The sequence below is a fragment of the Rutilus rutilus genome (genome assembly GCF_951802725.1).
Source record: "Rutilus rutilus genome assembly, chromosome: 14".
Classification (NCBI taxonomy): domain Eukaryota; kingdom Metazoa; phylum Chordata; class Actinopteri; order Cypriniformes; family Leuciscidae; genus Rutilus; species Rutilus rutilus.
In genome coordinates, this window is record NC_140219.1 from 18,984,643 (window position 1) to 19,273,000 (window position 288,358).

Consider the following 288,358-nt stretch of genomic DNA (forward strand, 5'->3'; position numbering starts at 1 on the left):
AAAGCTCAAGAAATTACCACCAAACTATAGGTATTGGCATCAGCAGAAGTCACTCTGAATAATCAGATATCGGTTTTGGCAGAGAAATTTAGTATTGGTCTATACTGTGCACATATACAAATATATGTATATATTTTTTATAAAAAAAAAAAAAAAACATTTTAATTCATGTGTCCCTCTTAATCTTTATTCAAAAACATCAACTTTCTCTTTCCTTCATAACATAACATCTTCTCTGATGACGTGCACAGGCATGAGGGGTGGACAAAAATCCCTCCTCTCCAGCAAACAGTCACTCATGAGATTACAAAATGGACAAAATTCTGTTTTATTTCTTGCTAAAATGTCTTGTTAAAAGTCATTTCAGCAAGATATACGTCACAATAGGGAAGAAAATGACATTTTCCATTTCATGTTAACTTTAAAGCTGCACTGAACTTCGAACTCACTACTGCCATCTGTGTTTGAAACTAGCAATTCAAAATTATGTCATCTGAGCATACCAGTATACATGTCACAGTATTTATTTATGGACATAGTGTAAACACACAAGGACAAATGAGGTAAACCTGAAAACCAGACATTATTTTTCATATGTACTACTGTAGCTCACAAACAATAACTCTTCTCTACTGCAGCTTTAACCAAGAAATACTTGATCAATTCCACAAACTAAAAAAACAAAACTGTTTTAATAATACAGCATTTTGAGAAATTTAAAAGCCCAACCTGACTCAAGTTTTCAAACTTCACTCAAGTGATCACACTTTCTTTGTCTCATTCTCTCCTCAAACTGATTATAGGGTCTAGTGAAAGAGGACACAGCCCTGTTTGCACTGCACTTTCTGAAGTGTACACAATAGAAATTGGGTCCCATTGAGTTCAAATTTGCTGGAAGTTTCCTTTAAAAGAAATACAAAGAATTGGCTGTATGGTCTACTTTTTGTGCTGAGGCAGCAGACCATAGGACTAATAATAGATGAGGGGAATCTCTCATCTGAGTCTACCTCACACACTGAACGTGGGCAGGAGAAAAATGACAGGCATGAGTGTGACATTCATCCGTACTCTAAATTCATTCACTCAGAAATCACGCTCACTCGCCCTCCTTTACACACTGCATTTTCCCAGAGGTCTGTATTATGTGTGTGTGTGTGTGTGTGTGTGCCAGGTTGTGTCACATGTAAGTGCTCATGCATGAAAATGTGTGTATGAAAAGAAAAGCAGCAGCAGACAGACAGTGGCTTGAACAAATCTCAGTGGAGAATCAAAAGACTGTCTCTGAAACTGATTATACCAATAAGATTTCTTCTCCACACATTACTTTCCACATGAACACATAAAATGAAAGTGTGACACCATTGTTAGTGCCCTAAAATTATTCATAACACTGCTTAGTCTCAAAGTATGAAGCATTTAGTTTATTTTATTAAATGTTGTCAGTCAGCTTATTACATCTCTGTTGATGTGATCATCTTGCAATAATGATAAAACAGATTAAATAAAACTGTCCATCTAATTTGTAATAACCTGCTAAAACGAATCAAATAGTCATCTATTTTAGCAGTTTTATACATTTATTAGGCAGTTTGTCAATCAATAAGAGACAAAATAAATAAGTCTATCAAATGTCTTGACAAATGGTTAAAATACATCCATCTCATTTTAATAAACTGCTAAAACAATTTAAATAATTTTATATCAAATAATTTCAAGTAATTTATTTTAGCAGTTTGACATACCACCAGTATGACAGTATTGTTTTACTTACCAGTTTGTCAAGAATATATACAGTGCTATGCATAAGTTTAGACACCCATACTAAAGTTGACTAAAAAGAGGAATAAAAAAATCATCTTTTGGAAATTGAACTTAATGCCTTAATTAAAAAAATTAGGAAAAATCCAACCTTTAAGGACACCAATTTTCGTTGTGAATGAATAATGCATCGTAAATAAATAAATGTTCTTCCTTAAAATACAGGGTGCATAAGTTTGGACACCCCTATGTTAAATTCCCATAGAGGCAGGCAGATTTTTATTTTTAAAGGCCAGTTACTTCATGGATCCAGGATACTATGCATCCTGATAAAGTTCCCTTGGCCTTTGGAATTAAAATAGCCCCACATCATCACATAGCCTTCACCATACCTAGAGATTGGCATGGTTTTATTTCAGTTAGCCTAATAGCTAGTTTGATTTGCATTGAGAGATGATCTTATGGAAAGTACCCCATGCCAATCTCTAGGTATGGTGAAGGCTATGTGATGACGTGGGGCTATTTTAATTCCAAAGGCCAAGGGAACTTTATCAGGATGCATAGTATCCTAAACAAAAAATTAAAAAAAATACTTAAAAATAAAAATCTGCCTGCCTCTATGGGAATTTAACATAGGGGTGTCCAAACTTATGCACCCTGTATTTTAAGGAAGAACATTTATTTATTTACGATACATTATTCATTCACAAAGAAAATTGGTGTCCTTAAAGGTTGGATTTTTCCTAATTTTTTAAATTAAGGCATTAAGTTCAATTTCCAAAAGATGATTTTTTATTCCTCTTTTTAGTCAACTTTAGCATGGGTGTCTAAACTTATGCATAGCACTGTATATATATATATATATATATATATATATATATATATATATATATATATATATATATATATATATATATATATAAAGTCTACCAAATATCTTGACAAACTGCAATACAAATAAATAAATGAAATAAAAACAGTCCATCTCATTTTTTTATAAACTAGAATAATTTATCATAAACATTATACTCTAAAATAAACAAATAAATCTAACGAATTAATAGCAGTTTGAAAGACTTTACTTGTTATCTATTTTAGTTTGTCAAGAAATTAGACATTTCATTAAGAAATAGGTCTAACAAATGTCCTGACTCACTGACAAAATGAATGAATGAATAAATCCAATTTCTTACACTGCTAAATGAAACTTTAATTTTTGTCAAATTCCATGATCCGTCCTTCTCAAAACATTAAAAACTGTAACTAGTCACTAAAGGCTGTGAATAAGAGAGGAAAGGTGGGCGGGGATTCGAGAGGAAGATTAGGTTTCTATGGCAACACTGAAGTTCAAGTCCCACTGTGTAGTGGAGAAAGTAGCAGAGCTCTAGAGGAGTCCATCCACACAGCACGGCTAGGCCCTTTTTTGGGGGGCTGGATGGGGTAGAAATGTACAGACATGTTTTGCTGGCTCAGGACTGGCCCCGAAATATTAAATAAATCATAGACACAGGATCCTGAGGGACAGGGCTGTGGAGTGGTCAGGACAGACTGTGGCCCCCTAATGTCTAGAAGGGGTTGGTCTTGGAATGGCACTAATTTGACACAGCGAGGTAATCTGACAAAACTGTGGGGCTTCTCTGCTTTGTCACAATGTGTAAGGGCCCTTGCATTTAAGGATGGCTGCTTTCACAGTGGAGTTAATTAAGGTGCAGTTTAGCACAAATTGATGAGGACAGAACCTAATTGATGGCCTTGAGGGTCATTAGGGTTTGACCAAGTTTAGCAGTCTAAACTGGGTGACATGGGAAAACTATGGTGAACCATCCTGTGTTCTGGACCAATACAAATCTACAATACAATCTGTTATGACTAAAGAGACTTGAGAATAGATTCCATCAATACAGCAGATCAATACAGTCTCTTACCTCTCTCACAACTCTGACACACTTGATATGTCTTGTGCGGGCAAGTGCAGCGAGTCACGCTCAAAAGATAACATAAAAAGAAAGTCAGCTTTCAACATCTGACAATGATTGCAAATGATGTGCCTCTTCAACAATAGAAAAAGGCTACTCCCTTTAGAATACCACTCATGAGTAGTACAGAATCTAAATTCCATCAAAGGCAAACATCCCTATGTCACCTGTGACAAAGAATATAACAAGGTCAATATTAAAATCTTTTTTTTATTGTTTTATTCTGTTTATCCTTCCAAAGGCAAATATTCTTAAGGCAGGCATCAGACCGCTTCCTGCATCAATGACTTCTTGCCTATGCAAAGAATACATAAGCAATGTGTTCAGGGGATAAATTAAGATATATAAGTGCCGGACGCAGGGTTTTATAAATTCCACGGTCCCAAAACTGATCTTGGTAGCTTGTAGCTTATAAATTATTTGTCAAGCAGATAACGGATTCTTAAACATGAGAATCAAGTTAAATGTTGCAATGAGTGATCCACACTACAAAATGGAATTGCAGAAGAAGCTTGTTTATTATTGACAACATACAATCACATATTGCAAACAGGATTTGCCTTAAATAAGAAATGTTTCAAGAAATATTTTGCATAGATGTGACTTCTTGATAATTTCAAACACCAATGCAATCCTTCTGTGTCCAGAGGCCTCCCAGATATGATCAATTTGTATGAGTATCAAAGATCAAATAGTTTCAGAAACATGTTCCTTTCTTAAATTAATCACTAGCTATACTTCCATCCAAAGTTGTGAATTTGACTTGTGCGCAAAATTGGAAAATTGCATAAAACATTTGCAAATAAAGCACTGTTTCCATCTAGTGAGCCAAAGAGAAACACCAAAATCATTACTTCTTGATAAACTGGCGCTAAATATCCTTAAAGGAGAACTATGCAGGTTTTTTTTAGCTTAATTTACCTTAACTGAACAGCTTCGGAGTCATTGGAATGGCTATATGACTTTTTTCGGGTTGAATGGTGGTCTTCTTGCACCCCCCCAGCGCCTGTGAGCGAAAAAACCACCCTGGCAACTTTGGACCGGCGGGCAGCCATAACGAAATGCTTTACGGCACTGCACACATACACTAGCTAAACATTTATATTTATATTATTTTCTAATCGGATAAAAGGTTTATCCGACTCAATTGAGTGCAGAATTTTTTTATGCACATTTTTAGAATTTATGCGGATTTTGGCGGTTACATTTATGTGATATAAAAATAGGTGGATGGAAACATAGCTAATGTTTTATTTTTTTAAGATTTATTTTTAGCGTTTTTGCCTTTTATTATGATAAGACAGTTAGTGGACAGGAAACAAAGTTAGAGAGAGAGAGAGAGAGAGAGAGAGAGAGAGAGAGAGAGAGAGAGAGAGAGAGAGAGAGAGAGAGAGAGAGAGGATCAGGAAAGATCCACGAGTCCGGATTCGAACTCGGGACGCCCGAAGTGCAACTGCGCTATATGTCGGCGCTGCCCACGAGGCTATTGCCACTGACACATAGCTAATGTTTTTAAACTAATCGCTTCAATGAATGGTTCAATTTCTCACTTATAATGAGTCACTTGATGCCACCTACAGGCTTAACAATGCAAGTTGCACTGAAGTCACTACCTGCATGAAACCGGACAAGTGGAGTGATACAAACTGTAAAAAAAATAAATTTAAACAGCATTCTTGGAATGCTTCTCGTTCAAATTCGAGGAACATAACTAACAGTTCTATACAAATATACACTCACCTAAAGGATTATTAGGAACACCATACTAATACTGTGTTTGACCCCCTTTCGCCTTCAGAACTGCCTTAATTCTACGTGGCATTGATTTAACAAGGTGCTGAAAGCATTCTTTAGAAATGTTGGCCCATATTGATAGGATAGCATCTTGCAGTTGATGGAGATTTGTGGGATGCACATCCAGGGCACGAAGCTCCCGTTCCACCACATCCCAAAGATGCTCTATTGGGTTGAGATCTGGTGACTGTGGGGGCCATTTTAGTACAGTGAACTCATTGTCATGTTCAAGAAACCAATTTGAAATGATTCGAGCTTTGTGACATGGTGCATTATCCTGCTGGAAGTAGCCATCAGAGGATGGGTACATGGTGGTCATAAAGGGATGGACATGGTCAGAAACAATGCTCAGGTAGGCCGTGGCATTTAAACGATGCCCAATTGGCACTAAGGGGCCTAAAGTGTGGCAAGAAAACATCCCCCACACCATTACACCACCACCACCAGCCTGCACAGTGGTAACAAGGCATGATGGATCCATGTTCTGATTCTGTTTACGCCAAATTCTGACTGTACCATCTGAATGTCTCAACAGAAATCGAGACTCATCAGACCAGGCAACATTTTTCCAGTCTTCAACTGTCCAATTTTGGTGAGCTCGTGCAAATTGTAGCCTCTTTTTCCTATTTGTAGTGGAGATGAGTGGTACCCGGTGGGGTCTTCTGCTGTTGTAGCCCATCCGCCTCAAGGCTGTGCGTGTTCTGGCTTCACAAATGCTTTGCTGCATACCTCGGTTGTAACGAGTGGTTATTTCAGTCAAAGTTGCTCTTCTATCAGCTTGAATCAGTCGGCCCATTCTCCTCTGACCTCTAGCATCAACAAGGCATTTTCGCCCACAGGACTGCCGCATACTGGATGTTTTTCCCTTTGTAAACCCTAGAAATGGTTGTGCGTGAAAATCCCAGTAACTGAGCAGATTGTGAAATACTCAGACCGGCCCGTCTGGCACCAACAACCATGCCACGCTCAAAATTGCTTAAATCACCTTTCTTTCCCATTCTGACATTCAGTTTGGAGTTCAGGAGATTGTCTTGACCAGGACCACACCCCTAAATGCATTGAAGCAACTGCCATGTGATTGGTTGATTAGATAATTGCATTAATGAGAAATTGAACAGGTGTTCCTAATAATCCTTTAGGTGAGTGTATTAATACTATTATGGAAATATATTTATGCTAGGTGTTTGTGTTGTTATGAAATTAAGCCTATAGTTTCCACTGTAATTAGCAAAGAACATCTATCTCTGTGGTGAATAGGCTACCTTGTAATAATGCTAATCCCATCCTGGGTATAATGGGCAATACCTGCTCTTCCTCTCTCATCTCAATCACCTTCTCTCTTTCTCTTTCTTTCAGTCTCCTTATCTTGCCTTGTATCTCTTCCCTTAAAGGAATAGTTCACTTAAAATTAAAATTCTGTCATCATTTACTCACCCTCAAGTTGTTTTAAACCAGTATGAATTTTTTTCCTACTATGGAAGTCAATGGGGTCTGCACCCAAGTAAAAAAAAAAAGCTCAACTTTAAAAAAAAATGCTTCTCGAGACCTTGCGTTATTTTCCAAATCTCACTGCCCGTGTTTTTTAAAGAAAAAATGCGTTCTGTGTGAATGGCCCCTTAGGAACTTTGGCTTTGCGCAACATCCTTGTGGCAACAAAGTTGACTTAATATTACGCAATAATTTCATTTATATATAAAACATTAACATTATATATACAATTTTAATAATTTGCGTTTGATTTTTTTAAATAAATAAACAAATGAAATAAATTAACAAAACATAAAAATAATAAAAAATAAAAAAAATCGATAGAATATAAAAATAAACAAAACTTTGTGTTGTTTTGTTTTTCTTTATGTTTTGGCCCAATTCGCTTGATTGTATCATTAAAAAATGTGCTTTGCCAAAACAACCGTATAGTGTGAAGACAAAAAAATATATATATATTAACACGTGTTGTTACAACAGCAATTATCACTGCATTACCATTCATGTAAGAAAGGACTTATTAGAAACTCTGGGAAGAGAAAGCTCTTGTAAATGACTTGGCCCCTGTCTAAAATGGTTAGAGGCCCTGTCTTTGCCCTTGTCTTGTCTCTGGGGGCCAATTAGGCAATCATCACTGAGAGATGTCTTATTAGGAGCTCTCATCACTATTAAACTACCACTCTATTGTTTGTTTCGACATGAACACAGGTCAGGGGATATCAGGTGTAAATTATGAGAGGCTAAAAGGACAGATTGAAAATGAAGACTGTATTGCAGCTGTCAAAGGTCTGCAGCTGGCCTTGTCAATACGGTTTTAAAGGACCATACATAATCAGTTTTGGGTCACATGACTAGAAGCACACACAAATAACACTCAAGAGTCCATACGGTCAGAGTCAGCATCCAATACTGTTAGTCTTCATGATGTGGTGTGCCTTACTTGTTAAGCTGTGATTTATAAAAGCAATCACAACACAGCTTGACACAAACAAACATCATAGGCCCCGTTTACGCTTGGTATTAACAATCTGTCTCGGGTGATCTGGTCACAGTGGTCAACCAAGATATATTACAGTTTATACTAGGTATTTACATGCACGATGCATTTCAAATGTGACCACATGTTGGATCAGATTTCAAGGGGAGGGTCTCTAAATTTAAAACTAAAATAATGACTTGCAGTTTATCGCCACATGTTGAACTGTTTAAAAGGGGATAGTTCACTCAAAAATGAAACCCTCATTGTAGCTCCAAACCTGTAAGACTCTCTATTCTTTGGAACACAAAGGAGGATATTTTGAAAATTTGTCTCTTTTTTTTTGTTCATTCAATTAAAGTTTATTTGGATGTCCTTGACTTTCATTATATGGACAAAAACACATTCTTTAAAATATCTTTGGTTTGGAATGACATGAATATGATACAGAATGATTACAGAATGTTCATTTTTGGGTGAATATTCCTTTAACTAAGGCCATGTTTACACCTGGTATCAAGATGCCTGGTACTTATCTGCCTTCTATAGCCACAAGATGACGCCGAACGTTGTGAGTGCTTATTACAAATCAGGAATGGTGAGAGAACATTGTGCTTGGTGCGTTTTTGTCTTCAAACCAAACTTGGGTCTTCGGCACGCTTTCCATAATATTTACGCATTTACGCAAATCAGTAGGTGGTCTTATGTGGTTGTTCGAATGCATTTTCGCCTACCTCTGGAAGTGGTCGAAAGTGGACAAGCTTAAAAGTTTTAGACACCTTTTACACTCGTATTTTGCATCGTTCACTTGTGATCGGATTGACGAAAACTCATCTTAATACCAGGTGTAAACAGGGAATAAGGGTTCATTTTAGGAATGAGGAGTCTAAAGAAAGTGAAAAGATTGATTTTGACTTCTGTTTTATGTATAAGCTTTGACTTCAGGTGTTTTGAGTCTATGAAGAATGCAAGTCTCCAAGTTCATCCCGATGGATACACTAACCTGACTGCCTGTCCTCGAAGTATGAAGCTAGTCCTGATGCAATCAAACTAAGACATTGCATGGCAAATGCACCATTAAAATCCTATTTGAGGATTGGGGAACAAGAGCCAACCCACTTTGTAGATCTGCAGCTGTAAAGCAATGTCAGACTCAAGTTTCCTTGACCATGAGAAAAAGCCCCAAATGCACCCATCCATGGCGCCCCCCCACCCCTCAGTGCCTGCTGTTCCCTGGGGGGATCACCACCTCCTGACCTCCTCTACTAAAGGGTCAAAGGGAATTTAACACAAGGCTCCCACATTCCTCCAAGGTGATAATTGCTGTTGCTCTCTACAGGGGGCCATCAGGCAGTGAGTAAACAGGAGGAGCTTAAAAAACTCACCTACTCCCCTCCCTCTCACACAGCATCTCATGGACGACACACATGAATTATGGCATCAACCGACAGTGTGTCGACAGCGACACCAGCGCAGCGTATGCTTTTTACAGCCCTCGCAAGTGTGCAGCTGTTAGCCTCAGTGTAAACAGCAGACCCACTTCACACCTTCAGTCAGACGTCTCCGAGCACCTCCTATGCTAATAAGATTTATTGAAAATTTCAAACTGAGCCCATAATAAAACAAAGCATCATGGCGGCTTAATTAGTCCTCTTCATCATCTATACCCCCCACTCTGCTGTCCCTAAAGGAGAAGGCTTTGGAGGGAACTGATGGATGGACCGTGCCAGGGATGAGACCTCCCTCATTAATCCAAGACTGAAGCACTGCTCCTCTCCTAAGGATGTGAGCTGTGATAACATGCAGCTAAGGTCCAAAATTAACTTTTTGCCACACCTGCCACTGGTAGGTGAATTAAGAAACTTTATCGACTGCAGATATTTCTGACCGGCAGAGGAAGTATGCATTATTGTTATTCTGAAATACATTAAAGTTAAATAAAGCCGTCTCTGGGGAACATTCCATATGCAAGGAGTATTCCAAATATGTTTCACCACATGGAGCTCTGCAGAAAAAAAATCATAATAACAGTCTAAGTAAATGTTCATGTTTTGTTTAGTTAGTGTAATTTGAATAGTAAACTTCAGCTTCACATTACTCTGAGCGCCAATAAAAAAAACTGCGAGTAGGGATGCACTGTTATTAAAATTCTGGCTGACCAATAAGCAGATAATTGTGTTCATGATATTGCTGATAAATTCCTGTTATTAAAATTATTTATTAGTTTGTGTAAATAAAATATTGTTTTAAATGCTACAAATGAATTTAGGCATCACAACGATATAATGTAGTGTACGAAATTATCATTATGAAGTACGGTATAAAAAAAATGGATGTTCATAAAATTGATATTTAAATGAAAACATTATTTCTGTTTTTAAACTTTAGCAAAGGTAATCTAAATGTAAAAACTGTACATAAACAATTGAATCAATACTGACTGAATGACTGATAATAAAAAAAAATAATAAAAAAAATGCTGACGTCCAAATTAGTGAATCCTAACCTGCAAGCATCATCATATTTCTAGCAATGCAACATGATTCCCCATTCAGAACGCATAATTGTAGATACCTGCTGTAACTTCTCTGCTACAGTGATTTAAATGATTATAATGATGAAGACGTTTCTCAACTCCAATTCTAGGGACGCTATTTAAAACACCTAGCCTAATTCAACTAATCAGCTTGTTAAATAGAGAGACATCTAAAACGTTCAGGAGGTGAGTTGAGAAGCACTGACTTATGTTTTAATGCCATGCCACCTTCCTTCCTCAGGCTATTTTCATGGTGAGTAACAAGTTAAAATACTATTTTAAAAAAGCAATTTACAGACTTATAAAAGGTTTTCAGCTCTCCCAACACAACCATAAGTGACATGAAAACTAAGTTGTCTAAACAAAACTTCCAAGAATCATTTGTACTTATAAATGTCCAACAAAATCATTCTGAAAAACAATATTCAACCATCCAGTACTGCATCCAAAATCTCATAAATGGTTATAGACAACAAAATCTGGTTAAGAACAGACTGCCTTTGGTGTTTGGTTAAGGCTATTACTTTTAAGGGGAAAGGAAGACATTTTCTTGTCTGCTCGACATTTCCTGGCCTGTGCCCACATGTGGTTTCCCCGAGCCACACAGTAAGGCTTTGGGGGTAATAAAAGCAGAGGTGGTGATTAAGGAGCAGGAATAATGGCCTCCACAAAACCTGGAATGCGTTTAACTGCCACGCCAACCCGGGAATCATTCAGGGCCCAGCTCCATTAATATCTGGCATTATTCAGCTTTTCCAGGGCAGATGCATTTTTGACTTATTAGGCTCTGCAAAATACAGCCATTAGTGTAGCGGTCGTACAAATCCCTAACAGGGCATAAAAACAAAGATAAGTTCATAATTTCAGGAAGCATATAGGACAGTATAAATGTAGGCTATTGTTTCACTTAACACGATCTCATGAGGAAAACTTAACTATTCTATATTTTGGTGAATTGGGTGCGAAATGCGAATTTGTTTGATTTGATTGGTATGAAAACGTTTTTTTTTTTTTTTAAAGCATGAAGGTATAGGCTACTCCTAATCTCACCCCTAAACCTAAACACCAATGGGCTGTAAGCAGATCATACATAAATGAATAAATGAGATTGTACAATTTCATATGAATTTTTGCCACCAATTCACCAAAACATAAAAAAAAATTACGAACTGCCATAAGAGCACATTAGTTTCACTTGAAATTCACTTGAAGTCACAGGTTGTCTAGTGCCTACTAGTTTTTGTCAATGCTTCCGTTATGCTTTGCTAACCTGCCTACTGGTTTAACCTTGTTAAATTTTCTGAGTCCTCTATAAATCCTGGATTAGGGAGGACAAATGTCACAGAGGCTCTCACTCAAAGACATCCTCCACGTGACTGTGTGCTCAGCACACCCAAACCCCATCACTTTCCTCATTACAAGCACTTCATGGCTCTTTAAGGCTCCAGGTTTTAACTGGGATTTTACATTTCTCCTCTAGCATTTGATATCCCAGGCCCAGTAACTTGCAATCAGGACCTGGCGTAAGGCTCTAGAGCTTCAGCGCTGCACCTTGATTTGTGCAAAGTATCAAAGGTACAGCTAAGCCCTGATAATAACAGGTCAAAAAAACACTCCTAACCTCTCCCTACAGAACACACTGACCTGAGCTAATGGTTAGAGTGTGGGGAAAATGACAGGAGTTAGCATTTTAGCAGTTTCTTCAGTTGTTCTACAATGTGCAGGGTGAGGAGTCTATGTGTGCAACGGCCTGCGCTTCATATGTCTGTTGAGTATGTGTCTAATTGAAGGTAAGCAAAAGAAAAAGTTGTGTGCCTTCCGAAAGTTTCCAATAAATATCCTGCTCTTAATTTTAAACACCTGCCCATAAACCTCTGAGGAATGCTAAATAAAACCAAAGCTTTCAGAGAAAGCCTTCTGTCTGGCTCTCACACTAAGACAGCAGGATTTGTAATGGCTGTAACTAAGATTAAGCAGTTCAGGCTGGACCGGCTGTGTAAAAAAAAAATATATAACTGGACTGGTACATGCTTCACAGTAGGGATGTGCACTACTTGAACACTTTCCTGCACTGCATCAACTAGTAAGGCTCTGTCCCAAATGATGACCTGCAGTTCTCCTCAGTGTACAGTACACACCAAAAGGACTCATTGAGGGTGGATAGCAAACACAAAAAGGCAGGTGCTTATGAGTCATGACATGCATCAGCCATTGCAAGTACAAATCAAGTGTACAATTTGGAACAAGACCAAAAAACGATTTATTTTTTTAACATAAATGTATTTTCCTTTGTATATTTGCCTATAGCACCCATGAAAAAAGCTAACTGTTAGAGCCATATAGAGCCATAGAACATATAAAGCAGCAGTATCGGGCGACCCGGTTCAAGTCCTGGCTTCTGTCATCTCTACACTGCTCTTTGAAAAGCAAAAGGACAAAAACATTTTTACGGTGGAACGAAATAGCACTACAAGAAACTAAAAGAAACCAGAGTGAAAAACAACGTGTGAAATGCTAAAAAAGCGATAGCCTCTATAGACTTATGAGTGTCTAGAGTACAAACTTTGTCAAAAAATGTAAAACAAGAGTCCAATTTTGGTCTCATGTACTGTGAAATAGGAATGGGCATTTTGAGCATTTTAGAGCAAAAAATAAGCTAACAGCACCAATCATGCTTTCATTGTGTCAACCCTCCACACTCAATCACAAAACACACAGCAGACCTAGTGCACAGCAAAATGGGGCAGGAAAAGGGTCTTGAACTTGCTTTCAATTTTGACCCCCAGGAAGGGGGGCGAGGGGTAACCTAGGGGCCGGAGACGGTTCTACTAGACTGCAGCTCTGGTTTCGATTCCCCAAACTCCTGACGCCTTCCGCTGCTGCACCTGTCAGCCGTCAATAGACCCCCCGCCCGCACCCTTTCAGCATGGTGAATATATGGCCATGCTGAATGCCCCCACCCAGCTAATTACTGAGACCTCAAAGGCCTGGCTCTGCTGCACGCACCACTAAGACACCACACCAGCCTGCGCTGACCTCTGAATCTTACATACACCCTCACACACACACGCGAACGCACTCTCGGGAGGAACGTGGCTGATGGAAGCACTATTGCATGGCAGGAGATTAACAGAGCTGTCTACACGCAAGCATGAATAATACAGTTATCACTCCAGACAGACAGGCAACAGACGGCAGGTTTAAACTGCAGCTCAACGCTGAAGCCCTGGCAGGACACTACCTCGAAATAGACACTCTCTGCAAGAGAAGATGTGCATACTGCATAGAGCAGATGTAAAAAATAATAAAAGAAAAAAATTAATAAAAGCTCAATTTAACCAAAAGGTTTAAGTCAGAAATAAACCAAAGTAGCGACAAATCTTTTCTTGTAATGGCTTACTGGGAAAAGTATATGTATTATGTATTTATATATATGGTATATGCTTATTCAAAAAAACAAACCTGGACAATGCTTACTGTAGTTAAAATAAACAAATAAATAAACAAACTATCCCTAGCATCCTCTACATGGATCCTAATATGTAACACAACAATCTTAAAATGAACTCATGTTTCATATCTAATGGCACAAAGCATATAATATGTGGCACACGCATATAATACTGCATAAAATACATATCATGCAACATATTATAATAACATTACATGTACCCCAGCGGGACAAACATTTCGAAGGCACGTCACAGATCTACGTGTAATCCCAACAACAACAACAAAAACACATGACCATATACGCTTTGGCTCCTAATTCGCTCTCGTCACAGTGATGCATAAGCTCAAACATGGATGCGCCTTATTAACACTTCATAGCGCGAATCGCTGCAGGTGCATCTTCTTCGGATCATCTCGCTACATAAAGTGCGTTCACAATAAAATGTGCTGTACATAATCATACCCACATATAACGACGTTTCCACCAACTGTCAAGTTCAACACTCCAGCATCCACTGTCTGTGGTGTTTGTCTTCTCTCTCTCTCTCTCTCTCTCTCTCTCTCTCTCTCTCTCTCTCCCAGACAGCTGAACCTGCGACAGCCTACCGGCTCCTCTTTTAACCCCTCTAACATAAATTCACCCAACAGGAACGCATATATTTTGTTGAAGACAATGTTACAGAATATCTATGCCCAGAGTAAAGAGTGCGACAGTTTATTTGTGCCCCGCGTGCAAACTGACATTGGTGCGTACCGGCGTCACAGAGAAAGTGTGTCGTCTGCGCTGAACTTGCAGAGGATGAAAGTGATGGTTGAGAAGCGCTCACTCAGCTCAGGTCCTTAGCATCCACCTCCCAAAACTATAGAAACCTACCTCGAAGCATCCAGTACAGAACAGATTCAGGGCGTCCCACACCGTCCGCCCCACGACATATTTTTAGTTTTGACCCGTTGATGTCATTTCCTGTATGAGTATACCTTAAGTCGTTTCAACATCACTAATTGGGGGTCATTTTTTCAGCTCGCTTGACAGCACTGCTCTATAAGGTCACGCGAGTGGTCATTACTGAGAAATTCGTAAACAAATCTGTCGGGTTTAATGTTTTGAAAAATTTAAAGTGATATTCAACATCCTGCTTCGCCGTTCGTCGACTGCGGCCATTTACTTTTATATAATCACAGAATGATCCAATCGCACATCTTAATGGAGTCACATGCATTTATCCTAAAGGAAATCTTTAATGCAAGTAATCTTTATCAAACCTTCCTAACGGCCTTTCTTAAATGTTCCCCATTCATCCTGTAGAAAGTTTGCTGACTACAGTGGATTATTAATCTGTACAAAAATCTAAGCCAGAGAGATAGAAGAGGAGTATTACAGATTTTGTTGTAAGTTTAGTAAGTGAGGTTGTTTTTGTTGTTGTTGTTTTTGGTTTGTTTGTAATTAATTAATTAATTATCTAAATTCTTTATTTAGCTGGTGCTTTCACGTTTTTATATTTTTATTACCATCTTTGTCAGCTACAAATTAAAAGTAGTGTAAATTAATGTCAATTGTTAACCTGATGAAAACGTATTATTACTGTCATCCCCTATTTCATTTCAAACATTTAATTTAAAATGGTATAAATGACAAAGTCATCATAGTTTTTTTTTTTTTAAATCAATTGTAAATACACTTAAGGTTGTCACATTTTTCTGGTTAAATAAACATTATTAATAACAAAAAAGGAAGAAAAAGATTCTATTTTGTATTTTTACATATGTAAAAAAAATTCTATTTATTATAACCAAGTATAAATCTCAAGTTAGGGCTTTTAAGCATTTTTACATTTATTCCAAAACAATAACTAAAGGTAGTAACAATTTAAATAATACATTTTATTTGTAAACTGACGTTCAGCTATTCAGATAACTTATTTTCGGATCATCAGTTCATCAAGCTCGGTAAATGACTGGTCACTAACACGATCAATGTACCTTTAATGTCAACTCTTTGGTCTTCTCCACATACATTTTGTGTTGATCCATTGTTGTTTTAGCCATGGTATTTGAACGGGCAGTGTGGATTTTTGAAATCACTAGTGTCAAGTGTTAATCCAGGGGCCAGTATAGCATAAACATAGCCATTATGTTAAGACTGTGTCTTTAGAACTATGCACAAGAAGTACATTTGGGGGTAATCAGTCTTACTTTTCGTACTCAAATTAGACAAATCTATACGTTTTGATGTAATTGACTTAATGTTATGAACAGTCTTAAAGAAAAATATGGGTGTCAAACTTGTAAAACTAGTCTTAGCAGTTTATCCCCTTCCCAGTCACCCCCAATTTTGGCAAGTGCTGCATACATGAAATGCCCAAAATAAAAAGGTTACTGCTCATAAGTAATTCTGAATAGAAACATAACACACATACATTTAGAAAGCCAACACTTGAGAGTTTATAGTTCAAGACTCAAAATTAACCAGACTGTTATTAATATTGAGATATATAAGCTCAAACATATTTTGAACTAAAATAATCTGGGATCACCAGTGATCCCTGACTGGTAAGGGGATTTATACAACCGGCCCCAGGTGTTTCTTTTTGAGTGTTTGTAGTTGACATTGAGGCGGCAGTGGGTAGCAGTGTCGCCTCACAGCAAGAAGGTCCCCGGTTTGTGCCAGGAGTCCTTTCTTTGTGGAGTGCGCATGTTCTCCTTGTGTCTCCATGTGTGGGTTTCCTCTGGGTGCTCCGGTTTCCCCCACAATACAAAAACATGCAGTATCTGTGAATTGGAGATGCTAAATTGTCCGTAGATGTGAATGCAAGTGTGAGTACCAAGCCATGTAATGGGGAGAGTTGGGGAAAGATGGCAACCTACCCTGGAAAAATCATATAGCTGAGAAAATGAATGGTCAGTCTCTCGCGTAAGGCAAGAGATGGCTATAGAATCACCAAGAGTTGGTTATTGAGAGAGAGAGTTGACATTGGCCTTGCTTAACTTCTTGCCAATGGCTCTTCTGAGTTACAAAAAGAAATACTACAGATTTGCTATCCATGACTCATGCCCCCTCCACTGCTGGATCAGTGAAAGAGGGGCCCTTTTTTCTTTTTCTTTTTTCTTTCTTAGAGGTGAAAGGATTGTAGGAGTTTAGAACTGGACCCCTGCAAGGCACCCTCTTCTCGTCTTTTTACCTCTTAACCTGTAGACTTCGCAGCCTATCGCTGATCTATGGAGCTGCTCTCCTTGAGCCAACATGCCATGATAGATGGCCATTGGCCTGAACATACAACCCAATATTTCAATTTCCTGCTTAGAGGCATTTCAGAGTTTGAATAGAGTTCATAGGCACAGTGTGGTTCCTGCCGCTGCCCTCGACACCCGCAGTGAAGACCCCCATACCCAAACATAGTACTGAGCACATTCCAAAGGCTCAGCAAAAGCAACCTGGCTCTCAATGGGAATGGAGTGAGCTACTGCTAGGCTACACCTAATACTGTTAAACAAAAACTACACTACCAGACAAAAATGTTGGACACTTGCCTACCGTAGGGACGCGGGAAGTGGGGGTGCTGGGGGTGCTGGAGCACCCCCTGTTTTCACAGAATTTTAAATGCAACGCATATGTTAGTTCATTAAAATTTATTAATTTTTAGCATTTAGTCATTTATTTTTAATAAACACTTTAAGTGGGCTATTTAAAAATTGTTATATATGTTAAATAATGTTTTTAAAACATAAGCGCAGAGTGTAGGCTATTGTGTGTGTGTCGAAAGAATTTGTCCGCAGCTGCAAAAAATAAATAAAAAACACAGTCAAAAACCCCACTGTTAGTGTTTTGTAAGGAACAGGCAAATATGTAAAATATAGCAGGATACATCTTAATTGTTTACTAATAAAACAGTTATTTTTTTTATGTCAGTGTCGGCTATAGCCACGAAGTTGACGAATCGCGATCTTCGCAGCGCCAGAGAGAAATGCACATTTCATACGAATTAGGCAGCTACATAAGCAGCGCAGTCTGTTTTCTTTCGTTTTGAATTGTTCTGCTTAAAAGTAGACATTTCAAGCTATCTATGTCTCAGGTCTGTGAGGCAATAGGCTACCTTATAGCCCTACGCTGAGTTTCGGTTCATTTATGAGACGAGCTCCAGGTTCGCCAGCGCCTCCGTGTCCTGATTATCTATTTTCTAATAGCCTTCTTATTTATTAAACCCAGACAATTTTTTTTATGAAACATCGATTAAAATTAAGATACAATTAATACAAAACGAAATTAAATTTAAAGACAGGCTTTGTGCTTTCCGTTTGAGGTGTCTGTGAAAGTTTTAAAACATTCGTTTAGTGCCGCTTTAGAGCACTCACGTCCGTAGCGGAGAACTGTCTGTAACTTTTTTTTTTATAATTTTTTTTTTTTGTGAAATAAATTTCTAAAAAAATGCGACTTAGTCCAGTGCGACTTAAGCTATAGGCCTATATGTTTTTTTCTTCCTCGTGACGCATTTTTTGACTGATATGCGACTCTGGAGCGACTTATAAAATAGGCTACGGTAAGTTATTTATTATTTTTGTGCAAATGTCCCATAAAGTCCCATCCTTTAAGGATTAATTTATGTCCCGTTGACCGGTCCATTGCGTTACGAATAAAAGCAGAATCAAAGTCAAAAATGTGATGTGCAGTCAGGTTTGAGTGTGCGCTATTTGAACAAGTGTTCTCACTGATACGCTTGTTGTGATTCGCGGAGATTTGACGAGTTTTATAGTCTTCTTGATATTGTTTCTTATTCAAAAGTGGTGACTTATTCAAAAATTTTGCCTCAGAATATGCCAGCTAATATTATCTTAATCAGTTTATTTTCTTTTAGCTCCATTCACTCATCTATATATAGATGATTTTTTTTATTTAAAGTCAGTCACTCAGAATATTTGATAATACACCCGAATCCAATTTTCATATATATATGACATTTTATGCTTGTAATTTAACGCTTAAAGCATATTTTGCGTATTTAGCACAACATCTATATTTGATATTGTAAGTTACTGTTTATGATGATGCGCCTTTCTATTTTGTCAATAATCTATAGGATTAAGGTAGCAGAGTATTTGATCAGACAATTTAAGTGATAATGCAGCAAGCAGTCTGGCAGTAGCACAACCATGCTAACGCAACGTAAACTGTTAAAGATCAAAGGACGCTCTTACTTGTGAGTGAGAGAGTGACACATTAGGCAACAAAGTTGAAAGAGAATCCCCTGCACAAAAGAAAGATATGCACCGTTGCTTTTCATGGAAGCAATGCTTCACTTTGGAATCTTTTCCCTTCAGTATGGCGCTCTCTCCCAAAGCACACATGGCAAGAGAGAAGAGAAAGAGACAGAAAAAGCAAAGAGAGAGACAAAAATACATGCAAGAATGAAAGTATAGCTCACACTGTGATATTTGTCTCATTTTGACATTTTTGTTATCTGGGTCAGTTATATTTATGAGTATCATGGTGTTTCAAGGAAACGTGAATATGTATGTACATTTTAGGTGACAAAGGGAAGCTGATATCTGGTTTCTGGGTGCAAGGAGGAGGAGTATGCATGTTTGCATGAACAGAAATGTTGTACATGCTACAAAGTGACTGGATGTGTGTGACTGCACATTTTCTATCCCTCTAACTATGGATATGTGATGAGGCGCTATGATTGGACATGGCTCATAGCAAGCAGTGCACCCTAGTGGCATGAGAGGAGCACACACACACACACACACACACACACACACACACACACACACAGTCAGAAAGCATATCCTGAATGCATTATCAGTGTAATCATCAATACAATTTGTAGAATACCATTTTGTACAATTGAGATACACTGTCTTAATCCCATCTATGATTACTATCATGCCGACACATTCACACACTGACTTGCTGCAGGCAAGTGCTCATTCATTTCATTATTCCAGCATCACAACACCAAGATATGCTGTATAATTGTGCTGTAATCAAGTCTAAAAATAGCATGTATCCTCTTGCATCCCCCATATATGGGACATCATACCTCTGTGATCAAAACAGAGGGTTTGTGAGCCCTCTAACCATCAGATAACCCCGCCCCCATCCCCTCATTCAAACCAAATGGCACTAACAGCGACTTCAAAGTCAATAGGCTTCCGGCTATCAGTTCAGCTTTAACAACAACAGCAAAAAAAAAAACAACTCTAGACTGTAGGATAAAAAAGCTGAAACGCAGACGCTGTATCTTAGCCCCTCCTCTGCCAAATCAGCCTGCTGTCTCCCAAACAATCAGTACCTGTTCCTATCAAAAGCTACTTAAATACAACTAGATGAGCACCAGATTGAAGAATAAGAGGAAACCGGGTGGAATGAGTGGGATGGGACAGGGGGTAAGGATGGGCTTTAGCTGGACGATGAGGATAGTGAAAAGAAGGGGGGGATGTTTAGGCTGCAGCAAGCCAGACCCCCTAAAGTGGGGTTTAGCCGAGGCCCACAGGCACAGGCAGCAGGCAGACTCCTTTTAGCTCACGAAGTAGATTAATAATGAATTAAGGAATAAACCCTCCCCCCACCCCAGCATACACATCCCTAAAAAGACACGCATGCTAATGCATTCATTATTTATAATGTGTGTGCACGACTGGGGCAGGATGGCCACATCTGAGCCTGTGAGGGACAGAGAGAGATGAAGGGAGCATGATCACCTCCGGATGGAATTCCGAGGCTGGCGAGGAGACATCCGCCAATTGTGCAGGATCTCTGGGCTTTCCTGGGTTGGGTTTGGGGGGCGGGGATGGAGTGGGCAGCCGAGTTGTCGGGGGGAGGGGTGGATTAAACAAATAAATACATGATAAGAAATGATCATGCTGGGGTAGAAGGGTTAAAGGGAGACAAAGAGGCTAAAGGAACAAGCAGGGGGTTAGATGGGGTTAGACTGACCCAGATTTACTGTCTGGACTACAGACCAGGTTATGGCATATGTTTTTTTTTGTGTGTGTGTGTTTTTTATAGTCGAAGAAAACCTTGATAAGTGTTACATTTTATTCAAGTCTACATTTAAAAACCCATAAGGGCAATACATAATGTTTCTTGATGAAACTAAAGGAGACTGGCAGCACTTATAGCAGCATGCAGCTATGCTCCCATGCAGAGTATGATAAAGTGATAAGATAAAGTCAGTGCCTAGACTTCAACAGAGCCTTTTCCCATCAATATTCGCATAGATATGGAGAGATCAGGCCTGCAGACCTCCATCATCTCCATGGATACCTGTGGGTCTCCAAATAACCGGAGGCAGCCGGTTTTAATCAGACAGAATGTCTTGGAAAAATCAGGAGAATCTCGCAAAAGATAAGCATGAAAAGATCAAGAATGGGTGCTTGGAAAAATAATGACTGGTGGCTGGTCTCCCAGTCGAATAGATCAATTTGACACCTTCTAATTACAATTCTCATTAATATTTTTTTTTACATTAGTCACTTATTGGACTTTTAATGCACATAATATTGTTGCATGAAAGCATCTGTTAATGTTATAAATGAACTAATTCAGTTGTGTTTGTCGTTAACTGTACCATCATCTTATTTCACTATGATTAAACAGCAAAATGACAGCGAAAGAAATTTTTTATGACAAGTACAGGAAAAACCACAGTCAGCTTTTAATTTACAGTAGCTTAATGATGCAGTTCTCAGAAGTTACCACCTGAGGCCAGACCTCACATGAGGACACCGGCATTGTGCAAACATTGCAACATTTGTTTCACACAAGGTGTGCCACTAAAATCTTTTATACCCAATTTTACCGCACAGGAAAATCCATAAACTTTGGAAGTGTGTCAAAATAACACGAGATTGGATTTTCCACTGTTCAAAGACAAAATTGGCCCTGCATCGTCCCTGGTCCTCCTTTTATTTTTTATAACAAATACAACAGCATCCTTATTATGTGTGTGAATACCACAGTGTGTGCCATCTTGTTAGCTTGTAAATGCTAAGCCTATCTGAAAGTGCAAGAGAGGTGTTTTGTAATCTTCCCTTTCTGCTTCGACTGCTGGACCTCTAATCAAGACCAGAACACGCTGCTCCTCTTTCACACATGTAGCAACAGTGTTTACAAAATTGCCAGAAACTCTGTGAAAAATGATACTCTCTTACTTCTTTATTTTTCAATGGATTAATAAACTGTGGAAGCCATTTTCCACCTTAGCGTAAATAAATGAAAATTAATAAAGATTAAGTGACATTTTGAGATATAAAGTAACATTGTGGGAAATAAAGTCATTAAAGACAAAGTCACATTATATAAAGTCATACTATGAGATATAAAAGTCATAATTATGAGAAATAGAATCAGAATTGTAAGCTATAAAGTCTCATTTAGGAGAAACTAAGTCACATTTGCAGGATATTAAGTCACAGGCTTTCATAATAAAAATCAGAGATCATTAATGAAGTGTACAGACATGCATTCATCTGTTGTAATAAATTACAAATCAATCAGTCCTGCAGCTTTGGTTAGGATCAGCGTTAAGCACTGGTCCCGTGGGCTGCTCACAAGAAGACCAGCAGTACGGACCCCGCAGCTGCAGAAGGTCCAAGTGTCCAAGTCTTTGACCTACCACGGGGAGTCTGAACAAAACACTCCGAGTGTCCTAGTGACGCAGGACCGCCAACCTCCTTCTCCAGAGGCTTTCATTAGGTTTCAAAGGCTTCCTGGTTTTATATTACTGCGAAAACACACGACTGCACTGACCACACTCTACAGGGCACCGTGAAGCCTGGCCGGCTGAAGACACAAGCGCACAACCCTGCTGTGAGTCAGGAGGATCCCATTTACGCCGCTATTTGAACAGAAATGCCACACAAAGACAGGTGTGATTTTCATTACGTAACCTCTGGTTGGAGCGAAACCTTTATGTTCAGGGGACCAAAGGGGAAGCTATTAAATGCTACAATGCCGCACAACGTCAGTCGCCAACTCCACCTTTACAGTGGCACCTTGTCAATCTTTGAAAAAAATCCAAAGCACCATTCATCAACCAAGATGTTAGTCGATGGGTAAGCCCAAAATTGACCCCTCTATCCAATTATACACACATTGTCCCAACAGAAGTCCCTTTAAGACTTCTAAGACATGTTAAGAGAAAAAGGCCTGCCGAAATGAGACGTCCATTCTCGCCGGCCTTTAGCATGAGAAAGACACCTCCCTGCATGCATAATTATGCTGAGTCATTGTGATGGACTTTCTACTGACTGCTGACAAAAAGTGCCAGCACGGGGGCTATTGTCATGGACGCATCCATCTGCATCAAGGCCATTAGAGGATATTTGCACTTCCTCAGTCCTGCAGGCCCAGTGGGGTTTTGACATGCGACAGAAGGCACCAGGCTTTACCCACAAGCTCTTCAGGTGCAGATTGGGGTAGAGCGAGGGGCAGTACTCCCGTCAACCTCTGTGATGGACGCACAAGAAGAGGCAAATGTGTAGGGGTGATTGATGTGTGAGGGATCTCGACCACTCTGTGTGGGATCTGCTCTCCTGTCTTTGTGTTTCTGCATGTTGGAGGGAGTTTCTTCTTGTTGAAGTCCGTGTATGCGGCGAAATAAATTGGCGAGTCAAAAGAGCACAAGAAAGGCAAAGCATCCCACACACACAGACATACATGCAGCCAGACTGACAGATGGAAAAAGTGTGTCTGCACCAGAGACCGACCACATGAATTTCCAATTCCAACAGTACTAGCATATAGGGGTGTGTGATATCACCACTTTTTGATCGTGAATGATTAAAATGTCTCCACGATCTGCTTTTGAAGAAATATCGTAGTATCGTGCTAAAGTGCATTCTATCAGTTGCAGTTCTGGCGCCTGTACTATACAACTCGACGTACATTCACATCACATGTTAACACAGCATTAGAGTTACACTCACGGGACATTGCAGTTATTTGTTCATTATTTGCATGTGCTTTAAAGCCTTCCTGGTTAAACATTTCATTACCGTGCTGTTCTGACATGCACTTTTTCTGAGTGCATACACCTGAAGCGCGCATACACTAATAGCCTGTCAAACTGCGCCTGATTTCTGGACTGTTATTTTTCACATCTGATTGCCCGAATACTGTGAAATACACACAATGTTTACATAAAAACACGGATGAGTGTCTGTATATTAGATGCCAGTAGGTCTTAAAGTGACAGCAGCCTAATAGTAAACATGACCATAAAGGGATAGTTCACCCAAATTCTGTCATTATTTACTAAATCTAATGTTGTTCCGAACCTGTATTAATTTCTTTCTTGTGCTGAACTCAAAAACATATATTTTGAAGAATGTGGGTTACCAAACAGTTGCTGGTCCCAACTGACTTCTATAGTAGGAAAAAAAAATAGGCTACTAGAAGTCACTGGGGACCAACACCTGATTGGTTACCCACATTCTTCAAAATAACTTTTATGTTCAAAAGAAGAAAGAAACTCATTCAGGTTTAAAACAACTTGAAAAAAAAAGATTATTATTTTATTTTATTTTATTTTTGGGAGGGGGGGGGGGGGGGGGGTGCTATCCCTTTAATTTTAATACAACAACAAAAGAGAAAGAGAAAATCACTCACTGTTCTTGACTAAAGAACTTTAATACAGTAGCTTTAATAATAATCAATGCATAATTTGTATATTATGTAGTGTATATGTACTGTGTAACTTTGTTCTTATTTTTTAATAACAAAGAAAAAATAATGACATAAAGATTTTTATCTTTGCCACTTTGGCCTAAATGTCAGCCATTCTTTTTTATTATATATTTTGTTATCTTGTAAGGCTTTGTTAAAATAGGGAAATTAGTTTGGCTGTACTGCTCAGTCACTTGCAAAATAGTAAAACCAACATGAAAAAAAAATAGTGATAAAATTCATGAATCGTGGTTCTCCTGAAAAAAAATTGTGATTTGATATTTTTGCCATATCGCCCACCCACCACCCTATGCATATGGAAGACAGGTAGAGAGCAAGCCAACATGCTAAGATTGAGTAAAACCTAGAGTAACAGAGTAATTATAAATGGGTCAATGATGTACAAGAATGTAATAAAAAAAATTGGAAAATCTAGTTTAAAACATTTCTCAAGTTCTTTGTATTCATGTTGGTTTCATATGATTTAGAAAATTTCCAGAAAAAAGAATAGTGCCAGAATAATTTTTAATTTTACAGTTTATGGGTTTTCACTTTAAAACCGTTTAACAGTATTTGAAATGTGTCACGATCAGATCACTAGTTAGAGTGCCCTGCATATTCACCAGAGGGTACTCCTCCCCAGACCATTGTAACTTCCTACATGGACTACATTTCCAAGAACCCTTTGCCTGGACTCATCATGCCTGATTGCTTACAGCCATGTCTAATTTATCTTGTTAAGCCCAGCCTATATAAACCCAGTTAACTTAGTCATTCTTTGCAAAGTCTTTTATGTGTCTGTATTGCATTTCTGAGCCCTTGCATTATGGTTTCCCGTGTCTTGGTTTTGATCTTCGGCCTGTTGTCCCGGATTTCTGTTTGCCTGTGCCTTAGGGTACATTTACACAACAACGATATGCTTAAAACGGAGAAGTTTTTCCTTTGAGTTTTCCACGTACAGATGACACCATTGTCAGAAAAATCCCCATTCACACAGATCCGTGAAAACGACTAAAACCCTGTATTCTGCTGCCAGGCCATTAAATGGCGATGAAACACTATGGGCCCTATCTTGCACCCAGCGCAATTGACTTTGTACAACGAGCATGTATCATTCCTATTTTCAGCGGACTTTTCCCTCCAAATTTTCCCTCCTACGGCTCAGGACCTTGTTCAAAATCCTGCCGCGCCACAGAGCGCCAGTTTTATATTAAATGTACATTTATTTGTCTCAAATCGTCGTTAATGTATATACTGACTTCACCCTGTGCTGCAATATACATTTAGTTTTACATTAATTTACAGAAATCAGCTACTTGAATGAAAATTGCTTATGTTATCGGATTTTCAGGTGAGATTCTCAATTCATTCAGTTAACGGACGCTCTGGGTGAAGTGTTCAGACTGCAGACTTAGCAACGATTGAATTTAATTGTACAGTACAATCATAACATAGTACAGACATTATCTTAATTCCATAATGTCCTTAAACATAACAATATTAATGGCCATAAATTGAGAAAGTGCGCCTCCGGTGTGCGATACCTCAAGTTGTCCTAGACGCGACGTGGCGTGGCGCGGCGCTGCGCTTCTCGTCCGGTGTGCGACCCCCTTTAGACTCTTATTGTTTGGACTGTTTACCCTGTCCTTTTGACCTTTTGCCTGTTTGGATTACGTCTTTGGATTACCCTTTAATAAATATCAGTGTTTGAATCCTTAACCTTGTTTCTCGGAGCAGTTTTGTGACAGAAGACTTCGCCAAACATAGATCCAGCAGAGGAAATTCTATTCCTTCGTCAAGGTACCTGTACCATTGAGGGTTACACTGCCCAGGTCTGTGCTTATGCTAGCAGTGTAAATTGGAGTGATGCAGTTTTGAAGGTCTTTTATTGTCATGGGTTAAACATGCCAAGAGGGAAAAATGACCTGACCTTAGAACAAGTTATGGACTATGCCCTGCTGTTGAATAGATCCTCCTTCACTGTCGGGGAGGTTGAGGAGGATGCTTCCCCTAAACATTTTTTTGTTTTTTTGGGGGGTGGGGGTATGCATCAAGCTACAGAGAGCTTGGCCACAGAGCTTGGCCCATCACAATCTCCAGCACTTCCAGCTTTGATGGTGGCAAGTGCTATGCACTCAGCGCTTTCCAGTCCGGTGTTCCCAAGACCTGAGCCTCTTCACAACATTGCTGCCATGCCAGAGCCTCTTCACATCATGGACGCCACGCAAGAGTCTCCAGCCGTCAAGGATGCCACACTTGAGTCTCCAGCCATCATGGATACCATGCCAGAGTGTCCAGCTGTCATGGACGGCACGCCTGAGTCTCCAGCCATCGTGGATGCCATGCCAGAGTTTCCAGCCGTCACGCCAGAGTCTCCAGTCGTCGTGGACGCCACGCCAGAGTCTCCAGTCGTTGTGGACGCCACGCCAGAATCTCCAGCCATCATGGGTGCCATGCCAGAGTTTCCGGTCGTTATGAACGTTGCTCATGAAGTCATTAAGATGGTCCCTATATGAGTGAGTCTGGCATCTAGCTTGGCAGTCCCACTGCTGATGTCGGTGAGAGCGGCTGGCTTCCCGGTAGTCTCAACACTTCAGAGCCCAGTTGTCCTAAGTCTGGTCACCCTAGAGGCTGCGGCTGCACTTCCTGTAATGGCAGTGGCCATTTTGTGAGTTTGGGCTGCACACACAGTCTCAGCTCTTACAGAGGCTCCTGAGCTCACTCCAGACCATGAGTTCACTCCTGAGCCCGCTCCAGCCCATGAGTCCGCTCCTGAGCCAGCTCCAGCCTATGAGTCCCCTCCTGAGCCCGCTCCTGAGCCCGCTCCAGACCATGAGTTCACTCCTGAGCTCACTCCAGACCATGAGTTCACTCCTGAGCCAGCTCCAGCCCATGAGTCCCCTCCTGAGCCCGCTCCTGAGCCCGCTCCAGCCCATGAGTCCGCTCCTGAGCCAGCTCCAGCCCATGAGTCCCCTCCTGAGCCCGCTCCTGAGCCCGCTCCAGCCCATGAGTCCGCTCCTGAGCCAGCTCCAGCCCATGAGTCTGCTCCAGAACATGCTCAAGCCCCAGAGCTCAGTCCTGTGTTGGCTCCAACCCTGTGAGCTCCCTGCCTTTCCTGTCTCAACCTCGGAGGTTGCCCTTGAGTTCCCTGTCTGTCCTATCATGACCACAGAGGTCGTCAATGAACTCTGCCAGTCCAGACACAACCATGGAGATCGTTCCCAGGTTTCCTTTCTGTCCTGATGCGACCATGGAGGTCACCCCTGAGTTTCCTGTCTGCCCTGACACGAACACGGAGGTCTTCCCTGAGTTTTCTGTCTCTCCTGATGCAACCACTGAGGTTGTTAATAAACCCTCTGCCTATATAAAAAGGTCACATTAACTGATATTTTAAGCGACTTATTGTCCTTGTCACAAAGTCACAAGGGCCTACAGGGGTCCTCTCTAATTTTCTTTCAAAGAAATAATAATACAATATTATACCAAACTCACAAATCTTTCATGAATTTGAAATTAAAAACATGCTTAGAAGATATGCATTATAGTCATTATTTGTGAACTGCATTTTCTGCAATTGTCACTGCAGCTGCAGCTTTGAGACTCAAAAAACATGTGAAAATGTGATAGTTCCACTCATGAGTCCCATGAAATTTTTGTTAGCACATTTGTTAATTCGTGTTCCCATGTACAAATATGATCTGTCAATCCACAACTTAATGCATGTAACTTATATCCCTATTGTTGTTTTTTCCACTTTTGGAATGCTGGCAGCTGGAGATAAGAATCTTGATTGAATAAAGTGCTGCTAGAGAAGCTCTGTGCTGTGTTGTGCCAGTACGCGTGTGTGTGTGTGTGTGTGGTGATGCCAGCGGGCAGGGGGTACCTGTGGGCCGGCTCCTACTGGGACTCATTTGGAGCAGACAGCTCTCAATGTGTTCATTAGGACTGTGATTGGGCCTCACTCCTGTGGGGAGGACCAGCCTACCCAACGCTGAATAGTCCTGATTGTGCTCAGCATAAATTGCCATCTGTTTCAGTTGAGAAGAGGCAGACAGAGAGAAAGACAGGGAAAAAGAGGGAGAGGGGAATTAGAAGTAGAAAAAAGTGGTAAATCTTATCTGACTGAATTTTTAGCAGTTAGATCAACTTATGAAATAACATGGCTCTAAATTAAAGCATCATGTCATTATGTCACTCATTCTATCAATCACAGTCTGTTGTTTTAAACCTGTATGCTATTTTTCCATGCAACACAAAAGAAGAGTCTTTGAAAAATAGAACGGCAGGTCATAGTGATGATAGCTTTCAAGACAAAGAATTGTCAAAACCGTACTTTAATATGTACTTAGGCTACATAAAAAAATAAATAAAAAAAACAAGTACAATGTATTTATTGTGTTGATGTTGTATTGCAAAACATTTGTGCTGCTATTGAGGTGGGATATGGGTAAAGTTAGGGACAGGTCAACAGTGTAATTCTTACTGTAATTACAGAAAATTAATTACAGATGAAATCACATGCAGGTAATTATAATAATATAAGGACAATGTAAAAACATGTAAATAATAAGTGCATAGTATCAAATGATTAATTTAAATGTCAGTACATAGTAGTTAAAGACACCTACTATAAAGTAGGACCAGTCATACAATAGTTTTGGAACATTCCAAAATGTATTCACTGTTGATCTTTCTCTCCACCAAAGATCTGCAATTTATTTTGTATCTGAAGTGGGATTCAAAAATGGTTCAATGGACTCAAAATTCTGAATTTTGAAGAGAAATTTAGGAAATTGTAATTAAGAAATTAGCTTAAATTTCTGAATGTTTTTCACACAATGCTATTTTTTGAGGAAACTCTTACTTTAATATGTAAACCTTGAGATTGTTCATCTAGTTTTTCTTCCTCTTTCCTGATAGTCTAAAAGGTATAGATAATTTACTGTTTAAACATATACTTACAAAATACTGATAAGAATATAGTACAATAAGTATGCCTGTATTTCTAACAAAAGCAGTCCCCGGCCTCCCCTACGCATGTATCGATATATACACAAACACATTCACAAAAATAAACTGTGCTTTCCATTGAATCACATGATGCCTGTGATAGCACGCAATGTCACTCTGTCTTTGGATGGGACCCCCTTAGAGAGAGTTTGACAGGCCAGGCAGATTGATCGGGTAGAACGTTACTGTAAAATAGAGTTTTTCTCTCTGTCCCACTAATCGATGCCAGCAATGTAGTGTAGTGTAAGGTTCACTGGCTCTATGAGTCCTTAATACAGGTTAGTCAAAGGGCAGCGCATTAACCATCCTTTAGAGGCAGCCATGTTTTCCCAATTCCCTTTTTTCAATAAAAAAACACACTTTTTATCATGGTGGTGACTTTCCATTGACTTCTTTTTAATCCTGTACCCTAAACCTGATCCTTATATTTTTTAATTTCAAAACATTTAGTATGTTTATTAATGGAATATTCAAGGTTCAACACAAGTTAAGATCAATTCCCAGCATATTTGTTATTATTTTATAACAGCCCTTGTATTAATTCTTTATTTAAAAACATGTATAATTTGAGCTGTATAGAGCTGTTAAAAAAAAAAAAATCACTTTTACAGTCGGTTTAGAATTTAGGGCGCTATATGTTGTCATGACAACAAATTTTAAGTTGTGATGTAATGGAAGTAGTGACATCTTTTTTTCAGTATTGTGATGTACATCCATTTGTAAAAGAAAAATTCAGCACTGGCATTTTCTGTCTGTTAAATGGATTTTGACGTGGATGTTGCACTCAAAAATGAATGTGAGCTTACAGACAATTGTGGAGGGTTGTGGTTTAAGCTGACTAAATGATTGGAGAAGTCAGGCATACATCAGAGAAGGTCAAATAAGTTCAAATATAAAACATCAGGGATGAATTGTTCACAATAAAATCAATATTATGCATTTAGAAAATAGATAGGATGAAGTTTCATTTCATGCTGACTTTAAAGTAAAAAGTAAAATATTCCTGGTTTTCCTCATGAAGACTGACTGACTAATATAGGTTGATTTCAGTTTTTACTGAACTTGAATGGAAATTTGATCTCTGTACACACACATCTACACTCATGAATACACACATGTGTTTCAGAATTCCCATGTTATCCCATTTTACCATTATTCAACTCTATTTGCATTCAGATATGTGCCTAGCAATATATGAAGGCTGAAATTTGAATCTTTCTTTTTTTCTTTCTCTGGCACTGCAGGGTCTTGGGAAAAAAGAAAGAGAGGGAGAAGAAGAGGGCCCTGGCTCCTCAAGGCTCGACTTTTTGAAGCGTCTTTATCGGGCCTAGCAGCGGCGTCCTGCGTGTCCAAGCCTTGCCTCGCTTTTTATCCTTTGTGCTAGCCAAGGTGTGTCAAATGCACTGAGCTTTTGTGCGGCAAGCAAAGACGACACATCGCATTCTGTCTTCTGTCTCCAATGGGTGGGAAGGGGGGTTGAAAGGGGGATACGAGGGAGACAAAAAGCCAACTTACAGAGGGCCCGGGCGCTTCAAAGCACGGTCTCACAAAGGCTTATGAAGCGTTACTTCATGCAGAGTTGTGCCAGATGTAATTGCGGGGTTCCCAAAGATAGAGAATCACACCCACCACAATGCCCCACCCCACAATATCTTGAAAGAGCCACTGCTAAAAGGCGGCAATGCCATAGAGAGTGAAAGTTTGCTGCACTTTGATTAACCATAAACAACTGTGTAAATAAGCTATCCTTCAGGGCTCCGTTACAAATTTCCCCACTTGCTGACTCCAAAAGGTGATTTCACGCATCAAGCTTGATAGATTCCGAGTGAATGGAGGCCTCAGCCGGAAAGGGCTCTGCAAAGTGTCAAACTATTTCATAACTGCTTCACACGTTTCTAGTATCAGCAGGATCGGAGTCTCTGGCAGCCTCTTTCAAGTTTAAATTGAACTTTTGACAGGCAATGATGTTGATTCATCGTTGATAAGGAGGCTCTTTGCTCGCTGTCTGTGTGTGTCATGCGGGGACATGTAGGCTCCACTGTTCGAGATAAGCCTTACTCGTCTTGATGTGTCTCACGGTGGCCTCCCGCTGAGACGCGCATGTAGCGTGCATCTAAATATGTTCCTGGGCACAAACAGCCGAGAGGGGGCAGGTAACTCTGAGGAACCGCACCTTGTTGTGCCCAAATGTCGCGTAATTGGAGATGACCCAATGATTGGCTGAGGAGACGGGGAGGGTCTGAAAGCTTCCAGATGAAACTCTCCAGGGAATGAGGTGTTCCTGTGCTTGTGGCGGCAGAACTTCCAGGTCCTCGAATATGGTGATTTGTTTGAATGCCTCCATCCGGCTCGCCACGGGTGGGCTCAAAGACACTTAGGGCATGTCAGGTTGTTGGCACCAGGTGTGGTTTGACTCCATTATGCCAAAAGAATAGATATGAATGAGGAGTGAAGAAAGGTAAAATGAAGAACTTTTGAAGTGCTGACTTTTTGACTTTGCCAAGTGAATTCTGAATTGAAAAATCAAATGCCATTTTACTTTGGGATTGCATTATGCGTCTTATTAGTAGTCCTTTGGGACATCAACTTCTCTGTGTAGCCTATTTCTAATAAATTGAGTAAGTCTTGTTGTTTTTAAAAGTGCTTCATTAGATTTGTTAATGTACAATGCAATTCCCCCACTCACTATTTGGTGAAACGTGCCCTAAAAGTGTTGCTAGTTAGCGGCTTAATTACTTTTTGTCTGTGCTGGAATTAAATCTTCCCCTGATTTAAGTGGATATGAAGTAGTCCTTGTACATCCAAGTGATGTTAAATGGCACCTGGCAGAGTGGGAGAGGCCTAGCTCTCCTTTGCATATTAATGATGAGATGGCTATGAAAGAGAATAATTCATTCTCCTCTATGGCAGCACACATGTAATAGAGCTAGAGCACAATAAGTATACCGCTGCATCTCGGCCCTACACTCACAAAATGGCAGACACACCAAAAGGTGACATTGTATGGAGAGTATGGAAAAAACTTTTTGGAGTTGTGAAAAATCTTGACATTAAAGTCAAAATGTGCAATTCGTTCACAAAAAGTGTAGAGTAGACAAAGAGTACATGACTGATTAATTATTTTGTTGGCATTCTTCTGCTGCTAGTAGCAGCTGGACATAGTGTGCCATGATCAGTAGGGGGGTTTGCTTACAAAGCTAAAAAAAATTATTTATTGATGAGCCCCTCTACCAGTTTTGCAGAGTGTGCATATTGAAAACACATTTTCTTCTTTTGGGGGCAGACAGAAAGGTATGATGACCAGGAAGATTTGAACAGCATTTTACCAGAGAAATCAATCTACCAATCTATTATCTATCTTTCTGTCCATCCATCCATCCATCCATCCAGTCTTTATGGCTATAAATCTTTAAGGATTTAAACTTATTTGTCAAATCAAAATTAAAGTTCAATTCATTTAATTCTCTTTTCATACATTCCAATTCAAATTGCAATTCTGCATAATATTTGCTCAATTCCTCAATTGAAAGTCAGGAATTTATTCTCAATTCAGTTCTGAATAACACACAACCTTGATGCCTGCAAAGGAGAGGAGCACAGAAAACTACACCAAGATAGGGGTCATTCAATTTATGTTTCTGCCAGTGGGTGCCCACACTTAATTTTGGAGTTAATCACTTAAAATGAAATGTATCATTGTGCGAAAAACAGAAAGCTTTACAGAAACACAAGCTTTATTAAAAATAATGGTAGAATTGTGTGTATTACAAACCGCCGGGACCCGATGAGAGATCCACAAATCAGAGAGGTTCCCGAATCTCATTTTTATGGTTAAAATGAAAGTGTTCTGTGTTTTTCCACGGGTGCTCGGCCATCGGGGATAGGCGCCTATATATATATATTCTAGGTCAAGGATGATGCTTTAAAGCTACGTTACCCCAGAAGGTCAGGTCTCTCCAAGACAACCCCTAACAAACAGCCTGTTTATGGGATAAATAATAGAAACATATTGAAAATAATAAGACCCAGCTGCCTATCTTCATAGATACACAAATGAGCGGAGAGCTCCACCAGAACTCATAAAGAACTTTCAAACTATTTTGAACTACTTTTCTACACATTTCTAGTTTCAGCCAGATTGGAGTCTCTGGCACCCTCTTTCAAGATTAAAATGAACTTTTAATGGGTAATGATGTCTGCCTCAACTCAGCAAAATCTGAAAACACAACCTCACAGAGCAAAACACTCATGTTTTAGGCAGAGATATGACAACAAAGTTTAATCTAGTAAACCATCTTCTGTCAGTTCTTCCCTGCATATTAGTGATACACACATAAAGGTTCTAAAAGGGTTTTTTCACAGCATTGCCAAGTTTCTTTGGGTTCTCCAAAGAACCTTTCAGCAATCAGTTATTGAAAGAACCGTTTTTTTCTTAGCGTGAAGAACATTTTAATAATGAAAATAACATTTTTATATTGTATTTTTTTAAAGAACCTTTTGTGCAACGGAAAGGTTCCATCGATGTTAAAGGTTCTTCACGGAACCGTCGATGCCAATAAATAACGTTTATTTTTAAGAGTGTATGTTGAGCTTCAGTTGCTTAAATGGCACTCTCACAAATGTATGACATAACAGACACTTAATATTATATGGCTTATTTAGGCTGGCAATCGAGAAAAACAACTCGAGTCCAATCCGAACATATAAACAGAAGAAAATTAAAATGTCTTCAGTGTGGAACACGGCAATTAAACATATGCATACATAACATGTTGGGGCTGCGGCCTCCTGCTGGGAGCAGGCACGACAAAGCCTCTCTAAAAGGAATACCTCTGGGATCGCTAATGATTAATTAGCTTGTGTCATTAAGTGAAGCAAATGTCACCCAAACTTCCTAGGGAAGCTGTCACACCACGTGCGCTCGCTAAAACTCCCCAAGGGGCTGCGAGCTGACGCGCCTCTGCAGTGAGCGAACCCTGACATCCAGTGGCCACATGTAGAACTGCAGCGTAAATAACTTGAATCGTTGTCGATCAAATACCTTGATGTTTAATTAATATGACGTTTAGGAGGTCACCAAAAGATTTGTTTTAATTCTATCTTCGTATTCTGCTAAAGTTTTGAATTTTGTCAGTCAATGCATTAAGTATTGCTTTTAGGCCTAATTGTAGAGTATCATTGGATCAATGTCTGAAAACTACATGAGGAGCTTAGGTACCAGTTAGGAAGCTACATATATCAACAGTGAAGCAAACAGATAGTTATCCGCTCTTACCCACAGCTTTATCCAGCATACATCCAATCGGGCTGATCGAGGCCTAGGGCCTAAACGGATCCAAACTCCTTTAGTGCTTCCTGTAGAATGGTCACTATTCACCGCTTTCTGCTTTCTGTCACGTAGGGCTCTCGTTCTTGCTCTCACACCATTTTTTCCTCCTTCTCTGCTCATTCTCTGACCTGTCTGTGGATCTGAATGGTGACTAGCGCTGCCTGTCTGACTCATTAGAAGAGGTCCAGCCAACTGTGCAAGAGAGGCTTTCTCTTTTCAATCAGTTCCTGAGGGGATGGCGGAAGTAGACAGGAGGAGGAGAGGCAACAAAAAAACCACTGGCGATAAACACATTACCAGCAGACACGAGACTCCCCTGGAACGTTCTTAACGCTCACACACCCTTACTCGTACAATGGCACACCTGTCAGAGCATTTCCACTCAGTAAGCACGAGCAAAGCGCCCGGGCCCTCCCTCTGGTGCGCTCTACGTGGAGCTGCGTGTCTTCAAGAAGACTCTATTCAGTCGCCTTGCTTTCTCGGCTACAACCGTGAGATAATGGCGTAATTTCACCTCAATGTGCACACACATGCGTTCTTACTGGCCTCTGAGGCGGTCCCTCCTTTCTCTCACTCTCAAACAGACACTATCACTATTGTCCAAAATAGTGTGCAGTGTTTTCTTTGAGGCCAGGGTGGTCGCGCACACCCTCCAGGAGGTAGAGATGCACACAGCGAATGGGGCTTTGATGGACTTCTGAGTGCTGGCACAAAGCTCTCCATATAGTCTTTATGTGTAACGGGGTGAAGGGTGACCTGCACTAATCCTGCTGATCAACCCTTTGGTGCTCTTCTTCTGGTGCTCACAACTACAACATCATTATCACCAGTCTTTTTTTTTTAAGCGTATTTATGTAAATAGCTAAATAAATATGTGGTGGATTGATTGGTTTTGATGTTACGTAGCCAGAAATGTCATTATTCCTTTAAATTTGTTCTTCTTTTTCATGTTTTATAACTGCCGAGTCAGTGTAAATCTTCTGTAATGCCGCTCGGTCTCCGTCTGCAGTCTTTGTGCTTGATCTGTCGTATGTTTGGGGCCTAGACAGACAGCAGGTCAGACACCTCCTGCTAGATCGGCCATGTGATGTGTATGTTTCAGGGCTGCCTGTCAGATAGAGAGATTTAATTAAAGTCTACTTTGTTCCTTTATGCCGTCTTTCCTTACAACACCACTCCTCTGAAATTAATTAGACCGGTGGTATTTGCTATCCTCAATGGCGGAATCACCTTCCTCTGAAAGGAGGCTTACATCTAAGAAGACACTTTATTTTTACACACTTGAGGTTTGTTGTTTTTTGTGGTCATTACCCTATTCAGTCTTGGCTTTCATGCAGCTGTGGCCTTGGCTAAAAAATAAAGGCCTTTGTACTGGCTTTGTGAATACAAGCAATGGGTCCATGGCAGGTAGCCCTCATAGTAAGTTAATCTCCTGAAAGAGCCCCATACAAGTAGTTTTAATGTCTTCCTTTGGCCCACTGAGGACTGTCATCAATCGAGCACTTCGTTCCTTTGTGCCAGTGGTCCAGTTGCATGAATGGGAAGCACCAGACTGTGACAATGGCTGCCAAGAGTGGCAAAGTAATCACCTTCCAGGGAAAACATAAGTAATCACGTCTAAACTGTTTGAGCATCCATACAAACAGCATTTTGTGATCTGGGAATGTCAATGGGAGCTTTTATAAAGTGCTAGTGCTTGTAGGGCTTCTGTTTGTTTAGATGTGAGCACCAGAATCTTTCTGTCACTGCTCTCTCTGTGCTGGAGAAGTGGTCAGAAAGTGGCCATCACGTTTAGTTTAGGAAGGTGGTAAATGCAGAGTTGTATTATAGCATCACACAACTTGAACTTAATCAGTATTTATGATCACTCTGGATATTAATCTCTCCGATTAAGGCAGGGGCTGTATTACAGAAGCTTCTTAATTCTTGACTTAAGATTTGACAAAGTTCTGCATCCTTAGTGAAATTACCATAGTTACTAAACAGATATGATTCCAAGTTAGGATGTTTCTGATCACCAGAGACACTAGGTGGCCTTATCTAGTAGGCCTACATAATAAAAAGTAATCTATTATTGTTCACAATGTGGATTCCTACACAAACATTCAGTGTAATAAAATCCTCTTTGCTTTATTCAGAAAATAAATCTCTCTGAGAATAGCAAGGAGAGGAATTTAGAGAAAATTTATTTTATTAGCAATTTTAAATTTCACATATAAGGACTTATAAAAAGGTATATTGAAACTCAAAGACGTGGAATTATAGAAATACCAATGATCCAATCTAGATGATAAAAAATGTACAGTTTATATTTTAACATGATTTGGCTAAATAAGAAGGATCCGGCTGGTATAATGATGATGTCATAACAGACCATCTACTGACGTTAACTTCAGTTGCAATTCCACTCTTCATACGCTAGATGGTAGTAAACACCATCAGCACATTAATAGCTGTCTTGATGAAAACATTACCAGAGCAGTATTCCCTACCCGATCAGTAGCCTACCTCTGGCATCGGAAAACACTAATAATAGCTAATAAAGATTAATAAGTTGTATTAAGTATCATCGTGGACAGTAAATGTAAAAGAATTATACGTGTGGCCCTTTAAAACAATGTGTAAAACACATTATCTATCTATCTGTGATATTTGCAATCTGTCTGTTTGTTTGGGCTGCCTGACTAAGTGCGACATAACATTGGCTCAATAAATGGTGTGAGTTTGAATGAAATAGAAGATGAACACATGTTTGATACTTGATATGTTTGATCACTGAAAACAGTCATTCATTTTGCCGTTTAGACTACACATCTAGGCCTAATATGTAGGCTAGTATTCATCCATCTTTAGAACAGTATACATCTAGAATGCACTGGTATACTGGTATACACTATAACGTTTAAGACCCTGAAAGTCCAAATTTATCCATAAATTAATAAGTATCCTATATCAATGCATATTATATTCTGTACTGTATACTTACTAACTGTATACTAGTACAGGGGTTTTCAAACCTGTCCTGGATTACACCCAGCACTGCATATTTTGCATGGCTGTGTTCGAAAATGGCATATGCCTACTATCACACTCTTACTATTTTTGCAGTATCCAGTATGTATACTGTGCATGCAGATTTCCATATGCATGGAATGCCCGGATGACCTATTATATATGCCAGCATCTGCTAAATACAACTCAAGAACACTAAAAACACAACTCAACGCGCTCCACGTCATGTTTCATCTTCGTGTAGAGCGTGTAGATTTTTTAGTGTAGGCCTATAGTAGGGTGTGTTATGTATCCTGGTTGACTTTATGGTTAGTTAAATCTGTTTTGCACATGCATCGCCACTAGGGATGTAACAATATATCGTGTCACAATATATCGCAATACAAAAATGCAACAATATGTATCGTGGATAGTGACAATATGTATCGTGGATAGTTCACCCAAAATAAAAATTACCCTGTGAGAAAATATTTACGTTTTCAGAGTCAGTACTACATTAAACTACAATATATTATGTATAATAATGGGGGAATATTAGTGGGTCCCGATAATGCTTATGTTACCAGTAAAAAGTGGCCTAGATTATTTTAAATATATCTAGCCAGTGACAGAGTGCAAGCATATTCGTCTAAAATAATTCTGTATTTTCAGGTTCAGAATCATGAATATATTTATTCTGGTGTCACCATTGTCCAAGCCTATTCATTTACACCCACAATGTTATATCAAATTTAGCATTTAATCAACAGTACATTTTTTCTTAACCTTTTATTATATGTCTTGGAGTATCGCAATAATATCGTATCGTGAGTTCAGTATCGTGATATGTATCGAATCGTGAAATTAGGGTATCGTTACACCCCTAATCGCCACAGAGTTAACCATTTCAGACAGTACCGGACAGCCTCTGTCTCGTTAACGTCTATGGGCGTTACGTACGCACAGCTTAGTGTGGCCGCTCCAATTTACCTTCAATGAAATCTATGGTCAAAACGCATCAAAAGAGGCAATGCATTTACGCAGAGCAGGGTCATAAACGCGCAGAAAACGTGGCCGTGTGTGTCTGGAGTTCAGCGAGCTCGACGGAGCACTTCTTCAGTCTATCCACGGACCGCTCTAAAGTCAACAGCGCTGAATGATTGATGATATGCTTTTATGTAATTTTTCCTTTTTTATTCAGAATATTCACAAATGTGTTAGCTATGGCATGAAATATCTGATATTCCGATTGTCAAATACATGCAAGTGGAAGTGTATTGTTGTTTAAACACCTTTACAACGATCGCGTTAGTTGAGCTGTATGCGCGATGGGCGCCGCCATGTTTGTGCCGCAGACGCAGTTCAGAGAATCGAATCTGTTGGATTTACAACACGTGAAATCATCCACTTCTCCCGAAATACTTAAAAGTAAGTGGCTGGTGAACTGGGAGAAGAACAGAGTAAACATTAAAGTTACCTACACAATGTGTATCTGATATGAATAAAACGTGTCGAATTATAATGGAAAGGATTATTATTACCTCTTCCATAGACATCAGTGTGTATTTTACAAACTCTAAATGTATTGTTTTATTTTAGTACTTATGTGAATTTATATGTCTGAAACCTAAAATAAACAGTATGTGGTTGAAAACACTGAAAAGTTGTGATATATGACAGCTCTGAGCGCGCCTGTCTCTGGCTAAATTCAACATTTTAATTGCGAAATGCGAAAGGCTTAAAAACAAGAAATTTTATGACACAAAATTTTGAAATGTAGGCTTAAATCAAACACATTTTAATTCAGATTCTGTATATATATATATATATATATATATATATATATATATATATATATATATATATATATATAAAACAACGGAAAACAAAAACAACGGAAAACAAAAACAACGAAAAAAACAGCTGGCTGACCCCTAGAGGGGTGGCTCTACCTAATATGTAGAGCATAATCTACCATACATCTTAAGAGAATTATTTGTGATATCTGGGTACACCCACCTATAATTAGTTATTTTTACCTATGTGTAATTTAAGGATTGTATTCACTTAAAAAAAGTTAAAAGATGTATTGTACTTACAGGCTGCAAATCCACAAATGCTTGTTTTGCCTGAAGGCTGAACCATCTTGCTACTGTTGTGGCAAATTCAAAGTTCTTTTTGGTTCAGGTCTCAAATAAGCTTCTAAGTTATAGCAAATTCGAAGTCCTTGGTTCAGGTCACAAAGAAGTTTCTCAGAGTCGAGGTTCCAGGTCAGAAGAATTAACTTTATTGTACAAACAATAAAGGAGAAGCCAGCTGGTGATCTGAAGTTACAATATTCAGCACCCATTTTTTATACCTTTTTCATATCATCATGTCTCCAATGGATACCCTCAAATCTATCTCTTCCCCTCTGTCACACCTGGTGACGTTGACACAATTAGCTCTATTGGTCAAACATCCCAAAACCTCACATAATGGTGTTCTGTTTCATACAGTATTTTGACACTTTGCATTTCTTATGCAAACTGTGTATTTTTCCATTCTCTCATCCTTTTCAGACCTATTTTTTCATGCTTGTCATTTTCATTGCATCATACTTAGACATGAATCAAGGGAAAATTCTCCAACACTACCCATTTTGTATGGCAATCTGGCAGGTTTTTAATGCTCCAAGAGTCTCCAAGAGTGTCTTTACATTAAACAGAATGAACAATAGATTAATCTTCAAACAAGAAAGGGAAAAAAGCAGGTAGCAGTCTTTCATTTGGCTTCTTAGTGTTGTAACAATGGATTGTTATTTGTAATGTAACAATTTGATTGATTTCTGTGTTACAAGAGTGGTGTTTGCATCATTACAGACAAGCTGTGAGTCTATGAATTAAGCATGGGGATTTTTAACTCTTTTTGTTATGCTAGTAGTTGGTGAAAAAATAGTTGGGTAATCTGAGTAGTGTGAATCAATGATTTATGAATGAAGTGTAAGTTGTTAACTGTATAAAAGCAATATCACATTCGTAATTGAGCCATTAAACTATATCAGCAGGCTGTGATTTGTGTGGCCTTGTATTTGATTATATCACACTCTATTGGCGCTTTTCCATTACCAGTACCGACTCGACTCGACTCGACTCGACTCGGCTCGGCTCGCTTTTCGCTCCGTTTTCCATTGCAGATAGTACCTCCACAATAGTACCTGGTCGTCATAGCGACGCCGCAGGAAACTGCCGTGACTTAATCTTTTACGCGAGACGCGCGAGACACACCCGCTACCTACACACACAGGACAATGGAGGAAATCGAGTGTATGCTGTTTTTGGATGTTTTTGTTTTTGTTTTTGCTGTTTTTTATTCAGGATACTCCGTCTGGCGCGTGCAATGATGACGCAGTGAATAGTGACGATTCTCTCTGACCAATCAGCAGTCTGCCGTGTTTTCACGTCACATTTTAGTATCGCCTCAGCCCGCTTAGAACCTCGCCGGAGGTGGTACGAAAAAAAGTACCTGGAAGCAGGTACAGGTACAACTTTTACCCAGTGGAAAACCAAACAGAGCCGAGTCGAGTCGAGCCGAGCCGAGCCGAGGCGAGCTGGTACTGTGTAGTGGAAAAGCGCCATATGAGTCTAATGTCAAATTTACACTGCAGGGGTGACACAGAAGCACTTCTGAAATGGCATTTATTGTAGGTGTCTTTACCTCATATGCTCAGAGGTGTGTAAATGCATTTACACATCAATCACAACTACATTGATACTAGGGGCTGAGGTGGGTCTTTATAGTATTCAGCATCCCAGATAGCTTAGAAGAACTCGATATTACGACAGAAATTTTTAAAGGGGTCATATAATGGTACATGCACTTTTACAAGTTGATTGTACTGAAATGTGTGTTGGCAGTGCCTGTACACAACCATCATATAATGATAAAAATCAATCCGGTGTTTTTTTTTTAAATCTCCTTGATATGGAATATGTTTCCCCCGTCTCAAATAAAGCTGTCTGACCGTGTGACGTCACACGGTCGGACGCCCCTCCCACAATTGTTAATTGACAGCAGCGTTTCAACACAGACCCGCCCTGAGCGAGCTGTCATCATAGTCCGCCATTGTTGAAATGCTGGAGCTGAATGGCGTCTAAGCGATTGTGGTGCTCTTGTTCTTGGGTGTCATAACGAACACAGCAGTCATTTTGATGTTCCTAAATCCGAACCGCTGAAGACGCAGTGGCTGAGTTTTGTTTTCGAAGGGAATATTACCGACAATCAACGTCAATGCTTTCATGTTTGCACAAATCATTTCTCACCAGACTGCTTTATAAACGAGGGTCAATATAAAGCTGGTTTTGCTAAGAAGCTGCTCCTGAAAAAAGGATCTGTACCAACTATTCGTGTTCCTGCTGCACCTCCAGAAGAAGTGAGTGTAACGTTTTATTAACCTTTATATTAATCTTTGCAAATCGCTTGCACGCTTCACGATGAATGCGGCTAAGGTTTACACTCAGGGTACATTACGGCATGTTTTCTATGTACGACGTTCTCAATATAATTCATAATCCCACGTTTATAATGAACAACGCATTATGGTTATTGTGTTATTACAAACTGTGTACGCACTACGCAGGTGTTAAAGTTAACGTGGTAACACTACACTAAGCTTACTTTAAACGTACAGTATGGAATTTTTCGCCGCTAGGGGTCGCTAACCTCTTTACAATAACAAAGGCGTAGTTTGATACGCAACATTTGCTAAGAATTATGGATCTTGTCGTCAACGTCAAGCCGACCGATCTAATAATGTTTATGGATGACTGAATACATCGATGCTTTTATCATGACTGTGATATGAAGCAGTTCGGGATTGCTAAGAGACAGCTATCAGCTCCACACGCGACGTGAGTCCCGCGGATATAAAAGGAATATGGACATTAACCTACATTCTACCGAACTACACGCAAGTGCAGAATTACAACTCACAGGTCAGTTTATTAGACAAATTAAACTTGTGAGGTAACGCAGCGCTGTTTCACTTGGTCTAACATTACACTATCACACTAAACTGCATTTGAATGTGTTGAAATTTATGTGTTAGTTTGTCTGTATGAGACTAGCAGTAAGCTAGATCAATATCAGAATAACATACAGATCATATTCTAACATTTTATCATTGTTGAACTATAAAACATTGATTAGTTTTATGTAAATGTGCTCACCTGTTTAATAAAGTACATGTAGGAGCGGTCAAAGTCTCAGACGTGGAGCTCTCGTTTATAGTTGTTTATGGGAGCTCTCGGCATCTCGAAAACACCGCGCTGATATTGATTCTCATTTTAGTTCTCCTTTTTTATCCAAAGTCTGCTTGCCATGGTCCATAATGTTTGAACGAAACAACAACAGCGTGCAAATAGACATTGCGAACTACACAGTTGTCCACGTCTGGCGCTTTGGTTACTATCAGAGGGGTCTGGTTAGCTCTGGTTGCTATGGCAGTACGAGCGGAAACCAGGGACAACGCGGATATGACGCCATTGACGGCGACAAAACGGAAATAAAGAAACGGGACGTGTCTTCGAATTAAATTACAAATTTCTCCTGGTTTGAAAGTTGTTGGAAACAGTCGGGATAATGTAAGTACACAACTAAAAAATATATATAACATAGATATAGTGATTTTTGCTATTTTTAAAGCAAAAAAGATATTGTGCCTTTAATTGTCGAACTTCTTCGGGCCGTCATCTTGTTCAGGGTCCGACTCCGGTTCAAATTTACACGGTTGGTTGCACAGATGTGTCCTCAGAGTCAGACTACCGCTGCGATTCGTTCTCCGAAATATACCCTCAACTGTTGTCAAGGCAACACTCCACGTGTGTTTTGTCAAAGCACCCCACAGAACAGAGGGGCGGAGTGAGCAAAGCTCATTATCATTTAAAGACACATGCACTTAAATGGCGTGCTGAAAACAGAGCTGTTTTTGACCAGGTAAAATTGGTGTTTTCTTACAATACTAATGAGAATTTTTAATGAAAGTATATTACAAACTTTTCATTTAGACCCTAAAGAATCATATTAACTTGTACAAAAATGGCATTATATGACCCCTTTAACTCTCTCTCTTTTCCAGCACTTTAGACACAGTTGTTCCGTTGCATTTAAAAAAGATTAAAGAAAATAGTCCAACGCCGTGGTACAACGAGCACACTCAGGCCCTTAAGAGAGCAGCCAGAAAAATGGAGCGAAACTGGAAGAAAACAAAACTAGAGGTATTTCGCATTTCATGGAAAGAGAGCACAATCGCAAATAGAGAGGCCTTAAAAGCTGCTAGATCTGCTTATTTTTCAACCCTATTAGAAGATTATGTCGGCATTAGTGGAATTGCATTAGCATGGAATTGCATTAGCAAATCATACTTATCTGACCATTATCAGTTTGTAGCAGTAAATGAAGAGATGTCTTATCGATCAAAAGTTCAATATGGTGTACCACAAGGCTCAATACTAGGACCGTTACAGTTCACTCTGTACATGCTACCCTTGGGAGATATCATAAGGAAGCATGGCATTAGTTTTCACTGTTCAAATGCTTGTTTCAAACGTGCTTACCTTTGGACTGAACACGTAATGCGCATGTGCACAACGTTTGCGTTTTCGCGGGTTTGCGTTTTTGAGGGTTGCGCAGAGATAAAGGATAATCGTTTGCACCTTCGAACCTATTTTAGGGAGTGCGTTCTCGAGACACCAGGCACTGTTTTGTGCGGATGGACAGCCGGAGCGCGTTAAGGATTTTCCTGTTAGAACGGTGTCGTGTTAGCGGCCCCTAAGTTAATAACTAATGATGTTCGCAACGGAAGTGAATCAATCAATCAAAACTAACTTTAGCTGGACAATAACTTTATCATAGAGCTGTTGTAAAGCCTAAACAATCTGTTATGGTAATTTCCTATTATCTCTGTAAAGCTGCTTTGAAACAATCCATATTGTTAAAAGCTCTATAAATGAAGGTGACTTGACTTGTATGATATTGCTAAAAATGTGTGTGTCTGTCTGTGTGCTTGTCAGTACATTATGGAAAATTTTACAACTTACCATGAAAACAGTTATTTTATGCAGGTTTTCTCAGCGGGGGAAAAATTTTTACTCTGAATTGGTTGAAGATCTAAAACTCTCTTCTCAGCCTTGCAGTATTTGCAAGTATTCGTTGTGATGCATGTCCCCAAAGCTCAAAACGTTGACACCCCAACACATGCCCGACAGCATAAAAGAAAAAATACTCAAAGGACGGGAGTTGATCTTGTAGATGAAAATAAGTATTTTGTAGTGTAGCAGTGACATGAAGCACCTTTGGTTTCAGCAGAGTCAGAAAGAAGTCCTGTTCTGATTTTGAGCTGTGCCTGTGAAGGCGTTTTCTGATTTATTGGAGTTGTTCCTCTTAAAAGCATGTGGCTGGATATTGGTACCGCCTGGTACAATACCTTCTGAAAATCTACATAAATAAGTTAAAGGGGTGGTTGAATATGATTTAACTTTTTAAACTTTAGTTGGTGTGTAATGTTGCTGTTTGAGTATAAACAATATCTGCAAAGTTACAAAGCTCAAAGTTCAAAGCAAAGGAAGATATTTGCATTTTAAAGAAAGGACTACAACAAACGGCTGGTAGGGACTACACAACATACCTAGTTAGTGACATCACCAACCCTAAAATTTACATAAACCCCGCCCCCGGACACAATTTATAGATTATCAGACAGAATATGCTAATCAATGACTAGAAGATAAAGTACACATAAGCTACATAAATTCACCCAACTAACCATTCAGAAATGTTGTCTACATGTTGTCACTTCTTCTTGAGTCTCTCCATTATTGTCTGACTCTGGTTTGAACATAAACATTGACATTTTCAGTGCATGTCTGTGTGAGGTTAAAGGACATAAGCTGTTGTAACTCCGCCCTCTGTGCGGGGTGCAGCAGCTCATTTACATTTAAAGGGACACACACAAAAACAGAGTGTTTTTTCTCACCCTCAAAAAGTGACAACTTTAACATGCTATATAAAAATATCTGTGGGGTATTTTGAGCTAAAACTTCACATACACACTCTGTGGTGACATCAAAGACTTATTTTACATCTTGTGAAAAGGGCACTATACCACCCCTTTAAAGGGATTAGTTTACCCAAAAATGTCTTCAAATATATCTTCCTTTATTGTGTTCTTTTAATATTGCTGTGTGAGCATGAAGCATACGGACACAACCGTTGGGTTTAAAATTTGAATTAAAAAATGTAAACCAGGTTGGGTTTGTCCATATCTGACCCTAACATGGACTGAAACAACCCAGCATTTTTTAGAGTGTAGCGTAGCCTACTATACTTTGTAGATAATACTACCATGTAGTGAACACTGCTATGTAGCTAGCAGGTTGATTGTAGTAGCCTACAACACACACACACACACACACACACACACACTGTACAATACACATACTACATGCATATTTACGTGTGTTAAGCTATCTAGTGTGCACTATGTTGCGCACTTTATTTTTATAACCTACCCACTGGATGTGATAAGCAGTAAGCACGGTTATTTAATGTGGAAGGTTTGTGCACCCACAACAGCCAGTGTTACAGTCCTAATGAGCAGAAAACCCTTGTGTGATAATGACATGTAACCGCTGTGACACTGCTGTATATGCGCCAGCGCATGTTCACTCGCAAAGCCTACAGAAACCCACGGCGGTTTATTAAAACGATATCTGCTCTGACACGACAAGCGAGGGGTTGATTGATTATTCTCCATCTCTGAATGAAGTCCTGCTCACACAGAGCCGAGGCGAGGCGAGAGGACTGCCATTGATGACACTGAGGAGACTAAAATGGGAGAACATCACTGGAGCCCTGTCATTGAAGAGAGAGACACAAAGGCGACTGACAACCAACAGCCATTCGAAATGCTTTTCAGTGCTCATTTTACGGCAAATGTCTTCTATTCATTGATTATATTTGCATAAGATTTGCACCGTAGAGAAACCAGCGCCACTTTTAGCCCGCGGTTCACAATGGAATTATGACAGCGGTGAATTCCAGCTGTTTCTCATTGTTCGCATGGAAAAGTAGATGCAAATAATTTGGCCCGTGCTTACCAACAGTGACTCAAGACAAGGTAAGATACGATACACACAGCCTTTTAGCCATGAAAATGGATTAAAAATATGTTGTCTCTGTACACAGTTTTCTCTTGAAGTATTTCATTATCGCTTAGAATAATGTGCGTACTGTTTTGTACATACATGCAACTGTATTGTGTGATATAGCCTAGACTGTAGTATGTATCTTTGTGTATATAAAAATGCATGCATAGTATACATTATAGCCTGTAGTGAGCACTGCTCAGATGTAGAAAGGATAGGATGTAGATAGGATATCCAAGAGGGTCATTATAGTAAGACTATATGCTCTTTAAACTACAATATTTATACAAGTATATGTACAGTACAGTATACATTTTGGAACCGTGTACTGAGATTATTATTGGGTCTTGTTTAATAAAGTTGTATATGAGCGTTAGGGATGCACTGATATTAATACAGTAATTCTGGGCAATACAGTAAGCCAAAGTTGATTTGTTTGCATTATAATTATTTTGCATAAATATTACATATATTAATATTATAAATGTATGTAATAGTACCCATATTAATAAGACTATATTTTAAATAAAAAATAACACGAAAATTTTAAATCAGTAGTTTTGAATGCTTACTAGTGTTTTTAAAGATTAACTTTCAGTCAACGACGTGTAGATGACAAAAAAGGTAATCTAAAAAAAATCGAGGAAACAAGTATGCACAATAAATGATCCATTATCACCTGATTGCCTACTAGTAAATTATTACATTTTTTACATTATTGTTTGATAACCGATATAGTTAATTTATCAGGATATCTGTAGCATGCATCCCCAAAAAGCACCTGCTTTATGTGTATGCAGGACACAATAGTTCATTCAGATGTCTGTTTTATTGTGACTCAAATATCATTACAGAAGTGTGAACATTCATCTAACAAGGATTAGGATGTGCTGAACATTTTTCCTTCTGTTACATCCTCTCTCAAGGCGTGAACATCGATTAAACAGTCATCAGACCTTCAGGCTGGTGTTGGGGATATCTGAAAGACTACTAATGCGTCATCTCCCATATTGTCTCTGTCAACATGTCCACCTTTCCACCTCTGGGAAGTAACTCCAGCACAGTGCCCTGGGACCCTGGCTCGCCCCTGTCGCCGTCTCTGGTGAACAGCACGGTGAAGATGGTGCTCATATCGGCGATCGTGTGCACATCGCTTTTTGGAAATGTTGTGGTGCTGCTGGTATTCCAGCGCAAGCCACAGCTGCTCCACGTCGCCAACCGCTTCGTGCTTAACCTGCTCCTGGCCGACCTTCTGCAGACAGTGCTGGTCATGCCCTTCGCCATCGCCGCCACCGTGCCCGAGGTCTGGCCACTGGACGCCCGCCTGTGCCTGGCCCTTGTTGTGCTCATGCACCTGTTCGCATTCGCTGGCGTCAACACCATCATTGTGGTGTCCGTAGATCGCTACCTGGCCATCATCCACCCGCTGTCCTACCCCACCCGAATGACTCCTCACCTGGGTACCAACCTGATCGCTCTCACCTGGCTTCTCAGCGTGCTTCAGAGCACTCCGCCGCTGTATGGATGGGGAACCATCGAATTCGACCGCCGCCATAATGCCTGCACTGTTGTGTGGTCCTCTAGCTACTCGTATTCAGCCCTGGTGTCCGCACTTTCTTTCTGGCTGCCCGTGATCATCATGCTTTGCTGCTACTGGATGGTGTTCAGGGCGGCAAGGCGGCAGAATGCTCTCGTTCACCCCATCCAATCCAACCCCCCTCCGGATTCCCAAGCGTCCTGTTCCAGCCCCCAAAGGCAGCAGCCTCAATCGGAAGGACCTTTTTCGGCCACTTATCCCATCAGAACCCGCCACAGACGCTTCCACTATCACTGTAAGGCGGCGCGAGTGGTGTTTGTCATCATGGCATCTTACGTGCTCAGCATGGGCCCATACAGCGTCCTGAGTACTATATCCATTTACTCCAGCGCAGCGGTGCCACCCTGGTTGGCCTCGATGGCGCTCATTCTCTTCTTCCTGCAGTGCTGCTTACACCCCTACATCTACGGCTACATGCACCGCAGCGTACGCAAGGAGTTCCTGGCGCTGCTCTGCGGGCCGCTGTGTGGGCAGGGCCGGGTCAGTCAGGGCTCCGCCGTGGACAGCTGCTTCACAGTGACGGACGGGCGTCTGGCGAACACCCACCTATCGAGCCAGACTGCCCGTGTGTACCCTCTCCGCACCTGGGAGGAAGGCACAATGTCTTCTTCCCCGACAGAGAGGAGGTCTAAAGACAGCCGAAAGGAGACCACCTCTATCAGTCTGAGCTCAGAGAAGGAGCTCACTGTGCACAGTAACATTAACAAGCAACCTGAGGAAACACCTTAAGGCAAATTCTCAACATATTTCTGAGGTATATACAGCTTTTGGTTTTGGTCAAATCAAATACTGTGCCTTTAAACACAAGCTCACTGAATACATTGTAAACGTGTTAGCTACGCTATGGACCTACTTTGCGGTTACGGTTAGTATATACAAAAACAATATTATAGGCAACAGAAAAGCCTAGCTAACATAGTTTCTTGGCAGGAACTATGGAGATGCATGTCAATGATGATAGACTGTTTAAAACGTTTAGTTAGTAGTTACACTACTGTTCTGGCATTTTTTGTGATAGGGAAGCGAAGTTGGAGGGGGGGGGGGGGGATCGGGAAAGGTCCACAAGCCAGGACTCGAACTCGGGATGCCCGAAGCGCAACTGCGCTACATGTCGGCGCTGCCCACGAGGCTATTGGCGCTGACCCACTGTTCTTTAAAAAAATATAAGATATTCAGCAGTGGATGCATTAAATTGCTTTAAAATAAGGGTTTACGCAAAAATATTAAGCAGCACAACTGTTTTAAACATTGATAATACTCACCCCCAATTTCCACCGGCTGCGTTACGGCTCCGGCACGGCGGCGGAGTCAATAGGTTTCCATTAAAGTCAATGAGTGTATTTCCACTGAATGCGGTACAGCTGCGTTCCGACTCCAGCGATCCGCAGCCCTCCGGAGCAGATACGTAGAGCTTCTATTTTTGCCGGATGCCGGAGAGCTCCGCAGCAATTCAGCACTTATATCACGCGATCATACGTGAATTTGCGAGATCTCGTGGGTCCTTGTGACTTCAGCTGTCAGTCATGACCGCAGCCATTCCGCAACAAATACGGACCTGGTGGGTATTGACGGACGACGGAACACGGAGCTGTCACGCAGCGGAGCCGTTACGCATCTGGTGGAAATTGGGGGTCAGAAATGTTTCTTGAGAAGCAAGTCAGCAAATTACAATGATTTCTGAAAGGTCATGTGACACTGAAGACTGGAATAATGGTGCTGAAAATTCAGATTTAACATCACAGGAGTAAATTACTCCTTAAATATAAAATATATTCAAATAGAAAAGAGTTAATTAACTTATAATATTTCACAATATTACTATTTTTACAGTATTTTTGCTCAAATAAATGCATAATTGATGAGCTTAAGAGACTTAAAAACAAAACAAAATCCAGCTTTTGAATGGTAGTGTATGTTTACACTGTAATGGGGAAGTGGTTTAAAATCTACTTCAATCAGTTACAGTACACAATGTCATGGTTATTTATTCAGAAAAATCATTAAATATGAAAGTTTTGAAATTTCAACACCTTTGTATGTAAAATATAAATTTTTGGAGACATGGTATAAAGTGTTCCATAAAATACAGAACATTGATTCTTTTATAGTGGTTTAAAATATTACTGGAATATTAGGGAGTAAAATGTTGGAAAAATACTTTTTGAGACAGTATAGAGTAGTGTATAATATGTCTAACAAAATGAATGTTCTTTGTATACATAGATGTCAAATGTATTGCTACTTTACAATTTAAAGAAAAAGTATTCTATATGTTGTTTTGAAATGAATTTAGAATACATATGTAGAGAGATTTTTGTCTATTTTTATAAGCATACATACAATGATATCAACTAAATCATTGTCACTGGAGAAAAGTTCTCTTAAATGTGAGAGTAATTACAGGCAAACTATATTATGAAATTGAAGAAACTCTTATTTATTTATTTATTGTCCATGCATCAATAAGCGATTAATCTCATCAAGATTAGGGTATGGGTCAGTTATTCACTTTATTTCTGTTGGTATTTAAAAGATGTATAGGGTTTCAGTATCAGTATTCTGAAGAGCATATATATATATATATATATATATGCATATTTTTAGGCCATTACATTGTTCCCACCATCCAACCATTTCTCATTACCGTAACGTAGAATCAAAATGTTAATTTAATTGTTTATTTGTTGAACTGCCTTCAATTTATGAAATGTACTTTATTTTTTATTTCCTTGTGATTTTTGGGTGAAATGTGACCTGAAGAGCAGCTAATGAGCTAAGGATCTCAGGATATTTATGATGTACCTCTTGACCAGTGTGGAGAGTAAGCGCTCTTAAAGAGTGCCGCCCTAGATAAATTGTACAGTCTCTGTGCAGTATAAGATGTTTTTATCCCCCGACACTGCCAATTATATCATTTTGACATGATGTGGGATTAAATAAGACGGCTTTGCAACTGATAAAGCACTTTATGTTACTGACCACTGCAGGAAGGCACGGACATTAACCATTATTTAACACTTAGCGTGACCCTGTACGAAAATAGAACAGCTAGTGCTTCATTTCTGGCTGCTGTGTTTGGAAGTCAGCTCAATTTACCATAAATCAAACCTGCAGTTTCTTCTGCTACATCAAGTATTATTTTGAAACCAGTGAGTGCAAAAATACATATCACAGACAATATCCACCATATGTCAGTTTCCACTGATGTCTGCAGCACTTATAAAATTGTAGACAATCACTTTCATCAAATGTAACCACAGAGTCAGCTGAAGCAAGTCATCATTAATGGACTCCAACTGTAACAACAGACTGTTTTATATATAAAAAAAAGTATAGTAGACATTTTTGTAATGTACTTTGTGCTTTATTTTTCTTTTGTTATAACATGGTTAAGAATGTTTATGTATACCTCATTAGACTTGATCAGTACATTCTGTGGGTTTTAAATTAAAGTTATTGAAAAAAGATGTGTACGCCTGTAGTTTTTTTAAGTAATGACATTTAAATAATTTACAAAGTACAAAAATCACTAAATAGCTCCCATTATTTAGATATTATTACTTGTATAAAAATGTCATCAAGCAAAAAATATGCTTCTTAACCATCCCATTTCCTTCACTCCATAAAAAACAATTTGTCAGCAAGATAAAACAACACATGGAACAAAGTAGTTGTATTCTATTAACATAGGAACAATTATTACTGATATCCACCAGTTGGTGACATTAGAGAGGTTACTGTGGTCTGGTTACTGTGGTGCGGTCACATTAGCGAAATTTGCGGCTGCGGAGATTCATTGTCAGTAACGTAGCTAAGCATCGCTCACATAGAATTCACTTTCAAACCAAGCTGCTTTTTTTGTCAACACAGCGAATTTGTATGGTCAACTTCAATAAGCAAAATCTGCACTTTTTCACCAACACATGAAACTCCTGATTGCATGGATTCTATTTGAAATTACTGGATATCGCCAGAGAAATTTTGCTGAGCAGAGCATGTTAATGTCAAACTAGTGCAGTCACGTTAGCATAAACATGCCCATTGTCCATTGAAAACAGTGTACGTATGTATAAAGCACTGCTCATACAGAAGTCACTTTCAAATCAAGCATCTTTCTGTTGTGAACATGTCAAATTCCTGTGACAAACTTGAACATGAGCGAAATCTGGGTGAGACAGTTTTTTGCCTTTACGCAAAACTCCCGATCGCACAGATTCCTATTGGAATGACTGGGTTTTACCTGCGAAATTTCAGTGAGCAACAGTAAAATAGTAAACAAGGTCCATTATACATTATCATTAGTGTAGCGATACATGAAGCACTGCTTACTCGTAGGTTCAAACTAAGCAGTGAATTTGAGTGTTCAAAATGAAGAAACTTGAATCTGATGTGAAATTCAATATTTCCTGGTTTTCTATTAACATGACCGCATTAAGCCCACAGAATTTGACCATACAAAGGTAAATGTGACCGCACCCTAATCTGTGTCCCGTCTGGTCTTTCAAAACAAATTCTATACAAAAAAAGATTATGATGAAATAAAGCAAAGCAAGTAAAACATTCATAAAAAGAACTTGATGCTTAAAGATATGGGCTTCTGCTCTCACCACAGTGGGTTTAGCTGGAATAAAGTCATAGGCAACGCGAGATAAATAAAGCACTGAAAAGGGGTCTTTGGAGTTCACACGCATACCTACTGCAGGTCAGTGAATTACAAATTGAGCCACACACCAGCGGTTCAGGAAAGAAGAGTGTCGTCTGATTCCTCCCTTCATTTAAATGTCTCTTCAAACTTTCACATGAAAGCTGATCTGTAAAAAGTTGACGTGTTCTCCAAAAGGTCCTTCCCTTAGTCCACTTTCAGCACACTGTAGATTTTATTTACAAACAAGTAGCAGGCGAAGAAGCCTATAGTACCTGGATGGAAGAAGAAATGTGTGAGAATTAACAAAAGAAATAGAGAACAGGACAACAAAAAGAGCTTTTCAGCACATGTACGTCATAAAATGTCCCAGACTAACTGATAGTGTACACATTATGAAACAGCACTTCGATTAAAACCACAGTTGGAGTCATTTTACAAGAAAACCATCTATTAATAGTTGGGTTTCAATGCAGCAAATTATCTGACAGTCAAACTGAGCGGAGTGTGATAAAGCACAGGATTAAAGGGATAGTTCACTTTGAAATTAATTTTTGATATGTTTTAGCTTACCTCAAGGGCATCCAAGATGTAGGTTTCTTTGTTTCCGCAGTAGTTTCAATTTTGATATTTTTAGGTCAAACCGTTCTTGTCTGTCAGTCATATAATGCAGGTCTATGGTCACTGTCTCAAAACACAAGCACAGAGTCCAAATTAAAACAGTTCCCCATCGTCCAAATGAAACAATTCCCCATCATAAGTACACATTGATGGCCTAAGACACGAAACGAGCGGTTTGTGTGAGAAAACGAACAGTATTTATAGCATTTTTACCTCTTATACACAGCCACGTCCAAGTGATCTGATCTGATCTGACGTGTACGCAGACTGGTGCATAGATATATACACTAGATGTCGCCTTAAAGACATTCGTTCCAATGAACTGCTGTAGACAAGGCGACATCTAGTGTATATATCTATGCACCAGTCTGACACGTCAGATCAGATCACTTGGACGTGGCTGTGTATAAGAGGTAAAAACGCTATAAATACTGTTCGTTTTCTCACACAAACCACTCGTTTCGTATCTTAGGCCATCAATGTGTACTTATGATGGGGAATTGTTTCATTTGGACGATGGGGAATTGTTTTAATTTGGACTCTGTGCTTGTGTTTTGAGACAGTGACCATAGACCTGCATTATATGACTGACAGACAAGAACGGTTTGACCTAAAAATATCAAAATTGAAACTACTGCGGAAACAAAGACACCTACATCTTGGATGCCCTTGAGGTAAGCTAAAACATATCAAAAATTAATTTCAAAGTGAACTATCCCTTTAAATCTAATCATCGCTGGGGCGGCAGTGACAGCCAATCAACAATAGGTCTGATTGAAATATTTAGCTAGGAATCTATATTTAGATGTATTTATAAACACACGATTCTCAGTCCTCCTCCTCATCCTCCACACACGCTCTCACTCTATCTTCAGTTTGCTTTTGGGATCTAAAAAGTCCTGCTAGAAACAAACCATTTCGGGGAAGCGTTATTTTAAGATGTGGGACTGAGAACGTAATAGCGACTCAGTAAGCATCGTTTTACTCGTGTCTTACATTTTCACCCCTCAAGTGCGCGTAGAAGTTGCCATAACAGCCATTGCCAGGGATCCTAAAGCATCTAGAAGAATCCATGGCAACAAATAGATTGTGGCTAATATCCACTCAGAAAAGAAACCAATGGCGGTGGTTTCCCATCATTCAAAGAAAAGCTGTGAGAATTGCTGCAATTACACTGGATAATCTGGAGTGTTTTTGTAAAGGTTCAGTGTCTTGAATACTCCTACTACAAATGACCTATGTGAAATGTCAAAGTACTGTCGCAGAGAAGCTTGGGGTATTTTTCAGAGTCGATCATTGACCTAAACAGTTGTAAATCCCTTTTCTTCACGCTGGGTGAGGAAAACACATGCTACAAAGCTAGAACCTGTCGTTTGGAGAGACTGAGTAGACATAAGTAAGCATATCTAGATGCTATCAACCCACAGGTGTTTATGGATGGCAGACAGCTGGCCATCGCTCGCCACCTCCGCCTCAGCATATCAATGAGGGGAAGCGACAGAGATTTGATTAAGGCCGGAGGGAGCGGCGCTACCTTTCAACAACAATGAAAGATGAGGAATATTTATACGTGTCCCAATTACCCTCTGCCTGAACACAGTATGACCCATCGGGCAGGAACAAAACTAGCACTGGTCACCTGCTAAACAAAAGGACCAGCAGGGAGACATACTGCAGCATCAAAACTACCAACATCATGACAATCTCTGAACATTTAAGATTGTAGGTAAAGTAAAAATTATCACAAAAAAAGTAATGTCACACTGAGCACAAAAAGTATTGAATTTCAGGAACAGGATAGAAATCCTGAAGCGGATGAATGGTACTTTCCCCAATTCACCAGCTGTGTGCTTAGTTTTGATGAAGTATCTTACAAGCTACTAAAAATGTTTGCACCAATAAATAGTTGACTCATAACTATGTATAAACTATATTTACAGAAGCATCCAACCTGGAGTAACAGGTGGAATAAAACGACAGACTGACTGAATTGCATCAATAAGCTCTTGTTTTGGCTGACAGACTAAAACCTTATATGATAATGTTGGCAATGGCAATTGCATATTAAGAGAGAGAACATCATGTGAATAAATGTACTCAGTTATTTATAAATTAATAAATGTACAAACGCTATTTTACCAATTTTTTTTTCAAGTTTGTTAAGGGTTGATTTGTAAAAAAAGGACTACACACCTGTGCACATATATATATAAAACGTGCATACCTATGGACTGAACACGTGATGCACGACATCGGTGTTTGCGCAGAGGTTACGTAGGTTTGCACAGAGATAACTGATAATCGTTTGCACCTTGGAACCTATTTCGGGAGTGCGTTCTCGAGACACCAGGCACTGTTTTGTGCGGATGGGCGGCCAGAACGCGTTGAGGGTTTTCTGTTAGAACGGTTTCGTGTTAGCGGCCCCTAAGTTAATAACTAATGATCTTCGCAACGGAAGTAAATCAATCAATCAAAACTAACTTTAGCTGGACAATAACTTTATCCTAGAGCTGCTGTAAAGCCAAAACAATCTCTGTTACTGTAATTTCCTATTATCACAGTAAAGCTGCTTTGAAACATTTCATATTGTAAAAAGCGCTATATAAATTAAGATGACTTGACTTGACTAAATAGCGCACCTCTGTGTGCATTGTTCCATGTTGTGCATGTCAAATACAATCAATCATAACAAATGCAATTTCTTGTGCTTTTTTGAATTAGTATAATTTATTGATCCTAATTAATTTCAAATACGGTTTCTGAATGTTATTTACATATAAAAAACACCTATTATGTTATTGAAGATTAAGCAGTTACGTATTTCAATGGAAATATTTTTTTTGTCATTTACGTGAAGCAAAAGTTAAGAATCAAGGATAAACTGAAATTCACAGCATTTAAAACTTCTTCTGCTCATATATTTGAAGGCTGCTGTTGGATCATTGGGGATAGACGTCATTTTATGCGAATACACATTATTATACGGAGAGCTTATGACCTACTAGCTATGTTCTACCTTAAGACCAAATGGTGCTAGTTAGTTACAAACTAGCTAATAGTTACAAAGCCTCTAATACAGTGTGGACTTTGCGTTCCAATTTGAATAAGAACTTACGAAAAGCTGGTTCAACCCTACCCTGTAGAGTAAATATAGCTATAGCAATTTACTCTAAACTGGGTTAACCTGTTAAACTAGTTATTTGATGGAGGAGGAGAATTCAGTGAAAGCTCATTCAGTGTAGGATTGGTAAGACTGATTCACACTATTAAGTTGTGAGCATAGACTGTAAAAAAAGATGGATGACGCATCCTCCTTGCACTATAGGAAAATCAAGCCAAAATATATACAAAAAATTATGTTAACATCTTGCGCCGATCACATAACTTGGAGCCCAAGTCTGCGCAGTAGTAATACTGAGGTGGAGCTGCACACCACATGCACAGCTGTCAATCATGACGTTACACTGTTTTTATAGGACTAAATAACTAACTAAAACCAAACTTACTGGAAAGACGAACACTTGAACATACATCAGCGCGATAAGAACTACCTAAATGACAGAAACCATCTTTGGAATTGGATTTTTTAATTTTTCGATTCCATGAAGAGGGCGAGGTTTATGACCTATACTGCAGGCGATCGAAAGGTTTTGTCTTCACTTTTCAGGACGCGCGGCACATTTGGTTGTGGGTCATTAGCTTGTGAGTCAAAATACATGTGCAGTATGCTCGTTTTTGATTATAGCCAGTGAAGACAACACAACAGAAAGACTGTAAGCTAAAAGTCAGAAAAATATCATTTCTTTTGCCATTTGCTGTAGATTCACTGAAAATCAGAGACACCAGTGATAAAATATAACTTTAACCTAAATAAAAAAAGTTATGACACAAATCAATGCTCTAACCAAGGGATTCCCAAACTGGTGTTCGTAAATTGATTAATTAAATCATAAAAATATAAAATAAAAATCAATATTTTTATCTCTTCACTTTAGTAGGCCTTTATTAATCCCCTGGAGCCGTATGGCTTACTTTTATGATGGATAGATGTGCCAGGATATTTTTTCATATAGCTCTGATTGTGTTTGGCTGAAAGAAGAAAGTCATATACACCAAGGATGGCTTGAGGGTGAGTAAATTATGGGATAATTTTAATTTTTGGGTGAACTAACCCTTTAACTGCATGTCATGTGTTGCTAAATCATTTAATAATTACTTTCAAATCTCAGGGGGTACTTCAAGTAAATATTATATCAAAAGAATTCGGCTTACAAGAAAGTTTGGGAATGTATATTAGGGGTGTAACGGTATGCAAAGGTGACAGTTTGGTACATGCCTAGGTTTTGAAGTAACAGTTTGATATGTTTTCGGTACAGCAGGGGAAAAACAAAACTTTTTCTTTCTTTTTCTTTATTAAGCAGCCCTAACCCTTACTGAACAAACCATGGCTCTGTCTTTAAATAAAACTTCTGTCTAAAACTAAAACTGTCAATACTGCTGCAACACACGCTTTCTAATTCATTTTATGCTGTAAAGGGGGACAGACATTTGAAGTGCTTTCACTTTTTGATGCAAAATATTTTAGCAAAAGTTATACGTTACTGTTACACCCATTGTATATCAACTTATATTATCAAGGCTAAAGGGAAACAGACCATCTCTCACATACCTGTGAAAATGAAGAAAATGAGCACCATGATCGAGGTGTAGCCAAAGTAGAGGATAGTGCTTGCCAACCCTATAATTTGAAGCTTTGAGTAGAAGTAATGCACTGCGTAGACAAACAGATACACTGCCGTGAAACCGCTGGTCAGGAATGATCGCCACCACCAATGATAATCCTGTCAAATAAAAAAAAATAGGCTTTAAACAAAAAAGTAAAGATATACATGCATTTATTTATTTTTAAATAGCACTTCAGACATAACGTTTAAAATGATGTTGTAGACTCTTATGAGACTGATTCATATCAGTGATGAATAAGAACCAGCCAAACATGAACCAAAAAAAAAAACGTTTAAAATATGCCATGATCAGTGTTCAATCTCACCTCTGCACATAAATGGAAGTAGCAGAGCAGAACAGTGGCCTCAGAGCAGGTAATGAGCAGGATGATGAAGACCAGGAAGAGGAAGCCAAACATGTAATACATCTGATGAGACCTGCAGAGAAACATTTCAATTAGTTAATGTTAGGGCCAAAACATCAGTTCTGGCATCAACTCATTTCAGCATGATATGATTTCAAACTATACCAAATGCTATTGAGGATGAAGAAGAGCTGGATGAAGATGCAGCCGAAGGGCAGGATGCCACCCATGATGATGCCTGGCACAGGTTTGGTGAAGAATGACTGCTGAGGAATTTGGCGTGGGATCTGGTTTGTTCTCACAGGAGGCTCGATGCCCTGTTAAAACAGGAAAATAAAAACACCCACAATCATGATATCGTGCATGACAGTGTGCCAGAAGAAAAGCTCACACAGATGGGAACTGCAATAGCAGCTGATTCAAATGTTTAGAAATACATAAATAGGGAAGCATAAGTATCAAAACCTGTGAGCCTATAATTAAATGTCTTTTTTTTTGTATCCGCAAGTGTGGAATCAGCACCTGTCAGAATGCCAGGAATTAGAATTGTTCTCTGTTGAAAAGAACTCCTGTTTAACACGTGATCAGTTTGCAGTACGTATTTTAGCACGTATTTCACATAAGATGTGTTTGCAGTGCACTACTGAGCCGTGGCTTTAAACGCAATAAATATAAACAACGTAATATTTAATTCATTATTTCTATTTAGATTTATATATTAAGATATAAGAAGATATTAAGAAGTCTTACGAGTCATACAATGCTGTATGTTTTTCCCATCTCAATGATTAGATGTCATAAATTGTGTAGCCTTCTTGTTCCAAGTGTAGTTCTCAGACAACCAGATATACTTTAAGTACCGTATTGTTACGAATATAAGACAACGTTTTTTTTCTTGAAAATACATCTGAAAAAGTGGGGCCATTTCGGGGAAGTTGGCAGGGGGGTGTGAGGGGCTGCCCATAACCCACAGCAGTCATCCAGCTAAAGGCACTGGATATCACCAAAGAGCTGAACATACACACCAGCGAGGCCCTTTATTTCTTGTTTCGGCTACGAAGCTGAAATTTCTACGAAGTGGCCGCTTTGATGCAGCATAAGAATGATGCGGCGTAACGCCACAGAACAAATATTGCCCAGCACTTGGCCTCCGACTTTAGGGAGAAACTGCTGTCTTTTCAGCGCTATGTGATCAGCCTAAAGAAAAAAACATTCATATCCTTTGGTTCAGATAGGAAATGTAGATCAAACACTTGTGTTTTTTGACATGCCAACATCTGTCACTGTACATAAAAAAGGTGAAATATCAGTCATTGTGAAATCTACTGAAATGAGAACTACAGGCTATTTTTATGGTACGCTATAGTGTTTATTTTTAAATGTGATTGTTGGTACATTTTACCAGTAATTACCATACTTTCAATATAAAAATTAAACATTAAAATATGGAAAATATGCAATTATAATTTTAATATATTATAATTAGGGTCATCTTATATTCGGAACAATAATTCTAATACTTTAGATATAATTTTGACCGCATTAATTATTTTTGCAACTCCTGGTAAGTGCTTTTCTATGCTTTCCCCCAATCTTAAAGGAATTATATGCATATATGGTAAAATTACTACATTTTCCTGTCAATCCGTGTTCATTTTGACCAGCAAATTCAGCAAAAATTGACTCATGCAGAAACGTTTGTTGTACTGCTGTACCGCACACTGTTCCTGCAACACACTGTTGCCGTGCCAGACTTGAAGTGTGAATGCTCTAACCTCTTAACATTGGCACTGAAAAAAAAAACGTATCGCATAGGCTACGCACTGCACGCGGGTCATGTGTGAAACAGGCGTCAAGAACAATTGGTCTGTTCAAGAAGGCATACTCACTGGTTTTTTGAAGCCGAAGTATGCACCCACAAAAGTGAGAGGAACAGAGATGCCAAACCACAGCGCCAGGATTGCCACGAGTGTACCAAAGGGAATAGCAGCAGAGGAGCCCTCTACCCACAGGATCAGATTCATCAGGAAAAAGTCCACAAACACAATCCTGCAAAAACACAAGTCACGTCTTTGAAACTGCATACTGACATAAATCATATTATTTCTGTTCTCGGGAAATGAAGATGAAAATATTATTCATACCCAGGACACAAAAGGGCTGTGAGGAGGACATTGGTTTTCCATTTTTCACCACCGAAAGCTGATGATACAGAGGTAATTGATTTGGAAAAGTAAGCAATCAAGATGAATATTTGGCATTTTTAATGTGGACTCAGTAACTTTCCCCTCACTAAAAATGCAGAAATGAACAGAACCATAAAACAATAATACGTGTTGGAGCCATATGTTGTAAAGTTTTTCTTTGCCACTGAGTGGCACTGTGACACAGTATAATTGTAGCACAGGTGTAACAGGAAGAAGTGTGAGCATGGGGGGAGGGTTTCCACTGCAATATTTCCTTACTCTTATATAGTCTGGAAGACACATATCCAGCAGGTGTGCCAAGCAAAACCCACAACACCACCGAACAGGTCATGAGAGCCCCTCTGTTGGCTGGAGACAGGAAGCCCAGACAGGCCAAGACTAAAGGGAAAAACAGAATTGTCACTTTTTTTCATTTAATGCTATTATAACTAATGTGAAATAACATGCTCCCAAAATGTGTAAAACCAATTGTTCAACAATGTCTACTGAGCGTAAATAATCGAATTAAAAATTTGAGCAAATGAGGAAAGTTCACATTGTTGGTATTTTCATGATGCACTCAAATATTCAACTGGTCTCACGGATCTAGAGAAGCAACCCTTAAAGTTAATTTGTACAATACAAAAATCTGCAGTACTTTTAATTCATTTCTGTTCCAGATGCACTTACAAAGGGTGATGAAGGTCATGATGAAGATCTGAGTGCCCTGTCCGAGGAAGACAGACAGAAGCATGCCCATCTTGGGTGGCCTAAACACATCACCATGAACCTGCTTCCAGCCAGACTCCTCCTGGGCCTCCTCCTGCAGGAGATATGACATATTCCAATATGATCTCACATGACTATCATCAGATAAACCATTATGGCCAGAACACACTCATTTAAATTCTCAACACAGCAGATGGTATATGTGGCATTTGTTTTATCAGTGTCATTATCTATTCACTGCAAAACAGCTTCCTTATTTATTTTTTTTTACCTTGATTGGTGAGTATGGTAATGTACAATTACACTGTTTTACCATACAAAGTAAGTTCCCAGAAGCCAAACAATTACCCAATCATAATCACCACCAGTGACATAAGCTAATCAAACATAAGCAAACATAAGCTAATACGCTTACATAGGTAAAGTTTGCAGCTGGAGGGATCTTAACCCAGTCTGCCTGTGAATATCACAACAGAGGATTCATTGACTGGATGTATTCTTTTGGTTATTAATATGAGAAAAATAATAAAACACTAAAAATTGTCAGTCAATATATGCTTGAAGATTTGGATCTTTGACTCATGAAAATGTAACAATTATAAATAAAATACAATATATAACAGGAAGTTTGATGCGGGAGTGTCAGCTCTGTTGACACAAGAGACTGTAGTGACGTAACGGAGTCATTCATGTCTTCTCTTATCTAGAAAACAGTTGGAAGGAGAACAAAGTAAATTCAAGCTACCTGGTCCATCTGGTTGTACCGGGCAATATCCTTGTGCAATGTTCTAAGCATGATCATGGCCACCATGCCAGACAGGAAGAGCACAATAACCAAAGAGTTCATGATGCTGAAAGAAATGAAAGCAATTAGTATGTATGGAAATATAGAAATAAGAGCTTATTCTTGACATTATATATTTTCAACCAGCTTGGCTTTCTGTGCTCACCTGAACCACTGGATGTTGCTGTGAGGCATGGAAACCAAAATGTAATCCCAGCGAGAAGCCCACTTAATTTCATTATTTTGCTAAAAAAGAAGAAATAAGCTCTATCACACAGAGTTCTTTCCAACCATCTCCATATAGTGTCTCCATAAACAAGCTTACCTTAAATTTAACTGAATAGGTGTAGGTCACTTTGAGACTACTGCTGGAATCTACTGGAATGTCCATGGGAGCGCCTTCACATGTTGGTTTCTCATCATCACCATGCTTGATGCTGTTCAACAGACAAATATATATGTAATGTTCTAATCCATGTGCATTACAGAAATTTTAATGCACATGATGTTGCTATGCCTAACTTCAAAGCATTTTTTGCTGAAACTGGTCACATGGGCCCACAGAAAGTAGAGCAAGACCTTACATTAGGTTAAGGACGCTACCTAAAGTGAAGTTAGTTACAGACAGTTAGTTGCTAAATCAGACCTCCTAGGTTCCAGCGTAGCCGCCACAAGTCGAGCACCCATCCCAGTCGTTTCATCTTCACTGTGGTAAAATATGGTGATGTCCACATGGTTGAAAACATAATAAGTGTTCTTCCTGTTGAAATCAGCCTAAAGGAGTGGATCAAAATCACAAAGCATCAAAATGGCATCTCTATACTTCTCTTGCTAAATCTTTTAGTGACTTATAAAGTTATTTTGAAATTGTTGATATTTCTTTAATCAGCTTAATATTTCCTCTGTGTCAGTGTTCTAGTTCTGGTAACGTATTCTAATGTTATATAAAGATTTAACTTATTTAACGATTAGACTTAAAAATATACATATATAGTTTTACTTAAATTCAGTGTTGGGGAAAGTTACTTTTAAAACTAATGCATTACAATATTGCGTTACTCCCTTAAAAAAGTAACTAATTGCATTACTTAGTTACTTTTTATGGAAAGTAATGCTTGACGTTACTTTTGCTTTACTTTTTTAACGTGGGCTGACCTTGATTGTTTGTTTTTTTAATAAAAGCTATCTCACAAATCAAGTGGTGATAAACAGTCTCTCTCTCACATTGATAACACAGGCATCCTTTGGGTTTCCGTCTTGGTTTACTAGACATCCAATGGGAAATCCTGGGTTGCAGACTTTCTGATTGTCTTCCACCAAATAACACCATGTTACAGGCATGTTGTCAACAATCCTGCAAAACAAAACAAAAAAATAAAGTGTAAGAATAAACCAAACCACTAATCTGTTATGTCATGTGCAACCATTAGGCCTATATAGGCTACTCAGTAAAGGACAATACTGTATGTCAAACCCTACGATGACAGATAGGTATAGTGTCTTTTCTAAAAGGTTGAGCATTGCATCTTGCTTATGCTAGTAACTGATAAAGCAAGATGACAATTTCCACAATGCTACCACGCCTACTGTAGGCAAGGCATCCACGTAGACTTACCAGTGGTGCTGGTAATTCAGCTCCATTCCTCGCTTTAGAAAGTCCAACTTTAACTTGCCTTCTTCTGTAGTTTCATACAATATGGTGCAGACTTTCTCACATGCCTTGTCAGCCTTAAATGAAAACTAAGAGAAAAATGTCTAAAATCAATATCTGAAGGATCCATCCATTATCCATCCAGAGAAGCATACAGTACTGGAGTTCACATTCAGGAATACACTGTCTAAATACCAACAACATAATTATATGACGATAATATACAAAAAAAAGTCAAACAAAACACAGAGGGAGAAAAGTGTGTGTGTGTGTGTCAGTTACAGCTACATCTAGTAAAACTTGACAAACAAGATGCCAGGTTTCCAAAAGCAGGGTGTATAATCTTTCAAATGTCACTGCACTGAAGTCAGCATAAAATGGAAGTTGTGATAGTCTTTTATTCCCTGTTGTGTGAAAACGTGAAACGGCTTCTTGAACAAGAAAAAAAAGAGTAGGGCAGGACTTGATTTTGTCCATCGGCAATTGATTGAATTGTTCTAGTTTGCTATTGCTATAATCTCATGTGAGTGACAGGTTGTCCTGTCACTGCACCGAAAAACACTACTTTAGAGAACAGAAGAGATGTCATTGCAAGTGGGAGGGGAAATGATTTGAATGAAAGATTACAAAGGCAAATTCTTTTTTTTTTTAAATGTGTGGGACAAATCATTTATAATAAAAACTGCAATATTCCATAAAAAAATAAGAAGTGTCCAATTTGATTTCATGGTGATATTACAGATAAAATAGGCTACAATGAATAAGGTAAATAAAAAATCTCAAATACAAAACAATATCTTGTAAGGTGATGTCTATACTATACCTTGTAAGGTGATGTCTCTATTCTTTCTCCAAACAACACCTGCCCAAGGTTCTCTGAGGGCCTTCTTTCATCCTTGTCTTTGCAAAAGTTAAACCTAAAGCAAAAAGTATGCCCTCACTGATCAGTGCTTGTAACGAAATGCATGTAGATATAATGAAGCTTATATTGTAAAGGTCAAGCATACTTACGCATCATATTCGTAAGGCAGGACTGATTCCACAGAGTCCAGTCTATTCACAAAGAGCTGTATCTCAGTCTGTGGGAATGACAGCAGGGGAGAAGGGTCAAGGGGACAGCTGACTATGCTGTCTAAACATTTGTTATGTGCCAACTGTCTGTACATAATCATACGATAACAAATATAGGACAGTAAAAGCTCACCTGACATTCCCCCTCATCTCCATTCGAGGTTTTCTCGCAAAAACTGACTGGCGCTAAACCCGGAAGGTAGAATCCAACGCTTGAGCTGACTAGAGTTAAACTCAGCAAAAAAACAAAACTCGGATTTAAAGACTTCATTTTTCAAACCAGCGTCCTGCGAGGTTTCCGGTTTACTCTGCTGGAGCAAACCATAAAATTTACCGGCGATAATTCACAAAGAAAATCACCAAGACAACGAGCTCGCAGCTACTACTGCTACTGACTCAAGAAAGATTTGTATTAGTGTCACTTCCTTACTGTGCACATAACTCCGCCCCCTCATGACTCCTCCTCCAATCCCTCTACACCATTGATCCATAACACATCTGGATTAATGACAGCTGTTTTTGAATTAATATATTTATACAATCAATATTTTTTTAATTAATTAAATAGTTTTTAATATATATTTATATATTATAAATAAATAAATAAATATTTATATCTACTTTATTCATTTATTCATGAATTTATTAATTTAGCTTTTAGTGTTCGGCTGGTAATATGATGTCATGTCTGCCCCGTGAGGCGACCCGCTTCATGTACACAACAGTTTTTGTTTAGCTTCAGATATCACTCTTACACCATTTTAAATATATATTTATATATACGCTATTTATTTCTTTGTGTAAAATTCATCAGTGAGAGCAACTTTAATATTTACGACTGGCTTTCGCTCTATGGTTTCGCTATGACTAAAATAAGAACAGTTTGCAAACATGACAATAGAGGGCGCGAGAGACTTTTAACCCGTTAAGTTCCTCCCTCTTACCGTAGAGTAAGTGGCTGCACTGTGGGCGGGTCGAAACCACACATTAGACACATATAAACCAGTAGACGCTTTTGTTTCTGCCTATTGATCCTGAGGTGAGTAAATGAATCGTTCAAATATAGTCATGCTTATATTTATGGGTTATTGATAGATGGTAATTTTATCGTGCGCGTTCAGTTAAATGCGCTTAGCCTGATGATAGGTCTATATTTAGCAGATGTGATGGTAACTGAAAATGGCCTCATGTAGATGGCTGACGCCAAGATGTTTTTTTTAAACGCACATTTTGAATCGCCATTTTGAACTTGGAAAAGTAGCGTTATTCTCTCATATATTTTAATCTATAATTATATTATTAGTGAGTTTTTATCGTGACTATATGATATTCTTCATCAAACATGTGTTGCAAGTTAGCCATATGGCCTGAAGAGGTCTCAGGCTGCTGGAGCTGCCAGTAGCCTTGTAATTTTTAGCGTCCGCCATTTTGTGAAGCATGCTTTAAAAATGTGTATGTAAATGCCATGCAAAATGTTCGACCGAAACGTTTAGTATCTTCTAAAACTTTATAATAACGGTTCGTAGTGTTTTGCACGTGATCCGAAGCAACTACTGTTAGCAAGGCAGGGCCTATCAGCTAATGGTTGCTGTTAACCATCTACGCCAGAGAATGATTAAATCAAACGCTATTCTATCGTCAAATAGCTGTTCCAACTCCATTAAGCGGTGACGTTACAGCAACATGTACGTTACTAACTTTTTTTTTTTTTTTTTTTCGTTGTTTTCTGCTACTATGCATGTATTATTGTTAAGCCGTTTAAAAAAAATGTGCTCTCCCACTTGGTGAGGTTGGTCTGTTTGCTGGTTTTATTAGTTAACTTACTGATTAGTTACTAACTAATCTGGGAGACCAGTTTATGCCGGTTTTAAGCTTTTTTAATTTATTTTTCAGACGAGATGTTCTGAACTGTTCTCTTGTAATGCAGAAATGTGTCTCCTTTTTAGTGGCAACAGTGGGAAATATGGCAGAGGCAGACCGACCAGGAAAGCTGTTCATTGGTGGCCTGAACACAGAAACTAGTGAGAAGGTCCTTGAAGCATATTTCAGCAAATTTGGCCGGATAGATGAAGGTAATAGTAGTTTTGTATGATCTAAATTACTTAATAGAAACTTAATTTTGCTATGCAAGTTTATTTATTGAAATTTGTAGTAATTTGGGTTGCAGCCATGAGCTAAAAATGTTAAAGGGCTAGTTCACACAAAAATTTAAGTTGTCTCATACTCATCCTCATGTCATTCCAAAGCCATAACTTTCAGACATGATATGTGGATTAAACCACTGGATTCATATGGGCTTCTTACAATCTCTTAATAAACACTTTGAACTGGGAGAATGGGATTTTCATGGGTTTGGAATGACATGAGTGTGCAATTGATGACAATTTTCATTTTTGGGTTAACTATGCCTTTAAGTATTTAGTGGCAAATATGACCATATTTTTCTTACCCCTTGTCCTTTGTAGTTCTGTTGATGAAGGATCGAGAAACAAACAAATCTAGAGGTTTCGCGTTTGTAACTTTTGAAAATCCTGGTGACGCTAAAGATGCTGCAAGGGAAATGAATGGAAAGGTGAGTAATGGTGTGAACTTCACATTTGTAAGCTGTGATGATGGTTTGTGGTAGTGATCATTTTGAACTGATGTAGTCCACAATTGTCCTCTAAGAAGTTCTGAGCTTACATAATAGATGTGCATATTTGCTTTTCAGTGAGCTTGTATATTTAAAAGCAATAGTTTCCTAAACTTCTGTTACTTGTGTTTCCAAGCCCCTTGACGGAAAACCTATTAAAGTGGAACAGGCCACAAAACCTCAGTTTGAGTCTTCAGGACGCCGTGGTCCACCACCAGTTCATCCACGGAGTCGTGGCCCTGCCAGAGGTCCGCGAGGGTCCAGAGGAGCACCAAGTGGAATGCGGGGACCACCAAGCAGAGGTACCATTCAGAACATTACCTTTTTCTTTTCTTTTTTTGCAGTGATGACACTCTTTTGATGATCTATTTGAACTGATTGTCTTCTAAGAAGTTCTGAGCCTACACTTAAAACATACTTGCTGCCAAAAATATTACCGTGATAACGTAGGGATTGTAGAACCCTTTTTTAAAGGCATGTCTTCAAGAGGGCCACCACCACTGAAGAGAGGCCCCCCAGTGCGGAACGGAGGACCCCCACCCAAGAGATCTGCACCCTCTGGGCCAATGGGCAGACGTGAGTTTTCCGAACACAGTTTTGTGCTCCTTTTTATCGTTTGAACCATACAGTCATTTATTTCTCAATGTATTTAACAGCTCCAGTGTCCAGAGACAGGGACCCATATGGCCCCCCTCCTCGCAGAGATTCTCTAATGTCACGGCGGGATGATGGTCCTCCACCTCGTGATGACCACTACAGTAGTAAAGACAGGTGAGATATGTAAAAGCATTAATTCAGGGTTTCTACAAGTTAGACTCTCGCCCCCTTTTTTTTTTTTGGACTGGCAATTTATCAAGTCAGTTACAAAGTATGTTGGTCTAATTTGGATCTGAAAAATAAGACTGATTGCCCCTTGGCAAACTGTTAAGTCAGACTAGATGTGGATTTGTGGCTGGTCTGTGTTAAGTGACAGTTAAAAATCATTTTCATTATTTAAAATGATTATTTGAGGAAACTTTATGAAGAAAATTGGCCACTAAATTAAAATATTTATAAAATTAAAGTACATAAAAATAAAATCTAATTAAAAATATTTACTAATACTAAAATAACATTTGTGATGGTCTGTGTTGCCATATACAGTGACACTCAAGCTGTTCATATTTTGCAGTTATTCCAGCCGTGACTACATGAGTTCAAGGGACAGTCGAGACTACGCTCCAGCACCACGTGATTACCCATACCGGGAGTATTCAAGCCATTCCAGTTCTAGAGATGACTATGGCTCAGGATCCAGAGGTTACAGGTATGTTAACATCTATTGTCAGATGTGTCTGATGGCAGTTTGAGAATCCAGCCTAATGTTTTATTGTTTCTTAGTGATCGCGACGGCTATGGTGGAGGACGAGAGCCCCGGGGTTACATGGAACGGCCCAGTACAGGCTCCTATAGAGACCCTTACGACGGTTACGGTAAGATTAAACCTTTAGTGTGGTGAAAAGGGTTAAGGGGCTCCACTCAAACCGCCTGTTTTGGGCCTGGAAAGGGCTGCCTCGTGTGATTGCCAAAAAGTGGAAACATCAAACGCGGCATCTTTTCATCGTGAGAGTTCCAACCAAAATCGCACCAACAAGGATTCCTTTGCAAGCTGTTTTTTGCCCCCCAAAAGTTTGAGTCGTTCCAGTAGCTCTGTCCGAACAACCAAGAGAGATGCAGTACTCAAACTACAATCTATCTGGAATTCAATCCAAACCAAGGAAAGTGCATTTACTCAACAATGACGTGTCAAAGGCCTCTGAGTGGTCAATTGTCTACACTTCAGTTGGGTAGTTCAGTTATCTAGGCTTAAGTAGTCCCACCCAGAATCTGAGATCCAAATTTGTTCTAGCCCCATTTGGAAAGTTTCTAACATTTGAGCTAGACGTGATGCAGATTTAGGGAAATGGGCACTTGACAACGCAGTATCATGCAAAAAATGTTTAAGTAAAATTTTGCCAATTACATGACCCATTGACCCTGCAGGTAACTCACGCAGCGCCCCACCCTCAAGGGGTCCCCCTCCATCCTACAGTGGGAGTGGCGGAAGCAGTCGTTACGACGACTATGGCAGCAGTTCCCGGGATGGATATGGCAGTCGTGACAGTTATCCCAGCAGTCGGAGTGACCCGTACTCCACTAATCGTGGTGACCGACCGGGTAGGCAGGAGCGGGGACCGCCCCCTCTTGAAAGAGGCTATCCTCGTGAATACAGCAGCTCGAGCCGTGGGGCACCTCGGGGTGGTGGCCGCGGCGGCGGCCGGGCAGATAGAGGAATGGCCCGGAGCCGATACTGAGAAAAGGGGGAGAAATGGTTTCTCGTTGAGACTTTCAAAAGACTTTAAGATTCAAAGGAGCGCCCTTTTAAACTCTGGACTTCAAGCTTCAGTTTAAAGCTGTACACAAACTTGTGGAGGTTTTTTTTGTCCTTTTTAAATGCAAAGTTTATTTTCCCTTGCCCACATCCCATTTAATGGTACCGTTGCAAATCTAAGTGTGTTCTTTTTGTATACTAGTGATTTGTTAAACCTGCAATGCCCTAGCATATGGCTTTCATTTACCAATAAAGTGTTTTTAATCAAAGATCTTGAGCAACACTATTCAAGGGAATGAGAAACTATAAAGTGTAAATATCTATTGACCTCTTCAGTTTTCCATGGTGAGCACCCCCAAATGCCACTTAATATAGATGCAATGCAGAATATTCATGTAGGCATGATTGTTCACATTGTTGAGGAATGGACAAATGTCACCTTTTTCCAAACTCTATGGGTGTAGTTTTCCTCAGTGCAAATGGATCCTTCATCACAAAGCCTAAACATTGACGTCTTGCATCGACCAATCCAAAGACAACCAAAATGCAAGAAACAATTCAGCACCACAGATAAAACCTGTCAACAGCTGGTAAGCAAAGCAAACCCTTTTGTTCTGGTATAAGTCAAGTCTCTGGTGTTATTTTGCAGCCTGAAGGTTAGTGTAATTTTAGTCAAACATCGTCTTGATTGCCCTGGCTTTTTCAAATGCAATCTGAAACGCTGTTTCCAACATTAACAAAACCTCGTCTCTGCCTTCAAAGGAGTCTGATCCCTCCCCCAACCACTGGATCGCTGAGTTTAGGAGGTCTTAGTCTCAGAAAAATCAGTCAATTCTGTTGCACTAAAGGAGAATGTCTGGATTTTTTTTTTTTTTTTTTTTTTGCCCCTTTCAAATGAGAAATGGCCTTTTTTCTTTTTTTTAAGGATATTAAGATGAATCTTCTCAATGGATCTATCCCTACAGTCAAATATAAACCACATAGCTGCAAAACCTCTTGAAACTTCCCAGTGGAACGCTTTTGAAATTGTAAATTCACTTAGTGTTAACAAAAAGCCAGAACCGCTTGCAAGCATGCAGATTCTAACAAAGGAAACCACGTGGAGAAAGACAGCACCCTATCAACAAGCCTGGAAAACCTTTCAGATTGGGTCATTATTTTTAAGAATATTTGTCCCTTATGCTGAGCTACAACAGTTTGCTGATGGTAACTCTCTTGTTGCAGGGTGAATGGAGGAAAGGGAGTTTGATGGTAATGCATACATGATGAATACATCATTGCTGATCAGGACCTCTTGTCATTGTGGATGATCCATAAGCCTTTCTGAAGATGCAGGTATGTTAAAGACCTTAAACCCTACAAATTGATATTTTGCATCTTCGTACAATTAATTTATTTTATTTTTCTCCACCTAGATCCAGAATCTATCCAGAAGTGTTCTTTGGAGGCTGCTGATCGTTGAGACTGACGTTTAGATGAGTCGTGGAGTACTACAGATGAATTGCATTAACCCCCCCCCCCCCCCCCCCCAATAAGCAATCATTCGAGTTGAATTTCCCAATAAACAATCTTTGAGTTGAAATTAATGTATTACTTGTCTTTCTTAATAAATTCCGACTATAATAGTGGTGTATTGGTATAATGTCAGTGTTCACCCATACTACATACAGGCCAATTTAATCAAAACATAAATAAAATAAAGTTGAGCCAAATGGAAAATTCTTGCGGCATTTTAAACCAATAACAGTTCCCTTTGTGTCACTGAAATGTCAAAGAGCCTTTATGTTAGTTATATAGCGGACGTCCACTGGAGAACTAAGTGGCGAGGCTGAATGGTCGTTGTAACATACAGAAAAAGCAGAAGCGCGACGGATGTGGGTTGCATCTCAACACAAATAGTGAGAGCCGGCGCACCAAGGGTGCAGCAAAATCTGAAAGGCCCATTGAGCCTAAACTATGAACCCCGAGGAGCAGACTGTTACGTGGCTAATAACATTAGGCGTGCTTAATTCACCCAAAAAGAATATCGCTGATCCTGAGGAATTTCTGAAAACATCTCTCAGAGATGGGGTCGTCTTGTGTAAGCTTATGGAGCGACTGCTGCCTGGAGCCATCTTAAAGGTAATTTATAATATGCACATGTATGTTTCTTTAATCAAACAGTCGTAAACATTAGTTGATTGTATATAATTTAATGCAACCGCAGCAAATACAGCCATGCGGAACTGTCGGTGCACGATGCCTGATGCCTAATGCCAAGACGCTTACTGTTACAAGTGACACTTTGAGATGCACTATATTTTGCAAAGATACAATACGTTGTTTTTGTTTTTTTAAAAGTAGGCGATGAATGTGTATTTAACTGTAGGTTTATTCAGGGCGCATAATTTAAGCGAGATACAATCCGACTTCCTGTTACATGAGAAATTGTTCCGCATTATCGCATTCTCAAAAACGAAGTCCTTGTCAATCTTCACTTTTGTATAAAATGCCAAGGACATTTGTAAAGCAATTTTCTTCTTTGTAAAAGCCGTTTAACTGTGTCAGTGAGATCTCAGATTATTTAATGTCTTTCTGTATTCCTCTGCTGCTAACAAGTAACGTTACCAAATTCAACTCCCCCTTTTTACTCATTACTCTCAGGATCGTTATTAATTAAATAGCTTACGGTATATATTTTGATTTCTGCTGAATAAAGTTCGTTAAAAATCGTTTTGGTTTAAACTAGGAATTCGTGTTTCGATACAGGGACATTATAACGAATGTGCTGATCAATACAACTTGACAGATAAAAGTTTCTCTTTTTTTAATAAAGGGCCCATTATAAGTTTTGTTGGTTCGTGTCTACATCCCTTCCTTTCTTTTTAGCATGTCTATGTGCCATACCGCTTTACTGATTTTACACGACGCTTTCAAAAAAATATTTTCAGTTTGAATTTCCCAAATATTCGTAAACGAATTGTTCTTTGGAGTCGGATCTTTTTAATGATTTGGTTTAGCCTGTTCGCGAAACGTGACTGAACGATTCGTTAAAAAAAATAAACTTTTCAGCTAAGCTTTCACGTAAATTAATTAGTGTAGTGTTCATCCAAATTATTTGAGTTAAATGACTAGCTGAATTATTGCTGAATTAATACAAAATGTGATGGCCTTATTTGTATATTTCATGTAGCCCATATGATGGTAAATGCGCAAAAGAATTGGATTTGGAGCCGGTTCTTTGAAACGAACTGTTTGAAAGAATCGATTCGAGGAAATGAGTCGGATTTACCATCACTAGTAAGCGGTCCAAGTAGAATCTTGCTGAGCAAACATCGTCACTTCCTCCAAAATATATTTTCCTGGTGCGACAGGGCCCAATGAGCTCTAGCAGATGTGTGTGTGTGTGTGTGTACTATGGCGAAGCTCACGCAAAGAAATAGTAACAGTATACTGAACGCCAAATAAATTTAGCATGCGATACATGGCAGTAGTAGCTGGGTACAATGTGGCTCATAGGTTAGGCTGACATTCACTTCCAAAACGAAATCTTGTTGTTCTCTCTTTGCTTTGCAGTGTGGTCGAAGCAAAGTTGAGATTATTTACATCCTCATTCTTTCATTGGTTACAGTATTCAACTGAACCCAGATGCGAAGCGGCCTGCATTGCAAACATTCGGGAGTTTCTAAAAGGATGCACGTCTCTAAAGGTTGAGGTAGGATCATTTTTCTCTACTTTATTGTGTTTTGTGTCACCCGAATGCCTTTGAGAAACACAGCTGAGTTTATAAAATATGCGACCCCTAGGCTCTGAGGATCTAGCCTACTCTTTTAGATCACAAATAAACAAAATCAGTTCTGGAGTGTGTGTGCATGAAAATACATTTCAGATTAAAGCTTTGCCTATAAGCATTGCTTTTATGAAGGAATGATTTACTTAATAGAGTCTTAATAGTTTATATTAAATAATATATTTAATAATTTATATTGGTATCTAGAGTACTTCTCTCTTCTGCCCATCTAATTAAGTTTAGCTCTCCCTGAGGACATACAAATAAATAGCAGGGTTTTGTTTTGGCTTTGCACATGTGATCATAAAATATGCCAGTAAACAAGATTGCTCATGATACTAGCTCTTTTGCATGTGCATTTCATTTATTATGGTTATTATGGTCTTGAGCTGCAGCAACATTACAGGCGTCTCAGGAAGATGGTCAGGAATTATAGCCATCACAGTAAACATTGTCAATCTGCAATGTCTATTATTGACACAAACACATAGCCAGACTTTGATGCCACACCCTCTGCATTGATAGTGCTCCTGTACTAAAACTGTGACCATAATGTGGTTATGGACTGATAAACTTTACCTATAAACAAGTAACTTGGCACAGATTAGTCATGTTCACCACATGTGCAATGTTTAGTTATGACTTTGTTAAAGTACCCCTGCAGTCAATAATTTTATCCCTTAATCTTTGATAATCAAAATGGCATATTTAAAAAAAATTTTCTCTGTGAAAATAATTTCTTCATGCCTTAAAGGGTTAGTTCACCCAAAAATGAAAATTCTGTCAGTAATTACTCACCCTCATGTTGTTCCAACCCCGTAAGACCTTCGTTCATCTTCGGAACACAAATTAAGATATTTTTGATTAAATCTGAGTGCTGTCTCACTCCTCCATAGGCTTCTAAGACTCTATAACTTGCTGGCCCAGAAAATGTATTAAAGACATCGTTAATATAGTCCAAGTGACTCCAGTGGCTCAATCTTAAGTTTATAAAGCGACGAGAATACTTTTTGTGCGCAAAAACATTTCCTCAAGATATTTATACTTCTCTCTGGGCCTCGAGTCTTTTCACATAGTGTTTAAGCGTAGCGCGTCTGTGTTGCACGTCACCACGTAGGCTCACTATTGGGCGACGCTGGTCATGTGTGTGATACGTGGTGACGTGCACAGACGCGCTGCGCTTAAACACTACGTGAAAAGACTCGAGGCCCAGAGAGAAGGAAATGAAAAGTGGAATAAAGTCGTTATTTTTGTTTGTTTTTGCGCACAAAAGTATTCTCGTCGCTTTATAAACTTAAGATTGAGCCACTGGAGTCACTTGGACTATATTAACGATGTCTTTAATTATTGAGTAATTACTGACAGAATTTTCATTTTTGGGTGAACTAACCCTTTAAAATAGCTTGAATATAACTCTACCTTAGACTGTAAAAAAGATTGATAGCGCATCTCCTCTTCATTTAACTGTAGAAAAATATGCCAGTAACAGTCATTGCCGATTACATCGTTCGGAGCCCGAGTCTGCGCAGTAGTGATCCTGTGGTAGAGCCACGGCATCCAGGTCCCGCCCACACTCGCAAGCACAGCTGTCAATCATGATGTTACACCCTGTTTTTTCAAAGCATCAAATAACTAACTAAAACCAAATACTATGACCTATACCGTAGCCAGCCACCAGGGGTGATTGAAAGGAAACCCCTTTTCTTCATGAATATGCAAATTAGTCTCCTCCTTCACTCTATCAAATCAGCTCAGACCACCTGATCCACTCGGTCAAATGTAGTAAATGCTACACAATGGCAAGTGGAAATATTTGTTTTCAGCCATATGACCAAATAGGCCTATAACCAGAAACCGATTCAGAAGAAGAGGAAGAACGAATCATACAGGGTTGTCTACAAGTCGATGTATCAGTAATGCGGTTTATATATCGCATTTTGTAACGTTTTATGTAATGTCTCTGAACTACCCAAAGATTAGTGATAAACTGATGTTTTGTTTTTCAGTAGTCGATACAGATGTGTGATTTGCCCTATAGAGCTGGTAAGTCCCGCCCCTTCCGTAAAACCCCGCTGGACCTCTAGGTTGAAAAATCGTCAATGCAAGTGAATGGGAGAAAATAATTATTTTCTGGTCCCGTTTGAATTGTGCCATGAATGTGAACATATGTTGTCTGTGAATTTTTTATATAATCTTTCATGTTACGAGTTTCCGTGTCCGTGTGCGAGTGGTGGTGACGTTTGAAACGCGTCGAAAGCAGCGAAGAGTTGTAGTCCTCAAAGTGCTCTCACACAAAGTCTAACCGTATCAAACTTCTACCCGCTAAATTGTAGCATTCTTCACACGAAAGATTATATAAAAAATTCACAGACAACATATGTTCACATTCATGGCACAATTCAAACGGGACCAGAAAATAATTATTTTCTCCCATTCACTTGCATTGACGATTTTTCAACCTAGAGGTCCAGCGGGGTTAGCGAAGGGGGCGGGACTTACCAGCTCTATTACAATTTAGCGCGAGCAAATAAGATACACGTATTTAAATGTAAACAAACACTTTTTTGCACGAAATTTACGTACAGAAAATGTGGGCTATGCACGGACAATGCTCTCTGCAGATTTTGGGACTGAACACTATTAACCGATGAATGAACAATATCTATCAAATTCTATAAAGACAATGAACTCAACTCAACTCTATACTATAATGATGCTGTGATCTTTGGCTAAACTAAGTCTCTCTCAGCAGCACAAATGATTGCTTCTCCCTTTGATAATTTGTGGTGATGTGAAGTTGGACAAGGAAGGCAGGGTGAGAGTAGCTGGGAATGGGGCATTAAAGGAGAACTCGGAGAACTCTAGCGAACTCTAGTCACTTCTTCGCTGATTTTCCCTTTTGTTGTCGCATGTTTTCCCCACGAGCTCCCCCTACAGCTGAGGGGGGGGGCGTATATTTCACAACACAGTCGTAAAAAACTCACTTGCGGCGGCCTCCTCCCCCTCTCTACCGCTGCTCGTGTGCGTTTGTTTTGATCGGAGCAAGCCAACTGTATCGTGTGGAGCTATGTCTACCGAGGTGGGTAATCTGGTAATACATCATACATGCGTGTGTGTTTATGTCGAATTGCCGTAAAGCAATTCGTGTTTTGCGCTCGTTCTCGTTCTAGTTCTCGCTTCTCACGAGACTTCCAATTTCTATCTTGCCGGGACGGAAGTGCCCAAGTTGCAAGGTTGGTTTTCCGCCTGGGAACGCTGGGGGGAGCGGGGAAAGTCACCAATATCACCAGAACAGGTTGTTTAACCATCCAAATGATTTCTAGACAGTTTTATTAAGTTAAAAAAGTTACCAAGTTCTCCTTTAATACTGTTTGAAATGCAAGAAAAGAAAAGACCGGTAGAAATATTTTAATCTGATTTAATGTGAGTACTTTCTGTCACAGTTATGCTAGTGTTGTAATTTTGCAGTCTGAATTTGATGAGATAAAAAGAATGCGCATGTTTTTCTTATACTGACTTGTCCTTTCCTCGAGAACTGCACACAAAAACAAAAACTCAACGCCGGCGTAGTCCGATTCAATTATCAGATGATGAATCATTTGAACAACTTTTAATGATTCATTTAAATTTTCACTCAGGAACTAACCCTCCTCTAAGTCCTGATGTCACTTTTACATGTGGTTTGATTTCTCAGATTTTTCATAGGTCTACAATTAAAAATCAAACATATTTTTAATTATGAATGTCCCCAATGGTATACAGGATTTACAATTTTCTGAGAGTTCAACTAAAATGTTCATGTTGTTATATTTCGATTGCGTTCGTTAGTTTATAAAAAATGTAACTGGCATATACTATATCTTGAGGTATCTGACCTACTCTGGAAATGAATGATCACACGGACCATTTATTTTTCGTTGCTTATTAATCACGTTTTCATAAAAATGAATGCTGCCAAATTCTAAAAATAAAAGTTTGCTCAATGTTATATATATATATATATATATATATATATATATATATATATATACACACACACATATAATATAAAAATATATATTAAATCAACAAACTTTTATTTTAGAATAGATTAATCGATTTGACAGCATTACAATCATGTGATATATATCGTTATTGGTGAAAATGTGAAGAATATTGTGATATACATTTTTGCTTATATCGTCATATCTGTTTTGAAGAAAGCTCCAGTTTCATGCTCTTTTAAAGGCCCAATGTGCATATAGTTGATGCAAGTCATGTGACTGGACAAACAAGCCAGGCGCATAACTTTCACTTCTGTTTCTAAAGGAGCTGAAAACGAGAAGTATCGTAGCACAAGATTAAGCTTGATACGAGCCATTTTAAACTACTGATGAGAGAGAAATGCAAACTACAATTAACAAATGTTCTAAAGCAAAAGGTACTGTAAAGTGCAATCTATAAACTGAACTGACTGCTGAAGTTGCTTAACTATATTCATCTTGTTGCAGCCTTCATATCGAAACATCGCTCGGCAAATACAAGGACACGCACTTCTTGCATTGCTGTGTAAATGCTATTATGTTTTATTTAACATGTGAAACCGTACCCTTAACAAGAAAGGGGATAGCTGTCTGTACCCAGCGACCGACAGGGCCTGTAGACCAAACATCTAAAAATGTGGGTCACACTAAAGATGTTTTCCATAACCATTGAGATTGGTGTAGTGATACATGGATATAGTTTGATGCATCGATCAAATGACTAATGATATGATGCAATGTGTAAAAAATTCCATATATAGGCTATTTAAGATTTATTTTTAAGATTTTCTTTCATTATTTATTTTTCTATATTATTATAAAATCAAACGTATTTTTAATTGTGAATGTCCCCAATGGTATACAGGATTTACAATTTTCCGAGAGTTCAACTAAATGTTCATGTTGTTATATTTCGATTGCGTTTGGTTGTTTATAAAAAAATGTAACTGGCATATACTATATCTTGAGGTATCTGACCTACTTCTGCTGCTTCTACTTCTGGCTCATTGGACAGTTTTTCCTGTCTTTGACGTGTGTCTTTCCCTTAGGGCTTTGATCCAGAGAGCTTATATACTGGGGAAAACTTCAACAAGGTTCTGTCAACACTCTCAGCAATAAACATCGCCACTCAAGGTAATTCATAATGTTATGGACATGCGTTCTTCATTAATATTTGGTGTCTCTTTTTGAGTACTGTCTTTGTCTTCTCATTGGTGAGTTTCTTCTTCCACCCAAAGTGATAGTCGTATTAACACTTCTGAGGGTTTTGCTAGGCCGAGCAGACAGACTAAAAGACGGCACTGTGTGCAAGCCTTGTGTTAAAGACATTTTTAGAAAATTAGCTCCTGCTGGTCACTTATAATCTACGAAGAATGTCTCTGTTTAAAAGCGGGATCGCAGGCACTCCATAATCACTCAGTGTTATGTTTCTGGTGGAAATGAGCCACATCTTTCCTGTTGCATGTTCCCATAGGACCTGTTGCAACAACTGTCTTCCTTAAACCCTACTTATCGTAGATATAATGCTTTGATTCTAAAGTGGTTCAGTAAACATTTTAATTCCATTATCAGTTCAAGTTCATTTTTATAAGCCTGCGTATGTGATAGATATCCCATCGCATGTCCATGCAAGTTTATTTTGGTGAAATGCACAGTAGGCCATTTAATTCAGTTGAAGAGTGCAGTAAACATGAGATACAAATCACATTTTTCTCAGGATGAGGATGATTGACCTCTTGTATTTTCTCTGTGAACGTCAAGTCGTGATTTGTCTGGGGTCGTGCCCGCATTTGTGTCTTTCAGCTGCAGCTGCTCTCAACTACTGGAGGCAACAGACAGTTGCTTTTTGTAGGGCTTGTCCGGGCGGCTGACAGTATCTGCATAAGCATGCGGAATTCATGAGACATGTAGTTATTCTCAGTTTTTGCTTCCTTGTCATGTTTCCCACTGTTCCCTGTGGTTGTTGCCGTTATAGGAGAGTGTGTCCTCCTTGAAGTTGTGATATATAGAGATATATATATATATATATATATATATATATATATATACAGTGCAATGCATAAGTGAATACACCCATGCTAAAGTTGACTAAAAAGAGGAATAAAAAATCATATTTTGGAAATTGAACTTAATCCCTTAATTAAAAAAATTAGGAAAAATCCAACCTTTAAGGACACCAATTTTCTTTGTGAATGAATAATGTATCGTAAATAAATAAATGTTCTTCCTTAAAATACATGGTGCATAAGTGAGTACACCCCTATGTTAAATTCCCATAGAGGCAGGCAGAGTTTTATTTTTAAGTATTTTTTATTTTTTAGGATATTATGCATCCTGATAAAGTTCCCTTGGCCTTTGGAATTAAAATAGCCCCACATCATCACATAGCCTTCACCATACCTACAATTTTTTAAATTAAGGCATTAAGTTCAATTTCCAAAATATGATTTTTTATTCCTCTTTTTAGTCAACTTTAGCATGGGTGTATTCACTTATGCATTGCACTGTATATATATATATATATATATATGTGATGTGTATATATATATATATATATATATATATATATATATATATCACATCACATAAGCCCCTTTCACACAGAGATTCCGGAAAATACACGGATAAAGTGACCCGGGATTTGACCCGGGTTCCTTTGATTTTGGTTCATTCACACTGCCAGTGATTTTCCGGGATCAGAGAAATTTTTCACACACAACCCGTAAAAATCCCGTAAAGACACGTGACAGACATGACATGTAATGTCTCGGCAGCGTCTTCAGTTTGCTTATGAGCTGCGATTTCTCTCTTGAGAAACCACACTTGTGCATTTTTTGCTCTGATTCGATCATAAACTTGCGCATTTACGTACCGTTTCACAGCTGGCGAACGATCCCGGCTTCAGCGTCATCACTACGACACGGCATTATTACGGCTTTTGTTCACACAGCGCGCGTTCCGGGACTGAACACGGCAATGTTACTAGGTCCCCAACCCGGCATCGATGCCGGCATCAATCCCGGATCGTGTTTGCGTTCACACAGAAGGCGTTCTGGCAATTTCCCGGCATTTTGCCAGGATCACATCGTGTGAAAGGGGCTATAGAGAGAGAGAGATAGAGATTGATTGATTGATTTTGTGGCGCTCACTAAAGCGGCATTTATTTGATCAAAGTACAGTTTAATTTTTTTTAAATGTAATTTATTTCTGTGATGGCAAAGCTGAATTTTCAACAGCCATGCCTTTATGTAGTGCTTTTTTCAGGATTCTTTGATGAATAGAAAGTAAAAAAAAAAAAAAAAGCATTTATTAGAAATAGCATCTTTACCATTATAATTGTTTTTACATTCATTTTGGATCAATTAATTGCAACTGTACTGAATAAAAATATTAATTAATTCTTTAAAAAAAAAATCGAACAGGCTACTAAAATGCTCCATCCACATCAAATGTCATTAGTTATTGTGTTTGTGGCATGATCACCCCAGTGCACAATCATTTTTATTTTATGGAGGAAAAAAAATTCAGGATATTCTTCCAAAATTAACTTTTTCTATTACACGAAAAGTCATTCATGTTTGGATCAATGTTACAGCGAATAATTTAAGAATTTTCATTTTTGAGCAAAAATCCCTTTATCACGCCTGAGTCAATGGCTTGTTTATTATTCAGAAAAAACTCTCTTATTTATTAATAGAATATTAAAATGTAATCCTGTTTACACATGACCCAACTTTAAATGCTTGCAAATAGCTTTGCAAACTCTTGGCTTAAGAATGACACACTAATGGGGGCAGATCGATTTGTGTTAAAGATCTCTATGATGAAACGGCGAGGGTTTCACTCTGAAGTGTGCTCAAGGCATAGAGAAGACGTTCCCTGGCCTGGCTTTATCTGAATTCTCTGTTGTGTTTGCTGTGGAAAGCTTGGAGCAGGTTCACACACACTGTTTGTGCGCCGAGGGTGTTCGGAAAGAGCCTGCCGTGAAATCCAGCAGACATGCTGAGCTTTTATTGTGTAGATGGAGCGGGCGAGAACAGCGACGTGTGAGTCAGTGAAGAGCCCCAGAGGCCCCTGCAGCGCTGGAAATCTGTCAGGACCCAAAGTGCAGCAAACAGGGCACCTGACTGTTTGCTTCTGTCACTGCATACTGAATGCCTCCTCATCCCTAATCTTCCTCTATTTATGAACAACATATTGCTCATAGCAAATGAATACTTGCCAGTCATGCAAATTTGGCGTAAATATGCAATGGTTTTTTTTATGACTAAATAGTATACCATGTTTCAGGCCTTGCTTTGGGTATACTGGAACACACATTATGTCTGTCGGTTTTGATACTTGTCATCATACACATATGTGTCTGGCTGCTTACAGTAGTTGTTTGTTGTGACCCATATGCTAGTGCATTGAGCTGTGGATTATTGGTGGTTTAACTTCACAGAGATGACAGAATTATGAATGGATGAGTGAGTGCTCTGATTGGGATGTTTAACAATGACATAGTGACCTGGCCTTTGTTCTACATTTCGAGGGTCTGACGGGCCTTTTGACATGTCCTGGATGTAATAGGGGGAAATGGTTTAAAAAAAAAAAAACATTAATACATTTTCTTTTATATTTTTGTCAAATTATCCTTGCTGGAAAAGTTAGTTGCACTGAATTTTGCAAAAAAAATTGGCTAATGTAATTTTGGGCTGACCATATTGTTGTTTATAAGTTTAAATATACAAACATATAGCTTTCAAAAGTTACAAAGGCTGCATTTATGTGACCAAAAATACAGGACAAACAGATACAGTACTATTCTTTAGAATATTATTACAATTTAAAATAACTCCATTACTCTAGTCTTCAATGCCACACTATCCTTCAGAAATAATAATAATAATAATAATAATAAAATAAAACATTTATCATCATTATCACTGTTGAAATCAGTTGTGCTGCTTAATATTTTTGTGGAAACTGAAACATTTTTGTTCAGGATTATTTTATGAATAAAAAGTTCAAAAGAAAAGCATTTATTTGAAAAAGTCTGTTATTGACATTTTTGTTTAGTTTAATGCATCTTTGCTGGGGAATTTTTTATTTATTTCTTAAATAAAAACCTTAATGACCCCAAACTTTTAAACATCAGTGTATGTTTATCTTAGCTGTGGTTAAACAAATTTGGACACCTTGTAATATGATGTGGCAATATCATACACCATAATTTGGGGTGACATTAAATCATATGGCTTCAAGTAGTTTGAATGTCACTTCATGAAAAATGAAAGACAGTAACATTTGCCAAAGCTACTTCATATTTTATGCATGTCATTCACTCATGTCCTAAGTGTTATAAGTGTAACATGCCATGCTGAACTGAAATGTAGAGTACACAGGGACAGAATCATTGAACTGTAGACTGTAAGCATGTCTCATCCTTGTTCAGGACTTTCTATATATCCATATCAGTAGACCTATAATCCAGTGACCACCCACAGATGTACTGCTCTCTTTTCTTCAAGTGAGAAATGCTATTAGACACAGACTGGTGTTGTTCTAAACCTTATTCCCTGTATTTAAATTTTTTTAATAATAATAATCTCTTTTTTTCTTTTTTCTCTCCATGTATCCAGATTGTACCCCTAATAGATCATGTCCACAGTCCAGTACCTCTCCTACTAGCCTGTCAACCCCTTCACAAGCTGTTCCCGCCTTGAAGTACAACAGGTCCTTACGGAGGCAGTCAAAAGCATTGGCAAGTATCTGAACAGTGCCGTTAATGCTGATTACAGTTGGTCTTTTTAACAACCAAAAGATATTTTGTTTGGAATTTTAAAAAGTAATTTAAAAAAAATCAGTTAATGACAGGAATATAACATAGATGACAGATTAATCTTTAAATTCATACCTACTTTATTAGAAGGCTATTCAGATATCTGTAGAGAAACTAAGAAAATCTAGATTTGGGTGAGCTTATTAGGGTCACTTCTACTATATTGCAAAGAAACACATCAAATTATTAAGGAGCATTATGCAAATAACTCCAATAAGATGACCAATTACAGCTAACCTCATGACATGTAAAATAACTAATGAATAATAAAAATGTTACCACCTAATAAATATATATTTTTATTTAGAGCTGTCAATCGCTTAAAAAAATTAAGTTTCTGTAATTAAAAATAATCACACCCAACATTGAAACTTGTTGTCATAAACTTATTTTCACAGTGAGTATCTTAATTATTGTGAAAACAATCTAAAGATTATTTTAATTATAATAATTGTAAATATAATTTAAATATAATAATTGTTTAATAGCAATTCAACATTACAGTATAATTGAAAGCCAGGCCCGAACTGTAAATACTTTTTTATCATTTATCATTTATTAACAATTACAGAACATTCAAAATATGAATAACTTTTTATTTAAGTGAGCGTAAAACGGTATTCACATAAATCCATAATAATAAATGTGACATTTAGCTGTGCCTCTTAAACCAAGTTCATAGAGCAGCAGAATACGGTTGCCCGTCCTGTATTTGAGTCCTTAATACGGTCATGTTCACACACAGTTTAGTTATAAACGGGAATGACAATCGCATTCTATAACCAAACTCACACCCGTAAATGTTCAGGACTCACAACCGCATTCTCGGAAAACTAGGGGTGCACTGAAATTTCTGCTGGCAAAAATAGCATTTTTGGTTTTTGGCTGAAAGAGAACATTCGTACAGACAATTTTCAAGACGCTACTGTAAGTTGCTTTGTTAACGGGACATTTTGAGACTCACACCTGTGAATAAAAGCAGTTGTCAATCCCAAAAACTAAGTGTGAACGTTATTGGGGGCTTGTCCAGGATCTTAATATTTTCTCAAGACATTGGGTCTCATTCACTAATAATTGCATGGATTATTTCGTATTTGTACACCCAGGAGAACCTCTAAAGAAAAATCTCCACCTAATTCACAAAACGTGCGAAACATTAATCTCGTTCTAACATTAGTCAATCTGGAGTACTCTAAATGCGCTGGCGCGTACACGTGGTTAGTCATTTGCATAAAACCATCTCTATATAAGGGCTTTCCGCACAACCTTTCCTTTACAGCCTTTCATCACTCTCGCCAAACACATGTCGCTCTCTGTAGATGCTCTCTCGCCAGATCCTCGAGCAATGCCGTGCCGTTCTGGAAACCAGTTCAAACACCTTTTAAACGAACTCGGATTACAGACCTCTCATTAGCCAGCAGTACGTGCATATATCTGTGTTATTCAGAGAAACCTCACAGCTGAAGCTAAAAACGCAGCTTTTTTTACACTTTAACTGTTTATGATGAAATATATTTAAGATTAAAGTAAATTGTATAATTTATAAATGTATTCTATAATTTTGTATAATATAATATAATTATAATCATGTTATGATGAAATATAACTTAACACGATTATAAGGCATCACAAAAAAAGTGCTTTTTGCATAGGTGTGGTTTGTTGTTCCTAAATTTTTTTGGTAAATTTAGAATACATTTTTGTATGAAAGTTTTTGGTGAATCATGATTTGTTCATGAAAACGTCCGTACACTGATTTCATGCACAAATTTGTGCGTACACATGCTTAGTGAATGAGACCCAATGTCTTATGTTTTATGTTTTATAACTTTCTTTAGTGTATAATGTTTCTGTTTGAGCATAAAAAAAAATCTTTGCAAAGTTACAAAGCACAAAGTCCACTCCATAGGGAGTTATTCTCTATATCAGTAAGCACTGTTTCTGAACTCCCCGAAATGCCTCGATTGTGGTCTTGAGTTTTCTTCCAGGAACGTACATGTCATAATATTCCTCATTTAAATATAATTCCTGTGTGTAAAAAAAGGGGCAAGGCCCGGTTGAGTTGGTAAAGGGCTTAACATTTCTGAAAATCACTCAAAGCGGTTGACCAATCAAAACAGACTGAGGTTGGCTGAACAATCAGAGCAGACTGGGTTTTTCAGAAGGCGGGTTTTAAAGAAACTAAAACGTAAATTAAAAAAAAAAGTTTTTTGAACATTAAATGATGTAAATGTATTTAGTAGACCCCATAAACAAAATTATGGACCTGTAAATGAGCGGAATAGAACCCCTTTAAAATGGTGTTGTGATCACCATGTAATTCAGATAACAGTGAGCATGTAGGGGTGTAATGATACACTCATTTCGCAATTCGATACAATTTACAATACTGAACTCGCAAACAAAATGTACTGTGGATTAACTGTACTGTGCATGGAAGGAAAAAGCAAGAGTATTTTTAAACAATACCAGCAACACTTGTGAAATGGAGAGGTCAAAATAATCAGTGTGGCTGATAGAATTCTATTTATTTCACCAACACGTTTCGGCTTTCATCAGGACAAAAAAATTCTGTCACAGACTACATGTATGCAAAATAATACAGGACCTTTATATTTGTAAAATCAGACATTTGGCATTATCAGGACCCACAAATATTCCCCCATTGCATTGCATAATACATCCGCTTCGGATGATCAATGCAATCAGTCACCTTTCTTATTGCAAAGCCTGTTAAAATGATGATTCCCAAACTCTAAAGGGGTAGTTCATCCAAAATTGTATTCATGTCATTCTCATTTGAACGTCCGTGTCATACAGTATGTGCATTGATCAGTAAGTCTGTTCATCATATAGCGGCTGTGTTTCTTCAGATGACTTGGATTGAACCGCTCAATTGATTATTTTTAATGTGCCTCTGTGACCTTTTTGGGGAACTTTTAAGTTTTAGAGATCTCATAAACCGATCTCATGCTGACGACGCATAAAGACGCACCTGCCGTGAGAGGTATGGCATGACATGCAGCGTCTTGACATGCAGTCTTAATCTGTCACATCAGCACATGGCGTCGTCTGCACTATAAGCGAGCTGCACACTTGACACAGGAAATACCACTTTGACAATCGAGGCAGTGTCGTATCATCACTAGAGTTCTATAATTTACATTTCTTTTTAAGTCTTTCCAGTATTTAAACCACTCAGCACTTGCACTTTCTCTTAGGCTGCCTGACAAACAACATAAGGCTGCCTCACAAACAACTCACAAGTACCAAATTGCGCATTAATGGTCAAACTCACAAATGTATGTACAGAATTACGCCATGACAAGTATGCACGATTCCCAGTCGATTTTGTCTTAAAGCAGAACTTGGTAACTTTTTTAACTTAATAAAACTGTCTAGAAATCATTTGGATGGTTAAACAACCTGTTCTGGTGATATTGGTGACTTTCCCCGCTCCCCCCAGCGTTCCCAGGCTTGAAAACCAACCTTGCAACTTGGGGACTACCGTCCCGGTGTTGTGCCGAATTTCGACCCCCTGCCGAATTATTACCCCCCTCGTTGAAGTCAGTACCTGATTGCCTAATCCTAACCCCACCCCTAATCCTAACCCCTCCCCCACAACTAATCCTAAACCTACCAATACTAGGGGGGTAATAATTCGGCAGGGGTCGAAATTCGGCACGACACGGGCAAGATAGAAATTGGAAGTCTCGTGAGAAGCGAAAACGAGAACGAGAGCGAGCGCGAAACACGAATTGCTTTACGGCAATTCGACATAAACACACACGCATGTATGGTGTATTACCAGATTACCCACCTCGGTAGACATAGCTCCACACGATACAGTTGGCTTGCTCCGATCAAAACAAACGCACATGAGCAGCGGTAGAGAGGGGGAGGAGGCCGCCGCAAGTGAGTTTTTTACGACCGTGTAGTGAAATATACGCCCCCCCACAGCTGTAGGGGGAGCTTGTGGGGAAAACATGCGACAACAAAAGGGAAAATCAGCGAAGAAGTGACTAGAGTTCGCTAGAGTTGCCGAGTTCTTTTTGTGTAACAGTATATTGGATCAGTGCAGCTCTTAAAGTGACAGCAGGCTAATAATCCTGCTGCTGTCTGTAATGTTAATCAAACAACAAAAGACACAAAAAAGAAGTTTGGAAGTTTTGGGAAAGTCATGGTAATTTGTTTCAAAGTATGTATATAATAGAATATGTTTAAGTGATAATATTAGTACCGACTTAACGTTCATTCGATCCATCCGACTGCGGCATTTCCACCAGATTTCGTTTTGCAGCGTTGAGCATTATAACCAATCGCACACGTTTCTGTTGAGTTTATGAGTGTGATGGCCAATCAGAGGCGTTCAGATTAGACATCGCTGAAACAGTTTTGTTCCTGTGCGCGCTCTCTCTGACTGAATTCTGACTTGAAACTCGTGAATTCTACCATCATAAACAACAAAGTGCAGATTCGATGTAAGAGATTCATGTCGCAGACTGTCTAGTCCGTTTACGTGATTTTAACGGGAGTTTTGTGAGTGCTTAAACTCGCACTAGACCCTATATGGACAGCCTCACGATAACGCCTGACACTGCATATCTATAGCACGAGTTCATGCTTTTATTTGACGTGCTCTTTATACGCAGAAGTAATATGTGCATCTGGTACGCAAAATTTACCCGTTGGGTAGAATTGGCTGGGTATGTATATTTTGTAATATGCACGCAAAAAGTGCGTATCATATGTACGCTAAAAATTGCCTATTGGATGCATGTAAAATGTCATTTTTGTGTATAAACAACATGCAAAGCTCGATCGGTCACATTCTCTGCTTAATTTTCGAATGCGTAAAAAGCATTAATATAATGCATAAATGCTTCTTAGGTTGTTTTATCTGTGTAGCCAGAATATGATGTGCAGTTTCCCAAAACACAAAAACATTTTTATGTTGCCTATTCCTATTGTAGACGTTTGAGTGGAATTGTATGTACTGACTGAGATTGATCGGTAGTGGAAGCACAGTTGTTTTATTTACAGAACTACAGAATAGCACTTATTGCCCTTAAATTTTCCCCAAAGATAAGTTAAGATGTCCTGTTTTGTATCACTAGAAATACATTATAGCTGTTAAATATATTTCCATGTGTCACTCTTCACAGTTCCTGGTAGTTGCAAAAAGTGCTTCACGCTGGGTCTTAAAAAAATGTCCTGCTTTTTTTCACTCGCACAATCACATCCCTGTATTTTACATTTGATTCCTTATTAAATTTTGTTATAATTTCTTACCTCCACTCAACTGTTAGACCTACCTGAAAAAAAAACTTATAGCACAGTCTGTTTTGTTTGTATCTTAATTCTATTTTATTTATTTGTGCTACTTCTTTTAAATTGTTTATATGTTCTTATTTTATTACTGACTGTTTACTTGTCTTTTTTGTGAATTCAATTCAGAGTTTGAAATAGGCTTGTGCTTTGTGTAAGCTATTGTGCAACAATTGCCCCATTGCAAAAACAAAAATGCACTGCATGATCATACATTCAGGTTAGATAATTATATATTTTTTGAAAAATGTCAACAAAGAAAAGGCCCCTCCCCCCCAAAAATAAGAAAATGCCCCCACAAGAGTCACATTCCCTGCATTTTCAGGCCCTGAATGAATTTCTGTACAAATCCTGATTGGAGCATCTTACAAATTATTATACATGATAAAAAAGGCTTCAAAAAGAGCGGTATCTGTGATCATATCAGCGGTTACTGCTTCCTGTGATCGACGATCGGTGACGAACTGTTCCACTACATATCCTTCACATCACTGATGCATATCGTTGCATTTATATATATATTTGATATATCAATATAACGATATACTGTTACACCCCTATACGTATGAGTATATACATCATTTGTAAACCATCAATAAAAAATCAGTTATTAATGAATACTTGGTGCCCCAGTTGACTGCGTACTGAAATTTTTCAACTGTTGCTGTCCAGGATATGTCGGAGAATGGAGGCGGTGGGCAGCTGATGGTAAAGGCCCGCTTCAATTTCAAGCAGAACAATGAGGACGAGCTGTCTTTCAGCAAGGGCGAGCTGATCCATGTCACACGCCAGGAGGAAGGTGGATGGTGGGAGGGAAACCTTAATGGCAAAACCGGCTGGTTCCCTAGCAACTATGTCCGAGAGGTCAAGCCATGTGGTTAGTGGGCAATCCAAGATATTCTCTTACATCTTAGCGTTGTTAGAAACAATTTGTCCTAGCAAACATAATTGAATAAAACAGTGACATTCTTATTAAGTTTTCCTTCTATTTTTCCCCAGAGAAACCAACATCTCCGAAATCGATAAAAGGGTTTGACGTTCCTCAGCTGACAAAAAATTATTACAATGTGGTGAGTTCTTTTAAACGCATGAACAAATGCCAAATGTACATGTAGTAAATTCATTTTAAGTTCTTATTTTAATGTTTTGTTTGTTTCTTAGGTGGTACAAGACATCTTGGAGCATGAGAGAGAGTTTGTCAAAGAACTGCAGACGGTACTTGGCTGCTACCTGCGGCCTCTACAGGCCAGCGACAAGTAAGAGCAAAACACATACGTCACCATGGCATCAGGGACCCTTTGATATCAAAGCCGATTGACATTTCGGGGAGCTGGGTCAGTCAATGAAAACCCATGTGCACAATGACTCTTCTGTCTGCTCTCTGCAGGCTCTCTAGTGCGGACTGCTCCAGTCTGAATGGGAATTTAGAGGACGTCCTCTCTTTCCAACTGGGACTGTGTCTTGCCTTAGAGGAGTGCTCCAAGTAAGAGCTGTTTTTCTGTTTTTATAGAGCATATTGATGACTCAAATGATTCTCTGCTTTCTATAGAAGTCATACTCTTGGATGATACAGCGCCATCTGGTGGTGGCTTTGTGTGTTGTATTTGTAATGTGTCAACATTTCAAATCCTAGGGTATTTGACATTAAATAAAAGTTAATGTATAATGTATGTAAGAAAGTAATTATCCGGGCTGATCTATGTATTTTTGCTTCGTAGGATGCCAGAGGGCCAGCAGCGGATTGGTGGCTGTTACCTGAACCTGATGTGTCAGATCAGAACACTGTACTTGTCCTACTGCTCCAGCCATCCCTCTGCAGTGTGTGTGCTGACTGATCACAGGTCAGTGTCCACTCAGTGTCATCAGTTTTTGTGTGTCAAAACAATTGATGTTAAAGGGTAAGTTTACCCAATGAAAATTCTGTCGTCATTTACTCACCCTCATGTCGTTCCAAACCCCATAAGAATTTAGTTAATTTACTTCTTTGAAAGTCCATTACACCAAAACTTTAAAGCTTCAAAAAGTGCATAAAGTCATTGTAAAATTAATTCAAATGAAGTCCTATGAAGAAAGATAGATTTAAGGGGTCATGACAAGGATTTATTATTATCCTTGAGCTTCACTTATAATGTTAAAGGTACAATATGTAAGAATTTTGCATTAAAATATCCCAAAATCTCAAGGCCAGTGTTATATATTTTAAGTTGATTACTTACAATATCCCACATTTTTCCAACTATTTTTAAATCGTGAGAAAATTGCGATTTTAACAGTGTTCATTTCGTTGACGAATAATTTTCGTCATTATTTTCGTCAACGACATGTTTTCACAGACGAAAAAGAGACGATAACTAAATAAAATATAGTTTTGAATGACAAAAACTATGACGAAAATCTATTCACATTTTCGTCAACGAATAAAAACTAGACGAAAATGTTAGATAGTGACGATTTGGAAAGCGATTCAGTCTGATGTCCTGCATTTGTGGTAGATGCGCACATTTGTACTGTGACTTGCTTATCTACCCAGCGGCACACGAGTTGGCATGCGCTGCATGTCTCATAAAACGTTAAAACATGTAAACGTCTGGGAGAATGAGTAGAGCAGACATGTAGATCTGAATAAGAGTGACGAAGCAAAAAAGAGCTCTATTCGGTACAGTTTTCTGTGCGCACACACCCGACCCGAAGCGTGCAGCCATTCACATAGACACCTATACAGTGCGTGAGTACGGAATTGAGCTCTCTTTCGTGTCTGAATGGACAAATACACACAACATTACGTCTAAATGTCAGTTTTGGAGAGTATTCACGTAAATTATGTCGGTTATGTCTTAAACAGTTGTGAGTGTATCGCATCAGTGCAATTGGATCCGCATGTCATTGGACATGATTCGATGTCTTAAAGTGACAGCGTGATGTGTCCTGTGTCCTTAATATTGATCAAGCAACAAAAGAAAAAGAGAAAAGCATTCATTGCTCATTAATAGCTTTAATAAGGATTAATTATATTTAATTCATACAAATAAATATGTCTGCTTGAAAGAATAGAAAATGATGTATGCAAGTAGGCTAGTTATGAAGAATGCATATCATTCATTGAAAAGAAGACTGTGTTCTACTTTAGGAAAAGTGGTTTTATTTAATTTTAAGATATTTTTTTAAGTTACAGTAGTTAAATCTGTATCTGTATTGCATGTTCAAACTTTAAAATCATTCATATTAGCAGGTTAATATATGTTTTCTCCGGGAGTATATGGGTTTGGGAATTTTAGAGAAATTCTAAATTAATGCATTTCAATTTAAACCCATTATATTTTAGTCGACTAAATCTACTGTAGATTTAGTCGACTAAAATCTTATTGTATTTCGTCGACTAAAACTAGACTAAAACTAAAACAATTCAGATGACTAAAATATGACTAAAACTAAATGGCATTTTAGTCAAAAGACTATGACTAAAACTAAATCAAAATTTGCTGTCAAAATTAACACTGGATTTTAACCAAGGAAACGGGGCATTAGAGCAGGGGGGAGCTGGGAGTCGCCAGTCAATTGCGTCATATCCGCGTTACCCTCGGTTTCCGCTCGTACTGCGTGGAGTCCTGGACAAATGCAGAAGTTGTAGTTGTAGCGTCTATCAAGCAACAAACGTTAGCTTGTTTCGTGCAGTCGTTATGGAACACAATTATTCTTTACCGATTGCAGCTGGTTCTGTCAACAAAGCATGCTTAATTTTATATTTTCCAAATGTAGCATTCGGTAATAGTTATGTTTATGTAAGGGAAGTATTATTGCTTTAGATTTGTGTTTAGTTTATTGACATTGTTTATCACGTCTGGTGTTTATGGCCATGTAAATAAATATAGCATGTGTTATACATAAAGATTAATCAGTATTTTGGCAAATGATGTGGGTATGTTCGAATGTACTTTTACAACAATTGTTTAGAACACGTAAAACTGCGCCGCGTTATCACAAAAATGAATTCGACATACAGTAACATCTATGATAACCAATGTAGTATTAAACCTTACTTTTCTTGCTGTTAATTCATTTTAATGAAATAAAAGTGTGATGAGGTTCAAGAGTCAGGAAGGAAGAAGACAGGGGTCGGCGTGACTGGGACTCGTACTTTATTAAAATAAAGCAAAACAAACAAAAGTCGCACACAACGCGCATTCACCGTGGCAACCGCGACGGCTCAAAACAGTTCAAAAATGAGAGCTCGGATCCACCGGTTTTCTTTCTCTGCGTCCAATTTTCTCTTCAGTCTCTCTCTCGTTCCAGCGCGCGGCTTATAAGCGATTTCTCCACGCCGATCACTGCAATAAGACACAGGTGTTCGTCATTTGCACTTGACCTACTTGCTCGTCTCTTCTCTCTCACATTACAGACCGCGCTGAACCACGCCCCCCTCGCCACAAAAAGCATGTCATTAAACGCAACATTTATAAAAATAAAACTTAACCTCATCCATGAACATGATTTTTGATTCCCGTCTGACTGATTTACATCCACGGTGGAGTTTAAAACGACAGTTCCCATCATTCCACGCTCCTTTACATCGTCATCAAGCTACGCCGTTGTTGTTGTTTGGAATGTAGCGCCCTCTAGCGGCCAAAAAATTATTGCATATTGTACCTTTAATGAAGTATTATATATTTGCAACAATTATTATTTATATTTATATAACCCTCATTCTGACCCGTAAACCATTTTGTAAACCAAGGTGCGGCTCCTTTAAGACTTGTCAGTAAACGGCCACTGTTATCGGCTAATATCATTGCATAGAAAAAAGTATCACTCTCTCACTCTTGCATTGTGTTTTGAAAACATTATGCATTGGGGATGGGCATTTTTGTAAATTTTTCGTTTCAAGTACTGATAGATATAAAAACGTGTACTCTGGGGCGGGTTATGTCCGTCATGCTGATAATGAAAATATTTTAATGAAAACACTAAATGTTAATATTAACAAATAAAAATATTACATGCTTTTAATCCCAAATATTAAAATATGTCAGATTAATCAGATACATTCAACATAAAAGTCATATTACAACTTACATCTGCACAAAATGAAAATGCGCACGTGACCTTGACCGTTCTTGTCTGAATGTGTAACTCCCGTTGTGGATGAGCTCTTTCCCGTAACATCAATGCTGAAACACGGGCAACAAAAGCACAAAGAATTTGCAACATTCTTTTACAATACTGTTCTCATTGTAATGCGCTGTATATGGAAGCTTGGCACTGCAACTGTATTTTCATGATCAAAGTGTTTCCAGGCATCACTGCATGCTTTCAAATCCGTAGTTTCACTGTATTTCGCCGGTCTGGACTACATGCTGTCCTAACACTAACCAATTAGACCTCAAGTACCGCACTAAATGCCGCAGTAACCAATCAGAAATATATTTTTTCTAAAGTTACGGCGATCATCTTTTTCTTGATCGATAGTCGCTGTCAAGTCCGAGTCCTCGGGTACTCGTGCACATCCCTATTATCCATTTAAAACAGCTATTTACAGTCAAAGCATTTTTAAATTGTTTACTTGCGCTTTGCGATGTTGCTGCTGTCAGATCCAATACTAATATTAAATATTAATATTTAATAAAAGTTTATTTTCAAACTTTCCATTACACTGTGCCTTGTTTTCAAAACTGCAGCCATTAAACAAAAACCATGCACTTGCTCCTGATACTGGGATCCTTCTGAAGCGAACGTTCCTTTGCTCTTGCATTTGTCCTGTTGACTCAAGTGCGTGGAGTGTCAGAAATTGAACAGGCATCTGAATACTGTATCCAGTGTCGGTCATTATAATGGGTTCTATTTGCTTCTGGTGAAGACAGGTGTCAGACGTTAAGTGACTGAACACCAGGGGGCGGAGCCTATGGTGTGATGATATAAACTTATTTGTCTATGTCTTGCTCTGGAGGCAGTCTTATTCAAATGTATTTGCACAAATCCCACAATATCCAAATGTGTTTTTGGAGCTTGATTACATAATGCTTTTTTTTTTTAGGAGGAGGAGGAGAATATTTAAAAAAGATGACGTTTGCAGGATGTTTTAAAGGTGCATTAAGCAACTTTTCATGTTAAAAATACCCGTTTTTCTAACCCATATATGCTTAAACAATTGCCTGATGGGCTGAATGAGCCCTTCTATGATCACTGCGATTGCCTCTATAATCCTGTACAGTAAAATAAATAAGAGGGATTCGGGACGGAATCGACTGGGCGTGACGTCATGCGCGTTCACGCTCACCTGGCTATGTCTGGCAGGTTTGTGTATTCGCCGCCATTATCCGCATCAGCGAAGACAACTCGAGCGACTTTTGCAAAAGTAGAAGATGGATTCAAAGAGACCGGCTTCTAGTTCATTCCAAACCCCAACGCAAACTTCATGTAACCGCGTGCACAACTCTGGTTGCAGTTTCGCGTGTCGCCAGAAGGGGGCATAGTTCTGCAAAAACTCAGAGACTTGCGCAATGCACCTTTAATGATACAGAACTTGATTTGTTCTTTAATTGACCCCTTTAATTAGGCTTTTATTCACATATAAACATCGATAAACGCACATGCAGGGCACATCAAGTATGGTAATAGGATGCTCAAACATGCTTTGTTTGACACACAAGTTCTAATGTGGTTTGTTCTTGTTATATTTTATGTTCTTTATGTATATGTATTGATCAACTATGGAGTCATTTCATTTCTAAAAATGCATGTCACAAAATGTGAAGTATTAATGTAAAGTCTGAATTGTAGTACAAAGAGCTGCAAAGAACAATACATCATTATATTCTGAGCACATCTCCACATTATTCATTAGAGGAAATGCCCTCTGGGGGATTTCAATGATTAACGTGTCATTTATAGGTTGACTTCCCAAAAGTTGTAAAACTGTGATTATGCCGCTCACAAAATATTTTTGTTTGAGGCTAGTGGCACAGAAATGACACTTTGCCTTTATGTGTTAATGTACAGTACAATGTTTTCTGAAATATAAAGATGAACCAGCAGGTGTCACTACAAGGCTTTGATTCTCCTATGTCGCGTTGTATGTTAATGTCATTGAGCTGGGTGACTAAACAAGCAAATCTCCCTTTTGCCTTTACTTATAACACTGCTGCCCTATTTCCATTTCTAGGTGTGTGTTTTTTATTGGTTTGTACTTGTAAACTTCACAGCTTTTCAGAAATGTCTGAGCCACATTTTACACATTTCCTGTATGATGAACTACAATAAGGTTTCTGTCAGTTTTCTCCTTCCACCTCTGAATGCTCCACGGCAGAAGGAGAGAGTGAAAAGGCATGCCTCATACACACAGGAAACAGCACTAACCCAACAGGATATCTATAGCTGTGGTTATGCTGATGGTGGCAGAAGACAGACTTTTGATTGTTCTCTCACTCGCATATCACTCTGCAGCATTGTTGCAGCATTTTCCATTGTTCGATCATGTACTCAAGGCATGCGTTCAGATGATTCATCTTTAGTCTAAATTTATTTTATCACAATTCAACATCTAGTGATGAGTTCTCTTCACACCCATTCTGTCACCTTCCCCAAAACATTTGCTATTGTTATGTTCATTTGACTATGCGTTAACCTGATTGCGAATTGATTAAACCTCACTTTTTTTTTTTTCTCATTTATACAAGTGTTATTTTATAATAATAAAAAAGTGCTCCTAAAGTTTTAAAGTTTTAAAATTAGAATTTTCAGCATCATTACTCCAGTCTTGAGTATCACATGGTACTTAAGAAATCATTCTATTTGGATTTGCTGCTCAAGAAACATTTTATTATTGTCAATGTTGAATTGAATTGTAGTTTTATGGGTATTTTTGCAGAAACTATGATATATATTTGCAGGATTCTTTTAATAGGAAGTTTAAAAATCAGCATTTATTTGCAATAGAAATCTTGTCATATTATAAATGTCACTTTTTATCATTTTGATGCATCCTTGCTGAGTAAAAGTATTAATTACTTTTAAAAAATGTCTTACTGACCCTAAACGTTTTAACTGTTGTGTATATTTATATGTAATAAGTTGTGATGAGTTTTTAGCAATTCTTAAAAGTTAGTTGTTCAAATATAGGGGTAGACTGTTTTCGACATTAAGATGTGTCGATCATAATTGTCTAGATAAGTCAAATGAATCCGTTTCAAATAAAAACTGTTTTTCCATGAACAGTGAGGAGCTGGATAAGTTCATGGAGAGTCAGGGTGCCAGTGCTCCTGGTATTCTGACCCTGACCACCAGCCTGAGCAAACCCTTCATGAGGCTCGACAAGTATCCCACCCTCCTGCAGGAACTTGAGCGACATGTGGAGGTAACAGCAAGCTGCTAAGGCCATGGATATAGTGTTTTCATGTTCGTTATAATATAATATTAACAGATTCTCTCTTTTTTTCTTGTAGGAAGCGCATCCAGATTACAGTGACATTCTCAAAGCAACTGTTGCTTTTAAAAATCTTGTGGTATGTGTCAGTTCTCTGTCATATTTGCCATTTCATTTTGGTGCTTGTGTGGCAACTAAAGCATTTTTGACACTTTACTTCTCATGGTTTTGACCAATGTGAGATGTTTCCTGTCATGGTGCAAAACATTTGAGTCTTTTCTCTCCAATTCCCTCTTACCCTCACCTCTAAACCACACAGCAGGTTCACTGCACTTTACAGGTTAGAGGAGATGTTGCTGTTACATGAAATGTAAAGGTCAAGGTTTACGAGAGTGTCTCTATAAGATAAAAAAGACTTGAGGAAAGATGAGTCATTACTTAGATAATGGCATTTCATGTCAGACGTCTCAGCATAGAAAAGTATAGTAGTAGGTGATTTCTTTACTCGTTGAGTTCTATGGAACGGTTTCGTGTGTTTTTCAGTTTCTTTTTGTGTTTTTTTTCTGACAGGTAAGGGAGAGTCCCATGTTCATAGTTTAGGTCTCAGTTGTGGAGGTGTCATGTATATTTAGTCTTCCCCATTTACCTATGTTTTCTCAGTTACCTATATTGGTAATTGCTGATGAGATGATTTGCGCACATTATTGTAAGTCACTTTGATGATTAAGCATCAGTTAGGAACATGAATGGAATGGAATGGAATGTAACATATAAGTGACAATTTAAGATGATCTATTTTCCTGTTCCAAGTTATTGTGTTATAAAACATTCAGTTTTTTTATATACCTATGCATTTGACATAAAAAATCATTTGGCATTAAACTTACTTTGTAACCCACTATTTATCAATGTTTATTAAGTTATTAGATGCTTATCAGAGACTATAAACGTCTGAAAAGTCAGCACTAAAAACATGCACGATATTTTATTCATACACCACCGTTCAAAACAATTAATCTTTGTATTCAGCAAGAATGCATTAAACACATTACATATATAATGTTACAACTGTTTTCCACATTGATAATAGCAAATGTTTCTTGAGCACCAAATCAGAATGATTTCTGAAGGATTGTGTGACTCTAAAGACTTTATTAAAATACAAAACAGTTATTTTAAATTGTAATACTATTTCACAATATTACTCTTTTTCTGTATCACTGTATGTCGTAGATACAAAAACAAACAAAAATATCTTACTGATCCCAAACTTTTGAACGGTTGTGTGTGTGTGTATTCTGGATGTCAAACAATTCATTACTTTATTGAGACATTTATCAGAGAATTATGAACAAAGTGTTTTATAGTTTAGTGCCATTTAATCGCAGATGGTAACTCATTTTAGACTGGGTGTGAATCGGTCTTAATGTTTGACTATTACACAATGCTTTTTTTGAATCAGTTACATTTTCAGTATGTGTTTTCCCTGACATGCAACATACGAAATGTATCCCATTCATTCTTGTTTCACTGAATTGATCTGTTTGTGTTTTTCAGACTCAGTGTCAAGATCTGCGAAAAAGAAAGAACCTAGAGTTGCAGATCTTGTCAGAGCCGGTGCGGGGCTGGGAGGGGGACAGCATGAAGTCACTGGGTCAGGTGGTCTACATGTCACAGGTCCACATGCAGAGCAGTTCAAATGAGGTAAGGAAGAGGGTGAGAACTAGGAAATAACAGTGGGGTATCTAAACCCGACCTGTTGCTTTCACAGCAGCGTGGTTATATCACAGTTTATTTTGTGCAAAATGCATGTTATTGGTTTTGGTCATGTTTGCACAGTTTCAAAATAAACTGAAGTGGCTGGAGTGATTATTTTGTCAAGATTAATTGAAGTGGTGTGCAAAACAAGGTTAAACATCATGGCCTTTTAGACAGAATGGACAGAGCCACACCCATTTTTTGCTTCATATGACTTGTTTTAGCTAATGAATGGAAAATATTTAAATGTCAACAGCTTAAATCCTCCTGCAAAGTTTTGCATCTGTGGTCATCTGCATGCATTGTCAACTTGAACCTCAGCCCCCTCTGATTCTGGTTAATGGAAACAGTGGTGTTTGAGGGGTCTGATAGAGGCCCCTATTAGAAGGGCTAAGCTGAAGGAAAAATAGTAGGATGTTGAAAGAATTTAGTCATTAGAAATGATTTCCCTCCCATTCTTTTCATTGTATTCCCTTTCTCTTTCTCTCTTTTGCTTAGCTGAAATTTATCTTGGTTTGCTAGAAATAAGGTACGATATTTGTTGATCGTGAGTAATCAATGTAGCAAAAAATAGAGCCGTTCATCAATCCAAAAGTGTGTGTAACATAGAGACATTTGATGTTTGTGTTTGTTTGCTGTAAAGGTGCCGTAATGCCATACACCTGCATCTGTGCCATGAACAATGTGATTGTTTTAAGTAGTGGTAATAATTAATGTAATTTGTGCAGAAGTTCTGAATGTAATATAATGTACTTTTTATTTTTTCTAGGAAAAAGAAGAGAAATACTTCATGCTGTTTCCTAATGTGTTAGTCATGCTGTCTGCCAGCCCAAGAATGAGTGGTTTCATTTACCAGGTGAGGTTTTTTTGTCTGTTGTGTTCATCCAGGTACATAATCAGCATCTGTTATTTATGAAAAAGTCAAGCGCAGTGCACTCATTTGTCTCACTCTCGTCTCATAGGGGCGTCTGCCACTGACAGGAACCACTGTAACCAAACACATAGAAGATGCAGACACAGGCCATTATGCCTTTGAGATCACAGGTTTGTTTCAGTCCATGTAAACAGTTTTAGTGAGGTCTCTCTTTTTTTTAGAGGTCACAGAGCATTATACTCTCAACTGTGTCATTATAGCTGCTTTTTTCATTGCCGCTTGTCTCTTGACCTGTTTTTATAACAAGGCAGCAATATAGTTTAATCTAACAAGTAATGAGCATGTGCAGGTGACTTCTTGTAGGAATAGTTCACCCAAAAATAAATAGTGTCATCATTTGCTCACCTTCACGTCTTTCCAAACATTACAACAAGGATGCATTAAATTAATCAAAAGAAAATGCGTATGAGCCACAAGTTGTCAGTCATTTATTTGAGTCCTTAATACGGTTATGTTCTCACACAGTACGGTTATTTACTGTAGTGACAACTGCTTTCTATAACCAAGCTCGCACCGGTAAATTTTCAGGACTCACAACCACATTCTCGGAAAACTTGCGCTGTGTGAACGGAACCAGACTGGACGACTTGTTGTCTGTCAGTCATACAGTGCGAGATAGCCACTCTGTGCTACACAAACGTGCGTCGACCGTGTGTTGCGGGTTTTCTTGTGTGGTTTTGGTCATTTCCAGCGATGGAGATAAGGACTGAGTGTCATCTGAAGGTTTTATATCCAGTCTGTTCTTGCGGCTCTATTGGACACTTGTCGTGTCAAAAGTGATAAGACATCGCCGTCTTTGATATTACTTCGGTCATTGTCGCTGTGATAATTGAATATGGGCTTGACTCCCAATGCATGTTTATACAGATAGACATTTCGAAACTCACACCTGTACGTAAATGCTAATCCCAAAAGTCTTGACAGTGTGAGCGAAGCCATATAATGTTACAAATGATTTATATTTAAAATAAGTAATGTTCTTTTTAACTTTGTTCATAAAAGAATCCTGAAAAAATGTATTGCAGTTTCCACTAAAATATTAGGCAGCACAACTGTTTTCAACATTGATGATGATAAATGTTGCTTGAGCAGCAAATCAGGATATTAGAATGATTTCTGAAGGATCATGTGACACTAAAGACTGGAATAATGATGCTGAAAATTTAGCTTTGCTTTACAGAAATAAATTACACTTTAAAATATTTTAAGATAGTATACTAATGTTTTACTGTATTTTTGATTAAATGAATTTAGCCAGCATATTGAGACATTTTACAGAGCCCAGACTTTTGAACAGTAGTGTATATTTGTATTTTTTAATTGGAACTTTCCAAACAAAACGTATGTAATGCAAAGAAGCACGTGTTTAAACAGTTTATCTTGTTCTCATTGTATCTTCCATTTGGCTGATGATTTTTTTGGTTGTGTTTTTTAGGCGGGACAATAGATCGCACCATGGTGTTCTGTAGTAGTTCACAGGAGCAGCTGGAGTGGTTAGAACATCTTCATGCTTACACCAAGGAAGGAAGTCCAGTTGGAACAATGTTGAAGGTAATAATGCAGAGTGTCAATGAAACTTGAGAACATTGTCAATGTTTTCTCATTTTTTTTTATTTTTTTTTTACATCACTCCCAATGATGCGTTCCTACAGGTGAATCGTTATTTTCTTGTCTTTTACAGAGCGTTGATGGTAAGCCTCCAACCATGTCTGGTACTTCTTCCCACCACTTGCACGGTTTTGGTACCCCTGTGGCTAACCGAGGCCCTCTCGAACCCCCCAAAGTCACCAAGCCCTGGTCCTTAAGCTGCCTGAGACCAGCGCCACCCCTCAAGCCCTCCGCTGCGCTAGGCTATAAAGAGGTACGCTGTCTGGAAAATAGTCATAAGAGATCTTGAGTGGGAGCGTAATTTACCTCTGTGCATTCTTGGTGGTCCTAACAGGAAACCGATGCATTCAAAACTACTGTGACTGTAAGTTTGCAAGCCACCGTTATTCTCTTTACCTCAAGTTGCGGTGGAGGTGTTATCTCAGATTTAAGTGGAATGTTTAGCGGTCTTTGAGCTGGATATTAGCTAACACTACCCAAAGCCCACTCGAACTTCTCTCTAATGTGCACTGCATCTCTACAAGATTGTGCAACGGGTGTTAGCGACTGATGAATGCATGTAAAATCTTCTGTTTCTTTGCAACAATTAATGTTCACCTCTCACTGATCTTCCCATCATATTCCTATCAGGCTGTTCTTTTATTCTCATACACATCTTCATTCTCTCTCTCCATTTTCTGCTTCTTTAGAGGATGTCTTATATCCTGAAGGTAAGAGTAGATGTGAATCTGTGTGTTTTTTGTGTGTGTACATGTGTGTGGTCGTGTCTGTGTGCTTGCCTAGCACTGGTGTTGCACGCTGTATCCATGCTTTTCTGTTTTTTTTTCTCTTTCGTTCTGTGGCAAGCCACTCATTTCCGGTGTCTTTTTGCTTGCCTTGTATCTTCTCCTCCCTATGCAATGATCTTTGCTCAAGTTGCGTTTATTTATCATGTATGATCTTTGCTATGTTGTATTTAATTATTAGTTGGAAGGAAGTTCAGATACAACGGCAAAATGTTGGCAGACAGTAAACAGTGTGTACTGAAACATATCCTGCCTTTCAACCTTCAAAGCTCATCTTCTTTAATCAATATACCCACAACCTCAAACAAACCTTTTCCTGCATGAATAAATGGCTTACGTTGAGATGTTTCATACGGTATATAGGAAAGTAGGGCTGTCAGTTTTTAAAATCACATTTAAATGCATTAATTGCATGAAATTAATCAAATTAATGAAAAGACACTCACAGAGATTACATTATTATTGCAGACAAGTAAAATACTGAAATGCCTTTAGAAGTCAATATATTGCTTGTTTTATTTCCATTCCATGCTATTCTTTTTTAATTGTTGGTCTATGTAAACATTCACTATATATATATATGTCTTTGGCCATTGCTCCTTCTGCTTCCTTGCCATTAAAGCCACATTTTTAAGTTTCCATGTCAATTTAAAAACTGGAAAATGTGCATCTCAAGACCACTGCATTGGTCCAGTCCTACACTAGTCCAGTTGTTTCAAAAAGCAAGATTGGTTCTTCAGCAAACAACACTTTACTCATTTCAAGCTGCTTGCTCTCGACAAGTGTGGTAGCAGACTTGCAAAAACATGCTTTCTGTTTGGTGGTACTTGACGCTTCAGTTGAGTCAGAGTCCTCATCATGCAATGTACATGCGATGGCACTGACTTATTTTAAGATATTTAAGTTGCTTGTAGTTTAAACAGCTCAAACATGCATTTAGTCTGGGACTAGCTTAAGCCTTGTCTGTGAAAACAGGGAATCAATGAATAAAATGACTATATTAAATTACTTTTTTTTACCATTTGACTATGGAGATGTTAGGAATGTGACATGACTTACATTATGAGTATAATGTGAAGATCTTTCCCATTTTAGATTCTAACTAGATTTATTGTTAAAAAATAACTAATTGAAGATTTATAGAAAATGGTTGAGATTCATATTGGAAAAACATAACAGCACATTAAAATTGGTTCCATATTTGGTGATACTAGTCTTATAACCTGCAGCAGGTGATTTCGAGGGGATTTAGGCATACATTAGCTGTTGCCACGGTTACTGAAGGTTAGAAAACATCACATTAACCATGTAATAAAATACATACATTATATTGCTTCCCACAAATATGAGAATTCAAGTCGATGAAAAGCTTTCTCAGTGACAGATGATAATACATCTGAAGAACCAGTAGTGTATTGGCAGAATTTAGAAAATAACCTTTATACCTGTGCAATAAACCTGTGAAGTGCAGTTTAATAAGGGACTGGTGCAATTTATTAAGTGATCGAAGCCTCAAGAGAATTTATGTTGATGGTAAGTTTAATTTAGATTTTCAAAAGAATCAGTATCTGCCATTTAGTTGTTCATAGAAATGGCAAAATGATTCATAATACCTAGTTATGGTGAGGTTTAAGGGCACTGCTCTTGTCAACATAAGAAGGAATATTATTTTCCAATCATGCTGCATGATTCTGTTTTATGTCCCGGTATTCTGAGCAACAAGTACCGCATTGCATAATGGCAGTTTGTTGGGTGTAGATGACTTTTCCTAAACCAGGCCTTGCTGCTAGTTGTCATGGCATTTTACAAACTAAATATTTTTCTTAATATTTTATCTAGGTTAGGGTTAGCATCCGAGAGACCGAGCACTTCAGTCACCTTTTTCTGTATCTCAGGGCCGTAATGTATTGTTTATGCATTGTATACCAGTTCGCTAATATTTTCCACTTTCACTTCTATTGGTATTGATTCGTCAGTAATGAACATTACTGTAAACTGTGAAAATGTGCATGCTTCTCTTCAGTTATTTCCACCATTTACTTTCACTTTGATGTATGAGTAAAGCATACAAACTGAAAACGCCATTCAGCGTGAAGCATGCCAAGTGTATACTGTACGTGCATATTTCTTAATAGAAAAGTCTTTGAGTCAGTCAACTTTCAATCTAACTTTTATACTTCTTGCTAAAGCTGTGACTAAACTGAATGGTTGTCAGTGACAAAGTTTTAAAGTTAAACCCTCAAAAAAATATTCATCAACACGTTCCTAAAATCATATTTATTAAAGCTGTCATCATAACATTGGCAGACAGAAAAGGGTTAGTCTTTAAATGAATTGTCCTTCAGACAATTTAATGAAGTTGGTTAAAATAACTTCATTTAGATGACTCACTCCGAGTTGTTAGCATTTGAGAAATAGGTGGCGGCAGCCCAGTGACACTGCTGTAACAAAGTCATCAAATGACAGACTAAAATAATTAGATCACAAACAGACAAGGGTCGTTCTACTGCGAATTGTTTTTATTCATGAGTCCCTGATAATTTGCTCTTAAATTATTCTGAATGGCGTCATAACTTATGTAAGCTACCATTTATTGGTCTAATTTCTTAGCATCCTCGCTCTGGATTTGAAAACAAATTAAGCTCTGCTAGCTGCAGTTTTAGTGGTTTTATTCAGAGCTCAGCAGATGCTGTTACTTCATTAACACCAGACTGTTTCCTCAGGACTCTAGTAAAAGCCCCAGACCAATCAAGAAGTTCCTCCCAAAGAGAAAAACGGAGAGAAAACCATCAGATGATGAGTTGCTGATTAGAAAAAGTAGGTATATTAAAATGATAAATAAAAATCATTTAGTTCCCTATCTAACGTCACAAAAATGGTCCCCGCAGTGGTAGAATTAAGGGTTTTGAAATCTCACAAGCAGCTTTGCCAACTTATCTTTTAGCATGTACAAACAAATAGAAATACATAATGTATTGGTGATTTGTCCCTCTGAAATTGTTGTTTCCGTGACTGATAGGCACAGTAGCTCTAGAGGAGGATGCCCAAATCCTTAAAGTGATTGAGGCCTATTGCACCGGAGCCAGTCTCCACCAATCCACCACAGGTTAGACCTGCCTGTCATATGTACTGTATGATTAAGCTACTGATGTTTTAATAACGCTAGTATAGTTTAATAGTTGAATTAAAAGCTTTGATTTATTCACACAGCTGTGCGTAAGGAGTGCATCCCCCAGGTCCTGCTTCCAGAAGAAGAGAAGATCATTGTTGAGGAGATCAAGAGCAATGGCCAGACGATCATAGAGGAGAAGTATGTTCAGTTGTCTGATAACAGAATTACTCAAAGGTGATCTTGTTCTCTAATTAGTATTAAGTCCATTTAAGAAAATACTTAGATTTATCTTTTTATTTTTGTAGTGACCTAGAAATAATGCAGAATTAAGGGTTAAAGGTAGGGTTGGCAATTTTTGAAGAGGCTAGCAATAGCGAGCTAGCTTTGAAAGCATAAGATCCCACCCTCCCTTCAGAGCGTCTCTAAAGCCACACCTCCTCCAAAACACATGAACATCAATCGGGTTTCCTTCTCTTCCATCCAAATTACAGTAGTTATGGCTTGAACGCAGCATAAGCGCATTGTTTAAGATCAGGAGGAACTGTAAATGGTGGCTGCTGTTTCGGTGGCTTGCATCTACCTAACTCTGTATAGCATGAAACACGTGGATGATGTGTGATTTCAGTTCAATCAGGGTGTGCAGAGGTTTGAAAATACATACATTGACAGGCAGGTAGGACATCGTATCATTGCATTAGGACCGAATGCAATGATTGGACGAACAATTTATGGTCCTATGCCTTCCATAGATGATATACATATAAATGCATCTATACCACTTAACTTAGTGATTACTATCAGAATGTGAAGAGAATTTCAACCAGCATACCAAAAAAAGATTTTAAAGAATATTTTTTAACGTATTGTTTTGCAGAAGTCTTGTTGATGCGGTTTATGCTTTGAAAGATGAAGTCCATGAATTAAAAAAGGTACGTTTTGCGGTTATTGTAATCTTTTTTTGGCCTGAACTATAACTGTTGTTATGCCGTAATATTCTGATGCTGTGTGTTTTTAAATGTAGGAGAATAAATGGATGAAGCAGTGTCTGGAAGAGGAGCAGAAGTCCCGTAAGGAGCTGGAGCGTGTAGTCAAGAAGTTGGCCAAGCAAAAGAATGACTGTTCCTGGGAGGAAGGAGGTCACTAAAGAACACTCTGGACGCTCGCCTGTTTCCCCTTGCCATGCGCATGTATGTGTTTCTGTGTCTGTGTTTGTCCTCACAATTGTGTTTTTATGTTTTTTCCATCACGTTACACACTGAACATTGCTTTTGGAAAGTCACCATGTTGGGGATTTTTAGCCATTTTTCATCAAAAGGACAAGATCCAATGAGAATATCGACTCTGTTTTTGTCGCCATTTGGAAGAATATCACTGGGTGGTTTGCTTCACGCTCCTGTGAAGTGACTTCTGAGAACAAAACTGCAACTGTTCTAGAAAACCAAGTGGACTGCTTATTTAGGAAGTATTAGGTGATTGTTAAACTTCAGATAACTGTCGGATTCCAGTCCTCAACTGTTCCATTTTTTTTTTTTTGCCCTTCCGGTTCATTCAAGCACTCCAAAAAGAAACATCACAGAAAAGATGATGGTTTTGAACTGAACAAATATCTGCCTCACTTTGACTGTTACTGGTCATGGACAAGAGAAATCCAATGACATTCAGCCCATTAAACAGCATTCCAACTCAAGCCGCTATTGCACAAGTGAATATATTCTGTTAATGGTGCTGGAGAAGATATTTGTGGTTGAACATTATAGCGCTCCATCGTATCCACAAGTATTGCTCTTTTCAGTCCTATTTCTGCTTTTATAATGTGAAAATGGTTGTTGCTTGAGGTAGCTTCTAGGTTGCATGAGGTGGTTCTTCTATGAACAAGATTGAAATTTGTGGTTTCACCTGATTGACATGAGATGCCCTACTTGCCATCTTGAAATGAGTTTGGTTTTTCCTTTTAGTTTGATGGTTTTGAATTAAATTCCTGTAATATGTCATTGAACTGTAGGTTTAGATTCAGTGTATTCCCATTCGAACGTGTTCACTCACATCAGCATGGGTGCACAGTGCTTCTGATAATCATCACTAGTGTAAAGCTATCAGGGATATAGTTGTCAGAAATAGTCACGTTTATAATACTATACTATTACAATACATCATATAATGTATGTATATCATATATACTTGCATACAGTATAAATATGTATATAATATAGATACTATGGCAAAAAGAACCATATAAACTTTTTTAATGATAAAAATACAGTTGGAAATTTGGTTACACTTTACAATAAGGTTTCATTTGTTGACATGGACTAAGAATGAACAATATTTCTACAGCGTTTAGTAATCTTAGTTAATGTTAATTTATATTTACTAATACATTAATAAAATCAAAAGTTGAATCTGTTATCATTAGTTAATGCACTGTGAACTGACATGAACAAACAAAAAAAAAGATTGACAAATACTGTAACAAATGTATTGCGTATTGTTATTTAATGTCAGTGAATACAATAACTAATGAGACCTTATTGTAAAGTGTTACTAGAAATTTCAACCTCCTTTTTCAGAGGCTTAAAACTATTTCATATATATCTCAAACCAAAAAAAAAAAAAAAAGTATTTTTGTGGATTTGATACTATGGGCCCTTTTAGGACTCGAAAACCGAGTGTACTTAGAAACATATGGTACTTTTGGGACTGATATTAGTTCCTCGCTTATCATATCTTAGAGGCTCATATTTGAATGAGAAACAAATGTGGTTGGAACCCAGTTTTAATGGATTTTCCCCCCTAGTAAGCCTCTCCCTGTCAGCAAGTGCACTGGAGGTACAGTGCAATACATTTCTTACTCATTCATGTGGCGTTCATGGTACAGCTTTTTTTTCCTGAACTTTTGCCAGATTAACTGTAACGAGTTGAACATCGAATGAATGAGTTACATGGCCACTTACACAAATGACCCTCTCTGGAGTGCTAAACCTTTCAATGAATCATTGCCGATCATAACCGTGACTAATGCTTTCTGTCGCTTTGGATTGGAGGGACGATCTCCGTCTTAAGCAGTGGAGAAGTGCAAACAAAATGCTGTAAAGAGGAGCAAAACTTGGGTGGGGAGTTTTTTCTTTTTCTTTTTAAACCCACTAGCGGTCACCTCCGGAACTTTGCTGTGGCAGTTCAATGCAATATGCGACTGGTTACAATTGCTGTGCATTCAGCCAGTTTTTCTCTTGGAAGAAATATTCTGTATAATATATCCTTCCAATTAGGCAATAAGATGTGCTCTAAGGTGCACAAATATAATTATGTTACTGTGGTACTGTGTAAATCTGTTTCATGTTTGTGTGCGTGTTTGTTTTCCAGCAATTAACCTTGCATGCCATGTGTTACACATAGCCTTAAATATTATTTTAAAGTGTTAACCCTGATTGTATTGTTGCTGTTGTTGTTATGGAAACTCCTGAAGTTTTAAAATATGTGTCTAAAGTTATGACATCTGCAGTGGTAAATGTGATATTCATGCGTGTATTATGTGGAACCGATTGAAGTGGTCAGTAGGTTATGTGAGTATGCATAGTACCATGTGGAACTGATGTGCTACTGATATCGATGAAAGGAACTTCACTTTGTCCTTGTAATGTCATGAATGTGTCAGGAAAAAAAAATGAATAGCACTTTCAGGAGATCATAAATGAGGGTTGAAGAATGTTGTCCACGTCAGTTTCCTCTATTAAAAGTGCCCATGTCTGCAGAACACAAGTTTTATTTTTTGCGGAGCTGATCTATGCAATATAAGTGCTTATACATCTATATATATATTTTTTTTTTTTTCTAGTGCTTGTGTTTTTAATGTTGTCATCATTTCAATAAGGAATTGTTTTAATAAAAATAACATCATGTTAATAAGCTATATATTTTTATCCTTTTTAAACATGAGGAAATTCTACCTTGTCGTGAAATATGGAAGACTTTATGTGTCGTGTGAATGATGTAGTGGCTTTTTTTGCTATAGGGACGGTAAATGTACAAGCTGGAGTGAGTGAAGTAGGCTGACAACTTCCTGTTAGCAGAGGCTTCCGCGTGGCTCTGAAATGAGCACACGTTTGTCACCTAAAACTCACTGTTTCCATGGAGGAGGGTGGAATGCTGTAAAATAGGCACAGCAGTAGTCAACCCATGGTTATCAAATCGAAGGTAAAAACAGAACTAGTAGGCTTTAGTGCACTCCCTTCTCTTCTACCTCTTCCTACACATCAGTTTCCAAAATCTGAGAATAGAGCTTCTCTCAACCTGTAGACATAGATGCCTGCTATAGGAAACACTTGCACAGCTCATGACCTATTGGAAACATTGAAGATAATATTCAAAATCTTAGCTGGGGTTTCTGGGGGAATTGTGTGGTAGTGGACTTTGTGGCTTTCTTGTTATTCAGAGTTACAACATATAATTTGAATGAAACCCATATATATAATTTATGTCCCAAATCCCTTTTTTTTTTTTTTTTAAAGAAAATTGGCATAAAATTGTTCACTACACATATTTTTTTTTTGAATATGTAGTGTAAGCAGGAACAGATTAAAAAAAAAAAAAAAAAAAATTTGTTGCCTAAATTTAAAATAAATACTTTAGGTAAGAATTTTACAATTTTGTCAAGCGTATACCTAAATAAATATCTTTATTATTATATATAAAGAGGAGCAAATAGTAAAAAGTGAAACTGTATAAGCAATAAATATTTCATACAAACACTGCCACTAGTGGTTTGAAAACATTCATGGTATTCTTCTAATTATATTTGCAATGAACAATATAGCTGTAAGGAAATTCCAGGATTTTCCCATATTCAGAAAGATTGAAGTGATTTCCTTGTTTGTCCTGAATTTGGATTGTGGTTTGACGTCAATGAGAAGAGGTGTGTTTAAATATCCATTTAAATATAAAGCATTGATCCAGTCAATTCCCTCACTGTCTCATATCATCCATCTTCCCCTTGACCGGTTCAGTTCCAGAGTGTTCTTTACCGTAATTTGAATAATCCAAAGCTGCAGGAGTCCCTGTTCACCAAGGATTTGTTTGTTACTGTAACATAGAGCTGTTGGTCTTTCTGTAGTTGGAACACCCCCCCCAGGGAGGCTGTGCACATTGCTGTGCTGCTGTCGTTCAAGCTGCAAAATCCCTTGAGTAGCTCCGTGTCTTCTTTTTTCTCGGGATCTGTGATCTTTATGGCTTGCTTTAATGCACTTTTAAGTTGTCTGGAGAAGGTGACTTGGGAATAGATGAAATAGATTCCAGGTTTTTGAATGATCAACATGTCCCTTTTGCCGCTGAGCTGTACCTCCTGTAACATTGAATGGTCTAGATCCCAAAGAAGCTTGTTTGACCTCGCGAACTCTGAACTCTTGTCTGTTGGTGTTCAAAAAAGTAAAATTCCATTATCATCACACATTCGCTTGTCTTAAACCCTTACTTAATGGTTTGGTTTAATAGCAACTAAATGAGTCTTGAATATATTGTATAATAGACTGAAAAGGTAATGTGTGTTCATATATTCACCTTTATGTTCGTTCAAAAGAACCATGTGTGCAGCCGGTCCATTCGGCCCATTCGGCCCTCCAGTTAATCTAGACACTGCAGAATAATTACACAACAACAGTAAGGTCTCAAGAATTACATAAAAATAGCATATCAAAATTAGAATGACACAAAATTGCTTGCTAAATATTAGAAGCAAACCTTTTTATGTAGTGAAAAATAATTTAGTTTTTTGGTGCAGGCACCAACATACAGAAAACCATGCTAACCCAAATGGCAAAATTTTATAGATACTGTTTATAATGCTACTTACCTTTATTGTTTCCTTGTGAGTCCTTTGGGATGAAAAAAAAGTATATTATTGATACATGCAAAGTAATGATACTTAAACAATATTTTCACGTTATTACTTTTATGCTTAATGATTCACATGTACATCTCGGATTATCGAAAGCATGACTTAAACATATGACGTAAATGTATACCTTTTCTATGACCCCTTTATACATTTCTATCAGTTTTCCACATTCTTCCAGTGAGTCTTCTCCCGATTTGTCTTTCACACAGTCATTTATCAGCAGGTTCATCATGTCTTCATTACTGAATTCATGGGACTGCAGCTGATGAAGGAAAAAGACAAACCATTTGTTTCCCTTAATGCTTAAAGAATTTTTGGTAAATATGAACAGCACCAAAAGCAAACATCTTATCACATTAAAACCACTGTGTGAATAAGACAATGATTTTCAGGGGGTTGAGAGAATGTTAACTGAATTACTGTTTTTATAAAGGAATTAGACGTCAGGTAAATTATGTTAAATTGTCTAAATTTTCAGCTATCATCCGGATCATTATCAAATGTAATTTTGCACAGCAAAAATGATAATTTATGTCACAAGCAGTTAAAAAAACATCAATTATTGGTGATTGAAAGCAATATACCTTTACTTTTGTACTTGGAGTTTCTAATAATTTAATTCTGTTGTTGTTTAATAATTACTGATGCTTATATGTGGTAATAATCATGTGAATTGTTATTGAGTCACTCCTTTGGCATTTAACTCATACAGTGAGATTGCATAATAGCTTCCTCTCGACACTGAAATGTTGGTTTTTGTTGCATTTGTTTCTTTGATGCACAGCATGCTGCCTTGCTCATCAAACCACACAACCCAGGAAATAGACCATTGAGAACAGGCCTTTTTGTCTTTTCAGTCTGTTTATTCTGAGAGAAAATAATCAAGACTCACCTCTGTGTTTCTCTCATGGTCGTAAATAATTAGCACATCATTACAGGCTTTGTAATATATTTTTGTAAATCTGTTTAGTACCATTCTGACATTTTTCTTATCCATTTTTCTTTTGAGTGAATGAGTTAACATTTCAAAATGCACACATTGTTAACTGTCTCTAAAATAAATTAGCTTAAATCCCTAAATGTAACTATCTATCTATATCTATATATACACATATATTTAATTTAATTTAATTTAATTTAATTTAATTTAATTTAATTTAATTTAATTTAATTTAATTTAATTTAATTTAATTTAATTTAATTTAATTTAATTTAATTTAATTTAATTTAATTTAATTTAATTTAATTTAATTTAATTTAATTTAATTTATACACATATATATAATATATTTAAAACCATGTCTTTAGAAATATTTATTGACAAAAATATATATACATTTATTTAAAACCATTTCTTTAGAAATATTTATTGACAAAAATCTGTTTGGCCAAAGACAGAATGTTAACTCTGCAAAGACAATGACCTTTGAGCAAAAAAAATAAAAATCTGTGGCCTCATGGAATCCATGTGTATCAGTATATCATATATATACCATATATCATATATGGTATATATATCATATGAACATGACCTTACATTTCACAACATTTAATTCGTTTCTTCCTACCATTTTACCTGGGAATAAATACAAATGTGAGAGCAAAGAGTCACAGAAAGAAGAGCAGCTCTTACCATGTTGAGTTTCGTGAACAGGTACAGGAAGCCTCCGAAGGTCAGCATCATTAACATCAGTAGCATCAATGACAAAATCTTGACCAAAGGTGTATTTCCCATTGGCTGGGGTTTGCTGTACCTTGCCCGTGGAGGCACCGGTGGGGGATTGTAGCTACTGTGAAAGGTGTTTATCATGATGAAGAGAGGACCAGTTGACGAGAAGAGACGTGTACTCCAGTGGCACCCATGCAGTTCTGAAGAGCTGCTCTGAATGCAATTGAGCTCATTTGAATGTGACTTCCTGATAGATGTCACCTTTTCAGATGGGCTGAGACTACGTGTGTACGCAATTTTGCGTAAATAAGCAAGGCATGGATTCCATGAGGCCACAGATTTTCTTTGCAGATTCAACATTCTGTCTTTGGCCTAACAGATTTTTGTCAATAAATATTTCTAAAGAAGTGGTTTTAAATAAATGTATATTAACTTAAGCCACACAATGTACGAATGCCATTGCAATATATACAAATATAAAACCAAGTGACATCTTGCAATCAAATGATATGAGAGTTTTTCTACAAACTACTGTAGCTTCACCTTTCTGAACCAGTTTGCATTTATTTTTAACTGACTGATTTTAACCACCAGAGGTATTTTTAGTGCATGTATGGAGCCAGTTCTTCTTAAGTGCAGCAGAGTAACTACATGCACTCTTAAAAATAAAGGTTTTTAATCGATTGGCTTTGATGGTTCCATGAAGAACCTTTAAAATCCATGGAATCTTGGAAAGGTCATTTATACTGGAGAAAGGTCCTTTTAGATTATTTAACAAATCTTTCTTTTAAGAACTGTTCACTGAAAGCTTCTTTGGGAAACTAAAAATGGTCCTTTTTTTCTTTCTTTTTTAAGAGTGTAGGTGTAGTGCAACACATTAACTATGAACATAAGCCACTAACATTTGAAAGTATCAAATGCTTCTCGTCTTTAATGTCAACTGCAGCGTTATTTTGGGGACCTAACCTTTCTGTTTGTCCAAACCACAGGAAATAAAGTCACATGTTGTATACATTCAAGACACAACACCTATTTAAAAAATATCTGACCACAGTGAAGAACAGATGCAGAGTCTGCAAAGCTGTGAATACAAACACAGGAGAGACATACTGAAACCTGTTATTTGTGAGCCATTGTTTCGTTCATTGACGATCAAGGTCGATCAAATTTTAGTTTACCACATCTATAAAAGTGTGTAAAATACATGAAAGACATGTTCTTCGTTTTTACCTTTAGAAGCGACCAACTTGACCTAATTTTAACCACTAAGTGGTGGTCTCTGCTGCATATTGTCGTTTCTGTTTACTTCTGTTTAAATGATAAAGTGCATTGGCTGCAAATGAGAGAGCATTTATATATACGGTCGGTATCTGTGAGAGTTTCAGTAAAGCATTTTCTTTTTTAATTGTTGGACCTTCAATGCCACAATGTTTCCTGCTTCTCATAAGCCATCCTTTACATCAAAACAAAACAGCTTTTATCATTTAAAGGGACAGTTCACCCAAAAATGAAAATTCTGTCATCATTTACTCACCCTCAAGTTGTTCCAAACCTGTATGAGTTTCTTTGTTCTGCTGAACACAAAGGAAGATATTTGGAAGAATGTTTGTAACCAAACAGATCTCGGTCCCCATTGACTTCCATAGTAGGAAAAAATATATACTATGGTAGCCAATGGGGACCGAGATCTGTTTGGTTACAAACATTCTTCCAAATATCTTCCTTTGTGTTCAGCAGAACAAAGAAACTCATACAGGTTTGGAACAACCTGAGGGTGAATAAACGATGATAGAATTTTCATTTTTGGGTGAACTATCCCTTTAAATATTGGTGTGGACTGTCTACAACAGAAAGTGCTGATTATTAAGTATTGCTTAACTGCAAAGCAGGAAAGAAAACAGGTTTCAAATGAACTGCAGCATCTAACCTCAGTTCCACTCCCACTGACATTTCTTCAGTCCCTCCGCCAGGGCTCACATTTTCCAAAGTCATCAGTATAATTTTAAACGTGTGTTATAAATTAGGAAATGATCTTCACCCACAAAAGACAAGAATGGATACATCTGGGCCCAGTAATCAGATCTTTGACCTTTATTATCAGAAACATATACAATGTGTTTTCTGCATAGTGTGAATAGATGTGGGTGGAAGTGCATATATCATCCTTTCCACATTGCAGTGCTTTGAATATTAAGTTCTCATGAGTAATGTGAGGTCAGATATGAATGATATTGGCACTAATCACGTATCACAAACAAAAGCCACACAAGGCATTACAAAACTTTTTTCTTTAAAAGCTAGATCTACTTTTAGATCAAGGCTGTATGATACAGTAAATTCAACTCACTGAGAAATGAGTCGAATTTACAAGTATCGCGAGTAGTGCAACTATAATCATGATGCTGTTGTGTTTTTCACTTTATAGGTCTGGAAAAATGAAGGGAAAAAAATATAATTTAGGAGCATATATTTACTATTTGATTACTGTGAAACTATTTACTATTTAAACTTTATCACTGAACTTGATTCTATCATCTACTCAAATACTTTATGTGGGAACTGAGTAAACTCAACTAAACTTAGACATATCCAAATAACTTAATTGAAAATAACTTAATTGAATCAACTTTAGACACTATTCAATATATTAAACTTTTTTTAACAGCTCAATGATACTGTTTACATCCATAACATTCCCACAATTCTTGCTTTTTTATTAAAGCAACTATGCATGTTAGCAGGAGCTATTTTAAATACCAACATAATAAAATATTAAATATTAACAAGTCTCTCCACATTAAAAAAAATTCATAAAATAACAACACTTTATTTCAACATTAACTCTCCCTATCCAGCCCTGTGTAAAGCATGATGGGAAGTAGAAATCCTGTCCCTAGTTTCTAATGCTATGTTTCTAACAATTTAACACAAATAAAAGCATTCATGTAATCTCAACTCGAATGGATAAAGTAACCTGGATGAACAATTAATTTGTTAGATTAATCTATTTTATTTAAGTAAACTTTTTCATCAAGCTACTTGATTGCAACATGTTCTTTCAAAATGAAAACATTAAGTTAAGTCAAGGAGAACCAATTTAACATTAACCAATCATGTTTGAACAAGAAACCTGATACAATGGTGCTAAATCAAAATTAATTGTTTGAATAAAGTGAACAGCATAAACAAAAACAATTTTGGACAGTGTTGCATTGTATTAATGCTCATGATACAGTGAACATTAGTGTAGCTACAGTAATATGCAAAAGCTCAAAAATCATTCCAGGGAGAAAGAATTCAACACATATATTGCAGACTCTGTATTCACTTCATCTTTTTCCAGGGATAGGAAGAATGAGTTTGTGATGCACATATGACTCAGTGGGTGTTCTGTGTGTGTTGATGAAAAGGAGAGAGACTGTGGGTTTATGGAACTTACTATGCAAATGGCACATTTTCAAATTGTCACACTTTCTAAAAAAATATGCATATATGATGCAGGACCGAAGTCCCAAAATACTGCAACGTTCGTTATAACTGCGTTTTAACATGACATGACTCACAATTATATACATTTTATACAGTTTTATGAAACGTAATGGAAGTAGATTACTTGATATGATAATGGAGATATCAGTGAAGCAGAGGAAATGTACAGATACAACACATAGTCTTAAAAATATTGTGCTACATACATAGGAACTATCAAGAGATTAAATAACATGCCACAAACAAAGACCAATAATTTCTGTATTAAAAGAAAAAGCAGCACATGGATATCGAATGAACTTTCCACAGTTCTATGTGCATAAGCATGAGAGTGTTCATGGGAATAGACTTTGGTATGATGTGGGCAGTGGCTCCTACTGTTGGCAACAAGTGTCACTACACTACATACAGCACTGACACTTACACAAGCTGCTGTTGAACTGCACCGTTAGCAATTGTCTTCGTTCAAAAGTTCCTTATGTAATCAGCATTTGTGTACGATCAGCGTCTTTCAATGAACTCATTAAAAAAAAAAACAAGCACTTGAAATAAATGTGATTCTGGTTTGGTCCTACTCAGGGATTCTGATACTGATATTCTGGAACTAACCTCACAATCATCACACTATCAGTTTTTCATCCCGGCACACTATAAACGCTGAGCTGTACAGAGCATGAGAAGTCTTTGAGAGTGTCAGGGTGTGTAGTGAACCACTAAGGACAGAGTGTGCTGCTCTTTATTCTGGAGGCCCTTGATGTTGCCATGCAATGAGGGCCCATCACAGGGCCTGAGAGCATGAGGATCTTCTTTGCTGCTGTGCTGAGGGTTCTGACCGTGAATAGATGGTTCTCCTTGACACTTCAGAAATGCTAAGAAACACCTGTAGAACTGAAAGGGAAATGAATGAGACAGAGTCATTAGCATGCCTTTCATTTCACTAATATGCACCTTTTGGGGGTAGATAAGGTACAAAGTTGTCCTTTTAAGTGTATACTGCCCCCATGACAAGCTGTTGCACCTCTAAAGCTGAAAGTAAAGTTTTGCTCTGGCTCACGGATAGTGTGCGCAACTGTGCAGTGCATGGAGTGGAGCACAGAATATGAAATATACCCAGGCCTTAAAGGTAGAATTTAATTAGAATTCTATTTTTATATACCTGAATAAATATTAATGCTGACACTTAAATTATGATGATTAATTATGTGATGCATTGTAATGCATTATTAAAGGGATGATTCACCCAAAAAAAGACTATTCTGTCATCATTTACTCACGCTCAAGTTGTTCCAAACCTGTATGAATTTCTTTCTTCTGCTGAACACAAAGGAAGATATTTTGAAGAATGTCGGTAACCAAACAGTTGATGGACCCCATTGACTTCAATAGTATTTATTTTCTCTATACTATGGATTGGAAGTCAATGACGCCCATCAACTGTTTAGTTACCCATATTCTTCTAAATATCTTATTTTCCATCTTCTTCCCAAAGATCATACTGTCCTTACTAATAGTGATATTAAAACACATTTTAAGGCTTAATATTAAGAAATGTGCATTATGCAATAAAGATGTAATCCATATATAGTTTAATTATATTTATATCAGTAAATCTCAAGTGATATGTCAGTAAATATGTTAATGGATTTGTAATACTTAGTATGAAATACATGTATTTTAAATACATTTTGGTATAGGTTTTTTTCACTAGGGAAATGAATCCATGTATGTTATTTGAGTTTTGTATTCAATTATTAAATTCCATAATCAATGCATTACATTTTTCTTTGTCAAATCAAGGGGCGTAAAAGCATAAGTGTGTCTACTGATATTCTTAGACACCCTACTAAAAGCCATCAGAGATGGTATCATTATTGGGAGATACGAGGGTCCGTGGTTCTACCGTTGTAAAAAGCGTAACGGCTAACTTGGATCATGTGTGCCTTGATAACCAATCACATTGCAGCCTTGACGTCATTGAATTTCGTTCAGTCGATCACTGTTTGTGGATACCATAAAAATCAATGAGAAGTGCCGTAAATTGAATCATACCTGTCATGCAATTGTCCATGACTTCTCTTATAAAAAAAATTTTTCGGTGTAAACTCTAAAAATAGATCAATCCAAAACTAATGTTTAAGAGCAAACATGTTGAAGATTAGCCAATGATTTATTAAATGATAAGCTATTTCCTCACAAAAGTGGTTTCTTCAGCAAAGTGAAGCCTCTCCTCCATTGACATCCATTAAAACATCTCTTGTCTCCTTCCCTGCACACCGCAGCGTCGGCCTGCACTTTTTTCGGCTAAGGTTGCAATTCAATTGGCTTTGATGCAATCCCTCTGTGGACTCACCTGGTTGTTGAAAAGCACATAGATTACCGGGTTGACCACAGTGCTGCTCTTGGCCAGGACTGAGGGCACCACACTGGTTACGGGAGTGATCAGTCCCCTCCTGCCAAACGCAGCTAGCAGGGCTATCACCCCATAAGGCATCCAGCACAGCAGATAGCAGGATACCATGGTGACAACCATTAGAAGAATGTGGTTCTCTCTCCTCTGTGCGGTCAGCAGGTTGATTTTAGTTACCTGAGCCAAAAAAAGAAACACTTAAAGTTATAGATGTTGCAATAGTCTTTTCCTCCTTACTGTGACATATATCAGAATGAAATGGCTTGATTTTGTCCATCGGGAATTGATTGGATTGTTGTTGTTTGTTATTGCTGTAATGTCGTGTGAGTGACAGGTTGTCCCGCCCTCACGCCAGTGAACACGTCATCAGAGAGGGAAGGAGAGTTATTTAGATTAAAGATTACGAGGGCATATTGATCAAATAAAATAAAATAAAAAAACGATGTGGACATAAATCATTTATAATACATTAAGAATATGAATTGCTCATTGTGATTTCATTGTGACTTTAACCCTTAAACAGGCAAGAGTAGAAAATGATAAGCAACAAATAATTTCATGTCATTTTTTATAGCATCTGGACTTAAGTAAATCATATCCAAAAGTATTTTTGAAAAATGTTATGTATTTTGGATTTTATGAGTTGTGACTCCCAGATCACATTGCCTGTTTAGGGTATAAAAAAAGGACCAAATCTATAACTGTAACTGCCATTGCATGTTTAAAACAATTATATCCTATACTTCAACTCATATAATGTTGACAAATTATATATCATTGGAAAGCTTACAAACTCAAGATTCAGCCTGTGAAAACCGTTTTGAAATCGGACCTTGCGTTACCATAAAAATGATTAAAAAAAATTTGGTAAAATGGTAAAAAAAATGTTGGATTTAGGTCAGGCTGACTAATTGATCACAGATAACTTGAAGCAAATCATGTGACCAGCATACTCAAGACAGACAGGCTGTATCAGTTTAACCTGTACATTTTATAATTTGTAAAAAAAAAAAAACACCCTCAGAATACAAAGATTGTTACAAAAATGAATACAAAGTTAATCCCTTTTTTATACCCAAAAGTGGCAATGTGACTCAGGTGTAACATATATTTCAAAACGTGCTAAATAACAACATGAACAACATTTTTATAAATTTTCTTTTTCAGCACCTTAAGACAATGTTCATACTTAATGTTAGCAGTGCTAGTATTATTTTTTCAAAAGAAAAGTAAGTTTAATATATATTTACTTATCTCAAAATCTGAATATCCTGCACCACTGGCAGCCATGTTGGATTTAGGTCAGGCTGACTAATTAATCACAAAAATGTTTAAACAAATCATGTGACCAGCATAATCAAGACAGACCAGGCTGTGATTTGATGAAAAAATCATTCTTACGCCCCAAAAAAGACGACAAAAACTGTTACACCCAGATCACGTTGCCAGTTTTAGAGTTAAGGCATGTGTTTCTTGATTAGTGCAAAATCTAATCTCTGATATCTTCTTCTATCTGAAAGTTAAGAAGTTACATTTTGATGCAGAAATAGGCCTTTTTAACCATCTAAATCAAACTAAAAGCTTCTATCTTTCTGCAGAGAACATGGGCTATCCTACAGCAAACAGTTCATGATGTGAATGTGTGTAAGCTGTTCGCGAATCAGAGGAAGACTGGCAGATGGCACCTTCATGCGTTAAGTCTGAGTGTCGTGACTTCTGTCGTCTGGGGTCTGTTAGCCTTCCCTATCCCTTTCCCATCATGAAGTAATCTCTCTGCTGGTCAGGGCACAGAATAGGAACTTCCAATCAGCAGTGGCGGCAAATGAGAGCTGATCAGTGGAGCTGAGCTCCCTTCACCGGCTCATGTCGTCATTCACACCTTTTACATGCTCCATTTGTCCTAAACGAGATGATTGTGATTGTATTGACAGCTCCAGCTTGGCTAAATTGGCTCGAGCTTTTCTCACTTGTGTAATCCCATTGCTTTTGGAAGTGTCCTTCAGCAATTTTGTAGGATCAATATGACATTGACAAAAATATTAATTTGAAGCAACATAAACAAAACGTCTTTTTCACTGCAGTACAATTCTTTCCATTTCCATAATTGAATGACTCTTCTGTCTAGGCATCTTTGTTTCTGCAAACAATTACATACAGAGTCAAAAAAATCTTAATTGTATCTGAATGCATTTTCATTAGATTTCCCATTGAATAGTGTAAGAAAATCAATTCATACCGCATGTCTGGAGTGACTATTTTAGGAATGCAATTACTGTCTCAGACATGTCCTCTGATTTTCAATGTGCTCTCTTCTTGTAATTTCCTCTTTTGAATCCCCTCAGAATTCCATGTTTGTGTTTCTATAAAAAGCCCGAGGGCTGTAGTGACTGGCCCACTCATACGTACAACGGATAAAGATCTCTATTTGTTAGATACACAGTGTGGCGTCTGCTACTGAACAGAGCGAATCCTGGAGGAAATAATTTTTGTTGCATAACAGCTCGTCACCAATAGTAACAGGCTCTGCGTTCTAAAAATACCTACGATGGTGATTGATTCATAGAATTGCCTCGGCGTCTCGGGGCTCTCTGCCTTACTACCTGCTGGAAACGCTCATTACATATTTCTTCACACTGTGATATGTTTACGAAATCCGCCATATGAGTCAGAAAAACCTAAAGACTGCTTCTCCCTGAACACAGTTCTAACCTGATGTCCCAAAGCGCTTGTTCTTATTCTCTAGCTGGACAAAACAATATCAAATGGATAAATAATCAATCCAAGAGCAGGATCTGTCATCTTTTGCTTGTCTGTGTTGAAATGTTAATTGGACACTGACTATGACACATCACTGCGGATTTTTTCTCAGAAGGGAAATTAACACGGTGAGAGGAGATTGTAGTGCATGCTAATTGTCACTAACTGGTGTTATACAAAAGCACTGAGACCTTTCATTGTTTGTATCACTCCGCTCATTCAGGCAGACTGTCAGTTTGTGCATTAGTGATGGGGATTTTACAGTGACTCTTTCTGCAGGTTACATCGATGCGCCAGTAGGTGGCGGCAATTGACGAGCCATTCAATCAATCATTCAATCAATCCGTCTCAAATCATTGATTTGTTCAAGAAAAAGAAACAAGACTAGGTTAAAAAGGAGGACTAGCATACTACTCTTTGGCAGCATCCGAATATGCTACATAGTAGCCTAGGTGAAAATCATGGCAAAAGTATGTTCAAATTCACATTCACCGTAAAACATTTGGTGAAAAGTACCCGGATGACTTAATACTTAAATCAATCAATCAACTTTTATTTATATTGTGCTGTACAACAGGATAACAGGACCTATACTACTTTCAGCAAGATTTTGAAGTCTGCAACCGACATACACTTTACTATCCCAGAAATCATGAACTCAATCATCACTATCATTTTATTATAATGAAAGCCACAGTTTTATGTTCATTTTCCCAGTACTCAGTAGGTTTAATAGATAATAACATAACACCTATTCAGAGGAGAAAGCGTCAAATTGAGTTTCCTCATAAAGCATCTCTCACTCACCCCTTTGATAATGAACAGGATTTTGCCATAGCAGAAGATCATGAGCATCAGGGGTAAAAGCAGACAGAAGATGAACAGGCACATCACGTATGACATGCTGTTGGTTGAGCGCAGGTGCCACTGCACTGAGCATGTAGTCCCAGGTCCTTCAGGTCCATAGCTACTCCAGCCCAGGAACGGTGGGAGAGTCCATACCAGCGAATAGAGCCAGGATCCGGCCACACAAAGCCAGGCCCTGCGGAAGTCAGACACGTCTGCCTTGGTGGAGCGCAGCAGGGCGGCATAACGCTCGTATGACAGTATAGATAGAGACATCAGAGACACAATTCCTGTTTGAGATAATGGAAAAGAAATAGTGCTAACTTGTGCTGTTTTAAATGTTTTTTTTATTGTAAAATATGTTGATATTTGTACTGTGTACACAAGGTGCAGTAACGAGTACAGCAATTTTGAAAACTTGCAGTCACATAAGGGACAAATGACAAAGCAAGTTACTGTAAACATCAGGGACAGTCCCCAGAGAGAAATTTGAGGTTAAATGCAAATGCACAATTGTTATAGAGTTTATGCTCTCAGTGATCTTGCATTCTGTTCCTGGGTCAGTCTAGCAATCAGCAACTCTTGTATAAAAGTAACATTTCAGACTACCAAAATAAACTGCAGCTTTGGGGTAATGTGTTAATGAACCTGCTGTTGTTGTAAACTAAAACTAGAAAAAAATGAAACAAAAATTCATTAACTAAAATAATCAATGCAGAGTAAACAAAAGTGGTTAAAAACGAATTGAAATAACATTAAAATAATAACTTTATTTGAAGTCACCCCAAAAAACACAGCACTCCCTTCATTGCTCCGCCCCTCCCCCCCAAAAAATGCATACACGCAATGTATTTTTCGCAAAGCATTATTTTGCGAAAAATAAAGCGAAGATGACGAACGAACAAAAACATACAGAAAAAATGACCATACAGAACAAGAGTGTACAAGCATGAGTTTGTTGTTAGTCGCCAGCAGCACACACTCAAAACCATGTTCCTCACGTATGGATAGAGTTAGGCAAGTTACTTCCAAAATGTAATACATTGTAAATGAATAAATTATTATTTGAAATGAATTAGTTGCATTACAATATTACTGTCTCTGAATTGTAATGTGTTACACTACTTATGCGTTACTTTTTAGTTACTTTCACCAAAATAACTCCAGAAGTATGACTAGGCATTCTAAAATGCTAAAATGTAGTTTATTGATGCTCATTATGTATCCAGGAGGGCGACTTATGACTTATAAATGATGGGAAGGCTCGTGGTGCAATACAACAAGTAACAATCACTGTCAGAATCACAAAAGTAGACAAACAATCAAAGTCTGGTAAATTATGGTAGAGATACCAAACACAGTAGAGCTAAAGCCCAATGCAACCTATAGCCTAATGACATGGCAAGATGCACAACTTCTTTTTCTTTTCGATTCTATTTTCGATTCTTTTCTTTTAATTCAGGTTCACAGCACAAACCTGGACACAAATCTCTTCACTTCTCAGGGTTCGAGCAGCATAGCAGCCAGAGAGAAACTTAATTTCTGTTGCTTTGTCTTCCCCGCGCTCTCGTCCGCCGCATTCTTTCACTTAGCCGACCCTGCAGCTCTCTCAGTTAGTGTTAGCGTGGCACTGGTGCAGGTGTTTCTTCAAGTTACTCGTGCTATTTCTTGATATAGAGAGTTCCCTCTGTGTTCTTATCTTCCCTCTTCTTATTATTAATACATTATATTACTGCGTTACAGCAAAAAGTAATTTTTACTCTAATATTATTACTTTTGTGATGTGTTACTCCCAATACTGGGTATGGAGCAGAAACAGCGCAACCTCCTTCCTGCTTAGGTCTCTCCAGCGCTGGAAAGCTTGTCTAATTTTAACGCGGGTCCTAGCGCTGCTGACTTCAGCAACCCGGATGAGCCTGTGTTATCTGTTTTCAGCGGTTGTTATCTGGGAATAACATACCGCTGAATGGCGCGATTGACCAATCAGAATCAAGTATTCCACAGAGCTGTGTAATAAATGTAGAATAATGTAATAAAAATGTGGCAGCCACAGACTCGGGATTCTCATTAAGGCACTGATCGTGTTGCATAAGTCGAAGGTATAATGACATTATACCCTTATGTATCAACTCACTTGTGTCATCCTGTAAACAGTGAAGGTTGTTAAGTGACACGAGATTATGGAGCTAGAACAACCTGATGAGAACCTATATTAATTATTTTAATTGTTCAGTTGTCAGAAATATTTGGTATAGCCACAGAGAGAAACTGAGCCTTAATGAATATGGTTAATGTCAACAAAGGAACACATTCATTCAAAATGAATGTGAAAATGATGCAAATTATGTATCAAATGTACTCAGACATTCTCCTTCAATGGGTTTGCAGGTCCACAGGCTCTAAACAAAAGTGCTCAGCGCTCTTACCGTAGTGGGAGTGTGACACAACACTCCCACTACAGTAATTAATGGCCTTAAATGAGCTCTCCATTCAAATGTCAGATCACTGGGGGAAGACTGTGACTTCCGAGACAACTCCTGAATAAGATAAAATGACAGTGATTCTGGCTTGTTCCTATTTTGAGCATATGTGGAACATTTCTGACAGACAGAAAACAGCAACATGTCATTTAACATGAAAATAATATAATCGAGAATTATTGTTTAATTGTGGTTGTTGTCATATTACAAATAGCCTAACCAGTTGATTTGATAGGCTACAGATTGACCTAACAGCATGAAAAATCATATGCTGTAAATTTAAATCATATGAACCTGCTTTTTTGCATATACATCACAGGTCTATATTGTGAATGTTTATATTTAGATAAATCAAATGAAAATTCATGTCCCAGTTACACTTAATGTTGTCACATCTTACTGGTTAAATATTAGGCTACATTTAAAAGTGAAACTAAATACAATTCTATTTTGTATTTTTACATTCACTAGCCTATGCAATTAAAGGGATAGTTCACCCAAAAATAAAAATGCTGCCATCATTTACTCTTCCTCAAGTTGTTCCAAACCTGTATGACTTTCTTTCTTCTGCTGAACACAAAAGAAGATATTTTGAAGAAAGTCGGTAACCAAACGACTGATGGACCCCATTGACTTCCATTGGAAAAAAATTAAAATACTATGGAAGTCAATGGGGACCAGCACCTGTTTAATTACCAACCTTCTTTAAAATGTCTTCTTTTGTGTTCAGCAGAAGAAAGAAAGTCATACAGGTTTGGAACAACTTGAGGAAGAGTAAATGATGACAGCATTTTCATTTTTGGGCGAACTATCCCTTTAATGTTCTATTCGTTAAAAACAAGTATAAATCTCATTCTCATCAAGTTAGTTTTTTAAGTTTTTTTTTACATTTATTCTAAAATAATAACAAAAGGCACAATTTAAACAATATATTTTATTTGTGAACTGATGTTAAGCTGTTTTTTTTTAAATAAACTCGTCAGTTATCAAGCTCGGTAAACACTTATCACAGAAAAAATTACACCATTCATTTCACTAAGCTGATTACCCTCTAAAAAAATCCCTAAAGTCATCATGTTTTCAGTCCATTTCAACTTTGATTTTGACATGACATAAAATCGAAATAGATTTTATGTCATAAAATCGTAAATAGACGTGAAATCTAAGTGGCTGAGTTGTTTACTCAATACTTCCTTCAGAAGAAAAAAAAGTCCTTTCCACATGATCTATTTCCAAACAAAATGATCAATTACACATCTAGCTTAATATAATTGTATGGTGTCGTAATTTGTAATCACTTTCCTATAATTCTCTCTGTCATGTTTAAAAGCCAATAGGCCTAATTCTTAAAATGTAAGATAATCTCTTGAAGACGCTATTAATATGATGTGTTAAAACGTATTCATCAGCAAACCTAGACACCATAGGCTACGCCAGAAATGAATGCACGCGCAACAACACACTACAAAGAAAGTTCGTCAGAGTGTTTTAAGTACCGCACTGCATCACCGCGAACTCTGGGAACCTGTTACACATATAACTTTCCTGTTGAATGAACTTTAGTAAAACTTACCAAAAAGCGAATTTGCGAAAGCGTACCATTTGCAGCCTGATTGTCCCAACAGCCATTTCCCATAGAGACTGGAAACGAAACTGAAGGGAGTCCCAAATAAACAAACCAGTATGTCACTCAGACTTATGTTGAGCAGAATGAGGTTTATAGGTGTCCGCAGTGAGCGAAACCTCGCAAAGATGAGCAGGACAAAGAGGTTGTTCAAGCATCCAAACGCCAGAATGATTCCGAGGCAGACGGCTGTCACCGTGTGGCCAGTCCGGCTCAGGCCAGGTGGGGTGTCGTCGTGGGGCTCTAGGGGGTCTCCTGAACTGACATTTTCACTTTGATTGAGCGCAGAAATATCTTTGTTGCTAATGTTCAAACTCCAGATGTGGACGACCATAGCAGCCTCAATGCTCGGGTAAATGGTGTTGACACTATGACTTTCCTTACAGATGGATTCACTGTTCTCATCTCTCCCCTCACTGACGCGCAGCCCACCATTAACACCCTCTGCTTCTCTGGGGGGATGGGGGGCTCAAAAGAAAGTGAAAAAAACCCAAAGGTTTTTAAGTGAATGTCGGCTACCTACATACTATTTTTATACATGTAGTAGGCTATCTATTGTTTCAGTATTGATAAATGCTATATCTGAAGTCTGAGCGTGTATTTCCAGCGCTCTCAAATTATAGCTATAATGTAGAACTGTGCAACGATTAATCGCGATTAATCGCATCCAGAATGAAAGTTTGTGTTCTGTGTATAATTATTTTGTATATATTTAAGAAAAATGTGTTCATATAAAATATTTCTATTTATATATAATATAAAATCTAGGCTATATATAGCCTACAGTATTTACATGCAAAGATTTCTCAATTCTTCATTTATACATGCATGTGTGTGTATTTATATATGGGTGGTTGACATATTTGGCTAAAAAAAAGTTTTTTTTAAAAATCTCAAATGTAAGTCATGGAACTCATTGGGTTATATTCTACCAACTCTTATATTTCCAAATATATATGTGGTCTTGTAGATTTTGTCCTAAAATTTACATTTATTCACTAGTTTACTGTCTTAGTGACTAAAAATGTCATATGGTGTGACATGAATGTTATTGTGTATTAAATTAAAAAGGGGTATAATGTGATAATGTAAGTCAATTTATCCTGATTCTTTATCATTACTATATAAAAGTATAGCAATTCTTATGTGCAAATATGTTACATTTTGCATTATTTTACTTTATCATCACTCATAGACAGACGTTTACTTGTAATCTTTCAATATACTTCAAATTAATTTGGGAATACCTTGCTATAAAAGTACCAAAATGCTTGTAACCTTTGCTGGCACTATTCCCCATCTGTCACATTGATGATTTTATGATTAATAACCAAAAAGCCTTAATATCTTTCAAAATTCTGAATGTCACATCAAATGACATGGTGTCACGCCATATGATGTCACACCACACAACAATCTGTATGCAAAAATCTGTATTAGCTGCATTTAACAAACAACCCAACTTAGTTTGACAAGTGAATCATTGTTTCAGTTACAGCAAAAATCACAAAATTGTTTAAAACAGTGAGTTCTACTCAAAGTAGCAAAGAATCATATGTTTATAACACATGCATTAATCCACTTACTGTATTCATTTGATGTTGCACTTTTTATTTTAATCTGCTGAATATTATCTACATGAATTCTAATAATCTTTATAGTAAATCATTGAACATTTTTTTTATTTAATGCATAAATTCATTTCAAAATGAGGATGAGTAAAACAATGACTGAACAGCAAGCTGATGTATCATTTCGTTGTTCTTTCTTTATTCGCCTTATCTCGCCATCCACTGAAATCTACCTCAAACTGAAAAAATAAATAAATAAATAAATAAAGGGAAACATTTGAGTGAGAAAATGCTGTAGTTTAACATGGATTCAGCTTGAAAATGGGATAGTAGGGATTCACCAAATTGAGTTGGTGTATAGATATTAAATGTGTACATAATATAGTATCAAAATGTGTTAAAAGGTCAAAATATTCAATAAACTTAACTATTAGTTATAAAATATGTATCTAAGAACATTATTTACGTATTTAAATGCAATTCATATCATATAGTGTGACAAAATAATCATATGGTGTGACAAGAAAACCCTGTCACACCTAATGATTTTGTGTCACACCATATGAGGTTTCATGTACTTAGCATGACATTAAGCAATGTGCTTTTATGCTAACATGCTAAAACCATGCTAACTACAATATGACAATATAGTTTTGAAGGTAATTTTGACTGAAAAGTAATTTAATTTGGGCATTTTTGTGTAAAATGAGTCACACCAAAAGACAGCGCAAAAGGGAACTGAAGCAGGAGTGCCGGATATACTTGATTTTTTTTAAACCATGAAGAGAGAAAACTCTAATTGTAACTTTCAGTGTCCTTCTGAGGTGTTGTTCTTCCTCCTGAAAGAAGGAGGACCCCCACACCCCAAAGATCTCCAAACAATTGCCCTTTTAAAAAAGGGAATATGGCGTCACACCTAATGATATCCATTTCCGGGACAAAACGTTTTAGTTAAGGGCTGATTCAAAATATTATGCCTGAACTTTTAGTCAAGCAGACTCACAAGTAGACATCTGGGATATCAATATATGATTTAATAAACAGAAAATGAATTCATTTTTTTGTTTTTATTCAAAATCAAAATTTGTGAAATGTGCTTGGGACAGTCACACCATATGAGTTTATTCTGGTTTGGCTGAAAATTGTGAAAAAATGGAAGATTAAACCCATGAATGCTCTGTATATCCATATAAAACAGCACTTTCTGAACAATATCACCACAGTTTTTGATATATTTTTCTATAATTTACTTAACATTGACACATTGGACCAAAAAAAGGCCATGTCATGTCAACCACCCACATACAAAATAATTATACACAGTACACACACATATATTATGTAAACACAAACTTTCATTTTGGATGCGATATTGCACAGCCAGCCTGAGGAGGGAACCATAGCAACTACGCTGCTCACATGCTTCCATATACAGCCAGACTGAATAAATGTTTAACAGTAAACATTCCCACAACTTTCAGGTTTTGTTCATGTTAAATGTTGTATAAATAACATTTATAGAACTTTCTTATAACATTAATAATAGTTTATTTGATATGCGTTCTCATGAAGTTGAGAGAAACGTTCTTTGAATGTTGTTATGTTATTTTTACATGATTAACACTCTTATAACGTTGAGAGAAAAGCGTTCTTGGCACATCCTTATGATGTTAGGCCTACTTAACGTTAACCTTCTTGTAATATTACAAATAAACTGTGTTATATTGTGAGTAAAAATAACAAAAATGTTGTAATAACAGTATTGTATAACCTTTTAAAAAGAGAGAGAAAATCCAAGAAAATTGGACATTTTAACATTTTAGGAACATTGCAAATCACTGTTCCCACAATTTTGTCAGCTGGTTATGCGTTATTAATGTGTTAGTCATTTTTACCGCTTTATTATAGATTTACACATCACAAATATACAAGTGTTGGTCCACTTAAACATTCTACTAACAATAACTTTCCAACACGTCAACTGACTGTCTGCTTAATATCGGCTAACACTTTATTTTGATGGTTCCCCAACAGATATTCTTACTATTAGTAACTTTGCAACTACATGTCAACTTATTCTACTAATCTAAACCCAACACCAACAGTCTAATACAGACAAATAGGCCTACTCTAATGATAGTTAGTTGACATGTGTTTGACAAGTTACTTGTAGTTAGTATTAGAATGTCTAAAGTGGACCATCAAAATAAAGTGTAACCTTGATGTTTAGCTAAGGGACAAATGGCAGCTTAGTTGAAAATGAATGTCAAGTAAGATTAGTGACTTCACCCCTGTAGTTAAATTAGAAAAAAAATATTTTCATGTTTCACAACTTTGTATCTTTTGTCAAATCAACTTAGATAATTAATGTGGTTCAGATCAAATATTTTGTTTTTATATGTATTAAACCAATCTCCTTCATTGTGTTACCTCAAATTTAACCAACATTAATATTTTACAGTGTAGCCTACTGATTAATTAGGGTGACCATATTCCAGGACATGTCCGGCCGGGTTTTCGAGATCGCCCAAAATATCCGGGATAGCCTACGGCTTTTTCTGTCTCGTCGCCATTCATTTTGTTTACATGCACACCTTTTGATTCAGTAGGACTGAATTAATTCCGATTGGTGAATCTGAATGTAGTGTTTACATGAACGCTAAACAAGTGATCGGCTGATGTGCGTTTTAGCATTGCTAAGAAAATTCCTGTGTTTTCGTCTCGATCAGGATCCGTGTGAAGCAGAATGCATGACTTGCAAAGCTGGCACGTATGTGTCAGTGTCAAATAATGTAATAATGTAAACATAATGAATGGTGACTGTAGAAAGCAAAAGCCGAATCCCGGGCATTTTGGGCGATCTCAAAATCCTGGCCAGACATGTCCTGGTTAAACAGGACGTATGGCCACCCTAGATTAATCCCACCCGTCTAGTTTAGTTCTCTGTATAAGTAGCCTAACTCCCTTGTCCTAGCGGTTACATTGAATTCCATCATGTGTGTTGATTGCTACCATACAAATGACAGATTCTCACTAAAAACAGCAGTAGGCTACCTTATTAATGTCACATTATGTTCAGTTAGATTCATTATCATGGACTTTTAGTTTGTTTTCATGTTCATCATGTGTTCCTTTGTTCAGTTTTCCCACTGCTCAATATTAGTTCATATGTGTCAGCTGTGTTCTATTAATCATCCTAATTTGTGTTTGCTATACAAGTTGGTCCGTCACATTCATTCTCTGTCCGATCACTGTTACTCTTTGTCTGTCTGTCTGTCTTGTGGATATTAAACGTCGTGTTGGAACTTGATTCTTCTGTCTTCCTGAACCCGCACGTGACAATTAAACAAAGCTCTATGGTTACAAGTGCTGTCAGAGACACTGCAGTTACAAGAAAGTTAATAAAACGGACATATCAGCATTAACATAATGCCAGAATCCGGATACTTGTAGGTCAGTGTTATCAGCTATAGCTCACAATAGTCAACCGAAGCTATTTAGTCTCTAATGTCAGAACATTGTTTTAGAAATGACAGATTTTCATGGAAATTGGCTAAGCAACACTGACAACAGAGGTAAAGATAATAATAATATCATAGTGGCAGAAATGAAATATGTCCTATTTGAAATATGTCCTATACCTCTGTAGGTCAGCACACTAATTGAGTTGTGCTGTGGATTCTTGAGGTATCTCTGCAGACTATATTAGAATTACAGATTAAGTGCGAGAGAGGAGGCTTGACTGGAAAGAGTGTCAATGACAAAGGCAGACCGAAATGCCAGGGTCGTCGTGAAATACATCCAATTTGCCTTGTGCAGCACAATATCACGACTTTTCTTTCTTTTTTTTTTTCTTTTTTTTCAACAAATGAGACCATTTCTCATTAAACTCGACAAATTAATAAACACTGCGGCACAAAATACTAATTTCAGTTGAAAATATTTTATAACTGTATCTGTATATTATCTTAAACCTTCTGTTAAAAAAATATTCGATTGCAATGTACAACACAATCACCCAAGCAACAAAATTAACATTGCAACAATATTAAAGTAATATTAAAACCAGGTTACACTAAACTATTCTACTAGTAGACATTCTACTAACTATAAGTAACTTTGCAACTACATGTCTAACATGCATTCATTTGCAACTACATGTCAACTGACTCTCATTCGAGTATTAGACTGTTGGGTTAGGTTTAGTAGAATAAGTTGACATGTAGTAGGCCTAATTGCAAAGTTACTAGTAGGATGTCTGTTGGAGGACAATCAAAATAAAGTGCAGACATTAAACTTATTTGACATGTAGCTGCAAAGTAGTTAATAGAATGTCTAAAGTGGACAGTTGAAATAACGTGTTAGCCTACCTAATGCAGAATTCTTCAGATGTTTCACTATAATCGATAACTGAGGTGCAAGATGGCAGCAGTTGAGTTTTTATGAATAAGCAGCTGCGTCTGAAATAATGTATTCTCTCAGTGTAGGTAGGCTACTACTTTGATGAAGAACTTTAAAAAGTACGTCTACATTTTAGTGGGCCTATTTATGTGTGTAGTGTGAATAAAATATGGACATAGTACATCCACGATGTTGCCACTGTCATGTGACCATATGGAGTCAGTTGCGGTGCTTCCCTTTCATTCACGACTCGTCATGTGGCATTTTGTGGTAGATAGTAAAGTGTCCGTTGAATTTCACCTACCGTTTTATAAATGGGTGGTTGACATATTTGGCTAAAAAAAAGTTTTTTTACAAATCTCAAATGTAAGTCATGGAACTCATTGGGTTATATTCTACCAACTCTTATATTTCCAAATATATATGTGGTCTTGTAGATTTTGTCCTAAAATTTACATTTATTCACTAGTTTACTGTCTTAGTGACTAAAAATGTCATACGGTGTGACGTGAATGTTATTGTGTATTAAATTAAAAAGGGGTATAATGTGATAATGTAAGTCAATTTATATTGATTCTTTATCATTACTATATAAAAGTATAGCATTTCTTATGTGCAAATATGTTACATTTTGCATTTTTTTACTTTATCATCACTCATAGACAGACGTTTACTTGTAATCTTTCAATATACTTGAATACCTTGTTATAAAAGTACCACAATGCTTGTAACCTTTGCTGGCAATATTCCCCATCTGTCACATTGATGATTTTATGATTAATAACCAAAAATAATCATATGGTGTGACAAGAAAACCCTGTCACACCTTATGATTTTGTGTCACACCATATGAGGTTTCATGTACTTAGCATGACATTAAGCAATGTGCTTTTATGCTAACATGCTAAAACCATGCTAACTACAATATGACAATATAGTTTTGAAGGTAATTTTGACTGAAAAGTAATTTCATTTTTGTGTAAAATGAGTCACACCAAAAGACAGCTCAAAAGGGAACTGAAGCAGGAGTGCCGGATATACTTGATTTTTTTTTAAACATGAAGAGAGAAAACTCGCATTGTAACTTTCAGTGTCCTTCTGAGGTGCTGTTCTTCCTCCTGAAAGGAGGAGGACCCACACACCCCAAAGGTCTCCAAACAATTGCCCGTTTAAAAAAAGGAATATGGCGTCACACCTAATGATATCCATTTTCGGGACAAAATGTTTTAGTTAAGGGCTGCTTCAAAATATTATGCCTGAACTTTTAGTCAAGCAGACTCACAAGTAGACATCTGGGATATCAATATATGATTGAATAAACAGAAAATGAATTCATTTTCTTGTTTTTATTCAAAATCAAAATTTGTGAAATGTGCTTGGGACAGTCACGCCATATGAGTTTATTCTGGTTTGGCTGAAAATTGTGAAAAAATGGAAGATTAAACCCATGAATGCTCTGTATGTCCATATAGGAGCTTTCTGAACAATATCACCACAGTTTTTGATATATTTTTCTATAATTTACTTAACATTGACACATTGGACCAAAAAAAGGCCATGTCATGTCAACCACCCAAATACATACTTGGAATTCTCACATATTTCACGTATTGCTTGTACTGAAAATATATAGAGAAGTATTCAGACGTGAGTCCGCCGTGTGATACGAGAGAAAATGTTGTGACCCAGATGATCTGATTATGGATGACAGTTACTTTAGAAAATATCAGATGGTTGACAAATAATAGAGTAATATTGTGTAGGCTAATTATAAAGCATAAATCAGTCACTTTAAAGTTTTCTGTCCAGTAGGAGTCCTTTACTCCCATATTGCAATGAAATGTGAAGTGATCAATCAATGATTGTGTGAATTGTGTTAATGTTTCTTGCCAGAGGTGAGTCTGAGCACAGATCTGAGCTTTCGCCTTGGCTTTGGTCCATTTTATTTATTTATTTTTGTAAAGGGACATGTGTGTCACCGGATGGATTACTGCTAAATATAGCACAAGGACATCAATCCTCAAGTAGGGGTGTGGAGGTGGCTGGTCCTCCATCTGCGTCCATGAGTTGGATTCATGGCGGGGGAGTTGAGTTTGATGCATCATGCTGCTATAAGTAATGTATTTTTCCAGTGAGATGCAGTGCAATGTTGTTCTCATCCACTAGGGTGCAGTGTCGGTGTTTTCAGTAGGCTATGCCTGTCATTTCACTGTCACAAAAACCAAGTCTGTCTGATGTAATTTACAAATAAAATGTATTTCAGTAGCCCATCACTGACGAAATGTTGTAATGTGCCATTTATTTAATTTAAAGCCAATAAAATTCAAAACCAAAGTGGTTTCAACTGGTAAAAATCTCTTTCTGGCAGCATCACAGATAGCATAAAAACAATGATAGATGCTAATAATTGTGCATGTGTTAGGATAGTAAAATAAATAGACTTTTACATTTTTTGAAAGGAAGAAAACTCTTATTTTTGTTGCTGACACCAAAGGCAGTGCATCCAATCAAACTACAGTATTATCTGCAATTTAAACAGCCAAATTAGACAAACGCCAGCATAGACAAGTTGCGAAACATGCTCTTATCCTTGAAAACCAATAATGAAATGGGAATAAATATATTTTGTACAAATTAAAACATCTGCATTTTACTAAATTACTTTATATAGCCAATAAAACCTCTTTATAGCTACTTTAGTTGTTGTGCATTTATACATTTGTGTACGTGATCAATGCATCATGATTGTGATCCTTTTTCAAATTAAAGTTATTTATACCCAGAGCAGCCTATCGAACAAATTAAATGCAACAAAAACAACACATATTTGCTATGAAATCGATTACATTTTAAACATTTGCAACAAATGAACTCTGTCACTCTACAAAAGCCAGTAAAAACAAAAAAAATCAGTAAAAACACAGATTACTCGTTTTGTGTGTTTTTCCATATAGCCTGAGGCCAATCTCTTGTACAATCTTCTGTGCTGTGGTACACGAAGAGCTTGTTTCTGAACAGGTTGGATGTGCAGAAGCCTCCAGGTGAAGCATGGCAAGGTCCATTAATCACATGTTCAGTTAAATGAAAGAGCGATGAAAGACTTCTTTGTTCTTGCTTTTAAATCTCAAATCTTTTGAGTTAATACCAATAAAGATCTTTTTTCTCAATCACCTGAACACCTAAAAGGCAATCACAAGCGACTTAATTAAAATACTGAGGAATGAAAATGTATATTAGAATGACTAAAATGTAAACTTTTAATGTAATGGCCTTTAAATATTTATGTAGCCTATACACTACCGTTGAATTTCTTGAGGTCAGTGTGTTTTTGGTGTTGTTTTGAAAGAAATTAATACATTTATTCAGTAAGGAAGCATTAAATTGGTCAAAAATGACAGTAAAGACACTGAAGTAACGGCTGCTGAAAATTCATTTCAAAATACATTAAGATAGAATAGTTATTTTTAAATTGTTAAAACATATAGGACAATATTGTTGTTTTAACTGTCTTTTGATCAAATAAATGCAGCTTTGGTAAGTGTAAAAGACTTTTAAAAATCCTTGAACGGTACTGTATGGTTACGTGGGTGTGATTAAAACAGGATGGTAGAAAATAAGGGCATTTACCAGAGTTTAGATTGATATCACAAGCCATCTGGTCGCCAAATCCAGGATACTTTGTCCATCCAGACATGAGTTCTTGTTTGGAGGAGGGTCCCATCACTGTGCTCATGTCAGGGCGATCGTTGTGGAGCAAGTTTAACAGAGAATTAGAGTACCGTTGTTCGGCTACCATCAAACCATCAGAGGATACAGCCGAGGGGTACATCATGGGGGGCAGAGCGAGACTCATACCCTGCCTAGAATCCCCTGACCACACAACAGCATTGTTTGCAGGGAGATTTGGTGACATAGGATGGTTTGATTGAGACTCGCTGCTTGTTCCTAGCCGGAGATGTTCTGGAGGAAACATGGGCTGAAACCTGCTTTGTGACTGTGCTTCCCATTGACTTGAACCAAGTTCATCTAAAAAAAGAATTCAATGTTTAAACTCATTCAACAAGTCAAATATTTCACGTAAAAGGAATTTTGAGGGGACTTGTTTACTTGTTTGAGCAGATCTGCGGTTTCTTTTAATTTTGGAGTGCTCTCCCTTTGGTTTAGTTGCTTTACTTAGAGCACGGGAGAAATGTTCATCCACCATGCTGTTGATGTCTCCTTGGAAGTAGGTGAGAAGGACACTACCGGACTCCTCCTTAACCTTAGCCACTGGGCTTCCTAGATCCTCCTCCATCACTGATCTGCAAAAATGGTGTGCAATGCATAATTTATCAATCTATGCAGCGCTGACAGATTACATTGCTCATGGTGTCATGTTTTGTCATTCTAATGTGAAATTGCAATAAAATCCCATCACTTTATGATGTTCTTTGGGATATATAAGGATGGATATTTCAAAGCCCAACTGTATCTTAATGTTCATACATTTGCAAATTGTATTTTAGCTGAATTGATCAATTATTCAAGTGTTTATGTGTTTTAAGGTGCCAATAAGATACATTATGTTTTTGACGGCTTATCTTCATGAGCACTGTTCTGCTAAACAACAAAATCTGACCATTACAGCAGTTTCCACAGAAATGCTTATTTTTAAAAAGCATCAAGGCCACAAATTCAATGTTTTTGTTATGAGAACTAAAAGGTTGAACACATCATACTTCGTCAATATATACATAACTATATGTCAGATATTTTATATGTTGTTTATAACATGATGATGTTAAAAATGTATTGTATAAAATAAATGTTTTTAAAAATTAAATTAAATTAAAAAATTTTGGTAACGGCTTCAACCCTCATTTAAAAATGTCAAATAAAACAGCTCTTATATATATAACATTTTAGTGTTTTTGAAATAAGTGCTCACCAAGTCTACATTTATTTAATCAAAAACACATAAAAACAGTAATAAATATTATTACAAATTAAAATAACTCTTTCAATTTGAATACATTTTCAAAAGTAATTTATTTCTGTGATGCAAAGTTGATTTTTCAGAATCATTTCTCCAGTCCTCAGTGTCACATAATCCTAATTATTTTACTATTCTATTCACATAAATGTATTTATATTATTTATAAATATATTATATTATTATACATATATTCCACAATATAACTGTTTTTACCGAATTTTTTATTTAATAAATGCAGCCTTGGTGAGCATAAGAGACTTCTTTCAAAAACATTAATAAATTGGGTAACACTTTACAATAAGGTTCATTAGTTAACATTAGTTAACCATGTTATTAAGTTAACATTAACTAAGAATGAACAATACTTCCACATCATTAATTAATCTTAGTTAATATTAATTTCAACATTTACTAATAGCCTACATTATAAAAATCAAAGGTTGTATTTGTTAACATTAGTTAATGCACCGTCAACTAACATGAACAAACAATGAACAGCTGGATTTTTAACTAACATTAACAAAGATTAATAAATAAGGCCTACTGTAACAAATGTATTGCTCATTGTTAGTTCATGTTAGGTAATACATTAACTAATGTTAGCTAATAAACCTTATTGTAAATTGTTACCATAAATTGTAATGTTTCCAAACTTTTCACAGGTAGCCTATAGCCTAGGAACACTTTACAACAAGCCGTCATATCCTGCTCTCTTATCATGTCACGGACATGTCATGTTCAATCACGGACAGCCCTTGAAAATCTCCAGATTTACAGTATTAAGAAAGGTTTGTAAATTAACGTTACGCTTATGTTACAGTTTTTGTAAGTAAAACAGTAGCCTACATAAAAAAATACTACTTTCATGGAAATAGCCACCATAGAGCTTTTACTCACCGTGCAAAAGTCGTGAAATAGCCTCGAGTTAATCAGACGCTGCAACACGAACTATCACATTGCTAAAGTAAAGGTGATATCCGTCGTTGCATGAGATTTAAACTGGCTGCAGTTGAATCAGTTAAATCGTTTCACTATGAGGAAAAGCTCGACTAAGAGAAACTAGGCTACTTCAGTTTTTGCCCTTAAATGTGGGGCGTCAATCTGCGAACTTTAACCAGTATGAGTAGAATGTGACTGAACAAGTCAGACCATTTAACTGTCACCTCCGGAAAAATGACACTGACAGAAATTGTTGTTTTTTTTAGAACATGCTGTTTTACTTGGACATTGTGGATCAGATAATATTTTTCAAATAATCGTTTTATTGGTTACACTTTATTTGACAGCATGTGTACTTACAGTGTGTAAACATGCCACATAGGTGGGGTAGGCCTACATTGAAACGTGTGGTAGGCTACATTGTAACATGAACATATGACAGATTAAAATGTTATCTGATCTAATCAGAAAAATATACAAAATAAACAAATATTTTCTCAATAAAATACAATTATTAACTTTTTCATATAAAATAATGGCATTTTTTAATAATTAAAAAGCAACTAATCTTTGAGTTTGACAAACACACCACAAAACACAGCTATACAGCATAGTTCAAAACATAATTAATAATTTCCCAGTCTTTATTCACCCTTTTTCTCATGGTTTCTCAATAGAATTCATAAAATCATAGAATAGAATAACGTAGTTCTAATCGTCGGTTCCTCATCTGCACAACTGGGATTTAAACCCAGCTAGTGTCTTCTTCTAGTTAGTGAACCGTTAAAGAACTATCTCAATTGTTAAATAACAGATTAGGGATGAAAATAATATCAGATCTGTCTAATTTTAAATAAACACAAATAATAGAGATGAAAAATTAACACAAGTATAGGAAATTTACTTTTGCTATGTTTAAATAAATTTTCTGTGATATCTTCCAAAGATTTTTTAATTTTGGTGCATTTTTTTCTCTATATAGTATTGATATGGCAACTAATAAATACACCAATTTTCGTCATGCTAGCATGTTTGGAAGTATTTAAAACAAGTGTGTTACAACTAGCCCCGCGTTAGGTTGTGCCCCGCTCTCCCATAAGATAGCCTAACTACATGGGTTATAACCTTATTAGGTTAGGTTTAGGTTTAGGTTCAGGGTTAGTACCTAGTTATTATAACCCAGTTTCTGAAATTGCTATGCGTAGGCTATGCGAAACAGGACTAAAGTGCCACCATTTTATTTCTCATTTCATTATTAATGTCACAATTTATCTTAACAAATATTGTGAATGCAACATAGTTTAGACATATAGTTATGTTTACCAAAACCCAGTTAGTACTGTGAACAAACATTTTAAATTATTTCTTACTAAGACGTTTTAAAAACTGCTAGTATTTTTCTTTTTTAATACTAGTCTGAAGTCAAAATTACTAGTAATTCTGGATAAAAAAAAGTGCTGTCACTTTACAGATGGCTAATGTATAGATATTATTCCCTGGAATGACACCACTCAAAACAGTTTAAACACATGGCCTCATTAATTCATCTCTCTGGAAGAAAAAAAAAAAAATTATTGAAACAATTTAATTCTATCAATGCTGGAAATTTCCAGAGTCGTCATTCAACATAAAAAAAGAGAGAACTGGAATACACAGAATTCATCTTCCCTTTTTTTATTGTTTTCTGTCCCGTGTCAGGAAGACACCATCATGACTGGCCCCCGAGTTTGAGGTATCAGAGATCTTCCTTTCACTGGTAGTGTCAGACTTCATGGATGGTGAGGAGACGTGTTGACCACCTTTAGCTTTGGCCTCCGGTATTACAGAACGACTCCAGTCTGGTTAAAATTCAAATAATATTATTCTTTTTCGAATTTAAGGAATTCGAATTGATAATGGTTGTGTTTGTAAATGGTGTATATGGGACACGGTTTCCTTTTTAAGTTAATTTTAATCTAGAACACTTCTTTATTATATTTGGATGTTTGATATAGTTTTGTATAATACAGAATAATTATACAATATTATTATAATTTAGAATAGCCTTCTCTTCAGTATAGTATAGCTTGACTATGTTAAAGGTATAGCGGAGGATTTTCTTTTTCCGGGTGGATCATCAAGACTATTGGTCCTCCTAAGTGTCAATCATTCTGGTGATATGTTTACGTAAGGCCGTCGTACGTGCTCGTGCACACGATTCACACGATGGCGTGCGCTCAAAACACAGGGTGGGCTTCCCACTGATGCCTCAGTCGCGAAGTTTCTACTTGACAGGTAAAGTTTGGCATGCTATTTGGAGAAATCCATTTAAAGTAAAAGTTAATGTAAGCTATGATTAGCTCGTGCATGCTCTCTCGTGCACACGTTTAATAGGCGTTCCCTCTCGGGAGCAGGTAGAGTGTTGCGCATGTGCATTTTTTCAAAAAGTGTAGAGGGGGCGGTTCTTTTCTAAAATTCGGGAAAATCCTCCGCTATACCTTTAAGTATGAGTTTAACTATTGTTTATGTGAGCCAAACCTGAGTATTCAGTGTGTCTGAATCTTCCACAGCAGAGATGTATCCTCCACTGCTTCCTTACGTTGTCTTTCATCAGACAATAAAACAGGAAGATAAAGAAACCTGAAATACAGCAAAAAACAAAACACTTGTTCTTTGAATTTGAAGATTACAATCCAAAAACAACATATCATCTTTTGTTAATCTCTACAATAATGTATTCTTGCTTATCTGCCCAATGGTACTACTGCATCTGTGCACAGTGTCAGACATACTTTGAATGCATCAGCTTTAACTTTCTCTCCATAGGCATAAGCAGCCCTTGCTGTTACCTTGAAGACTGTTAAGGAGGGAGAACAGGTACAGCAGGGGTGTTTTGGCTGGGCCCCAGGAGATGAAGGCTAGCATCCAGGTAAGTCCCAGCAGGAAGGTGAGGCTGGCCACCACTCGCAGGTCATGCAGGAACCCTTTTCTGTTGCTGGCAGGCTTATTGACCCGCATCTTACGGATCTGTATCAGGACCACGGCAAACACGCAGACATTACAGACCATGATCAGGGTCACAAACGACACCACCGTCACATAAAAGGTCACGTCATTCTTTACCCAGCAGCTGAAAAGGATGAAGAGAGATGGTATGACCATAAAGTTCTCTTTGCACCAAGAACGAAAATAAACATAACCAATGATAACTAGCGTGCACACCAACGGATGATAACGTTACTTTTAATAAGAGCACCATTCAGTTATGTTCTGTGAATATAATCACGTGCTTTAGGAAGGCTGTCACATCGGCTTTCAATATTGTTATCATTCGTTCATTAGCTGGACAAGCATCACAGTGAATGTGATTCCAACAACATTGTTCCTCCAACACAGTCTCATGACAATTCCTAACTATTTTAGGACTTAGCAAATTGGCGAATTTGTACAATCTCATTCATTCGTTTTTGTATGGTCAGAAATGTTTAGATTTTTTTCTTGTGAGATCAGGTTGCTTTATGGTTATTGTTCTTGGCACCAATATAAATGATTGGTTGTTTGGCACCTACAATGCAGTGGAGTCTTCTTGGAAAAGTGCTCTCGAGAGGTCAGCGCCATAAGAATTTATATCAATGGCAAGCACTAAACTTACAACCAGCAGAGGTAAACCTGAAAAAAATGAAAAAGCAGAAACAGTGTTTTTTATTTGTTATATTCAATATATTCCACAGTATAAGAGAAAAAAATTCAAAACTGTCTGTCTTACCCCATCCAAGAGCACAGAATTTGAGCATGTAAGATGGCACATATGAATTAAAAACCTTGACCAAGGCCAGATACATGTTGATTGCACCCAGTCCCATCCAAGAAAAGGTGGCCAGGAAGAAGTAATGTAGAAGGGCAGCTACAGTAATGCAGAGGGCATTGCTGTTAAAAGAGGCTAACCAGGAGTTCACCAGGAACAACATGTTCAACCCTAGCAAGGCCATGGAGAGGTTAATAAGGATCTTTGAAGGGTAGTCTCGCCTCAGTTTCCTGTGGTAAGAAAACACATGTAAGACATAGGATGCTCAGCACATAATGCAAAATAGTCTATGAACTCACTCAAAGGTCAAATAGGTCAACAGTGTGACTCCAAGAAAGATGGAGGATATGCCACTGCCCAGGTATGAGATGACAGTCAGAATCCTTTCATCTTTCGGGTTTATTGGAGTTTTAGAGATATCCTGGAAGATAAAACGGTTACAATAATCAAAATCTTTGCATGACTTATGCAAATGTTGTGCACATCTCCATCGTTTGTCATTCATAAATGAACACAGTTTCAAAATGTTTTCATAAAAGCTATGTACTGTTAATTATTACATTGCATTTGCAACATAAATTGACCGTTTTAATTCACTGATCTTGTGCTGTCGCAAAGGCAAATTTATTTTCACACAACCAAAAATATAATGTAAACCTGTGTACTTTATAAAAATACTTTAATTGACTGTCTATGCATTGGGCACACAAAACTGAACTCACAAGAAGAACTCCAAAATGTGTGAGGTGATCACAGGAACAGGACGTATGAGTGGCATTAGACTTCACTGTCTCACATCCTGTATCGTTCCATCCACCTTTCTTATCTATGAGACATTCAAACAACCATTGAACTGTCATGGGGACATCGACCCAAAATGAAGAGTTCTCTTACTATAGATAGTCTTAAATGCTGAATTAAAAAAATGTGTAACACAAAGCTCACTGTTTTTGTTGAAGTCCCAGTAGACACAACTGACACTGTCCCAGTCCTATACAGGAAAAAAGAGAGAGTGGTGAAATATTACTTTAATGATCAGACTATAAATCTGTGATAATGTCAGGGGTTATCATAGTGGATTAATTACAGCTGCCTTAGAAGCTATATTTATCAAGATATTTGTTGACAAAAGATATCATGCATTTAGTGGTACTGGTAACATATTATTTTAACTGTTTACTAAAGTGTGTTAAAACAGTTGCATAACTGGGCAATGATGATGCTGAACTGTTGATTCGTGGTTTGTTTTGGTTGTGGCTGGTTGATCGTATCCACACAGACCTCTTTAGTTTGGAGATGGCGGAGAGTGACCATCACTGGGATCTCAAGGTCGCTCACTGTGGCATTGGTTACACTGGCAGACACCACATAAGAGTTCAGCGTCATGTTGACTGCAGGGTCCTAGATGAAAAATTTGCCATCAGAAGTACTCGTGCCATATAAACAAATAATAAATATAGAATACGATTCTATAGTTATGCTGTTATTTACATTAAACTGACTTCAAGTGGTTTATTCTTCGTCTGAAAGTGAGGAAAATAAATAAAGAGTGTATGTTACCTTAAAGAAATCTTCTTTGGCATAAAACTGGAACTGAACACGAGGCCTGGCTTCATTGTTTGGGAAAAAGCTTTCAATTGCCGGAGGTAAGGAAATGAAAGCTACAGGTCCTGAGTTTGGATGCTCTGTAAAGTTCTCATCATAAAATATCTACAAAAAGGATGGGAGGAAAACATTACTCAAACACAATAAGCCATTCAAGGTCACACTTTTTATAAATATTGATGGCTGAAAATACCTGCCTTCTTTCTACAGTTACAGTGTTATGCCAGTTCTGTAGGTGGCATCTGTCATGATTCCTGTCTTGTGTTACCCTGTCTTAGGGACTTTTAAGTTGCAGTGTTCTCTTTCTCATTGTTTCTGTGTTCATTCCTGTGTCATGTGGCCGTGTTTGTAGTTTTGTAGTTTTCCCTGTTGATTAGTCTTCCCCAGGTGTGTCTTGTTAACTTGTTAAACTTGTTTGCCCCTTTGTATTTAAACCTCTGTGTTTCCTATGTTCTTTGTCAGATCTTGTCCTACATGAATGTATGTTTGGTGATGCTCATTCTGTTATCTGTTCCCTGTTATCTGTGGTTTTATGTTTATTTTGTTATTAAACTATTTTTGCATTTGGATCCAGCCCTCCCTTTGTTTTTTGAGTTCACCCTGCATTACAGCAACAAGTGACTGTCTTTATGAATGAGTCATTGAATTATTCACTCAGCTGATTAGTTGAAAATGGTTTGTTTAGTAATAGGGGATGTGCGTGGTTGATTCTGCTTTGATTTTGTGACTTTTTTCTTTAAGCAAAAATGGACAAAGTAAGTAATACATAGTGTAAAGTCTATTTAACATTAACTGCTTGTGCATTTACCTGTTGTGCATCGTGCTGTTGGTAGTCAGCTGATATTTGAAAAATGGTGCTCTTATTGTGCATTTTATATTTAGTTCTTCCTTAACATTTCAAGAACACAAGCTCTTAAAGGTTGTATCAGTGATTTCAGGCCCAAAAAAAAAGATCACATTCATCTAATCTTTCCTAACGATCCGCTAGCTGCCCGCCCCATAAGCATGCCGTCAAAAAAACGCGTCTCTGTAGGCAGCCTAGGCTCTGAGATCTGCACACAAAAACAATTGGTTTCACCAACCACTCAAAACCAAAACAAATAGTGTTCCAACCAATCACCGACAGGGGGAGGGTGTTTTGTGCTCGTGCACGGTTGCACGCAAAGTCGGAGCTGAAGAAGTAGTTGGCTCAAAACCTCACAACACCCTCCCCCTGTCGGTGATTGGTTGGAAAATGGTTGGAAATCACTGAAACAACCTAGCCTGGGTTTCCCCATACTGCCTTGCTAGCAGCGCGATTTTATTCAGGCTGCTAGGCAGTCTGGATACCATGGACCAGATTTTCCCCTGAAAAAGGGAACCAATCACAGAACGGGGAGGGAGCAGCAAGACGATGACGACACCGAAGCAGTTTGTTTATATCTATGAATCCAACATGGCATCAGACTCGACGTTACCTTCTACCCTCATGTTTATCTTGCACAAACGTAATATTCGCTAAACGCCATCGTGCACAAATAAATCTTTGACCCATCGTCTTTTTCCTCGTTGAATTTCTGTCACTCTACATACGTCATCTGGTATAATTGAAGCGATTGGTTATGAGCTACGTACAGGCGCATTTGATAGACATTCATAGCGCCCAATAAACGGCTCTGGGCATTCGTAAAATACGAGAAAATGAACGCCTCAAATACGAGAAAATGAACACGTGGTTCCCAGACCAAGTCTCAAATGAGACTTGGTCTGACGTTAGCCAGGCTAGAAACAACCTTTAAGACTCCAAAAATGTAAGTAACTACACATCATGTGCACAGACCACAAGAAAGAGCTGTGATCAGTCCGCTTTGGGATGTTTTGTATCCATTGGGAACGAATGTGATAGAGTCTGATTGCTTGAAGCTTCTAAAGGTTGATTAACCATAAATCAGTCAACCCCAAAACTTCCATAATGTATTTGTTTATACATACTACAACAACATATTGACAGGGAGATTTAAAAAAGATTTAATTTTTTTTTTAATTAACTCTAGTTTTGCAACAAAACAAGCTCTGTGAGTCAACTTTGGTAAAAATAAAAATTTGTTTGGTCACAATGACAGTTTTTTGAGAAATGTATCTATTAATGGCTTATTTGTCTCTGCATATTACATTGGGATATGAAAGTATTTTAACACAAAATGTTCTGTAATTTTTTATTTTAATCCCAATGTAATTCAGCTTTAATACAACAATGGTGGCTGAATACATTTACATCTCACTAGATGTAAAAAGTCATTCAGTGGTCAGGCTTAATATCACACCTGACATGTAAACGGTGCTAAAATAACCACTTGAATCACACGATCCATTAACGCACACAAGGACACAGAAACCTTGTGGTCACAATAGTGTGAAAACACGTTTGCAAAGGTACTGTGATATTATAATATCACACTTCTATTTTCGCTAAGAGACTAAAGTTTCCATAATGATCTTGGTCTCATGCAGTGTTAGATATACAATCTCTCTTTGTCTCTCACCTCAGGGGTGCTATCATTCTGTAAGGAGGACACCTCAAATGTGAGGCCATGGAACTGAGAGGTGTCAGGGTTGATCAGCTGCAGTGCTAATGAAGGTGCTGTCATGTTATGAGCATCTCCCACGAACACCGTCCTGTCTCCCATAAGGTCTGTAATATACAGAACTCTACCACACACAAAGACAGAAAGCCACAATGGAGTGAAGACAGCAGGAAAATAAGATACTGGGACACATATATATATATATATATATATATATATATGTGTGTGTGTGTGTGTGTGTGTGTATTAAAACGTTTCACTGGATAAATGTTTACCCTTTGGGGGTTCACCCAAGCTTTATTTGTTATCTAAATAGTTAAAGGGGTATTCACACAAAAATAAATACTCTGTCATCTTTTACCCATCCTCATGTTGTTTCAAACCCAAATGAGTTCTTTCTGTGGAACCCAAAATGTGAAGTTTAGCAAAATGATAATTCTTCTATACAATGAAAGTGGATGGTGACCATGGGCTGTCATGCTCTCTAAAGCCTATAGCTGTCTAAAGCCTATAGAAACTTGGGCATTATATTTACATTTTTTAATTTTGTATCCACAAATGAAAATGTAGGCCTATACAGGTTTGGAAACACATGAGAGTGCCGAAAATTTCAATTTTGAGCTAATTATCCCCTGTCAAAACCACCTGTATCATACAAGCATGCACAAAATGCCTGCTTGAATACTTACTTGTTAGTGACTTGGGTGGGATTAGTTGTGATATAACAGATATCTGAAACAATGTCAGTAATGCTGCTGGACAGGTCTGTGGTCAAAGTTCCAACCTCAGTGACCTTAGACAGCTTCTCAAGCACAATGTCCATCTGAGCATCATTCAGATCGGTTTGTTCCCTTAACAGATCCTCAATCATGTTCACAATGTCTGCTGAGTTGTCTGGGGACAGATGCCATTAAAGGTCGATTTAAGTGTGCTTTTGTTTTCTCTGGCAAATAAAACCCAAATAAAACCCCATATTTATAACTTACCAACTGTAACTGTGATATTTTCCAAATCATCAAAATTTGCCGTCCTTAAACACTTGCTCATGTCTGGGGGATCCCAAACTGCTCTGTCAGTTGTCCCGTTTAATTTACTGAATAAAATGGGAAGAGATGTCATTCTCATTTAGCCGTTTAAAAATGCATTCTCCTGACTTTACCATGCAAATGAGGGAAATATTACGCACAGCAAGGTTTTAGACCTGAAACGATTGAGTACAGCTTTTTTCTTGTACTCTTATAAACAGAAGTCAGAGACTTTTTCTAAAGCTAAATTGTATGTAATGGTGACTGGAGTTATTGCTATCCTGGTCAGTTTAAGAGTTAATATTTGCTTTGTCAGGAGTGAAGCTAATTATTAAATTAAAGGATATTGCTTTCCACAAGAAAAAGATAAGATATATTAATCAGTAAAGCCGCTCAGGGTTGTGTGTATAGGCTGTTTGCTAAATGACGCAAATATAAACACGTGGCAAATTAGCGTTATCTGAATGTTTTTTCAGGGCCATTGAACTGTTTCTAGAAACAAAGCATTTCACTTTAAAGTATACGCAATGGAGATTTGATAATGGAAATTATAACTTACCTGAAACAAACTCGAGATCAAATTTTTTAAATACATCAAAAGTTTAAATGATTGATGCTGATATATTAAGATAAGAAAAAAATCATTTCTGAAATAACTAAATCAACCTGTTTTGTTTACATCAGTATCAAACGCTGCAAAATGTGTAGTACTTACCAAAACCTTGTAGCACTTTCATTCCCTCGCACACACCCCATGTCATATTGGCTTTGAGCAGTCATGCTGGGCCACATGTATATTCCATACACTGTGCGCATGATCTCGTCTGGACAGAGACCAGGATCTGTAACAATAAACAGCTTGCACTGAGAAACAGCACATATATTTTAACTCCATTAGACATTTACAACAGTGTTTTGTATTATTGTTTTTCTTGTAATCAACATTTGTTGCTTGGTCACGAGTAAAAGGCCAAAATCAGACCTATATGATTGACTTTGACTTCTTTAGTTGGGACACTGATACTGATGGTAGCATTGCTGTATCCTTTTGTTAAGAGTTCAAAAATCAGCCTTTCTGTCGTCGTGACATTCACAGGTGTCAGTGTCTGAACCTGAAAAGTAGTGATGTACCTGACAAAGATTTCATTTAATTAATGATACAGCATCTAGTTCATCTGCATTTGAATGTTCCATGTGTTTAGTGTTGGGACACTTACTTAGGTGCTCCTTTTAGCACAAGATTCAAAACTTCCATTTTGCATTTTCCCAGTGTTTCCTGAAGCTGAAGAGAAGTACATCAAATACAAAAGTCTGCTCTAAATGGACTTTTTATAATATGCGTCTTTACTTACCCATTGCTGTATAGTGTGTTTAGGGTTTGTGATACTGCCATTCGTTGTTAGGTTGAGATGGACTCTATAAAAAATGTCTCCAAAATCTGGTGAAACATTAGTGAATCAATTCATTGATTACATAGAACAACATATACTGCAAAACATTTTTAACAGTTCGATCACATTTAATACTTAAATGATAAATTATTGATATATATATATATATATATATATATATATCCTTTAAAATAAACATAAAAGAATGATAATTATATATATTTGCACCATTTTGTCAATGTTGTTGTGCAGAACAAAGAATGAAAAGTATCTTATCCAGAAAGCCAATAAAGTGACCACTATGTCAAACATATTTGAATAGAGGTTCTGTGAGAGTAATATCCACAATATACAAACAATAGGCTATGTTCTTTTATTGTTTAACTCACCTCTGTACAAAGTTAATCTGAGACTGGTTGAGCAGATATTGTCCATGGCCAGTGTTTGTAATGATGTGCTAGTTACTGAAGAATATGAACAGAATATTTTACATGCGAGTTTTTGAAAGGGAATGTGGTCCTTTTGTACCTTTTGATAAAGTTAAGGTGCATTGTGCTTCTGCATTGATAAAAGCATTTACTTCAGTTGAGTTATGAAGCTCTGGATGGCACGAACCTGATGTTGTAATATTTGTACTGCCGGGACTCTTTGTGGTTTGAGACAAGACTGGTGCAGAAGTGGTCACAGCAGGATTCAAAGTCACATTTGGTAAGACAGCTGTAAAATTTGAAACAGAGTTTTGATCGACTGAATTTAATCGATCCCCTCCCCACCCATCACATATAACTACATACCTACTGAGAGGATGTTTATAGAATCTGGATTTGTTATCAGGAAGACGGTTTCGCTGTAGTTATAGGTGTTTTTTAACAACGTCTGTATCTTAGACACTGTTTCACTCACATCAGCTCCAGGTATCACTCTCACAAACACCACACAATCAAACCTAAGACCACAATAGAGTCATGAGACGATTTTGGCTCATAAACAAAGCATAAACTTCCTATTTTCCTGAATTTTTGTGACACCTAATAGTATTAAGCTATTGCAGGTATATGAGGATTTATTTTACCATTGTGTCTTGATTTGTAGCTTTCCACTACCCTGCAAAAAAGCATAACGTAATGTAACATTTATAACACATTTGAGCAAAACACATAACGTTATAACATTAGGATATACATTATATATATGTCCACTTAATAATCAGTTATAAAAATGAATTTGTACCTGAATTTTCCCCTTATTTTGTCCAGTCAAACCAGCTCCTGTTTGAGCGCTAAATTGGAGCACAGATAAGAAAAATATAACATCTTTCTTAGACATAAAGTCTATGTAACTGTGCAGTTAAATGAAAACATTTTTAATAACTTGAAATAAAAATGACATGGACACCCTATAATATCATATGCTTACTTTAACAAATCTTTAACTTAGTTTAATCTTACTTTAACAAGTCTTAGTGAGTTAGTTCAGAGGTCTTCAACTCTTCTCCTGCAGAGTTTAGCTGCAACCCAAACCAAACACATCTGAACCAGCTAATCAAGCTCTTCTCTGGAAAATCACAAGCTGAAGCAGGTTGGATATAAACTTTGCAGGGCAGTGGGTCTCTAGAGGCCTGTTGCACAAAGCTGGTTTCGTTTTTTAGCCAGGTAAGTTCGCGTTTAGTTTGAGCAAACTGAGTTGAGTTTTCGGGATCAAGAAGGTGGATTGTTTTTGAGTGGGTTTTATACATGGCTAACCTGTTCTGGATCAGGTTTTATTCTGGGTTTGAGATCCCAAACCAAAACTGGACCAATCAGCTGTGGAAAAGTGACATATCTGATGCAATAAAGCCATATATCAAACTTTCGCTGCAGCAGCAGTGTTTCTTTATTGCGGCCTTGTAAATACATATTCATGATATCTTGCGCCGTCTAATAATAATAATAATTTGTTACATTTATCTAGTGCTTTTCTGGGTACTCAAAGCGCTTAACATAGAAGGGGGAATCTCCTCAACCACCACCAATGTGTAGCATCCACCTGAATGATGCGACGGCAGCCATATTGCGCCAGAACGCAGAATTTTTCGAAGGACAACCTGGGATTTTTAATGACCACAGAGAGTCAGGACCTCGGTTTCATCTGATGGACACTTGTCTTTGACAGTATAGTGTCCCCGACACTATACTGGGGCATTAGGACCCACACAGACCACAGGGTGAGCACCCCCTGCTGGCCTCACTAACACCTCTTCCAGCAGCAACATGGTTTTCTCAGGAGGTCTCCCATCCAAGGACTAACCAGGCTCATCCCTGCTTAGCTTCAGCAACCAGTCTTGGGCTACAGGGTGATATGGCTGCAATCAGCCTAGTCAATCAAACTGATGCTCTCTGTTTATACGTGCTGTTTATCATGCTCTCCATGTCCCATATGATTGGCTGTTCGCTGCACGTCACACTTTCAGGTGCACGTGCTTCAGACAAACTTATGAAAACTTAACGTTTATATCGAGTGTTGTGAGCCCGCTGAACCTGCATCTAAACCAGGTTGGATTTGTGTGGTTTTGTCAACTTTAAACCAACACTGAAACTCTGAGTTTGTTAAACCAGCTTTATGCAACAGGCCACGGGAGCAGGGTTGAAAACCTCTGATTTAGTTTAAAAAGTGAAACAATTACCTTTTTGACAGGAACACAGAATGCACTGATATTTTCTGAGGGAAAATGTGCTTAAGCTGAAATAATAATAAAAAATATACAAACATCTTAATATAAACACAGCAAAAAATCTATGTAAAATTAAGTGAAATTGTCACGGTTCATGGACTCATTCTCTCAGAAGTCTACCTTCCTCTTATCAGCATTCTTCAAAAACAAATTATTATATTTCACACTCGCTACTGAATCCTCCTTTGTGTTTGTGACAGAAATGAAAAGAGATCATTAAAGTAAAGGTTTAACCTCAAATTTACACGCATTGGAGATTAATATTTTGTAAATAAACTGGTAAATTATGGGGGGGGTTTGCGCAAACAAAGACCTTGTGTTGCTTCATAAAATTGAGTTTAAACCACTGGAGTCATGTGGATTACTTTAATGATGTCTTTGCTAACGTGGTAGTTGCGTATGCTGTCAATGGAGGGACAGAAAGCTCTCAGATTTCATTAAAAACATATTCATTTGTGTTCCGAAGATAAACGAATTTCTTACGGGTTGGAACGACGTGAGGGTGAGTAATTAATGACAGAATTTTCATTTTTGGGTGGACTATCCCTCTACATCTAAATAAGTTTTACAGATCTTTTTTGGAAAGAGTTTAAACAATGTTTTTCATGCTTTTTCAATGGACCATAAACAATGACTTTTTACTGAAAAACACCAGGAGAAGGATGCCCAGGGTCTGTTCATCAAATGTACAGTATGTGAAATTCTTTCAGCTTATCAGTTTAGTTTAAATAATTTTGTTCATACAAATATTTACATATAATTAGAAATGTATGTGTGTGTGTGTGTGTAAATAAATTCAGTATATAAATGCTATGCAAGTGAAAATGTGAATTATTATATATTATAACATTATATATATGCAAATATAATCTTACCCAGTGTAGAACAATCTCCTGGATTTTATTCTCAGTGTAGCCATTATTGGTGTTTTGCATAATAGATGTGTTCATTTGAATTTTATATTTTGACGATTCTGAAATGTTTTAAAGAGACAGGTCATTAGAGTGCAATTTCAGTAACGCATAACATCATATAACACAAGTTCTCTCACCACACTTCAAGCTGTCATCCTGTATTGGTAGGCACTTCAGATAGTCCCAGTCCTGCGTTCTCCAGGTCATAATGTTCCCATCTACACATTTGCATGCATCCAGCTCCAGTGGACTCAACTGCACTCCCCACATTCGGAACAAGGACATCTCTCCGAGGAAGTTTTTCCCGGTCTCAAAATCAATATCACCTCCAACAAAACTGTGTGAAACCCCCAAAGTCAGGGTACCATTTGCGGCAAGGAACCCGGGTGACGTTTCATTCAAATGAATTTCAAATATGGCTTTATTAACGATAATTTGGAAAAGCCTAGTGTGACTCGACCATGTCAGACAAACTGTTTGCCACTTGTCTTTGGGAAGGTCATATGCAACTATATATTCTTCCCCAAAAAGGTAGGCTTTTAAATTCCCCCTATCTCCAGCCAAGCCAAGCTCCACGTGCTGTTGCCCTGGACCTTTGTAGTCAAAAGCAGTCCATTCAGGAGTAATAATCTTTTTCATGAGGTTGACACAAACACTCAGTTCCTCTAAAGGTGGGATGATAACATTATTATTCAGCTGCCAAACACAGGATCGGGCTGTAAAGTCTATCTTGTTCCCCCATAGGCTCGAGCCTAAAAGATACAATACAGATTAAGTATCTATCAGTCATAAGTTCTTATAAGAGCTTGAGTAAACTATATCCTACGTTTGTACATTAACAATCAACAAATGATATCCTCTTTAGCAATATAAAAACTTCAAGGAACAGAGGAGAAAAAAATATTTACATAATGCAACGAAGATTTTTGATAATGTGAAATATCATACCTGAACATACGAGAGAGGAGCCCAAAATCCATATGTAAATAATCACAGGCAGGCATTTCTTAAATATATGCATGATATCTGTATATCTGTATGCATGATAAGAAGGAGAGAAAAAATATTCATTTCTACAGTGTCCTCACTTAAAAAAAAAGTAATAAAACTCTATGTTTAAGAAACGTTAAAGAGTCAAACCATCCATAAAGATCAAAACTTATTAAGTTATCAAGTCAAATCAAGTCAAGTCAAGTCAAGTCAAGTATATTTGTATGGCGCTTTTCACAATACAGATTGTATCAAAGCAGCTTCACAGTATTAAATTAAAATAATACAACAAGGTTTGTTTCTAGTGGAATTTATTGGCCAAAGGCAACATTAAGTTATCTTCTTATATAACTTTAATACACATTTTACTTTTATAACTATCTTCTTTCAATCATGAGTTAGGTACTTACTGTGTTATGACATGTCTCCAGAATGGAAAAACACTTCAGTATTAACAAAACAAAGTAAACTATGGTAAAAGTAAACCAACAAATTCAACCTAGGAAACTATATGACTTAATGAGGGTATTTTGTCCTCTAAATATATCCAGCGCAGGACCTCTCCTCAGGAGACTAAATCCACGCCCAATCTCTTGTTGATAAGTTATTTATTAATCATAAAGACAGTAATAAACATAAAAGGATCCGTACATGGGTCAATAATGAACAGTTTCCGGAACTAGTTAATCTTATGATGAACCAGTTAGTTTAACCCTTTCGTTTTATAAATCTGTGAATGTTACGCTTTCACATAACTGAGACCCATGCTTATTTTGATTGTAATGTTTGCTTGTTTTGAGACTCTGTTTGCGATTATCGCTCATGAATGTGGGAGAAGACACACCTCATTTATAGTTAAAGATTAATAGTGCAAGTTGTGTGATGAAATACTGACTCTTGCTAAATGGGAAGAATGTTTCTGATATAGGGTCAGTGGGCGTAGAATGCATTTGTGTTGTTCTGTAATAGCGTAATGATGATAAAAACAGAACATGTGATTGAAGCTGTGAGGATTAATCACTGAAATATCCACAACATGTTTTTTAACAATCGATTTATGCTGTATTTGGAAATGAAATAATGATAATGTCATTTAAAAAAACAGCGCATGACAGTGCATATAAGGAACTGTTCATGTTTTCATTACACAAACAGTTCTGCATAATGTTTGTGTGGGCAGAATGTGTCTAGCATCTTAACAGGAAGTTGTTTCAGATCTTAAGCAAACAGTTTGGGTAATGTTCCTCCTCAGGTGTTCAGATCAGAATCAGTTCTTCCAGATAGCTCTAACCAAACAAAGTTAATTAGATTTTATAGTGGCTGTATCTGCAACCCATTCTCTGAGCTCAATTACATAATTCTCATTTAGACAGATATTTGCATTTATTCATTTGTATTCTGTACATATTTTGTGAATATTTTATTAATCCTTTCATTAGGTCCAAATAAAATGTGTCTGCCATTGTGATATACATTCACTCTAAAAAATGCTGGGTTGTTTCAACCCATGTTTGGGTCAAATGTTGATGAAGCCACCCTGTTACGTTTTGGTTGAAGCAGAGGAGGAAGCAGGATCCAAGAGCAGTAGCGTTTTATTAAAGGTATAGTGGAGGATCTTTCCGAATTTTAGATAAGACCCGCCCTCTCCACTTTTTGAATAAGTTTGATTGATTCACCAGAATGATTGACAATTAGGAGGACCAATAGTATAGGTGATCCACCCGGAAGTAAAAAAATCCTCCATTATACCTTTAAATAAACCCTAAACTTCACATATACAAACGCAAACTCAGGACTGAGACTCGGGAACAGAACAACCACCATGGTACTGACAAAGACTGAACTAAACACAGGGCTTAAATACACAGACAGACAAATAAACAAGATAACAAGGGGGCGTGGCTAATAAGAACCACCTGGGGAGACTAATCAACATAACGGGGAACTGCTAATGGGACAAGACAGGGGAACACAGATATGAATCATGACACAACCATTGGTTAAACATTTTTATTATTACTATTATTATTTTATTTTATTTTTAAACCCAATGGTTTGGTTTGTCTATATTTGATCCAAACATGGGTTGAAACAACCAAACCCAGCATTTTTTTTTTTTGCATTTCTTAGAGTGTATGAAACCACATGGAACATATTTTATAATTAATAGGCCAATCTTTTTCTTTTTTCTTTTTTTTTTTATCATACAAAATGGTGATTATAATTTGTATATTTTACCTTTGTATTACTTACTAAACAGTTTAGATAGTATTTTTTAACGTTCCTACTGATACCATTGGCACATGGTGGCTGATTTTATGTGGGTAATTACATTCTGTGCTATAGAACATCCGGGTCATTATTCTGAAATACCACAGGAGGGCGTTTCTTAGAAGAAAAAATGTCAGACAAATAAATTAGACCTCGTTTCTAATACAGAGCAATTTGCAAAATAGGTTATTTTTTAGCAACTGCAAATGATTAATACAGTAGGCTATGTCAAAATATAATTCTTATAGCCTTATATAGCCTATAATAGTATCTAATTAATATCTAAAAAAGAGGGGAGAAAGTCAAGTTTAAGGTTTGGTTCAATTGGCTTTTTCCTTCCTTATTTTATGAAAATTAAATAAAGACACTGCAGAGTATTGGGACAACACTGTAAAACATTAAGAGGATTTTTTAAATATTATTTCTGTACAAAATATATTTTAATATTTTCTTAAGTTCTGTAAATATATATATATATATATATACAGTGCTATGCATAAGTTTAGACACCCATGCTAAAGTTGACTAAAAAGAGGAATAAAAAATCATCTTTTGGAAATTGAACTTAATGCCTTAATTTAAAAAATTAGGAAAAATCCAACCTTTAAGGACACCAATTTTCTTTGTGAATGAATAATGTATCGTAAATATATAAATGTTCTTCCTTAAAATACAGGGTGCATAAGTTTGGACACCCCTATGTTAAATTCCCATAGAGGCAGGCAGATTTTTATTTTTAAGTATTTTTAAGTATTTTTTGTTTAGGATACTATGCATCCTGATAAAGTTCCCTTGGCCTTTGGAATTAAAATAGCCCCACATCATCACATAGCCTTCACCATACCTAGAGATTGGCATGGGGTACTTTCCATAAGATCATCTCTCAATGCAAATCAAACTAGCTATTAGGCTAACTGAAATAAAACCATGCCAATCTCTAGGTATGGTGAAGGCTATGTGATGATGTGCGGCTATTTTAATTCCAAAGGCCAAGGGAACTTTATCAGGATGCATAGTATCCAGGATCCATGAAGTAACTGGCCTTTAAAAATAAAAATCTGCCTGCCTCTATGGGAATTTAACATAGGGGTGTCCAAACTTATGCACCCTGTATTTTAAGGAAGAACATTTATTTATTTACGATACATTATTCATTCACAAAGAAAATTGGTGTACTTAAAGGTTGGATTTTTCCTAAAGGCATTAAGTTCAGTTTCCAAAAGATGATTTTTTATTCCTCTTTTTAGTCAACTTTAGTATGGGTGTCTAAACTTATGCATAGCACTGTATATATATATATATATATATATATATATACATACATACATGCATATACATATATAATTTTATATATATGAAGAGTTCAGATGCAAAAGCCTCTAAGTGCCATCTGAAATTTTCTTCTAAAATTAGCATTTTTATCAAGCTTGTATATTTAGGTTAAGTAATTTCACTTTAATGACAATTAATAGGTCATTTTCATTGCCATTTAAGTGAAATAATTGAACATAAACATACAAGCTTGATCAAAATTATCATTCTAGAAGAAAATTTCAGATGGCAGTTAGAGGCTTTTGCACCTGAAGTCTTCATATACACACACACACACACACACACACACATATATATATATATAGGCCTATATATATATATATATATATATATATATATATATATTTCTTTTTTTTTTTTTTACAGAACTTAAGAAATATATACAGTATATATTGAACTGGACATGTATAAAATAAATTAAATCTAAAAAAAATGTATGACATTCTCTGATTAATTTCAAAGTGGAAATGCTGTTATTTTTAAACAGTAATGACAGGTAAAGTTGTGGGACGTGTTTATTCCATGTTTCAAGAATCAGTGAAGAGAAACACAGAGCTATTTTGCAAAATTACAGAATTAGAAAGATAAGAAATCTAAATCACTGACTGCTCTAATTTCTTTAGTTCCAATGATTCAAACTGTGTGATGTTCCCAAAAAGAAGGAATGTTACTATTGTGTTTTCAATGAAAGCATTAATCATCTTCTGGTTTTACGTCTGTGTGAGAGATCATTTTAGCAGAAGGGGAAAGGAAAGGTTTCAGCCTCCACCTCACCATTTCCTCTAAATTTCTCATTCAGGGTATTACTGCAAGAAGCTTGAAAGAATTTACCACAAGACTGTGAAAAATTACAGAGTGTTCCCGTGTGTGAGGTTTCACACATACTTTTTTAGGCCCACACCTCTTTCTTCCACATTTGAAACCAATATTATGACCAGGACAGTAACAAAGTACATTTACACTTTTTGAGTATCTGTATACTTTACTTGAGTATTATTTTGGAAACTTTTTTAACTTCACTACATTTGAAAGACAAATACCATACTTTTTACTCCATAGATTTCTGTCAAGGTCCTTGAGTAGAAAGTAACGTCAGTCAGGGGATGATTTTGGTTGGAAATGAAAGTCGGGTTGACGTCAGAACGGATTGGCGAATTGTTGTCATTGTTTTGGAGCACACTAGATAACAGTAAGGCTAACATATTCCTACTAAAAGCCAAAAAACTTTTCATAGAGACTTTAAATAGTTGAGGGAAAAACCATTGTGGACTTTATTGAGCATTTATTCAATGTTACAACAGGGTCTCTGACTTCACGCTTGTAGAAAGAAATTATACTGTAACTGACGCTTTTGACATTTCGTCTACATCCAACGCACATGGCACCCTTTAGCGTCAATATGAGACGCAGATAGATATGGGCCAGAAGGCGCCTCCTAGCGGTCTAACCCTACCCCAGACCTAAACCTACCCATAACCAAACAAAGCTATCTGCGTCTCATATTGACGCTAAAGGGTGCCATGTGCGTTGGATGTAGACGAAATGTCAAAAGCGTCAGTATATGACGCCCTAGGATGAGAATGCGTTGGATATCTTTGATCAGTGCTTTATCTTTTGCCATCATCAATGATCAATTCAAATCAATGACAATTTTTAATAATAGTGGTCAAAGCACAAATATTGTGCAAGTAAATGTTCGTTGAATTGTGCTTCCTAATGTAAAACTGACTTCGAATAATCTCTCACCTTTTGCAAAACGCTAAACATAAAGACATTATAGCATATCTTCAACTGTATCAGTTATTTCAGGTCACACAAGTTTATGAAACCAGTTTTGTTTTGCTCTGCGCTGGTCACTGAATTAGTTATAGTAGCTGTTGTTATAAGACCCTGAGATTCTGTTGTATCTTTCTTGTCTCTCAAAGGGATGTATATGGGCTAGCGCTTCATATAGTCTGTTCTCCATATCTGAACACATGACATTCCCTCACAGGGACATCCATTATTGGCTGCGTAAGTGTTAAATAACACAAGTGCTGGTGCATTATTTAATACGTGTAACTGATACAAAGCTCAGCCTTCTATAAAAAATGAATGAGAGGCATGCAAGCTATATGGCTAAAATGAAAGCTGAGGTGCTTGGAAAGGGAATATAGTGTTTTCTTAAAGGGAGGGGTTGACCACAGCTTTGCTGATCCTGCCAGTTTCTCATTCAACATACTGTCAAACTTATACAGTAGTGGGAACAGTAGTACAGTAGTAGTGTTTAATGTGTTTGTTGATTTGAAATGCTTCCCACGTAGCAAAATTTGTCTGGCCCACCTCTGGGCCTCATCCTTGCTTCAATTCTGGCCCAGTTCTGGCTGGGTCCCCGGCCCAAAACTGGCCCAACACACTGAAAACGGACTTAAACAACTTCCTCTGGCCCAGATGTGGCCCTCACCCTGTAAAATGACTCTTATTTATTGATATGGCCCAGGTCTGGCCCAGGCACTGTAAGACAGATCTGGCTGAGAGTCGGCTGGGTCCCCGGGCCATATGTGGCCCACACCCTGTAAAATGACTCTTATTTATTGATATGGACCAGGTCTGGCCCAGGCACTGTAAGACAGATCTGGCTGAGTGTCGGCTGGGTCCCCGGGCCAGATGTGGCCCAGAAACTGTGAAACAGTGGCAGTGAAACACAAATTCAACCATTTAAACAGATTAAGGGTTTTTATTATAAAATGAACTAATACACTTTAATATAAACCTGTATTAACAATGAACAAATACACACTATTAACATTTATTTACAACACAATATGTAAACTACAAAATAACAAGTAAATTATATTTACTGTATACGATTAAAATAAAAACATCACTCTTTCACACACAAACTATCTTTCACTCTTTAACACTAAATAAATTCCTTTTGCAAATGTCAAGTCACCATTAAATATCTAGCGCTATATACAGTAATGACTGTTTCAAAGCAGCTTTACAGGGTTAAACAGGACAATGATCAATGATGCAAACAGTTCAATTTGGCTGTAAAGCTGCTCTAAAAAGAAAATAGTGTCATTGTTCAGCTGAATTCAGTTCAGTGTTGATTCAGTTCTGTTCAATAACTGTATAAAGTATATCAATTATAAAAAGAGTTCATTTTCATTATTAAACAGCTCTGCAGAAAACAGTGATGTCATCGTCCAGCTCAGTTCAGTTCTCATATAATGGTGTCAATGCAGGCAGATCAATATTATTAAGAATAAGTGTCCCCAACTAAGCAAGCCAGAGGCGACAGTGGCAAGAAGCCAAGAACCTAAACTCCATCAGTGACAGAATGGAGAAAGAAAAACAGGCTTAGTCAGGGGGGCAGTTCTCCTCTGGTCAAACAACGAACATGGTGTGTGTTAGGATTCAGGTCGCTTCACAAGTCAGATTGTGGATTGATATCATTCAGAGTATTTTATTCAGCTCCTTTTGCTTGAAGATTGGAAAAGATTACATCAAGGTAAAAGAGTAGCAAAACTCGAGAGCATGTAGATGTGAATTTGAGAACTTGTACAATAGATATTTGTACAATAAAAGTTGAAGCTGGCCGTTGGGTCTGTGCGGAGGACTGGTCTGGTTCTCGTGGATCTGATCCGATGACTGTGCTGAGGACTGTTGTGTCAAAGGGGTCTTCACAGTGTTTGTGTCTAGGTCTCGTCTAGTTGTGATGTTCTGGTCTGGCATTCAGGGCTGTTGTGGTCATCTGAGGGTCCAGGTCCATCATCTGGTCTGGATATGGCCTAGATCCGGCTGACTACAGTAACCTTGGGATAAGACTGAGACAGAGAGACTAACATTAGCATAGATGCCATTCTTCTTACGATGTAACAAGTACATTCAGTGTTATGGGAAGTGTTTCCGGTTCTGGTTGACCGAATTTATGCAGCCTAACAATCCTTTAACAGATGTGAATTTTAGAAATGTGAGAGTGTGTTATGTTTATGCTAGGTTAAAGAGGTGTGTGTTTTTACATAGATTTAAACTTATCTTGTGTCTGCCCCTCGATCTGCTGCCAGTCCATGATACCTCGATCTCCATCTCAGCAGCATTAGCTGTGAGGGTTTCTCTGAACTGCATCTGTTAAATAAAGGAATAGATATTGTGAGGTCAATATTAAATCTTAAGCATTAGTTTAAGCACATAGGTTTAACAAATGTTGTTGCCAGAGTTCACACAGCAGTTTAAAATATAGGCAACACTTTACAATAAGGTCTCAATTGTTAAAATTAGGCTAGTTAATGTGTTAACTAACATTACCAATGAACAATACATTTGTTACAGTCTTTGTTAACATTAGCTAATAAAAATACAATAAAAAAATATAATAAAAATGAGTTCACTGTGCATTAACTAATGTTAACATTAAGTAATACAAATTTTGATTTTAATAATGCATTAGCAAATGCTAAAATGAAAATGAACTAAAATGAATAAATGCTTAAGTATTGTGCATTCTTAGTCCATCTTAACTAATGTAGTTAAACTTATATTAACGAATGAAACCTTATTGTAGTGTTACAAAAATATCTGTAAAAAGTGTTGGGTCATTCCAAACAGTGCGTTCAGATGTTCGATCATAATCATAGTAATCCCAGTAATCCCCTCTGCAGTAAAATGTTAAGAAGAACTACCATTTTAATAACATTACACAGTGATATATAGCCTACGCTTTACATTTTTCTTTAACTCTAAAATGCTAACGCAGATTACGCTACATTCAAGAACACAAGACGTGCCAAAGACAATGAATTAAGAAGCTGCACTTATTTTGCAGCTTCTCTTGTATCTTACAGCGCTTTTCCATTTTGGAGTTCCCCACAGCAGTGTTAAAAGCAAATAAATCTTATTTTTTTATTTCAGATTGTAGCCTACACGTCTCCGCGGGTGTAAGTTGTACACTGTGGTCAGTGTAGTTCGAATCACAAATAAATGACTATTTTGAGAGGTTAGTGAATCAAATCAGAAAGAGTCGCCTGTATAGAGAACTATGGCGCCGAAAGCGCAACGTTAGTCCGACTCCTATGATTCGACTCCTATGAACCAACTAATCACTCGTTGAATAAGACGAATTGGCTGACTAAATTTGAGCACAAGAATACCGGTATAACTCAATATCATTTCATTAGCCAAAATCACAGTGCACTGGATACAGAACAGCAGTATTTCTAATAAAAAAAAAAGACTCAAATTTATTCTAAAAAGAGACCGTAACGTTAGGCCTTCTCATCAACACTCTCTCCGGGACCGAATGGATTTTTAACGTATTATCATCGTAAACATCTGATCTAACGTTAGATATAAAACAAAACTATATTTATCTTGACAATTAATACATCAAACAGCACTAGAACAATAAATGAATTAAATTACTTACTCGTTTTTTCAGATGAATGATTCCTCTCGAAAACGTTGGTCTGCGTCTGCAGGATCTTCCTCAGGATTTAAATTAACCGCCAAAACCTTTTTTCAAGCGGCTGAGTTCCTTAATTGTAGTAGTGGCCCGCTTATGACAAAACGAACTCGGGCCGATTGTAAATACACAAAGCTATACCGAGTATGTTAACCGCCAAAACTTTTTTTCAAGCGGCTGAGTTCCTTAATTGTAGTAGTGGCCCGCTTGTGACAAAACTAACTCGGGCCGATTATAAATACACACAGCTATACCGAGTATGGACCTGACACAAGTACAACTGCTTTCAGCCGAGGCTGGCCCATACAGAAAAAGCCGTAAGTCAGCCAGATGTGTTATGCACAGTTGGCACGGATCTGGCCCATTATCTGTTCACCGGTGCCGACAGTGAGCCAACAGTGACGCATTTCAGCCGGAATCGGCCCGACTGTGCTTGCTATCTGGGTTGAAACAAATATTCATTCATTTCTCAAAATCTTTAATTAAACAATCATTTTACCTGAACACTGCTTATCTCAATAAATGTGGGACAGCTAATGTTTCAAAACTTGTAGGGTCTGAACAATTATATTTTATTACATCAATTCAACACAAACATATTAAAAACAGTCCTGATTAATCACAAGAACACAGTTAAATGTCATGCATAGGTTTTTACAGTAGTCAACATTTTGAAGTGGATCAAAACCTTTCATCAAAGGTATACATGAATTTTTAACAATACCCGTTCTTGTCTTAGGACAACTTTGATTCACTTTTTTTCATCCACTTCTAGTGTCCCAAGCGATTAACAAAAAAGTGGCCCAATTTGCCTGATATCACCCTAAATGCAAATTATTTACATTTTATAACAATGTATCTACATAATAAAGGGGTGATGACAGTGGGTTTTCGGTAAGGATGTTTTTTTATATTTTTAATGTCCACAATATACACACTCAAAAATTATAATCATTTTGCTATAATCTTTATAATCAGCACTGTAAAAAAAAAAAAAAAGTGGATGCCTTAAATTTGTAAGTACAATAAACTTGGATGTTTAAGTCATTACAACTTAAATTACATTAATCTGACTTAAAAAATTAGTTGAATCTTGAAAAAATGTGTATTTTTTGGGAAAATTGCTTAACTTATTTTGAGGCAATGTATGTAAAAAATATGTTGTCATAACCTCAACATATTTTTTTTTTTACACTAAAGGACTTCCTACCTAAAATATAACGACAGTTATATAGGCTATATTTTCATGTGTAATATTTTTTAAATTGTGTGAGAAATGTGATATTACAAATCAACTAATTGGCTTTAAATATTGTATATTGTATATCAAAGCAATATATTAACACATATATCTGGAAAATGTTTAGTTTGCATTAAGATTTACTACTTTAGAACTTTTACTTACTATTAGAGTAATGTAACTTTGTCAGCCCTAAAATATTTTTTTTTTTTTTTTTTTTTTTTTCTTTCACAAGTTTTCCACGGACTCCGTGGCTCCCTCTTGTGGTCACGGACACCAGTTTGAAAATGACCGACTCCGAGTCCGACCACTCATGCTGCGTCTTGCAGTGTGTGCGGTCTAACGCTAGATGTCGCTGTCACCGCCTGGAGCGCTTGGCTGGTTGAGCAGAGCGTCCTCGCGCGCCTCTAATGTGTCAGCGCCAAACAGCAGGAAAAAAAAAAAAACTTCGGCAAAAATGGCGGAGGGTGCAACGTCTCTCAAAGGGTTGCGGGCTCAAATGGGTACGAATTTTTTGATTTACAAGCTCTTTTGATAAGTTATCGTTGCTTAAATCAGTCCTATGACATATATGTAGTACTGTGGCTTTGTTTGGAGGTTGTTTGGACGACTGAGCTCTTAAATCCATTACTTTCATTGAGGCGGTTTTGAGAGGGGAGAGTTAGCGGGCTCAGATGGACGGATAACGGCCAGCTAACTGCTAAACTTACTCCAGCACCAGGCAACAAGTTTGTGTTTGTTCACTAGTATGTTCTTGTGGAGTTTTATGTTTAGATAGGATGCATTACGAAGTCCTAAGCGTTTTTAACGCTGTGTTCGCCGGATACGTTGGGAGGTTTGAGAAGTGATGTCTTGTTTGACAGGGATACATCATCACATCTTGGTATGGCGCTCTCATCTGCACGAACCTACCTAACCTTTGTGACAGATGTTTATTATTTTAAACTCAATGTAATTTTAGCATCGCACAAAATAGTCTCTAAACAAGGTGCTTTTAAATGTGTATAAACCCCCTGCAGTCTCCTAAGTTGATTTCTATATGCGCTTCCTATCTGACTAGCAGAAAGAGACACTGAAATTGATGTTGAAATAGTTGACGTATAAACTCCAGAATCAATTGGAGAACTGCATGTTTGATAACGTTGACTATGTTGTATTGAGTTGAGCTATATAAGTGAAACCATCAATGTTTAGTTTATTATTGCATTATACATGCAGGCAGCACCAAACTAGTGTTAACTGACCGTTGAATGTTTAGCAGTAACGTTATCTGTCGCTTTATCTTAATATGTTGAGTGTGTGAGTTTCTGTCTTGCAGATGCTGTTGCCATCTTGGTCAGTAATTGCTAAACAGGATGTCACGTATGGCTCTCATTACACTTGAATACGGACCCTTAACTAGATAGTTTACAATATGATGGTTCAGGATTAACATAAACTGTCATTTTCTCACTATCAACATCATTGCAGTTGCATTTAGCAGCAAACCCTCACATTTTATTTGCTAGTTTTACTAGTGCCTCTTACGAAAACATGTATGGGTTGCTTGTTTTGCATGCTCTTCTGCCTTGCTAATGAGGAATGATTTGCACTTTTGATGTATTGTTTGGCCTATGCCACTAATAGACTAGAAGGTTTAGCTTTCACTATAGCCTGTGGAGTTGTAAAAGTTCTTAGGGCTTGTTGTGTAAGGCACATAACAGTCCTGAAAGGCTCCTGCTTTTGTATGTCATTTTAGCTTCTTTTACTTTTGTAGAGCTTGAATTCAATTCATTAAATTGTTAGAAGCGGGTCACAGTGTGGTTAGAAACCTCAAAGCGGGTTCACATCAAGATCTGCATCCTGCCAGCGTTAACCCTGGTCTGACTGCAAGCGTAATGAAGGTGGAGTCCAGTGGTATAAAAATGCACATATCTGGTTTTTAATTATTTATTGTTTTTAAAGCTATTATTGAAGAGCACGAAAAATAACATGGGCATTTAGAGCCATGTGATCTTGAGCTGTTTTGCTATCATAATCCACCAGGGCTGGTTATAAGTCAATATTAAACGGGTAGCACCTTTGTTTATCAAGCGTACTCTTCAGTCTTGGCTGTCAGAATGAGGACTGTAATTTTCATTGTTAAATAGTCAGCGCCTCCCCTCTCTGAGTTGTTATGTTGAAGTCTGTAGCTTTTAGTGAAACCATATGGAACATGTTTGTGGAGCAGAATGGCTTATATATGTATTTTAGTCCTACAGGTGTTGTACATTGCCTTGCTGAGTTTTTTGTCTTTTCTAGTAGAGACATTTGTTTAAGTGCTGCAGCATTCAAATGTGCAACCCAGTCTCATTGGAACCCATTCTGCCTGTGGCTAAGCACTTCCGCAAAATTATGTTTAAATAAAATGTCCATTGAGTCTCCATAAATGTCGTTTCAGTTTTAACCAAAATAGATGAATGTTAAGGGTGCTCCGATTGATCGATATTGGCCGATAATAGCCTTAAATAATTTGATCGGTGATCTCTATAAAGGCCGACAGTAGCTCTTAAAGTGAAACGCAGCCTAATAATAAACCTACTGCTGTCTTTGTCCTCAACGTTAATCTAACAACAAAAGACAGAGAAAATCACTCACTGCTTTTGAATGGTTGAGCCCTGCTTTAGCAGCTATAAATATTCACTGTGCTATTAAATTAAAAGTAAAATATGATAGAGCAATAATATGAACAGTAGTTCCTACAATACATTTTAACAGGCAAAATTAGGCCTGTTGGAAATGTCAATTTGCTAAGCCATCTAATTTGATTAATATTCTATTGGTTTTTCTGCCCAATATTTTTTTTTAATAAGAAAGAAACAAATGCAATGAAAATACAGGTATCGGTATTGGCAAGTACTAAAAATAAAAGTAAAAGTATCGGGCTCGTTCTGGAGAGAGTGGTGTCGGTGCATCCCTTTTTTACCGCTTCATAAAATCCATGGAGCTGGTTATGTGATGTAAACATCAAAATGGATTTGTTTACAAATCATGCACAATGGTAAAAGCATTTTGAGGTCAAGTATTGTATGTATACGTAAGATTTAGGAGTTTTGCAAAAATGTAGGGAGAGGCACTTGTTTCCAATGAGCCCATGTTAAAGATCCATAGCTGATGATAACGTTATCATTAGCCTCCCGGAAGTAAGCATGACCTACTGCCCACACGTCGTCATCGCTCTACCTCTTGAAATAGCCCAAGCTTACGTAGCCCAGGTGTCCCCACTAATCCTGGACAAGAACTAGGCCTACATTGTGGATGGGTCAACTAATTAGTCAATAGGTCAACTAGTTCATCTAGACTTCTGCTTTTTTTTACCTTTTGATATTTTTAGCAGCAGTGCTTTTGCTTTAATTAGAGTGCTATGATTTAGCTCTGACAATTTGTTTTGAAGAACCTGCTTGTAAAAGTTGTATCTTTTAAATTCATCGCCTTTAAGCACCATTGCAACAGTCATGCATGTTCACATGGATCTCTTTAGATCTGGGGTTCTCGACTCTGCACCTTGATCTCCACTTTCCTGCTGAGTTTAGCTCTAACCTTCATTAAACTCACTCTTTTATGCCCTTCCCTCACTAACTTCCCCCTCATTCACTCAGATGTACGTCATTGCTTACGTTGCACGAGTCTCCACTTCTAGCAGAACCCTTGCATTGGTTTTTAGTGGAATGCCCTGAGCCCTTGATCACTTGTAGGTAAATTAAGTGCACGGCTGCACGCACTGCGAGTTGCTGTTGTGACGTCACAATTGAGTTGCACTGTGGTGGACCAGCCTGAAGTGTACAAATGAGTAGACTCAATCCCTCAGTCAAAATCGAGGGGGTCGAGACTCGAGGGTCTGTCCAAATACCTACTTGACGAAGTTGAACACACTTCCAAATTTCGGCGAGGGTTCCCCTGCTGGGAAGTGCTTAGGGAAGTTCGAGAGTATATGGACGTTTCTCAATATGCGTTCTTAAAGGTATAGTTAACCCAAAAGTATATTTTTTTCGTCATCACTTATTCACCTCAAGTTGTTCCAAACCTGTATGAGTTTTTAATTAAAGAATGTTGGTAATCTAACAGTTGACTGTTAACATTAACTTCCATAGTAGGAAAAAAATACTATGGAAGTCAAGGGCTACCATCAACTGTCTGGTTACCAACAATTCTTTAAAATATCATCTTTTGTGTTTAACAGAAAAATAAACTTGTTTGGAACAACATGAGAGTGAGTAAATGATGACCGAGTTTTAGTGCTGTCAATCATTTAAGAACAAATTAACTAGGCCTAATTAATCGCTCATTTTTCTTTAATAAATCACGATTAATCACACCTAACACATTTAAAGTTTTAATATATTTTTATATTGTTATAATTTCACATTGAATCTTCAAATTAATGTAGAAACAACATAAAGACAGTATATTTTATTATTTGTTTAACGGCATTTTTTACGAAAGAAGGCCAGTATCACCAATACCAATACTGCTACTGATGTCTCTATGAAATTGATTTTTTTTCTCAGTTTTAGCCATTAATTATAGGCATTCATCATAACCGTATGAAAAGCTATCAATGTTAACATTTATTAGGCTTTAAAAAATATAACAACTTTTAAATTAAGTGAACTTAAAACAATCTTCACATAAACCCATTGTAATAAACCTCACATTTACCTGTGCTCTTCAATATATCAGGGCTCAGTTTTTTTCTGTTGGCCCAGTAAGACCAGTTGAGATTTTTACTTGCCGTGAGAGACTCGAGGCCAGTGTGTCGCGCAGGTGACGCTCATTAGCACAAAAGACCATTCTCCACAAGAACACTAGTCCGGTCTTTGCACTCTTAGAATTGAGAAACAGCCTATGTCTAAGGGGTCGTTTACACGACACCATTTTCAACCCCCCCCCCAAAAAAAAAAAAAAAAAAAAAAAAAACGTTTTTATGCATTTTGGCCATTCATTTGCACAACAACAGTATTTTGGAGGCCTGGAATACAAACTTTTGAAACCAGGATTCAAAGTGCAATTTTTCTAAAACGATACCGTTATCGTCTCTGTGTAAACTGCAAAACTACGAATTTGTGAAACCAGTGACGTCATGCGTATTATGTGTTCATTCTGTATACATTCATATTTGTATAACCATAGTTTTTCTTTACAAAGTGACATTGCCAAGTGCCAACTACTGGCCTGGCATGCATAATACAGAGTTTTTGATAGTTTTCGCGGATCCATATGGACGGGGATCGGTTTGACAACATTGTCAGTACGTGAAAAACGCAAAAAAAGTGGAGTTAAATGCAGCCTACTAGGCCTGAAGACCGTGATTAGCTTGTTCAGAGGTGTGTTTGATTGTTCAATAGGTTTGGAGCTAAACTCTGCTGGAAAGTGGACCTTGAGGGCCAGAGTTAAGAACCCCCTTTATATATTAAAGCCACTTGCGCTGCTTTTTAAACATTCCGCCATGAGCTTTGTGCTTTAAAAAAAAAAACCCTGCATTTTGTTTAATTTGTTATGCTTCATTGGTCTGTTTTTCACCAGAATGCCAGAACGTATTAAATATGTCATGTCAGGTGAACCTTAAACCAACCTATAACAAACGACTTGCTTAAGATCAATTAGTTAACTAGTCTTTCAGGCAACTCACCAACTAGTGTATTTTGATATGTATTTTTGCACAATGTTGGTATGTGTTTGTTTAAATATGTGTATGTAAAATAGTGGTCGACCGATATATCGCCAAGGCCGATATATCGGTCGATATTTGGCACTTTTAAGATATCGGCATTGGCCGATAAGTTTTTCTGATTGGCCGATGTGTTGGAAGCGGGACTTTATTTTGACGGGCGGCGCTGAGAACACCAGCGCCTGAGAAGAGAACAGCAGCACCTGATCACACAGCGCTCACTCACATTCTCCGTCTTCATTAGTTTACGATCTCTGTCAGTCATATATCTAATACTTTGTTAGACAGAACTGGTAAAAAAAGAAAGTAAATGGTATGCGAAAAAGTAAAGTGTTGCTTTTATATTATTTGTTACAGAAAAGGCAAACAATCAGGCTAAAATACTTTCTCATTTACTGTCAACATTCAGCAAATGCGCATCTAGCCTACATCATTTAAACAAATCTCTGAATATCTATTAAACATTTAATTTCACAAACCTTGCAGATTTAATGGAATCCAGCTGTGATATCTTGTGAAGTGTGCATTTGTAGCCTGCATAAACGTGTGACTGCGAGTGACGGTCGGTCCGTGCGAAGTGAGTGAATGCAAACAGAAGATGCAATCGAAAAACTTTAAATCCTTCATTTTAAAATATGCTGTGCTATATCCAGTTGCCCACTGTGTCATATTCATATCGTTTTCACTGTGTGCTGTATGTAATATTAGCGTTACCTTGTCTTTATTTGAAAAAATATGATTACCAGTGCGCACAATATTACCAGATTACTGAGTGCCCTGTTACAGTGTTTACTTCCTTTTTATTCACATATTCATATATTTTTAAACAATTACTTTATTTGTGAAAAATACTGTAATAGGATTGCAGATTCAAGAAGTTGCCATCTAAAGTATAAGCATGTTTATTTAAAAGATTTATTTTCTAATTTATTTAAAATGTATAAAATATTGATTAAAGCGGGGCTCAGTAGTTTCGGGATTTCTTCGCTGTATTCTCGCTTTTTGCTCGCAGGTTTCTCTCTAGAGCTCCCCCCACAGCTTCGGAATAGATATTTGACAACACTGTTGTAAAAACTCGTTGGCTATTCTCAGACACCAGAGGCTAGCAGATCAACGACATCGCGATACCTGATATCACGCGATACTTCCTGACGCGGCGGTCGGTGGCCCGCCGCCCCAAAGTTGCAAGTGCGTATTTTCCGCTCACGGCCACCAGGGGGGTGCGAAACGACCATTATTTCAACCCGAAATAAGTAATATAACCATTCCAATGACTCCGAAGCTGTTCAGTAAGGTAAAAAAAGTTACTTAGTTCACCTTTAAAATAAATATAAAGTATATAATAAAAATATCGGCCATCGGCCACCCTGCTCTCTAAGATATCGGCATCTGCGTCGGCCATCAAAAAACCAATATCGGTCGACCACTAATGTAAAATCACAACAGTGCCCTCTGTTCAGGCCTGAATGATTGAAAAGTGCAGGCACGTTCCTCCCCAGGCATCTGCCCTGGAGCACTTCCTGTTGTCCCAATAACAAGCTGCTACTGCAGCAAAAAGGAAGAAGAGTGAGGCAAACAGCGAGCGGTAACAGGACCCCGCTGACCCACTGAGCGCTGACTCTCCCTGACTGCTGGATCTCCTTGGATGTGCATGGCAGCACATAGAGAGCATAGTGTTGCTATTTGTATAACCGTTCTTTGTGTTCTGTCAGACTGAGTGAAGGAAGGTTTGTTGAACAGCCCATCTAGTCATCTGACTGTTTAAACGGGGCAGCTGTTGTCAGAAGGGATGATGCAATGCAACCCATGTCTGTTTTTAGTTTGTTTTCGCTCAAAATATAATTTTAAAGCTCAATGATCAGCAATCACAGTTGTTTAAATATTGAGAACAAAGCCGATTTGCTTTTGATTGTGTCTGTGGCAGCGATAAGGCGATAGTGCAGGATCTGATCGTTGATGTGACAACTGTTTTGGCACTAGATAATTGAGCATCTTAATCACATCAATGCATTGTGGTTCATTCTGGTTCAGATTAAGACCAAATGCTTGTTGTTTTTTGCATGCTTAAATAACACACTTTACTTATGTATAGTTTTTGAGACTGTCTGCTCAAAAAAATCCTTTTTGGCCATGCTGTGTGTTTTCAGGATATGTACTCAGCCACCAAAGCAACTGTTTGCTGTGTGCTCAATGACACCTGTCTAATTTCCTCTGATCAAAATCAATCTTTATCAAAAATAAAGTCTTAGCAGCAGCTGTTACATCCACATATGTACGTCGTTTGTCTAATGTTTTTAAACATTAGCCTATTGTTTAGTGGCCCATAAAGAACATGCAGACTAATTGGAGATGCTCTAAGGAACAGTTTGAGGTCAGCTTGGGCTTGCCTTCATTGTCTTTACATCATGAATGTATGTGCAAGACCTAGATAATGTTCTCCATTGTGTTTGTCAATTGTTGGGGCGGTGTTCATTTGCATGCCGCGTGTCGCAAAGCCCACAGTGTGAGGTTCAGAGTATGACTCAGATGGCGTTTGCATATTCAGTGAGTCTGACGGACTATGGCCTGAGTGCTCTACAGATACATTCCTCCTCCTTATAGGTCGTCCTGAGCTTCAGATGAGACATTAAGACAGTGACAAGAGCAGAGCAGCTTGCTTAAAATGTAAGCATGTACTTTAATAAAGCATTTAGTGCAGGTGTCTCATGGTACTTTCACTTCAGCGGGAATTACCCAGCCTGCTCTTTCTGCTGTTATTTTAGATGGCACTATATGCAGTATTAAAGCTCAATCTATTTCAATCTAGGGATGTGCAAAACTGCACTTTTTCATATTGGCTTGTTGGTTGGCTGTCTGAACAACTAGCCAATTGTGTCATAATAGTAATAATTGAAAAAAACAATTTTCACTTGATTTTTATAATATTGTTAACACGTTTGTCCAAAATATTAAAGCTAAAGTAAACAGTAAAAAAAGAACTAGTCAATCTTACTAATCCATCTGCCAGAGTTCATGATATTTGTAATAACAGTCATCATTAAATATAACATCATTTTGAATGTCAGTTATCGGACAAAAGCAATATGAGTTGATCGCTACACGGGTCATTTTCTTTTATGCCTGTGCAAATGTAGCTAATTGATTCTCAGATTGTTGTGTTGTAGCAATACGGCCCAGAGATGCAGGTTTTGTCCTGCATCTGATGATTGCACCGTCTGTTCCCAACTTAGCGTGAGTGTCACTCGGCAACAGTTGCTATGCGATCCATGCAGAGGAGGATTCAAACAATCTGAGACAGGCACTTACATTTAGGGCAGTGGCGGTAAAGGAATTTATTTACAATACTAGTGTCATTTTTATTATTATTATTATTATTATTAATGTTATTTTGCTATATAAATAAGCTTGTTGGGCTATTATCATAACCCAGGGCTTGACAGAGTGAGCGTTTCACTCATATTTGTGACTAAAAATAGATAAAACTAGAGACTTGATTTTTTTTTATAACCGATACCGATTACAATTATGTGTATGTTTATGGGCTAGATAACCAATATTTATTTATTGTTTTATTTCTGTTTTTGACAATTATAACAACATCACTGAACTGAACAAATGGTTTTATTTAGCCTAACACTTTTTAAATACTGTAATTTCTGTAATATCACTCCCTACTTGCATACAAAACAAAACTCACTTTAATAAATAGTCTGAGAGAGTGCAAAATTATAATTTTTTTACGAATATAGCATGTAAAAATAATTCTTACAAATTAAAAAGCATAATACATTCTAAACTGCCTGAATAAAAAAACATTGATACTTTAGTGTAGCTTAATAATCTTAATAATCTCTTTTTATTTAGGCTATGACAACAGCATTAATATTAACAACAGACAAAATAAATGTACAAAATCTAATGTTTTCCAATGGAGAACATAAATAAATGACATAATAAATATAAATTATATCAGAACATGAATAAATATAATTATTATAATAATTCTATAATTATTCAGATACTTTTAAGTTAGTCAGAATCCGTCAGAGTCAGATCATGATCAACAACAAATCAAAACACATTCCTAATAATAAGCATAAACCGGTGAGCTTAAGCAGAATTTAGAGCTAAAGAGATGGCTCATTCTCAGCCAGTGAAATGTGTGCGCAATGGTGCCCTTACAGTCTTATCAGCAGCATCTTTATTTTCACCATACAGACATCACATGCTCCTTCACTGCCAGCTTAACAAACACCCTCTTTTTCTCTCTCTCTCTGATACTCTCTGAACTGTTACAAAGGCACACAGACTTGATCATTTATCCATATCCTCGTTATCCTATCCTCCCCTTATCTTATCATATCCTTCCTCCTCTCCTGCCTGCTGCAAGACTGCTGAAGAGCATTTAAAAGGTGTTTTGTGTTGAGCGGAGATATTAGTATTGTCTGTTACTTTGACTCAAACACTGTATACCTGAATGTACAATAACATAACATCTCAAGCCATCTGATGGAATTTAAAATCATTTTCACAGAATCAAAAATTCATTTAAATTCATTTCAATGAAACCACATTGCCATAGACTTTGGGCTGAGGGAGCCATCTTCACATACTTGTAATGAGAAGCTCTTATCAACAAAAGAGAATTTTTAAGGGCTCCCTAAGTTTGATGGCTCATGATTTGATAAAGAAGAAATTCAGACAGCTATATATTATTATTATTGTTATTATTATTGTAATTTTACAGTTGTATTGAAAAAATGAAATTATTGTAATATTTTTCGGAAATATTCTATTTTATTATTTTACGGTTAAGTATTACAATAGTAATATTCCTTATTATTATATAGCCATATTGTTATATAACCATATATAACATTTTGGGCAAATTGTGCAGCTCCACAAACAAGCACAGCAAACCTGGGTTCTTTTTTAAATGACATTTCATACCACAATCCCAATTTTTATCAAATGTTTTTGTTTTGTTTTCCCAAATCGTGCAGCCCTAGTAAATTTAAAATGCATTTTGTCTCATTGCATTTCCAGCTGCAGCTGCGCAGGCACAAGCAGAGGAACGGCGCAGCCAGGCAGGGAACAGCCCAACACCAGCAGCTCCAGCCATCACAACGAAGAGCCAGACCAAGCCAGGTAACAAACATGATCTCAGATCTCTGTCTGTCTCTGCAGGGATCCACAAGGGTTTGTTTTCTGCAGAGCCAGAATATCACTTGTCCTGATTACACTGAAAGTCTTAGTATTACTTAGTAAAATAAAGCATTTTTAATCACTTGAATTTATAGCGTGCCGTATAGCATATTATTTTTCTGTCTTCCTTGCATACACAAGTTTTGTAGCAAAAAATACATTTTGGGGAAAAAACACAATAGGTTTCCACTGAAACAATCTTTATTCATGTAAGAGCTTTTTGTTTGTTTTTTCGCTCTCTTGCTTTGTGACTTCAATGTGTTGTCACATGACTCTACACTTATTAAGGCCATTACACTACTGTAGCATGTCCTCACACACGCCCATGTCTCTGTGTCAATACTATATCAGGTGTGGTGAGCTCATAGCTGAATCTGTAACCTGAGCCTCATGTCAGACCATGCCAGTGGATTATCTGCGCATCGGATACTAGTGCAATCTGCCAAGAGCTTTTCATGGCCCAGGAAGTGTTCAGATTTCACTTGATACACTAGTTGTGTGACGTTGTGTTCTGTTATGTTTTTTCAGTCATTGATGGGGCAGCTCTGAGGATAGATGACAAACTTCGAGTGGCCAAAGAGAGGAGAGAAGAGCAGGAAAAGCAACATGGTGACAAAGCAAAATATTTCACATAACAGGTGTTGGCAACCTTAGACGTGCATGCCACCATTGGCACACATAACACAAAGACAATACGAAACACTATGTTTACAAACAGTGAGGTGGTCATTTGCATAATTTATGAATGGTGAGGTGGAAACATCCAAAGAAAAACACAGTATATGCTACATTTATTTTGCATGGTGATGCACAGTGATTAAAAATAAAAAAGGCCCTCCATGTCAACAAGATTGCCAAACCCTGCACCCATAATTAACTCTTACATTTTAACAAATTGCATTAACACACCCTGTTTGGCCCGTTCAGCGGCCCGTGAAACTCAGCTCCTGGAGCGAGAGCGCAAAACCCGGCTGCAGGTGGAGCGTCAGATGGAGGAGAGACAAAAGAAGCTTGAAGAGCAGCGCAGGAAGGAGGAACAAAGGAGAGCTGCAGTGGAGGAGAAAAGAAAACAGAAATTAGAGGAAGAAAAGGTAAACTGTCTGTTTGTTACCTATGTTTTGTGTTTTTTGAAAGAATTGAATAATTTGATTCAGTAGGGCTGGGCGATATACCGGTAGACACGATAAACTGGTAGACATTTGTCAACCAGTAGAGATTTTGGACTATCGTCTCTCGCAGTAAAAACAAATGATTTTAAACCATAGAAGCTAAATAAGTAAGGAAAGAGAACTCATTTTGGTAAATGTGCACGCTGTCTGAGAGACGCGCGCGCATGAAACTGCTGCTCATAAAGCGTGTGAGTGCTGAACTGAGAGATCTTTTGGCCGCAATATTGGTTTTGAACGGTCAAATACACACACACACACTTATGTGTCAAAATGCCCGTCTTTGTGAGTATCTTCATAAAAACAGTCATTTATGTCATAAGTAAACTTAAACTGTTAAATTATCACAATCTTTTTTTCCATATCAGTCAGTATCATTATTTCCATAAAGTTTTATGATTTAATCGTCAAAAATGGTGTGTAGTTAAATTAATTAATAAAACTTTAAAAATATAATCAATCTTTTAAAATGTAATCAAATGAAAATATAACAATTAATTTACAACAAAACATTGCATTTTTATTTTTTATCAAATAAGATGATGCACAACAGAACTGTATAAATTAAAACATGGGTGAAAAATATCGTGGTTGTATGATATTTCAAAAATAATTATATTACTATCAATAGTTAAATAATTACATATTAGTATATAATAGTAATATATTTCATAATTTCTTCTAGTTAAACCAGATTTATATTTTGACGTTTTGTTGTTAAAATCTTTCAGTTTCAGTGTGTATTTGACAGTAGTTTTTCTCAAATGAAAATGTAAAAAGCTTGTGAATTCACTCTTAGAAGCAGCTCTGGATATGAAGTTCATGTGTTCATGCCTTCATATATTGGGACTCAGATACTGAAAACACAGTGAACGCCACGCTTATTCGAGTTTGTGTAGAAGACGAAACTGTTGCACTCATTCACAAAGTGACACGCAGAACATGCAGACTTATTAGCCACATGCACTGACTGGCTGATGTCGCATTGTGTGATAGGCTGTTTGATTAATCCATGTCCTTTTTTTAATTAATAATACTCATCGCCAAAAGGTGCGACACAAATTTTTGCATTTGTGTTCTGATGTCACATGGCGATGGCGCAACCAAACCCCACAGCAATGCAACTTGTTAAATTATTGGCTGTTGTTTACTTGTAGTGCTATGAGTGACAAGGCGTATGATAGGCTATTTATGATCCAGGGTATGATCATAAATCATAATCCTTATGATTATGATCCAGTATGCTTGGGGGTTGTTCATGCATCCAAACTTGCTATGTGGTTTCATAATCACAACAGATGCATAAGAAATCATAAGAAATGAAAATAACTATAGAATTCTGAAGGATCATGTGACTCTGAAAACTTTAGTAATGATGCTGAAAATTCAGCTTTGCCATCACAGAAATAAATTTAATTTGAAAATATATTCAAATAGTTGCTGCCTTAGTGAGCATTAGAGACTTCTTTCAAAAACATGGAAAATCCAAACTTTTGAATGGTAGTATACATGAACCTCCTATTGCAATATTAAAATGTCAAAGAGGCTTTTCCTAAAGGCTGTATAATCCTATACACAGAGTGTAATATTTTAAAGCCATGCTAAATGCCAAGTCTGAACCCAAACCAGCCTAATTATACAGGACACCCTTAAGATTGGCTATGTCAGTGATTTTAATGCCCTGCTTTGTTATTTGTGGGCATGATGGCATCATTAACACTCTTAAATGGATGAAATGAAACAGGTGATTTTGTTAGTCTTGCAGTCACGCAGCAGGTGCCGTGTGCACTATTCAGTACCTGACATGCAAAAGAGCCTGGAATCATGGACTTTGTTTTAGCATTGACACCCACACCTCTGCCATGGTCTACTGCTGCACAGCTCAGAGGACGTATCATGGCTCCATTTGTCTAACAAAGTATGTGTGTCTGTGTGTGTGTGTAGGAACACTATGAGGCTGTGATGAGACGTACCCTGGAACGCAGCCAGCGAGTTGAACAGAGACAGAAGAGATGGTCCTGGGGTGGACTTTCAGACTCTGACAACAAAAATGGTACGAGTGCTTTTCCTAAATGCCAAAACATCAGGAGCACCTGATAATACATTCAACAGCCTTTGTTCACTGATTGTCCCACAGTCTGCCCAAGTGGGATCTGACTTATAAATCTATGAAAAATCAACTTTTGACAATCTTTATTGCTCTTAATTGATGTTAAAGGTAAAGTGTGGAATTTTTGCATCACTAGCTACATCAAATTTGCAAAAATAATGCCTCAAACACACATATGTCATTGGTCAAATTACACACTTCACCTTTTACAAGTCATGTTTGTTTGTTGATCTGTGATTTTGCGCAACACTACTTGGGGATGGAAATCTCATGTTGTCAGCTGCGTTTTTCCACTTCTCTCACTCTCTCCATGGAGAGAGAGTCTGTTTCCAATAGCGACCTGTCTGTCCCTGCCCCTCCCACAGGACAGAGTGACAGTGGCTCCAGCTCCTCCCAGATTGCTATAGTAATCTCCCCTGCTTCTCCAGCCTCCAAGCCACCCAGGAATCAGACGTCACAAGGTGGTTTATACTGTTTGCCTGTCCATGACGTGACTTGACATAAAAAAAACTTGCCCACTCATCCTCTTTGCTCATATGTGCACTAATCTGACTGGGGCTGTACTTGCTGTTTTTTCATTCACTCACTCAGTTTTTTATAATAAAATATTTTCTTCACTTGCCAGGGATTGTAACAATGAGTGTTCTCTCCAAAGCACCTACCTTGGTTCCAGGGATGCATGTCGCTTCAAGTTTTATCTGATTTTCCCCCTTTTTATCCAGATGTAATGACTGTTTGAATGTTTACTAACATTGTGTTATGCTTGCCTTTTAAGGTTCGCTGCAGTTAGAAATTTTCCACAATACTTACAATTTATCCCATTATTAATTATATATATATATATGTATGTGCATGTTACAGACATGTAAGGCACCATGTGACTTCAGGTTTAGCTGTTCTTAAATTAGCATACCCTAATTTTGTCTGTCCACATGTTACCCCATCCTTAAAATGTAGATGAACCAGCTTGTATTAGAGTAATTAACAATAGCTTATCACGTGCAAACCCCTGTAACTCTAATTCCACTCCCTGTCTGTCTCTGTGTGCGTAATTACCCTCCCCTGTAGATAAACGCTCTTCCTCTACTACGAACCTGAAACAGACTGACTCAGTCATCAGCAAGCGTCTCTCCTCATCCTCTGCCACCCTCATTAATTCTCCTGATAAAAGTAAGTGTCCTCCCTGCCCTCTCCTGCCTTTTCTTTATCCTTTTAATAAATGAGCATGAGTACATACTCGTTAATGCTGGTCATGTGTACTAAGCAGATTTAATGACAAGTCATGTCACACACAGGTGCCTCTCCCTGTGGTTCACTTGATGATTTTCATTTTATAATGTTATTTAAATGCAAATACAGCATTGTGTTTGTTTGAATGGACCATAAGTGTCTTTGCCATCTCGGCAGCTTATGATTCTTGCAGACATGCTGTTTCTCCCCACAGTTTCCTTTTCCTCTAACAGGAGCAGCCAGCCATGACTAAGGCGGTTTCACAACAGACACTGTTTGTGTTGGATTCACCTCTTCATTTCCTTCTGTGCTGGCATATTTTAGTGTGGTGCCAAAAAAGTTTAAGGTTTTAGATCACTTTTGTGTTGATTTTAGATTTGTGTGTATGTGTGTGTTTTATCTTTGAAGTCTGTCTTCAGTCCCTCCTGAGTGAAACCCATCTTCTCGATTCTGGAGCTGAGCTCTCTTTTGTCCCTCAGGTGCGAAGCGGAGAAGTTCATCTTTGAACCGGTTGCCTAGCAATGGTCCTCAGGCCTGTAAAGAAGCTCATAAACAGCCTCAGGTGGAAAAGACAGGTGCCAAACTACCAGTGCTGTTCCTCTTTTAAAGGATTAGACAGAAATTAAAATTGACTTTATTTACTCACCCTCATGTCATGCTCAACCTTAATTATTTTCTTCTGTGAAATACAAAAGAAACAATTTACCTGTTGTTTTGCCCCATTCAGTTATATGAATGTGGGCTGGAGCTTTCAAGCTTCAAGAAAGGAACATTAGCACCATGAAAGTGTCAGTAATTTCTTTTAATTTTTTCTTTTGTTTTCCAAAGAAAGAAAGTCATATGGGTTTGAAGCGGTGATTAATATGATGATAATATGATGGGTGAACTATCCTTTTAACATATTTCTGCACGCAGCCCAGAGAACAATGAACAATCTCAGGATCTCCTACATCATTTTTTTTAATGAAATAAAGGGTGTTCGCCTTTATTTGCTTACTTTAGCTCAGCAGTTTGCACATTGTCATTCTGAAAATCTAGTTTCTATGCAAATATGCATTTAAGCAGGCATAGACATTCGTAAGCATGCACCTCTTAAACATTTACAGTCACTATTCTCTAAATCCACTGAAACCTACTGTACATAGAACCACAATTATAAAGCAGATTCTAGCTGCATTGTCCTCATCAAATACGCATTTCCTCATTCACCACAAATGACACTTGAAAGCTGAGACAGAAGAGGCCCTGCTTCCTGATTGATTCTAACGCTTCCCTGTCCACTCTGTCTGTAGGCCCAATCCCGAAGAAGCGAAGCTCCTCCCTCTCTCGAGTGGGGGCTAAAACGCAGCCCGCCCCCAAACCAGAGATATCCACAGCAGATGAATCAGGTGCTTAAGTCCCAACTGGGACATTTCACGTGTGCCTGTTCGCCGTTTACTAATAAATGAGCGCAAACCTTTTTCGCTTCTATGGTCCATCTTGCTCTTGTTTTAAGGATTGGTTTGTGGTTATAAACGTGCTGCGTCACTCTCCCTACGTTTTTTGCTTGATTCGCCCTTCTACTCGTGCATCAAATCATCATGCATCCAGAAACATAATCCACAAATGTTGATGCTCTTTTGTCCATAAATCGGTTTGTGCTTACTGCTGCCTTGAGCTTAACCTTTCTTTGTTGCTTCGTTCTTTCAGGGAGTTCTCGCTAACTGACCTACTCACCAGGAATGAGCTCTTTGTGTATGTTAATACAATGTGTTTTGTGAACATTGTGTTGTTTTTCTTCCCATATGACATTAACCAATGAGTTTGGCCCCTGGTGCCATGTCTGTTTTCAGTGTGTGTGAGTGTGTCTGTTGCAGAGTGTTGACTGGTTTTACAGATAGGCTTTTTCTTGTGCTGTAATTATTTCTAGATATCATGTTTGCAGGACTCCTGGTTATATAGTCACTCTTGAAAACTAAATGACCTACTAAATTGTGTTGTGATGGACCATTTTAGAGTTTGCCCATCAGTGCATACTTGTTTAGCTAGACGCCAGCTTTCTCTGTTCTGAAAGCACTTCCTCATTTCTGAGCTCACTTAACCACATCATCAAAAGCTTCACAGCCTCAACCTCTCTCCATAACTTAGAGTGAATCAATACAGTGCCGCGGGGAAAAGGAAATGAATGGATCATTTAAAAGAGACATAAGCCGCCGGTTTCACAAACAAGGCTTAAGCTAGTCCCAGACTAAAACGCATGTTTGAGCTGTTTTAACTGAAAGCAACTTGCTCTGACATATCTAAAAAAAAGTCAGGCCCATTGTTTTGTCTCAAGATGCACACCTGTAATGTTTTTTTTTTTTTCTAGGGCATGTTTATAAAATCTACTTAAATGTCCTAATTGGAGTAAGGCCTAATCCTGGCTTAATTTAAACCCTGTCTGTGAAACCAGACCTAAGTTTTTAGAATCAGAATGAGCTTTTTGCCAGGTATGTTTACACATACAAGGAATTTGGAAGCTTCTACAGCACATACAGAATAACAGTGACAAGACATATATAGAATATATTAAACTACACAATATTCAAAATAGATAATAGACAATTATCTGTTACAGTCTGTTACAAACATACTGTACATTAACATATTGTCTATTTTGTATATTACTCCTTCATATTTCTGTTTTTCCCAACTGAATTTGTAACTCGGGTTACAAACAGCTTCCATGACAGCAAGAGCTTTTTGAGCCTTTTAGCATTTTCTGCCACAGTTTTGCATTGTACAAACTGTATCAGATTAGTTAAATATTTGTTTTCCCTACATTCTGTAAAACTGCAGTTGAGACCAGACTGAAATCAAATGCTGACGGACTTTTCTTAATACTAAATTTGATGTATACCTCAAATTTAAAAAGCCTGACTACAAGCATTTGACTCGTCTGATGGATCTCAAAAAGCTCTTCAAGTTACTCTTTAGTCCTGGCTTTATGTTTCCCTTTTTTGTTTTCACCTCCACTTCCACAGCCCTGGTCCTGCTCCCAATCACCTCTCCCATATCCCACTAATATTCTTTTTGTCTCTCCAGCATTGAGAGTCTCACCTTGATTGCATCAGCCGTCCACTGTTTACGTTTGACCCACAATCACTTTTCTCTTTGGTTTTTGTGTTAATTCTTGCATTTTAAATCACATTGGTGTCATTCCTCTCTCCTTCCTCCTTTGTGTTTATTCCTCAACCTCTTTTTTCTTTTCCCTTTTGTCTGCTCTGTTTTCCGTGTCTGTTTGGGCACACCGTGTATAGCTCGCCGCTCGTTGGCCGCCCCCGTGGACAGCGGTGTCCTCAGTCGGCTGCTCACACCCACCCAGGCCTCGCTAGCTAGAAGCAAGAGTGCTGTGGCCCTGTCTGCCGAAGGAGGCGATGCCCAAGGTAACACTAGAGAGAAAGGGAGACCCAGCTCGTACCAGAACCCTCCACTTGTGTGTAGATATAAGACGCTCTGCAGGGGTGCTTGGTTGGCTTGTTATATTGGGCATGCTGCAGTTTTGAATCACATGCATCAAGTTTTACACACACATTAACAAATTTGGCAATGTTAAATTTACAGGCTTAGCAGTCTTTTCTAGAGATGCACAGAAATGTTTTATCATTGCACTTTTTTACCAAAATGCCATTTAATTGTTTTATGTCCGTCGAAACATGGTACTGGAACATGTAACAGAAACTGTTATGTTAACCAAAGCAGTGTGCACGAGAATTGAATTTAGATACCATCTGATGATATTATCGGAAATAAGATAGCATTTAAAGTTGACGACGCACGTGCACCTTCTTTGCGTGATTCACATAGAGAAATCCAGACAGATAAAGATGACTGCACAACAATGCCACAGCAATGTAATGCCATAATGTATACAGATGTACAAAATACTCTTATTATATATTAGTTCAAGCATTCGATGTCTGAAGTCACTCGAAAGTTTTCATTTCGGTGCATCACTAGTCTTTGCCCTTGTCTCAATCTCTAAAAGACACATACATACACACGTCAACATTTGCAAGGTGTTCCAGGGCTATTGCTGAGGGATCTTTTGTAAGCTGATTAGCCGAGCGGTTCTGTGTGTGAGAGGGAATGAGTGGAGTGAATCTGCGCCCTGCTGTTGCTACTTCAATCCCCAGCTGATCCACACACGGTCCCTGCAGACCAGCAGCATCACCCTAAACATCATCTTTAGTTTCCAACGCTACCAAACTCACTTTAAATTCCCAGCAACCTGTAAAGGCTGAAGTTCATTATGTGTAACTTGTTTGACAGGGTTTGATGTTGACAAGATGCTATCAGCATTGCTGAGTCTGATAGTATCTGAATTGCATTATTGGTTTCTTAATATAGACCAAGAGATGATTATGAATCCGCAGCTTATGGATCAGTTAACTTTATAGGCTTTCCATGATGCTAACAGTCAGAGTTAATTACAATGGGTGGAGATTATCCCAGAAATCTCACTGTCACAGCAGACCCAGGTCAGCCCTTGCTGCTCACCTCACTTCACCTCGGCTTCACCAACAGATACTTGGCATCCCATGATCAGTTACCATCTCTATAGAGCACAACAAGGGCCAACCGCATTTTCATGTCTTTGATTTCAAACGTATTTTTCCCATTTGTTTTCTTTCTAGGGATTTTTTTTTTTATTATTCTAAGCCATTAACTGAATCAACCAGCTTAAAGATGAAGCACAACATTACAAACTTGTATTTGAAGGAAAAAAAGTATTCAAAAACTGAAAAAACAAAGGTACAAGCAATCATGTGCCAGAATGATGGTTTAATATGAAACCATTTACTTATTATCAGTAATTTATAACTATAATGCTTTGGTGTATTTGGTGCAATTTACATTTCCATAGTAACAGTCACTTCTCTGGTTGTCTGTTTAGGATTCACGAGTAGTGTTGTTGTTCGTTGAGAATTTAGCTATTAAACAATTTTTTTTTTGTAATATTCAAAATCACTCTGACTTCTTTTCTGCAGAAACATGCTATTGCTTGGCAACCTCAAAGCTCATCATAGGTCTGTGTTGAGAGATATGTTATTGACAATTTCTCTATGGAGAAATGAATGGGATTTTTACTTTGGAAACTGAATGTGGGATGTGCTCCTAGGACTGTCACTAGGGGGGTGAATTTCAACAGTTGTATGTGAATGTTGTAGATGGTGAAAAGGTGTTTTAACATTAGATTTGGAATTTTGTGGATGCTATGCTGTGTGATGTCCTATATGGGGCTATAAGGGGAGAATGAGTGAGTGAATGTTGTTCAATTTACAATATTGTTGAGCTGACTAAAACTGCAGCCTAAAGTGCTTGCTTGGTGTACTCGGAGGTGTGCTTTAGCGTATTGGTGACCAGTGTGTTGTCTGTCCGAGATGCTGTCTGTCCCCTGCCATGTTTCTTTCTGTCTCACACCCACCAATCCGCCAGTCTTCCTGAGGCCATCAGTGCTTATCAGTTCCCCATCAACCAGTATGACTGATCTAACATACACCAATGTTTTGTGCTTTTATCATCCCTCTCCCCTTCTCTCTTTCTCTTTATATCTCCCTATTTCTGTCCCTACCTCTACTTTTGCTTTGCTCACCCACTCGGCTGCTTGTGACGTCCCTTCCCTCCTGTCCCTGGCTGTGCACCACTGACTGTGTCCTTTACCAGAGTCTCACCTGTGTCCTCGTTCAGCATCTGCCAGCCCCATGCAGCCCCTGGCCCGCGGAGCCCTACGCAGTCGCAGCAGCGACCGAAAGAAAGTGTCTACTTCTGTGTCTGCGGATGCCATCTCCAGTATGACACAGGTGAGCAGATGATTCAGACTTCTACATTGAAATGGATTAAATTGTTCTTTTTTCTTTTTCTTTTCTTTTTTTAATCTCAGATGGAAATGTGTTTGTAGATTTGGTTCTACCAAATAGTAAGAAATTCATTTTTGAAAGAAGTCTCTTATGCCATGGTTGCATTTATTTAATAAAAAAATTACAGTAAAACCAGTGATACTGTGAAATATTATTACAATTTAAAATAAAAGAACCGTTTTCTATGCGAGTATATATTAAAATGTAATTTTGCGTTTTATTTTGTAAATGTCTTGCTGACACTTTTGATCAATTTAATGCATCCTCACTGAATAAAAGGATTAATTCATTTAAAAAAATATAATCTTACTGACCCCAAACTTTTGAACGGTAGTGTACTTTGCAATGAAAAATTGTATTCAATTTGAAAATACTAAACTGATGCATTTTCACTAGTGTTTCAGATATTTAGACCACACAAAAACAAAGAAAAACTTATAGAAGAGCTGCATGGTGTATGTATATAATTTGATCTCAAGAGTTTCCTCAATACTCTCATTACCAGGATAAGCTTAACGGAACTACAGTACCTGCGTTATCTGTGTCTTCGTTAGTTGTATCGGCCTAAAACAATATGCACTCATTCAGACATTTATATATCCGTATATTATGGTTTGCTTTGCAAAACAGCTTGGATTTATCCCTGACGTTAATCAGTGAGCTGTTCATTCTGAATAACACTTATCTGATCCCGGCTTAAGACCGCTCCAGCAGCAGCGTGTACTGGAGAGATAGGGAACTGGGTTACATCAGTTACTTTCTGACTAAGTGCCAAGCCCTCCTCGCATAGTAAAACATCCAAGGTACTTTTTTTTGACATGACGTGAAGGCCAACTATGGTATACCCATAAATTTGTCCTCTGCATTTAACCCATTTAAGTTAGTGCACACACATATTAGGTGCAGTGAGTAGTGAACACACATACACACTGCAAACCGTATTCTGTGCAAATGCTTGGCCAAGGCATTGGTTGTCCTGTTGTACATATTTAATCTATTATTGCATTACTGTGGCTGTAACAACAAATCTCAGTACACAAAGGGGCAAAAGAGTAACCTTCTAATGTTTTTGCCATTGTGTTATAAATTTGTCAAACATTTAAGTAACTTCCTCAGCCTCATCAGGGTTGTCTTCAAACTTGCTTGTTCATTATGACCGAAGTTGACACTACGCTGCACCGGTGACCCTCCGATGTGATCCATGGTCTCCCGAGACTGGCGGATACCTTACAATCAGATGTGAACTACATGTGACAGTCTGATCCCTCATATAGAGGTTTAGAAATGCCCACATCAGTGATTCATTCAGACACAGTTAAATTGTAGCGCTGCCCTGCATATAATGAACGCTAAGCGAGCTTGAGTGTGTGTGTGTCCCAGAGAGAAAGGAGGGCTTGCATTGGCATATTCACTGGAGAAATGTAAATTGAAACTGACATGTTTCCCTCTGATGGTCATACTGTGCTGTAGCTTCTCCAATGGCTTGGCCTTATAGCTCACTAAATCTGATCTGCTTGATAATCATTTGGAGAGTTCGAAACATGGTGAACTGAGAGACATTTTGAAACATGGTTAACTCACTTCTAGCTGCTTCACGTTGTTCATGTTGTTCCAGTAAAATACATCTTCACATATATGAGCCTGTCCCACATTTAGTGCATTTGTCACATTGACACTCTGAGCACGTGGACAGAAGATTAAAAATAGATTGAAAGGACATGTTTACTCCGGTCTTGTTCAGATTGATGATAGCAGTAAAATCCTAGCTGCAATTGAGTGATATATACACCTTGCTTTGATTTAGCCTGAACAGCAATTGATGATCACTACATAGTGAGCAAAGTGCCTTTCAGATGTGGGGATCTTCTTGTTTAGTCCAATAGTCTCATACCACAAATTTCTATTTTAAAATTAGTTTTAGGGTTTTGCTCATTTTGTCATGTTTTTGCATTTGTAAAAGCAGAAAGGTGAGAAGGAGAAGCGTTTCACGTCACCAGTAGGAAAACGCCCTGCCTCGCCCTCTAGTCGTCACCGATCCCCGTCTCCTGCTCCCGCTGCTAACACCACCTCAAGAGCGCCCTCACCTGGAGCAGCCAAGTAAGACCCCTGAGATCAGTTTTAGCCTTCATTGGTTTCACTCTTAACTAATCATTTGATTTCAGACCTTTTCAGTCTGCTGCTCAAATTGCATCTCCCACTGTCTATAGTACAAGCCCATATTTAACATTTCTCTTTTAATTGGTCTCCTTCAGGCAGAGTCCACGCTTCCGCCCTCCTTCCCCCAGTGGCTTGAAACAGCGTCCTCCATCCCCTCAGCCCTCTGCCACATCCAAACCTCCACCCATCCAGAAACCTGCTCTAACTCCCACCGGCCCGCCCACCCTTCGCAGGAGGGATTCCAAGCCAAAAGATATGTCTCCCATTATGCCTGTCGCCCCACAGTCTCCAGAAACCAGCACAACACCCACACCAACACCCAAGACCAAAGAGGGTGAGTGAACTCAAAAACCCAAGTATAGAGAAACAGAGAGATGAGTGAAAGGTAGAAGTGTAAGGGGAATTTTAAAATTATGATTTCAATAACATTTTATTGAAATGTTAAAGCAAATTCTTTTAGTATGACTTTCTTGTTTCAACTCTCTGATTGGTTGATATGTCTTTGCAGAATCATGGGTAATGCCCTTTTCATGAATTTTGCTGTTAAACAGTTTTAATTTTTTTAAGAAGCTGAAATAATAAAGATTGATTTAATAAAAGCATGTACCATTGATTAACAACCACGTAGCTCAAAGTATGTCTTTATCAGCTTAAGTTATCATTAAAAATCAATTACCCTATGGAGAAAATTAATTGGATTTTTACTTTCAGAACTCCATAAAAATAGTTGCACTATTTAAATGCCTTCTCTGGCAGTTACATTTTAAATTCTAACATTTGTGGAATTTAGTTGACATTTCTTTCAGGACCAATGGGAGATTTTCAAACTTTAATGATACATTTAAAACGTGTAAAGTTTATCAACAATGTGTAATATGTAACATTTAAGGCTAAAATATCTGCTAAAGTTGAGTTGAATTAATTGTAAAAAATAATTGTCGAATATGGAGTGTGAAGGATTTCGGTACAGTACTGCTTTGTGTGTTTTAGTAATGACTTTAACCTGTTAAGCTGCAACCCCACTTTTGAAAAATCCCCAGAAATGACATACCCAAACTGAAACACATACAGTTCATGAACCCTTTGTACTAAAAGCACAAGTATGATCTCATTTGAAAGCTGACACCTGGCAGTTTATTGTAAATGTAGAATTAATTATTGTCATAATGAAATTTTTTTTTATAAATAGCTTCAAAGTTTTGTAAAGTTATTAGAAATTATTTTTTATGAAACATCCTCATGAAAATAAAATTGAAGTTGGCACTGTAGCAATCTAGAAATGCACTACAGCTAAAGCCACATGTCTAAACATTTTATGTTTAAAATCTGAAGATAATAAGTCCAAAACTCTGGATTTAGTTAAATGTTTTTCAAGACCATGTCAAATGACTTTATTTTTAACGTCCTGGAATGTCACATGATCACGGCTCTTCTTCATGTTCCATATATGGACTATTATTGTGCTTATAGCGCCCTCAGGCTATTGGTATGAATTAAAAACACAGTATCAGAGACAGAGTATCTAAGCGCTCATAATGATTACATCGACGCATTTGGGTATAAATTCAATAAATATTATTCCTGTCTATAGAAATCTGATGTAAACCTATGAGAATATATCAATATTTCTCCAAATCTGCACATTTTTGAGCTAAAAGCCCTGAAGGACGTTGTTTTGTGTATCGCTGTCATGACGACAGCACGGGAGTTTTTTTATGAATGAAAGCGGCTGACGCGCATAATTCATATTAAAGGTATCGACTCATTTTTTCATTTCATAACTCCTGACACAAATTAAGAAATAACTGTCGCTATAAGTTTCTCAGAATACAATAGTGGTCAAATACTGAAACTTGAGTCTTATATCTTTTTAATGATGTATAGTTTGTCAAGGTATAACATTAAATCTGATAGTAACTTTGAATTATATATAAAAAAAAAAACGCTTCAGTGCGCCGACGCACTGGCAACGGTTAACAGGTTAAAGGAGATTTATTTAATCATCTACTGTTCAAAATGAACTGAGCTTTAAAAAGGTCTTTCCAAATGTCTGGCTAAAATAAAGCCTTTGAGTTATTACAGCAGCAAACCAGCACAGTTTGTGTGATGAACTGTCTTCTTAGATACGTACTATCAAGGTCAAGAACTGCTGGGGTTACTGAGTTTGTATACAGTGCCGAGCTTGTTTATCCTTGAGACACAGTGCCCTCTGCTGGAAACACTTATCATGTCTTTAAGAGTCACTTTACCTCTTTTTCAGTTCATTTTATTGTGTATTACTGTAACAAATGAGGTAATGTCGAATTTAGATGTTAATAGGCATAATATATGTGTGTTTTCAGAATCCAGTTCCAAAGCCAACGCAGGAACCAACTCAGCCGCAGAGGCTTCCAAGATCCTGGCGGAGAACCGTCGTCTGGCACGCGAACAGAAGGAGAGAGAAGAGCTACTCCGCATACAGAAAGAAGAAGAGGAGCGGTGCGTTTATTTGATTAGCTTCAGTAGTGTGTTTTAGTATCAGGAGCCTGCTTTAACGGCTTCCAAATACACTGGTCAAATCATGTATTATTATCTTTAACCCACATTTAATCCGAAAAATCGTAACAAACACATTGGCATATGTTTGTAGTCATATTCCTGTTTTTCTTGTTTTTAAGAGCAGGTTTGTTATGCAGTCATTAAGCTGAAGCGAAACCCTGCATCTGTTTTAAAACTATTTACCTTTGAAGTGCCAAAGGCCCTAAGGTATCGTGTCTCAACAGGCTGAGGAAAGAGGAGGAGAAGCGTCTGGCAGAGGAGGAGCGCTTGAGGCGCGTGGAGGAGGAGAAGAGGCTTGCGGAGGAGAGGAAGAGAGAAGAGGAGGAGCAGGCTCGTATAGCAGAGGAGGAGAAACAGCAGACAGAGCTAGAGGAGCTGCAAAGACAGGCTGAGGAACAGAAAGAGGTTAGTTGACCCTCCCATTGCACAGACTCCATGATAGAGATGTTGATTTTTCAGTTTGAATAATTGACTTCTTGCTCATCCAATGGCAGCGTGAGGAGGCAGAAGCAAAGGCCCTAGTGGAGGCAGAAAAGCAGCGTATAGAGAGAGCACTCATTATGCAAAAGAACCAACAGGAGCGCATGGAGAGAAAGAAGGTGGACACTATCACATGACTCTGACATTTACACAGTTTGCATTTATGGTAGCAGCTGTAGATTAAAGAATCATACAAGTTGCTTGAATATTTTGTCTCAATCTGCAGAGAATTGAAGAAATTATGAAGAGAACCAGAAAAACAGACCAAATGGATTATAAGGCAAGTTTTATTGTATAGCACACAACTCATTATTATAGAGTGTTGAGGCATGATGTCTCTGTCTGTTGTGCATCATTTCCATTCCCAAAAAGTTACTTATGTTGTGTGTGTGTGTGTGTGTTCTCTCAGAGTAACGATGATGAGAGGGACATTCCTGATGAAAATGGAGAGGAGGCTGAGGACCAAATAAACTGTGAAGATAAGGGTCAGTATCTTTATGCCAGAATATTGCTTTGTTGGCAACAACAGTGAGTTTATTTGTAGCGGATGAATGATGTTTCACAAACTAGCAAGTGAGAAGTGACAGGCGAATTGCTGAAATTAAATTGAACACTTATTTTACACAATATTTACTAAATAAGCAAATTCAACAAGGCAGTCAGTGTTAAAAAAAATTATCAAAATATTAGCCAGGTTAATCGATCACAATATAATCTAAAGCATAATATTGGACAAAACTGACATTGCTTTATTTGGTTCTGCAATCTATATTGTTAAAAAAACAAAAACTTTTGTTTGCAACACATTTATGAACACTATTTGATGAAAGGGGTGGCGAATTATGTGTTTCCAAATGCACATTATAATAGACCCAAACTCTCAGCACGTAGAGAATGCACAAACAGCATTTATTGCAAACATAATTAGGTGAATGCTTGTAAATGCGCTTCACTCTGAAACACGCAACGCATGTTTAATTAATTTAATCACAGCATTCGCATTTTGATAATCTCACTAGGCCTTATTGCACTCACGATTGATATATTGCGTAGCTCTATGTAGGATGGAATAGCTTAACTGCCTCATTAAATTTCAGAGAATCAGGCTGTTGAGTCAGAGCAAAGTGCCAATGAGACAGAGCCATCAGACTCTCAGGAGCATTACTTGCCTGTGGAGGAGCCAGTTGCCGAACAGGAAGAGCCAGATGTTAGTATGAACAGACAAACAGATGTGGATAATAAGGAGAACAGCAATGGACCAAGCACAGAAGATCCCTCAGTGGACAGGTAAAAAAAAAAAACCTCTTTTACTCTAAGGTTATGTCTGGGTTAGTGGTTCATAAAACAACTTCAACTTTTATATTTGTGCTTTAATCTCCAGCAGCCCCCCTCCCAAGTCCTGTCTGATGGAGGGCTCTGAGTTTGTGAACGAGGACTCTAAAGTGAGCCTGGTCCCTGGGTTGAATGGTAAAGGAGGACCCTGGAGCTTTGAGGAGCTGATCGATCTGGGCGTTCATGCGAAGAGCAAACCCCTGATGGACGATGGAGGCCCTGAGGGACCTAGAGTGGCCTTTGAAGAGAAAACCAGCTCAGTTCATCCAGCCCAGTCTATTGAAACCCTGTCCGGTAAGAGCTTTTGTCTCTATTAAGTCTGATTAAGATTGTATTAGTTTATCACAGAATTGACTTTGTTTCTCTTGTTCTCTCAGAGATGTGAATGTGCAGGTCTGTTTAAGGCCTGCTGATTAATTGCACTCCACGAGTCACGTCCAGCTGAGCCTCAGAGTGTCAGCGCTCAGACTCGTCGCACAGAGCCGCACAGCCTCTGCAGATAATAGATGGAAAAAGCAAGAGAAAATAAACACAAGTTGTAAGAAATGAGCTCAAGAAATGCTTCAGGGAAAGTGATAGATTCATTCAGTGTGCTTGCTTCTTTGTTTAGCAGCTCTTCACCTTTATAATATTGTCATCAGGATTTATTTTTCATAACAAATGTTTTGGGGTTTCTTTTTTTTTGTCTTTTAAACGTGGACACAACTTTATTTATTCATGTGGCTTCTCCACATTTAAACGGCTGCTGTCTCACGACGGTGCACTTTTTTTTTGCTAAATTCCAGTTCAGCTGTTCACGTGGCACATACAAATTCATTATAATTTCAGCTTAAGCGTTTTGTAGAAGGATCTGATTAGTTATGGAGTCAGTGCAGAGCGTTTTGAGAAAGGAAACATCTCGCATATCTTCGTACTAATTAAAACCCCGTGTCTGAACCGTGAGCGGAGCTCAGGAATGTGACCCAAGACGGGCTGATGGTGCAGCAACTCTCGAGTGCTTTTAATGCGACCTCAGGATATTTGTTGTTTCTCCGCTCCAAAGGAATAAACATCACCACTGTGTAGTGTTTAACACTATATTCCTTGTGCAAGAACTCGAGCTCCCGCTGAGAAGCATTCCTACTGTGTAACACTCGTTGATAGCAAATCCTTCTCAAGATGTTTGATTAAAAACGTTTACCAGACTTTATAATACAAATCAAGTGCAAACATATTCGTACTGCCTTGGGCGATTGAAGGATGATGGAGCTCACTGCGGACTGGCATAACACTTGTGGCTTTTGTTTAATGAGGTTTTTATGTTGTACGTTCCTGTTTTGTGGTAAATAAACCTGTACATGTACATAAGTAATGACTAGTTATCAAATATCTAATTTAAGTGCACCCTCGATAATTTTGGATGTCTGCTTGAATCGTTGCGCTACGATATTGCATAATATAACAGAGGATTACTGTAACTCTAACTTGCACACTTTTTGCATGTTTCTGGTGTCTGTTCCCTGGAGTTTGAAGAAACATGTTTCAGTAACTAAACTTGAATGATACAATGTTCTCTAATTCCCAAAGTCCCCTCAGGGTTGTACTGTGCTATCAAGTCCTGATGTTTTCTTTTGTATACAGTTACTGTTCGTTTACTTCTCACCATCCATTAATGGAGTAAATAACCACACTAAATTTGGTTGTCTCTTTGAAAATGCATAAATATATATTTAAAACTCTTCTAAGTATTATGTAAATCAGTATTAGGCTGTCTAGCCATACTTGTGATTGTGAATAAGAACTAGGGCAGCAGGTTGGTGTACCGTATAGTGTGGTACAGCTCTATACTAAAAGATGAAATGCTGTTCCACACTCACAGGCCTGGTGTAACTAACTACACAGCAAGTTACAAATTGTAAAGTGACGCGAGTAGGGAAAAGGAATGTGGACTGAGGGCGCAAGCAAAGTCAAGAGGGCTTTTTAGTTACGAGGATGCTGTGCGGTTGAACAGGGATGTTGAGCATGTCGCCTCTTGTGATTTTTACATTTGCTGCTGGAGGATTCAGGGAAGTTTAAGTGAAGAATGCACTAGACTTTACCTGAAGGATTTGGCATTCGACCATTGAGCTTTCGACTGTTGATTTAAATGTCCAGACGGTTGTAATGAATGATTGGTCTCTATATGCTTGAAAAGTTCATGTAAATTGTTGAGGAGTTTCCTTTAAAATATTATTCACAGACTATTTTTACCATTCAACGGCCACAGCTGGTCAAGTACATTTCCTTATTTGTATCATTCCATCTGTGTTTAGGAATACTGTAGTCCCTCAATGGGTGTTTAATGTTTCTTCTGTTGTTTTATATGCATCCACTTTGTTGTTTTTAATCTTTTGTTGTATAAGATTGCTTTTTTGACTCAGGCTCTTAGACGTCAGTGGAAAAGTGTTTGCAGAGGTTATGTGACACGCTTGGCATGAGACTCGTGTACGTGTTCAGTGCAATTCAGAAATGGGTTTGATATCATCGTGACCCCTTGGTTCGGCCTTTAATATGTACTCTTAACTCTTTAAATTTCCAAAATTGCTTCAAGTTGTGGTGTATCTGCTGAAGACCCGATCATTGAGGCATGCGTGTACGTGTTAGTTGCATTTGCTTTTGTAATATGCTATAGCACAGCCACTTTCAGACGAGTTCACTCCAATGCAGATGTTGTTTTCCACTAACAGGACCTTTCGAGCCCTTTGTGCTGTATACATCAGAACTGAAACTGTTCTTTAAATGTCAATTGTACTCAATACAGGGGTAGAATAGGACGGTGCCTTAGATGCAGAATGGGCTGTATTTTATTTTCATGTATTAATATCTTAACGCGTCACGTGAGCTTACCTCGGCCATGACAATCATTCTACTCGACCAGGGTCATGAATAGGATCTGCTTTTATTCGAGCAGTTTCTTGTCTTGAAATAGCCCTGACCACAAATTATATTTGTAAATATATCTAAAGTGTACTGGAAAAAGTATAAATTGTTAAAATAAAGTTTTGGAAGATAAAAGAAAATGTTCTTTGGAGTCATTTATTGTTTCATGCTCAATACATCTCAAATGTAATGTTCATTACAGTTTCTTTTTTTTTATTTGTTAGATTTTTTTTTTTTTTTCATTCTTACAGTTGTTAATAAAAACATTTTTTCCACAAAGCAAAATGAATTTACTGAATTATTTCAACACATTAAATCTTACAGCAATGTAGGCATGTTGTATTCCTATTGTGACGTCACACTGTTTTACCATAGCTTTGCAATAACTGAAGCTTATTAAAATGCACTGTTAGGTTTGCAAATCCAGCGATTACATTTATGATTGCAGTTACATGTTTTGCATAATAAAAGCCCTTCACATAGCACTCGCTATTTGTGCCAAGAACTTTATAAAAATGATATCAAACTTCCAGTGATTTATCAGCACAAACACCATCACTGGTTTCTCTTTAGTTGAGCACTCAAAGCTTTGTTTGTTTTGACACATCTATTTAATCAATCCTAATTGCTTTTGTTAATCAGCCTCATCACATCCCATCAGCCCTCACAGCTTTTTGGCACAGTCAGAGCAGTAGATGTCCTCTCCTTTGATGACAAAACGCTTGTGGGCCATGGAGAGTGAGCATTTTTTGCAGTTAAAGCAATATTCATGCCAGGATTTGTTCTCGTAGTTCACCACATTGGTCCCTCTGCCAAACCCTGCGATGCAGAAAGACAACTCTTTCCATTTAAATTGCAATTATTAGTGTGCTTTCTATTCTTCTGAATAAATATATTGTACTCATTTAAAAGTGAGTGTGTACGTTTACTGCAATTGTGGGGAAAAAGAATGATAATTTAATATCGGGACAGATGCGTGTGTGTTTGCACATTTATACCTGTAATAGGATTCTGGCATCCAGAGCACTTTTTGGCCACATCAGCCTTATAGCAGTCCACGCAGTAGAACTGATCTTCGTGGGCCGTGAAACGAGCTCCAGCCAGTGGCTTCTTGCACGTGTGACACACAAAGCACTCCGAGTGCCATGGCTGGTCCTGATAGGTGATCCCACCACTGGTAATGGCCTGATTCATAAGAGTTTAGACAGAAGAACAGAGGATTCAGAACATGCCTGATAGGAGAACTCTTATGTCTGGTCTTCTAATTTAATTATGCAGTTAGGCCCTGTCCCAAATGGAACCCCAAGTGCTCGCAATCTTCCACCAAGGTCACACTTCCGTGACATAATGCCACTTTGACTGTCGGGTAGAAGTTTGCTGTGGAGCTTGCGGGCTTGCTGGCTTGGCAAAAGCGCACAAAACCGAAACTGAAACCTAAAATGACAAATGGGATTGGACTTGGTGCATGAGGCAGCCATTGTGAAGTCCGCAAGTGCACATGAAGCGTGTCATTTGGGACAAGGCCTTAGTGTGTGAGATTTTTCAGTGACTGCAGTTGCATCATTACACCAGGTGGCGACAACTGACTGTCTTTATGAGTTAATGAAGGATTCAACCAATTTCTTCTAAAACAATTAACTTTGCACTGACTTTATTTACTAAAGTAACATGTAGTTCAATGTGCACTACCTTTCAAAAGTTTAGGAAACATTTTTTTTATAAGAAATTAATACTTCTATTTAAAAAGGATGCATGAAATTGATCAAAAGTGATAATAAAGTAATTTATAATGTTACAAAAGTTGCTATTTCAAATAAATGCTGTTCTCTTCAAAGAATCCTGAATGATTTCTGAAAGACCATGTGACACTGGAGAAATGGCTGCTGAAAATATAGTTTTGCAATCACAGGAATAAGTTTGAATAAAACAAATAGAAAACGGTTATTTAATATTGTAATACTATTTCACAACAGTATGGTTTGACTGTATGTTTTGATTAAATAAATGCAGCCTTGGTGAGCATAATCTTACTGACTCGAACTTAAGTGTGTTCATTCATTTGTTTGATAAGCACACATATAATGGTTCATTTTGTAATAATGACTGTCTAGCTGTACGAGTTTAGGTCATGTTTCTGTACCATCTATGAAGCTTTTTGACACTAAAGTTGCTGCCTTCAATTTTTAAGTACAATCAATTTGGATGTTCAAATAATTGTTTCTTAAATTGCATTAAACTGACATAAAAAAAAAAAAACGAATTGAATCTTGAACAACATTAAAAAGAGTTGAAAACTGATTATTTTTTTGATGATTATTTAAAGCAATTTAAAAACATGTTGTCGTAACCCATTGACCATATATTTTTTTATACAATCCTAACTGACCTCTTTGCACCGGAAACAGTGCTTGGCGAACTTCTTCTCATGGCAGGAAGTGCAGTACATATCATCACCCTTGGTCAGGAAGCTCTGGCTGCAGATAGGCTGCTTGCACTCAAAGCAGGTGAAACACTCTTCATGCCAGACTTTATGCTTGTATTCCACATTCTTAGATCCTAAAAGTGCAACACAAACACTTGGCTATCATTTACAAGACGTGTGGCAGAGATATTTTGTGTCGACAAAGGGTGTTATGTGCTGTTACAATTGTACACACACACCTGGCGTAATCACTTTGTAGCAGCCCTGGCAGCGAGGCGATCCGTCACGGTCTCCACACTTCCCACACATGATCTTGCCATCGTCCTTGGCAGCAAATGGCTCATTGGCCAGCGGCTTGTAGCACTTGGCACAGCGGAAGCAGCCCTCGTGCCAGTGGCGGTTCTTATGGTTCAGCTCCTGGATAGAGAGCACTGTGAGCACTGCACAATGTAAAATGCACTTTAAAGGACTTTATTTCACCCCCACCTTTGCATCAGCGCCTATAGGTTTGCGACACTCAGCGCAAGTGTTGGCGCACAGCTTGTCGAAGCAGCGCAGACACACGTGCTTGTCATCTTTGTTGGCGTACTTCTTTCCCTGTAGGTTTTCTCTGCAGTAGAAGCAGTCAAAACGCTCAGTCATTGTGGAGCTCAGATAGCTGCGAGGACCTGCAGGGACAAAACAAACTATAAAAATGACTGCCAAACTGTTATTTGAATGTGCTATGTGGATTTTAAACAATGAAAACAGATGAACCCTTAAACGCACACCTCGGGTCTTTAGTGACCCGGGACGTCATTCACTACCCTCCTTCTCGTTCATTTTTAAAGTTAGACATCCACCTTTTTTTTTTATAAAAGACTTCCTGTTTTCCCAATAGTAGGGTCTCAAACGACCCGAGGTGTGTAACAGTATAAAGTATTTTTTCTGAACAACAATTATTGAATCTTTGATGACTGAATAAGTGCAATTCACATTTATTCCACAAGGTGTCAATGTCTGATACACAATAGCCCCTTTCACACAGCGCGATGATCCCGGCAAATTGCTTAATTGCTTCTGTGTGAACGCAAACACGACCCGGGATTGATGCCGGCATCGATGCCGGGTTGGGGACCTAGTAACATTGCCGTGTTCAGTCCTGGAACGCGCGCTGTGTGAACAAATGCCGTAATAATGCCGTGTCGTAGTGATGAAGCTGAAGCCGGGATCGTTCGCCAGCTGTGAAACGGTACGTAGCCTAATGCGCAAGTTTATGATCGAATCAGAGCAAAAAATGCACAAGTGTGGTTTCTCGAGAGAGAAATCACAGCTCATAAGCAAACTTAAGACGCTGCTGAGACATTACAAGTCACATCGATGTCACGTGTCTTTACGGGATTTTTACGGGTTGTGTGTGAACGCACTCTCTGATTCCGGAAAATCACTGGCAGTGTGAATGAACCAAAATCAAACGAACCCGGGTCAAATCCCGGGTCACTTTATCCGTGTATTTTCCGGAATCTCTGTGTGAAAGGGGCTAATGATGAAGTGACGTTTCACTCATAGTTACCGCAGGCAGAAAACAAAAGAATAGGAAGTATCATCAGCAAAACTTGAAATGGCTCAGAGATTTACTGCAGAGCAAGTACTGAACGCAATCAAATATTAGTGTCACTGTCACTGGACGGTGGATCTGGTGAAGAAGCTGTCGGCGATCAAAATATAGATTTTGAAGATGTTGAAAATTATAGTTTTGAGAATATGTTTGAGATTGTGAATATGAGCCAGATACTGAATGTACTGGGAAATGAGCTCTGACGAGAACAGTGATGATGGTATAAAACGTCTGCTCAAACTAAGCTACAGAACATGCTATATTACTCTAATTTCAGGAGTTTTATTATCACATTTAGAGATCCATTCATGATAGATATAGATCCAGGTATGTAATAATGATTGGTGAAACATTCATGTATTTAAGGGTTAAAAAGGTCAAAACTTTTTTTAATCTTTTTTTTTTTTACTTCTAAACAGTTTGAATGATCATTTTATCACCAATTTGCTAAATCTAAATTCCTAGTTTATTACTATTATGACCTACATAGGCCTATATTTCATATATTATATTTTGTCAAAATGCAGTAAAGAAATGAAGTTTTATTAACTAAGTTCGGGAGGAGCACGTTCAGATAATTAACACGAGTGGATAGCACTCAGCAATCAATGATAAAAGGGTATATATAGACTCAGCAGTCTTACCTCGATCCATTGACAGTTTGCAGCATCCCCCCACCACCCCTTCTCCACACTTCTAGTTCTAAACACTTACATGCGGGGGGAGTACTCTGGGTTCGGGCTGAATTCCGAGCTGGGAGCCCTCCCTCCGGACAGCACGCCAAATACGCATTAAATCTTACTCCCTCAAAATTATATGTAAGTGTGAACTCGTGAAATTGCCAGAAACCCAGACACACAAGACTTTCATTTATCAGTAAATGATTTCTGGGAAAATACTTTTTAATGGTACATCTATTTATAAATGAATCTCAATCTTTGTTGGATGTTTTAACTCTTACACATGCCACAATTGTGTTTGCTTTTTTGCTGGACTGTTGTTTTTCTATAAGCCCCATTGGAGATGTTAGTCTTCACCTCTCCATTCCAATCCCACACACAGTAGACCTCTCTCTGCCTGTTTACCTGTGACGAGCCCATCGTCTAAGTATGTACAGTCTCTCTGCCTGAATTTGAGACATTTGTCACATTGTGAAGACTCACTGTCAGCCTACCTGACAGTCCATCAGTACTGTTCTGTATTCTGCTTTACTCCCTTTGACTATTGCACCACTACTAATATTGCTTGAAATTTGTCATTTTCACCAAAGAAAATGTGCATGACTTTCAGAAAAACTTGACAAGTTTGACAATTGTCTAGTGTTGGACATTGTTAATAGAAAAATTATATAAACTACAAAGAGTGTGAGATGTTTTTTAAAATATATATTTTTCTAAAGGTGCACTTTTAAAATATTGCCAGGATTTCACAAAATTGTGCAGTAACTTATTTCAGTAAAAACTGCATTATCATGATAAGTGTTTTCCACATGCAACTTGGGCTCCTCAAAAGCTCCTCATTTAGTATTCAAAACTGATTGTTCAAAAATGAAACGATTGATTAATGACAGACGCGAGATCTGATCTGACATGTGCCGAGTGGAGGGAGCTCTAATGTAAGAAATCTGTTGATTCACTCACTGTAGGCTATTCATCTTGCGAGGAAGTCAAAAAGTTGAGTGTATGTTGTATCAGTGCAAATTTTCCTCATGTTTCCAGTTGTTTTCACTACAGAAGCCAGGGATTCGAGGGAGAACTTTAGGCTATGCAAACGGCTCTGTAGCCTAGGCCTATATATTTGTGGATTAAATGGCAGATATAATGTGTTTTTTTGTGAGCTTACAGAAATTGTGAGGATTGTTGTTACTGATAAACTATATTGACAACTGAATGGATCAAATTTGTGGTCTCAGTCCCCCACTATTTCACACATACTTTACTCACATAATCAAACCTGTGGTGAGAACTGACCCATACTAAAGCAGGGTTTTATATTTGTTCAACATTCATAATGTTTTTTATAGTGTTCCGGTGAACATGCATGTCTCCTGATCAATGCAATACATCAAGTCACCACAAGGGGCCAGTATAATAACAAGAATCTGTGTGGGACTGATTTGAGGGTGCACTTAAAGGGATAGTTCACCCAAAAATGAAAATTAGCCCATGATTTACTCACCCTGAAGCCATCCTAGGTGTATATGACATTCTTCTTTCAGACGAATACAATCAGAGTTATATTAAAAAATGTCCTGGCTCTTCCAAGCTTGGTAATGGGAGTGAATGGCTGCATGTCTTTGGAAGTCCATCAAAGCGCATCTATGCATGATTAAAGTGCTCCATGCATCTCCAGGGTTTAATAAAGGCCTTCTGAAGTGAAGCGATGCGTTTGTGTAAGAAAAATATTTAAAACTTTATCAACTAAAATAACTAGCCTACTGCATTTTGATTTACATCAAAAGAGCAATCCTTGAACTTGACACAATTTTCATTTTTGGGTGAACTATCCCTTTAAGGCTTCTATGTATATGGACATGGGTCTCGAGTAGCCTATTTTCCGATTACAGATTATTATGTTTTCAGTACATCTAAATACTCTTGGAATAATGAATAGGACACGTGGACAGCTCTTCAATAACAGGCCATAAAAAGTGTTACACTTAGCATAGATCAGATTCAGCATGTCTATAGCCTTCTGCCCTGTATTGATATTTGCTTTATCCCTTGGGCCGTAAAATAGTGTTGGGATAAATGTTTTGTTTGCACCTCAGCATCTGTTGTAAACACAGCCTAGCAACCGCATGCCAAACAACTTAGGAAAGTCCGCTTGAAAAGACATATGCCAAATCACCCCACAGATGTGGCCACTAACACTTCCAGCCAGAGCTGCATTTTCTGGACGTTGACAAGTAAAACAAGTATTTTTAGAAGTACTGACTCATTCTTCCCAGTGGGGTTTGTCTCTGTCAACATCATATTGTTAGCCTTTAAGCAAATAGCTGTGTCTATGGTTACATTCATTAAATGAAATAATCCGTTTTTAGTGTACCAAGGAGATAAAATAATCTATGTGAAACTTCCAACAAAATTTACCATATTTGTGAAAAATCCAGAGCCAAATATATCTAGGGTCTAAGTCTTTTTAGTAGTGTCCTTTTCCTGAATTCTCCCCTCAGACGTATACATTAGTAGTGTTGTGGCTTCTGTGAACTGAAACATCCTTCTGACCTGAGCAGTATGCTCAATCCCTAAGCCTTTTGGGATACCGTCCATCAGCTGTTCATTTTTAGCTAGCTCTGTCAGAGTGTTATCAAATGGGCCGCTTTGTCCCAAAGCGAAGAGCAAATGCTGCTTTGAAAGGTCAACACAAGATCAAATTCAGACGGCAGTAACCAAAGAGAGCATGTCCACATTAAAACAAACATTGATTGAGGCACCTAAATTTGACACTAACAAATGTAGTCAAAAAAAGTCATAAGAAAAGATTGTCTACCGCTCTGTTAACTTAAATCAGAGAATTAGCTTGACTATCTTGACTGAAGTGGTCTAGAGTAAGATCACGTTCAGTAACATAGAGGTACACTGAGCTCACCATCATAACTACACAGATAAAGAAATACTTCCCTTTGATACATTGGGTTATACTGGGCTAGCTAGTATTATGTGATTTGCAGGGGACTCCAGCAAGACCCCTATATGCCCGCTGTCCTGGGGCCCTGTCAAAGCTTCAGAAAAGGTGATTTCCTATCAAAATTTGTGCTGCGTACACTTCAGTACCATCTGCTTAACCCTATTAAGATTAATATTGATCTATACTGGAAATATAAGGCAAACTTTACAGAAAACTCCAAAAGCCATGCAAAACTAATGCCGCCAGATCAAAACATATACATGACCGGTATACATTCATATACATATACATTCTTGGTGAAGTCTCTTATGTGCACCAAGGCTGCATTTATTTGATCAAATACAGTAATACTGTAATACTGAGAAATAATATTACAATTTAAAATGTTCTGTTTTACTATATTTTAAAATGTAATTCATTCCTGTGATTTTACTCCAGTCTTCAGTGTCGCATGATCCTTTAGATATCATTGTAATATGCGTATTAGCTGCTTTAGAAACATTTCTTATTATTATCGATGTTTAAAAAATTCTTAACCGAAACTTTTGAATAGTTGCGTGAGCTCATCTATAAATCATATCCAGCAACCAAAAAGTCCCATAATAAGAAAACCAATGAGGAGAATCCACAGGCCGGTCCACCAAAAGTTTTTCATCACTGCCTGGACATCACACACTGCATCTTTACCTGAGTGCCTGTGGAAAGTCATGTCTGCTTTGGGATATTCAGGAAAGCCTTGAGGAAATGAAAGAGATGGAAGGATGGATGGAGAGACCCAAACAGCCAAAGAGTTACAGGAGAACTCTACTCTTCTCTTTTAGTTATTTGTCATATATACGACCCCAACTGCCCCTTAAAGCCTACACCCTGCCCCCCTGTTGCCCGCCACACCCATGGCCTGTCCTCCCAAATCACAAGCATCAGCTGCCCTCTCCATGTTAGGTTATGCTGCAAAAGATAAGTGAAGGGGAGGGAGCCAGAGAGAGGGAACTGAATTCATCTGAATTCCTTGCTTGTGACATCAGTGAGAAGAATAAAGGCATTTTCACAGCTTTCCATTGGGATCTGGTGCATCGCGTGTATCTTGCGGTTTTGCGCTCGTTCTGAAACAAATCGGTTTAAGACCAGTGCAGTAATCAGAAGGCTAAACTTAATGAGTTCTCCAACAACAACTGTATTAGTGCTTATGTTGTGAAGTAAACTTCTTATTGCATTTGGCTTGTCTTTTTAAACAAAACTGGGAAAAGTGGACATTAAAAGATTCATTGCTGCGTTTCAAGAGTTTCTGGATGACCCTATCACACGAAAGAGTCACTGTCCTCGGATGCCTTTGATTCTCAATTTGACCCTCAAAAATAAACGTGGACTTTTGACCATCTCAGCTAGATGGTATGTTTGTATTAAAACTGAGCTCTGTTCTCATTTATCAACTTATTTCTGAAAGTTCTGGGGTTTGCTGGTTGTGATGTATGAAGAAAACTATGCTTCATTTGGATCCAGCCAACATTCCCGTAGTAACTCATGAATATGTATGACATAATACAAAAACATACTAATGATTACAGACACTTCATTTTGCAGAGTTGAGCAAAGGCTACAAGATCAAATGATTTCCATGAAAGGACTGAAGTCCGAAGCAGTCTGAACTCATCCACAAACATCTCAACTGGAAGATCAACACTGCATGACTTCTAGACATTACTAAAGGTTTTTTTTTTTTTTAACAGACTTCATTGTTCCACTTAAAACATCTCAGAAAAGTAGTCATCTTTGAGAAAAGTGACTAGTATAATTGTTTTTCTTCCTGATGCCTTCTTTTTTTTTTTTCACCAATTTTTTTTTTGTGGGACCACCACTTTATCTTTTATAATATGTATGATGGTGTAGAGAAAATGTATTTTTGTGTCAAAAAAAAAAAAAAACCTTGACTCATTGGTGGTCAGAATTGACAATGGAAACAGATCCACCTGTCCTTTACTAAGAGCCTGCCTTGTGGGAGGCCTGAAATAGCCCTGCTTAAACAACCTGGCATCATACGCTAACACAACCCCCTCTCATCTCTTATCTAAACCCTGCTAGAGAGCAGATCACAGCTGAAGGCCTGCCACAGGAATCTGCAGACTGTTGGCAGGCCCTACGATCTGAAGAATAGTACTAGTTAAGTTACTAGTCGATGTACGTGTGATTGATCCAAGAATGGGTCAGTGTCGATGTAAAGACATAGTTGCACAAACATTTGCAGTAAAAACTTCTGGTCATCTGGATTGAAGCACCAACTATGATCCATTCATTGAAGAATGTGAGCTATAATAGGAAGTCTGCGGTAGACTGGAAAACAACAGCACTATTATGGCTCATAAAAGTGAATGGACCAGTTTTCCTAAACATGTAAGCAATTAAATTAATCTCCCACCAGAGATCTTGTGCTATTCAGTTTACTTGGATTCAGTAATCTATCAAATCTATTCCATTAGGAATTAAAAGCAACCTAAATGGGCAGCTCCGCTCTCAGATTTTCCAGGAATATTTCTTAAAAGCCTCACAGTTACCAAGATAAATCCACTCAATTTATCAAAATACTATTAACAGACTAGTGACTCATCTGATGACCGTGCAGGCGTACACAGTTAGGGAACATGACAACGCGTGCGGTCAGCGATGTGAAGGTCAGCATACCAGTGTTTTCCATCTCATTGACCAACAACATGTACACTGCCCTTAGTAAAGCTCATTGGAAGATTTTCAACTCTTATTACGTGTTAATACATGCAATTTTTGACTGTTGACAGACAAGTCCAAGCCTAAACCCTGTTTCAGGTCACAATGTTTTTTCCACTTCACCCTGCGGTTCTGGAGAAGACATCCACTTCACTCAGTGAACTTATGAGTTACCATAAGAAACCATTGTTATTGAGAATGTTGAGATAGACAGAGATTTCCACATTCATGGCTCTGTGATGAGGAGTTGTGACTCAGACCTGTAACCGGCATAGAATTTGACCATGTTTACTGATCATAAAAATTCTGATTAACAGCAGAATTGCTCATTATGTGTCATGTAAATGTATAGGGGAGCGCGGGGCACAACCTAACGCAGGGTTAAATGTAACACGGACCTTTTACATAGTTAGTCAGGGTCAAGCAGGTTGTGTTTCCGCTCTTTTTGATCCATAATAGAAGGATGATTGGATGAGGGATGGATGTATGGATATCTGTCTATACAGATGTACAAACAATATCAAACTATACAGATAAAATAGTACTGAATTATGTGTGTTACAACTAACCCCTCTGTCTGTTTCAATTAACCCTGCATATGGGGTAAGTTGTTGTAACATTTGCACTTCTGTCACTTTCAGTACAACTGTACGAAAATGGTAGGTCCTAGAAAACAACTTTTAAGTGTTCATTTGTAGCAGAGATATGTATGTTGCTTGTGTAAAAAAAAGATTAATGTACTTTAATTATTTTTTAAATAATTGAGCCAAAATCAAAATGTGTTAGGTTGTGCCCTGCGCTCCCCTAAACCTGACTGCCATGGTTTCCTAAAATCTAAATAAAGGCTGGAATACACTACACAATATATATTTTTTAAATATCATATCTTCTGATATCCTGGATTAAATCATATAGTCTGAAGCTGAAAAATCAGAGTCCGACTGCCAAAAACTGGCTCTGACACGTTCCTTTGACTCCTCTCTACTCGACAAAAGTATTGTAATGTATTCCAGTCTTAAGACAGCTGAAATACATTACATCTCATTAAACATCATTTTGTGTGATGTAAACACTTTATCCAGAATATGACCTGTTCATACCCGCACGTCTAAACAAAAGAGCCAAGTAAAGTAGCCTATCAAAGAATCAGATTTTTTTAAATAACATTAAAAATGAACATGCATATTGAAGAAAATGTGAAAGCACTATAAGAGACAATAAGAATTGATAAGTTGAATTGATTTAAGGCGAGACACAGCAGGCAAAAACATCGTTTTTTTTTTACTGGTCAATTTTGAGATTTTTGGATATTTGTCTTCAATAACATGTCTTCTTTCAGACTTGTGGTGAAAAAAAGTCCGAAATACACATTTAGGTCTTTATTTTATTACACTTTGTCTGTTTGCGTCTGTAGATTTCTCATAAATTCAACAAAAGTTTGCTTCTTAATCAACATGCTGGTCCGCGATCTCTGCCGTCAGCCTGTCATCAGAAGCACCGTTAGGAAGCTCTCTCTCTCCTGTACAATCCTGTCGAATCCAAATATGGTCACTTCCTTTTTATCAGCAACCAATCGTGAAAGTAAAAGGGCTGAATGCGCAATCTCATTGGCTGATGATAAATTTTTAAAGCCCGTTTTCTCAATATGACTTTTCTCTCATGCTCCAAGTCCGAAATCTCCACTTCAGTAGCACCTATATACACCAAACTTTCCAGTCTTGTACCTAGTTATATTATGAAGACATTTACAGAGGGATTTGTAAATATATTATTCCTAGCCTGATTTATATAACATTTTATTCCAAAAAACATGGCGAAAATATTTTTTTTAAGGCTATTGACAGTATTTTCTGATTTACAGGATAACAAAAGTAGATATCCATAAATCCATCTGTAATTTTTTTCCCATCTAATATGTGAACACAATGAAAACATTTTTTTTTAACCTGGCTTTATCCAATACTCAGATTTCGTTTTTTTAAATATATGCAAATTAGCGCATATTTAATTAGATATAGCCTAATTTGCATATTTAAACATTAAATTACAGAAAACTTGTAATACATTTTTTTCTCATCTTAATGTAGGTAATCAACTGGGAAAGTTTCATGGTGATATCTGCTAGTTAAAATGTTTGAGTCTCGCCTTAAAAAAAAACTGAAAAAAGTCTCAAAAGTACACAAGAGTATGGTAATATGCTGATTACTTGTTACTAACCCTAATCTATAGGCCTAATACAATAGCTTGTAATGTAAATCCTAGGCCTTAGAAATCTGAAAATGCATCACATACATAGGCTTCATAATGGTAAATACATGTTCACAGTGGAACTGTCACCAGTCACAACTGGAGAGACGAGGAAGAGCAGTAGCGGCTCAACTGCGCTCTCAGTGGACAGAATGAGGTCACACACTCTCCAGAGCAACACATTTCCTAATTAGGACCTCCAAAGCTGTGTGCTGCTTACAAATGTTGTTTTAGACACATAAACGCCACCCAGTGGATTACAGCAGATGTGTTGAGGCTGAGGCTGTTCAGCTGAAGTGTTTCAGTAACTGATTATATGGTGTGCCAGAACCAAAAAATCTTTGTCCTTATATGGCAGAATTATTTCTAATGACACTAACATTCTGCAAAGGTACTTTACCTCTGATGCTTTCAGGTTAAAAACAAAACATAGGATATAATGTGCATGCAGTGGACAAGTTGTACAGCATATAAATTAGAAATGTTTCCAAATGAAAAAAAGTTGCTGCCTTAAATTTTAAGTTTAATCAACTTGGATGTTTAAGTCATTTCAACTTTATTACATTAAACTGACTTTAAAAAAATGAGTTGAATCTTGTATAACAAAAAAAGTTGAAAATTGCTTATTTTGATGAGTTAAAGCAATGTAAAAAACATCTTAAGTGATAACTTATTGATTATATACATTTTTACAGTGTACTATAATTAAACAATAAATAAACATTTGCAGACACTTAAAGAAAAGTCATTTAATTTAATCATAACCAATATTCAAATATCCTAATGATATAATGCAAATAATCCATTAAGGATAAAATAATCTCCTACTGGATGAAATAAAATTCTGACCAAAATAGACAGAAAAACAGTTGTTGTTTTTTTCCTCTTCCGTATGCAACATCTTATCTGTCTCTAAAGGAATTTGTTCCCAATAAGAATTCCATTAGCATTCCTGGCACTCAAAACTCTCCACATGGGACAAGCTGCATTAAACGTCTCATCCGTTACCCAAATTGGATAATATTTTTACAGTATAAAAGTACAATTATACATGTGGCTCATGGAAAAAGTTTAATTAAGGACAATGCTTACCTTTAGTAACATAAGTCGACCCTTGCAAATACGCTCATTTGCATAACAAAACGATTTATAGATTGAGTAGACAATATAAGATACTATGTTATAACACATAATAACACATCATTCGTAAAAAAAGAAATGTGATGAGAAAAATTCTACATGTGAATTTAGTCTTATGATCACTTACTAAATATCTCTATTAAAGAATCCCTCATAAAGCGATATATGCATATATCTATGGTAATCCCTAGATCACACTTACCCGTATGCACTGAGCAGAGTGGATGGCAGCTGTCTGCAGTGGTGATGAGAGATGGTCTCCTCCTCGTCTGCAGGATCACTGGGCTTAAAAAGATCCACAAGGGGGAGTGGGAAAAAAAAAATCAGGATATGATCCAAATACTTTGAGTTCATATCAACAATGACATCAGACTGGAATTCACTCTTTGTGCTTAACCAACTGTGTACAAAAGCCTACAGAGAAAGTAGACACACTGAAGTGAGTAGTGATAAATAATCATCTGTCCAGAAGAAATATGAACATGTTTGAAGTCTTTCATTTGATATAGCTCAGACTTCTAATGCGTCATTTCAGATGCTTTAATGCTAGAACATATTCTCTACAGTGCATGATTGAATGTATCTGAGTGTGGTTTTATTGTTTATTTTCTTTACTTTATTAAACAACTTCTTTACTCAAAAGCTGTCATAAAAATGTTTGGAGGGTCGAATTCCCCAAAATGTAAGCAACTTACTGAGATATAGCCTTTTGTGACAACTGACCCCCATCTTCCTAGCAATAATTACTAAACAAAATGATTTTGTGGCAGAAGTGAATTCATTGGCTCCGTCACAGATGCCAGGACATAAATAAGCATAAATGTGCTGCCAGGCTCTTCACAGCGTCTGATCTCCATGTCACCGATGTCTTTGGAGGCTCTCCAGGGACCGATGACAGGCTCGAGGTTGTTTAAAGGTGATGATATTTGTGCACTCTGTTAATTCCACAACACTGTACATGTCAATAGTGTCATACAATAATGTTGTTCTGTTGTCAAGGTCTTCCAGCAGTAAAAACTGCATCATCTCTGAAAGCTATCAAATCATCTCAGTGGCCTGTTTTTTTATTTTATTTAGGCATGTAGTCAACTATATAATTACATTATTTTAAAGGCTGAACTGTCAAGACGCAAGACGTGAGCGCAACAGTTATACACGTCTGTCTAGTGCGTGTTTACATGGAAAACAATGGAAAAGTAGCGCGTTGCTTGCTGTGTGTGAACGGCCCCTAAACGTTCAATAGATTTTTGTAGTCGGCGTGAAACAGAAGTTGCCAGTCTTTTCTTCCCTATTGCAACGTAGATCCGAGTTAAACGGCTTCTCGAACAAGAAAAAATGTAGGACAGGACTTGATTTTGTCCATTGGGAATTGATTGGATGGTTGTGGTTTGCTATTGTTGTGATGTCATGTGAGTGACAGGTTGTTCCGCCCACACGCTGGTGAACACAGATAAGAGACGTCATTGCAAGAGGAAGGGAAGTTATTTTGAATAAATATTATGAGGGCACATGAATTTAAAAAAAGATGTGCAATGTGCATATATAAATAGTTTATAATTAGTCCAGCAAAAAAAATGGTGAACTTTATTTTACAACTAAAATAAAGTGTAGTACATTGTAAAAATAGAAACTGACTTTGAAAAATAAACCCACCCTAGAAACATGACCTGGAGTAAAAAAGTGTGATGCCTTGTCCCTATAATTAACATACATGCCTCCATTTAAAGAGTGAAATGTTTAAATTTGGGCTGAGTATGGATTTATTTTCCATCCATTAGCGTTCACTTTACTGTGTCATAATATTTGTATCTGCTGTTAATGTCTGTGGAGATAAAGAACTGATAGTGCTTGTGAAGCAGACGGCCTTTTATCTTTTATTTTGCCTTAAAACAGGCCCAATTTTCCAATATCATTTGACCATTATGTTAGTTTCACCTGTACAGGTCTCCTTTACAACAGAGATGGGCAAAATCTGTCACATACAACAGAGGGGAAAAGACAGTTTTCCAGTGCAGCTGATGATCTCATTGACACATTGAAACCAAAAATACAAGATATACCATCTCATTTACTGAAATAGAAATTAGTTGAATCTACTAAAAAAATGTCTTTAGTTCTTAGACGTTGCATGTCTGGTTTGATACAATGTGATTGGGTAAAGGTGTTGCTGTGTTTTCCCCAATAAACTCACACAAATCACTTTTTCTGCATTGTTGTCAGACTATGATGTAAATGTTGGACTGGATGTGATTCCAGTAAGGATGTGCTCTTGTTAAGAGTTCTGACCATATAAGGAACATGTTACCTGATCCTTCTTCAGTCTGACCTCTCCTCTTCTCTCATCAGAACAAGTGAGAGCAGGCTGTTCTGGGTCTATGGTGATAAAATAGTCAACAGACATTAAAGTAAATGGTACAGGCTAAAAGACCATTGAGGAAAATGTGAATTCCACCACCAAATATATAGTCAGTCCCAAAATATATGACAACAATATTGATCCAACAATGCAATTTGTGTAAAAGAAAACGTAAAAGTCCTGGCAGAAAGCGATGCATAAGGATGTAGTGTAACGACGAATTATCATTTTTTCCAAAGTGTTGCAAACTGGTTCTACCATCAAAATATTAGTGCATTCCTGGAACTGGGCGTCGTTACACTATCCTTATGCATCGCTTTCTGCCAGGACTTTTACGGGCTTTTCCCAAATCACAGAAGTGACCTCGACGTCCAGGTTAGCGGTAGCATGAGCCATCAGGAAGTGTTATTTAAATAAACTCCTGATGTACTTACAAACTTTCCAATGCCTCGTTTTATGAGTAGGCTACAGAACCTATTTGTACTACTGTAGCAGTTTTGTACCATTCTGAGCATTATTTGTGGGGTAATTTACAGGATACATCCTTGGATCCATTAGCGCCTGCACTAAGCCATTCAGCTGATATCTCTAAATGAGCTCTAACTTTAATAATGTTCGACCAAGGGAAAAAAGGCTTCGGCACGCATGTGATTCGCGGATTAACTGCTAAATTTAACCATCATAGAGTGAAAGTTCATAATTTGGACGTGTATTGTCTTGCCAATTTACACATTCAAACCATTTTAATCGCGGAAGAAGAGCCAAAAACCGGGACTCGCGCGTTATCTGTGCGCACAGCCACACACACTCGAAGCGCAGAGAGAGAGAGAGGCGCGTTTCAGACAGCGCTCGAATGCAGAATTGATTCCTCTTTCGCGTTTCCTTGCCCTTGAATGGACACATAAACACAAAATTGTCAAAATACCGGTCTAAATGACCGTCTCGACGAGTATTCTCTCGTTTATGTCATGTGTGAACAGCTGAGAAAGAAACGGATATTTGTCCGTTTTTTTCGCTCCGTGCAGTCGGTCTGAAAAAATAAAAAGTGACAAATTAAAGTGACAGCACACACTTAATATTATATATATACTGTTTTCTGTGTCATTGATATAAATAAAACAATAAAATACAGCTTTAACAAAGATTAAACTATATTTAATTCATACAGTGACAACTATTCAATTTAAACAAGTCACTAAGGTTTTTTTTATTTAAAGAATATTATTTTATCTTAAAAATAATATTTTAAAATGTAAAATATTTCATAATATTACTGTTACTGTTTTTTAATAAAATAAAAACGTGTTTAGGAAAGTATTGTGATGGTGCTTGTTGCTATTTAGTGTTTTAGACGAAAATAAATCAAAAGGGCCTTTTAACTAGAGGCCATTAGCCTCGTTGTATCAGACATATTTCATTTACACAGCTCCCAAACAGCTGCTTTAGGAATGATGTCAGCACCTAAGAAGAGTTTTAGCAGTGTTTCAGTTTTGAAATGTCAGAGTTTGTGAATATAGTGAACTCACAAGTATTGTGAATGTCCAAGTTTGTCCGACGTCTGGGAATATAGTGATTGTAAATAAAAACACATACATTACACATGATCATTTCATTGAAAGCACAGGCTTCTGTTTATTGACCATTGCACGCACATGAACAGATGAGAATATTTACACAGATGTAAACAGTCAGTACCTGCAACACATTAGAGCAGATCTGCACATAGTGTGACAAACACACAGCTACGTACCAGTACAAACAGCACATTTACCACCATTAAAGCCCACTCAACTGGCTTCTGCTACTTTGGACTAGCTGGGATGCACAGTTCTGTCCACTCTTACGCTGAAATTCATAGATTCACATACTCATAAGGTCATTTGCTGTCTGAAAGGAATAAGCTTCATTCTCTAGAACTACAAATATAAACATTTAAGAAATCCTGCTGCTGCTGCTTACAGATACTGAACACTTTCTCTTGACATCATTTTTTCCCCAAAAGAAGAATTTACCAGGATGTCTGAATTTCTCATTCAAAGGACAAAAAGCAGTGACATGATCTGTATTGGAGTTCATTTGCTCATCTTATGAAGCTCTGACAAACAAATATGTATCAGTAGGCATTTCTCAGTTATCTCTTTAATGCAAAATAAAAATGAAAAGTGCAAATCTGCTAATAATGCTCTACTGCATCTATTCAAACACACACATGTTCCTGTGTATTATAATACTGTGGCCTCTCATCACATGATCCTGCACAGCAGGAGATATCGGTGTAGTGCCACTTTGATGACCAGCCGTCATCCTCTCGTTCCAGAGCGTGTTCAACTTTCCAGCACACAGACATTGTTGGCAGGGTGGTGTGTTATCAACACTTCCTGCTCCACAGTTAATGATGCCACCCTGGCCCTCATCCAAACAACAAGCGGTTTCTACAGTCCACTAACTGCCAGAAAGCAAAAGAGAAACTACAAACACACAAACTGAATTTAACAAAAGATCTGTTCGCTCCTCTACTAAAGTTCCTTCATTTTCTGATCGTGTTGGGTCATTCCTTCTTGTGTCATCTTTAAGTCAATTATAACTCTAAATCATTAGCAGCATCCCAAGTTTACATCCTTCTAGAGCACACAATGTATATACTTCACTGATGATGGGAAAGACATCATGAAGTATGTAGTTTTTGGACATCATGATTTTTTTTTGTGTTGATACCATAGACACAACTCACTTCAGGGTTGAAGTACCCTTTGCTTTTTATCGGCCATATTAAAAAAGAAAAAAAAAGAAAAAAGAAGCTCATATCTTTCAGATTCTGCAAGAAGCATGTTAAGTTTTTTTGGACTAATTCTAATCCTCAGTCACTCACCTCACACACTATTTGGGATGGAAAGTATGAAAATTGGGATGCAGGTCTAAATGTAAAGATCCTACTATAATACAGATTGATTTAACTGCGTTCATAACTGCATACAATTCTAACCATGTTTTCAGATTCCCGTCAATTGGTCACGTGGTCGAGCCTGAAACTATTAGACAGAACATGATGCCTCGTACAACGTTTTTTTTTTTTTTTTCTGCAGGTGTGAACGTTAAAACTTATTTTATTCATTCAGCCCTTTTAAAATGATTCTAAAATTTGAAGATTTTGTTCTACACTGATCAAGACAGATAAAGAGTTTTCAATTTGTAAGAAAACATGAACACACAAAAAGGACTTTGGGAAGAAAACGTAGAGTGTTATGCTTCTCCACATTACATGTCATGCAAAAATTAGGAAGAAAAAGAAAAAAAAAGGCTAAAGTCCCACTGAATCTGATCGCCCAATTCTGCCAACTACAAAAAATAAGGGCAATTTTCTTACTTATAATATGGTTTTGTAATACCAATGCACAATCTCAAATCCATGTCAAAAACATTCTCAGTTAAACATGACATTTACTCACTTGTTTTTGACTACATGGAAAAAAAGAAGAACAAAAATGTCTTAAAGCTATATGCAATTAGTCGTCTTAGAAAAATGTTACAACAACAAAAACAAGAAAAAGAAAAGAAATTGCACCATATGATTGGCCCTCTATCTTTTGACTGGGCAAAACAATAACATGAACAACAAGGTGTAAAAACCTCCATAGATTCACAGTCAAAGGTCACAATATAAGATCCAAGCATGTTTCTACAGCCAATCACAAGTTACTCTGAGTTCTGAGTGAATGGCGTCCGCCCGCACAGCTCATACGAACAAAACGCTATGATAACACAAGGCCTCCCTCTAGTGGACGGCAAAGAGTGTCATTTTGCTCAAAGGGGGAAAACTTCATTCGACAGGCACTTGATTGAAACTGCAGAGCAAACGCAGAGCCACCGGACAGCACGCCTCTGTCAGACTGTCGCAACAAGAGAAGGCAGTAAAAAGCTTCAGACCCACAGACTCTTTTCACATCTCCTAAACAAGCGCTCGCACGACAAGAGAGGACACAAATAAACATGCAGGCCAGGTCACGGCGATTTTACTCCTTGCTATACAGACAATAAAAGTATGCTTAGTATGCTTATTCTGTCGTCATGATAAACTTGGAGAAACCAGAGCATGCTTCCGATCTGTGTTGTCGGGTGCTAAGCGGTCTCGTTAGCGGCAGAGTCGCCGGAAACAGAAAAAAAGCCCATAATGCTTTGCAGAAGAGAAGTGAATAAATAGTTTACATTTCTGTAATGATGTAAAAGAAAGAGTGATGATGAATGAGGTAGAGACATCAAACCAGCCACTTCAGAGACAGGAGAGGTGCTGAGAGAGATCGCTCCGGATGAGAGATGATAGAGAGAAGAGAGACTCGTTCGGTCACCGCTTGCCCCGTTCAACTCATCGTTTCATACTTGTGCCGGTGGCGGTGGGAGTCAAGAGGCAGCGGGGGCTCCGAATCATCCATAGGCAGGACCAATCGGGTGCCTCGGATCACCAGCTCATGGTCGCCGAACGCCAGCTCTCGATCCAGAGCCTCGTCAGAGTTCACGGCCACTCCTCCGACGGCCGTACCGCTCGTGTGAGCGCCAGTAGCATCTGTGCTCACGGTGATGTCACCGTACGTCAACGTGATGTCGCCGTCATTCAGGATCAGGTCGGAGTCGTCGTCTTTCAGCTGCTCCTCGTTCTGAAAGAAAACACAATGGTGATTTCATCCCTTGAATTTTAGCGGTTTCTGAGTAGTCATTCAGCAAAGAGACTTACAAAATAACAATTACAGATTTTGGGGTACAAAAGTTTGGGGTCAGATTATTATAATTTTTTTTTTAAAGAGGATACATTGAATGGATCAAAAGTGACAGTAAAAACATTTATAAACCAAAATAAAATAAAAAATATATAATAATAATAATTATTATTATTATATTTTGAACTTTCTATTCATCAAAGAATCCTGAATTTTTTTTAATCAATTTCCACAAAAAAATATTAAGCAGCACAACTGTTTTCAACATTGATAATGATTAGAAATGTTTCTTGAGCAGGAAATCAGCATATTAAAAATGATTTCTGAAGGAGCATTCAGGTTTAAATAAAGCAATATAAAATCAGCTTTTAATAAAGCAATAAATTAAAATACATGAAAGTAGAAAACTGTAATAATATTTCACAATTCTGTTATTCTATTTTTTATCAAATAAATGCAGCCTTTGTAAGCATAAGAGACTTCTTTAAAATAGGACCTATAAACATTTGAACGGTGCTGTACATAAAGGTTATTTAATAATCATATACTTTTTTATTACCTTATAATCTTTTATATGAAATATAATATCTCAGATAAAAACTATGATTAAAAATGTCTTCATAACTTTCATGTCAGCCAAATAAAACAATTTGAACTAGAAATTAAAACCATCGCGGTCCAATAAAATATAGTTCATAAAGAGTGGACAGTGAATGAGGATCAGTCGCCAGTTACAACTATACAGCAGCTCAGGAAAGTAAAGTTAATTGGTGAGGTCGAATAGTAGACTTATTTTCTGTTTTTTATTTAGCTAATATTTTGCATGGAAGTAAAACAAAGGGGATGAATTTGAATGATGAATTCAAAGAGGCTTGTAGCTTTCTGTGCTTTAGTGTCTCATGTAGCATTAGGTCTTTAAACAACAAACAACATTTAAAAATGTAACAATAATAATAATAATAATGATAATTATCCTAATAACAGTGCAACAGCAAATCTCTGTTGACTTTATAAATCCAAATTCATTGGATTGGCTGTTCACACCTCACTGGATAATCAGCTCTAGGAGGGGGTAATTTGTGTCAGCTGTTGCAGCCTATTAAATGGCAAGTATAGTTTCTCATGTGGACGTCTGTAAAAAATTAATTTGCATGGTACCTCAGTGATAAAAGTCATGTATTCAGATGGCGATTTATTGGCGGTTGAGGAACGAGTTTTGTAATCCCACGAACCCGCTACTCACATGGTCAATCGCATGATTGTCTGCTGTACATAAATGTCATATACTTGGAATAATACAAATAAATTTAGCATTAAGCTTTGTATTAGTAGAAACCTCTAGTATTGTCTAATTACCGTGCTTTCCTCCCTCATGTCCCGCTGAGACCAGAGATTTATGTATTTTTTGTCTGGAAAAAATCCTCAGATGACGCAAAAATCTTAATTTTGCGTCATCGGAGGATTTTTTGCCCAGAGGCTAAAGACTACAGCCAGTAGTAGGGGCTGTTCTGCATGTGTTCAACCCGCCCGTAGAGGGTGGGATCTCACTCACAGAATGTACACATAGTGTCAGCCGTCTTTCTTTGGAAGCTAAGCTAGCAGGCTCTTGTTCTGTGGAGAAAGCTGAGTAGTAGGAGAAAGCTGAGTAGTAGGGGTTACCATCCTCTTTTTCCCGGACATGTCCGGTCGTCGAGATCGTCCAAAATGTGGCTTTTGCTTTCTGCAGTCGCCATTCATTGTTTACATGCACACCTTTTGTTTCAATCTAACTGAATTCATTCCAATTGGTGAATCTGAATGTAGTGTTTACATGAACGCTAAACAAGTGATCGGTTGATGTGCGTTTTAACATTGCTAAGAAAATTCCCACTCCTCCGTGAGAGATACGAGACCGGTGCGTCTCAGTAATCACGCCACCGGCCTCTCATCGTTCTCCCGCGCCCCTCAGCCTCGTCCTGCTCGCCACAGTAAACATGAATGGCGACTGTAGAACGCAAAAGCCGAATTCCGGACATTTTGGGCAATCTCGAAATCCCGGGCAGACTCGTCGTCACGGAGACTCACTAGTAGCCTAGCCTTGTTGTTTTAAACTGTGCGCTCTTACTGGTAGGCGTGGCTTGGGAGTGGCCTCCTAGGGCAGCGAAGCAAGTGCATTCTGGGAGTTGTTGTCTTTTATCCACATAAGCCAAAAATACATTTTCTGGCTTTTCTCAGTCTAGAAAGCTCCAAATTCAAAAATAATTTCCCATTTCTTCTACATAAATGACCCATTTTAAATACACATTCATCTTTCCAGAGGTGAAGTATCCCTTTAATTTAATAATAGGAAAATAATGTTCTATTTATTATTTCATTATCATTTAAAAAAATAAGCAGCTAGATGCACGAACACTATATTTGAAATAGTTCTTATATTCTTGCATTTTACCTCAAAAGGATGTCATTTTAAAAATATGTAAATTAGTAGAAACAAGTTAATACAGACACTTATTTACATGATGTAAAAATAAACCTCCATGGCTTGTAATTTTAATGTTGTGTATAGCCTACATATTTTAAAATTGTTTATATTGCTGCCATAATAATGGCCCATTTCAAATGTTTACGTGCTTTTTTCTCTTTCTCCTTTTTGTTCGCTGAGGTGGAGCGAAAGATTGGAGATGAAATATTGTTCTTGTAAATACTTTCCAGCATTTCAGTTATAAAAAAGTACATCTTTAAAATGCTTCCAAATTACAGTGGAGCGCAACAGTTATCGTACATAGGCTACGGTGCTCGGTAGTGATCAAAAAGGATCTAAACAGTGAATTCTGAAGTGATCTCTTCTTGTAAACTCAGAGACGTGGATTCGGACGGCAATTAAATCACCGCACGACCTTGGTGTTCGACAAAAAACAGTAGGTAATTTGGTCTGGGATTTGTATGCAGGTGGTGGGAGAAAAACACTAACATTCTGGATTCGGACGGCAATAAAATTACAGACTAACCCCTGTAAATGTTGAAAATACCGTACGACCCCATGAGAAACAATTACAGTCTGAATAGGGCTTAAGAGGGGTCTGTCACCATCTGGTAGTACATAAACGACTAGTTTCTGCCAAATCAAGACCTTCTTTCTAGCTAAAAGAAGAGGAAGATCCAGACAGAACTACATATAATTATTAGTCCACAGCATGCGGGTAAAGTACAAACCTCATACGCCTGTTGGCTGGTGAGGCAGCGTGCCAGAGGACCACAGCACGCAGGAAGTGTGGCAGTGAGCGGTGGTCCGCTGTGGGTCAGAATGGGCTTCAGATAACTGCAAGTCAACAGGGTTAAGGAAGGCTTTTCGGAACAAAAACACAAACAATCACATATCAGACACTTTTATCCAAAGCAACTCTGTCCAGTAAACAGGACCATGATTGAACTTCCCAGTTGACCATTAGCAGTGTCAGGCTGTGTTCAGAATAGCAAAATAAAATACCATTTGTACTATATCTGAAGTTTACGTTTATGCATAGAATACCAGATGACATACTACATTTTCACTACTGACTGCTCCTAATGTGTGTGCACTAACTTGGATGGGTTAAATGGGTTACCATACTTGGCCTTCTCATGTCACTTACATATTTAGGGTAGCTTTTGAAACCCCAGCCAGTAGAGCGTTGCAATAATCAATGCGGGAAAATAAAAAAACCTTGATAAACTTTTCCGACACAGCGAACGAGAACATGGGACGTATTCTGGCAATGTTTCTAGGATAAAAAAATATGTTTTAACAGTATTCTGGACATGAGGATCAAATGTTAAATTAGAATCAAACATATTTGATTACCATCCAATAAGGTTAAAGACCCAGCTTTACGTAGTTGGTAGGGTAAGCCAATGAGCATAACCTCAGTCTTGTCACTGTTAAGACAAAGAAAATTGAGACAGCCATTTTTTGAATCTCAGAAATACATTGAGAAAGAAAGGCCACAGCCACATTATCATCAGGTTTTGAATGCATGTAAATCTGGGTGTCATCTGCATAAAAATGAAAGTTAAGACAAAGTGATCTTAAGAGATGACCAAAGGGGAAAAATGTAAATGCTAAAGAATAAAGGGCCCAAGACTGATCCCTGAGGAACGCAAGATTGCACCAAACAAATCTCAGACCTGCATCCACCCATAGTAACATATTGCTTACAATCTGAGAGGCAGGACTTAAACCAGTTTAGTGCAGTATCAGAAACACAGAAGACAGTCTCTAAACAGGTGCAAAAGAAAGATCTACAGTGTCAAAAGCGACACTAAGATCAAGAAGGGTCAAATTTGGAAGACAGTTAGAGTCCAAAACAATTAACAAGTTAATAGTGACCTTAACTAATATTGTTTCAGTGCTATGGAGTTAGCCGGATTAACGGGACTCAAAGAGATTGTTTACAGCAAGATGAGTGTGTAATTGAGAAGCAACAATTTGCTCTAAAATTTTTGAAAGGAAGGGAAGATTGGAAACGGGATGGAAACTGTTAAGGTTATCTAAGTCCATCTTAGTTTTTTTGATACAGGGGTTACAGCAGCAATTTTTAAACACTGATGTGCTGAACTCATCACACAACGTAAGCGGCAGATGTATAACTTTACCAGTTACACATTCATGCATGTGCTGAACGTATGAAAAACTGAAAGAATGAAAAACTGAAATCCCACCTAATGAAAATAATTTCCAAAAATCATCAATATGTGTCAAACCTCATATGGAATTGGTTTAGAATTATATATTTTTTTGCTGTACAGACTATAAACCAACTAAATGGATTTGAAGTTCCAGTACAGAAATTTGAGAGAGATTATATCTCTTTTATGTTCTTTTTGCAGGTTACTAATAAGAGCTACACAGCAAAGGATACTTGTGATCAAAGTTATACCAGATCCTGAAGGGCCAGGCGCTCTCATGTTTAGTGCTCCTCCTTTCCACTCCATCAGGGCCGATCTGCAGATGGACACAGAGGAAACCCATCATTAAACAGCTCTGCTCTGATATAAAACCCTACGTCTGACTACAGCAGACCAAAAACACTTACAAAGTTCTCCTGATCTGCGTCCACTCCAACACTGTGAAACACAAAACAGTATTACAGCAAGAAGTAATAAAACACTTACAGAACAAAAAGGTTTGTTGCAATTTCATCCACTCAAAAGTGTTTTATATGGCTCATGGTGTTTACATATTACTTCCACATTACATTACACATGAAAAAGGACACAAATAAGAACAAAAAAACATGTCTTAATGAGTTACCCATGCTCATAGTCTACTTGTCTGACAGGAAAAGATCATTCAGACTCAGACAGGTTAGAACTGACCGGATATTCTGGCAGGACAGCATCTGAGTTGTGCCTCCACCGCAGAACCAAACGGTGAAGAAAACCACCAGCAGCGTGGTGGAGAACATCATCTGCCGTGCATATGTGGCCGTATCCCTGATTGACAGGGCAAAAGTCATGGCGCCACGAAGACCTGGTGAGCAGTGGGGCAAGAAAATACCAAGAATTGGTTCACACTGGACATAAATCTGATTTGTTTTTCAAATCAGATTCAGAGAGTCAGTGTGCCTTTGAGAGTCAGTGAATAAGAGAGTCTTTGCTCATGTCCAGATTGAAATCTTGCTGCTGTGCTGAATTCATCACACAACGTAAGCGTCAGATGCATTACTTTACCGTTTACACATTCATGCATGTGCTGTATCCGAAAATTGTTCACTTGTTCGCTCAGTACACAGTAAATGCCACATGTGAGAGTAAATGGGAAAAGAATGAAAAACTGAAATTCAATCTGTCCATTATGACTGAAAATAATTTCCAAAAAGCATCAATACATTTCAAACCTCATATGGAATTGGTTTTTTTTTTTGCTGTTCAGACTATAAACCAGTGGTTCTCAATTCCAGTCCTCGTGACCCACTGCTCTGCACATTTTGTATGTCTCCCTTATTTAACACACCTGAACCAGATCATCAGCTCATTAGGAGAGACTCCATGAACTGAACTGAGTGTGTCAGATAAGAGAGACATACAAAATGTGCAGAGCAGTGGGTCACGAGGACTGGAATTGAGAACCACTGCTATAAACCAACAAAAAAATGCTTTTGAAAGACTAAACTATTTAACCTCGATAAGACTTTTGGTTTTGGCATGTTCTTCGTAGTTTAAATCATGGCTAACCATAGGAATCCGTTGCAGTTCTACGCACAAACCTGCAAACATCATCATGTGCTGGAAGTTGGGGGTGATCTTGTTTTTGCGGCCCAAGTTCAGCAGGAAGGAGAGGGGGTAGATGTTTGCCGCTCTGCCCAGAAACACGGCCAGCTGAGTGGAGTGGAGTCAAGGAGTGGCTGTAAAAATGGAGCTAATGCTGAACTGACAGCATCTACACCCTAATCAAAATCATGACATGTTGCCCTTCCTGAGTCTTTCTGAGGGCTTTGTTAATGAAAAAGTGGTTCTGGGAAACACAATGAGCTGTAACACCCTGGACATATAACTCAACAACAACAGCCAGCCACTTCCATGATAACATTAAGCAAAGTACCGCCGTCTAACATGAGCAAACACTTGCCTTTTTAATAATAGTGATCCATCAGATTTTCCACATGTTTTGCATTTGCTGAGAGCATTTAACTATTATATCACTTTGTCTGCTCATTTATTCCTTAGGCACAAAGCTGAAGTCTTAGGATACGAATGCACACACTATGAAGATTGGATTGAAGACGTGGTTCTGGAAGGTAAACAACGTCAAGCCCATGTAGGAAAATATGAAGTTCTCAGCCAGGAAATTCAGTAGCTCGAATAACTGAAAGAGAGCACAGTGGCATGAAATCATAGTGAGATGTTTATATTATATATATTTCATATTTCATATATTAACCTCTGACAAGTTCAACAGACCTGCCTTAGAAAATGTTGAAGTAAAAGCATTACTAGGGTAAAAAGAAAAGATTTGTGGCTACAGTTCAGCTACACTGTAAAAACAGCATTTTCTGCAACTTTGTACTAATGTTTATATTGTAATAACGTTGAGCCCTGTTGTATTATAGTATGTATTAGAAGTCTGAATGTCATTATTATCTTATTATCTATTAATACCATTATTTTGCTTCTGAAAAATCAATGCAGGACAAGAATCTATTTCATGATGGCACTGTACTTTTTAGCTGCTATAATGAAGATGTACAATGACATTACACAACAATGATAACTTGCTGATAAATATTAGCTACTGTATGGTTTAATGTACAATGTCACATGATGTAACTGAGTAACCAGTGTCCCAATGTTCACTGGATCAAGGCCCTTGCTAGTGCCTAAATTTGTTTTCAAGGTATAAACTACCTTAAAAAAGTTGAAGGTCAATCAGATTTGTTTTTATTATTATTAATACTTTTCAGCAATTAAATTGACCAAAAATAACAGTAAAGACATTTATAATGTTATTTATAATGTAAAGATTTGTATTTCAAATAAACAGAGATCTTTTGAACCTTTTATTCATCAAATGACCCTGAAAAGATACATTTAAAAAGAAATTTCCAAAAAATATTAAGCAGCGCATTTGTTTTCAACATTGATAATAATAATAATGATAAATGTTTCTTTAGCATCAAATCAGCAAATATTTTCTGAAGGATCATGTGCCACTGAAGACTGGAGAAATGATGCTGAAAATTCAGCTTTGCCATCGCACCAATAAATTACATTTTAAAATAGATTATAATAGAAAACAATTATTTTAATTTGTAATAATATTTCACAATATTACTGTTTTACTGTATTTTGATCAAATGAATGCAGCCTTGGTGGGGATGAGACTTCTTTCTAAAACATTTAAAAAAGCATTTGAATGTACTTTTGAGTGTACATCATGCAAACTAGGGAGTGGACTGAGAGAGAGCCTAAAATAAAAGTTACTTGTTTCGTCCTGTCCTGAGATTCAGGAGACAGGTTGTTAAAGGTGTAATGGGCCTGTGTCATTCCACAGAACAGAACCGCCACCACACCTGAGGATGAACACAACAGGATGAGCAGGAACAAGCATTCAAATATAGAAGTATGCAATACGTTTCTAGGTAGTTTCTAGAAGATTCTATGGGGAACTCAAGCTCACCTGTAAATCCACAGGCCTCAGCCAGTAGGAATGTGCTCCAGGACATGAGGAAGAACAGTGCCGTCTCCAGCAATGGTAAGTCTCTAAGCTTAGTGAACTTAGTAACGTGGAAGGGAGTCAAGGAATAACTTCAGGATGAATAAACCACTAAATACATTATTTTACATTAATAGTGCAATCACATGGAGAGAAGAAGAATTAGATCAATACATGACGCAGATGAGATTTGAACCCATTTCTTTTTCATAAGCACCATGGCTCATACCAACAACAAAAGAAGTGACGTACAATATTGAACCAGTAAAGGATATCAATGCAGTTACGACTCCAGTTGCCATTCCAAGAGCAAAAGAGCCACTGAAGACACCCAGGAAGATGCCAAAGGACTTCAGCATGGCCATGGCTTCAAACGTGTGACTGTTGTTTCCCTCAGGCTGATATGCTACAATAGACCTGGAAAAAGGACACAGACCCATTCAAGTAATTCTAATGTCAAACCTGCAAAAATCTAAAAGGATAAAGATCCATTCGCTATTGGAAAATCATAACAAATATTAGCGTTATGAGCAGGGCTGGAAAAGTGTGCTAAAGTTTTGGCAAAATCTGAACTTATTAGTATCAGATAAGTGTGCTCATCAGAGATATTCAATTTATATTCTATTTCCCATTCTCTGGACATTTTCTATCATCTATTTTGTTCCCTGAGGTACATAATGTCAATAATGTTTCTGTGTAATTTAGTTTTTTCAACGCATCTCTGATCCTTAGAATGAGAAATGTGAAATGAGCACTTTTGTTTACTAGTCTTCTGTTGTGCTTAATGTAGTTAACTCAATCACAACCTAAATCATAAAACAATCACTGGCTAAAACACTCCACATAAAAGGTTAAGACCAGCCTGAAATGACTGGGAACCTTACTGAGAATAAAGTTAATATATGCATAGCAGCAGGTGATACACACCATCTGGAAGAGTGCTGGTTTTGGTGAACTTTTCCATATTTTTAGCTGTGGAAGAGGGGTTTTGGGGCTTCATTTAAATTACACTCTTTTCTTTGGATTAGGGTAGAAGTTAGAATAGCAGTTACTTTAAGCTATATTAATTCATTGGAGCAAGGAAGTTTTGAATCCTCATGAAATTGAATAGCTTTTTGGAGAGATGTACTTACATGCTAGATTTTTAGTACAGAGGATAGGTAGGAACAAAAGTAAACTCTCTAGAGCAACACAGGATCACTTCAAACTAAGAAGCAAAGGACTATCATCAAATCAGCAAATACCCACAGCTCTGCCTCATCATCTACACACCATCTATAACCGATGGACTTCATGAGTCCTCTACAGGCGGTTAAAATAGAAGTAAAGAGGAATTCTACTTCCTTGAGGGATGAGTTCACTACAGGTGCCGGTGTGAAGCATGTCTGTGGGTCATTCACTCTGCATGTTCTGGTAAAGACCAGCCAATGCACACACTAAAAATCCACTCGGAAGGCTCAAAGCTCTAAATGTGTGGCACACCCATTGAGGGGCGTTCTCAGTGTCTGGTTCCCGCCCTCTGCATAAGCCACACCTCCAGGGCTGTGACGCCCCGCCCCACTTTGCCTCCCGTAATAAAGCAGCATACTGGAGCAGATGATAGGTCCAGCAGAGGAAAAATCGGGTGTTAAATGAAAAGTGTTAATTATTCATTCTGCACTGAGTTTATAAAAACCCAAAACACTTATATCTCAAAATCATTAATAATATTAATGAATGAACCAACAAAAGCAGTTTGTTTACACATAGCAGTGTGTGATCATCGGCAGTAGAGGACTTACGAGGACAGTACGACAGCGACGGCATCGTTCAGGACACTTTCTCCAAACAGCAGAGCGTACAGGTCAGAATCCACATGCAGCTCATTGAAGATGGCCAGAACTGTCACTACAAAACAAAGCATAAATCAATGCCTTCGCTAAGCCCTGCGTTAACAACATTACTGACCAATCCTGCTTTAGCAACTGTTGTTCATCAGACATGCTTTTTCTCTATTTGAATGCAATTTCTAATGGAAGTCCAGAGTCTATTGATAGTAAATTGTTATTATAAAATGTTGTTTTTTAAAGTAAGCATTCTCACATTCATTTCTATGGGATGTTATGTGCAGCTTGTCTTAGTGGGCAACAGTAACCAAGGGGGGACGAGCTTTGAAAAGGGTACATTTTAAAGATAGATCAAATTGCTCTTATATGTAACTTGATTATAATCCTTTCATAATAAGAAATAGCATAGTGCAGGTCAATTCTGCTACAGCAAGGCTTAGTTTCTAGGATGACACATCCCTCTTGCAAACATTTTTTAGATAAAGGGATTTGATTAATACACACCAAAACACTCATGACTGCATTTAGGCACTGTTACAGAGAGTTTTGACTGTAATACCTGGGTCAGTGGCTGAGACAATGGCACCAAAGAAAAGGCAATCGGTGAAGAAGAAGTCACCACCCAGCTGGCCAATTTGCTTCATCAGCGTCACACAGCCATACATTAACAACCTGAAATACAAACCGCACACCTCTGAGAGCTGGTTCTCACCCTCATCATTAAAGCAACCACTCAAAAAAGTACTGAAAAAAGACTGACCCAATGATGAAACAAGACACCACGGTTCCAACAAATGCATAGACAAGAATGGAGCCCAAGTTCCTGAAGAAATGTCTCTGAGAAGCAGATAGAGAGAAGAAATTAATTGAATAATGGTCTTTGATTTGTCTATGTTGAAGACTACATGATCTTGTGCACACAACATTTGTCTGTATTAATCAATAAAAAAACAGCCCTTACTCGTTTTAAACTGTATCCAGCATGAAAAATGATGGGGGGCAAGAGAATATTAAAGAAGACCTCTGGGTCAAAGGTCACCTGAAATAGAATTAGAAAGATACAGATATAGGCATTTCATTCATCGATGAGAAAATAAGAAAAAAAGATATATGTTTTAATGTTTTAGAAATCTCTTATGCTCACCAAGGCCGCCTTTATTTGATCAAAAATGTTATCAATAATTATTTAAAATGTTGTTTTTTTTTGTTTTTTTTTTAAATGTCATTTATTCTTGTGATGCAAAGCTGAATTTTCAGCATCATCACACCAGTCTTCAGGGTCACATGATCCTTCAGAAATCCTTCTAATATGATTTGATGCACAAGAAACATTTATTATTAATATCAATGTTGAAAAGGAACATCATTTATTTGAAATAGAAATCTTTTGTAACATTATAAATGTATTTACTATCACTTTTGATAATTTTATTATGCCCTTGCTGAATAAAACTATGTATATACTTTAGTGTATATACTTCAAGCATCTTTTCTAAATGTTATATAAAAAAAAAAAAAAAGTTCTTTGTGTACATACTATGCACTTATTATAGTAATTGCAATAACTGGGTAATAACTAGGTACTAACCCTGAAACTACCCCTAAACCTAACCTTAACCCATGTAGTTACCTCATATTTCCCAGTACTTTCCCAGTACACGTAAAAGCACGTACTGTAAAATAGAGTGCAACCAAAATCTGAGCTATTTCCTCTTATTAGTGGTTTGACTGGAGCCAAGTGTTCAATAATTGAATATAGTGTGACTTTCTATGCAAAACATCAAATGTAATTATCATACATTTCAACAACTAAATTATGCAACTCTTAAACCTCATGTTTTAACCGAAATAGAAGCAGTTTCATGCAGCTGTCACCTGAGGGACATATAGTTTTGAGACTGAACCAACCACAGATTACTTCTGTCAGGCACTGAATTAGTATGTGTGAGAAAATGTAATTATTGGTACAAAGTTAAATCAGGAATTTGCCTGAAGCATCTGGAAAAACATAAATGAGTCCAGCAAAACAGACTGGATATCCATCTAAAAATACAGACGCAAGTATGAGTCATATTCAAATAAATTCCCCATAGCATTTGTGGTTGAAATCATGTGTTCGATTCAAATTCATCTGAATATGTGTCAAACGGCTCCTCTATGATTGTTGTGATGTGATATTTTACCTTGCGGAGCATCTCGTTGTCCTGAATGTCGTTGACTTCATTGGCACCGATCTCTCCTTTCAGTGTGTACTCGTAGAACTTACCACTGACATTCATCAGCAGTGTAGCTGGACTGGCATTGACATTACAGCTCAATGTAACATTGTTCATGTTGCTGGGCACATGAATAGCATAACGCAGTACGACACCCACAAGCAACCCTGATGAGAGACAGAAACATTGCATTTTATTACAATTATTCTGTTTTAGTGTATTCATTTCTATTTCTAATTCTATGGCAAAAATTTGGCCGTAAGCGGCCCTACCAAGACTTTCCCCAGCATCACAGGGGCTGAACTGTATGGAAGCTTGTTTCTTCCACTGAATAAAAAATAAAAAAGGTAATTGCGACTTTTTATTCTAGCAAGTCAGAATTGCGAGATGTATTCTGTGGCGGAAACAAGATTCCATAGAATTGACTCCCACGATGTCCAAAAACACATAATGTGGCCTGTCGGCAACTCACAAGATTTTTTTGAAGAACATCTGTTTTGTGTACCAGGGCTATTGTAGTTAACTTATACTAAAAGTAAAACTATTAAAAACACTGTTTAACTCAAATAAAAATAAAATAAAAAAGTGACATGACATCTGACGCACAGAAGCCAATGGCACGTCACTATACGTATTGGCACATCCGGTCTTCATTGGCATGTGCCAGTGGATAGTGGCATGTGTCACTGATATTATTGGCATGTGACATCGCGACACACTGACATGACACCGAGTCGCGGAACATGTCACCGTGTTGCGACCACTGATCTATATAATGTCATACTATATAGATCAGTGGTTGCGACACCTCCAGTCGTGATTGACAGATTAATTGAACACCTATAGCCTACTGACATAATTGTGGCACAAAATCCAAAATAAATAGCCTAATTTTGTGATATTTAAAATATCAATTAAACGAATTAAAGTGCATTAATATTTTTTCAAACGTGTGATTTGTGTCACGTCTGTATTTGATTGGTACACGTTTGAAAAAATAATAATGCACTTTAATTCGTTTAATTGATATTTATCCAGCATATATGCAGGGAGGCAGATTAACTCCTGCTGGACAGCTGCACCTTACAGGCCCTGTGCTCCAACTCCCACACTGCCCTTTGAACAGTCATAATTATTCATACATGGCGTACTTAAATTAAAAGATCCTACTTTATCGCGGGAAGCAGTTCATATGTGCGATCAGTCAAATGATCTGCTATCACGGCTGTTCTCACCATATATCATAGCCAGTCCAGTCTCGTGCAGAAACCTGAACCGGCGGTGTTTGAACAACCATATGGTCAAGATTGTCAGGGTAAGGAGCAGGATAAAGATCAGCAGGTCGGCACTGTCTTGTCTGTGGCTTTCTTCAGCTTTCTTCTCTGTCACGATGTTCTCCATCGCACTGTCTTCAGCTCTGCTCAGGCACAAGCAGAGGGAGCTCGCCAAAACAAACAGAGGCAGTGTTCTCCAAACACTCATCGCGGCGTTCATTTCACATGTAGAGCCCATGTTGGCATTTCTTTTAGGTGCAAAATATATAAGAAGACGAATGCACTATGCTCAGGATCGCTGAACACAGGCAGGAGTATTAGCAGAGACAATCATAGGCTGCTGTAAATTGTTCCTGATTCCCAGCGACGTCCCGCCCACTGCACGTGACGTCACATGACAACCCAACAATGTGTTCGAGCAGTTCATATTGGGCAAACGCTGCGCATGAGGGTCGTTTCCTTTTATTCTGCATCGTCATTGTCGAACAATCTATATAACTATTAGGGCTGTCAAATCGATTAATCGCATCTAACATTAAGTTTTTGTTTATATATATATATATATATATGCATACACAGACACACACAAATATATTATATAAACAAAAACGTTTATGCTTAGATGCTGCGATTAATCGATTTGACATCACTAATAACTATACATATTTCAAATGGTTCAGAATTTTAAATTAGAATATTAAAGCTACATTCATGATGCAATATTCCTGCAATGACAAGTTAAAATCCCCATGCACTCCAACTTTTTTGTATAAAACCCTCAGATCTCTTTAAACATTTTCCTATACTGCCAAATTTATATTTGAGGCGCACACCCTCAGAAAACTAGCTACTGTTTTGATCATTATATTCACTAGTTAATTATGTGTACAGTTGTAGTGACAGTGAAATAATAAAGTAATAATAACGTGTAATAAAAAAAAATGCATACATACATAAATAAATCTGTTTACCTAATTTGTTTAAAGCAGTAGTTTTATATTCTATTGAGAAACAAATGTTGATTTTTAGGTAGACTACAGGTGATTAGATTACTTTTGAAGACAACAATTTTTTAATCGTTCATGAAACGAATATGTTTAGGTAGGTATTACATTCATAAATGTAGGTAAAATAGATAATACATTCTGTACAGTTCAAATTTTAAGATTCTGGGTCAGTGTAGAGCTGTGGGGTTTTTATTCAGTTATCTTATTTTTTACTGTAGAGACTTTTGAGTTACTTTTGAATGTTGAGTTGAGAGTTTGTGTGTTTATATTGTACATAGTTAATTCTGTAATTATTTTGTTCTGGTCGCCTACATTCGCTACGTATGTCTCTTTAAATGCACGTTTAAAGTGGCAGAGGGCAACCGGAAGTGCGGTGGTGATGACGCAGCGCTCATTGAGGAGTGCTTCACGCGCCCAGCATTGGCTCGATCGGTTGTTCTCGAGTTAAAATGGCTTCGTCCTTTTGGAAAGGTGTTGTTGGTGTGGGCCTTTTCGCCTTGGCACACGCAGCTTTTTCAGCGGCACAGCGTAAGTATTGTTCTTCCAGAAACGAGAGTGAATTGGACAGACATGTAGTTGTTTAGTAAGCTGTAACGTTAGCTGATTGTGGTCCGGCGGTGAGTGCGGCCTCTCTGCAGAGCTCAGTGTGCATGACAGCTTCAGCAGGACTCAAACCCGAGTGAGATTCCTGTGTAGAGAGCATTTTAGAGAGTGTGGGAACACGTATATTATGTCCAAAAATGCTGTCTTGGTCGGCAGCTCACTAGGTTTTGACACTCAACATTTATAACAGCTCAATACACGGGAAAACGTTGTTTTCTACCATAAATCACTTATCGTGCAGTCTGATTGCAAGTCTTTGTGCAAGATCAGTGTTTGTGCGGTGCGTGTTGAGTTTTATCGGGGCGTTCATATAACGCAGTATGATTGGTATTTCAGAAGTAACGTTAGTCATCTTTACTATGTAAACTTACATTATTCAAACCTTCCCTAAAGGCAATGTGTTGATTAACCTTCACGAAGTAAATGAAAAATAACTCGCAACCAGAATCTGTTTCATTTCCAAATAATGCCATTTCACCTGCTATTTCTGCAGTAGTGATGTCAGAATCTCTCGTTGGAGTCGGATCTTTTCATTGAACAGATTCGTTCACGATTCACATTGAGCGATTCTATAACATGTTCAACTGAATTGTTCCGACAGCTTTCGACTCATTGAACCGAGAACCGTCTCATTCTAGCATGTCCAACTCGTGAGCCGACAATAGACGAATAAACTTTTATTTAAAAAATAATTAAATAAAAACCTTTATTAAACCTCTTCAAATAACAAACCGATATTATCATTTCTAAACACAATACATCCAATCACACATATATTTTAATTAAATACGCACATGTATGTGTGTGTTTATATATGCCACATAAGTAAATAATTAGACACGAAAAATTGATCTGAGTTGAAATATTTTATTAGGTCTCTAAACGCAAAGCTTCCGCGGAGAGCAGTTGCAGCGCGGCAAGTTCAAACTAGACGGACACTTATTACACAGTATTTCGCCACATAAATAATTATGGAGATAAGATATATTGATTTCCAATTAAACCGTTTTAAAACCGTACCTGTTTGTGTCTGAAACTCCATCCAAAAGTAACTCCATTTTGTAAGGTCACTTAGTAAAATGATTTTGATCAAAGTAATTCCAAACTTCACTGCGCCTAGATGCAGATAATGACACTGTCATCAAATACAATCAACTTTACTTAAGCTCCATAGCGCCACCCAGTGCATTTAGTGTACGTTTACACGACAACGATGTACTAAAAACGGAAAGGTTTTTTCTTTATACAGATGACAACGTTGTCAAAATGATCCCCATTCACACGGATCCGTGAAGATGACTAAAGCACGGTATTATTCATGCCAGGCCAGTAGTCGGCGATGTCACTTTGTAAAGAAACACTATGCACCTAGACTAAACGCGTAATACGCATGCGTCACCGTTTTCACAGATTCGCGTTTTTGTAGTTTACAAGGAAACGATAACGTATCGGTTTCAAAAACTTGCACTTAACCCGTTTTCAAAAGTTTGTATTTTCTGTTGAAGTGTAAATGAACGTCCAAAACGCATATTAAGTTTTCCGTTAGGCTATTAGTTGGAAATGGTGTCGCTTAAACTGCCACTTAGTTATAACTTGAGTTTTAGTTTGCGTGCTAATTTCACTGCATTTATGGCCAGCAAAGCAACATATGTACCAATTCGAATAGTATTCTTATTTTTCGAAAAATCGAATATTTGACTATTTGTGCACACCCCTACTGGCTTTATGTACTTTTTTTTTTTTTTTACTAACCTGCGTAGATATGTTGCGTAAGTGAGACTGAAATTGCTGACGACTCGTTTCGGCAGGTCAGAATTTATCCTTTCTTTTTAGGAGACAATAACCTTGTTTGTTGTGCACTTTGATCTTTACAATTTTGTGGATATTTTATGCCCTGTTTAACAGACTAAAATATGTTTGAGCTGTTTTAACTGAAAGCAACTTGTACTGACATATCTTAAAATATGGCAGTGTCGTTGTTTTGTCTCAATATGCACATCAGTAATGTTTAAGTTTATAAAAGCTACTTAAATATCCTAATTAAACTATGGCCTAATCCTGGCTTAATCTAAGCCCTGTCTGTGAAACTAGGCCCTAAACTCTCAAACACAGCTACAATACACACTGCATGAATGGTAATATTTAAAAAAGCATAATAAGGGCACTTAATGTAACTGGGATATAAGAGACCACGGGATGATATAATTATTATTATTATTTTTATTTTATTTTTTTACTGTTCGAAAGAACTGATTTGTGGAAACAACACGAGCTTCCCATGACTAGATGCAAACAGTTAGTGCTAGATACTTCTTTTTGCATTTATTATCACTTATATGCCAAGCATAGAGAATTATAAACTTGAGCAAACATGCAAATGTGCCCATTGCATAAAACAAATCCAGTTGTAAACTTAAATATAAGAACTTTTAATGTGCAAGAATGGTAGTATTGTGCTACTTCCGACTCTAACTCTGCAAAATTACTTGTACCCCTTTGTTTAGAGGGAATGTCTTAATGCCTCTCATACATCCTAAAAAGATTTTTCTTTTTCTAGACCGATCCTACATGCGACTGACAGAAAAAGAGAACGAAACATTACCTATAGATGTAAGTTGCAATCAAATACCAGACATTGATCATATTGAATCGCATGCATTTGTTTCCCTCAATACAGCTTCTCTTGTGTTGTGTTTTCAGATAGTGTTACAGACTTTGCTGTCGTTTGTGATCACGTGTTACGGCATAGTGCACATCTCAGGCGAGTTCAAAGACATGGATGCTTCTTCAGAGCTCAAAAACAAGTAAGCTCATAGACTATAAAGTAATGCCTGGCTATATCAGAAATAGGCTGTTACTAATGAAACTTGCATCGAGCTCACTTATGTCTCTTTATTGTTTGCTCTAACTAACAGGACATTTGACACATTGAGAAATCACCCGTCGTTCTACCTGTTCAATCACCGAGGCAGAGTACTCTTCTGCGCTCCGGAGCAGGAGCCCTCCACTCCAAGCCCCCAGGCCTTGCCCTCCAATCCCCTGCGGTTACGCAAGCTGGAAAACTTTCATTGAGACTGGCCTTCTGTGGGCTGCCTTGCCCGGTTTCATTTTGTTTTTCTTTCTTAAATTTATTTTTTAGCTCCTCGGTTGGAAGGGAAAATAAGCATATTTTCCTGTCTTTATGTATATGTGAATATGCTGTACAAACACGCATCTCTTGTGGTTACTATTTGTCAATGGACTGTGCCAACTCCTTTTCCAGCTGATATGTTTGTAAATACTTGTTATTGCTTGGGAGTCTTAATTAAGTCTGTAGGTTACGGCTGTAGCCCTCCGGTTGGCTGTCGCGCACAGGGCACGAATCCTACCACGTACAATGTTGGTTTGCCATGTTTTTTGGCTAAACTGAACCCCCCAACTGCAACAGGTTCTTCCTTGTACCCTTCTTAATTGAGGTCGATATTGTGGACCATAAATTGTTTTTGTGTTCAGAAGCAGTATAGCTCTGATTGCTGAAATTCAAATTTGAACTTATTTAAATAATACTGAGAGTGATTGAAACTAATAAAACATGTCTGAGCAGGGCCACAATAGATGTAGAATAATAGCAATTCTAACAATACTGTGAACACTCAGTGGGAACGAATGGTAAACATTTTTGAGGGGGGTGGGGGGATTGGGGGAGGGCAATGTTTTCTGATTTATTTCATGTTGAGACACAACTCCTTATTTTTACCTTAATAAATTCTAAAATTTTATTGATGAATTTGTAACTTGGATTAAAACCACTTATTTTTGCCCCTTAATTTTATAAGTCTGGTTTATCCTGAATGTGTATGAAACTAAAAGAGATGATACGATTAAGCATGTTCATTTTACGCTGTAAAGATTGCTTCGCAATGTCAAGACCTGCTAACCGGCCAAAACGTTTTTGTCATGCTACAATGAATTTTATGCTTGGATCTGGAGCATTCAAGGACATATGTGGTTGTGGTATATCAACCTGGTTATGCATTGTTTTCCATGCAAGTAAAGAATGGGCAGTTGGTCCAGAAACAGTCCAGTTTAAGCCTGTAATTATACTAATCCTTCACTAAGCCCCTTTTTTTTTTAAGTACCTGCAATGGCAACCCACTTATCCCAACACTATTTAGTCTCTTCTGGTATTAATAGCTTATGTGACATTGATTTAAACACGATTTGTTACCTTTTGTGAGATAATACATGTGTTAATAGCACAACTTTAGAGTATTTCTACTGCTGTAGTTTTACTTTGACATCATAAATCAAATATTTTAAGCCTGTTCACACCAAGGACTATAACGATAAATCTATAGTTCGAAAAATAGCTTTGATTATAAAAAATTAGCGGAGTCCACACCACAACTATAACAATAACGGCAGGCACAGAGAAACGATATCATTGGAATCATTTTCAGAAGGATTTTTTTTTAAATGATGAATGATAAAAAAAACATTTATGCCCACCATTTCTACAGTTATTTGCTAGCTTCTCAGCTTGCTCATTTCCCCATCACAACAGGTGGTGTATTTTGGTATCATAATGGCAAAGTACTGAGTGATGCCCCCGTCATAATGTTGTAACATTAAGCCCTGCGATGAATCGGGCATTGCAAAACTAACTAACAGTAATGATGCAAACAGTGACACCATAATAGACAATCAGGTCTATAAATGAGATGAGAGGTGCAGGTGTTGAAAGAGAAAAAATGACTACAGCTACTTACCAGTTTCTGCTGGTATGCAAATGTCTTCATTTGGGCCTTAAGAGCAAAGTCTTAAATTCATAAAGTCATGGCATTAAATGTTGCACGTACTTGCAAAAAAATGACGTTCTTCCTCAGTATTTTGTCTTGTTTTCCAGTACAAATATCGAAACATTCTTAAATCCCAAAAAATTTGGAGAATCAAAATGAAGATATATATTCTTGTTTTCTGAGAAATGAAGAAAAATAAATTAAAACAAAAACAAATTTAAGCTTAAAATTAAGTTGATTTTTCTGAGCCCATTGGCAGATCTTTTTTCCTGTTTTAATCATACTTCATTTTGATCAATTTCACAGAAAATAAGACTTTTTATTTAATATCATCAAAAGTAAATGAATCTTTTTAGATATTTGCACTGGAAAACCAGACAAAAATCCTTCTAGAGAAATCATTCTAAGATACTGATTTGCTGCTCAAGAACAGTTTGAAAACCACTTAATATTTCTGTGGAAACCATAGAATAGAAAGTTCTAAAGAACAGCATCTATTAGAAATCATTTGTAACACTGTAAATATATTTTACTGTAACTTTTGATCAATTTAATGCATCCTTGCTGAATAAAAGTGTTAATTCTTTAAAAAATAATCTTACTGACCCCAAACTTTTGAACGGTACTGAATATATACAATTATACAATAATGCACACATTTTCCTTTGTAATGTTTGTTTTTATTTTTCATTTTCATTGTTTTTATAAAAAAAATCATAAAACTTTGTCTATATAATATCAGTTTACAAAATGCTTTATACAATTCTTAAAATATTTTTTATGTTCTTGTAGGAATACCATCCAAAAATAATCTTTAGTATTTATGAACATTAAAAAGTAGTACACCTCTGTTTTCAAAAATGAACAGAACCAACAAGAATGTGGTCACTAATGTAACTTCAGCGTCTGTGAAATGAAACTTAGGAGTCTGCGACTTCTCCCCTGATGAGAAGCGTAGGATGACCAAGCATGTCAGGTGACCACATACTGGACACGATCAAAACTCTGCTGTGGACCAGTTCGTTTCACACAATAGTTGGCATTTCCCAAGTGTGGACAAGGTGTTTGTATTTTCATTGGACACTATTGCTTATAGGACACTGAATGATGCTAATCTATCATGTGACATTACATATCACCACAAATACAACAACAGCCCAGCTACCAAATCTCCAAAGTCTCAAGGACATTCTTCTGAAAAATCCATTTGTTTTCCACAGTTAGGGAGTAAAATTGAGCTTGGCGTACTGATGATTGTAGGGTTATTGCTTTTGAGAGGTCTACCTTGGTGTAGTCCAACTGAGTTGTTTGACTTGTGGGCATTTCATGCAAACACAAATCGATCTTAGATTTTCCATACTATTATCTCCTTTGAACAATCCATTGATGCCAAATAACAGTGGACATACATAATATATAGACATACAGTAATCACGTGACAGACGCTGACCTCTGCCTCAGATGACCCTGTAATATCACATAGTGGGTGAGGCTTGGCTTTTCTGGAGTGTGCTTGTTCATTATTCATTACTTTATGGTTAAATTACATCATTTTCAGGTCCGCAAAGCCTAGAAATGGACAGAAAGCCCCTGTCAAACCTGGAACGCCTCTCTCCATTGTGAGCACTCTTTCAGAGTTACGACACAATTCAGAAACTGGAAGCGCCTGGACCAGAGCGTGAGCCAGACAGGCCTCCATCCCCCTTAATGTTCTCTCTCCGTCGCTACGTACTGAGGCTGATGGGTCCGTCTCAAACCCGTGTGCTCAGTCGGCATGCTCTGCCACTTCTCGCGTGTCTCTCAGCGGTGAGATGGGACGTCCCACTATCTGCTGTGGATATTGTTGAGTTGTGCGGGCAGCGTCTGTTTGTCTTCAATCTCCTCCAGAGCGGTCTCCAGCTGCTGGATCAGCACACGCTTCTTAAACCTGAAAGAGACAGAGATATTTAGCTGGATTTATTTACATTATATTAATAAATATATATATATATATATATATATGTGTATAAAAAAAAACTTGCATATTAAGACCAGCGTTCAGAGAATATATCCTATACGTTTTTCTTTTTCATTGATACATTTACTTGTTTGAAGTATGAATATAAGAAAATTTACTGGGGGTTATGCTTAAAACATAAAATAATATTTTGTTTATATGGAATTTTGCTTCTAACGTAAATTTGTTTCGTTTTAAGAATATTTAAAGATTTTTACAATTATTTTTGCTGGCTATCAGTGAGCTTCTGCACTAACTTTGGAGAGAATGCTGTGTAATTTTATGCAATGAATTTTGGTACATTAAACAGAGCTCAAAGTCTTATTCTGTTTGTTATAAGACCCCAAAATGTTTGTGATCCAAAATTAATTTAATTTTTTGGGCTTTTGATTTTGATTTGATTGTACATGTCTGTGACTGAAAATTAAAATGAATAATTATAAGAATTATAATTGAATTATAATAATAAAAAGTGAACATGCAAGAGGCAGAGGATCAGTGCTGTTATTGCAAACTAAAACTATTAAAAATAATTGTTGTTAATTGAAATAAAGCTGAAATAAAATAAAATATAAATATTAGATGAAAAAAAAAATAACTTTGATTTACTTCAATTACTAAAATAAAACTAAAATAATAGATGAACGCTTATAGTTGCTCATTGGCAACTGAAACAGCAGAAATCAGCTGTACTGTACAGAGAATGATGTAATTGCAACCAGATTGAGTAAACAATCTATAAGCCTGTGCCATCTAGAGTTTCATGACAGAACTTTGTATGTATGACAGAAGTACATAACAAAATTATTAAGTACAACATCATACTGACATCCTCTATGGTGTGAGAGGACCATGAAAGGCATGTGAGGTTTAAAGAAAGCTCTTACCTGGCTGCCTCTTTGATGGCATGATGAATAAAGTACCTCTGCACTGACACTGGCCCCTTCACCTCCTCCAGTAACCTGAATACTGCCTCATAATCTGCACCAAAGAATGAGCAATGGCTTTATTAAATCCTACAATATATACCCTCTTTAATAGTGCAAGTCCACTTGATTAAACCTAGACAATAATTCAAAGCGAATAAAGAAATGAATGGGCGTAAAGAATTAATTTGGCATTATAATTAGATACTCACTACGGCCAGGCTTGCGGACCTCTTTGATGACTCGAGTGCGCAGCTCCGCGTTACTCCCCTCCAGGGGAATCATAACGATTGTGCCCTGTTCTGGAGTGTCTTCTCCATTGCCCTCCATTGCCTCCTCCTGGCTTGGAGGACTCAGGTCCTCACAGTTCTGTGTGTGATCAGAGAGTCTCTCGTCCAGACAGTTCTCCAGTCCTATTCTCTCCTCCTCGCCGTCTGGTGCCTCCACCTCTCCTCTGTCCTCCGCAGGCGCAGGTCCTTCTCCTTCTCCCTCTCCATCCACTCCTCCAGGCCACTCGTCCCCAGCATCATCGCCAGGCTCCCGCTCCCCATTGCTTTCTGTGCCCCCTACACTGTTCTCTTCGGCTCCTGTAGGAGAAAACAAATGATGACATTGCTTTAATTCATAGTTACTTTTTCAGTGGAATAGCAGTATATAGTATATATGCTACCAAATGTCTGGGGGCAGTAAACTTTCTTTTTGTTTATTTTTTTTTTATTAATAATTTTACTCAGCAAGGATGCATTAAATTGATCTAAATGACAGTAAAGACATGTATAATGTTACAAAAGATTACTATTACATCAAAGAATCCTGAAAAAAAAATTTATCAGCACAACTTTTCAACATTGATAATAATTAGAAATGTTTCTTGAGCAGTAAATCAACATAGAATGATCCATAGAAGGATCATGTGACACTGAAGACTGGAGTAATGATAATTTGCCATCACAGAAATAATTTACATTTTAAAATATACAATAGAAAACTGTTATCATGAATGGTAATCATTTTGAAAATATTACTGTTTTTACTGTACTTTGGTCAAATAAATGCAGCCTTGATGAGTATAAGAAATGGCTTTCTAAACATTAAAACATTTTACTGACCACAATGCACTCTCAACCAGAAGTAATTACAGCTCTGATCTTTTATGGACTAATTATTTGATCAAATTGATTTTTTTATTTTTTATTATTGAAAATGGAAAATAACATTTTTGCAAGATAACAACTGGATACTACAAACAGGCAATTTGATGAGGTCATGTGACAAAATGTAGCTTACTACTGTTTGAAAATGTGGAATAATATCTACTAGGGGTGGCCGATATACCGGTCGAGATGTAACGGTTAAGCTCATGTGACGTTGCTGTGCAACCGGTCACAAAAGTTTATCGTTTGCATGCGTTTTTAAGTATTGCGGTTTAAAAGCAGTGTTTACATGTGTGGAGAAGGAGGTTTTTTTCAAAATTGTCCGACATCGTTGTTTTAGCTTTTTTTTGTAAAGGGCGTTTGACTTAGTCTTTGCACGTTCGCTTTGTAAACACTGAGTCGATACTTCCGCCTACACGCGTGACTTTTCCCAACATGACTACGCATGGACGTGCATTGCAGAGCTTGTGCAAGACGAGCATTTGGGGTTAAAAAGTATATATATATATTTTTATTTCTCAGAAAATGACAGATTGTTTCAATAGATAACACACTTATTCCTCGGCTGAGATCGTGTAGAGCCCTTTGAAGCTGCATTGAAACTAAAATTTGGACCTTCAACCCATTGGTTCCCATTGAAGTCCACTATATGGAGAAAAATCCTGGAATGTTTTCCTCAAAAACCTTGATTTCCTTTCGACTGAAGAAAAAAAAGGCATGAACATCTTGGATGACATGAGGGTGAGTAAATCATTAAGAAATTTTAATTCTGGAGTGAACTAATCATTTAATAAGAATAAATGTATATTTAATTTACACAGTAGAGACTATGCATTGCTTTTTTATACATTTGATTACTTAATACATTTTATGTAGTATTTCTAGTGCTTAAAGTTTTCAGGTAGGTCTAATTCATTTGTGTCTGTTCTATTGTAGTTTGTTTTCTTTGCTCTTTCTTCAGTTTACTTGTCTTCGGTAAGCTTGAGAGGTTTTTTTTAGGATAGTATTAGATTTTTAACGATTTTGAAAATGGTGAAAAGAATCTTATCAAATATTTTGATATCATAAAAATCTTATTTAAAGCAAAAATAACTATATTGTGATATATATAGTTATCATGAAATAAAATTACTCGTATTATGATACAAGATTTTGGTCACATCGCCCACCCCTAATGTCTGCTGTTTCACTTAAAATTTAAATTTAAAACAGTATACGGTACACAGTAAGCTAAGATTCAGTCAGCTGTGGCTCAGAGAACTTTACCTTTGTGTAGTGGGATGGGTTTAATGATTCCTTGCTGGCCTTGAGTCCCTGCGGGGCCCTTGCCCAGTACATGATTGGTTATTATTGGAGGGGTTTGGGGCCGGCGCAACAGTGGGGACATACTCCTCCGCCTCTTCAGGGCAGTGCCCGAGTTTAGATCCACCGTGTTACTTCGCTTCTTATTTTGTGGCCCTGTCACAAACTCATCTGCTTCATCTATCATCATTCCCTGTTGTTGGGAGAGGAAGAAGAGGAAAAACAAAACAACTTAGTATGTAAAAACTTCAGTTTTGACCTGTAATTGTTTAGCAATAGGTTTAACGTGCAAGCACCTTCTTGTCCTGTTTGAATGGGTTGCCGAATGTGTGCAGTCGTTTGGGCTGGTCTGGATCAATCTCACGCAGGGGTGATGGCATCATCTTAAGAAACTCCTGATAATTTCCCATCTGCCCAACTGGAATACTGTGCAAGGAGTCTACGGAATCATGAAGAAAAAAAATATATATATCAAACAGATGTTAACTATCCATTCATGAACATTTTTGATGGAATGTCAGCATTAGAAATGTAATTCTTGTAGTGAAAAGAAACAGTGTCTCTTGTTGTTATGCTAAATGCATATGGTCATTGATAGGGCCGGCTCACACAGGACACGTTTTTGCGGATACACAGGTTAGTGGAATGGAAAAAAAAGTATATCTTGATTAAGTTGAATTAAACTTGAAGTTGAACATGAGCGGCACGTTTTTAGAATGCATGTGTCATGCGTGAGACACTGCAAAAGATGTGAAATGCCACCATCTGTCAAGCGCTTGTTTACCTAGAAAAACAATGGAGAAAAAAAAACAGTGAAGTGGAATGCAAAAACGCATTCTGCATGGACGGCAAAAAACAAACTATGGCTTACTTTCTTTTTCAGAAAGCTGCTTGGTTTGAAAGTGACTTATGTGTGAGCTGTGCTTCATGCATTGCTACACTACTGACAACAGTCAATGACCTTTTTTGACTGAAAATCGAAAGGTTCACTAAACTTCGCAAAATGTATTTTGTCTCTTTGGTACATTTACCATCATCCTGGCCTCTGATCAGCTTCTGCGTTGTCCTCAAAAGGTTAGAACGCATCCGAGTCACTTGATCTAGAAGGTTCCGTCGCGGAATATCATAAGCGTTCCTATAGGCCTGGGGCTTCAAATCCTTGAAGAGAAGGTTAGTAAATGATTATAGAAGTTACATTTTAGTCTAACCCAAAGACAATTGCACATGTTTTCAAGTCACTAAGACTTATATTAAGATGTCCAGTCATAAGAATTCATCAGAATTAACCAGCATCAGGAAGAAAATGCTTCTGTCCATGTTAGCATAACTACATTCTAACCACCAAACGTGAACTGAGACATGGTTCATTTCAAATAGACCCTGTAATGTAATTCAGCCCCACTCAAACTGTCTGTACCTTGTTGAGAAGTGCGATCTGGAATCCAGCAAACTCTTTGAAGTTCATGTCGATGAGTCGGAGGGGTACCTCACCCATGATGCCCTGCAGGAGCTGCTTGAAATCACGGCGGTGAGCCAAAGACAGGGCGCTTGAGTGGTTCTTCACCTTGATGCCCATCTCATGAGAAGGCTTCTTCCCGACAGACACAATCAGACGGTCTGACTCAATCTTTGCCTACAAAATCAAGTACAACTCGATTTAAAAAGCACTCAGACCTCATACAAACAAGATTTATTATTAAATGAATATAATACGTTGACATGTAATATAGAATATTTAAAGGAATGATATGAGTTTGGATACTATTGAACATAATTTCTACAAAAAAACTGCGGGTTTAACTGCCAGGAAACAGAGCAGCTGAATCACACTCACCTGCTGACTGAGTTTTTTTAGATAGGAAATTACACTGTAGCTCAAGCCACAATCCATGTTGTCAGAGATGAGATTTGGGGCTCCCATCATCCTTAGCGCCTTCTTGAGAGGCTGCACTCAGTAAAAAAAAAAAAAAAGAGAGGAAGAGTGGAGAAGCAGATACAAAGGAAGTGAAAATGAGGACACACTCAGCATGAATCTGCACTCAGAGCACATATCCTTGACCTCATTACAGCTGTTAACAGACTACAGAACAAATGCAACTCATGAAAGAGGTCAGATTACAAGTGACCCTTAAGAACATCTAACAGCCCATGAATTGCACATTGCATAGATTTATATACACAAAGGATGTCTTTTTTTTTCTAAGCAGGACACTTCTGTGCTCTATTGGGATGGGTTTTTTTTTTTTTTTAAGTAGGAAAGAAGAGCATCTTACCAAGAGAAAGTAAGGAGGCATGGACTTCAGGTACATTTCAAAGGCCTGACGCCACTTGAGGTTTGGTTTAAGCTTGTGCACTTTAAACAAATCATCTGTAAGGAGAATAAGATGTGGTAAGTTTGCTGTAGAAAGCCACCACATTACATTCCAGAGCTGAAATGCTTCCTTTATGTAATTCTCAGGAGGAAATGAAAGAGACACAGACATTTTACACAATTTCTGCAGAAAAAAACATACAAAAAAAAAACAGAAACATGTGGACACTAGAGGTTGAACGACATTTATGTGATTAAAGTAGAGTCGACTTGTCGCCCATGACGTCATTAATGAACAAATAAGCCTGAACCTCGAGCTGAGACTCGAACGCGGGGTTGCCTTGAGCACAACTATGGAAAATGACACAGCGCTGCCCACAAGGCTATTGTTCCTACATAACAGCTTATTTTCCTCAGTTCTTTATCAGATATATGAATGCATTACTTAAATTAGTTACTTAAGTTACAATCAAACAGTTGACTGTAACCATTACCTTCCATAGTAGGAAAAAAATACTATGGAAGTCAATGGCTTCCATTGACTGTCTGGTTACCAACATTCTTTAACATATCTTATTTTGTGTTCAACAGAAGAAAGAAACTCATCCAGGTTTGGAACGACTTGAGGGTGAATAAGTGATGACAGAATTTCCATTTTTGGGTGAACTATCCCTTTAAAGTCGACTAGTCTGTGCAACCCCAAGTGGACACTTAAAAGTGTATAAATGTTAAAGTGTATTGTGTATGTGTGTTTCTGTGTTCTTTTTCTTTCATTCATTCATTCATTTTCATTTGTTTGTTAAATTACATTTTTAAATGCTTCTAATTATAATTTTTTTTATTCATTAAATGATTTTATAATTGATAATTGTCTTTTATTTTTATGTCTCTATCATGGCTAAACAAAGCACCACTGCTATGTATGAAATGTGCTATAGAAAAAAAAGGTAATGTATAGCATAAGGTTGAGAATGTGCAAAAAATCAAATGGCAATGAGGAAACACACGTACCGAGGAGTGGCAACAGGACGGGATAGTTGTAAGGCATAACGAAGAGGTTGACACAGGTGAGCGTAGTGCTGGCCTTTAGGTAGCCGAACGGGTGTGCTAGATCGCTGTGTTTGCCGCTACAGTTCACAAACACCTGGGTTACGGGGAGAGGAGTTAGCATTGTATAGTGTCTCCTGAGAGCTCAGCTCTCACTTGAAGCTGTTTCTCAGAGACAAAACCCATTTATCAACAGCTCATTAGCTAAAAGGGTTCCTTAGAGCCTAGTGTGCTATAAATGCCTCTAAATATGCTTATGAATGGATGTGCTCTATCTAATTGATCTACCATTTACCTTGTTTTCTTTATATGCTCTATAGTGAGGCAAGTGATAGTGTAACATTGTAACCATGGCAAAAGAACAAACGCAAATGGTCAATAATATTGTTTTTTTAGATGGGCTAAATCAATGTATGATGCAAGAAGGAACCACATATCAAAATAATGGACTTACAAAAAACCTTTCCAGGAATTGACTAAGGTATTTATAGAATGTGTATACAACAAAATAAAGCCTGGAAAAACACTTCAATTTTACCGCAGTACAGTCACCTCACTTTGTGTAAGTTCTTTCAGGAAACTAAATGGTCTAGGAGGTAATAGCTCTTGAGAGACCATTTATCATCATTTCATAGAAGACCGAAATGAACCAAAACAAGTGTATAACATTATTCCATCTCCAAAAGTAATCATGCCCTTCTCATGGCCCAGCGTCAGAGTCATATTATTTTTCAGGTTCTTTGGGCCGTAAGAACATTTTGATTCGTCAAATAGAGCATAAAAGTAACAATTCTTTTTGACGTGATTTTATGTTAAAAAGATTACAACCATTCAACCGTTCATAATTTAACAGCAAATGCAGTAACAACAAAAAGATCTCAGAATTAATTACATACATAAATACAATCTGATTTGTTTCAATAATAACAAATTAACTTGTTTTTAGATTTTCTGAGCAAAATCTGCTGTTATGCAGTTTGCTAAGGTGTTTTAGTGCAGTTTCTATGGCTTTCAACGGTGGTTGAGAACTGCTGCAAGCCAAAAGAGCCCACCTCTAAATCTCTATGATATTTTAGTCCCTAGATATGACTCGAGTCCCTCATGAATAAAATGCTACATCTGATGTCTGCATTCAGAACTGCCTGTGAATCAGCAACCTCCAACAAATATGTTCCCAATCTGCATGGCTGAGAACTTTTCTGTGAGCACTTTCAAACTCATAACCATCTATATTAGGGTTTAATTCTACTCTACTGCACTGTATCTGGACAACTCTCATACGGTGGTATTGATAATATTCTTTGCTCCTCTATAATCAAGTTTCCTCTAGCATAAGTCACTTTAGATAAGCATCTGCTAAGAAACCCTGCACAATCTGTATTAATGGACGGACATCAGGAAGGAAATATTGCATAACCATTTAATACAAACAGTAATATTGTGGAATTGTATTACAATTTAAAATAACTGTTTTCTGTTTTAATATATTTTAAAATGTAATTTATTCCTGTGATGCAAAGCTGAATTTTCAGCATCATTACTCCAGTCTCCAGGCTTACATGATCCTTCAGAAATAATTATAATATGCTGATTTGATGCACAAGAAACATTTATTATTATTATTATTATCATCAATGTTGAAAACATTTGAAATAGAAATATTTTGTAACATAAATACTGTCACAAAAAATAAATCTTACGGACCTAAAACTTTTGAATCCCGAAAATTCCACAACAATATCTCATTCAAACAGTTACTAAATGCAGGACTTGACATGTAATTTGTGTTGTGCTTTATACATTCCAGTAAATATGGAAAAGCTAAACAACCACTGTTTCTTTCTGCCCTTTTAACACTATGATATCTATTCACTATGAAACTCAGATCTACCCATACAGCAGTCTGGGGGCTGTGAAAGATTGCATGCAAAAATATTAAATAGTTGTGTGAAAAGGTGTCCCACCTGCCAGCACATGTGCGGGGATTTCCTCTCCAAGATGTACTGGGTGAGCGGGGACGGCTCCAGCTCATATTTGTCAAAAGGCAGCTTTTCAATAACCATCGGTTCACAGTCGACACATGAAAACCTCACCATAGGATGGGAAGATCGAGGAGGCTAAAGAGAAAAAAAAAAACTGTTAAACAGAAATCCTCTGTTACTGTATAACACATTCTCCACAATTTCAGTTAGATGGCCAATTCATCCTGTAATTACAGCACCCGTGGGTAATGACCCATGTGTTACAGGCACATGACAATACAAGCTGTTCATTCCCTGAGCAGATACTCTCACAACACCCTGACTGAGCACTTAATAAACCAAAGGAAGCATTTTGGAAAAAATGAAATATTAAAAAAGAGCCTTTTAATCACGCTTAATTTGACATCTTTCGAGGCTAACGTGTTAGTAACTGCACCCAAACCCATTGTGCTACTGATTCACAATATTGCAGACATGACAGCGGAGATTTCAGGAAGGAAATGACCTCATGTTAAGCTAGCAGTAAGTGCTAAAGCTCTGGTGAGCTACAGCAGTCTTATTCTGCTGGCAATGTCTCTCACAGTGCCCACGGGCTGAGCTGAGCTGTGGCACTTTGGCACGGTACCAGCTGCTGTCTCTACAGTGCACTGTCTAAGAGAGAATAGACAGTGAGGGGGTGGGAAACCTCAGGACAGTGAAGCCTTTCCTCATGTTACCACTCCTTTCAGCTCTCTTATCTTCATCCACATTCATTAGCACTGTTTGAGCAAGATGAAAGCTAACCTTTAGTTTGCCGAGGTCATTACCTTTGGCTAATAAATTGCTTCATCCACTCGGCTTGGATGAGCCAATGCTTATACACCTATCAAAACTCCTTTTGCAAACCTAGTACGTTTCCATTTTAATAAGCAGAGATAAGCTGACTGAAAAAATAAATGGCTGACTGTCTGCCAGGTCCCAAAGCTCAGCAGAAAGTCCTTCTGTGCTCACTCATTAAATATTTTAGCCAAATTTATAGTGTTTTCAGCTAGATTTAACACATTTGACTAAGTTTTCCCCCAAATCAGTGCAGAAAATGCGAGGAAAGTCAGACTGGGCGAGTGTTATTTATGTACTATTATAGTTTTTATTAATATTTTGAATTAGCTTTTATTTTTATATTTTAAGTTTCCATTTTTTTAATGTACTTTTTTCTTCTTTTTTTTTAGTTAGTCATTTTACTATGCTTCAGCTTAAACTTAGTTCAGTCAGTTGCCTAGGGAACATTTTTAGTTTTAATTTAGTTTAAAGGGGCGATTCTCTGCTTTTAATGAAACATGGCTGTCTAAGCAGTAGAAAGGCAGTTTATTTTTTTTTTTTTAGTGCTACATGACAAGAGAAAATGGAGAAAAAGCGCTGTGGCCAAAAATATTCCCTTATGCCAAATGTAGGGAAAATTCAACACCCATAATGCACTGGGATCAGTCTGACTGTCCATGATAGGGAATGCAAAAAAGCAGAAGTCTGTAGTTCTCACAACAATCCGGCTGACTTTTGCTGACAAGTGAACGGGGATATCTGGGTGCAGGTAACATGGAGAAAGTGTACACATTGTTCATTCATACAATCACTTTGTAACAATACAAAGCTTGTTGAAAATCAACAAACGTATCTATTAATATTTCATCTAATATATTTAATTATATTTCAGCTTTATTTCAGTTAACAAAAATGTTTTTAATAGGTTTAGTTGACAATAAAAACTAATTCCTTGACTCTGCACTTATAAACTTTATTTTGCAGGTTTTAAAATTTACCAAAGTGGGGGAGTTCTGGTCAGGCCAGAAGGATTCTGGGATTGGCCAGTGACCCACAGGTACGCCTGTCTTGGGGTTGGGCCGGACGTAAATGAGCTTGTGGCAGCTGTGCCAGGGCTGCGGACTGAAGGACGACGAAGGACGAGCTGGATCCACAAGACCATCTGTACAAAGAGAAGACAATCATTGTCTATTAAAGGGATAGTTTACCCAAACATGAACCAGTAAGACTTTCATTCATCTTCAGAACACAAATGAAGATCTTTTTAATGAAATCTTAGAGCTTTTTGTTCCTCCATTGACAGTCTAAGCAACTACCACTTTGACGCTTCAAGAAGTTCATAGAGATCGTACTAAACTAATCCATATGAACTGAGTGGTTTACTGAGTGGTTTACTCCGAATTTTCTGTAAAGACTCGATCGCTTTATATGATGAACAGATTTAATTTAGGATTTTATTCACATATAAACATTGATCAGTGAACATAAACAGAAGCTCCACCAAACTTGCTGCTTGCAAGAACAAACCTCTTGCGGAAGCTCAAACGTGCTGCGTAACACGAGAATGAACCTCAATTGGTTCTCCTGGAAGCTCAAACGTGCTGCGTAACACACAAGAATGAACCTCACTGGTTCTCCTGGAAGTTCAAACGTGCTGCGTAACACACGAGAATGAACCTCATTGGTTCTTGTGGAAGTTCAAACGTGCTGCGTAACACACGAGAATGAACCTCATTGGTTCTTGTGGAAGCTCAAACGCGCTGCGTAACACGAGAATGAACCTCATTGGTTCTTGTGGAAGCTCAAACGTGCTGCGTAACACACGAGAATGAACCTCATTGGTTCTCCTGGAAGTTCAAACGTGCTGCGTAACACACGAGAATGAACCTCATTGGTTCTCCTGGAAGCTCAAACGTGCTGCGTAACACACAAGAATGAACCTCACTGGTTCTCCTGGAAGTTCAAACGTGCTGCGTAACACACGAGAATGAACCTCATTGGTTCTTGTGGAAGTTCAAACGTGCTGCGTAACACACGAGAATGAACCTCATTGGTTCTTGTGGAAGCTCAAACGCGCTGCGTAACACGAGAATGAACCTCATTGGTTCTTGTGGAAGCTCAAACGTGCTGCGTAACACACGAGAATGAACCTCATTGGTTCTCCTGGAAGTTCAAACGTGCTGCGTAACACACGAGAATGAACCTCATTGGTTCTCGCACATCAAGCGAACATGCTTGAGCTTCCATTTACTACAACTGATGTGTGAGTTGATGAAGGTTTATCTGTGAATAAATGTCCAAATTAAATCTGTTCATCATATAAAGCGATCGTGTCTCTTCAGAAAATATGGACTAAATCGTGAGGACTAAATTGGACTAAAATATCTTCATTAGTGTTCCAAAGATGAATGAAAGTCTCATGGGTTTGGAACGACATGAGGGTGAGTAAATGATGACAGAATTAGAATTTTTTGGTGAACTATTCCTTTAATTATTTTCCCAATAAGCACAAAACTAACATGGAGTCACATTATCAGCACTGACCTTCACCTATCAAAGGTGGATCTGGACCACTCTTCTCAAAGTGTATTACAACTCCACTCCAAACCTTTTGGACGAGAGACTCAAGACACTGGTTCAGCATCCTTTGCGTCTTCACGCAGTAAGAGCGGCCTTATAGAGAGTGGGTGAGAAAAAGAGAGAGAAAAAGAGATAAACTAGCAAAATGAACTGAAATAACCCTGTGCTTATGGAACTTCAGTGCATAGGTTGGGGGGAAAAAAGTCACAAGTTGCTACATTTTCTGAAAAGACAGACAATTCGTTTTGAATTAAGCAATCAAAATTGCACTTTATTTCATGTCTTCACTGGAACAAAGGGTGTTCACATGTGAGATGGAGAAGAGATGCTTGTATCTGAGCGCTGCATTGAAGAGAAATCACATAATAACAGACTTGTAAGGGGGCTGACAGATTAATTGCAGAGTTTTACAGGGGCTGAGATGAAAAACAGGGCTGAAGCCCCCTTAAATAGGGTGTCTAAAGGACCATTTAAAGCACTTTCGTGGAATCCAGGCCTCATAAATCGAACCTAATGATTGATTAGATACATATTTGAACCTGTATTTTCTCATCAGACCTGGGTTTAAATATGAAGAGTTCAGATGCAAAAGCCTTTAAGTGCCATCTGAAATTTATCAAGCTCGTATATTTAAGTTCAGTAATTTCACTTAAATGACAATTCATCGGTAATTTTCATTGCCATTTAAGTGAAATTACTGAACTTAAATATACGAGCTTGATAAAAATGATCATTCTAGAAGAAAATTTCAGATGGCACTTAAAGGCTTTTGCATCTGAACTCTTCATATACACGTTTAAATTCTAAAACTGTTTGGCACTGAAACGTAAGATTGTTAAGCCGATGAATGTACCTCCAGTGACCTCACACATCTGGGTGATAGCAGACTCATCAGTGGGCACACTGCCTAGCTGCTCTCCGTCGGGCACGGCCATTCCTGGCAGCCGCAGGACCAGGGCGAAGAGTCGCTGGTCCCACCGGAACGGCTCCTTTGTTAGCTCACTACCCGGCAGCGGGGAATTCAGTGGCAGATGTAACTAAAGGAGGAAGATAAAACGAGAAGTGAGATGACATCGGGGTTTATGAGAAAGACACACTGCCTGCAAAACTTAACATTATACGTGATATAAATGGATAAGCAAGTCAAAAACTGGTTAAGAATATTTGTCCCTCACCTCCTCAGCCACCCCAGAGCTGTGCGTCAGTTTGTTACCATCTGTAATCGTAATAATGACCGATGGCTCCAGAAAGAACGGGTTCCGACCCTAGAAGAGTGGACATCATTTCTTAAAAAATCCAAATCTTCTATAAAATGCTAAAATCTCATAATAAGCAGTGTGGTCCAAAAATCTGATCTTTCCTTCCATCCATTTACCAAACTGCTTGTCTTATGGCTGTAGGGATCATCAGTAATATTGTGAAATATTATAACAATTTAAAATAACTGTTTTCCATTTAAATTTATTTTTAAAAAGTATCCCTGTGATGGCAAAGCTGAATTTTCAGCATCATTACTCCAGCCTTCAGTGTCACATGATCCTTCAGAAATCATTCTAATGCTGATTTGCTGCTCAAGAAACATTTCTTATTATTATCAATGTTGAAAACATTGCTTAATATTTTTGTGGAAATAGTGCTACTCTCTTTGATTCTTTGATGAATAGAAAGTTCAAAAGAACATCATCTTCATTTGTTGATGTTTCATGAGGTTTCATTTGTTAACATCAGTTAACATGGACTAAGAATTAACAATAATTCTACAGCATTTGTTAATCCAATATCACATTTATCTCAACATTTACTAAAAGAATTTAAGATCAAAAGTTGTATCTGTTAACATTTTTTATTAACTAACACTGACAAAGGTTAATAAATGCTGTAAAATGTATCGTTCATTGTTAGTTCATGCATTAACTAATGTTAAAAATGAGACCTCATTGTAAAGCGTTACCAAAATAGTTTGTAACATTATGTCTTTTTGTCACTTTTGCTCAATTTAATGCATCCATGATAAATAAAAGATTTGAATTTCTTTAAAAATATATATATCTTAGCCTACTAACCACAACCTTTTGTGTAACAGTGGTATAAGTAAAACGATTTACTAAAAAATTGCCTTTCAACAGGAAGTTCATGTCAGAAATGATCTCATTTTAAAATGTTACAAAATCTAAAACTAAAACACAGTTCAATGAAATGAGGTAGTAGCATTAAAACTTGACAGATGTTGCTAACTACAGTAAACGGTTGGTGAGTGAATACAAGATGCATTCTCCATGTCCTTACTGCAGGGGTCAGCACTCAGTTACTCACCCTCACAGTACAGACTCAGCATGTAGATTAGCACACTGCCTGGAGGGTTACCTCTCAAAATGCATGTCTTCTGTTTTAGCTAATCCAGCATGGTCTTAATGTGTGCCTATAAAGTATCTGAATATTCTGAATAACAAATAATCCAATTGCATGTTTGATGTTGTATGAAAAACACACACGTATCAAATTAAATTAAGGTGATACTCCTGTGAGGTGATACAAAATTGTCTCTGTAATCTCTGCATGTTTCTACATCCATTCCTCCTCCCGGGTGAAGAGCCCCCCTGTTACTGCCGATGAAAGCATCTACACTACAAAGCCTCGCTGAATGGATGGTGCTGCTTGAAGCTTTTAAAGCTTTGGACTACAGAACATTTTTCCATATGTTAGCTGGGTCACTCTCATGCCTTCTGGAACACTTTAGATGTGCTGTGAAATGGTTATTTTTGTGTAATGGCTTCTTTCCAGCTCCTTTCCAGAGAAGAACATGTTGATAGACACACTGAATGAGTTCTGCAAATTACATAATGTATTTGTTCCCTTCAAAGAAGAAACAAAACATTCAAGGCTGGATGGGACTAAAGGTACATTTTCTTAAAATACTGATTGATCTGAATATTGTGAGGATGTGTTCTTCTCAGTGTCTGTGGTAGTTAGTATTCTTGTTATGTGAGGAGTTAAGAACAAGAACAGTTCTTATTATGCTGCATGCAGAATGCCCAGGAGTCATTTGTTCTTCATTGAATAAAGATTGTTCTGGCCTTCTGAATACTGAAGGGAGTTCGCATTTTTACCTGACCGTAGTTGTCGATGCCAGAGACTAGTCTGTTGAGATTAAGCAGGTCGAAGGCAGCGCGGAGAGCGTGACCCAGTGTAGTCAGTCCAGATGCCTGCAGGTTCTTCAGCTCACTCATGAATGTGGCATGATTCTCTTTCCAACCCGCCTACCATATACAGAAACACACACACACACACACACATTATGTGAAAAATAGTTCCATATAACCTTGGAACAATCATTCCGACAGTGACATTTATACAATGAACCCAAAATGTACACTACTGTTCAAAAGTTTGGGGTCAGTAAGATTTTCTAATGTTTTTGAAAGAAGTCTCTTCTGCTCACCAAGGATGTATTTATTTAATGAATGATACAGTAAAACGGTAATATTGTAAAATATTATTACAATTGAAAAGAACTGTTTTCTATTTTAATATATTTTAGAAATGTAATTCATTCCTGTGATTTTAAAGCTGAATTTTGTGTCACATGATCCTTCAGAAATCATTCTCATGCTCAAGAAACATTTCTTATTATTATCAATGTTGGAAACAGTCGTGCTGCTTACTATTTAAGGATACTTTGATGAATATAAAGTTCAAAAGAACAGCATTTATTTGAAATAGAAATCTTTCGTAACATTATAAATGTATTTACTGCCACTTCTGATTAATTTAATGCATCCTTGCTGAATAAAAGTATTAACTTCTTTTTTTTCTCTCTTTTAAAAAAATCTTACTAACCCCAAACGTTTGAACTGTAGTGTATTTGGACACTTAAAGGGATACTCCACTTTTTTTGGAAATAGGCTCATTTTACAACTCCCCCAGAGTTAAACAGTTGAGTTTTACCGTTTTCGAATCCATTCAGCCGAACTCCGGGTCTGGCAGTACCACTTTTAGCATAGCTTAGCATAGATCATTGAATCGGACAGGACCATTAGCATCTCTCTAAAAAAAAAATGACCAAAGAGTTTCGATATTTTTCCTATTTAAAACTTGACTCTTCTGTAGTTACATCGTGTACTAAGACCGACGGAAAATGAATGGTTGCAATTTTCTAAGCTGATAGGCGTAATGATATGACGCTGCGCCTGAAAATACTCCCCAGCTCGGTAACTTCCAACGTGACCGGGACTAAGTTTGTCTAACCTATTAGACCTATTATCAGGCGCTGCGTCATATCATTACGCCTGCTGGACTCATGGTACGGCAGCAAAGTTTCTTGATTATTACGCAGGAATGAGAGTATAGTTCCTAGCCATATCAGCCTAGAAAATCGCAACTTTTCATTTTCCGTCGGTCTTAGTACACGATGTAACTACAGAAGAGTCAAGTTTTAAATAGGAAAAATATCGAAACTCTTTGGTAATTTTTTTTTAGAGAGATGCTAATGGTCCTGTCCGATTCAATGATCTATGCTAAGCTATGCTAAAAGTGGTACCGCCAGACCCGGAGATCGGCTGAATGGATTCGAAAACGGTAAAACTCAACTGTTTAACTCTGGGGGAGTTGTAAAGTGGGCCTATTTCCAAAAAAAAGTGGAGTATCCCTTTAAGTCACACTTAAAAGTAACAAAATATCAAACCAGGTAGAACAAGCACAGACATATCACAAACAGAAGCTTGCAATGTTTTCAATGATGAGATTGAGAATATAAGAATATAAATATAGATCTAGAGTTTAAAATCAAGACCAAACAGTATTTGGACTCTTTTTCAAGTTGTCAAAAGTTACTGGAACATGTTCATAGTAATGTGACAAACTAAAAAAAAAAAGCTCTAGCATCATTTATTTGCAAATGCCATTTAGTATTGTTTATCTACATTCATATGTTTTAAATTCTCCTTAAGTGTCCAAATACCTTTTAGGCCTCTGTATGGATTATTAAAAACATAATCAAATCTTATGCAAACTATTACACACTAAACAGAAGTTTCCATCCTAGTATCTGTCAATCACTGGTATAGCTTTTCTCACTCTTTCGCCTATAGCGAAATTAAACACCTTACTATTACAGCCATGATCAGCCAAGCACAACTACACTACCTAAACGTCAGCTGAGAGAGACACCAAAGAAGGGTGGAAATACAGTCAGACACTCAAGACCCAAAAAGTCCACATGACAAGCTTTGCAGAGTATCTGACTGAGCAAGTATGTTTGTGTCCTCTTGTACATGTGCATGTAGAAGAGAAGCCACAAAGGTCCGCTACATAAGGCTTGACTTGTTTTACTATCTTTAAAAGATATTATTGTGTCTGTCCCTGACCCACATTACCCCTCCCAGTAGAAGAACAGTCATTACTTTACTGTTCACCCAAAACCAAAACAACAACAACAATATAATGAGTTCAGATGCTGAGAAAAGAACCGAGGTGAATAGTTCACTAAATCTGCTTTTACAAAATGATTCCTGCTGCACATAAATGTACTCAGTGTGAATAAATCAACACATTACATAAACCTGTATACATTGTAAATCCCCACAAGTGAGAGAAGACTTAACAGGTCAGATCCCGAGGTGGTTGAGCTTCAGATGTGTGCGTGTATGTGTAGATTTATGTTCATTGGGAAGCATTAAAGAACAAAGCAGGCAGAGATTTGTCAGGGGCTGGACAGTGTATGTCTCTATCCATGTATGGAACAAAAAAAGAAACCGTTCAAGCAGTAGCTCTTCTAACTGGCACTCAATAATTCAAGCAACAGAGTAATTCTATTTTTTTCCCCATCCGTCTTTCTTTCCTTCTGCATTAACAATTTATTGGCTCTGAAGAAGTGTGACTGCAATCAGACTCTCCTTTAATCACACGCTTACCCAGAAAGGCAGAAGGAGATGGGAGAGAATAAGGAATGTGAACACTGAATAAGCCAGGAAAAAAGGATAATACCCTAATTATAGCTTTAACAGAGGAAATGTAAACTCAAACCCTTCTTTAAAGAGTGAAAACCTGACGGTGATCCAACGGAGGAAAGAACAAACAATATAATCCACATATGAGTAAATCCCACGGAAGCATATCCAGACCACATTTCATCCCAAAATTAAAAGAAAAGAAAGCAATTATATTTTATATAAAGAATTACCGGTATGTACCAGATGTTTCATTTTTATATTTGGGATTTTCATTTATTTTCAGTGGTGATACTCGTTGTCATTTTTAGTACTGTAATACAGTATTTTTTATTTAAATCAAAATTAACTTGAAGGCAGTACATCAAAAATACCATGTCCATGATGTATAAATACTTTACAATTTAAATAATATATTATTACAGATCATATTCAACCCAAAACTAATAGGGGGAAAATATAGTAAAATTAGCTATGTTTTATTTAAATAAAATTAGGAATAATTTTAGTTTTTTTTTTACATTGTTACACCATTTTTGTCAGTTAAGCACAATTTGCCCCAAATTTTCTCATTATTTCAATGTATCAGATGTTTTGCTTTTGACTGTGATTCTCAATAGATTTTTATTACTGTAATTATGTACATATGCATAAATGAAGGCAGTACAACAAATACTTTCATAATGTATAAATACTTTTAGGAGGAAAATGTGCTTATTGTCATAAAATATTATGTCACAAAAAAGACACCTCAGTTGTCCCCAATCTGCTTTAGGCAAAAATATAAATTCTTATTTTGATTTCGAGGTGAAATATGGCCCAGGTATCATATTGAGAAGTTTTGTGCGATTTGCCCATATATGTCCCTCCAGAGCAGAATGGAGAGAGTGATGATATTAGATAAACATTAAGCTGTTGTTCAGTTAAAGACAGCATATAAAGCATTTTCTTTTTTCTGCTTTCAGAATTAGCATACCATAAAACAAACCTGGCACTGTCTTTCCTCTCCAAAAGCAGGACAGGTGGCAAGACAAATGAGCAGTTTTACATAAACTGACAGATAAGGACGTATTTCTTGTTAGGCTCATGTTCTGAGGAAACCGGCAGTAATATAAATACAGCTCTTGTGATCTGAGGAGGAATCATCACAACAGAAAGGGCACGTGACGACCTGGGGTGGATTCACACGGGTTAAGCGACTGCCCTTATGGCCTGAGTATTATTCCAGGATCAGGTTGCCTTGTCCCAGGTTTTAATCTCTTCTACTGCCTAAAGGTTGAACTGATCGAGGATAACCATTGAGCTCGGTTACACACATCCACCCAGTTTTGCAGGAGGGACACGTCTGCGGTCTGAAGGGTGGTGCTTGTCATGTGTGATGATAAAGGCGAGGCAGGAACTAAAATTGTCACTCTAATGGAATGAGAGCTGGTTAACCAGCCAAAGCACTGATCAGAGGGACCATCATGCTCATGACAAGCTCAAATAGATCTCCATTTTGAATTTAAGTGTACAACAAGATGTTTATTGGTGATCTTTTATCATCGACATGGAGTGACCCAAAGCAAAGAAATGCTTAATTATATGTTCAGTTCCAGTATCTGTCGTGAATGAGGTTTAAGGAGGAGGAGCAACATTGTGGATTTCTGAAGAAACATTTAGCCTGCCTATCTGTCATGAAGAAAGGACTACAACCACTCCCACTTCACAAGATTCAGAGCAAGATAAAGCATGAGGCAGTCTACAGGATAAACATGGCAGAATGATAAGGCCACCGGACTCACAGGCTAGATATTTCTAGGCTACATCAAAATATTTGATGTATGTATTGTGTATGTAAGTGTACAATGACTGTGCAAGTTATTTGGAAATTTAAGACACTTCAAATGTATGAATTTCATTGCATCTGCAAACAAATGATGCTAAAGATTTTCTTTGTAATCATTTTTGCATTTACTTTTAACCAACTAGGTCATTTTAGTGGATGCATTAAGTCAATTCCGCTAAAGTGTACACAGGCGTCCTATCAGAGGAAACACAGGTGTAGCTCATCACATTAACTATGAACATGATCCACTTACCACAAATGATGACAAATGAAAAAAAAATAAATAAAAATCTTCATTTTTGTTTAGAAGATGAACAAACGTCTTAAAGGTTTACTACAGATGAGTAAAAGATGGCAACATTTTCATTTTTGGGTAAACTAGGGTAAACCAAACTTAAAGGGATAGTTCAACCAAAAATTCAAATATGTCATTAATTAGGCTACTCAAATTTATGAAGCGACGCAAGTCTTTGTTTGCGCAAAAAAACATGATTTACCACTTTATTTAATCTCCAAATAAAATACATTAATCTCCAACACGCATTCACGAGAGCACCACGACGCATGCGTGTTGTGTTGACGCGAGAGCAGACGTTGTTGTGTGAACGTGCGTTGGAGGTTAATATTTTGTAAATAAAGTGGTAAATCATGTTTTTTAGCGCAAACAAAGACTCAAGTCACTTCATAAAATTGAGTTTTAACCACTGGAGTCACACGGATTACTTTAATAATGTCTTTACTATCTTTCTGGGGCTTGAAATTGGTAGTTGCGTATGCTGTCAATGGAGAGAAAGCGCTCAGATTTTTTTAAAAAGATCTTCATTTGTGTTCTGAAGATGAACGAATGTCTTTCGGGTTTGAAACGACATGAGGGTGAGTAATTATTAACAGGATTTTAATTTTTGGGTGAACTATCCCTTTAATATGGCGGTGTTTACATTGTTTCTATCAAGTAAAAATAGCATGTTTACCAGGGCCTTGTGAAGTAAACCACAAATGCAGTTGTATGCATTTTGTACTTTTCCTCCATTAACCAAAGACAGAAACAACACAAAGTTTCCAACAAAACAAATTAATTTCATTCTTCAACCTTTTGCTTTAATGATAAGCAATCTAAGGAACAATTGATTAAGAAAATTGCAAAGGGCAAAAACTTTGTCAACTTCAGAAAATAGGCAAGGCTAAGAATAATGTTCTGCTTGGCCAGGGCTCAGACAACAAGAGAGGCACACAAACAGGAAAAGAGAGCTTTGTGAGGACTGGAGGCTCACTGGAGCTCTTCACTGTTTAGCTGCTGAAAATCTCATGAATAATTGACAGGAAATAAAAAAAAGGCACTCTGTCAGACACAGAGGCCAGATTCTTGCTAGGCTGGTATTTGCCCAGTGTATTCTTGTCGAGAACTGGGTAAGCCTGGATGCTAATTCTGAAGAGGCACTGCTTGGCTGAGAAGTATTTTTTTAAACAGGAGGAACATGCTGGCGACGAATAGTTTAGAGAGGGCTAAGAGCTTATGTAAGAGGGTGGTTATAACATCTCATAACACTTTAGCATCTCAAACAAAGACATAGGCCTAGTAAGATAACAATGCACATTCACATTCTAAACAACAAAGCGGCTAAAACATGCCGTATAATCTACTAAGAATCATTAGTGCATATTACCTGGCTATAAGCAGGAAATGTAGTACTTTAGTTAAAGAGTTAAGTGTCACTTGGAAGACAGCCTCAGATTATCTTGGATAAACTGAAACAGGGTGGGAAGACTGCATGACAAGCAGTGGAGTAAGAAACCCCCCCAAGAGAGTGACTGGCTACTTGCCAGATAGTCCATACTAATGAACTGCTAAAGCGCAAAGCTACTTTCATTGTCAATGTCAAACCACAAACAAAGAAGACAGGAACTCAGACAGCACCATGTCACATGTACATGTCAGAAACTGCAGACCTCGATTCAAGTACAGGCTGGGAGAAAGAGTGGACGATACTTTGAAATTAGGCTGGGCAAAGTGACTATAACCACAATTCCCATATCCAATAAAAGATGAACTGGCACAGCAGTCTATAAACAGATGATGGCTGAATGTGGGGGTGAGAAAGGTCTGAAAAATTATTACGGATTTGTTTTTTTTGTTTTTTTGCTTATTGGACTGGTTTTGACGGGTGTGTGGGTTTTGAGCACGCTGGTAAACAGTTTTAGCATTTAATGAGACGTGTATTAAATAGCCAATACATTTAAATGTCAGCTTTTATGAAAATAACTTATGCGAAATGGTTGAACTCTGAAGTGTATGTTAGAGAATCTTTGTCACAGGTGTGGTGTGTTTCTCTGAAGGACTACAGAGAATGGCCTCTAATTCACAAAATGCACTGGTTTAAAATAATTTGTTTCTATTAGATACAGAATCCGTGGAAGACTGAATCAATGCAGGACTTATAATGTTCTTAATATTCTGGAAATGTGACAGCAAAGGCGTTAATAATGCATGTTCTCGCTTTGGTTCATAAATCAAAAGTATATAACTAGGTCATTGCAGTAATTATACCGTGAGAACTTTTACATACCGGTAATAATAGTTGTATTATAAAGTTTTGGTAACACTTACATATGTTACATGTAGTTACTGTCTGTATTAATAACTATAAATTATGGATAATTACATGCAACTAACCCTAAATCAAAGTAAACCCAAATCCTAGTAACTACATGTACTTACTATATGTAGTTACTTAATATTACTCAGTACTTAAATGCATAATTACAGTGTAACAAACACATCTTAAAATAAAGTGTAACCAAAGTTTTTTTTTATATACATAAATAATAATTATCATTTAATAATAATCATAATTTTGAAACCCAAATCGGTCAGTACTTCTGTTTTCCACATGAAAATGCAGGGTGTCTGTTCACTGGCAGTGGAGTTCAGTTGCACATTTGCTGAGCTCATTATGAAATTTTTTATTATATAAGGATTTGAACCTGGCCCCTTGTGTACTACAAAATCACACCACTAGACTATCATGACTCACAGTCTTAGGAAGAAGAGCCAGAACTGTCACTGTTGCCCTCTCAAAGAATTAGGTGCATGACGCCCCTGAATGTTATACATGCAAGTCTAGTCGTGCCCTTGTGTCTTAGAATGATCAAGTAATTCACTAAGCATGTACGACTACAAGGTATCCTGCTCATGACGACCATGACATTTAGTTAGTATTCTGAATAAAGAGATTTGTTCGCGTACAATTAACGCAGATGCCTGACTATTCACCACACCAACAACCTCTTAGCTGTCCATATCCTCACATGGGGGAATCAACTTCCCCTACATATGGAAACTATGCCTCCTAATGCCAAATGCAAAATGCCTCCTAATCTCTGCACTAGGTTGTTTTGCGTCAGTATTAGGCTTATTGTACTAGTAGCAATTGCTTGTATTTCCACAGGAAGCATTTATTTCCTAGGTGTTAGTATTCTAGATTACATGCTTGCCATCTGTTGTGCAAAATGGTCTCATATGTGATGCAAGTTTAAGTCACTAATGCCTTATCTGAAAATGATGGCTTAAAGTGAGCAATTAGCAATCATGCTTGAATAGGAATATTTGATGTTCAACTTTAAAGTTTCAGTGACCACATGTAACAGGACAGCATACTTAATCACCTTTCACCTGGCTTTTTGGTGTTTGGGAATTTGAAATATGAATGGGAAGGAGGTGAATGTACTTGCGAATGGAGAGGGAAGGAAGTTTATGCTTGTTATCAAGGGCAACTTACAAGCTTATCTCTCTCGTCAAGAGCAGTGTGAAACTGCAAAGCATCTCCTGCCTCATTTGGTTATTGATGGCTGTTGCACAAATCAAATCGTGTTGATTTGTTCAGGCTACAGTGACCAATCAGAATGCAAGAGGAGGGCACGGATGCTTGTCCAATCCGGGCCGAGTTGGCCCGCGCACGCGTCATGCACTACGTCACAGTGGATAATAAATCTCTCCGCCTCCATCTCAGCGCTCGAGAGCATTCCCAACACAAAAGCAAAATGTCCGCCATGTTCAGAGGCTGCGCTGCTCCGGGTCTGCGGATATTTTAACAAAAATTAGCCGTTTTCGTCACCGGGAGGCCGCCCGACCCGATGCTACAAACCAGAGGGACAGTAGAGTCTCACTGTCAGAAAATATCTCCGCTTTAACCACATATAAGCACAATTTAGTAGTATTTATTTACCTTTACGCCGTATGGTGGATCATCGAATGTAACTAGCATGTACCTGTCGCCTCTACTAGCCGGGTCTCGGGCACGCAGCTGTTAAAGAAAACGAAACAATAAACATTCATTCAAACTGATCCTGTCATAGGGATCCTTAACTTTAACAAGGTACAACAGTATGCTGAAAAAGTCGGGGTAAAATTATGCTTTACCTTCATAAAGATCTCAACCGCGCCTTTAGCAATGTCCAGATACGTCGTACCCAAATAAGTGCGCTGATTCATAGAAGCGGACGTGTCTATCAGGAAAAGTAAAATAGGCATTTTAAAATGTATAGATATACGTCTAGATGTTTGCTAAAATATCTATAATCGGCATATGACCTATCTTGCGGCCCTGGGCATGCATATATGTGTGTATATATTTTGTTATAATCAGACCCCCCCAAAAGAGGGTCGTACTGCCACCCTTTGCAGCCGCCTGATTCTCTATCTGTCTTTTCTGAGCAGTGCTGGGCTCGCGCTGTTAGAGAACTTCTCTTCCGAACAGACCGAAACGCCTTCGCCCCGCCGCTGGTACGCCATTGGCTGAGCTGAGACGCGAAGCCACGCCCACCCCTGTATAAATATGCAATGAGGTCGTGGAATGCCTCTTATCCCCTCAGTTCTCCGCGCCCGCTGGAGCGGACGGAGCTCAAGCGGGTGGACAGGGATGTGTGTCATTTGTGTAACTGTAATCTAGTTTTTGCCTTTGAAAGGGCATTACTGCTATTATATTGTGTGTTTGACAGATTTAACATGTTCACTTAAAACCTACAGTGTCATTTTTGTCTCATAAAAAGGGCAACCCCCTCCTCGCCTGATCTCGTCTAGCTGTCTTGGTGGGGGTGGGGGAGTAGCTTGGGCTCCGTGTGATTTTTATAATAATTGTGCCTCCCCCTGACCATCGAGAAATCCATCCTCGCCCGCTTTCCCCTCCTCTTGTTTATCTCCTTTGAAAGACCATAGGCAAGCGCCATTAATACACCAAACCGCCCTAGACCGTGACAACGAACGGCGGCACAGAAGCGAGAGGAAAAGCAGCGTTGTCAGGCACTGGCTCCTCCTAAATCGTGCTCCTCGGTTTCCGTGGAGCCTCGCTAGTCGCTACACATGCCATTTGATTTTGTGAATGTGAGAAAGGGAAGGAGGCTAGGCAAAATCCTGTTCACCATAATCACAGACACTGAACGTGCGGCGGTACCTCATACATTTACAGGCATTTGCGGTGTTCACGAAGATGGTATATTTACTCTGCACTATAATGTGTTTTAATCTCTGCAGGGAATAATCTGTGAACAAGTGTCGATGATACAGTACCTTATGATCGTTCAGCCGCATTTTTACATAACTACAATTCAGTAGCATGCTCAGGGTGAGAAACGTGCCATTGGAGAGATCCATCACTAACATAATATCACCCGCTGTATTGTGCACGGTTTCTGTTTGTTATATTCGTATCCTGATTCACAACAAGGACATATTTTTTAATGTGAAACTGTCACTGTTGTTCGTTCATTAAATGCAGCCTATGTCCCAAGAGAGGTGCTTTATAAAGGTCGTCCTATTCTTCTTCCTGTTTTCATTTCTCTGTAGTCATACTGTTAATGCAAAAAAAAAAAATCTTTAAATTTGCTGTGTGCAAATGTGTGCAAGCGGTCACAAATGTTTTGATTATGGGCTATACCCTTTTTTTTTCTTTTTTTTTTTTTTTTTTTAACAGTCTATGGTTGTCCTTGCGCCCTAAGAAGGCGGTGTTGTCGTCTGAATGAGCATTCATTTTAAAGGGCGTGTGGGTTTCTTTAGAATGACTTTTTTTACTTTAATAAACTAAAGAGACGACATAAATGCTGTATGTTGTGTTGCCAAATGCCAAGATCAATTCACTCTGGGGGTGTTAAAAAATCGCCTAAACTGAAATTGTTAACGGCGGTTTTCAAATTTCATTTGATTTTTTTTTTTTTTTTTTTTTTTTTTTTGTGTGTAACGAAATGCTTCATTTGAGCTTTGCCAAACCTTAAAGGTACAGTTCACCTCCAAAAATAATAATTGTCACACAAAATGAGATGCTATTCAGAAGAATGACAGCTTTAGTTGCCATTCAGTTATATTGAAAAACGATGCAATGAAAGGGCAGGGTGACTGGGTCATTCTGCTCAACATCTCTTTTAGTGTTCTGCTGGAGATAGGAAGACACCGAGCGAGTACGTGAGCTAATGATAGAAATTTTATTTTAGGGTGAACTGTCCCTTTAAGACTTTTCGCAACGGGTCAACGGTAACCCAGAGAGTAGTTTTTTTAAGCATAAAACGACCGACAAACGTCATTTATCTAACGAATTACTGAGAAAAACTCCATAAATAACAGAGAGTACATTTGTGAAACTCTAAATGACGTCATAGAAGACGTTGGCGGAATTCCTGAAGTCCTCCAGTATCCCAGCATTCAATGCGCCCTTGCAGCGTATTGTTGACAAAGAAAAAGGAAACGGGGTGGGATTTGAAATAAATATCGGTAAACGGGAGTGAGGTAAACATGTTTTTTTTAAATTGTTTTCGGTGTATTTACTCTTTCAATAGCTACATTAAATAACGTAAAATTAAACACTCTGCCATCTCGATGTTGCAATATTGTTATGCTAGCATGATTGTAGGTTAACCATACCAGCAATACGTCAACATCCAATGAACAATACTGAATATTATGTCTTACTTTATGTTAAATTACTTTAGCCAGTAACAACTTGCAAACCGAACCTCTTTTTAAGTGCTTAATTACTATGGAAGAATTGAAATGGCAGAGTTTGCTAATCATTTTTAGGCAGATACTCTAACGTTACAACTTTCTTGCATTTAGTTTAACATTAGACATGCAAATGTATTGTAGTTAAGAAATAGTTTACATCACATTTGAGGTCGGAAATCTACGCTTTAATGTACAAGTCTAATAAAATATGAATGTCCTGTATATAAATATCTCTGCTAATAGTCAGCAAAACTCAATAGCCTTCAAGAGGACAAAAGGTCTGTCACGTCGTTATCCGATCTCCTGGAGACATTCTGTAAGCAAGACGTAAGTCATTTGAATATTATACAGAAGACATTTAAAGAGGGTTTTGTTAGCATTTAGTCGGGCAGTATTTTTCTTACGTGTCTGATGGGTGTATTTATTTCGACATTAGTAATAGCCTAGTCTTTGGTAAAGCCCAGACATCATTGTATCTGCCAGCTGTCATGCTGTGTCATTGACCTCATTAGTATGATGTTAGTCGGTGAAGTTTGACGTTATTTACTTATTGCTATAGATCGTATTGCGAAATCCTTGCGTTTCAGACGAATTCAGTAAACATGGTCACATGACTAGCCACGTGGAGGCGGGACCATGTTTTTGTACAGATATCTTGGCCATCATCCATTAGTCTTTTATTACATTGACACTATTATCAGATTATATTGACACATGACTTTCAGTTTCGTTTGGCCTTCATTTTATTTAATCAATTCATATTTGCGTTTACTTCACTTTTCTGAAGTATCCCTTGATTATTCTCATGCCACAAATGCGTCTGAAAGAAAAAGTTGTTACTTCATTAGACTTATTCATGTAATCTGTAATTTATTCATACCTCCTGTTGCAGTTGTTTTCATCTTATTTTGTTTTATTACACAGATTTTGTCAAGTTGCTCAGCGCTGTACTAAGGTTTTTTATTGTACAAAAATGTCCTTCAAATCAAATATTGACATTTAGCCTACTAATATAACTATGAAATACAAAGGCCTAACAATATGATACATTATTAACACGTGACACATTGAATAGGAAAATGTATCATTTTGATTTAGGAAATATATAGGATGTGTTTTCTCCTCTTGAAAGTTGATTTTGTTATCTTAGCTATGCAGTATGCACACTTACGTTAGTTAGTTATGGTTCATTATTTAGCCATCCACATCTTTATCAGACCAGACCTGGTTCATTTTTGGGTCACTATCCACCATTCAGTCCTGGTCAAAAGTCTGGGTCAGTTAGATTTATTTTTAAATGTTTTGAAAGAAGGCTTTTCTGCTCACAAAGGCTGCATGCATTTATTTGATCAAAAATACAGTAAAAACAGCAATAGTGTGAAATATGATTACCATTTTATTTACTGATTTCTATTTTAATATATTTTAAAATGTAATTTATTCTTTTGATGACAAAGAATCACTGTTGAAAACAGTTGTGCTAATATTATTTTTGTGGAAACCTTGATGCATTTTTGTCAGGATTCTTTGATGAACAGAAAGTTCAAAAGAACATGAAAGTTTAATATTTTTTAACATTATAAATGTCTTTACTGTCACTTTTGATCAATTTAAAGCTTCTTTCATACTGACCCCGACATCATTTCACTAATCATATCTTTAGCACATGGGAAAGTGCTGAGTACTAGTCAGCTAAAACCACTCTATAATTCTCGGTTACCTCCAAAGAAAGACGTGCAGCCATCGTCGCTTTGTATCAAAATGACCTCACATGCAAGGAAATTGCTGCAAAGGATATTGCACCTGAAAGAATCATTTTAACAGTTCATCAAGAACTTCAAGGAGCGAGGCTCAACTGCAGTGAAGAAGGCTTCAAGATGTCCATGAGGTGTCCAGCAAGTGCCAGGACCGTCCCCTCCTGAGGAATCGGCTACAGAATCGTGTCACCACCAGTGCAGAACTTGCTCAATATTTAGGCTACAGCAAGTGGGTGCAAGTGCACAGTGAGCCCAAGACTTTTGGACAATGGCCTGGTGTCAAGAAGGGCAGAAGGGAAGCCACTTCTCTTCAAGAAAACCATCAAAGACAGGCTGAAATGCTGCCGGATGTGCAAGGATTGACCAGCAGAAGACTGGTGCAAAGTTATTTTGTCTGATGAAGCCCCCTTCTGACTGTTTGGGACGTCTGGAAAATCTATTGTTTGGAGATGAAGAGGTGAACGCCTTGAATCAGAATCAGTTGAAGCATCTTGAGAGCATCCATGGGTGAGGTTGCTTTTTATCCAAGGGTGGCTCTCTCAATTCTGCCCTAAAACACTGCCATGAATAAAGAATGGTATCAAAACATCCTGCAAGAGCAACTTCTGCCAACGATCCAGGAGCAATTTGGTGATGATCCGTGAATTTTCCAGCATGATGGCGCACCATGTCACAAGGCAAGTGTGATAATGAAGTGGCTCGGAGATTCTTTACATTGAAATTTTGGATCCTTGGCCAGACAACTCCCCGGATCTTAATCCCATAGAGAACCTGTGGTCAGTCCTCAAAAGGCGAGTGGACAAGCAGAAGCCCACATATTGTGATCAACTCCGAGCACTACTAAAGGCCCGTTCACACCAAGGATGATAACTATAACGATAAAAATGTGATCCTAAATATAAAAGAATAGCAGCGTTCACACCACAACTATAATGATAACAGCACAGAGCCAATCAGAATCCATCCTGCTTTAAAGAGCTCAAGCATTTAATGCAGCAGATGACAAAACTGCAGCGTGCTTGGAATAAACAACGATATTGTGCGTTGTTGTGGACCAGGGGTGTCCAATCCTGCTCCTGGAGGGCCACTGTCCTGTAGAGTTCAGCTCCAACCCCAATTTAACCTGAACAAGCTAATCAAGGTCTTACTAGGGATACGTTCCAGGCAAGTTGGAGCTAAACTCTGCAGGACAGTTTGGACGCCCCTGTTGTGGACGCTAATATAGTTACAGTTAAAGTTCTCGTTCTTAGTGTGAACAGGCCTATGTTCAAGAATGGATCGCCATCAGTCAGGATTTGACCTAGAATCTGATATCCAGCATGCCAGAGCGCATTGCAGAGGTTATGAAGAGGAAGGGTCAAGGCTGTAAATATTGACTCTTTGCATTTGCTGAATGTTTTTGCCAAATAAAAGCCTTTTAAACTTATGAAATGCGTATCGTTTTCCACTATACCCTAGAAACGTGCAAAAAAATCTATAAATACTGAAGTAGCAACTTTGCAAAACGTAAAATTTGTCACTGCCAAAACTTTTGGCCACGGCTTTACAGAGTCAGTGATTTAAGCCTTTAAATCACGGTTAAACACTGACCGTGAGTTTTTGTGTTTTTTTCATATTCTTTTTTTATTATTATTATGACATGCTTTGTTATTTATATTCAAATGAATTGTAATCCTGCCTTCTACTGCTGTTCATGATTAAATGGCCCAATTTCTGTCATTTCAGAGGTGAACGTCATGCTGCCAAAGAGCTGAACTGGCTTCATTTAGACCTGGATCTCTGCACCGTTACAGCCCGGAGAGGGAGTGGGAATACGATAAAGGGAGGAGGAAGTGAGCTCAGCTTGAGCCAATGCAGAAGCAGAGTCGGCAGCCTGACCTAGTGGAGGGAAGCCTTCCAGTGTTTGTGTTCCCCACTGAGCTGGTGTTCTACGCAGATGAGCAGGCTTCACATAAGCAGGTGCTCACCCTCTACAACCCTTATGAGTTTGCTCTTAAATTCAAAGGTGAGTCGTACATTTGCGTCGGTAGCACCCACGAGAACCTTCCTTAGTGTGCTGTAGTGGTTCCTTCCTCACCGCTTGTTGTTTCATCAGTTCTGTGCACAGCTCCAAACAAGTATGCCGTGGTGGATGCCACTGGTGCTGTTAAACCGCAATGTTGCGTGGATATGTAAGTTTCCGAGTCTTACACTAAAGATTTTAACAGAAAAACATCAATCTGATTTCACTGAGCCTTTCACAACCATTCATTTCTTGATTTTCACCAAACAGCGTGATCCGCCATAGGGACGTGCGGGCCTGTCATTACGGTGTGATTGATAAGTTCCGGCTGCAGGTGTCTGAGCAGAGTCAGAGGAAGGCACTGGGCAGGAAGGAAGTAATGGCCACTCTGCTGCCCTCCGCCGCTCAAGAGCAGCCCCAGGTCCGGCCCCAGGAGGAGGAGTGCAGGATGAAGGAGCAGCTTGCCGACAGAGTGTTCTTTGAGCAGACTGCATTCCAGACAGGTGCGTTTTACAGTCGACATGAATTCACGTTCTTAACACACATCCCTGGTTCTTACTGTGAATGATTCATAGGCGCTTGTATTTCCGAAGAAAGAGGCAATGTGGAATGCGACCTTCCCCGTCTTTTAAGCTCTCTCAATTGTTTAAAAATCATACCCTTCCAGCAACCATTTTTCCAAATCCAAGCATTTCACTAATACTGGGGCCACACCAAAAGATATTTAAAATCTTATAAGATTTTCAAAATGTGAGAGACCATAAACATGAGGACATATAGTCCAAAATGTAACAGTTTTGCTCCTATAGTGTGTGGTGTGCTGCGATGTGAAGACGACAACACACCACACACGTACACATTTCCAACCAACGACTGTGAAAACGGGAAATCTCGCAAAATCTCTCGAGACTTCAGAATAGACCGTTTAGTACGATAGGCAGGAAGAAATTGCTATCATAGTGTTTGGAATGCTTTTGACTGAACATTGCCATAAATCGACAAGCTGATCTTCCATCTCTGATGTCCATATCCATTTTACTCTGTGCTGCACCATGACTGCGGTCGTTATGCTTCCTTCTTCTGTCAGCTCGCTTTCTGATTGGGTATCGTTTCATTCCACCTGACAATCAACGGTTCCCCCCACACAACAGGATTTCTGATCGTAAATATTCAACGTGTTGAATATTTACAATTCGAGATCGGGGCGGCTCCGAAGTTCTTCCGAGCAGGTTCGGTCACTCTTAACACACCTCTCACCACAGGAAAATCTGTAGAAACATCAAAATAAAAAGAACTTCATTTAGGATTGTCGGAAGGGGAGAAATCGGCCCGAATATCATGTGGTATGGCCCCAGCATTAGATTGAAATCATGTCCTAGTTTTTTTTTTTTTTTACTGTTGAGTATCATGTTTTAGTCAAAGGTGCATCACAATATGAAAGTAAAATGGGTTGTTGGAATTCTATGATTATTAACTAATTATATTCCTTTAGAATTTTTTTTTTCTCTCATAAAATACAAGTTTCAATTTATTTATTTATTTTTTCATATTTTTTGAGCAGTGGGTTTTTATATTTGATGGAAATTATATTTATAAATTTACAATTTATAGTCTTTACAATTTCTTCTACACAGAATTATTATTATTATTTTTGCTAAATGAAATTTACCAATGTATTTTTATATTTGCTAAACTTTTTTCATTAAATGGTAAGTTTTTGGTTTCAAAATAATTTTCTTATAAAATAATTGCAGCTGTAATATAACTCACACTTTTGCTTGAAAACAGTAACACACAATGCAAAACACTGATTGGCCAGCGGGCCTTACTAGTCAGTTCTAATGTAAAGCGCTAGCTGTTAACTACATTTCCCACTGGGTGGCGTCAGAGAGATGTATTATATTTTATTGTTTGGTGGTTTCCTTTCATTTTATAACCGTCTGCTTCTTCCTTCTTGTATTGGCACAGAGAGCCGTACAGCATCTGGGGGTCCCAGCCTCCTTACTGTCCTTTTAGGCCTGGTGTGTATGGCGGCCCTTATGCTCCCAACTCTGGGAGAACAGGAATCCACAGTGCCTGTCTACCTCCACTTAAGTGTTAACAAGAAACTCGTAGCTGCTTATGTTTTAGGTGAGTCGTAAAAATGCATCATATTCCCAGTTTGATTGTATTCTGCACATTTTCATGGTACTTTCCCATGTCGCACAGGTCTTCTTACGATGGTTATTCTGCGCACTTGAAGTGCTCTTGGAAACAATCTTGCCGAAAGGAACTATTAAGATGATGATGATGAGGGGAGATATGGACATTAACAGCCAGGAGGGTTGTGAGGATGGAGGGAGTACGTCTGAGAAACTCCCTATAAACAGGAACTAACTTCTTAAATGATCGTCACAAACACAATGAAGACGCAAAGATCCATGGGCGAGGGGAGGGGAGCGTTCTGTGTTTACAGGCCCAACACTGACTGAGCTGGCATTAGGTCCGGCTAACTATTATGTTAAGTGGGAGGGGGTGTAGAAGAACGTGAATACATGGAATTAAATGTGTTGTTATACGTCATATTCAGTGTCTGTGGATTTCTGTTGTTTATTTCAAGAGTGAAAATGTTATGGTGTTTGTCCACTGCTTAAACCTTATACCACATAAATAAAGTAAATTGATTTTTAAAGGCATTTACTTGAAAGTTTTATTCAAAAGTATTATTAGTAACATCAATTATTCTCTATTTTCGGAGTCATAGTTCTTGTAGCTTAAGAAGCGTAAATTCCAACATTGCAGTGAAAATGTTTGTTTAGAAATAAGCTGATTAATAGCATGGGTGAAATAGAGCATTTACTTCTGCACTCCTGAAAATTGACTTGTCTTCCAACTAATTTAGTGTAATGTTTGGACTGTAGAGGAAACGGGATTATTAGATACTCAGTAGGCAGGTAGTAATGCAGTGTTTTACTTTGGGCAGTCACTGCAAAACAGTTTGAAGAACAAGATGGAACATGAATTCCTCTTTGGACCATTTTCACATTATCAGTGACTCTTATCAGAAACCCTAACAGTCTTAGAAACCCTTTCACAGCAGTTTTAACTAGTTTCTATCATTTAATCCCACTGTACTATAATGCAAGACTTGGTGATGTATACTACCATTCAAAAGTCTTTTTTCTTTAAACAATTTAGTTATTTTATTCAGCAAGGAAGCATCAAAAAGAAAACAGAAATAAGGACAGACAGATACAGTAAATATAGATAGATAGATAGATTTTCATTGAAACATTGTTTTAAGGAAATTCCTTCCCTTTTCCTTCCCTTCCCTTTCATCTTCCAGCAGAAGGATGTACCTGAGTTTTATATAGTCAATATAGTAACTTTGAATCTCCTAATGAAACAATACAAAGTAATACAGCACGTATGATGAACACGTCTGTATTTGAATGAATTAAACTGGGACACAACATTAAAAAAGAGCATGAAGACTGAAGTGATGGTGTTTCCTCAGTTCCTGCTCTTCCTGTCCCCTGTGTGGCGCTGGACTTCATCATTTACATCCATCAGCATTTACATGCGTAACTTGCTTGCGTTTTTTAGTCTGCACAGCCACATGAAAACAACACACAAGATTAGATTATTGTTCACATAAAGTTATATTACCAGTTGTTTTACAGGTACGTCTGTGTATGTCTTACAGTGAATATCTGGCCACAGTATACAGTCAATTGAACAAGATTTTTTTAAACAGTGCAGCTGAATACTGAATTTCAAGCTGAATAATACAAAATCGAGGTGACAGCAGGCGAACAAATATGAGAGAACGGTGAAGTTCAGATGTGGCACTAAAATACTCACGGTTTTAAGCAGTGGTTGAGAATTGATTTCCATTGATTTAGCCATAAGAGCCTCCACAACCCGAAGCTGCTTCAGACGAGTTTTCTCAAGATTGTCAATCTGAGTCTGCAGAGTCTCTGGAATTACACACACATTAACAAACAACAGTGTGTCAGCAATATAAAATACAATGCAACTGCTACATGAAATAGCTCAAATAATAATAAACTTGTAACAGACTAATATACAGCAAAAAAGTATTTTTGTCTAAACATGAATTCACTACATATCCAACATGTTAGTATTAACGCAAGTTAATTTAATCTATATTCTCTGAGAGAAATGTATGATATTAGTTATCTTTCAAAAAAATTCTTCTTAGCTAAATATAATATATATATATATATATATATATATATATAAAATAAAACTGATTAAAAAAATATTTTTGCAGTGTACAAAATGCAATGGCACCTATAAGAGCAGAGTGAACACTGGATAGTAGAGATGTGACAGAAGTATAAGCCCCATCAGACGTACCTGTAAACACACACACACCCCTGACTGTTACTTTGAATATACACAAACTATTCTCTTCAGGTTATCAATAAATATCATGCAAAAAACTCAAACTTAATGCAAGCAATGAATGACTCTCTAGCATTTAGCAGTCCACTACCATTCTCCTGTGAATTCTCAGGCACAAAGAGGAATTTCAGCTCTCCTTGTTCATCACACAGGTCTATGAGCTCTGAAACACACACACACATATTTTGAATATGAATAATCAAAAGTTATTACATATGTTCAACATGTTACCAAACTTAAAAGGCACTTTTATTAAATATTATATGCATACCCAACCAATAAAAGCTGTCACATAAGTGGACTTAAATGGATTTTGTAATATCTTTTTGTAACTGCTTTTCTCAGAACTAACTTACCTTTTCTGTGACATTTTTGCAATTATTTTTAGGTAACTGGTCACAATTCTTAGTGGATTTATGAAGCCGGTTTGCTTCAAGTTCACTGTTAGAAAGTGTACAAATACCTGTAGTCTTAACTTGAAACAATATAGTTTAAGAATGAAAAACCAAAAAATACCCCGTTTCTATTTCAAATAAATGTTCTTTTGAACTATTTTATTCACAAAAAAAAAAAAAGTTGTTTACACAAAAATATTAAGCAGCACAATTGTTTTTAACACTAAATCAGCATGCTTTCTGAAGGATCATGTGACACTGAAGACTGGAGTAAAGATGCTGAATATTCAGCTTTGATACAGGAATAAGTTACATTTTAAAATCTATTACAATAGAAAATAGTTGTTTTAAATTGTAATACTTAGCCATTACTGTTCTTACTGCATTTGATCAAATAAAAGCAGAACACTTTCAGAAACATTAGGGATAGTTGAGAAATTATAAAGTTAATTGTGGAAATGCATCACCACAGTCTGAGAAAAGGGTCCATTGTCATGGTGAAGCAGAACATTTCATTAGGGATGAAAATTAAGGGTACCGAAGAATAAAGAACCATATCAGTTAACGCCTCTGTTGTGATAATTGTGTTGTCACTGAACAAGTTTGATATCATGAGACAAGGCAATAAAATAGCTGGACAAATAATTTATTTCTGGGATCTGAAAGTCACTGATATGATGGGAATCAAGAATTGGTTAGGAAGAGTAGAGAACTACACACTCACAACAGCTCTCAGGTCCTCCTCAGTTCACATGCACAGGCTTTAAAAGTACTGTACAAGTCGACAGGACAGAGTAAAATCATTAAATAAAGAATTTGACACGTCCACAGGACAAAAACAAACCAAAGCAAACTAGAAATACATGTCACCCATTACTACAGGACAGAATCTGGATCTACATGACCCACTTTTTGTTTGCAAAGACATTCAGAAAAAGTTTACACTGCAGTTTCATCTTTTCTTATGTGAAAAAAAAAAAAAACCCTCTTTCAATCCACTTGAATGAAAAATATTTTACAATCACTTTCTTGCACACAATTAATTTATGATACATTATCTCATGCTTGAGGAAATAAAGCATTCTTTCAATGAAATTTAGAAAACATTTACAAAAAGAAAATACCACTTCCTAAAGTAACTAAAACCCCAAATGAATAACTTCTACAGTTGTACAATTTCTCTTATATACAAATTTAAATGGCACACCATTTCAGTATCAGTAGATTACATTAAAAAATTTAATTCCACAAATGACTCTCTACGGGGAGGATTTCATCTTTGTGCACTTCTGCTTAACTATTAAACTGCCAAATGGGTCACTGTTAATAGCCTCTGAAAATGCTGGAAAAAAAAAACTAAACATTCCTCCAAATGCTTCCACTTGCTTGATTACAAATCACTCAACCCAGCCCGGATGTTTTGCTCCATTCTCTGAAAGCTGTGAAAATTAACAGTTGCACGCACATATTTAGGTTGAGAAACAGGCATTTTAGTTTCTCTAGTGTTCAAATCAAGGATTTAGTGGTTACTAACAGATGCAATATTAAATCCCTTCTGCATTAGTTGTGTACAGCAACCATAAACCATTTTAACAGAACGAAGTGCCAAGCTCTTTGAAAAATACATTTCCTCCACCTATTTGAAAATCAAGAAAAGGCAATTCCTGAAAAATTAAATATGCAGATTCAGAACAAAGCCCAAAATGATATTCCACCCCTTTAAAGTGCAGTTGCACCGCTATTAAAACTCCAGAAGAGGCGGCTGCTGTCAGTTTGCCGGTCAAGCTTTTTGCCTCTGCATGTTTTGCCACAAATCTTATGTACATACTTACATACAAATAAAACAAAAGCCAAAAAATAAATTAAATTCTCACACACAATACCTGTTGGCAAGCTAAGATTGTAAATCAAAGAACGCGCCTGTAGTTGTTCTTTTTACAGCGGTTTTCTTTTCAAAAGCCTTATCAAAAAGATAATTGCCAAATTGAGGGACCAAAAAAAAAAAGAAAAGAAAAAGAATCCAAGATCCTCCTCTGTGACGTTGTTCGCTTTGATGCAGATCTATACACCACGTCTCACATCCATTTATAGCAGCTGATGCAAAAAGCATCCACAGTCTCTCCATGCCATTAGGGTCTGTCCCATACCGAATACACTCCTGGGCCACTTTCCTTTAAATGTAACAGGACAATTCAGGAAAAGAACAGAAGCCATGTTGGGAAGGCATTGAAAAATAAAGAATGAGTGGAAGAAAAGCAGCCCCAATCCTTCTCTGATGTCGGTGATGCTCGGCGGATCACTTGGGGGAAAGGTCCTGAAGGGGTGTGCGGGGAGAGTTACTGGAGGAGGGCGACACTCCTTCCATCTTCGCGGGCGAATCTGAGGAGGAGCCGACGCTACTGAGACTCCCATCCAGAAGATCAGGAGACAGACTGGTGGAGAAACACAGATATGGAGCGTGTTACAGACGGCCCATTATTCAGAGCTGGAATCCATTCACAACATTTACAATTTACATTTACTATTAATTGTATACCAGGCACTTCTGTGCAAAGTTAAGCCACAATAATATTTGTGAATAGACTGAGCAGAAAACGAAAAGACTAAACGTAAATGTCTGAAATTACTCCTGTGAGAATGTTAAAGAACATTGATTTTAGCACTGATGGGGTTAACAGTAGTTGACACTTGACAAATTTCAATTAGGGATGTCCCGATCCACATCATCGGTATCGTGCCGATACTGGCCCAGAACGCTAGATCGGATATCGGAGGGGAGAAAAAAAAAACATGATCCCATACCTATTAGGGGTGGAACGGTACATGTATTCGTATTTAACGTACGTTCGGTACGTGTGTCACGGTTCGGTGCATGAATTTACATGGAGAATACACAGTATAAAAATAAATAAAACTCGCTTGCACATTAGGCTAATTAATGTAATGCGGAACTACTGTTAGATACGCGCATAGACATGCGGGTTCTTTAGGGACACCTAATCTGTAGCCCCGCCTTAGCTCTGAACGCACGTCTATTTCGCTTCAAACGCTCACTTTATCATTATACACACGCGGCGCATCCTATTCGCTTTGGACGCGCGAATGGATTCAAACTGTTCAAGCATCGAACTAGACGCTCTATTCGCGTTTGGTGTGAATGCAGCAAAATGAACAGGCTGCGATGTCAAGATTGCAATGGTGTGTGTGTGTGTGTGTGTGTGTGTGTGTGTGTGTGTGTGTGTGTGTGTGTGTGTGTGTGTGTGTGTGTGTGTGTGTGTGTGTGTGTGTGTGTTGCGATCGAACAGTGGAAACAAAAACATACTCCGTCATTTTGTTCATACAGGACATTAAAACTGCAAAAAGTGTTTAGCCTACTTGTGTAAAACACAACATTGTGCTTTTGTCAAACTGTAACCTACAACTGTCACCCAACCAACCAAAAAAAGAAATAAAGCTGTTTAAAAGCAAAAATTCTCTCATCTTTTGGACATTCATCATATTGCATTGGTTTTCATTTCTTGTCCTAAAACAGAGCACTAATCTGTTTATTTTGAAGTTACACATTCTACATTGATTAAAGAAAATCAAATGTGTTTTTAATGGTAGTATTATTTTATACAGAAATAAATGTATAATTCAGATGAGAATAACGTTAAAGTTAATTAAAAAAAATGTTAAGGAAACAAATATATTGATCTGAAATATAGCAAATTAATTTTAAATTCATTCAGGTACAATTACCAAACATATCTCAAGGTCTTTTGAATAAAGGGTGGCAGTCTTTCATTATCAACTGTTGTTGTGGACTATACACTGGAGAAGTATTTGTTCTCCATTTGAGTGAGATGTTTTTATGTGGCTAATTGAGCAAAGTGCTTCCATACATTTTATTATTAGTAGTATTAGTTCAAGAATAAAATAAAAACAGATTGATATCGGTATCTGCAAATAGCCAAAGCTGCGGCATCGGTATCGTATCGGAAGTGAAAAAGTGGTATCGGGACATCCCTAATTTCAATATATAATTTTAATGTAAAATTAGCAATAGAAACAATACAACGCAGACTTAATACTATTTTACAATATTTTAAAGGGTTAGTTTCAGAATGAAAATTCTGTCAGTAATTACTCACCCAAATGTTGTTCCAACCCAGTAAGACTTTAGTTCATCTTCGGAAGACAAATTAAGATATTTTTGATGAAATTCATAGGTTTCTATGGGATCGAAACTTGCCGGCCCAGAAAAGTTAGTAAAGACATCGTCAAAATAGTCCAAGTGACTACAGTGGCTCAACCACAAGTTTATCAAGCGACAAGAATACTTTGTGCGCAAAACCCCCCAAAAATAACGTCTATTCAACTATTCATTTTCTTCTGTGTGGTCCTGAGTGAATTCACGTAGTGTAACAGCGCAGCGCTTCTGTGTTGTACGTCACCACGTAGGCTCACTATTGGCCGACACTGGTCGTGTGTGTGATGCGTGAGCCTACGTGTGTCATTTGGACTATTTTAACCATGCCTTTACTAACTTTTCTGGGCCAGCAAGTTTCGATCCCATAGAAGCCTATGGATTTCATCAAAAATATCTTAATTTGTGTTCCTAAGATGAAATAAAGTCTTACAGGGTTGGAACAACAGGAGGTTGAGTAATTACTGACAATTTTCATTTTTGGGAACTAACCCTTTAAGTAAATTCAAATTTCCAAAAACAGACTGTGTTAAAGAAATTAAACTAATGCTTGTCATTTAGTTGACATAGTAAACAATAGTCTTGTCACAACACTGGAAGTTCTAACTGACACAAAACCTTAAAATAAGAATCTTCAATACCACTGGGAAAAATTGCCACAGCATAAAGGGCATAAAAATTGAACAGTATCTAAATTGCACTTACTTTCTCTTCAACTTACTATTATTGTTATTCAACTATTATACTTAGAAACATTACTATTAAACCCTCAAGCTTTTTGGCTGAAAAGTGTAGGGGGGAGACCTTTAGGTTTCTGTGACCACAGCTTTACAAACACTTATTACAAATCTAAGGAAAAGCTGTAGTCATCTGAAGTGCAATGTGAACTGGTATAGTAAGTAGTAGCCTAAATGAGGAACAAAGAAACATTACAAGCAATAAACAATGAATGCTTTCAGTATTTAAGAAAATCTGAAGATTTTCCATTCAAGAGCTGTGAGTGATTTATTTTTTTTCCCCTCTCAAGCTTTACTGTTTTGATTACTGATGACATAGACAGCGGGAGATCTAATAAGCTGCATTCACACGAATGCACAGATGTCTTTTGAAATACAAGATGTCTTTGTCCCGTCTAATCCCTAAGAGATAACTGACTGTTTACATTCATTTCAAGTCATAAAAGCATGAGATGAAAGTACATTTAACCACTTGGAGTCGCACAGACGCATGCACGAGCACTTTTCACCAAGTACACGTGAGCCTTTGAAATTGAAAGCAGCCTTTTGTCAATGAGTTTCATATTTTTAATATATAACACCACTGCATTCCAAACAACAAATTATGCTTTCATAGAGCATTTGTAACGGGAGGACCGGTGGGCGAGACGGCACATTGCAAGCGTAACAATCAAAGCGTGCACCTGCAGTTAAAAACGAAGCTCAGAATAGATTATAAAATTCTCAGAACCGATCAAGAATCGTTGGAGAGAGAGAGAATCGATGCAAACTTTTTTTTTTCTCCCAACCCTAACTGATACCAGTTGCATTTACAAATGCAAGGATGGAGTTCAAAGCATTTACTGTGAACCAAGCCACTATGAGACACTAAAAACACTGGATAATGTGTGCTGTGCTCTGAAATACGCAGCGCAACGGACAATATACTTCAGTGAATTGACACCGCAGTGTGCATTTCAATTGAAGGAGAGAAGAAAGAGCTAGAAAGCAGAGATGGTATTGTTACATCCATACTTCTAAAAAACTAGTAATGAATCCAAATATACTACTAGGGCTGTAATAAAAATAAATAATATATATATATATATATATATATATATATATATATATATATATATATATATATATATATATATAAAACAATATAATGCGAGTATCAATCTTAAGTATATCAAGTGACAAGAATACTTTTTGTGCGCAAAAACAAACAAAAATAACAACTTTATTCCACTTTTCATTTCCTTCTCTCTGGGCCTCAAGTCTTTTCACGTAGTGTTTAAGCGTAGCGCGTCTGTGCACGTCACCACAGTGCAACACAGACGCGCTACGCTTAACCCTTTCACACGTAAGTTTAAAATATTCTGGCTGACCCCCCAGCGTGAGTTTTTCAAGGCGACCGTTATTTAGAATGTGTCACTTTATGGTTTCCATGGTGACATGTCATTGCTTGTCACGTGACACACCGCAGCAACAACAGAGCTGAATGAATGATGATCTGCTTTTATGTCATTTTTCCTTTTTTATTCAAAATGTTCACAAATTTGTTGGATATGGCATGAAATATCTGATATTCCGATTGTCAAATATATTCAAGTGGAAGTGTTTTGTTGTTTAAACGCCTTTATAACGATCGCGTTAGTTGAGCTGTATGCGCGATGGGCGCCGCCATCTTAGTTTGTGCCGCAGACGCAGTTCAGAGAATCGGATCTGTTGGATTTACAACACGTGAATTCATCCACTTCTCCCGAAATACGTAAAAGTTGCTGGTGAACTGGGAGAAGAATAGAGTAAACTTTAAAGTTACTTACACAATGTGTATCTGATATGAATAAAATGTGTCTAATTATAATGGAAAGGATTATTGCTTCTTCCTTTGACATCAGTGTGTATTTTACAAACTCTAAATGTATTGTTTTTTTTAGTACTTATATGTCTGAAACCTTAAATAAACATTATGTGGTTGAAAACACTGAAAAGTTGTGATATATGACAGCTCTGAGCGCGCCTGTCTCTGGCTCAGCGCCAGCCAACACGGGAAAGCACATTTGAATTTAGCAGTTGATCACGTCATGCAATGACCGTTCTAATCACACTGGTGTGATCGTACGCTCCAGGGACCAGCCTAGACTGATCACACCGGTGTGATCGTACGTGCGAAAGGGTTAAACACTACGTGAACTCACTCGAGGCCCAGAGAGAACGAAATGAAAAGTGGAATAAAGTCGTTATTTTTGTTTGTTTTTGCGCACAAAAAGTATTCTCGTCGCTTTATAAACTTAAGATTGAGCCACTGGAGTCACTTGGACTATATTAACGATGTCTTTAATACATTTTCTGGGCCAGCAAGTTATAGTGTCTTAGAAGCCTATGGAGGAGTGAGACAGCACTCAGATTTAATCAAAAATATCTTAATTTGTGTTCCGAAGATGAACAAAGGTCTTACGAGGTTGGAACAACATGAGGGTGAGTAATTACTAACAGAATTTTCATTTTTGGGTGAACTAACCCTTTAAAATGTAAGTACTCTGAAAAAGAGAGTATAAAAAGGGCGCAATAAACAGCTACTTATTTCCATTCGGAACGAATTAAATGATTGGCTGGGCGACTGTCACTCTCCCTCGCTACCATGGCTAGCGCCACTGCTGCTACAGGAGCTGCCCACATGCGCGCACCCGTTTGACTCGAGGAGGGGAAGAGGCACGGAAGCTAGGAAGAATCACAATTATGGCAGAGAAAGAGCAGTCAAAATTCCCAGTACCTGCATATACAGACAGCGAAGGCAAACAAGGCAAAAAAAGGAACTAGTAAGGTAGAAAGGTAGGCTACTTGTCTCTGGAGTGTAACATTAGTCATCAGAGCCAACAGTGCTTTCATCGTGGAAGCTCTTACATGCAAAACACCGTATGTTATGAATCTTACACGAAATTCACCTTCATCACAGTGTAACTGATGGTAATGGGAAAACGTGTATCAATGCAACCTGTTTTTAGCTTTGCCTTATGTTACTAGCTCGTTACCGAATCAAACTCAATGCATTTTAAACGTTACCAGTATCGATATGCTAGCTTGATAGTGAGTACTAACAGCCATGTTAGTTGTTTATATTCATAATAATAAAGTTAGGTATTTTATTACATGTGATTCTGACATGTCCCTACATGCACTGCACTCCTCTCGGCGCTGGCAAACGCGTCCTCCAGCTGAGCGGTCGGCATCACGCGTTCATGTGTTTTGGGGGCGTGGCTTTGGAAGGAGCCCAGAAGGGAGGGGGTGGAGTGAATGGAATAAGTAGCTGTGTTTATTGCAGTCCTGCGAGGACTACAGACACTCGATTTTTATACTCTTTTTCAGAGTACTTAATTATGTATTGGTATATAAAGACAAATTAATTAAATTTGGGAAAGAGTTAGAAAAATCCTGCCTACCCTGCCTTTAACTGAAAATAACGGCACGGCGCGTTTTAGGCTACTCACGCGCTTCAGTCTGTAACAGAAATGCATAGGCTGACAAACACACGAAAACAGGCAGAAATGTTTGCGTGCTATCAAGTAGGGCTGAAACGATTAGTCGACATTGTCGACAACGTCGACAATAAAAAATTGTCGACAAATATCTTTGTTGTCGAGTAGTCGTTTGATCCCACGTGACCTAATGTAAGGGCCTGCAATATCGCGATTTGACCGCTACGGCGCTGTAGCGCTAGAGTGTAATGCAGCCGTTACAAATGCTATTGCGGTAGAAGAAAACACAGCGCGAATTATGACGGAGTGCAAACGAATCCGAACTAGTAAGGTGTGTAAAGTTTCACAAAACTGCAAACCAAGAATGCTGTCGTATGCAATACATGCAAGGCGGAACTTGCTTTTCACGGGAGCACAACATGCATGTTAAAACACTTAAAGAGGAAAAACCCGGCACGAGACGATCCGGTGAGAGGTGAATATTCTCCAGCTGAAGCTAAATAACTAGCAGTAAATCTCTTTTTAGAGAATGCAATACTACTAATAATAGCAATAATATTAACAATAATAATATAATTACAGTAATGTGATGATTCATTTTTGCATAGAATAAAGCTTGATCGAGCTTAGGAGTCGGGGCTGTTTTTATTATTGTAGCTCTATTAGGTAACGTTATTACAGTCTTATCCCTTGCCTGTATTTTGTTACATATTCATGAAGACTTACAAAAGGAGATGTTATGAAGAATATCATGTCAGTTAATTTTTTATACTGTAAATTAAAAGGTGAATGAGAATGTCTCTGTCAGCTCAGCTCAATTGTCATATCAATAAAAAAAAAAAAAAAATTCTTATAATAATTGTTTGCAGTTTAAGTGTGTCTGTAATGCAGCTGATACTTTTTTTGTTTATTTTTTTCTATTGAAAGAGAACAGAATATTTAAACAATGCTTAGAGAGCATTTCTGTGTGATTTGAGTTGGACAGAAATCTGAAAACTTAAAGAGAATGACCTGTTTAGTTGCTCAAAGTTCATTAAAACAACCATTTCAAAAGCTGAAGTGATTTTCTTTTTTTATATTATAGTTAGAATATGTATAACTCCATGTTTTAACTAATTGAAAAGGCTGAATAATCGTTCCAAACGTACTGATTAGTCGGCGAAATAATCGATGAATAGTCGATTAATCGTTCTAATAATCGTTAGATTAATCGATTATCAAAATAATCGTTTGTTGCAGCCCTACTATCAAGGTGTAATTTACAAGGAGTTGTATTTTCGTGAATATGTATCTTAATATTTACTTGTAAATATTGATACACAACCCTGACTTTATTTTTGATTACTACCAAATTGAAATGAGCTAGAAAACATCGCTCATTTAAGAACGTGCATTTATTGCATGGACGGAGCAAGAACATAATGCAAGTGTTTAAAATGCATTTAGTTAAGTTGAAACCTTGCCCTCTTTGGCTTGTTGTTAATGCTGTTAAACAATGTACGAGGCAAACGGTCTGCTTATATAACAGCGCAATAAGAATGCCCTGTTCAGTCATTAACATAGGATGCGTTTTTGTGATTAAAACATGAGACGCACTTAAGTGCAGGTCTAGAGACTCAGGTTTTAAAAGTTATTTTTAGTTACTTTCTATCCATCCATCTATTGTAACAGTGTACTGAGTGCACAGTTAACTTTATTCACATATTCATATATTTTTATAGCCTGGGTTTCCCCATGCTGCCTTGTGATTTTATTCACGCTGCTAGGCAGCCTGGACACCATGGACCAGATTTTCCCCTCAAAAAGGGAACCAATCACAGAACGGGGAGGGAGCAGTAAGACGATGACGACGTCTATGCGACACACCGAAGCAGTTTGTTTATATCTATGGATCCAACATGGCAGCAGACGCGAAGTTACCTTTCGATGCAACCTTAGATAGTGTTCTAAGTAGTTTAGCACGCAAGTTTATTTGGTCTTCTTCCTCGTCGAATTTCTGTCGCTCTACATACGTCATCTGGTATAATTGAAACGATTGGCTATGAGCTACGTGCAGGCGCATTTGATAGACATTCGTAGCGCCCAATAAACGGCTCTGGGCATTCGTAAACCAAGCCTCAAATACGAGAAAATGAACATGTGGTTCCCAGACCACGTCTCAATGAGACGAGGTCTGACGTTAGCCAGGCTAATATTTTTAAACAATTACTTTATTTGTGAAAAATACTGTAATAGGATTGCAAATTCAAGAAGGTGCCATCTAAAGTATAAGTATGTTTATTTTAAAGATTGGTTTTCTAATTTTACACACACTCGACCACCCCGCTCTCTAAGATATCGTCAATCAAAAAAACAATAGTCAACCACTAGTTACTGTCAGTCGATTCAAATCGAGCATTTAAATATGGTAGTCAATCCAGAAACTTTGCAATGTGTTAGCAGCAAGAATTTTTTTTAAATAAGTTATATACAGAAAGAGCAAAGATCACTGCATTTTAATCACTGAAGCTGTCAATGCTGTGCAATGAATCTCATATTGACAGCGTTTATACTTTGTTGGTTAAAATAAAAGGATTTAAGCATGCAGAACTTGCACTGGATAAACTTTGCAGTTTTGAGTGGATTCTGATTAACACATCTGACTGGCCACTGCGTTCACACTCTACATGTCTGTAATTGGCTACAAAGCTCAATGCTGCAAAAACACGTAAATAGAAACCTGACACTCTTCAGATCGCTTGCACAAATACTCACGGGAGAGTTTAAGCAGCGAGCTATTATCTGGTACCGATACTGCAGAACAGCGTCATATTACATGATCAAATAATTTTTTGGCAGGACAAAGGATTCATTTTGGCGGCCGCTTAAATACTTTCAATGCAGGAAAAACCCTGGTTCACAACCTAACACCCAAATACACACTCGTTATATAAAGATACTCAATTAAAATAAAATCCAACTGATACCCCTTTTCCACCAACAAGAACCGGGTGCTGGTTCAGAGCTAGAGCTATTGCCAGTTCGGAGTTGGTTCGACTGACGAGCTTACTAAGAACCGGTTTGCGTTTCCACCGGCCAGAGAGCCACAACAGAGCTATATCTTACGTCACTGCATACGTATCATGTTGCTCAGCAACGCGCGTGCGGCAGCGCCAAACACAAACACACCAGACTTGTTCGAGATGCATCGGCTTCTCGCAGAACGATCAGCACATGAAATCAAAGCACTGCGAAAGCGATCAAAAAGCACAAGGAGTCGTATGATCTCCAAACACTCCCGAATCTCTGATCGGTCCACGCTGCTCCGATGCATCTCGAACAAGGCATCAACAATAATAGACGTTGCGTTACTATGGATGCTCATGGGTTTGCGAAAATAAATCGGCATCCAAACACGGCGAATCCAACGCGTTCGTGCAGCTCGCCGTAACTTACATAGACGGATATTATAATCGAGCTGCTATTAGCTCGACTAGCTGCTATTTAAAAATGGCGGTCACAAGTTTCTCTTCAGTCTTGTTGGCCACGGTAACCCCGCCCCCAGCCTCTGACGCAAGCGGTTCTTTCTTGGCTCCGTTCTAGACCCTGCAATGATTTGGTGCTACTTAAGAACCAGTTTTACTGGTTCGGAGCTGGTGCTTTGGCGGTGGAAAAACAAAGAACCGATTTGAAACTAGGCTCTGGCTCCGAACCAGCACCAGCTCTGCCTTGGTGGAAAAGGGGTATGAGAGAACTCACCAAGTGTTAAGTTCAGGCAAGTGGGACACCTCTGTGGACAGCATGTTGGTGGTTCCCTGAAAGAGTCTCTTGGGTTGGCTTTCTGTTTCCATTTCACCTGAGCATACAGAGAAAGTGAGGTTTATAGGTTTCCCACCAAGTTTAACGACAATACAAAAGCAAATGTGTTGTGAACGCTCCCTTACCTTTGCGTTTGAGGTTGCCCATAATGCTGGGCCTGATGCAGTTGATCGGGCTCTGACTCCTCCTGCTGGGCAAACTTTTTGATGAGTGATATCAGCTACTCGGCTTTAATTATTCTATAATATTATGCCTAACATCAGCGGGTTGACTGAAGCAGAACGCACCTGAAGCGGCGTGTTGGGCTGGGAACAGGGCTGGGCGTCAGACCGTTACTGCTCACCAGAATTTGAAGAGATGGAGAGAAACACTGCTGCTCATTGGGAGGGAGAGGGAGAGGGAGAGAAGTAAATCAAAGCATAAAGCCTTGAATTAAAACACTAGCATCTTTTAGAAGAAAAGAAATGATACCTTCTTTCCAATCCCTCTGGTGGGTGAAGGAGCAGGAGACACGGGCACAAAATCAATCCTCTTTGGAGATGACGATGAAGATTTCTCAAGATCATTATCACTCTATTGAATCAAAACAATATAAATCACTTAGTACACTTACACAGCATGACAGTATTATTGCAAATTAACCACTTTGTTACTAATGCAGTGTTGGAGTTTTATACTACCAATCCAGTCTGATCTTGAGAGACCGGTGGCCCTGTTGACTCCATGAGCTTTTCTCTAGCATGCTTCCATTTTCCCTTCCACAGTCCCATCAGTAAGGGAAAGAGGAAGTGTAGCAACATTGCTACTGCATGCATATTATCTGCATAACGCAGTCTCAAAATTGTTATAACTGTTTGCGTAGATTCATGTTTAACCTAAATTACGTACTTTTTTTTTACTTTGTATTGTTATACACACTACTGTTTAATAGTTTGAAGTCCTTAAGATTAATGACTGCTGAAAATTCAGTTTAGCTATCACAGGGATATAATTACATTTGAAAACATTAAAATGGGAGTTTAAAATATTACTTTTTTTAAATTAAATGCAGCCTTGGTGCAGAGACTTTAAAAACAAGTTAAAAAATAATAATTTACCCAGCCCAAACTTTTGAAGGGTAGTGTATATATATATATATATTTTTTATAAATAAAATAACAAAAACTTACCAGACTAAGACTCTCCTCCCAAGACTGGCTCATCTGCATGGCTGCCTGCACCTCTCTAGATAAATCGACATTATAAAGGAAAATAAATACAGGGGAAGGAATGAGGAGAGATGTCACTAAACACTGACGATTTTCCCTTCCAACCAATGAGCAGAGCGAGCAGTTTAATAAAAGCCTTATTTGATTGTACACAGGATCATGAACACTATGGAAACAGACAAAACCTGCAGTCAACAACTGATAAACCAATGCCTTGGGGGGTTCAGCAGATGTGAGCTCTTACCGTTCATGGGCAGTTTCACGGTTCATCACATCAACACCCTCTTCCTACAAACAAGCAAGCATATAAGAAACCCCATATGAGGAAATATCACCAACTGTGACCATCCACAATATCACTGTGACTCTACTAAATATCACTTCTACTAAATATCACTGTGACTTTCTACACATCTATAAAACTATATGTTGGAGTGCGGTACTACCAACCAGTCTAATTCAGAAAGACTGGTGGTTTGCGAAAACTCAAAACTAATTTTAGCATGTACTTCAAGACACACACTCCCATATGCGCACATAAAAGTGGTGAGTCTGACATGCTATTAAGACCATAGACTATGAAATATGTTCAAATCATATTTCATGGAATGTTGATGCAAACTTTGTACCTGTTTGATTCTCTGTAGTCTTGTGCTAGGAACACGTACTGGTGAAGATGGAACCTAAAAAGCATAAAACACCAATACGCAAATTGCATTAAACAAAACATTAATTCACAGCATTCTGAACCTTGCTACGTACCACATTAGGTCGAACAACAGTAGTACTGTTTCTTCTGCTGCGGAGAACCTCTCTCTGGAACACCTGTGAAGCATCACTGGAGAAAGAGAGAAAGAACTTTCAACTTTTCATGTACTAAAAAAAATTATATTTAAACATTGAAGGCACAATGAAATTGAAGTAATGAAAGAGCTTTTCTTTCATATTGTAATGTACTTCAGGGTAATATCAAGAAAATGTAGGGCAGAGACTTGGTTCTATGCATCAGTTGTTGACTGGATAGAGATGCGAGCGCTGCACTCAAAAATAGATGCAGATGAATGCGGGGGGGCGGAGTTTAGACGCACTAAATGATTGGAGGAGTCCTACATAGGTCACCAGAAAATAAAAGTCAGTTGTTTCACTGGAAGGTCTAATTATGACATTGAAAATGTTTTAACCTTGTAATGTTTAAGCAAAGTCAGCATGAAAAGGAAATTGCATTCTTTCTTCCCCGTTAAGACACATCCGAGTGAAACAAGCTTCTCAAAAAAAAAAAAAAAAAAGTCGGGTGGGACATTTTGTCCATTGGGAACTGATTGGATCATTGTGGTTTATTGCGGTGATGTCATGTGAGTGACAGGTTGTCCTCGAGCCAGTAAAAACATCATTGGAGAAGAGAAGATGCTGCAAGAGGGAGAAGTTATTTCGGATTAGGATGACGAGGGCACATTAATTATTATTAAAAATAATAATAAATCTGCAATATTCCATAAACTTTACTGATATCATGTCACGCACAAATGAATTGCTAAGATCTAAATTATGCATTTATATAGACTGTAAATGTATTTCATGCCAACTTTAAAACTAATCGCAAAACTAATGTGTGAGTTTTATACCACCAACAGTCTTCTCTTGAGAGACTGGCAGCCCTGATGACTCAAAGTATGTTCATCTAGCATGGATGCATGTCTTTACTCTATACCAGTGAGAGAGCACCCACAACAGCCATGCGTGGCATCTCTCAAAAGCATTTTATGCATTTCAATCTGGAAATTATACGGTGCCGATATTTCTTAAAAATGGGGTATATTTACTCCATTAAAAAAAGGGTAAGCAACTC

The 288,358-nt window shown here is 37.7% G+C and overlaps 15 protein-coding genes and 1 long non-coding RNA gene across 47 annotated transcripts in view; 6 read left to right on the forward strand and 10 right to left on the reverse strand.

The window, feature by feature from the left end:
* The first annotated feature begins 46,707 nt into the window (after positions 1–46,707).
* Positions 46,708–49,768, forward strand: gpr101 (G protein-coupled receptor 101). The gene is made up of 2 exons (XM_084429484.1): positions 46,708–47,131; positions 48,086–49,768. Exon 2 carries the CDS (start codon positions 48,184–48,186, stop codon positions 49,483–49,485), a length of 1,302 nt encoding a protein of 433 aa, XP_084285610.1. The 5' UTR covers positions 46,708–47,131; positions 48,086–48,183; the 3' UTR covers positions 49,486–49,768.
* A 2,330-nt stretch (positions 49,769–52,098) lies between these two features.
* Positions 52,099–65,980, reverse strand: tm9sf5 (transmembrane 9 superfamily protein member 5). 2 transcript variants are annotated; one of them, XM_084431033.1, is made up of 18 exons: positions 65,663–65,946; positions 65,470–65,537; positions 65,282–65,375; positions 64,423–64,547; positions 64,032–64,161; positions 63,454–63,581; positions 63,133–63,244; positions 62,974–63,053; positions 62,769–62,874; positions 62,439–62,480; positions 61,985–62,117; positions 61,574–61,693; positions 61,253–61,310; positions 60,998–61,157; positions 59,274–59,425; positions 59,070–59,181; positions 58,689–58,860; positions 52,104–53,673 (listed from the first exon to the last, which is right to left on the reverse strand). In XM_084431033.1, exons 1-18 carry the CDS (start codon positions 65,798–65,800, stop codon positions 53,606–53,608), a joined length of 1,998 nt encoding a protein of 665 aa, XP_084287159.1. In that variant the 5' UTR covers positions 65,801–65,946; the 3' UTR covers positions 52,104–53,605. The 2 variants fall into 2 exon arrangements, with proteins under 2 accessions (XP_084287158.1, XP_084287159.1); XM_084431032.1 differs by lacking the exon at positions 62,439–62,480 and having other exon boundaries at positions 52,099–53,673; positions 65,663–65,980.
* Positions 65,981–66,459: 479 nt separating this feature from the next.
* rbmx (RNA binding motif protein X-linked) lies at positions 66,460–71,985 on the forward strand. 2 transcript variants are annotated; one of them, XM_084430436.1, is made up of 10 exons: positions 66,460–66,568; positions 67,476–67,601; positions 67,995–68,101; positions 68,298–68,463; positions 68,621–68,737; positions 68,818–68,932; positions 69,333–69,467; positions 69,542–69,633; positions 70,184–71,846; positions 71,927–71,985. In XM_084430436.1, the coding sequence occupies exons 2-9, from the start codon at positions 67,493–67,495 to the stop codon at positions 70,492–70,494; spliced, it is 1,152 nt and encodes a 383-aa protein (XP_084286562.1). In that variant the 5' UTR covers positions 66,460–66,568; positions 67,476–67,492; the 3' UTR covers positions 70,495–71,846; positions 71,927–71,985. The 2 variants fall into 2 exon arrangements, with proteins under 2 accessions (XP_084286562.1, XP_084286563.1); XM_084430437.1 differs by lacking the exon at positions 66,460–66,568 and adding an exon at positions 66,918–67,214.
* Positions 71,986–72,266: 281 nt separating this feature from the next.
* Positions 72,267–108,607, forward strand: arhgef6 (Rac/Cdc42 guanine nucleotide exchange factor (GEF) 6). Of its 6 annotated transcripts, none has more exons than XM_084429672.1 (22): positions 72,267–72,632; positions 74,122–74,205; positions 79,352–79,436; positions 83,927–84,048; positions 90,127–90,331; positions 90,454–90,524; positions 90,616–90,710; positions 90,842–90,937; positions 91,173–91,295; positions 97,663–97,801; positions 97,890–97,949; positions 99,368–99,514; positions 100,338–100,424; positions 100,531–100,612; positions 101,938–102,053; positions 102,184–102,363; positions 102,800–102,820; positions 105,619–105,712; positions 105,915–106,001; positions 106,106–106,205; positions 106,882–106,936; positions 107,029–108,607. In XM_084429672.1, exons 1-22 carry the CDS (start codon positions 72,468–72,470, stop codon positions 107,149–107,151), a joined length of 2,337 nt encoding a protein of 778 aa, XP_084285798.1. In that variant the 5' UTR covers positions 72,267–72,467; the 3' UTR covers positions 107,152–108,607. The 6 variants fall into 6 exon arrangements, with proteins under 6 accessions (XP_084285798.1, XP_084285796.1, XP_084285799.1 ...); XM_084429670.1 differs by having other exon boundaries at positions 106,106–106,241; positions 107,029–108,001; XM_084429674.1 differs by lacking the exon at positions 72,267–72,632 and adding an exon at positions 73,858–74,009 and having other exon boundaries at positions 106,106–106,241; positions 107,029–108,001.
* Positions 108,608–110,660: 2,053 nt separating this feature from the next.
* cd40lg (CD40 ligand) lies at positions 110,661–113,781 on the reverse strand. The gene is made up of 5 exons (XM_084429676.1): positions 113,528–113,781; positions 112,022–112,156; positions 111,850–111,871; positions 111,558–111,632; positions 110,661–111,407 (listed from the first exon to the last, which is right to left on the reverse strand). The coding sequence occupies exons 1-5, from the start codon at positions 113,702–113,704 to the stop codon at positions 111,022–111,024; spliced, it is 795 nt and encodes a 264-aa protein (XP_084285802.1). The 5' UTR covers positions 113,705–113,781; the 3' UTR covers positions 110,661–111,021.
* A 1,925-nt stretch (positions 113,782–115,706) lies between these two features.
* On the reverse strand, positions 115,707–127,557 carry tmtops3a (teleost multiple tissue opsin 3a). The gene is made up of 4 exons (XM_084430870.1): positions 127,116–127,557; positions 123,024–123,352; positions 119,403–119,636; positions 115,707–117,940 (listed from the first exon to the last, which is right to left on the reverse strand). Exons 1-4 carry the CDS (start codon positions 127,498–127,500, stop codon positions 117,746–117,748), a joined length of 1,143 nt encoding a protein of 380 aa, XP_084286996.1. The 5' UTR covers positions 127,501–127,557; the 3' UTR covers positions 115,707–117,745.
* Positions 127,558–135,096: 7,539 nt separating this feature from the next.
* On the reverse strand, positions 135,097–139,238 carry vgll1 (vestigial like family member 1). Its single transcript, XM_084430952.1, has 4 exons — positions 139,011–139,238; positions 137,246–137,439; positions 136,766–137,164; positions 135,097–136,317 (listed from the first exon to the last, which is right to left on the reverse strand). The coding sequence occupies exons 2-4, from the start codon at positions 137,430–137,432 to the stop codon at positions 136,277–136,279; spliced, it is 627 nt and encodes a 208-aa protein (XP_084287078.1). The 5' UTR covers positions 137,433–137,439; positions 139,011–139,238; the 3' UTR covers positions 135,097–136,276.
* Positions 139,239–139,415: 177 nt separating this feature from the next.
* On the reverse strand, positions 139,416–154,052 carry adgrg4a (adhesion G protein-coupled receptor G4a). Its single transcript, XM_084431304.1, has 26 exons — positions 153,994–154,052; positions 153,183–153,797; positions 153,007–153,104; positions 152,084–152,139; positions 150,652–150,700; positions 150,494–150,525; positions 150,216–150,367; positions 150,037–150,138; positions 149,811–149,885; positions 149,383–149,468; positions 149,248–149,312; positions 149,013–149,161; positions 148,746–148,872; positions 147,992–148,098; positions 147,695–147,899; positions 146,964–147,129; positions 144,397–144,546; positions 144,118–144,237; positions 143,782–143,827; positions 143,559–143,662; positions 143,136–143,257; positions 142,798–143,066; positions 142,601–142,700; positions 141,881–142,161; positions 141,570–141,671; positions 139,416–140,890 (listed from the first exon to the last, which is right to left on the reverse strand). Exons 2-26 carry the CDS (start codon positions 153,682–153,684, stop codon positions 140,727–140,729), a joined length of 3,429 nt encoding a protein of 1,142 aa, XP_084287430.1. The 5' UTR covers positions 153,685–153,797; positions 153,994–154,052; the 3' UTR covers positions 139,416–140,726.
* Positions 154,053–164,731: 10,679 nt separating this feature from the next.
* map7d3 (MAP7 domain containing 3) lies at positions 164,732–195,145 on the forward strand. Of its 19 annotated transcripts, none has more exons than XM_084430871.1 (21): positions 164,743–164,827; positions 175,057–175,158; positions 175,744–175,824; positions 176,143–176,306; positions 178,326–178,434; positions 178,857–178,952; positions 179,560–179,661; positions 180,201–180,296; positions 181,014–181,109; positions 183,000–183,125; positions 185,407–185,543; positions 187,561–187,697; positions 187,853–188,091; positions 190,100–190,235; positions 190,520–190,700; positions 190,790–190,894; positions 191,002–191,055; positions 191,185–191,260; positions 191,873–192,062; positions 192,157–192,401; positions 192,485–195,145. In XM_084430871.1, exons 1-21 carry the CDS (start codon positions 164,782–164,784, stop codon positions 192,490–192,492), a joined length of 2,526 nt encoding a protein of 841 aa, XP_084286997.1. In that variant the 5' UTR covers positions 164,743–164,781; the 3' UTR covers positions 192,493–195,145. The 19 variants fall into 19 exon arrangements, with proteins under 19 accessions (XP_084287006.1, XP_084286997.1, XP_084287009.1 ...); XM_084430883.1 differs by having other exon boundaries at positions 192,160–192,401; XM_084430882.1 differs by having other exon boundaries at positions 187,564–187,697.
* Positions 195,129–209,222, reverse strand: fhl1a (four and a half LIM domains 1a). 2 transcript variants are annotated; one of them, XM_084430891.1, is made up of 6 exons: positions 208,962–209,222; positions 197,914–198,095; positions 197,667–197,844; positions 197,392–197,561; positions 196,004–196,190; positions 195,129–195,824 (listed from the first exon to the last, which is right to left on the reverse strand). In XM_084430891.1, the coding sequence occupies exons 2-6, from the start codon at positions 198,067–198,069 to the stop codon at positions 195,670–195,672; spliced, it is 846 nt and encodes a 281-aa protein (XP_084287017.1). In that variant the 5' UTR covers positions 198,070–198,095; positions 208,962–209,222; the 3' UTR covers positions 195,129–195,669. The 2 variants fall into 2 exon arrangements, with proteins under 2 accessions (XP_084287017.1, XP_084287016.1); XM_084430890.1 differs by lacking the exon at positions 208,962–209,222 and adding an exon at positions 203,342–203,586 and having other exon boundaries at positions 195,130–195,824.
* A 3,497-nt stretch (positions 209,223–212,719) lies between these two features.
* On the reverse strand, positions 212,720–229,692 carry slc9a6a (solute carrier family 9 member A6a). 2 transcript variants are annotated; one of them, XM_084429677.1, is made up of 17 exons: positions 229,272–229,692; positions 228,004–228,203; positions 226,782–226,859; positions 226,581–226,657; positions 226,380–226,492; positions 225,776–225,881; positions 225,477–225,581; positions 224,270–224,411; positions 223,959–224,064; positions 223,763–223,851; positions 222,534–222,647; positions 222,049–222,160; positions 221,159–221,312; positions 220,876–220,906; positions 220,702–220,784; positions 219,017–219,122; positions 212,720–215,764 (listed from the first exon to the last, which is right to left on the reverse strand). In XM_084429677.1, the coding sequence occupies exons 1-17, from the start codon at positions 229,546–229,548 to the stop codon at positions 215,471–215,473; spliced, it is 2,187 nt and encodes a 728-aa protein (XP_084285803.1). In that variant the 5' UTR covers positions 229,549–229,692; the 3' UTR covers positions 212,720–215,470. The 2 variants fall into 2 exon arrangements, with proteins under 2 accessions (XP_084285803.1, XP_084285804.1); XM_084429678.1 differs by lacking the exon at positions 225,477–225,581.
* Positions 229,693–230,677: 985 nt separating this feature from the next.
* On the forward strand, positions 230,678–235,117 carry mmgt1 (membrane magnesium transporter 1). Its single transcript, XM_084430440.1, has 4 exons — positions 230,678–230,845; positions 233,478–233,530; positions 233,621–233,724; positions 233,836–235,117. The coding sequence occupies exons 1-4, from the start codon at positions 230,767–230,769 to the stop codon at positions 233,990–233,992; spliced, it is 393 nt and encodes a 130-aa protein (XP_084286566.1). The 5' UTR covers positions 230,678–230,766; the 3' UTR covers positions 233,993–235,117.
* Positions 235,118–236,348: 1,231 nt separating this feature from the next.
* On the reverse strand, positions 236,349–262,261 carry ints6l (integrator complex subunit 6 like). 2 transcript variants are annotated; one of them, XM_084430439.1, is made up of 19 exons: positions 262,156–262,232; positions 261,985–262,070; positions 261,791–261,868; positions 252,902–253,051; positions 250,970–251,059; positions 250,648–250,831; positions 249,759–249,887; positions 248,213–248,376; positions 246,399–246,551; positions 244,399–244,531; positions 243,350–243,444; positions 242,911–243,021; positions 242,494–242,709; positions 242,108–242,234; positions 241,373–241,515; positions 241,041–241,269; positions 238,833–239,207; positions 238,582–238,675; positions 236,349–237,625 (listed from the first exon to the last, which is right to left on the reverse strand). In XM_084430439.1, the coding sequence occupies exons 1-19, from the start codon at positions 262,178–262,180 to the stop codon at positions 237,523–237,525; spliced, it is 2,685 nt and encodes an 894-aa protein (XP_084286565.1). In that variant the 5' UTR covers positions 262,181–262,232; the 3' UTR covers positions 236,349–237,522. The 2 variants fall into 2 exon arrangements, with proteins under 2 accessions (XP_084286565.1, XP_084286564.1); XM_084430438.1 differs by having other exon boundaries at positions 261,985–262,261.
* A 1,810-nt stretch (positions 262,262–264,071) lies between these two features.
* Positions 264,072–270,989, forward strand: mospd1 (motile sperm domain containing 1). Of its 2 annotated transcripts, XM_084431121.1 has the most exons (7): positions 264,252–264,339; positions 264,799–264,882; positions 268,038–268,317; positions 268,408–268,483; positions 268,585–268,817; positions 270,283–270,444; positions 270,523–270,989. In XM_084431121.1, the coding sequence occupies exons 3-7, from the start codon at positions 268,164–268,166 to the stop codon at positions 270,552–270,554; spliced, it is 657 nt and encodes a 218-aa protein (XP_084287247.1). In that variant the 5' UTR covers positions 264,252–264,339; positions 264,799–264,882; positions 268,038–268,163; the 3' UTR covers positions 270,555–270,989. The 2 variants fall into 2 exon arrangements, with proteins under 2 accessions (XP_084287246.1, XP_084287247.1); XM_084431120.1 differs by lacking the exon at positions 264,799–264,882 and having other exon boundaries at positions 264,072–264,339.
* Positions 270,990–271,639: 650 nt separating this feature from the next.
* On the reverse strand, positions 271,640–272,668 carry LOC311304007. The gene is made up of 3 exons (XR_014629871.1): positions 272,611–272,668; positions 272,158–272,273; positions 271,640–271,900 (listed from the first exon to the last, which is right to left on the reverse strand). It is a non-coding gene; the product is annotated as an uncharacterized lncRNA (long non-coding RNA).
* A 1,083-nt stretch (positions 272,669–273,751) lies between these two features.
* Positions 273,752–288,358, reverse strand: part of pabir2 (PABIR family member 2) — a 15,880-nt gene continuing 1,273 nt past the window's right edge. Inside the window, exons 2-10 of one of the 3 annotated variants that reach the window (XM_084429412.1) lie at positions 287,275–287,350; positions 287,142–287,195; positions 286,757–286,800; positions 286,474–286,528; positions 285,776–285,877; positions 285,592–285,677; positions 285,430–285,491; positions 285,245–285,341; positions 273,752–275,551 (exon numbers count right to left, since the gene is read on the reverse strand). In XM_084429412.1, the coding sequence (XP_084285538.1) occupies positions 275,416–275,551; positions 285,245–285,341; positions 285,430–285,491; positions 285,592–285,677; positions 285,776–285,877; positions 286,474–286,528; positions 286,757–286,800; positions 287,142–287,195; positions 287,275–287,350 (712 nt within the window). In that variant the 3' untranslated portion in view covers positions 273,752–275,415. Of the gene's footprint in view, positions 275,552–285,244; positions 285,342–285,429; positions 285,504–285,591; positions 285,678–285,775; positions 285,878–286,473; positions 286,529–286,756; positions 286,801–287,141; positions 287,196–287,274; positions 287,351–288,358 lie in introns of all 3 variants that reach the window. The other 2 variants (XM_084429411.1, XM_084429410.1) reach the window with 2 other exon arrangements.

Excerpts from the sequence above, each read along its gene's own strand:
- mmgt1 (XM_084430440.1), top strand. The coding sequence starts at position 230,767 with ATGGCTTCGTCCTTTTGGAAAGGTGTTGTTGGTGTGGGCCTTTTCGCC. Across the intron at positions 233,531-233,620 it reads ACGAAACATTACCTATAGAT|ATAGTGTTACAGACTTTGCT; the intron begins GTAAGTTGCAAT and ends TTGTGTTTTCAG. Across the intron at positions 233,725-233,835 it reads TCTTCAGAGCTCAAAAACAA|GACATTTGACACATTGAGAA; the intron begins GTAAGCTCATAG and ends TCTAACTAACAG.
- arhgef6 (XM_084429670.1), top strand. The coding sequence starts at position 72,468 with ATGAACCCCGAGGAGCAGACTGTTACGTGGCTAATAACATTAGGCGTG. Across the intron at positions 99,515-100,337 it reads TGCAGAGCAGTTCAAATGAG|GAAAAAGAAGAGAAATACTT; the intron begins GTAAGGAAGAGG and ends TATTTTTTCTAG. Across the intron at positions 106,002-106,105 it reads TCTCCACCAATCCACCACAG|CTGTGCGTAAGGAGTGCATC; the intron begins GTTAGACCTGCC and ends TTATTCACACAG.
- adgrg4a (XM_084431304.1), bottom strand. The coding sequence starts at position 153,684 with ATGAAAAAGATTATTACTCCTGAATGGACTGCTTTTGACTACAAAGGT. Across the intron at positions 150,368-150,493 it reads CTACAAATCAAGACACAATG|GTTTGATTGTGTGGTGTTTG; the intron begins GTAAAATAAATC and ends TTGTGGTCTTAG. Across the intron at positions 144,547-146,963 it reads AGAATGATAGCACCCCTGAG|ATATTTTATGATGAGAACTT; the intron begins GTGAGAGACAAA and ends TCCTTTTTGTAG.
- tmtops3a (XM_084430870.1), bottom strand. The coding sequence starts at position 127,500 with ATGGTCGTCCACATCTGGAGTTTGAACATTAGCAACAAAGATATTTCT. Across the intron at positions 123,353-127,115 it reads TTTCGCAAATTCGCTTTTTG|GAATTGTGTCTCTGATGTCT; the intron begins GTAAGTTTTACT and ends TATCTCAAACAG. Across the intron at positions 119,637-123,023 it reads TCCTGTTCATTATCAAAGGG|GTAACTAAAATCAACCTGCT; the intron begins GTGAGTGAGAGA and ends TTTTTGGCTCAG.
- mospd1 (XM_084431120.1), top strand. The coding sequence starts at position 268,164 with ATGCAGAAGCAGAGTCGGCAGCCTGACCTAGTGGAGGGAAGCCTTCCA. Across the intron at positions 268,318-268,407 it reads GTTTGCTCTTAAATTCAAAG|TTCTGTGCACAGCTCCAAAC; the intron begins GTGAGTCGTACA and ends TTGTTTCATCAG. Across the intron at positions 268,484-268,584 it reads CCGCAATGTTGCGTGGATAT|CGTGATCCGCCATAGGGACG; the intron begins GTAAGTTTCCGA and ends TTCACCAAACAG.
- ints6l (XM_084430438.1), bottom strand. The coding sequence starts at position 262,095 with ATGCCTATTTTACTTTTCCTGATAGACACGTCCGCTTCTATGAATCAG. Across the intron at positions 242,235-242,493 it reads AGATCGCACTTCTCAACAAG|GATTTGAAGCCCCAGGCCTA; the intron begins GTACAGACAGTT and ends CTTCTCTTCAAG. Across the intron at positions 241,516-242,107 it reads GATCAGAGGCCAGGATGATG|ACTCCTTGCACAGTATTCCA; the intron begins GTAAATGTACCA and ends ATGATTCCGTAG.
- slc9a6a (XM_084429677.1), bottom strand. The coding sequence starts at position 229,548 with ATGGGCTCTACATGTGAAATGAACGCCGCGATGAGTGTTTGGAGAACA. Across the intron at positions 224,065-224,269 it reads CTGGAGTCGTAACTGCATTG|GTTACTAAGTTCACTAAGCT; the intron begins ATATCCTTTACT and ends ACTCCCTTCCAC. Across the intron at positions 222,161-222,533 it reads TCTTCATAGTGTGTGCATTC|CTGGCCGTGTTTCTGGGCAG; the intron begins GTATCCTAAGAC and ends CACTCCACTCAG.
- gpr101 (XM_084429484.1), top strand. The coding sequence starts at position 48,184 with ATGTCCACCTTTCCACCTCTGGGAAGTAACTCCAGCACAGTGCCCTGG.
- map7d3 (XM_084430871.1), top strand. The coding sequence starts at position 164,782 with ATGGCGGAGGGTGCAACGTCTCTCAAAGGGTTGCGGGCTCAAATGG. Across the intron at positions 187,698-187,852 it reads CCCTCACCTGGAGCAGCCAA|GCAGAGTCCACGCTTCCGCC; the intron begins GTAAGACCCCTG and ends GGTCTCCTTCAG. Across the intron at positions 190,895-191,001 it reads AGCGCATGGAGAGAAAGAAG|AGAATTGAAGAAATTATGAA; the intron begins GTGGACACTATC and ends CTCAATCTGCAG.
- cd40lg (XM_084429676.1), bottom strand. The coding sequence starts at position 113,704 with ATGATAAACACCTTTCACAGTAGCTACAATCCCCCACCGGTGCCTCCA. Across the intron at positions 111,633-111,849 it reads CTCACAAGGAAACAATAAAG|TGTCTAGATTAACTGGAGGG; the intron begins GTAAGTAGCATT and ends ATTATTCTGCAG. Across the intron at positions 111,408-111,557 it reads TCTTTTGAACGAACATAAAG|ACAAGAGTTCAGAGTTCGCG; the intron begins GTGAATATATGA and ends GAACACCAACAG.
- vgll1 (XM_084430952.1), bottom strand. The coding sequence starts at position 137,432 with ATGGAGGAGGATCTAGGAAGCCCAGTGGCTAAGGTTAAGGAGGAGTCC. Across the intron at positions 137,165-137,245 it reads CCGCAGATCTGCTCAAACAA|ATGAACTTGGTTCAAGTCAA; the intron begins GTAAACAAGTCC and ends TTCTTTTTTTAG. Across the intron at positions 136,318-136,765 it reads TGATATCAATCTAAACTCTG|GTGTTCAGGTGATTGAGAAA; the intron begins GTAAATGCCCTT and ends ATTGCCTTTTAG.
- tm9sf5 (XM_084431033.1), bottom strand. The coding sequence starts at position 65,800 with ATGAAGTCTTTAAATCCGAGTTTTGTTTTTTTGCTGAGTTTAACTCTA. Across the intron at positions 61,694-61,984 it reads CATGACCTTCATCACCCTTT|TCTTGGCCTGTCTGGGCTTC; the intron begins GTAAGTGCATCT and ends TTTTCCCTTTAG. Across the intron at positions 59,182-59,273 it reads TTCATCCTCAATAGCATTTG|GTCTCATCAGATGTATTACA; the intron begins GTATAGTTTGAA and ends GTTTCTCTGCAG.
- fhl1a (XM_084430890.1), bottom strand. The coding sequence starts at position 203,363 with ATGACTTTCCACAGGCACTCAG. Across the intron at positions 198,096-203,341 it reads GACTTTCCACAGGCACTCAG|GTCCTCGCAGCTATCTGAGC; the intron begins GTAAAGATGCAG and ends TTGTCCCTGCAG. Across the intron at positions 197,562-197,666 it reads CTACAAAGTGATTACGCCAG|GATCTAAGAATGTGGAATAC; the intron begins GTGTGTGTGTAC and ends TTGCACTTTTAG.
- rbmx (XM_084430436.1), top strand. The coding sequence starts at position 67,493 with ATGGCAGAGGCAGACCGACCAGGAAAGCTGTTCATTGGTGGCCTGAAC. Across the intron at positions 68,738-68,817 it reads CTCTGGGCCAATGGGCAGAC|CTCCAGTGTCCAGAGACAGG; the intron begins GTGAGTTTTCCG and ends TGTATTTAACAG. Across the intron at positions 69,468-69,541 it reads TCAGGATCCAGAGGTTACAG|TGATCGCGACGGCTATGGTG; the intron begins GTATGTTAACAT and ends ATTGTTTCTTAG.